Source organism: Pongo abelii, chromosome 16, assembly GCF_028885655.2.
Source record: "Pongo abelii isolate AG06213 chromosome 16, NHGRI_mPonAbe1-v2.0_pri, whole genome shotgun sequence".
Classification (NCBI taxonomy): domain Eukaryota; kingdom Metazoa; phylum Chordata; class Mammalia; order Primates; family Hominidae; genus Pongo; species Pongo abelii.
In genome coordinates, this window is record NC_072001.2 from 21,702,600 (window position 1) to 21,956,762 (window position 254,163).

Sequence of the window (254,163 nt, forward strand, 5' to 3'; positions counted from 1 at the left end):
TTTTTCAGAAATTAACTTATTAAATCTTAGAAGCATTTCTTGACTAAGAAATATTTATTTTTTATTTTTTATTATTTTTTGAGACAGGGTCTCACTCTGTTACCCAGGTGGGAGTGCAGTGACATGATCATAGCTCACTGCAGCCTCAACCTTCTGGGCTCAAGCAATCCCCCCACCTCAGCCTCCTGAGTTGCTAAGACTACAAATGTGTACCACCACACCTGGATGATTGATTGATTGATTGTAGAGATGTGGCCTCACTCTGTTGCCCAGGCTGGGCTGAAGCTCCAGGGTTCAAGCAATCCTTCTGCCTCGGCCCCACCTAAAGTCCTGGGATTATGGGCATGAGCCACTGTGCCCAGCCTTGAAGTATCTCATGATTGAGGGACATCGAAGAAGCAGTATACTAAAAAATTGGGTTGCAGTGTTCAAATTATAGATATTTGTACTTGGATAGAATATTCCATAATTGAAAATATTTACAATCACATGCAGAATAGGAGTTATCAAAAGGACACTATGGAAAAAGTCATGATTATATCATGAAACTGTTCAAACATGTGAGAAGGAGAAAAAAAAAATCATGTCACAAACTCCCAAACTCCTGTCTCCCAGGTTCAGCAGTTTTCAAGATCTTGCTACACTTGCTTCACTTTTTTCTTTTTTTCTTTATTAAATTATTTTAAATTAACATGTCATTTTACCCTTATCCAGTTTGGGTCTCTAAGAAATAAAAAAAGTAACCACAATGACATTATCATCTTTATTTTCTGGCATTTCAGTCATATTTAAAGGTAAATCTTTTGGCACTATCTATACGCAGCTCATAAATTAAATTTCCCAGATTGATTTACAAATGTCTTTTTTACTTAATTTATTCTAATCAGGATAAAAACAAGATCCGCTAATTATAAATGGCAGTTAATCTCTTCAGACTCTTTAGAAAATTATTAACAACTTATAATAGTTTGATACATTTATCACAATTAATGAAGCAATATTGATTCATTGTTATCAGCTGAAGTCTATACTTTATTCCAATTCCTTTAGCTTTTACCCATTGTTCTTTTCCTGTTCCAGGATCCCATCTAGGATTTCACTTCACATTTAGTCATCACGTCGCCTGAGGCTCCTCTGACATGTAACAGTTTCTCAGATTTTCCTTGGTTTTTGTTTCTGTTTTTCCTTTTTTGTTGTTGCTGTTTTTTTAACCTTCTTCTAGGAACTCTTTTCCTTATTTCTGATGACCTTGACACTTTTGAGGGTTACTGGTCAGTTATTTTATAAACTGTCCCTCAGTTGAGATTTGTGTGATATTTTTCTTCTTATTAGACTCACGTTATTGATTTTGGGGAGAAAGACCATAGAGGTAAAGTGCCATTCTCATCGCATCATATCAAGGACACATACTGTCAGGGTGACTTCCTCCTGTTGATATCAACCTTGATCCCCTAGGTGAGGAGGTGTCGTCCACTTTCTCCACTGTAAAGTTGCCCTTTTTTCTCCTTCTCCATACTACACTCCTTTGGAAGGAAGTCATCGTGCAAGGACCACACCTAAGGAAAGGGGAGCTGTATCAGAATGGACTTGTGGATATTTATTTTATAACTTGCATTACAATCTAATACTACTTTTTTTTGTTCCTCAAATTGTCCAGCTTCAGCCATTAGGAGCTCTTTCAGTTGATTTTTGCGTCCCTTTGACATATCCCCATCATTTTTGGTTTTGTGTCTTGTTTTTGTTTTTTAGCACTTCCTTCTTTTTCTGGCACTGTAAGATGCTCCAATTCATCTTCTGTATTCTTTGTCCCAGCCATAGAATCAGCCATTTCTTCTAGGAGTGCTGGTTTCTACTATAGGAGAAGGTGTTAGAAACCAAGATCTGGGTTCTAGGTGTGCTTATGGCTCCTGGGGGTGTCACTGGTTCTTGGCCCACTGAGCTAATGAAGCAGGGAGATATATGTGTGTATACTGTGTATATGCACATATCTATACATATTTTTATATATAACTATGAGGTTCATGAGATGTCATAAACTCCTGAGTGCATCCTGATGTCTCCAGCTCTAATCCATTACCACATAGACCACATTCGCCTTTATTTTCTCATTCCAACAGTGAGAAACTTAGCTCCCACCATCAGCCATCCGTCTACTTCGTTGTTCAATTTCAGTTTGATATGTGGTAGTTGTGTTAGTCTTCTAGGGCTGCTCTAATAAATGATCACAAACTTAGTGGCTTAAAACAACAGGAATTATTCTTTTCACAGTTCTAGAAACTCAAATTCCAAAATCAAGAGGTAAGAAATATGAAGAAAAAGCAAACAGAATAGAGCATAAGACAGATGTAGGACATTGTGAAAAGTTCTAGCAGAGTATAGTTGGAGTCCCAGAAAAAGGAAGAGAGAGAAAACAGAACAGAAGCAATCTCTGAAAAAATAGTTGACAAGGACACTACCAATCTGATGTAAGCTGTCAACCTACAGATTGAAGAAACTCAGCAACCCCAAGTAGGGCAAATAGAAATAAAACCACACCTAAGCACACCATAGTCAAGCTGAAAACCAAAGATGAAGAGAAAATCTTAAAAAAAGAAAGAAAAAAAGACAAATTCTACAATGACATGTAATGACATTTTTTTAGGTGCTGACAGAAAAAACCTGTCAATTTAGAATTCTGATTCCAGTCAAGATGGTGTAGAAGAGACCAATTTCTCCTCCTGCCTGAAACAAGCAACCAAGACAAAATACATGAAATAATGGATTTCTGGCACTGGACATCAGGCAGCACAGGAATTGATCCCTGACAGAGGCTAAACAAACAAGGTGAGCCCTGCAGTTGCCCAGTTTACTGGCTGGAGAGACTTCGGACTGCAGTGCAGAAAGGAGGAATCCATGTGGAGCTTAGTGGTCTCCCTGAGTTGAGGGGATAGGAGTTGGAAGTCTGAGGAGGCCATGGTGCTGGAGTTGCAGAGTATACTCCAAAGATCCACAGAATCTTTCATGTCTTCATCTGAGCATCAAGTGGTGCATGCATGTTAGGAAGCTACCTTAGCTTGGAAATAGAACTCCGTGAAAGGGTTAGAGGGAATAATTCACACACAGAGATGGGGACCATTTCTTCCTGCCAGTCGTAGGAATTTCCTTGTAATTCCTGTGACATTGAGTAGAGTACTCAGAAGGAAAGGAAAAAGAGCATAGATCTCAGAGGATGAGTCTACAGGCATATGAGATTTTTGGTCAGACTCAAATACATTAGAAACAAGTTTCAGGTGAATTTCAAGGATCACAGATGGTGCATTGAATGCATGGTGGATGGGAAAGTGGCTACCTTAAATTCATGGATGAATGGATGTTGAGTAAATGAGGAGGTATGTAGACACTGAGCTTGTTATTACGGAAGACAAGTATAATATCCAATTATACTTGTCATTTTAAAGTATAAATTACAACATTGATGTGTTTCTTAGTGTATGTAGAGGAAGTATTTAAGATACCTATATCGCAAGGTTGGGGCAGTAAAAGGGACTTAAATAGTGGTTAAATATCCACATTCCACCTCAAGTGGTAGATGTTGATACTGGTAGACTGTGATAAACTCCATGTGTGTATTGCAGTTTTTAGAATAACCACTGAAAAACGGTATGAAGAGACACTCAAAAATCTAGATAAATACACTACTAAAGAATGTCCAAATAACCCAACTGAAGACAGGTAAGGGGAAATGAAAAATCAAGACAATGAAATGACTGACTTATAATCTCACATATCAGTAACTACATTGAATGTAAATGGTCTAAACACACCAACTAAAAGATTGCAAGAGTGAATTTAAAAACATGACCCAACCAAATGAATGCTATCTACAAGAAACTCACTTAAAATATCAGTATCAGTAAATTAACAGTAATTTAATTTGTATCAGTAAATATCAATTATCAGGAAACTAAGAGTAAAAGGATGGGAGAAGATACATCTTGCAAATACTAATCCAAAGAAAGCTGGATTGGATGAATTATTATCAGACAAGGTAAACTTCAGGACAAAAGAAAATTGCCAGAGACAAAGAGGTACATTACATAACAATGAAGAGGTCAGATCACAAAAAGACAACATATGTGCATACACCAAATAACACAACTGCAAAGTATATGATCTGAGAACTGATAGAACTAAAAGGAAAAAATAGACAAATTCACAGTGATAGTTGGGGACTTCAACACCCCTTGTTCAGTAATGGATAAACCCGCTAGACAAAAAGCAAGTATGAGGGGCTCCAGAAGAACTGAACAGTACCATCAGCCAATACAGAATACACTTTTTTTTTTGAGTATTTATGGGACATTCACCAAAATAGAGCATATCTTGGGTTATGAAACTCTAACATATATACATATATATATATATATATATATATTTTTTTTTTTTTGAGACTAAGTCTCACTCTTGCCCAGGCTGGAGTGCAATGGTGAGATCTCAGCTCACTCTAACCTCCGCCTCCCGGGATCAAGCGATTCTCGTGCCTCAGCCTCCCAAGTAGCTGGGATTACAGGCACCCACCACCATGCCCAGCTAAGTTTTGTATGGTTAGTAGAGACGGGGTTTCACTATGTTGGCTAAGCTGGTCTCACCTGACCTCAAGCGATCCACCTGCCTCGGCCTCCCAAAGTGCTGGGATTACAGGTGTGAGTTGTCATGACCGACCAAAACACTGATATATTTAAAATAAGTGAAACCACGTAAGATACACTCTGTGACCGTAAATGAATCAAACTAGAAATCAATAACATAACAGAAAAATCTCCCAAAACTTGTAAATTGTCAAAGAGGAAGTTTCAAGAGAAATAAAATACATACTGAGCTGAATGAACTTGGAAATACAACATAATCACTTTTTATAAAATTCATCAATTTATTGCTTTAATCCATAAATCAATAATAAAATTTTGCTTTCATAAGAATGAAATGAGATAGCAAGAAACGCATGCAAAACAGTATGCATAGTAGATGATGTGGTTAGCATCCATCCAGTATTTCTTCTTTAGTAGAATTCTGACTTTGTTACATCCCCATTCTCGTCCTCTCCCACACAGGTAAAAGCCTCAGGTGAAGCCCCAAGGTTAGACTGAAATTTCATCACCTTTGCCAGTAATGGATTCAATGATGTGGTTCATAACTACATATGATTATGCAATCCACATGTGGACAAAGAGCATGAAGAGAGGTTTTCTAGAGACTTCTAGAAATATTCGTTCCCACATGTAGGTGAGAACTGTGAGAATTCAGCCTCCCACCAGAGGTGAACAAGGAAATAGGTAATTTGGTTGGTACTAGCAACTATCCAACAACTATGGGACAAACAAAAAACCAAAAACCTTAGGATAATGGTGATCCTGGTTGGCAGAGTAGAGAGGCAGAGAAAAACTTTTAAATGACATTTAAAAAAATTTATTGGGCAGGCTTGGGGGCTCATGCATGTAATCCCAGTGCTTTGGGGAGGCTGAGGCAAGTGGATTGCTTGAGCCCAGAAGTTCAAGACCAGCTTGGGCAGTATGGCGAAACCCTGTCTCTACAAAAAATACAAAAGTTAGCTGGGCATGGTGATATGCAACTGTAGTCCCAGCTACTTGGGAGGCTGAGGTGGGAGGATCACTTGAGCCTGGGAGGTCAAGGCTGCGGTGAGCTGTGATTGTGCCACTGCACTCCAGCCGGAGTGACAGAGTGAGACCCTGTCTCAAAAAAAAAAAAATTATGTATTGATTAACAAGGTGATTTTATTATATCAGTGGGCTTTTCAAAATTAAGAAACATTTCACTAATAAAATTTTTTAAATATAAATAATTGCTGGGCGCAGTCTCTCATGCATGTAATCCCAGCACTTTGGGAGGTTGAGGCAGGGGGATCGCCTGAGGTTGGGAGTTCAAGACCAGCCTGACCAACATAGAGAAACCCCGTCTCTACTAAAAATACAAAATTAGCTGTGCGTGGTTGCGCATGCCTGTAATCCCAGCTACTCGGGAGGCTGAGGCAGGAGAATTGCTTGAACCCAGGAGGCGGATGTTGCGGTGAGCCAACATCAAGCCATTGCACTCCTGCCTGGGCAACGAGTGAAACTCCATTTCAAAAAAAAAAAAAAGATAAATAATTATCCAGTACACTTTTTTTTTTTTGAGACAGAGTTTCGCTCTTGTTGCCCAGTCTGGAGTGCAATGGCACAATCCCAGCTCACTGCAGCCTCTGCCTCCCAGGTTTGAGTGATTCTCCCACCTCAGCCTCCCCAGTAGCTGGGACTACAGGCACGCACCACCACGCCCAGCTAATTTTTGTATTTTTCATAGAGATGGGGTTTCACCATGGTGGCCAGGATGGTCTCGATCTCCTGACCTCAGGTGATCTGCCCTGTTACCATGTGCATTTTTCCATAATTCCTTCCTGATTAAATTTCTTTTTGCTTCTCAATCATTATCTTGGTTTCTAAAGACTGTCCTTCTACTGAAATTACTTATACAGAGGCAACCATTAGATTTCTTCTAAAAATAGGCTAGCCTTTTTCCAGTTTTCTTCATCTTCAGTCTTTCTGACCTACTTTGCCATTTTGATTTTCGACTTTGGGTGTAATAAAAATGTATTGTGGAAATTTAGAACATACAAATAAAAAAAAATAAAGGCTGGGTGTGGTGGCAATCCCAGCACTTTGGGAGGCTGAGGCGGGTGGATCACGAGGTCATGAGATGGAGACCATCCTGGCTAACATGGTGAAACCCCGCCTCTACTAAAAATACAAAAAATTAGCCAGGCGTGGTGGCGGGCACCTGTAGTCCCAGCTACTTGGGAGGCTGAGGCAGGAGAATGGCGTGAACCTGGGAGGAGGAGCTTGCAGTGAGCTGAGATTGCACCATTGCACTCCAGCCTGGGTGACAGAGTGAGACTCCATCTCAAAAAAATAAATAAATAAAATAAAATAAAATTTGAAATCAGTGATCTCACGTCTTGGAGAGAGATAGCTCATGGGCATATGCTATGTGGTATTTATTATCTAGTATCTAGAATAATCATTAGTCCATGCATATTTATGGAGATATTAGTGGATCAGGAAAAATAATTAATCAGTACTAGGCTTCTAGGTGATGAGATAATCCGTACAACAAACCCCAGGGATTATCTCATCATCCAGGTATTAAGTCTAGTACCCATTCATTATTTGTTTTATTTGCTCTGTGTTCTCATCATTTAGCTCCCACCTGTAAGTGAGAACATGCAGTGTTTCATTTTCTGTTCCTGCATTAGTTTGCTAAGGATAATGGGAAGACAACCTAGGCAATACCATTCAGGACATAGGTACGGGCAAAGCTTTCATGATGAAGATGCCAAAAACAATTGCAACAAAAGTGAAAATTGACAAACGGGATCTGATTAAACCGAAGAGCTTCTGCACAGCAAAAGAAACTATCAACAGAGTAAACAGATAACCTACAGAATGGGAGACAATTTTTGCAAACTATGCATCTAGTGAAGGTCTAATATCCTGCATCTATACAGAACTTCAAACTTACAAAGAAAAAAAAAAACCCAAACCACCCCATTAAAAAGTGCACAAATGACATGAACAGATACTTCTCAAAAGAAGATATGAAGTATAAGTAAAAATGGTTCTTTGAGGTTCTTCATTTTTTTACTTTCATTCCAAAGCTTGACAGATTTACCGCTATAATATCTTGCCTTAGAATAACTTGTGTAATTGCCCCTGAAATTCCCAATTTTTAAATTAACTATATTTAAAAATCTACATATATATACATGTAGCAAATGACTCTTTTTTTAGTTATTCAGAAATTCTACAATAATTTTAAATGTCACACTATCTCATGGATGTATTAATGTAGGATCAGAAATATCTTTGTGTATGTTTCATCCATGGTTGAATGAGACTCCATATATCTGAGTACTCCAGGACTTTAATAATTTAATAAGAATGTATAGACATTGTGGCTGTAGGCCATGCTTCCCTTTGGTCCACAGTCACTGACACATGTTCTTATAACTTGTGTACAACAGGTTCCCTACCTTTCCATAAGAACTCTTACCTTTTAGGGGGGTACACAGGGATTATTTATTAATTTCTACACTCTTTATAACTGTGTTTTTGGCATTTTGTTGTTTTTACAAGTAGTGTCATTATGTTTTAAAAATCCTAGAGAATGGGAACACACCTGTGTCTCTTGCCCCCTCCTTCGATTCATTCATTTAGTCATGCAGTAAATATTTGAGTGCCACCTGTAGGACAGGAACCCTTCAGGAAATATAGTTATGGAGCTACACAGGTAAAACAGCCATCCAGATGAAGCATATTTTCTAATGAGAGACCATATACAGTAAACAAGTAAATAATTGGATACGTGATAGAATTTTTGGTGGTAATAAGTGCAAAGGAGAAAAAAGAAAGAGTGAAGAGATTGGGTGTGGCAGAGGGGCTTTTTTTGTTTGTTTGTTTTGCTAGAGTATTCTGGGAAGTGCTTTTTAAAGAGATACTTCAGCACAGACCAGAATTAAGTAAATGAAGGAACCAAGGGAAAATCTAGGAGAAGAGTAAGCAACGTCAGAAGGCCAGAATAGAGGAGAGTGAGCAGCGCAAGAGCAAATGAGCATCAAAGTGCATAGACACCAGATCCCTGCAAGCATTTGGATTTTGTTCCAAGTGGTATAGAAATTTTGCCATTAGATCTGAGTTCTACATTAAATGATCACCTTAGCTGCTGTGTGAAGAATAGGCTGCAGGGAGCCAAGAACAGAAGTAAATAAAAACCAATTAAGAAACTATTCTAATTATTCCAGGAAAGTGGTAATTACAGCTTGGTTAAGGATACGAGTGTCAGGAATAATGAAAAGTGGCAAGACTGGGAATATATATTAAAGTTAGAGCAGATGAGATTTGTTCATGGCTTCGCTATGCAGGGGTATGGGAAAGTGGAAAGAATTGTAATTTTTAAGTATTTTTGTCTCAGCAACTAGAAGCTGATGTCAACTGAGATGGGTAGGACTAAAGGAGGAGAATGTTAGTGGAAATGGATTGCTGTAATCAAGAATTTGTTTGGGAGAATATTAAGCATAAGATTAGAGATTTCAGTGGAAATTTTGAGGGAATTCAACAATGGAATACAGGGAAGGAAAGATAAATTTGGGGTGTGTTCTGTTCAGATGCATGCTATCTAACTAATACCTGTAACAGATGGAATCACTTATTAACATGAATATGAATAGCAGAAAGATCATTAACAGGAACTAAAGATTAATGTTTTCTTATGTTAGGAGGTCGGGCGGAAGAAGAAGAATAAGCCTAGCAAACTGCCTGAGAAGGAAGGTATGAAAACTTGGAGAGTATTATATCCCCCTCCTGTTCCCCTGTCTTCTTTCCTTCAAATGAAGGATAAAGACACAGGGATGTCTTTGGCCTATGGCTGTCCAGTTGCACCATCACCATTTACTGAAAAGGCTATCCTTCTATTGAGTTGCTTTTGCAACTTTGCCATGTCAAGTACTGCCAGAAAATTTAAGAGGAAAAGAATTGTCCATTAGATTTCTCAAGGTGGAGGTCACCTGCAACCTTGGCAAAAATGATTTCAGATGAGTTGTGGAGATAAAAATCTTAGAGTAGATTCAAAAGAATTAAGAGATGAGTCATATAATTTTTTCTACAAAGGAAAGTACAGTAAAAAATTGATAACTTGGATTAATACAGAGAGGTGCATATGTATGTATGTGTTTGTGCATGCACACCTGTGTGTTTTGGTGGAGACAGTATATACAGCATGCTTGTGAGGTGATTGGAATGGTGCAGGAAGACAAAAAAATGAAGATGCCAGAGAAAGGGAAACTATTATAGAAGCAAAGTGTTTGAGTGAGTGAAAGCGGATGGGATCTAGTGCACAAGCAATTATCAAAGACCTTTAATACATTGTAGCAGCAAAAGTGGCTGAGAATGTATACATACATGCACAAAAATAAATGTGGATATATATATACACACACATATATGTACATTCCTCATAACAGACTAAATAAGAAAAGCTGTATGATCTTATCAACAGACGCAGAAAAAGCTTTGAACAAAATCCAACACCACTTGTAATTAAAATATCTAAAGAAACTCACTCAACTACAAATAGATGGGAACTTCCTTAACCGAATAAAGTATGTGTATGATGTCTGTGGCTAATGTTAGAATTAATGGCAAGAGACTTAAGTATTTGCCTTCTAAGATTATTAAGAAGTCAAGGCCGGGCGCGGTGGCTCACGCCTGTATCCCAGCACTTTGGGAGGCCAAGGTGGGCAGATCACAAGGTCAGGAGTTTGAGACCAGCCTGACCAACATGGTGAAACCCCGTCTCTACTAAAAATACAAAAAATTAGCTGGGTGTGGTGGCAGGCACCTGTAATCCCAGCTACTCAGGAGGCTGAGGCAGGAGAATCCCTTGAACCCAGGAGGCAGAGATTGCAGTGAGCCGAGATCGCACCACTGCACTCCAGCCTTGGCAACAGAGTGAGTGAGACTCTGTCTCAAAAAAAAAAAAAAAAAAGAAGTCAAATATGTCCTCCCTAACTCCTCATACTTAACATCATACTGGAAGTCTTAGTCAGGGAAATAAGACAAGAAGAAAAATTACATAGATTGGAAAGAAAGAAACCAACTTTTATTCACAAATGAAATGATAGTCTATGTAGGAAATTGAAATGAATGTAACTTCTGGACTTAAGTGGGTATATCAAGGTCATTAGATACATGTATAACATACAAAAGTCAATTGTTATTATATATAACAAAAAAGGACAATTAAAATTTGAAATTTACTTTAGAAAACATTTAAAACAGTATGCACATACAAAAAATGAAGTACTGAGGTATAAAGCTGAAACATTATTTTACAGTATGTGTATGCAAAATACTACAAAACACTGATGACAGAAATCAAAGAAGATCTGATTAAATGGAAATGTAGTCAATATTCCTATATTGGAGGAATCGATATTGTTAAAACGCCAATTCTTTCAAACTTGTTCTATAGATTCAACACAATCCTAATCAAAATTCAAGAAGGCTATTTTGAAGATATTGGCAAACTTACTCTAAATTTTTTATAGAAGGGCAAAAGACCAATGCAATATTGAAGAAGAACAAAGTTATAGGACTTGCACTACCTGATATTAAATACATCACAATGTTCTATAAATCTAAAGCAATCAAGACAGCATGGTATTGGTGAAAGAACAGACACACAGACCAATGGGACAGAATAGAGAGCCCAGGGACAGACTCACAAATATAGTCAACTGATATATATATATATATATATCTCACAAAGGCAATTCAATGAAGAGAAGATAGTCTTCTCAACAAGTGATGCTAAAACAATTAGACATACATACGTCCTCTCCCCTAAAAATTGAACCTAGACACACATCTTATACCTTACACAAAATTAACTCAAAATGTATTATAAATCTAAATGTGAAATACAAAGTTATACCAGTTGTGGAAGAAAACACAGGAGAAAATCTATGTGACCTTGTTAGATATTTGTACCTTGATGAAATTTTAAGTACAACCCCACGAAACAAAAAATTGATGAAAGCTTTGTTAAAAGAAAAAAAAAACCCTTTTTAGTTTGTGAAATGTTATGTCAGTTAAGGTGAAATGGCAAGTCATAGACTGAGAATGTATTTTCAAATCACAAAAGACTTGTGTTCAAAATATGCAAATGACTCTTAAAATTCAACAATAAGAAATTAAGCAAGCTAATTATAAAATGAGCAAAAACCAGTTGATCTTTGACAAAGTTGCAAAAGCAGCTCAACAGAGGAAGGATAGCCTTTTCAGTAAATGGTGATGGGGCAACTGAACATCCATAGGCCAAAAAATTGAACCTCAGCCTGAACCTCACATTTTTATAAAAATTAACTAAAAAATGGATCATGCACTTAAATGCAAAACTAAAGCTGCTAAACTTCAGAAGAAATAGGAGAAAAACTTTGCATCTAGGGCTAAGTAAATAGCAGGCTAAGTAAGTAGCTCTCTTGTTTTACACCAAAAGCATGAACCATTGAAGGGAAAATGGGTAAAATGGTAAGTTGGATTCCATCAAAATTAAAAATGTTTGCTCTATGAAAGACTAGGAATAGGAATAAAAATAATTACAGACCACTAAAAATATCTGCAAGCCAATAGTCACAAAAGAACTCATGTATAAAACATGTAACAAACTGTAAAACCTCAGCAGAAAAACAAATAATCCAATTAGAAAATGGGAAAAGGGGCCGGGCGGTGGCTCACGTCTGTAATCCCACCACTTTGGGAGGCCGAGGCGGGTGGATCACGAGGTCAGGAGATTGAGACCATCCTGGCTAACACGGTGAAACCCCGTCTCTACTAAAAATTCAAAAAATTAGCCAGGCGTAGTGGCGGGCTCCTGTAGTCCCAGCTACTCAGGAGGCTGAGGCAGGAGAATGGCATGAACCCGGGAGGCAGATCTTGCAGTGAGCCGAGATCGCGCCACTGCACTCCAGCCTGGGCCACAGAGCAAGACTCCATCTCAAAAAAAACCAAAAAACCAAAACAAACAACAACAACAAAATATATATACAGACGACAAACGACAAATCAGTATATAAAAATTTGCTAAATGTCATTTTTTTGGAAATTCAAATTAAATCAACAATGAGATACCACTAGACACCTATCAAAATTGCTAAAATCCAAAATCAGGAAAATTCCAATTGCTTTTAATAGTTAATCTGTGGGGTGCTGGAAACTCTCATGTATTGCTTGTTGGAAAGCAAAATAGTACAACCACTTAGGACAGCAGTTTGGCAGCTTCTTACAAAGTAAAAACATAGTCTCATCACATGATCCAACAATAGGGTGTTCCTAGGTATTTGCATACTGATTTGAAAACTTATGTGCGCACAAAACCTGTACACAAATGTTCATAGCAGCCATATTCATATTCACCCAAAACTGGAAGCAAATAAGATGTTCTTCAATAAGTGAATGTCTAAACAAACTGCAGTACATTTCTACAATGGAATACTAGTCATTAACAAAAAGGAGCATCATGCAAAAGATGGATGAATCTCAAATGCATCTTCCTAGGTGAAATAAGGCAGTTTGAAAAACTTACATACATAAATTGGAATGATTGATTCCATTTATATGATATTCTGGAAAAGGCAAACTGTAAAGATCATTGTTTGCCAGGGATTTGGAGGAGAAAAGAAAGATAAACGCTGGGTGCGGTGGCTCACGCCTGTAATCCCAGCACTTTGGGAGGCTGAAGCGGGTGAGTTGTCTGAGGTCGGGAATTCAAGACCAGCCTTGCCAATGTGGCAAAACCCCATCTCTACTAGAAAAAAACAAAAATTAGCCGGGCATGTGGGCACACACCTGTAGTCCCAGCTACTTGGGAGGCTGAGGCAGGAGAATCGCTTGAAACCAGGAGGCAGAGGTTGCCATGAGCCGAGATGGCACCATTGCCCTCCAGCCTGGGCGACAGGTGAAACCTGGTCTCTGTCTTTTCTTTTTTTTTTTAAGGCGGAATTTCGCTCTTGTTGCCCAGGCTGGAGTGCAGTGGCGCGGTCTCCTCTCACCGAGGCCTCAGCCTCCCAGGTTTGGGTGGTTCTCTTGCCTCAGCCTCCCGAGTGGCTGGGATTACAGGCATGAGCCATCATGCCTGGCTAATTTTGTTTTGCTGTTGTTGTTTTGATAGAAGCGGGGTTTCTCCATGTTGCTCAGGCTGGTCTCAAATTGCCGACCTCAGGTGATCTGCCCATCTCGGCCTCTCGGGGTGCTGGGATTGCAGGCGTGAGTCACCGCGCCTGGCCCACTTTATTAATCAGAAAGGAATAGATGGGCCTGGGGTGGCGGCTCACACTTGTGATCCCAAGACTTTGGACAGCGGAGCGCGGTGGGTCACTGGAGCCTAGGAGTTCCAGACTGGCCTGGGCAACATGGTGAAACCGGTCTCTCTCTCTCTCTTTTTCTTTTTCTTAGGGTGGAATTTTGCTCTTGTTGCCCAGGCTGGAATGCAGTGACCCGGTCTCGGCCCGCCGTGGCCTCTGCCTCCCAGGTTTGGGTGGTTCTCCTGATTCAGCCTCCCGAGTGGCTGGGATTGCAGGCCTGAGCCATAATGCCAGGCTAATTTTTTTTTTTTTTTTTTGGGTAGAGACGGGGTTTCTCCATGTTGGTCCGGCTGGCCTGGAACCCCCGACCTCGGGTGATCCGCCCGCCTAGGCCTCCTGGGGTGCTGGGATTGCAGGCGTGCCCTGGGATTGCAGGGCAGAATTTCGCTCTTGTTGCCCAGGCTGGAATGCAGTGGTGCAGTCTCGGCCCGCAGTAGCCTCCCTCTCCCGGGTTTGGGTGGTTCTCCTGACTCAGCCTCCCTAGTGGCTGGGATTGCAGGTGTGAGATATAATGCCCGGCTAATTTTTGGTTGTTGTGTTTGTTTTTGGGTAGACACGGAGTTTCTCAATGTTGGTACGGCTGGTCTGGAGCTCCCGACCTCGGGTGATCCACCCGCCTAGGCCTCCCGGGGTACTAGGATGGCAGGTGTGAGCCACCGCACCCGGCCCACTTTATTAATCAGAAAGGAATAGATCGGCCTGGCGTGGTGGCTTAACCTTGTAGTCTCAGGACCTTGCACGGCCGAGCGCGATGGATCACTGGCGCCTAGGAGTTCCAGACTGGCCTGGGAAATATGGTGAAACCAGTCTCTCTTTTTTTTTTCTTAGGGCGGAATTTCGCTCTTGTTGCCCAGGCTGGAATGCAGTGGCACGGTCTCGGCCCGCCGTAGCCTCCCTCTCCCGGGTTTGGGTGGTTCTCCTCCCTCAGCCTCCCGAGTGGCTGGGATTGCAGGTGTGAGCCATAATGCCCGGCTGATTTTTTTGGGGGGGAGGGTAGAGACGAGGTTTCTCCATGTTGGTCCGGCTTGCCTGGAGCTCCCCACCTCGGGTGATCTGCCCGCCTAGGCCTCCCGGGGTGCTGGGATTGCAGGTTTGAGCCACCGCGCCCGGCCCACTTTATTAATCAGAAAGGAATAGATCGGCCTGACGTGGTGGCTCACGCTTGTGATCCGAAGCCTTTGGACAGCCGAGCGCGGTGGATCACTGGAGCCTAGGAGTTGCAGACTGGCCTGTGCAACATGCTGAAACCGGTCCTTCTCTCTTTTTTTTTTTTTCGGGCGGAATTTCACTCGTTTCCCAGGCTGGAATGCAGTGGCGCGGTCTCGGCCGGCTGTGGCCTCCGCCTCCTGGGTTTGGATGGTTCTACTGCCTCAGCCTCCCGAGTGGCTGGGATTGCATTTGTGAGCCATAATGCCCGCCTGAGTTTTTATTTATTTATTTATTTGTTTTTTGGGTAGAGACGGGCTTTCTCCATGTTGGTCCGGCTGGCCTGGAGCTCCCGACCTCGGGTGATCCGCCTGCCTAGGCCTCCCGGGCTGCTGGGATTGCAGGCGTGAGCCACCGCGCGGGGCCCACTTTATTAATCAGAAAGGAATAGATCGGCCTGGCATGGTGGCTCACGCTTATAGTTTCAGGACCTTGGACGGTCGAGCGCCAGGGATCACTTGATCCTAGGAGTTCCAGACCGGCCTGGGCAACATGGTGAAACCCGATTTCTTTATTTTTATGTTGTTTTATTTTTTGTTTTTTTGTTTTTCTGTTTTTTTGTTTTGTTTTGTTTTTTGTTTTGAGACGAAGTTTCACTCTTGTTGCCCTGGCTGGAGTGCAATGGTGTGATTTCGGCTTACTGCAACCTCCGCCTCTAGGTTTAGGGGACTCTCCTGCCTCAGTCTCCCTAGTGGCTGGGATTACAGGCATGTGCCACCATGCCTGACTAATTTTGTATTTTTAGTAGAGATGGGGTTTCTGCATGTTGGTCAGGCTGATCTGGAGCTTCCGACCTCAGTGATCCACCTGCCTCGGCCTCCCAAAGTGCTAAAACTGCAGGCCTGATTCACCACCGAAACCGGGCCTCTAAACTGAAAAACAAAACAAAAACCACAAAGATCAGGCGGGCGTGGTGGGCCCCGCGGGTAGTCCCAGCTACCCTGAAGGCTGATGCTAGAGCCCGAGGTGGAGGTGGCAGTGAGCTATGATGGCGCTGCTGCACTCCAGACTGGGCCACAGAGAGGGACTCTGTCTCAAGAAAACACAAAGGAGAAAAAAAAATGTAAATAAAATTGCTAAATAAAGGAACAGCTTGACAGTTATTATTGAGAAAATAGAAGCAAAGGTTAGCAGACACCAGTGTTCACTTAGTGGGAACTGCAGGTGTTCCCTGGACAGGAGGCTCCTACTTTTCCAAAAGAAATCTGTTACTACCAATTAAAAAAATACACTGTAGGTTTGTTACAATATACAAATAGCTAAACTTCATATAGCCAGGACCATATTCTAGCACTGCTCTAAGCCTTTTCCTGCTCTGAAATAGCTATTGTTGTTACCTCCATTGTAGAGAAAACAGATCCCAGAAGTGGTTGTGGAAGGACCAAAGAAACTGACTATGAAATTGACTTTTTGTAAGTTTCCGACTTAAAGGTTCTTCCTGCTCTGCTCCTTACATTGCCACATTTTAGTTAGGTTCTCACTTGATCCTGAGAAATTCTGCAAAGGTATCACAACATTGCAAACATGAATGGCTGGTAAAGTTATTTGTGAACTTCTATTAAAAGTTCTATTTACACACACAGGCTAAGCAGGAGTCTGCTTCTTTGAGGATGTCAACATTCCCCAAAGGCTTGCTAAAAGCTAAAAATTCAGAATACCTATTTGGCTTTTAAAATAGCAAGACCAACTCTAATTCTACTGTCACCTTTTCACTAATGCATTAAACCCTAAGTCTGATGTCTTGCTTTATAACGTACAACAAAACTTGGGACAAAAATCTCTTTTGATGCAGTTTTTCAATTCAAAGCTTTGTTTTCAAAGAGAAGGTGGGAGGAGGGAGCATGTACAATAAGGCACAACACTCACCTATGGCTGGGTAATCTGCTTTCTTTCGCTGTCCCCAGACAGCTGTCCAGCAGCAGCTCCAGGCAGTTGGCTTGCTTCAGAGGGGGTGTGGAGATATCCACTTTACACCTAGGAAAGTTTCAGGAATCAGAGAAATAAAAGTGATTAACTCAAGGCCACTGTGGTACCTCCAAAGCACGTGGCTTTGATTTCATCATCCCCGAAAACTCACTCTGTCTGGTCTTAGGTTTATTGAGCAGTGAAGGTTGCCCCAACTCATAATGCTCCCTCCTAGCCTAACACACTCTAAAATTAAGGAGAGGGAGAGGCCCAGAAAATCAAAAAGAAGGCAGCGTCGGCAGATGGAAAATGAAAAGAGAGGAGTATGGTCTTTGCCAAATAAGGTCTGCAGAAAGGTGAGATCAAAAATTAGGGAGAAAAAAGTTTGAAAGTTTAAGCCTTATGAGTGAGCATGCTGTGTGGCTTCCCTGGGCTGTGTCTTTTATGAGTAAAAAGAATAAAGGATCATGGTTCAAAACATAAAGGAAAAAAAAAAGATAAGAGAAAGGCAAATGGGAGAGGGTTAATGGAGAAACCATTTTCTTCCTGATTAATGCCAACTGGCGAATTTTTATTTTAAAAAACATGTTAAGGTGTTTTCCTAATAGGCACAGCTCCCCAGGGCTCCCCAGGTGGGTTTCTTTCGGACAAATGGAGCATGAAGTGCTGCTGATTGATCCCATTTCAGCAGCACTGCCAGGAAAGGCTGTGCCCATCTGCTATAAATTGCATGTTTTCTGCCTCTTAACACCCAGTGTTCTGGGGATGTTGAAAACCTCAAACACATTTAAATACAGAAACAAACATCAAAAGGGGGACTGAGGTGCTAAGCCATTTATTTGCCTTAACACTGACAACGCTGGGTTTGCCTGGACCACACCTGCTCTGTTTATGTATGCGGGTGGGTGAAGTAGGTGGGATTGGGTAAAGTGGAGCATGGTATTCCCAGAAGTCATTTTTTCACATTCTCCTTTACCCTCTATAATTATAGAATAAGATGAATATTCAAGACTTCAGAAAAGGATGGAAGCACTGCTCCCCAGAATGAACAATAAGGACAGATTCTTACCCTAAGCCATCAATGGACTTTGTACATCTGCAGTTAATTACAAATAGGTAAACTTACATACTATATAAAGCAATGGCAATTTTGAGCCACATGGCTAAGTGAACAAAAACTTCATGAAATTTGAGAGAAAGCTTGCAATCACTTTCCCAAATAAATATTACATTAAAAGACTCTACTAGACTTGATTACAAGATTTTAAAATATTTTACATACCAATGTGTCCATATAATTAATTATAAGTGGGCATTTATTTCCTATTTACCAAAAGTGACCCAAATTACAGGAGAGAGTGGCCATTAGAGCTTTTGCATGTAATCCATTCATCAAATATTTCTATGGGAGACAGATTACAAAAAAATGTATTTTTAAATAACCCTCTGATTTGAATCAGAACAGTTTTTCTGTATCAGTAAGGAAGCTTTTAAAGTTAAACTGTATTACTATCTGTAAAAAAGAGGTTATTAAATATTTTTATTTCATAAGCATGATGTAAGTGGGAAATCAAATTTGCTTGGAAAGAAAGAAATATCAAGTGCTTTAAGCCATTTATTTCTAGAAAAGTAAGTCCCCACAAATTCTTAACCAATATTGCAGTAGTATTTCTACCTAGGAATACTTTGCTAAGCATTATTTTACACTATTATATACACTTTCATTTAATAAAGCTCTTTCTTATAGAAAGGTAAATAATCCAAATTTGTAGAAATGTTCTCTGCTAGTCATGTTACAAATTAGCAATAGCCTATTGATGGCACATTCTTTTTAATACCATTAATAATGGCAATTTATTTTTGTCTTTTAAACGTTTGCCTTCGTTGTTGGGATGGTGGTTTTGTTGGTTCTTTGCGCAGCCAAAATTTATTTAGATACAAGTGATCTGACAGCTAATATTGTTTGAGGGTCAAAAATAATACATAAGTAAGCACTAATAAAATTTTTCTTGGATAATTAAAAATGAACCTGATATTAATTCTAGAGTAATCTAATAATGTTGTGAGCAGTATTACCATAAGTACAATAACTGTGAAAATTTTCCTAGTGACTGCTTAAGTGCTCAACTTATTGGAACAGAGTAGTTTGTCATTTTAAGTAAAAGCTGAACCACATACCCGATGAAATGCAAAGTAAATATTGGGTTTCTTCTTAAAATTACACATTTTCACCAACTTTTCACTCATTTCTGTCTACTATGAATGTTTTACACTTACGTCATTTAAAAAAAATTAGTCCCTTCACTAGAATGAACACTTTCATGCAAAATAGCCATTTTTAGTTTAGATATTAGAGTCCTATAAGCAACAGGCTGAAGATTTAGGCATCAGCTTAATGGATTCTACATTCTTTGATAACTAATGACTGAATCCAGCCAAATATTTACTTGTACTTTCTCAGTGACTAGAAAGAACAAGTTAAACTGATATATTAGCATCATGTCAATCAAAATTAAAACTTAGTCTTTCTGCACATGGGTTATGACCCAGCCTCTTAGAGGTCCTGACCCACCGCATGAACTGCTATCTTAAGAATTAATTTAAAGCTACCCAAGTAGCCCCCCTTTAATGATGACTTTTTATGAACATTCTCTAACTCTTCTACACACCTTGTGTCCCCATTTATTCCCACATTCTGGAAGAAGGAGGAAAGGTGAGCGAAAGAAAACAATGTATTTCATACAAAACCTACTTCAGGCCTCATATTTAACCTATTTCAACTCCAGCTCACATTGCTTCAGTTTTGTCATAAAGTTTGAAGGAGAACCAGAAGCTCCGGACATTAGCCAGAGACTAGGAGAATTATTTTCATTCACCCCAACCTAGTAAGAGGTTACTGCATTATCAGAAAAGTGGCCGAATTTTTTTTAACAAAAATACTTTTTTCCCTCAAATTGCAAATACTGTTAACCAGAATACTCATCCAACCTTACAAAAGAGAAATATCAAATGAATAAAATGGCTTTTTGTGTTTTTTTTTTCTTAGGTTCAAAGACAAATGGACTAAAATCTAAAGACTTTAAGATGTAAACATTCTATAATACATTCATCAAAGACATCTGCAATATGAAAACTCTCAAAAGAAGAATCTAGGCTGCTTCTTTTTCATTAGTGTACTGGATTCTCCTCTGAAAAAATACTCAGTAACTTGGTTGATCACTTAGGTCTTTCTAGTCACTGCTGAAGACCAGTAAAATCTTGCTCTCTTCTGTCCTCTCTTTGGCTACGTCTTATTGGCAGGGTACAGGATTAGCCTTTCCTTGTGACGGGCAGGTGTGAGGGGCCAATAAGTAAATATTTTTGGTTTGTGGCCATAAGGTTTCTGTAGCAACTACTAAAATCAGCCCTTGTCCCATTAAAGCAGTAATAGATAATGTAAACAAATGAACAAGACTTTTTTCCAGAAAAACTTTATTTACAAAAACAGGCAGCCATATGGATTTCACCTATAAGCCCTGGTTTGCTGACCCCTGAGTTACAGAAATATTTGTAATTTAGTGGTGGTGACTTACACTTCTTTTTTTTTTTTTTTACTGCAAATTTTTTAACTCACGGCAGCCCAAGAGACTCTGGTCAAAATATCCAATGATCTGTTATTAATAAAAAATGGATAAAGCAATAAAACCTATAAAAATTGTTCTCTTCTGTCTGATAGAAACAATATGGAAAACACACACTCAGGGCATCTATATAAGGAATTCAATTAATGAGCATGAACCGATTAGGTCTGCTCCAGTGGCATCACGAATGACTTCACACACAAGGGGACTAAATGTCTTTAGACAGTGATTCAGAAGGTGCAACACACCAGCCCTTAGGTGACCAGGAAATTTTTATTCCAACGTCAGCTTTTTAAAAATGCAATCAATAGGAGCTCCACTGCAACAAGATTTACATTATGGAAATCAAAAGAGCCAAGTCACTGCTGTGTTAGTGCCTAGAAAGGAACTCCCATTGTTCATCTGCAAGACATGGAATCCAATGGCCTTGTGCTGTCACCCCTGCCCTCCTCTCTAGCCTTATCATGTGACACCATTGATCTTTTCACCTCATCAAGGTTCTCAGAGGGAATGTACTCTCTCTCCTTTCCAGGCCTTTGCCTATGTTGTGCTGTCTTCCTGGAAAGCTCTTCTTCCTGTCTCCTCCTTAACTACTATTCCTACAGCGGTCTCAGCTTAGACCGCTGTTCTCCAAGGAAGCCTCCTTTTTCATTCCAAGCCCAAACTGGTATCCATGATGCCAGGACCCCACAGCCCTCATTCCACCTACTGCCACTGCCTCCTTACTTGTAGTAGCCCAAGACCCATTAGTGCCCAAGGACAGCACCCTTTTCTGTATCGTTGACCACTGAATCCTCAAGTACGTTGCCTTCTGCCCAACACACGATGTGCTCTAGATTTGAATAAATTGAATGCACAAAAGAATGAATGTCAGCGCTGTAACAAAACTCATAAAGTCAAAAACTCCAAAGCATAGTGTTTTCTGTGAACTAGCTAAATCTTTTGTAGCCTCTGTTTCTTCCCCTATGTAGGAAAGGAATTGAAATAAATGTATTTATTAGGTGCCTCCCATATTTAAAATGCCATTGTTCTACTCACCTGAAGAAAACAGACTAAATTACTTTTTTTTCCCTTTCCTGCAATAGGCGTATATTAAAGCCACCCTCTCTAGCCCACAGGCAGTTCATGTGCTGATTTAGCATTGTTTCTGACCTCCCGTTCTTGTCTTTCTCCATTAATCCCACAGCATTTTAATGTTTTCATTCAACACATAATTTTAACATATCAGTCAGACAAACCTGCTCAAGTTTTGTTTGCCATGATAGCTTTTAACCTCTTATTCATTACCATAATTCTATGTTTTATATTACAGACTCGTCAGCTTTTAACTTAAAGGCAAGGGGCAGGAAAGAGTGCTAGAGTTTTAAAAGCTGTAAACCTCAGAGGCTAAGGAAGCCGGGGAAGAGGAGAAAAATGGTGAATGTGTCAAGCCCGGCTGTAAAAGCAGATCAACGACATGGGGTGCAATTTGTCTAGAGAAATACTCCAGCCCAGATTTTTCACTGCCTCAGAGCCACCAATAAACTTGTAGAATATCAGAGCCACTTATCCAGGGCCATCTGGGACTGAGGAGGGACTCTGAGGCCGGCTGATCCAAATGGGCTTGTGGGTTCCCATTCTCCACCTTTCCGAACTAAATTAAGTCTAGAATATTCTATAATGAGTTAATCTCTGGAATCACCTTGAAATATAAAATATACTTTAAGAAATTGATATGATTACTTTGAAATGGCTCAAAATGGAATAATCTATATTACTGTATATTCATGTTCTTGACATTTTAAAAGTTGGAGCCAGTTAAACTTAGCTTTATGTCTTACTCTCCCCTAAAAGCTCACCGTTCCTATCTAAGGTCAGATACTTTTTTGCTTGTTTTACCCATGAAAAAACACTGGAGTCGGTAGGCAACACAGTTTCAGGGGATGATGGACCGCAGCACCTTCATCTCACCAACCCCAGTGTTTTTAGGAGTTACTTGTGGCTCAGGGGGCACTGCAGGCAGGTGGACTATGGAACAAGGGGAAGTCAGCAAGTTCCACATGACTCAGGAGAGCCTGGAGGAGGGGCCTACAGGGCAGGTCCATGTTTTAACCATCACCAAGCTAACAACCTACCCATGCCAATGTGATTTGTCTACACATAAGCAGCCACTACACCAACCTTGTCATACATGGCTACACAACTTCAGTATTGTTCAGGCTGACCTACAATGCCCAACCCTTCCATTAATGGATGTCCCTCCTACCATGTCCTTGACAATGGTCACTGCTCACTTTTACCAAAAAATACCAAAAAATTCTATGCTGTTTTGGAGAAAAAAAAATACATTGAATCTTACTAGTCATATCTTATTTTCTTAAATTGCATAATTTGAGTTGCCAAGGTATAAGGACCTACAGTTTACATGCAGAAAAATCTCAAAATTAATAATTAATACCTACCATCAGAGTGAGCAAGGGAATAAACAATGTCAAGTAGATGTTGTTACTGTTTGCCATGATGACCCTGCCAGTTGGCCAGTGAGCCCATTATACAGATACAGAGTCATACTCCACAGGGAATGCACTGTCCAAGTCCCACAGTTAGCAGACAGTGTGTTATCAGGAAGCTCAGGATGTGTGACCCCAGAGCTGATGTTCCTTCTCTCCCACTGAACGGCCTACACAGCTTCCCCGAAGAGAATTTCCCCAGACAGTCCATCTAGATTTTTAACTCTAATGCTCAATTATTAACATCAAGGTTTTATCCAAAAATAAAGCATGAGACAGGCCTTGGAGAGGAGACAGTTAAGATACATTTGCACCAGACACAAAAAGGTTTTTCCCAACAGTTGGAAAATAAAATAGCTGGGCCTTACAATGAACATCACAAAGAAAAGCAAATGTGTTAAAAAAAAAAAAACCCTTGAAATATTTAAACAATAGCCACGAAGAAGGAACCATAAGTAGCAAGTCAGTGATGTCCATATGCTAGCACAATCTTTCAGGCTGAGAAGCAGTCGACATTTTATTGTAGATTTCTCCCACCTGCAAGTTTGCTGCAGGGTAAAGCCGTAGAGCCAGCTCCCAAAAGATACTTTTGTTATCTATTGTACTACAGGAGAGGAGAAAGGAAAAGGATACAAAAAAAATTCTTTAAAATTCATGAAGAGGAAGAACAGAATGACCACTAAGACAGGTATACCTCTCGGTTACAAACAGGAAATAGCTAAATAATAAATGAATACCCAAATGACGAAACATGGATTACAAGGGACATCTTAAATTACATTTTTTGTCTCTGTGGAGAAACGCAACACTCATTTGGAAAAGCGTTTCCTATTACATGAAGGAAGCGTGATAGCACAGTGACTTGTGAAATGCAGGGGCATTATTCTTTGCACCTACTACAACAACACACTGGCCATTCATCACAGGAGGCCCCTATTCCCACTGTTCAGATAACACTTTGGGACACAGAGTTCTCTGCATTTCATTTGTGTAACTGATCTTTGCTCTTTGGGCTAGCACAAAATTTCAAATCCTATGACCATCCGTATTGGCAGGGTCCTGGTATATCACGGTATATCACAGCAGTGACAACATTAGAGATACTGGGATGTACCTGAGCCTGAGCTATCTCAGTTACCCTGTATGAGTAGAGAACTGAGAGACAAGGTCAGAGCAGTAATCCGACAGGCCATGTATGTGAAAGACTGGACCACAGGAAGTGAGTTTGCTTGTAAATGCAAACCTGGCTGGGAGATGGCCAGGGAAGAAATGATTGCAATCTAACAGATAAGCATAGAATTGAGATGTGCAGATAGTGCAAAGTAACGCAACCAGAGATGTGGTGGTTGAAGTGAGAGGTCTTAAGTGGGAGCAGTGCCGGTCCCCTAGGGGTGTTTGGACACATGTTAAGGAACAAAGGCATGCTGTGTGTGCATACATATGATTGTGTGTTTCCCACAAAGTAATCAAGGAAAGTGACCGGTATCAGGTAGCTGAGAGCCAGGTTTGCTAAACATCCTGCAACATGCCAGACAGTCCCATGCAACAGGGTACCCATATTGAGAGACACTGGAGCAACATTCCACAGGTACTGAACTCCCCACGCATCTATCTCAGGATACTGAGGTGGCAATGACAACAAGCAGTCAGACACTGTATTAAGCATTTTACTGAGAAAAAGCCCTGCACAGGTATTCGGTTAGCTGGGTCTCAACCTGTTTATGCCTCTAAACACCTTGCTGATGAAACAAACATTTCACCTCCTTGGGCCTCTGCATTTCCTCGTCTGTTAAATGAAGGGGTTTTTACTAGATGAGTGGTTTTCAATCTTTAGTTTTCAGCAACAAAACCCTTTCTTCAAATGGAATCTCAATATAGAGCACAGGCAAAAGCTGAGATGCTCTGGCCACAGAGGAGAGATGTCAAGAGGCCCTCCCATTCCTCAAGGGGTGACCCTAAGGCATCTCCCTGAACCCAAGATCCAGCTTTGAAAAAGACACCCCATAGTGGTTGGGATCCCTTTCAACATCTGTGTTCTAATTTTTTTTTTTTTTTTTTTGACACAGAGTCTTGCTCTGTCGCCCAGGCTGGAGTGCAGTGGCACGATCTCAGCTCACTGCAAGCTCTGCCTCCTGGGTTCACATCATTCTCCTGCCTCAGCCTCCCGAGTAGCTGGGACTACAGGCACCCACCACCATGCCCAGCAAACCAGGATGGTCTCGATCTCCCGACCTTGTGATCCATCTGCCTTGGCCTCCCAAAGTGCTAGGATTACAGGTGTGAGCCACCACGCCTGGCCTGTGTTCTAAATTTAAGATCTGTGTACAAATAGTATGCATACAGATGAACACAAGGCAAGTGATTTGATGGAGAAAACTACTTGGTCTTTGAAAACACAAAATCCTGACTCTGGACCTCATGATTAAGTCCAAGGCCAAGTCATGTGTAAACTTCTGAAGCTCCATTTCATCATCTGTAGAATGAGCATGACACCAGTAATTCAAAGGGCTTTTCTGAAGCTCAGAGATGGTCTGTGCTTCTACCAGCATCACCTTTTTGCTTACTGTATGCTGGTTACGGTGCCTATGCTGCCTTATTTCATTGTATTTTTCACTACAACCCTAGGAAGAAGCAATTATTGTTCATTACACATGTGAGTGTCTCAATTAAGTTGAGAGGGTCCAAAAGTAAAGAAATAAAATAGATTTGGCCTCGAACTCCATTCCTTGGTGTTCTATGAAGTACACCAAGGACAGTGAAATGCTTCCATCATGGGAACACGCAGCCTTAGACCTTTACTAAATTATGTAACATTTCACTAGGTAGCAAAATCAAAATTTTAGGGTATATTGGAAATTTATATAAAATGTTTTGAATACTCTGAGATGGCAGGTTACCTTTCTTTAGATAATTCCTTACACGCACTATTTTAATCAATACTGAATGACATTTCCCAATTAAACAAACAAAAACGAAAAGCAAACTTTCCCCGGTTAGGATTGGCCATCCAGCTCACTGATGGCACTCTGGGGTGGGGGATGCGAGGTCGTGCCCTCAGATCTAACAGATAAAGATCACCTCTCAGAACCAGCCCCATGCAGAAACAAGCTCCCGCCACTGGAAAGCAGAGGGGACTCACCTGCCCAGACTTTCCTCATGCTTTTTACTGTCCTCTCTCCACACTTCAATGTCCAAAATGCCCATCCTGTCAGAGAAGTAGAGAAAGTCAAACTGTTCCTGCCACTGTGGATTTGCATTCTTACACAGTGTCTAGAAAACATGCAGGTATAATATTTATTTTATTTTATTTTGACAGATTCTTGCTCTGTCGCCCAGGCTGGAGTGCAGTGGTGTGATCTCGGCTCACTGCAAGCTCCACCTCCAGGGTTCATGCCATTCTCCTGCCTCAGCCTCTTGAGTAGCTGGGACTACAGGCACCCGCCACCACGCCCAGCTAATTTTTTGTATTTTCAGTAGAGACGGGGTTTCACCATGTTAGCCAGAATGGTCTGGATCTCCTGACCTCGTGATCTGCCCACCTCAGCCTCCCAAAGTGCTGGGATTACAGGCATGAGCCACTGCTCCCGGCCACACTTATTTTCTTAAAATGTCATTCATTGCTACAGAAGCTACACATTAATTTCATTATTAAACTGCAGGGGGTCAAGATGATGGACCTCACCCTTTATAAAGGTAAACTTCCCTTTTTAGAATGAAAGGGACTTGGTGGATTCAAGAATTGGTAAAACATTACTACTCTCCTAGCTGCCCTCCAGATCCAATAATTTATCCACCAAGTTACAAAGAATACTGTTACCTCACAAGAAACTATAAATTATATACACACACACATACACAGTGGACATATATCAACAGGCATCTTACAATTGTCTCTCTTACAGGAGGTCACACTAATTGCTTAATCGAATGCAAGTAACACTTTTGTTGGCACATCCATTCAATGCTAGCTTAGCAACTATATAAATTAACAGTTTGGGGACTTAATTAACATCTGTCAGATGCATTAAATGAGAAACCCATGACTTGTATATTGCCACCTATTTTTAAATCCAAAGTTAGTGAATCCAGTCACTAGGACAGGAGGAAGACTAGGAAACTCCACTGCAGCCAAACCTAAAAATTAACAAGAGTCACTTGAAAATGCCACAAGTGTTTCTGTGTTCTTCAAAAGTGAATTCAAACTGCTTCTGTGTTTGGTTCATTGGCAGGATTTTCATCTTTGTTTCCTTTATATAGAGATTAAATGTGTGAATACAAAGTGGGCAAAAATGTTGGTCCCAGAGTATTAGTGCAGTGTCAGGTATTAAATCCCAATACCAACTATTCTTGTGTGAGAAAAACGTAGAGAACTCAGACCTCAGCTGTAGCCAATGTCATGTAAAATCATTTCAGCTGTTTTTCACATCAGGCTTAATATATCGGATCATAAAATTTAGAAACCAGGGAGAAAAACAGAAACCGCTGGGTGCGGTGGCTCACGCCTGTAATCCCAGCACTTTCGGAGGCTGAGGTAGGTGGTTCACGAGGTCAGGAGTTCAAGACCAGCCTGACCAACATGGTGAAACCCCGTCTCTACTAAAAATACAAAAATTAGCCGGGCCTGGTGGTGCGTGCCTGTAATCTCAGCTACTCAGGAGGCTGAGACAGGAGAATCACTTGAACCCGGGAGGTGGAGGTTGCAGGAGCTGAGATTGTGCCATTGCACTCCAGCCTGGGCAACAGAGTGAGACTCGGTCTCAAAAAAAAAAAAAAAAAAAACCGGGGGGGGGGAGCTGGGTGCGGTAGCTCATGCCTGTAATCCCAGCACTTTGGGAGGCTGAGGTGGGCCAATCATAAGGTCAGGAGATCAAGACCATCCTGGCTAACACAGTGAAACCCCATCACTACTAAAAATACAAAAAATTAGCTGGGTGTGGTGGCGGGCGCCAGTAGTTCCAGCTACTCAGGATGCTGAGGCAGGAGAATGGCGTGAACTGGAGAGGTGCAGCTTGCAGTGAGCCTAGATCCTGCCACTGCACTCCAGCCTGGGCCACAAAGTGACACACTCCGCCTCAAAAAAAAAAAAAAAACCCTATTAGACCACAAATTAAATGCAATATTTCCCAAGGGTGAATGTAACAGATATTGAACTAATTCTACACTTCACCTTAGTCCAAAGGGTTAAGTGTGCTTAGTGATGAATAATTTTTCCATAAATCCTTAGCCTGACCCTGGCAAGCTAAAGGAATCTTAGTAGAGAGATATGGTTACCCTGGATACCCTCACTGTGAGGCACAGCCTGAAATTACCTGGTTAAAATAATTATCTGCATACTTCTGTCATCACGCCCCCTCAATTTTCACATTTTTAATAAACTATTCTTCAACATGAGCCTCAATTCTCGATTTTGTGCTAGAGTAAATGACATCAAATATTTGATTCTGCACTGAAAATAGTGCAGTGCGCACAACCTCTTGCCTCCCTAAATCATTTTCCAACTTGTCCTTATCTGCTGCATCCTCGAAGCTAGAAAGTCCAAACTGCAAATAGCCTCAGGGCTATTTTCAAAATTGTCCACTGATTGTTTTTTCTTGTGTGGCTTTTGGCATGTGATTTAACTTTCAGGTACCCTAGAGCTCCTTCAATCCATAAAACACAGGAAATATTCGTGTCTGACAATTATGTAAAACTAATTAATTATCGTGGTTTAGAGACTATAGTTTTTGAAATAAAATCCACACCAAATTACTAAGATTAAAAATTGAATGGAATTTGGATCGGCAGAATAAGATGAATTATTTTTAAAGATAGTTAAAAATGCCATTACATTTGTTTAAAATAAATCACTTTTAATACTTTGGATAGTTTATTATTATTTTTAATCAGAGCAAAAAACAGGAGCACTAGATTCTATTTTTGGTGTGAAGACTAGCAAACAAGAGAATGCAATGGGTTTATAATTCTGGAAAAAAAAATATATATATATATATTTTTTTGAGACAGAGTCTCGCTCTGTCACCCAGGCTGGAGTACAGTGGCACAATCTTGGCTCACGGCAAGCTCAGCCTCCCAGGTTCATGCCATTCTCCTGCCTCAGCCTCCCCAGTAGCTGGGACTATAGGTGCCCGCCACCACACCCAGCTAATTTTTTGCATTTTTAGTAGAGAAGGGGTTTCACTGTGTTAGCCAGGATGGTCTTGATCTCCTGACCTCAAGATCCACCTGCCTCAGCCTCCCAAAGTGCTGGGATTACAGGCGTGAGCCACTGCACCCGGCCTTCTGAAAATATTTTTAATTATCTCACATATTTTAACCCAAATATCACATATTATGCTATTCTATTTCTGTAGCATTTTGAAAACTTTTACTTATCCTTTTCCTGCATTCTATGAAACATAGTTTGCTTATTTTCAAAATGAAAAAAAGTCATGCATTCAAATCTATGATTTAATAAGCTTTCTCTAGCTCTGTTACTATATTAAAATAAACTATACTAAGCAATTAAAACAATACCCACATTAATTGACTGCATCTATACAATTATTTTGTTTTCTGCTCCTTAATATAGTTAGGAAGGCTAAACATAAATTACTTCTACTTTTGTAAAATTTAAAGTGAGAAACAACTTTTTTTTTATTTTAAAGATACCATTCTCCTTATGGAAAGATAGAACTTGCCTTACTCTTATACCTCTGATCTCCCAGTTTTAACTGGACAAAGATTTCTGTCATGCTTCCTCCTGAGACAGTCTTCCCTTCCAACAAAGTTATAATTATAATCCCGTTCCAGAGCTGGTTTCTTTTCAAGGACTCAGAGAGCCGTAGGTTGCATATCAAAGAGGACTAAAGCAAAAAATAAAGATGACATGTAAACTTGCTTATAATTCCCGAGAGTGACTTTGGTGATCATTGGAATTCCAACTTTCAATATTTGCTTGTAAAAAATTCCCTCCCTACTGGTGAAAAGTGTTATTTTTCGTTGGTTTTGCAAACCTGCTGTCACAGTTATGTGACTTCCTTCTCAAGCTTTGAAGTGGTAATAATATGGTGAAGGAAGAGTATATGCAACACTTTGACTTGGCACTGGCCTGCGCTCCCACCCAGATGAGCTCTTTGGTGGGACTCCTTTGACTGGGCCTTTAGCTATTTTAATAGTGTGAGAGGAATAAAGGCATTCTGGGAAACAGAGATATTATAAGCAAAATATCTCTGGGCATTCAGAAATAATGACTTTGAATTTATCCTTCACATTTGAATCTGTCTCCACTTCTCTTTATTCCTTGGGCTACTACCAAAAGCCCTATACCACATAAGATTCACTACTCCAAATAGAGCCTTCAGTGGCCTAGCTGGTCAAATGAGCTTTACAGATCTGGGGTGGGGGTGGGAGGGAAGGGGGTGTATAAAGTATATCTCACTGCACCTGGGACCCAGGAGGGGTTCAATAACTTAACTCTTATTTCCTTTTCTAAATTATATTACTCACACTCATACACACCTTATAGGAAAAGGGCAAATGCCCTGTTATTAAATTTTAAATAGAGTAGCCACACTTCATTTTTTAATTTCCACTATGTAAATTTTCAAACATATACAAAGGTAAAGAGAAGAATACAATAAATCTGCATGTACTTAATCACCAGATTTACTGTCTTGCAAATCTTATTTTACCTATGCCTTCGTTCTTTTATGGTTGAAATATCTTAAAGCGAAATCCATATTTGTTTTTACATAACCATCCGGTATGATCACACTCAATGGCGTTAACCATAAGTTGTTTAATCTATGAAATACACAGTGCATATTCACATTTCCCTGATGGTCTCAACCACTCCCTTTTATGGTTAGTTTGTCTGAGTTGGGATCCCCACGTGATCCACATGCTGCATTTGGTTAGCAGAGTTCATTTACGTTGTCCATTAAATTAGCGAAATGACACAAGCATAGGCTTCTTTATTGAAGGAGAAATAAATGGGCTGAAGAATGTAAATGGTGCCGAGCATCATCGTCGAGCAATGAATTTCTAACACTATATATTCATTCCTGTCATCACTCGCTATATCTTCCAGATCATTCAGACACCAATTTGCTCGGACGCCAGTTAGTCACAATTTATCACAACAAAGGGTATGTCAGTACCATAGTCATTATACACCAGCTTACCTCATCGAACCCAGGCCACTCCACCACTCTTAATAAGTGACACAACAATGCCACACTAGGTATTTTGATCATTTATGACAACCTTAAACAAAATACATTCAAGAAAACACATATTCCCAAGCTTCATATCTGTATTAGCCCATTTTCATACTGCTATAAAGAACTGACTGAGACTGGGTCATTCATAAAGGAAAGAGGTTAATTGATTCAGTGCAGCATGGCTGGGGAGGCCTCAGGAAACTTAATCACAGTGGAAGGTGAAGGGGAAGCAAGTCACCTTCTTCACAAGGCGGACAGGAAGGAGAAGTGCCAAGTGAAGTGGAAAGAGCCCCTTATAAAGCCATCAGATCTCGTGAGAACTCACTATCATGAAAACAGTATGGGGGAAACCGCCCCCATGATTCAATTACCTCCACCTGGTATTTCCCTTGACACGTGGGGGTTATGGGGATTACAATTCAAGATGAGATTTGAGTGGGGACACAAAGTCTAACCATATCAATATCCATGTGTCTTTTCTCTTAAGCCCCCCCCACACACACATAGGTTTTGCAGGTGCTGAGACAGAACAGAAGGGGCAAGTGAGGAAAGAATCTTAAAAAGAAATATCCTCTTCTCTGGTGAACGTGAGTAATTCCTTCATACTTCATATATATAAATGAGAAAATATGTATAGGAATATTTGAACTATTTCATAAACCTTTATTATTGAATATATGATCATTATGCTTACTATATATAAAAATAACATTTCAGATATAACATATTCAATAAAGGTTTATGAAACAGTTAAAATTAAGTGATTTTGTGTTGGTCATAAATACACACCATCACAATATATAAATAGATGTATCTGCATATATGCACATATATCTATACATATCTATACAGGTATTGATATACATAATACATTTTATAGCTTATTAGGTACATGGGCTAAAAACTTCTACCTTTAAAACAAAAATGAGATTTTGATTCATATATCCTGCTGCAATTCCTCCTTTTGCTTTTCTTCTTCTTTTTTTTTTTTTTTTGAGACGGAGTCTTGCTCTGTCTCCCAAGCTGGAGTGCAGCGGCGCAATGTCTGCTCACTGCAAGCTCCACCTCTTGGGTTCATGCCATTCTCCTGCCTCAGCCTCCTGAGTAGCTGGGACTACAGGCGCCTGCCACTGTGCATGGCAAAGTTTTTTGTATTTTTAGTAGAGATGGGGTTTCGCCATGTTAGCCAGGATGGTCTCGATCTCCTGACCTCGTGATCCGCTCGCCTCAGCCTCCCAAAATGCTGGGATTACAGGCATGAGCCACCGTGCCCAGCCTCTTTTTTTCTTCTTAAAATTTGACTTGCCAATCAACAACCGAAAGCATGACCTGTCCCACGGCCATGCTTCAAAGCTCCGGCAGATATATTCCTCCCTAAACACTGCAACTATTTCAAAATCCTTTTTATAAAAACGGGAGTAACGTCCACAAAGGATCAAAGGGCATCCTGCAGTCTGGCAATTGCTTAAGAAGAATGGCAGCACTTCCATGAAATATGCCCTAAAATAATTTTGCGGCTTGGTATGTCCTAATTTCAAACTGGATGTTTATCTTGGAAAGGTTTCTAACCTGTCCATAAAACAGCTCCACTTAGCGCTATGAGCTCTGTAAAAATGGAATCCAAAGCTGGTTATCAAGGGGGCCTAGAGATGGGTTCCACATGGCGGAACAGCATGGGAGGGCAAGGCTGAGGCCTGTATCAGGTGCAGCTTGGCTGGAGCTCCTGATCTAGACACTCGTTGCATTACACCATCACATCTGGATTCTTGCTTGTCATGTCCCTGGGAAATATCCACTTTCCATCAAAGCTTTTGTCTATCACAGTCGGACTTTGAACATTTTAGCATTTAACGCAGTCATGTTTGATCTGATGGACTTGCTCTCTGCTGTCCAAGATTTTTTTCCCTCCTCCTAAAGGGAGGGCAGAAGTATTTATTGCAGAGTTCACAGATAGAAAAGAACACAAGAACTTTATTCTACTTATTACACCCCAAATATTTCTGCACACCACTATCAGGTTATTTCTCTTTTTTTTTTTTTGAGACAGAGTCTGGCTCTGGAGCCCAGGCTGGAGTGCACTGGTGCTCACTGCAAGCTCCACCTCCCGGGCTCATGCCATTCTCTGCCTCAGCCTCCCGAGTAGCTAGGACCACAGGCGCCTGCCACCACGTCCAGCTAATTCTTTCGTATTTTTTAGTGGAGACGGGGTTTCACCATGTTTTGCCAGGATGGTCTCAATCTCCTGACCTCGTGATCCACCCGCCTCGGCCTCCCAAAGTGCTGGGATTACAGGCGTGAGCCACCACACCCAGCCAGGTTATTTCTCAAATAAAGTTTCATCTGTGATCCACACATTCTGGAGGAGGTGGGTGTAATTTAAAGAAGTCTCTTAATTACTTTAACATTTCTCTTCCACACTTGATAGGTTTGATGAGGCCTCAGACCAGGGAGTCTGGGGTTGGGGGTAGGGCCTGGGCCATGTAATGTGTGATTTCTTGCAGAGCTGGGCTTGCAAAAATCTTTTGTGTGCTTCAAACAGCCCCCTTTTCCCCCACAATAAATTGACTCATCTGCACTCGCTCAGCTGAATAGCTTAGGTTTTCATGCCTGTGCCTGAGCTTATACATGAAATTTGTCATCTTAATGCAGCCTGGCTTGTGAAAGGAGAGAAGGAAATGACCCATCTCAGGGGAAACCCACCCCACGTGAACTAAAACAGACACCAGGAGATAGTGGAACGTTTCGGGGCCCTGATCCTAATTTCTTAGCAGATACAATGGATACAATACAGTACATCAAGGTTTTGTTATTTTCCTCCTTCCTTCCAAAGGATCAGACCTTTCACTATTTCTATGTTGATTCATTCATCTGCTCTCTCTTTCTCAGCCCCCACCTCACCAAATCCCCACCCATTCTTCTAAAACAGAAAAGGCGACTTCCATCTAAGACCATGGCTAGTTATTAACAGTGAAAACAAGGTGTGCTGTGCCACTTAGAAACATATTAACTTCTGTAAAAGAGCTTTGGAAACACTAATTTACTTCTCATTCATTCAATCCCAAGGCAGAAAGGGAAGAAACTTTGGAGTAAGACTAAAATTATACCCGGTGGATTCAAACAGGTAGAGAATGTTTATAAGTTTCTGATCTAGGAATAGGCTCTAAAACAGTGACTGTACTGTCATTGCTGGAATACACGAAATGGACTACAGTTTGCTGGCATGCATTATTTGATGTTTTTTGCCTGGGGACATGCTGGGGAGATAGTGATGTGAATTGGCATGGCTGCAAAGGAAACTGAGGGAAGATGGACAGGTCAGCTTGGTGCCTCTTATCTGTCCCAGGCCAGGAAGAGTGGCAGAGAGGTTAAGAGGAAAGAAATCCTAAAAGCAGGGCATGAAGTCAGGAGCTGGAGCCACACCTGTGGCCATCAAAAGCAAGGTTACATTCAAGTAGGCAGCACTCCAGAACTGACTATGCCAAGCAATACCCACGGTATAATTCTCCAAAACACTCTCTTGCATATAACAAAATACCAATCAGCCAACCAATAAAGATGGCAGTAAGAAAAGGCAGGACCAGAGCATACCCACCAGGTGCCAAATAATGTACTGGTGCTCCATACGTAGTCCCAGAGACAGCAGTATAAACATACCAGCATTCCTGCTGTGCAAATACATCCCATTTTCACTCTCATTAATTGTTTTTCCTAAGTCATTGTGGGAAAGTGAGTAGTCAATGGAAACAAATGCATTAAAAAAATCAACTTTGTAAGAAAAGTGAGTAGTAAAGTCAGATTCCAACTATGTTTACCACTGATTTGAAAACTAAGAGAAAACATTGAGCCTATAAAATGTTTCACTGAAATATTCCTTTCAAGCTTTTTCAACATGTAAAACTACTGTTCCTTGTCAACAGCTTTTATTGCATGAGAAGATCCATGCATCCATAGAACAGGCTCCTAGGGAAAATCCTTCTCTGCAGCTCCTCTCTATTACCTGAAGAGGATATTGGACGCATAAATTCTCCTAGAACTACACAGAAATCCTTGCATGAGAATATAAAGAAAACCTTTTAAATTTCCCACATGTAAAAGTCCACAGAAGTGGCGATTTATACTTGTAGATGAAAACAGTATCAGTGGCCAGGTGCGGTGGCTCACGCCTGTAATCCCAGCACTTTGGGAGGCCAAGGTGTGTGGATCATGAGGTCAGGAGATCGAGACCATCCTGGCTGACACAGTGAAACCCCGTCTCTACTCAAAATACAAAAAAATGAGTAGGGCATGGTGGCGGGTGACTGCAGTCCCAGCTACTCGGGAGGCTGAGACAGGAGAATGGTGTGAACCCGGGAGGCGGAGCTTGCAGTGAGCCGAGATCCAGCCACTGCACTCCAGCCTGGGCGACACAGCGAGACTCCATTTCAAAAAAAAAAAAGTATCAGTTCCAGAAATATGAATAATCTGTGTGTACAAATACATTAGCTATAAAAGCTTTGCATTAAATTTAATATTTTTAAATTATAAGATAAAATTTTCACTCAATTTTTGTACTTAAAAATTAGATTAAGAAAAGATTTAAAATAATAGTTAAAAATTGCATACCCAATGACTCTCAGATTTTAGGACCAGGAAAATGCTTCTAATGCATTTCCTACTATTTAAAAAATATATATATGAAGAGATAAAACAACACTACAAAGGCAATGTGATTCAACAGGATTTTCTTTTTGCCATGACCTGTAGGAAGCTCAAAGTTAAATGTTGGGCTCATGTGCAGTATAGATTAATTATCTTGCATTTCTTGATTTACTTGTATAATCCTGCTAGCCTTCACTTCTCTATTTTTCTATGTCTATAAAATACTTTATAAGCACCCCTATCCAGGGCTGGGAGTAGTGTGAAGCAGTGAGGCACAGGGCTCATCCTCCAGGTTCTGCAAGTGCAGGGCTGCTTCCTCAGCCTGGATGCTTTTTATTTTTATTTTTTATTATTATTATTTTTTTGGACGGAGTCTCCCTCTGTCACCCAGGCTGGGGTGCAGTGGCAAGATTCTTGGCTCACTGCAACCTCTGCCTCCCAGGTTCAAGCAATTCTCCTGCCTCAGCCTCCCGAGTAGCTGGGACTACAGGAATGCACCACCACATCAGACTAAGTTTTCGTATTTTTAGTAGGGACGGGATTTCATCATGTTGGCCAGTCTGTTCTTGAACTCGTGACCTCAAGTGATCCACCTGACTCAGCCTCCCACAGTGCTGAGGTTATGATTACAGGTATGAGGCATCGTGCCCGGCCCCGGATGCCTTTTTATGTTTTGCACCTAGAGCACCTCACTTGCCTCACCTTAATCCCAGCCCACCTCCATCACTTTAGGGTTAGGAGCCAGAGCCATGGCCTCCAAGGCCTGCCCTTCCTTACATCTCCTGCTTTTTCTCCTATGATTCCCAGCATCTTTCTTTACATCCTAGTACTTCCCAGTGCTTCTCAAACTTGAAGATGCTTGACAGTCACCTGGAGGGCTTGTTCAAAAATGGCTGCATCTCATTCCCAGAGTTTCTGATTGAAGAAGTCTAAGATGGGAGCCAGGAGTTGGATTTCTAACTGTTACCAGCTGTGGCTGGTCCAGGGGACACACTGGAAAGCAAGCTGTTTAGAGCCCTACATAAATAGTTTGGAGCTCTTACCATATGCCACATTATTTTATCCTGAAATGTTTCCATTCATGTCATCCCCCTTCTCATTTGATGAGATTCATTCCAGTCTTTTTCTCATCTGAGGGCTTCCCTGAGCCCAACACAGAGACCAGCGTCCAACCCACTCCACCCACCTGCAAGGCCAGGATAATGGTCTCATTGCACCCTTTGAATACCCCCGTCACTAATTCTCATCTCTCCTACCTGCTCATCAATTCTGATGACTAAGTCCAATTCATCTTTGTATCCAAGGATAGGTTCTACCACAAGAGTATGTGCTTAATGAGAGGTTTTGGGGCAAAATTGAGTCGAACATAATTGAGAGGAGAGATTTGATGAGATGTTAAGGAAGACAGTCCCTCTGTCCCTCTGGTATGGAGTACATACAAGCTTTGAAAGTTCTGATAAATTGATAGCTTCACCTAAACATGGCTACAGTTTCCTGGAAGGAGAAAAACCTCTAGAAGTCATTCTGTCCAGGTTAACACTGACCTCGACTTCATAATAAGATATCAGAAGGATCAAGGTTAAGACATTCAGCAGTGGGTCAGTGCGGTGCCACATTTAGATTGATTGATTGATGACAGATAAAATAGAAGTAGATGACAGATAGAGACAGGTAGATAGATTAGCTACATTAGATCATAGATGGAAAACAGACAAGCAAACAGTGATAGGTGTATAAGCACATAGACAAATGTGGCTGTTTTGAGTATGCAAGTCTCCAGTCCTTTGAGTTTAACCAAGAAAATAAAAAGGCAAAAGTTGTTACTAGGAGTGGGCATTTGAATTCAGTTAAGAATGTATGAAAACAAAAAAACAGTACAACAAACAAAAAGCACTTTATTAATTGAGGAATAATTCCAGATACAACACACTTCTTTTAATTCCTCAAATGGACCATATTTCCTCCTGCAAGAGGGTTTTTCTTATACTACTTCCTGGGCTGACACAGAAATAAGACATGTGAGTTCAATTAGAGAAAGTGGGACAGTGAGAGAGTGCATTTACCTAGAAGACGACAGAAGTGGCATCTTTGAGTAGCTCCTTTTCAATCCCAAAATACATGACTACAGACAAAGCAATCAGAAAACTTCCTCCTGGTTCCCATCTGGACTCTGGACACAGAACAGTTCATTTGAGAGAGGGGGCGACAGAGAGAGAGGAGAGAGGAGAGAGAGGAGAGAGGAGGGAGAGGAGAAGTGGCGGGGGAAGACGGGAGGGGAAGAGGGAGAGAGGGGAGGGGAAGAGGGAGAGAGGGGAGGGGAAGAGGGAGAGAGGGGAGGGGAAGAGGGAGAGAGGGGAGGGGAAGAGGGAGAGAGGGGAGGGGAAGAGGGAGAGAGGGGAGGGGAAGAGGGAGAGAGGAGAAGGGAAGAGGGAGAGACGGGAGGGGAAGAGGGAGAGAAGGGAGGGGAAGAGAAGGGAAGGGGAGGAGGAGAGAGGAGTAGGGGAGAGAGGGGAAGGGGGAGGGGGGAGGGGGAGAGGGAAAGAATCTACAAAGGCCATTCAGGAGAGAGAGGAGGGGAAGAGGGAGAGAAGGGAGGGAGGGGGGAGAGGGGAAGGGGGAGGGGGAAGGGAGAAGGGGAGGGGAAGAAGGGGAAGGAGGAGAGGGAGCATAGGAGGGGAGGGGGAGTAGGAGGGAGAGAGGGGAGGGGGAGGGGGAGGAGGGAGTAGGAAGGGAGAAGGAGAGATGGGAAGGGGGAGAGGGAGAGGGGAAGCACGATTGAGTCCCTCCAAATTCTGTGACTGTCCTCTCATTGCACGTAGCCAGGTGGAGACCTGGTGATAGGAGTGCCTAGAGAATGTAGCTTGCAGAGGTCAGCCTTTGCAATAACAGAGAGGAACCAGAATAAAACAATATAAAACCAAACAGGCCAACAATGGGCACTACTAGTTAATTAATTTCATACAGAAAAAAAAGTTACGCTAGTATAGGTCATGTTTCTTACTTTAGACAGCAGACATATTGATACACACAACAGTGGTCAAAAGAGAGGTTATGTAAGAGTATGTACTTATCTCAGTGAAAATGCATCTAAAGTAAAGAAAATCCATAACCAAATAGCCATTGTAGTCAGAGATAACACCTATACACACCCAAATAATAGCCAAGGGGTGTGGGGTGTGTGTGTGTGAGAGAGAGAGAATATGTGCAAAGTTTCTGAACACAATCAGTAATTTGTCAAAGCCATTTTTTATCATTGCTTTTTTTTCTTTATATTAGACTATTTGATGTGAGATAAATAACCATTGTTAATATTTTTTAGCTCTCTAATTGTTACACAAATTAGAAAAGACAGAAATAAGGTTTGGAAACAGATCTAGTCACACCAAAGATTGTATATAGTAAATACATAAAGAGAACTAGGTGTCTAACTCAACCCTATTCAATCAAATTCCCAATTCTTATTTAAATGCCCATTTTAAAAAGCTTTTGGGTGAAACCTGAACCTATTTTTAAAGACAATCTCATTGTATTTACTATGTTGAAATCCAGGACAGAATAGTTAGAAAACAGTGGGGGAGGGGGGAGGGATAGCATTGGGAGATATACCTAATGCTAGATGACGAGTTAGTGGGTGCAGCACACCAGCATGGCACATGTACACATATGTAACTTACCTGCACATTGCGCACATGTACCATAAAACCTAAAGTATAATAATAATAATAATAATAATAATAATAAATAAAATAAAATAAAATCTAAAAAAAAAAAAAAGAAAACAGTTGAAAAAAGAATCTACAAAGGCCATTCAGGAACCTTTTGGGTGATGCAAAATCATAAATTTATGGCATTAAGAAGCAGTTACCTAAAGTTATTATAAGAAAAAGATTCTAGATTCTAAGTTATTATAAGAAAAAGCCAATGATATTTTTAGGTAATACATTACTTAGGACTAGTAAAATTTTCAATACTCATAGCTAAGTAATCTTCCGTATGTCAAATTATTACATAATATTAAATACAATGTGGAAATCCTGAACTAGAACCTTATAGTTTAAAAATACCAAAAGATAGGCCGACCAGGGTCTTTTAACACTTTTACAGATTGTTAATCAAGTGTCTATAAAGTCTCCATTTCCATAAGCCAAATTAGACACCACCTGACTTTTCTCTTTAAAACTGCACATTCTCAGAGCAAAAAGTCAACATAATTGAAATTTCTAGCAAAATATAACTTGCATACCTTGAATAAGAGCATAAGTAGCTTTCAAAAGTAAATAAAGTGAACTTTATTTATCTAGGATTTTATTAAATATATACACTCAGGATGGGCATGTATTACGTCCCTGCACCCAGTGCACTGAAGTCAAATTCGCGAAACTACCATGATGGCAAAAAAGCAAAAAAAGACAAACAGCTCAGTTCTAAGACACAGCTCTGAAGTGTACATATAAATACTGTTCTCCGGGATCTTCTGTTCCCTTCATATTTTTGATGACTTTATCCAGGCCGTCAACATTTTTTCTATCCCTCCTCATTCCTTTGACTGTTCTTCCATAACCTCTCCTGTCCTCCCTAGATGCCACTATTCTCCCAGCTCACTATTTTTCTTTCTAGCCTTTATGTTCTTCCACAAACTGCCAGTGCTCTTCCACAGACCCAAGCGCCCTAACTAAAGATGGTTATGGTTGTGCAGTACCAGTGTTTCAGTGCAGCGGCAGAATCAATAAACGAGAAAACACTGCTTTGTCAGGCTCCACCAAAGCATTCTGGGAAACTTCACTGCTTTGGGTGGTTACAGAAACTTTTTTTTTTTTTTTTTTTTTTTGAGACGGAGTCTCGCTCTGTCGCCCAGGCTGGAGTGCAGTGGTGCTACTGGATATTAATATCAAGGTTTTTGGTGGGGGGGTTTTTTGCGTATTTTCCCGGAACAGTGACAGATCTTTTCACCCAAACCAACCACCAAAATTAATTACCATCTTTCAGGTACACAGGGCCATTTAGGGCCCTTTGACGGATAGTAACTCATTTGATTTTTTTTTCTTTTTGAGATGGAGTCTTGCTCTGTCGCCCAGGCTGGAGTGCAGTGTCTCAATCTCGGCTCACTGCAAGCTCCACCTCCCCGGTTCACGCCATTCTCCTGCCTCAGCCTCCCGAGTAGCTGGGACTACAGGCGCTGGCCACCACGCCCGGCTAATTTTTTGTATTTTTTAGTAGAGACGGGGTTTCACCATGTTAGCCAGGATGGTCTTGATCTCCTGACCTCGTGATCCCCCCACCTCGGCCTCCCAAAGTGCTGGGATTACAGGCATGAGCCACTGCGCCTGGCCTTACTTGATTTTTTATAACAACTATACAAGATAAAGCATGTAAAGAAATTAACGGAAAATGACTATTCCTATTCACTTCCTACAGTGCTACCAACTACCATATATTGAGTGTTTCTACCCAATTCCAAGCACCATATTTGATAATTTCAATCTTCACAACCCTATAAAACAGACACCCTTTTTATCCTTGTTTCACATATGAGGAAGTTACAGCTTAGAGAGTTTAAATAATTATTTTCATTCACCAGACCACTGGTGGAGCTAGGATTCAAACCCAGGCAGTCTGAGAATAGAGCTCATAATTTTAGCTACTATTTTTTTAATTTTTGCTATGCAAAAACACAGAACTGTCAGCCTTCCAGCCAGTGTCTTCCCTTCTGCCTGCACCATTCTCATATACATTTAAGTCCCTGGACACAAGGGTAAATTCATAAACATTTTGCACATACTGAGATTTTTGTCAGCTTGGTTCTAAAGCAACAAAGCCTACCTCAAAGATGATTGGAAGAAAAATGGATAAAGAGCTGAGAATCTAAACAGAAATCTCTGAACCAGAGTTTAAATTATAATGGAAATTTATAAACAAATTATCTCATTCAAATAATCTACTGATTTCCAGTCCCAAGTGCTGGTCATTCTCACTTAAAATCACCAATATAAAAATGTTTTAATGATTAACTCAAACTCAATGAAAAGAACTAAGATTCTGATAATCTATTATACCCCAAGGGCTCACAATGTGCACTGTTAGCTGAATAACCACACATGGCCCAGAATAAAGTGTTCCTCAATTAATTTTCTTTGATCAAATATATAAATGGAAAAAAAACTACCAATCAGAACAGGAAAGACTAGGCAGAGTTTTCTATATTTCCATTATATATATATAATATACATTTATCTCCATATGTGTATATATGTATTCATATATGTGTGTATATATGTATATATGGATGTGTATATACATGTGTCCATATATATACACATACATATATATTTATCTCCATATCCACATTTATGGAGATAAATATATGTGTATGTGTATGTATATATGGAGATAAATATATGTTTGTATATATAAATATATGTGTATATATGGAGATAAATACGTACGTATGTATATACATGAAGATAAATACGTGTGTATATATAGGAGATAAATATGTGTGTATATATGGAGATAAATATATATGTGTGTGTATATATATATGGAGATAAATATGTGTGTGTGTGTATATATATGGGGATAAAAATACATTTGTGTGTATATATATTATCAATATATTGTATACTAGGCTTCTGCCAGACAAAGACCAAAGAAAATAAGGAAGCACACGAGTGAGCGGACAGCACAGATATTCTGACAAAGTCTTCAACATGAGAGGTGAGGGAGTCAGAGGAAACCAGGCCCACATTAAGAGGAAACTGTGGTGTTCTTAAGCCCTGAAAAGATAGTCTCTTTGAGATCTTTTACAAAATCAACTCCAAGCTGTATCTAGTATTAACTATTCTGCAATTTGAAATAAATTGAAACTAAAATGGCATTATGTTAAAACTCCAAATTTTGGCAATATTGAATATCTTTTAAGTGTAAATATTACTGTTAAACATAATCTAATATGCTATAGAAAAATTCACAAAGGCAGTCATTTGAATATGCAGCTATTTTCATGGAGAAATCAATTACCTTTAGAAACCTCACTTGAATATATAAGAAATTTTTTGAAGATAACAGCTGGCAAGTTGTCAACCACATGACAAATGATACCTATTTACATTACATGCTATAACCTGGCCCCCAGCTGAAGTCACCGGTCACCTACTGTACACACTGACACTGAACCCAGAGTCATAGATGCAGCAGCAATGCTGTCAAGACTAAGAAGCTAAAGAAAATCCCTCCTTCTTTAGGTGGAATGAGAAAAAATGCTTTTATTTTCAACATTAATTTAAGACATTTTAACACTAAAATCTCTTTTAATGAGGTCCCAAGTGTCAACAATGCCACTTTTGAAAAACAAGTAATAAAAGGAATTCAAATTAAAAATAGCAGATATTTAGTTGAGTCTTTGAAAAGGCAATTGAAAAGTCACACTACAGTTTTCCTACTGCTTTAACCTATCTTCTATGAGTTTACTAGTAAATCAGTCATGATTTTCATCATGAAAAACTACAACTAAAAGCGTTAAGTGATGTCAAAATGAAAAATATTCTCCCCATCCACCCCACTGCCTCAATTCAAGAGGCATTACTGGAGACCTAATTATAAATAGGTTTTATATTTTTACATTGGACTATAAACATGCTAAATTATAACACATCTTAAAAAGCAGGTACTTTAATTGGCTTTAAAAATACTTTTCAAATAAGTCATAATCAAAGATGCTTTTGTTCTAGTATAGCCTTAGAATTATAAAATATAATCCCAAATAAAATAAGATTATGATTTGTATCCACATTTTTGCTCATAAGAAGAGTCCCAATCATATTGTGACAAAATCTAATGCTTCACTGATGTTACAGACATCTTTGATAGGTACTATATCAACTAGAAATTTCCATGTACTAGACCAGTGAACATTAAAATTTGTATCTTCTCAAAAGAACTCCCAATGGAAAACTTGGTAGCTAAAAGTAAAAAAAGAAAGAAGAAATCAAAATGCTGCAAATGTATGCCCGATCATCTTAATAACACAAAAGAAATAATTCCTTAACGAGTTTCCTTTCCAGTGCTTCAAAAAATAGCACTGTATTAAAAAACAGATATTTTAAGACTCCATAATATGTTTCACCCCCCTAAAATAATTGCAAAAATAATCAGTCATCTGCTAGCTATCAAAGGACACTTGCAATGAGCTGCTTACACAGGACAAAATGAGCCATTTCAAAAGATACTCACATGTCTCTTGAAATCACCCTGTTTTACCACTAGGTTCAAATTTAAGATGATCACTCCCATGTCATCTTCTAAACTGTTTGGATCTTCCAGTCTTAAAATATGTTCAGTTGTTCTAAAAGCAAAAAGCAACAAATAATGCTACCATGTATTACAGGATTGTATTGACCTACACGCATCAGGAGCTTATGGTAAAAGTCTCCTACCTCTGAATAAGGATTAGACACAATGTTAAGAAAGCACAAAATTTAGTGAAAATAAAACAATTATATTCAGGGTAGAGAACCTGTTTGGCATTGTTTAATTCAACAGTTGGTTAACTGACCCCCCTCCCTTACCACCCAAATAAAATGTAAACACTTGTTTTAATTTTAAGTTAGGTTAATGAAACTGAGTATTAACAAATGAAAGTATGAAATCCAATACACACTTTGCATTATAAAATACTTAACATCTGACAAATATATTTGGCACCTAGAAAGCAAAAATCCTTAAAAATACACTGAGAGTTATAACACTTTAAAGCTCTCTTTCATTTGTTCAGATATGATGTTTTTGTCATTTGACCTCAACAGCACCATTTAACATTATCATGAGTTCCCTCTAAAATTCATCAATAACAATTACAAAGTAAAACTACGGTACCTGTTAAGCTCAAGATCACTGAGAATGACAAATGCAGGACCCATGAAATCAGATGTGGTTAAATCTCAATCATATACCTACAAAGAGGGCAGAGGTCAATAACACATTATTATAGTAAAACAACCGAGTTTATCAAATTATTAACAAATGCAATAGGTTGGAAATTTTGAAATCACTCTTTCAGATCCTGAAATACTTTGCATAGTATAGTTAAAGAGAAATTTAGTCAAGCCAATGCAGAGAACAAAATTATTCAATCTTGCCCATTTTGCCTACTATGATCAAAATAACAGCAACAATTTCTTTTAAGGCAGTATTTATACCCATTGAAATGTTATGCACAATGGACCACGCTCTGTAGTTTAAATAGCCTGTCATTAAAATTTAGCATTTTCCACAGTGAGCAGATCTGCCAATTAAATAGAAATTTGCTAAATTTTCTATAGCAATCTCATCCTGCACTCAACTCATGCAGTTTTAACCCAGATGTTGTAGCAATTGGTGCTTACAACTGGTGGCTTGAAGCTCTGTTAAGTATAAAGATATTCCTAATGAGAAAGGCTTTAGTACTTGTCACCATGGCACTACCAGTAATAATTCTTCCACATTTGGTAGATTTAAATACAATCAATGTATATAGATAGATATTATTTTCACTCTGATTTTCACTGGAGTACATCTCATTGAAGAGAAACATAGAGTTTCAACAAACAGTATAAGGAATTTCTCCTATATTAACATTTTAAATCTGGCCTAATAAAATAATTAATTTTGGCAAGTTCACTTCTAAGAGGACATGAGAAACTGCTGAGAAATGTTTTTAATAAAGGAGCAGATTTAAAAGCCGTCTGTGATTACCTTCACATGTAGCTTTTGATCAAGGCTTTGTATTGGCAATACAACTATCTCATCCCAAACTGGGTTCAAGTTCTTATATATGACTTTACTTTTGTACAGCACCTTCCCAGTCAGCTTAAATTTCACATAAGGATCACTTGTGCCTTTAAAAGAAAAAGGAAACAAGACAGAATTTTAAAATACATGTAAAAGCCTGGGACCTTCACTAAATAAAGATCCTTTCCCCACTCCCCAGGCTAATGTCTCCCTGCACAGAGATTAAAGGCCTCAAAGGTGGAGGATGGAGGGAGACATAAAACAATTTGGGGTAAATGAATGATTCTTTTTTCCCTTTAGTGGTAGAATATAAATGGGCTCCTTGAACATTTTTGTTTTGTTTCATTGTGGGTAGGTCACCCCTATACTACTCACAAAAATTCAAGAAGTAAAATCCACCAGCACCAGCTAACAGGGTCAGAAGTCCTGGAGAGAAGCCACCCCTCCTAGGAACCGCAGCAAGTCAATGAAAAGTGAAAGAAATCAGTTTCAAACATTTCGCCAGATGGCTGATTCAACAGAATCCTGTACTTGAAAATATAATCATAATAAATAAATCTCGGGAATCACTGGCTCGAAACAAGGCACAATGGGGCTACAAGTGAAACTGGAGGCATAGAGATTAAATTGACAAAGTTGCCATTCTTTGCTGCCTCCCCACCCCTGCACTAAAGCAGCCAACATTGTCTCCGCCAGGCCAGCTGAACTCCACATCAGCCAGGCCCTCACCTGGCCTCAGCCCCGACACCGCTGACCTGCCCGGCTCCTCCCTGGGAACTTTGAAACAGACGCCAAAAGGGCCGGGCACAGTGGCTCACGCCTGTAATCCCAGCACTTTGGGAGGCCGAGGTGGGCGGATTCACGAGATCAGGGGATCGAGACCATCCTGGCTAACACGGTGAAACCCCATCTCTACTAACAATACAAAAAAATTAGCCAGGCATGGTGGCAGGTGCCTGTAGTCCCAGCTACTGGGGAGGCTGAGGCAGGAGAATGGAGTGAATCTGGGAGGCGGAGCTTGCAGTGAGCTGAGATGGCGCCACTGCGCTCCAGCCTGGGCGATAGAGCGAGACTCCGTAAAAAAAAAAAAAAAAAATTAATAATGTCCCTCCAGTTACTCTGCCCAAAGCAAAAAGAAGGGCTGATGGCAGACCCTCCTCCATGCTTTTCAGATCAATCAAAGTTAAAAAAATGCCCCAAACATAATACATGGATTATGTATTGTGTGTGTGTTACATGCATGTGCGTCTCATGCTACAATGCTTGGAATACACTTGTTCATTACTACCTAGTGAACAGTGGGTGAAGAAGGCACAAATGAATGAGCAATCTCCTTAATGAGGAAATAAATGAAGGCCAGCTGATAACGCTACAAAGAAAGAAAATCTAACTTGGGGAGTTATGATACTATAGTTAATTTTGAAACACGGCACAGTGAATAAGCATACAAAGACCAACAGCCCCAGTCTGTTCACTGATATCTCCCCTGTGCCTTGGACAGTACCCAAGGTAGGTCCCCAGAATATTTATTGAAATGAATTGCTGATATCAACCTCAAGCCAATATAGTCTAACAATATTATATCAAAATTTACTTAGGCTACTCTGTCACAACATTTATCAAATCATTAATATCCATCATGCATTATCACTTCAATCTTTTATTTTTTCAGCTCCTTTTAATATTTCTATTTAGCTCCAGTACTAAATATTACTGAAAATGCAATGCACTACATTTCCCAGGTATTTGAACTGAAATTAACATCGCTATGAAGTAAAATAGCAGCCATGGTTTAAAGCCTTACTAGACTAAGTAAAGGCACAATTTTGAGAAGTCAGCCTTCCAGTATTGCAAGGGTACTAACTTTAAACAAAAATTAAATCAGCTGCAAATATACACATATACATAGTCAAATCTCACATTTTAAGTTTGATAGCATAGGAGTAGAAGCCCATCAGTCTGTATTTTAAACTTGGACATGCACATGTGCACGCACGCACACACACACACATGCTGTGTTCAGGGGCAGTTCTGAGAAGAACAGTAAACATGAATGCATTCACAGCCATTCAGTGAAATGCTCACTAGTGACAGTGCGATCCACCCACCCCCACCCCCTCCCTCTTACAGCAAAAGAGAACACATCTGGTGAGGCTGACTTTCACAATCATTCTGAGATATATATATATATATATACATATATACATATATATATCAAAAAGTGGGGGAAAACTATAATAAAAAGAGGCCTTTAATTAAATGAAATTACCACTCTAGGATCAGGTCTTCATGCTTGTCAGCGTACTTTCAAAATAATCATCTCAAAACTAGGCCACGGTGGTGTCAGTTTCTCACAGGCAAGGCATACTGGGTAATCCCCAGGCATTTTGACAACTACATAATGTACAAACTGTTCCATGCCTGAATGGTGGCAGTTGTGTGAAAGAAAATATTGATGTCTGGAATTAATAGGAAAAGGGACAGGGGTTTACAAAGCCAAACAAGGAAAGAGGGTGTCAAGTTAGTGCCGCGTTAATTGTTAGGGAAAATTTGACGGGGGGGAGCACATTGTGATTTTCTCTCTGAGCTTAAGTGCCTCACTGTCAGAGAAGTGACATCTCAACTAGGCAGCTTCTGAAAAGGGGTCAGCCACTCAGGAATGCAACTCCCAGATTATACAAATGATGAGTGACACCTGAATGGGTGGACTTTAACCTTGTTCACTGGGAGCTTCAGACACAATGAGGCTCTTGTAGTAGTGTGGTACTCGGTGAGGAGAATGAAGCCAGGAGTCCAGAGACAGTGCCTCTATTCTGGGGCAGTCACCAATTCTGCCATTTGGACCTGAAGGAGTCCCTCAGCCTCAGACGTAGACTGATTATCAAGATGTTATGCATTCATGGCCTGAGTGTCCTGCTCCATTCCAAACACACAGCAGTACATATATATATATACACACACACACATATATATGCTGAGCAAAACTAACAGCCAGTCATCAGTCCTCTAAAAATGTTGCACCCACTTCCCTTCCTAATGACTATGTGTGACAGCCGTTGTTTCTACTCTTGCTCACTGACACCACGGGTCATCAAGTCTCCCTCGATGCTGCATCTGTCAGGCATGCTAATGTGCCACAAACAGCTTCTGGCCATTTCTGAGCATGGCTCCGTGCTGAGCACTCCAGGAGGTTACAAAGTGCATTCATCCCAGATCCTGCTCTTCTTCACCTAAGGGGCAGCAGGCAACCCAGAAATATACCACGAAGTCCAAGACAGAAGTGTCCCAACAGAAGTGAACCTGGGAGCCCGGCATGGTGGCTCATGCCTGTAATCCCAGCACTTTGGAAGGCCAAGGCTGGTGGATCACAAGGTCAGGAGATCGAGACTATCCTGGCTAACACAGTGAAACCCCCGTCTCTACTAAAAATACAAAAAAAAAAAAAAATTAGCCGGGCATGGTGGCGGGTGCCTGTAGTCCCAGCTACTCAGGAGGTGGAGGCAGGAGAATAGCATGAACCTGGGAGGCAGAGCTTGCAGTGAGCCAAGATCATGCCACTGCACTCCAGCCTGGGCGACAGAGCAAGACTCCATCTCAAAAAAAAAAAAAAAAAATAGTGAAGGAGAGAAGGAGACCCAAAATGTCTAGAGTGGTGTGGTGCCGAGCATGCATTTCAATCCATCCAGAGATTGCGGGAAGAACATATAATGAGAAATAAAGTTGTAAAAAACAGATTTGAGTCAGAGGCCCAAGTACCCTATAAAAGCAAAATAAGCAGTTCAGTTTATAATCTGTAATAAATACAGGTGTTTTATTTTCCTCTTCACTTGTTTTTTTTTAATTTTTAAGAAAGGTAGTATAGGCACACAACTCTGAAAGGGATGAAAAGTAAAATCTCTACCCTAGTACTGGTTCGCTGATTCTCATTTGTCTAATATACCCACCATAAATAGTTTCTTGGGCATTTTACAGGAAAAAAATATATAAGAACTGTTTTTAGTGGACTCGTGCTTTCACAATTAACATTCCTTGGAGCTCTGCTCATACCAGCAATATAGATCCACTGTTTTTTAAAAAACTGACTGCATTGTGTTAGTTTATGTAACTAGTTACTAAATAATGGATATTAATATCTTTTCTGCTTTTATTAACTAGTACAAACAATACTGCAATAGACATCCTTCTATAATTATCTTGGAGTCTGTAAGTGATGATATTCAGAGGAAAATTTTAACAATGAAACTGCTGGAGAAATGAATATGAAGGGCCTATGATTTTGTCCTTTGCTTATGGATTTAAATGAGCCCCTTTATTATGGAAGTCAATCAGCCATTGACTATAAGTCTTGTCGGAATTTGTTGAGACTTACGTTATTTCTGGCAATAAGTGATTTTCATTTTTATTTCATCAAATTTTCCTAAGTTGTATTTATGGCTTTGTAGTTTAACATCCTGTTTAGAAGCAATGTTGTCACTACAAATGGTTTTTTGTTTGTTTGTTTGTTTGTTTTGAGACGGAGCCTCCCTCTGTCACCCAGGCTGGAGCACAGTGGCGCGATCTCGGGCTCACAGCAAGCTCCACCTCCTGGCTTCACGCCATTCTCCTGCCTCAGCCTCCCAAGTGGCTGGGACCACAGGCGCCCGCCACCACGCCTGGCTAATTTTTTGTATTTTTAGTAGAGATGGGGTTTCACCATGTTAGCCAGGATGGTCTCTATCTCCTGAACTTGTGATCCACCCGCCTTGGCCTCCCAAAGGCTGAGATTACAGGCGTGAGCCACCACGCCCAGCCTGTCACCACAAAATTTTCAATTAATTCAGCTATGTTTTCTTCCACTGATTTTATAGTCTTTCTTTTTTTTTACACCACTTAAGCCTTTGGCTCATCTGGAATTATTTTAGTATGAAGAGGGAAGGAAATTCAGTTTCACTCATGAGCAGCAGGGTAAAGTGTTTGGAGCCAAGGTTTAGAAATATAAATCCGACAGCAGCTTATAATTTAGAATGAAGAAAGAAGGTAAAGCTAGGAAACCTTATAACTGAGAAAATATAGCAACAGGGAGTTGAGGACTGAGGAGAAAGCTGGGACCAGACCACAAGAAGGACCTACTCAAGGTTTTGCAAAGTGCCCTAAAAAGCACTTCCATAGAACTTCATCTCGAGAGACACCCCGCGGACGGGAAAGGGTATGTGATCCAAACCATTTAGAAAAGCTGCTTACTATTGGCCAGCCGCTGTGGCCGCCTGTAATCCCAGCACTTTGGGAGGCTGAGGCAGGTGGATCATGAGTTCAGGAGATCGAGGCCATCCTGGCTAACACGATGAAACCCCGTCTCTACTAAAAATACAAAAAATTAGCCGGGCGCAGTGGCGGGCACCTGTAGTCCCAGCTACTCGGGAGGCTGAGGCAGGAGAATTGCGTGAGCCCGGGAGGCGGAGCTTGCTGTGAGCCAAGATTGTGCCACTGCACTCCAGCCTGGGCAGCAGAGGGAGACTCCATCTCAAAAAAAAAAAAAAAGAAAAGAAAAATAAAAACAAGAAAGAAAAAAGAAAAACTGCTTACTATTTCCTAGCCTAGAACTTTCATAATATAGCATAAAATATTAAACTATGCTAAGAAATGCAGTACAGACAAATGACAGGCTGGATGCAGTGGCTCATGCCTATAAATCCCAGCACTTTGAGAGGCCAAAGCAGGAGGATCACTTGAGGCCAGGAGTTTGAGACCAGCCTGTGTGACACGGCGAGACCCCATCTCCACCAGAAAAAAAAAAAAAAAAAAAAAAAAAAAGTTGCTTCAAAAAATTAGCTAGTTGTGGTTGCATGTGCTTGTGGTCCTAGCTACTCAGGAAACTGATGCAGGAGAACTGCTAGAGCCCAAGATTTTGAGTTTAGGGTGAGCTAGGATTATGCCACTGCACTGTAACCTGGCTAACAGAGCAAGACCCTGTCTCTCTAAACAAACAAAATAAAAAAACCTTAAACTTTTCTACTCCATATTTTACAAATTTATTGAAATATAGAAAACATTATTTGGACCACCTATGAGTGTATTATTAAATTTCTTCAAATAAAAGCTCCTGGAAGGTAAGATTAATGCCCAGAGGTGCCTAATATGCCTGGTAGATGGATTATACTCATGTGATGAATGAATGAATAAATTTTGAAGTTAGATAGACACGGTGAATTAAAATCTCAGGCTTTCCTTTTACTAACTGTGTAACTTTGGGCCATTTACTCAATTTCCTTATGCTGTAGATCTTCACTTGTAAGATAGAAAACTACCAACTTCAAGGGATTATTTTGAGAACTGAGTGATCCAATATACTTCAATGATAGCAGGCTTCAGCCATTTGCTGAGAATGCCTCACTAGTGCTATTAAGTATTACTACTCAAGTTATAAAGGGGAAGAGTGTATGACAATGCATGCAGCAATAATTATTCATTTATTTTACTTTAATTTTCCAAGTTAATGTTCCCTGATTTGTTTCTATAGTATTTCTTCTATTGCCACCTCTAAAGGTGTGAAAATTATATCATATTCTCTTAAGTTTGATAAAAAATTCCTTATCTTACTTCTCACAGGGATTCCGTGTGATTTGAGAAAATTTCCATAAAGTAATCTGAGCTGTCCTAGAAGGAAAGAGCTGTATAAAAATTAAAAATCACTAAGTCCTCATAAGGACTGGCTATTTCTTTACCTACTGTTGTATTCACTGAGGATTTCAGAGCACTTTGGAGATATAATTGATACAAATAACAGGCAGCTCAGTAAGGACCTATGGCAACTCAAGTCTATCATCAGGAAAGAGTCACTAAGAACCATAGAATTTGAAGATTTTGATCTCCCCTTCATTTTACTTACCATCTTTAGGAACTCTTACCACCTCAAGAGTGCTCTGAAGAACATGGCTGGTACCAATACAAATGGCAAATAGAAACAGACAATATCACATTGAATGGCTCAAGAACAATTGTCATATGCAAATAAAATGAACCTATAATGCAGCTCTAATTACAAACAACTTCTCTTTGCTTTTCTTTTGATATAACTCATAGCTATGGAAAAGGTTAATATGCAGATATGTACTTAGACTTTATATGCTTAAATGTACATGCACACACATACTTATCATAAACAGGGATCAGTCTTTATACAGTATTATTCACCTGCTTTCTTCAATTAATAAGACATCAGTCTTATTAATTGTATATATATATATATACATACTTTTTTTCCCCCCAAGATGGAGTCTTGCTCTGTGGCTCAGGCTGGAGTGCAGTGGCATGATCTTGGCTCACTGCAACCTTCTCCGCCTTCTGAGTTCGAGCACTTCTCCTGCCTCAGCCTCCCAAGTAGGTGAGATTACAGACGCCCACCCTCACGCCCAGCTAATTTTTGTATTTTTAGTAGAGACTAGGTTTCACCATGGTTGCCAGTCTGGTCTCGAACTGCTGACCTCGTGATCTGCCTGCCTCGGACTCCCAAAGTGCTGAGATTACAGGCATAAGCCACCATGCCCAGCCCATAAATATATTTCTATGATTCAATTTAATGTTCACTTTATGTGTATGTCTGTGCATATACATGTACCAACTTACTATGCAACATTTTTTAAAAACTCGCATTCCTAACGTGGACTAAAAATCCACTGTGTTGAATACAAAAGCATTATTTGTAGGAAAAGCTTACTTATTTGCTATCAGCAAAGCATGTTTGCCAAGTTATAAAATTTAGCCACGCAATTTCTCCAAAAGAAATGTTGTCTTTAGCTTGAAAATTTTCTAATTAAATGTATTTCCCAAAGTAGTTGTTTGCTCATGAAAGAAAATTATCACCATATTTTTACACTAAGTTTGCATCTTGGCATATCTGATAACTTTCTTTGGGAGAGCTTAAAATTTCAAATTCAAGTCAACAATTATTGACCAGGTCTTTAGGGACACTGTGCTGCATATATGAAACTCCAACAGCAAAAATAGTATTTGGAAACATATAAAAAGTACATATCTTGGCCAGGAGTTGTGGCTCACACCTGTAATCCCAGCACTTTGGGAGGATGAGGCAGGCAGATCACGAGGTCAGGAGATCGAGACCATCCTGGCTAACACAGTGAAACCCCGTCTCTACTGAAAATACAAAAAAAAATTAGCTGGGCATGGTGGCGGGCACCTGTAGTCCCAGCTACTTGGGAGGCTGAGGCAGGAGAATGGCATGAACCTGGGAGGCAGAGCTTGCAGTGAGCTGAGATCGTGCCACTGCACTCCATCCTGGGTGACAGAATGAGTCTCCATCTCAAAAAAAAAAAAAAGTGCATATCTTAAATTTTTTATCTAATAGGGTAAGAGTAGTAAGCGACTATTCTATTTATGCACATACATTTATAGTCTTCTGAATATATATACATATTTAGGATCTTCTCTTTTTGTTAGGAAAAGAATCAAGCCTGAGCTTCTTTTAGATGGAATCTGCAAATTCTGACTTTGACACCAGAAAAAAATAAAAATAAAAAAGTTGTTTCTGAGTTTTGAACAGGTGCTGCTGGACTCTTACAGTAGAGCTGAGCTACTCAGCTCTAGAGCGGTACTCTTAATTGACCTCTTCAGAAACCATAATGGACATTGTGGAAATTTACAGGGCATTTTTCCTCAGTCATCTGAGAAAGTAGGAACTTTTCCTGTGCAGAGAAAAATCTATATTAGTTAAGATAGTGGTAGATTCAAAGCTAGCAGAATCCCAAGCCAGTGGTTTTATCCACCAAAATAAACAGAATATGCACATTGCCAGGTATGTCATGGCCCACCTTTCTTTTGCAGATAAGGACCGCATGCTTCTCAGAGCTGTTTTTGATACCAACCACAGAATAGTTTCTTCCCCAGTCTTCTACTGGCCTTCCTGTCTGTGTTTTGCCATTTAGCCCACTCTGATTGAACTATTCCTGCACTTCTCTCCCAAACACAATTGACTTCCTTCCTCTAAATGGACCAACTATGTATAACATCCCATTGGCACCTTGGGCAACGTCTGCACATGATGGACCATGAGATGCAATAGCTCCAGGCAATTTACCAAAGCCCATTTTACTGGAAGAATTTCCAATGACTAATATACAGTGAAATCAATGACCTGAAATTTTCAATGTTGCTAAAACTTGTTTAACTATTTATAAAGTCTATAGCAACACATAGAAGATAAACAATGAGACATAAGGCAGCTCTAGGGAACTGGGGAAGGAGGTCCTCCTGGGTCTTCAGATTCTTCCCTGCACCACAGCCCCCCTGAATTTCCTCAGCCCCACCCCATACCATCCCAGACTCCACATACCTCCTCTGCCTCCCCCTACTCTCAGTCCCTCCCCCAACTCTTCCCCTAACATCTTCTCTTTTTCTGTCCTTAGACTTCCCCTTTCAAGGTCTGCAGCTTAAGCTATGACATATTCAGTCTCTTCTACTACTTATTCTTTTGGCTTGACACAAATTAAATATTGTTTAAAATACTGTTTTGGTTTTGTCTTTATAACCCATCAAGTAAGATGAACCAGAGACCTTCAAAATCTATTTTTAAAAGTCCCCATCCAATATTTTTATGAATATCAATTGCTATAACTTTATAAATAGAAGAAGAAAAATATTGCCAATATATTAACATGATGAATTCAGTAATTTCAGTGAATTGGTCATTTGGTTGAACAGATGATTTAACTAATTGACTTTTGGCAAAGTGGTCATTAAAAACATATGCCTGATCATGCCTGTAATCCCAGCACTTTGGGAGGCCAAGGCAGGCAGATTGCTTGAGCTCAGGAATTCAAGACCAGCCTGGGCAACATGGAAAAATTCCACCTCTACAAAAAATACAGAAATTAGCCAGGCACGGCAGTGTGCACCTTTTGTCCCAGCTACTTGGGAGGCTGAGGCAGGAGGATTGCTTGAGCCTGGGAGGCAGAGGTTGCAGTGAACCAAGATCACACCACTGCACTCCAGCCTGGGCAACAGAGTGAGATCCTGTCTCAAAACAAATACACACACACACACACACACACACACACTCCTATATGCCAGCATCACCCCAATAAGGGTGTGAACTTCTGCTTAGAGACCTCATACATGGTTGTCCCTATAACACCAAAAAAGGAGAGCCCCATGTAATTGTTTCATATCAAGACAGAACATATAGTATCCCTGGCTTTGGACCTACAGAAGGAAACACATTTTTCTACCTGCTGTATGGCAGAGGTTCCTGAACACCTGGACAGCTTATTGCAGCACGGATTGCTGGGCCCTACTCCAGAGTTTCTGATTCATCAGGTCTAGGGTGGGGCCTGAGAATTTACACTTACAAGAAGTTCCCAGGTGCTCCTGGTCCAGAGACTGTATGTTTGAGAGCCACTCTTACATACTAACTGTAAATTGTAGAACTCTATAAAAAAGCTTAGTTTGGTCTGAGATAAGAAGCACACAGGTAATGGAGCAAATCATGAAAAAGTCAATGCTTGATCCCAGGTAACAAGCAATACACAGTGACATAACACAATTCTTGGTTTTCATGATTGCAAGTCATAGCCAAGTATCTAGTGAGAAATTCAGTTTCATTTTCAGGGCTTAGAGGCCAGGTGATTCTAGAAAAATAGGATTTAGTGATTAACCTCATGAGAGTGGGAGTTATTTATGTCCTTTTTCTCTCCCCCATCACTTAGCATTTAGCCTTACTTTAGAAAGGTCCTGTATTTGCTTTAACCTTGTAAAGAATTTTGAGTGCTTATTAAACGGAAAGCTTTGTGTGTGTGTGTGTGTGTGTGTGTACGTATGTATTTAGAGACAGAGTCTCATTCTGTAGCCCAGGCTGAAGTGCAGTGGCATGATTTTGGCTCACTGCAACCTCTGCCTCACAGGTTCAAGGGATTCTCCTGCCTCAGCCTCCCCAGTAGCTGGGAGTACAGGCACCTGCCACCATGCCCAGCTACTTTTGTATTTTTAGTAGAGACAGGGTTTCATCATGTTGGCCAGTCTGGTCTTGAACTCCTGAATTCGGGTGATCCACCCGCCCCAGCCTCCCAAAGTGCTGGGATTACAGGCATGAGCCATCACGCCTGGCTCAAACGCTTTGTGTTTTTAAAGATATTAGACATGTTTCTTGTTTTTTTTTTTTTTTTAAACTTAACACTAACGTAGGAGAATAAGAGAAAGTTTTTCCAAAAAAGAGAAAACATTGTGATTACTTTATCTTATTGGAATGTTGGATACTAAAGTCTGCTTTATCAATCATCAAGCACACTATAAAATTTCCATTTTAATAGGATTTGTACCTCAACTGAGGTAATAAAGTTTTAAAGTTTTTCAAGTGAAAGCCAGCCCCGCCCCTCTCCTGGAGTGGGCGGGGACAGCAGTTGCATGGGCAGCTTTCCTTGTGACAACACAGGTCCTTCATGACACGCTGCTGTCTGGCCACGCCTCCTTTTCCTTTCATCTTTCTCATTGGCCAATGGGCTTCAAGCATTGAGGCCACGCCCCTATTCTGCATTCTAGTGCAGCCCTGGTTACGCCTCCTCTGGCTCAGTCACACAGCGACTTAGAGGTGACTGGAGGTGTATAGTTGTCCTCACCTGGATCATGCTGATGTGGCCCCAACCCCACATCCCTGACAATCCCCACCTCCCTACCCACCCCCACCTCCCTACCCACCCCCACCTCCCTACCCACCCCCACCTCCCTACCCACCCCCACCTCCCTACACACCCCCACCTCCCTACACACCCCCACCTCCCTACCCACCCCCACCTCCCTACCCACCCCCACCTCCCTACACACCCCCACCTCCCTACACACCCCCACCTCCCTACCCACCCCCACCTCCCTACACACCCCCACCTCCCAACCCACCCCCACCTCCCTACCCATCCCCGCCCCCCTACCCAACCCCACCTCCCTACCCAACCCACGATGAACAAAGAAACCCGACAGAACAAATTGGCCGAGGCCAAGGAAAAGGTAAATGCACCAGCACCCCAACCCAAGCTGAGGACCCCTCTGACAGCTGAACTGCTGCCAGTCTGTGCCACTCCTGAGGCACACCGGGCTGGGCCCCCCCAGTACCTCTGGGATCCCCACACCAAAATCTTGTCAGTCAGGCCAACCCCCACATGAGTCCTGCCCCTGCCCTGCCTGGCACCCCAGGGTGACTTTGAGCAGGTGACTCCCGGGGCTTCCAACTCCATACTGTGCCCTTACCTCCTGCTACCCCAAACCCGACCTCCCTGGGCTCTTTGGGCTCACATCCCCAAGGACCTGGGTGCCCCAGAACCTGCCCTCACCAGTTGCCACAGGGTGACTTTGGGGATGTGACTCCTGGGGCTCCTTGCTCCTTACTTGGCCCTCACCTCCTGCCGCCCCAAGCCTGACCTCCCGGGGCTCTTTGGGGTCATGTCTCCAAGGACATGGGTCCCAATTTTGTGACCCCCCCTCCCCAGTCTCAATGCGGCAACTTGGGCATTGCACTCATGTGTCCCCCCCACCCCCGCCACTCCACCGAGGAGTGGAATGTAGTGATGTCACAGTACCTCTACAAACTGTCATTACTACCATGAGACCAGCCTTTGGTCTTAGTACCCAGTCCCCCAAGTGTTCTTGCCCACTTCTGTTTCCTCTGGTTGCAGCACAGGTTTCCAGCTGGAAGGGGAATGGGGACCGTGGGACCTAGAAGAGAGAGGTTTCAGGCTGCCTGACTTCCTTACCACAGACGTTGACAGGGTGAAAAGCCTACACCTCCCCCATGAGCTCCACATGTTGACAGTGTCTCTGGGTGGCAATGGGAGAACGGGTTGGGTTGGGTTTTCTCCCAGGCTTCTACTCTCCAGAGACACTTTAACATTTTTTCTGAGTTCTGCACCTCAGATTTGAATTCTCCATTGTTCTGGGACCAGAGTGCCCCTCAGTCACTGGTTTCTGGAGTGAGATCTGCTTATCTTCTGTGGAACAGATCTTGGGAAACTGGACTTGACAGCTTGAGTCTTCCTCATCTCATCTCAACCTGGGGTACTTTGAGTGCCACAGGATAAATATGGGGCATCTTTCTGAAGCATCAGTTTCCCTTGATTCTATTGAGAGATGAAACATTAATGTACTTAGGGATGAAAGTCACATAGATTTATAAGAGTATACAAGACTTCTCTCTGAAATGAGGCTTGGGTTGTCCTCTTTCTGCTAAATTCCTGGATTTAACAGAAAGGCTGCCTTCTGCCATGAGGATACATTGGTGTAAAGGTTTGAGAGGTACTGGTGTACTTCTTAACACTAACAGACGTGTGAGGGTGTACAGTTCCTGCCTACTTAATATTTGCTTTTCTACCTCTGTCTCTGGTTTTGGTCCCTGGCAGCTGCTGATTTGTGGCAAAATCCCAGAGCTCAGAGTCAGAAAACTGAGTTTAAGTTCCATTACTGCCTTTTTTTTCAGCCATGGTATCAATCTCTCTCAGTCACTAAGTGATTGTGACAACATTTCCTACAGTTGGTGGCATTAAATCAGATGGTCTATAAGAGTATTTAATATAAACTGTAAAGCAGGATGTGACTGTAGGAGCTTGTAGTTCTCATGAGTATCACTGCTCTTCCTTTCCACAGTTGAGAGACCATCATGCCCAGACCAACCCTAGTGTTGGTGCAGGAGCAAGTGACACCAAAAAGAAGAAAATAAATAATGGCACTAACCCTGAGACAACCACTTCTGATGGTTGCCACTCACCTGAGGATGTGAGTCTTGGCTGGCCAGGCTCCTGGGGACAGAGGGCCCAAGGGGTGGTGGAGGGTAATTGTTAAGATTGTGGAAGAACTGCCAGGTACTGGTTAAGAATTCTGGATTTGAATCCTACCTCTCCATCTGCTAGGGATATGATTTAGGGCAAATTGCTTGAGCTCTTTGGGCCTCTCTTTTCACATCTGTAAAACAGGAGTGGTATTGTTTTACTTGTATTTGTGAAGTTTAAATGAGATTTATCATTGTGTTTTTATGTTAATCCCTAGTCCAGGGCCTGCTGTAAACTCTCCTTCTTGGGCATGCATTTCCTGAGGTAGAGTTAGAGAGTATCAGAGGTTTCTGTTAGCTCTGAGAGCCTGACAGTTAAAGGCCCACTAGAATGGAAACCTCAGGGCCAAGGACTCCTGTCTGCCTTTTCTGACCTCTATCCCCGCTGTGAGGAACGGTCCCTGGCCCGTATGTGCTCAACGTTTGCTGAATGAATGCACCTTTCTAAATCACAAGCTGGCAGAAGGGTGGGCTTTTCTCACACTCCATCTCTGAAGGTTTCTGTTACTGTCTTTTCAAGAGAATCTAGTTTCAGACTTTGAGTTCCGTGGCTGTGGGCAAAAACCAACAAAGACCCAAATCCTTCTTCTTTGGGAGTTGAGGAGAGTTGACCAGTTTGTGTTCCCATTGGGTCTGAGAACTGTGCCTTTTAAATCCATTCCTGACCCCTGCCTACCGCTTCCTGGCCTGGGGAATAGAGTCGAGGGGGCCACCCTCAGTCACCTTCCTTTGACTCTCCCCACAGAAACAACAGAACCGAGCTCAGCTGGAAGAAGTAACGTGATTTCTTTGTTTGCTCACGACACGACCGCTGGGTTTGGGGGCACTCAGATGTAGAGGTCCCAGTCTCATCTCCCCCACTCCTAGCCTGGGGAAGAAGTCTCACCCCCCTTATTCCACCCCATCCCCACAGGGTCCCTGATAAACTGGTCCCATGGGTGGGCCTGTCCTGGGGCAGTGGTGCCATTCTGGGGGCATGTCTCTTGCTGTGCCATCTCTGCCTCCTCCTAGCAAGAGCTCTGTCTTCCTCTTTCTATAGGAAAAGAAGGCAAACCACCAACATCAGGAAGCTCTAAGGAGGGAGCTAGAGGTGAGTGGAGGGTGTGAAGTTCCCTCCTGTCCTCTGGGGAATGTTTCTTTGCTTCTCTTTCAGCATTTGCTTGTCTTTTCTCCCAAAGGCCCAGGTTCATACCATACGAATCCTTACATGTCAGAAAACCGAGCTTCAGACGGCACTCTATTACAGCCAGCAAGCTGTCAAGCAGTTGGAAGGTGGGAATCTGGCACCCCGTCATCCTTGAACCTGGCACTTTGACAGGCCTTTAGGGGGAGTCCTTTGGGCCACATCTGAATGTCTCTCATTCCAGGAGAGGCCAGGGATCTGATCGGCCGCCTGCATGATTCATGGAAGTTTGCAGGAGAGTTAGAGCAGGCTCTCTCTGCCGTCACTACACAGAAGGAGAAGGCGGATAAGGTGAGTCCAACCACTGCCCCATACCCTGGGAGCCCAGCTTCGCAGATGGAGGAGTGAGCCTAAAGTTCCCTTCTGTAGGATGGAGTGTCCTGCCCAGAAGGCAGCATTGCCATTTCTTGCTGCTTTTGTGTGTGGTTGTTAGAGGCAGACTGGGGCTGAGTGGGCTGCTGCGGATGAGTTGGGGAGCACTGTGGGGAGCGAGCACTGGACATAGAGCTCAGAGGCCAAGTGACCGCCCTGCCCATCCTTGGCTGTGGCCTTGGCCAAGTCCTAAGTGGCGGTTAGGGTACTTGTACCATAAAGGTGCAGAAGAGTATCTTGAGTATGTTATTATTTGTGTGGAGAGAGGGAGCAGGTATATATGTGTGTGTGTGTATGTATTATGGTAATATACATAAAACATGTTTGTAAGGATTCATAAAAAAAACTCAGGATAGAGGCACAGTGTGGGGGGGAGATATTTCCCTTCTGGACTTTCTGAGTTTTGGACTATGCGAACGTATCATCCTTTCAAAAATTCAACAAAGGATTAATTTCCTCCTTCTTAACTGTGCCCCTACCTCCAGCGAAAGAATGGGCTTAGAGAATCAGATATACCTGGGTGTTGAAATCCCAGCTGTAGGTGATCTTAGGCAGCACTTAACCTTTAATACCACATGTTTTTCATCTACAAAATAGAGATAATAATGGTAACCATCTCCTATGGAGGTTATGAGGATTAAATAGGATTATTAGCATAGTGCCTGGTGAAGCACTCAATAAAGGTTCCAACAGTGGTAGTAATAAGAATAATAACAATAGCAATATTATCTGATCTCTCTGGGCCCCTGTTAGCCAGCCCTAAATTCAGTCTCTTTCCCTGTCCCTTCCACCTTCACTGAGTTCTTTGAAAAACAAATGAGGGCCGGGTGCTCTCACTCATGCCTGTAATGCCAGCACTTTGGGAGGCCGAGGTGGGTGGGTCACCTGAGGTCAGGAGTTCAAGACTAGACTGACCAACATGAAGAAACTCCATCTCTACTAAAAATACAAAACTGGCCGGGTGTGGTGGCACACGCCTGTAATCCCAGCTACTCGGGAAGCTGAGGCAGGAGAATCACTTGGACCCAGGAGGCGGAGGTTGTGGTGAGCCGAGATTATGCCATTGCACTCCAGTCAGGGTAGCAAGAATGAAACTCTGCCAAAACAAACAAACAAACAAACGAAAAACAAATGAGACCATGGGCTTGGAAATGCCTTGAGAACATGTCAGGTGTGATTGAGAGTGAGGGAGTTTTACTGTGGAGTAGTCACAGTAGCTGTTGTTCCTGGTCATCCAGCTACTCCTCTGCCTGCTCTGTCTTGACTTAACCTTTCTCTATTTGCAGTACATCGAGGAGTTAACAAAGGAGAGGGACACCCTGAGTCTGGAACTGTACAGGAACACGTAGGATGGGGGAAGGTGGAATGGGAGGTCTGGGGGCCCTTAGCATGGGTGGTGTGCTGGGAGGTGGGGGGTACAGGTGAGCATGGGGAGAGGCTCCTACAGGTTTTCATGTGTGCACAGGGAAGCTCTAGTTCAGGCTGTGCCACTGACTCATGGGGTAGCCTCAGGCAACTCATGTCTTCTCTCTGGCCTGCCACCTGGGACTTTTAATTCCTGGGGTCCCTACCAATGCCACGGTTCTGTGGTTGTGGGTTGAAAGTAGAGGGTTGATCACCAAAGCGGTCCTTTCTGTTCTTCATTCATTCCTTTCTCTACTGCCTCTGGCCATAGCATAACCGATGAGGAGCTGAAGGAGAAAAATGCCGAACTACAAGAAAAACTTCGACTTGTAGAATCTGAAAAGTCTGAGATCCAGCTCAACGTAAAGGAGCTAAAAAGAAAGCTGGAGAGGGCCAAGCTCCTGCTGCCACAGGTGAGCGGCTGCAGCCCCGGGGGTTGTGGGAGCCCCACCCAGCTGGTCTAGGGATCATGCAGGGTATGGGGAGGCTCCAGCCAAGAGCTGGAAAATTTGGGTCCCTGTTCTGGTCCCACCATAGAATCCTCTAGAGTGTGCTAAAAATGTACAAATTGGGGCCCTGCCTGGGGAATCAGAATCTCAGAGTTAGTGCTTAAAATATTTTTTTAAAGGATACTGGATGAAAACCATTATTTTATAGATTACATTTATTTATTTACTTACTTATTTATTTATTTATTTATTTATTTTGAGTTGGAGTCTCACTCTTTCGCCCAGGCCAGAGTGCAGTGGCGCAATCTTGGTTCACTGCAAGCTCCGTCCCCCGGGTTCACGCCATTCTCCTGCCTCAGCCTCCCAAGTAGCTGGGACTACAGGCGCCCGCCACCACACCCGGCTAATTTTTTGTATTTTTAGTAGAGACGGGGTTTCACTGTGTTAACCAGGATGGTCTCCATCTCCTGACCTCGTGATCCGCCCACCTCGGCCTCCCAAAGTGCTGGGATTACAGGCGTGAGCCCCCGTGCCTGTCCTATAGATTACATTTATATGGCTAGCTCATGAGTCTGTTTCCTTCTGAGGTTCAAACCAACACTTTCACTATTCCAGCAGCAGCTGCAGGCGGAGGCTGACCACCTGGGTAAGGAGCTGCAGAGTGTGTCAGCAAAGCTCCAAGCCCAGGTGGAAGAGAACGAGTTGTGGAACCGCCTGAACCAGCAACAGGAGGAGAAGATGTGGAGCCAGGAGGAGAAGATACGGGAGAGGGAGGAGAAGATACGGGAGCGGGAGGAGAAGATACAAGAGCAGGAGGAGAAGATACGGGAGCAGGAGGAGAAGATGCGGAGGCAGGAGGAGATGATGCGAGAGAAGGAGGAGAAGATACGGGAGCTGGAGGAGAAGATACACGAGCAGGAAAAGATACGGGAGGAGGAGGAGAAGAGGCAGGAGCAGGAGAAGATACGTGAGCAGGAGAAGAGGCAGGAGCAGGAGGAGAAGATGTGGAGGCAGGAGGAGAAGATACACAAGCAGGAGGAGAAGATACAGGAGCAGGAGGAGAAGATGTGGAGGCAGGAGGAGAAGATGCACGAGCAGGAGAAGATACGGGAGGAGGAGAAGAGGCAGGAGCAGGAGGAGAAGATGTGGAGGCAGGAGGAGAAGATACAGGAGCAGGAGGAGATGTGGAGGCAGAAGGAGAAGATGCACCAGCAGGAGGAGAAGATACGGGAGCAGGAGGAGAAGATGTGGAGGCAGGAGGAGAAGATACGGGAGCAGGAGAAGAAGATGGGGAGGCAGGAGGAGAAGATATGGGAGCAGGAGGAGAAGATGGGGAGGCAGGAGGAGAAGATACGGGAGCAGGAGGAGAAGATGCACGAGCAGGAGGAGAAGATGTGGAGGCAGGAGGAGAAGATGCATGAGCAGGAGAAGATACGAGAGGAGGAGAAGAGGCAGGAGCAGGAGGAGAAGATATGGAGGCAGGAGGAGAAGATACGGGAGCAGGAGAAGATGTGGAGGCAGAAGGAGAAGATGCGCGAGCAGGAGGAAAAGATACGGGAGCAGGAGGAGAAGATGTGGAGGCAGGAAGAGAAGGTGCGGAAGCAGAAAGATATGATGCGGGAGCAGGAGGAGAAGATACGTGAGCAGGAGGAGATGATGCAGGAACAGGAAGAGAAGATGCAGGAACAGGAGGAGAAGATGCGGAGGCAGGAGGAGAAGATGTGGGAGCAGGAAGTGAGGCTGCGGCACCAGGAGGAGAAGATGCAGGAACTGGAGGTGAGGCTGCAGGAGCTGGAGGAGAGGCTGGGGGAGCTGGGGCGGAAGGCCGAGCTCTGGGGGGAGCAGACGAAGGTGCGTGGAAACCCTGGAGATCATACAGAACGACCTCACCACAACTTAGCAGATGGTGGTTGGCTCCCTCTGCTTTTCCACCAGTCTGTGGCCTACAGTTTAAATGGTGGGAAGAAGGGTGTGAGATTTGAGGCTGGGGAGGGAGGCATGGGCCTCTAGGCAAGGGAGGCAGTCATTTAGGCCTGGAGGAAGGGGCCAGGGCAAGGGGCCTGGGCAGGCGACAGAGCCCCGCAGTGCCCTCGCCACCCTGTTTATGGGCCCAGAATCTGGAAGCCAGCCACTACCTACCCTGACGCCTATCCTGCAGGTGGAGCTGAAGAGCCAAGAGGCTCAGAGTCTGCAGCAGCAGCGAGACCATTACCTGGGTCACCTGCAGCAGTGTGTGGCCACCTATCAGCAGCTGGCCTCTGAGAAGGAGGCACTGCCCAGCTGCAGCAGCAGGAAGCTCAGGGCGAAACGGTGGCCGAGGTGGCCCACCAAGAGTTGCAGGAGACCCGGTTGAGGGAGGTGATGAGGGCGGGGCCCCAAACGGGATGACCTGGCAACCTCCGTGCCTTCTCACTCTCTTTCCCGGCCCCTTAGGAGCACCTGGAAGCTGCCATCTACCGAGCAGATGACAAGAACGCAAAAACAATAAACATGTAAAAGCCGGCAGCAAGGCCTGGAGAAGAGTAAGTCGCCACGTGACTTACTTCCATGATGATTTTCATTTACATCCACCTGCTTATTAGCAAGAATCTTTTTACAGGTTTACTGCACACCCAATTTCTGTTCTGGAAAAACTTTTGAACATCATCATGCCCTCGCCCTCCAACTTCTCCTCTCACCTATATTTAAAAGGGTCTGCTCTTTACCCTAAAATCCATACTAGGTAATTTTCAGAATATTCCTTCAATCACCAAACAAAGTTTTGAGATCCTCGTGCTGGATTTCACTATCTTAATATGAAAACCAATAATCACCTATTAAAATTCAATACAGGCCAGGCACAGTGGCTAACGCCTGTAATCCCAACATTTGGAGAGGCCAAGGCAGGTGGATCACCTGAGGTCAGGAGTTTGAGACCAGCCTGACCAATATGGTAAAACCCCATCTCTACTAAAAACACAAAAATCGGTCAGGTGTGGTTGCAGACACCTCTAGTCCCAGCTACTTGGGAGGCTGAGGCAGGAGAATAGCTTGAACCCAGGAGGTGGAGGTTGCAGTGAGCCAAGATCATTGACACTGCACTCCAGCCTGGACGATAGAGAGAGACTCCATCACAAAAAAAAAAAAAAACGCTAGTAAGTAAAATAAATAGGCCAGGCGTGGTGGCTAATGCCTGTAATCTGAACATTTTGGGAGGCCAAGGTGGGTGGATCTCCTGAGGTCGGGAGTTCAAGACCAGCCTGACCAACATGAAGAAACCCCATCTCTACTAAAACTACAAAATTAGTGGGGCGTGGTGGTGCACGCCAGTAATCCCAGCTGCTCGAGAGGCTGAGGCAGGAGAATTACTTGAACCTGGGAGGCGGAGGTTGCGGTGAGTCAAGATCGTGCCACCGCACTCCGGCCTGGGCAACAAGAGCAAAACTCTGTCTCAAAAATACAAAAAAAAGTAAATAAATAAAACACAATACAATACAGCTAATACGATTTACCTAAGACGCTGTTGTATGAGCTGAACCAGAGGCAAACACTGTTTGCCAGAAGACTCACAGATCCCCGTATTAATAAGGTCTTTATCCAATGGAGTCCTGCTTCTATGAAATGCTGAGGCATTTGCTTCCTGTTCATCAATTTCTTTTTCCTTCTGTGCTTGTTTTTTGGCTTCAATATCCTGTAATTCATAAACAGAAATTGTTTACAAGTGATCTCATTACCAGGTGTGAAGACACAGGCTGGCTGAGCCCTGACCCCAGTGCCAAGCTATCCCAGCCTCTGTGGCTGCCGCACACACCTACCCACAGGCCTCCACCTGCCCTGTTGGAAACCCCAACTCAGTTGTGCAGTTTCAAACAGTGTCTTCTTTTTACAGATCCAAGGTCCAGGCTGCCTCTGCTGATGCTCTCCAGCCTCCTTCCGTGAAGTCCCTAAAATCCTTAACCCTGCTACTGGCTCTCACAAAACCCAATGTGATCTGCCCCACACACGCAGCATCCAGCTGCTCTGTAAGGACAAGAAGGAGCTAGAATTCTCACACACAGAAGTCCTGGCTCAAATGTAAATGGCAGAGCCACTTTGGGAAACTATGAACACACACTGACCCCAGAACCTAACAAATTCCACTCCAAGTGTTTACCCAAAGGGAGGACATATGTTCACTAAAGTACTTGTTCACAGCACAATCGTGGCAGCTCTACACGGCCAAAAACAAGAAAGCCTGGGCGTGGTGGCTCACGCTTGTAATCCCAACACTTTGGGAGGCCAAGGTGGGGGGATCCCGAGCCCAGGAGTTGGAGACCAGCCTGTGCAACACAGTAACACCTTGTCTCTACAAAAAAAAATCAAAAAACTAGCCCGGCATGGTGACATGCCTGTGGTCCCTGCAACACAGGAGGCTGAGGTGGGAGGATCCTGTGAGCCTAGGAGGACAAGGCTGCAGTGAGCCAAGATCAGGTCACTGTATACAGCCTGGGTGACAGAGCAAGACCCTGTCTCAAAAAAAAAAAAAAGAAAACAAAAACCAAAAACAATTTAATGTCCTTCAATAGGAGAATGAACTAACAAAGAGTACTACACCCAGAAAATGGAAAACTTCCCAATAATAAAAACGAAGTCACAATAGACACATCAGTGAGTGAATCTGAAAATCATTCTCCAAGGCCAGGCAGGAAAGAGTGCATACTATACAGTTATATTGCTGCGACACTCAGAGCAGGCGAAATGCATCTCATCTGAGGGCAGGGGAGTATCCTGGCTGCAAGTGCCAAGGGCACAGGGATCTTTCCGGGTGACGGGAATGGTCTTCCTGAGTAACAGGTTATCTGTTAACTTCACTGAAACAGGCAACATGCAGTATTTTATCACAATTAAATCATCTCAATAATTTTTAAAATTAGCACATAAAAGAATTTTAATTTAAGAAAATACTTGGATATGATAAAAGTTGAGTGTTTTACTGTTTTCAGTTATTCTTCACATGTGTGAGTGTGGTATTTCCGATCTCAGCGCACCACCAGGTCACGTGTGCCTCCAAGGCCATACCTGGATCTCTGCAGTAATGGCTGCGTGTAAGGCTGACTCCAACCCTCCAGCAGCCATCAAGCTGCCCACCAGAAGATCAATCATGAATCGACGACCTGGACTTATGTTCACTTCATTGCCTGAAACTGAACTAGAAAGTGTGTGCCAATTTGAGTGAAACTCCATCCCCTCCCAGCACCCTGACCCATGCCCTCTCCTGTTCCTTCCCCGAGCCCACCTGCGCAGGGCAGGAGAGCAGAGAGCGCCCGGGCCTGCTTCTCGGCGGTGGGCAGCAGCACGGACCAGCCGCTCTGCAGCATGGCCTGGGAGGCTGAATGCACGGTGCTCAGCATGCCTGTGCTGCTGGCCAGGGTCACCACCGTCTGCTTCAGGCTGTTCAGGAGGACGCTGCCCAGACCTAAACCAAGGAATTCCGGGTCAACCTGGTGACTAATGGCAGCATGCAACTGAAAGGAGAAAAACAATTTTCACTTAGAACCCCTAAAAATGAGTGAATTTCAAAGTCTTACTAAACACCGAATAAAACTCAATTTGAAGTATTATTTAAATAGACAAAATAACTTCTCAGCTTATGTATTTTTAAAAACTGGACTAAAAAAACTCTTACCCACAATAGTTGAAGTATTTTCTAGAGGAATTTTTGTAACCCCACTATGAACACATATATGGAAAAGCTCAAGATCAGCAGAAGAGCTAAACAACTAGCAACAGCAACCTCCACCCCACCCCAACCATCTGCACCAAACACAAATAATGGCTACAATGTAACCACAAAAGCTGCCACAGGCGGTGCCTCATGCCTGTAATCCCAGCACTTTGGGAGGCCAAGGTGGGAAGATTACTTGAGATCAGGAGTTCAAGACCAGCCTGGCCAACATGATGAAACCCCATCTCTATAAAAAAATCAGCCAGGTGTGATGGTACACACCTGTAGTCCCAGCTACTTGGGAGGCTGAGGCAGGAGAATCACTTGAACCTGGCAGGCCAAGACTGCACCACTGCATTCCAGCTAGGGTGACAAAGTGACACCCTGTCTTAAAAAAAAAAAAAAAAGCTGCTAAAAATTAGATTGCGGAGCTGAGAGTACACAAGGAAACTCCTCAAGTGCAAAACCGAAATTCACATGGGCACACACAGCAGGAATCAAGAGGTTCCGGGCTCTGAAAGCAGAGCCAAGCCGCCAGGCTTCAGCACAACCTCCCACACGGGAATGCACACAACGACCCACTGAACCCGAGCTTCCTGCAGAAGGCTGGGAGCCACTCAGGATCACCTGCCTGCCAGCCAACCACAGCCAGGGGGCAACACACTGCCCGTCCCAGGCTCTGGGTAGCAAGAGGCCCCACGAGAAATCAGAGATCCGGCCCTGCCCTGGGAGTAGAAGTGAAATCAAAAGCACACCACTCATCTAGGTATAGATATCACAGGTCAGGAAATGACCACCGACACTCACCTAGAGTCTGTGAAACCTACAGAACCCTCAGGACCCCGGAGAGGCAAATGCAAAACCATACGCTGGGACACCTCGACAGCCTAAGACACACACGAGGCCACGCCCCACAGCACCGACCAGAACAGAAACATCACTGAAAACCAGGAGAGGCAGCAAACACCTGGGCTGCACCCACGCAAATGCCAGGATGCCACAGGTATGGTGATAAATGAGTGCTACAGAGGACTAGAGAAGCACACTTCAGACCTCTGCTCAGTTCATTACTGCAACTTAACACTACACTCAGTTCTGTACATTCTAGAAGCAGGGCAAAAAGGGGAGGGGCTGGAAGAGGGACATGACGGGTTGTTACACAGAAACCACTGTAATAAAAGGGAAAAATTACTATGTCGAGAAAACTGTGGTTCCTGTCATTAAGTTAGAGGGTTTTATTACAAAGACAAAAGATGATGATCAAACACTTCAGGATAGAAGTATTAGAATAGAATAGAATTATTCAGGATAGCATTTCAAAAATGGTATTTTGATTATTTTTTTAAAGACTTCTTTTAGAGATACATAATTATGAATGAAATGATGTGCTGTCTGTGTTTGCTTCAAAAATGCTCAGGGGGTAGTGGCAGTGGTGATGGTTTCAATGAAACAAGAGTGGCCCTGGGTTGATAACTGTTGATACTGGATTATGGACATGACATGGGGGTTCATTACACTGTTTTCTCCTCTTTTAAATAGTCTGCAATTTTCTATGATTAAAAATAAAGTTACAGAAAAAGACTTAACAGGTGGGGCCACTCCCAATTAAGAGGGGAGTGTGATTAAAGAGGAAGCAAGAGGCAGCTTGCTGTGGGCAAGAAACAGCCTGAAAGTCAGTGTGCCTGGAGCATCCCACTCAAGGCAAAAAAAAAAAAAGGAGGTGGCCAGACATGAGGCTGGGGACCAGGAAAAGTAATACCCTGCCAAGTCCCATTGGACGTATGAACCCACACAAATCTTTGAGTGATGGGGAGACATTTGGATATTCTGAACATTGCAAAGAAAGAATTAGACTTGGCCAGGTGCGGTGGCTCACACCTGTAATCCCAGCACTTTGTGGGGCCGAAGTGGGTGGATCACGAGCTCAGGAGATCGAGACCATCCTGGCTAACATGGTGAAACCCCGTCTCTACTAAAAATACAAAAAATTAGCCTGACGTGGTGGCACATGCCTGTAATCCAGCTATTCAGGAGGCTGAGGCAGGAGAATCGCTTGAACCCAGAAGGCGGAGGTTGCAGTGAGCAGAGATCACACCACTGCACTCCAGCCTGGGCAACAGAGTGAGACTCTGTTTCAAAAAAAAACAAAAAGAATTAGACTTGTGCCCTACCTAGATAGACTGCTCTGGTGGCTGTGTTGTGTAGGGGTGGATTTGAGGGAAGCAATTCAGGAGCAAATTAGAAAGCTGTTGTAGGTGTCCTAGGAATTGATTTCAGGACCTGTACAAGGATGGCAGTTTGGATGGAGAGGAGGAGCTGGAACCAAGAAAGATTTTAGTAAATATAGTGGGCACAACTCAGTGGCTAATTACACATCAGAGAAGAATGAGAAGGAGCCAAGAAAGACTCCATGCTTCTAGTCTGGGGAACTGGATGGACTGCAATCCTATTAACGGAAAGAGGACATATAGGACTATCAACTGTCATCTAACTGTGTTTTGAAAACAAAAGATCTTGGTAGGACCCATCATTCTAGTCAGAGGACTCTGTGACCTGCCTTCTGTGACAACTACACACACTCTCTCTCAAGTGTCTCAAACCCTTTTCTTTCTATAGACTCCTTCCCTTACAGGATTGTAGGTGATCAGAGATGTGAGAAGGTTCCAGCAGCATTTAGCCTCATGCTTTCCTTGTACAGTTGGAAGGTCTACAGATACTAACTGACTTGTGCAAAACCCTATCTTTTTAATTTGTTTAAGACTGCCCTAACTTCAAAATGAAAAACAACAAACACATACATATACACTTTTCCATCAGCTTGACTACCAATCTTTGCTCCTTCTTTAGTATTCAAATACCCATTGCTCCATTTCCTTCTTTTTTGGAAATTTATTTCTGAAATATCCACAATGTTTTATTCTCTACCCTTTGAATGCTACTACTCTAAAATTCACTGAAAAAGTCTTTCTTGTTAATCAAAGCAGACTTTTCTCTTTCCTCATGGATTTTCCTTGTCTTTCTGTGAGATTTGAATCCTATCTGCTGCTTGCCTCCTTAAACTCCTTCCTCCTTTGGTCTCTGGAATAATAAGCTTCCCTGGATCATACTCCTCCCTCTCTTCACTACTTTACTTCCTCACCATCTTCCTCTTTTGATTCCCCCTCTTCCTCTAAATCTCCAAGATTCTTTCAGGAGCCCAACACTCTTCTCTTTTTACTCAAATACTGTGAAGCCATTCACCCTCACATGGTCCACAGTTTCTTCTGTGGTCATAGCCAGCACTGACAGTGGTCCACGTGGAGAAGTCTGTGCCTGTCATGAGTGTGATGTGTCAGCTATGTTGGCCCACATCACTTTGCCACATGTGCCTTCTCAAAGAGAAGTAACCCACACTGCCCTGGGGCTCACCACTGGGCTGGACCACAGTTAAAAGGGAGATTGACAAATGAGAGTGGGTTCTGAAAAGCACAGGAGGTTGTGAAGGGATCTAAAAACAACAGTGCATGAAGACTGCTGAAAAGGCTAAGAATGATGAACTTGGGAAAGACAAAGCTCTCGGGATCCATGGCAGCTTTCTTCATATTTGTGAAAATTTGTCACATGGGATGGGGCATAGATGTATTTTTTTCTGCTTCAGAGAACACAAATTGGGAGGTCTATTCTGTCTCATCAGAAGAAAAAGATCTTGCAAATAACTTGTGTTGCTCAACACAAGAATGAGGTGTCTCTTAATGCAGTGAACTCTGATCATTGCTGAAGGTGTTGAAGAAGAAATGCCTGCTCCGAGAGGGAAAGTGGCCAGATTACTGCTGAGACCCCTTTTCCCCTGATGCTCTGGGAATTGCTCTCTTCATCGATAGCCTGTCAGCACGAAAGACTTAACATGTTTGACATAGAACCAGCCGCTCTGTTCAATTACTTGAGTCTATCATTGGTGCTGTTGTTCTTACAGATTCCTGGACTAGAAATCTCAGAGCACCTTTGATTTCTTGCTCTCTTTTTGTCCCTATATAACTACCTCCAGAATGCTTCTTTGATTTCCTCTTGATTCTTAATTTCCACTGGCACTGTTACAATCCAGATCCATCAAATCACATGCAGATGGTAGTTATTGGATTTTTAAGTTGGAATGAACCCTGGAGAGATCAAGCCCAACCTGCTCCTTTTATAGGTAAGGAGAATGAGACACAGAAAAATCAGACTTGTCTAAGGTCATGTAGTTAGCAGGGGTGGTTCTAAGCTCCAATACTCTTAGTACCTTGTTCTTTCCATTTCCCTATGATCACTCAGGCGACTAATGCATTTCAACTTAACTGATTTTATAGAGACTGACCATGACTTACCCATGGAATGATTGGTTTATTTGTATGATACTATGATGGTTCATGGTCAAATCACATGTGTTAAAACCTAGAAATTATCCCCAATCTCTTAAGGGTAGCAGACCACTGGATCTGCTTTGAGTTAAGTAACACTGTCTTTTCTGTGCTGCTCAGAGAAACTGCCAAAGGAGGACTGCTGAATTGTGAAATAAAGAAAAATTCTAGCCAGCTCAAGCTCTCTAGAGTCTGTAAATACAGGTCATTTGGATATTAAATGTATCACTGTACTCCAATGAGTACAAAAATTACATATATCATGTTAACTGGCTATGCCCTGATTACTCCCACAAAAGGTCCCGGAAGCACGTTGGTTCTTCTGTTGCTATTCTGGTCTCTTCTAGTTCTTGTGCTTGTTTCAGCCAAGGCAATTTCGCTTCCACTGGACTTTTTTCTAAGAAAAAGAGAACATAAAGAATGAGCTTAATTACTATTAATCATTAAGGAGTTGGATAGATGATCATATTGGCTGAAGATTTCATTTATAAAGAGGTCATATTTTTCAAATGCAAGTTGAGTTCCTTAGTACAATACATTAGGTGGCTGCTGGAATGAATTAAACATTTCTGCTGTAGTTTTTAAAAATTAGTACATTATTAAAATGCAACCAAAATGATCACACGATACAGTTGAATCTGCTGTCAAAGTTAACATAAAAATGCCTTTTATAAATCAATACCAATTTCTGTTGTTCATACTTTGAAGCTCTTATTCTGTTGTTCATACTTTGAAGCTCTTACTTCAACCATATCGGCTTGCTATCTTTGGTCACATTTTATTTTTGCCCATGGAATGCAAAAATTAATAGAGAAAGGCAAATAACATGAAAGTTAAGAAAGTTGGGGGGGATGAAAGAATCTGTGTTATAGTTTACTCAAACTTTTACTATTGTTGTAGTTGTTGAGGGAGATGATTACCAATTACATCTGGCATGGAGGAACAAACTGTTGCCCCTTTCTGTCCTTTGAAGCCTCCTTGATGTGAAGAAGGGAATAATCTATCTATGAAGTGAGAAATAAAAATAACTTTAGGGTGCTTCAAGGAAACTATGGACACTATGAAAGTGGCTATGAAAGTATCATAAATGCAGAAGGAAGGAAAAAAGACTTCACTGATGGAGTTACGTAGTCAATGTTTGTACCTGTCATGGCAACTAGTGATTTTTCTGCAAGATAGACATACTCAAAAATATTTGTTGAATGACTAAGAGGCTATTTGTATGAATAATGAACCCAGAAATAACAAGAGAGTTTTACCATCCTCTCTCAAGTACTAAGGAGGAGTCCTTCTTACTAATAGTTGGGAATAATCTTTTCTCCCATTTCAAGATGGAAGATACTTTTCATGAGGATGGTTAACATTAAATAACATGGAAATAATTATGTACAGAGAAGATCATATATCAGAGAGATGATGCCAAATCCTCCTATCCATGGATGCTACCCATTTCTGCTCTTTCATGTGGAACAAATGTGAACTACTGGAGAGATTATAAATGCATCCATAGATCCCCACTGGGAACTGGAAGTTTTCATTCATTCCATGCATTAGTACACATGATAAAGATGACATCATTCCTCCCTCAAAAATCTTACACTCCAGTGGAAAGGTAGCTATAAAGAAGAATGAGAATCTTGGTAAAAGAATAATTTCCTCCTCCTCCTCTACTTCTTCCTCCTTTTCTTGGTCTTCTGTCTTTTCCTCCTTCTACTTTTCCTTCCCCTCCTTTTTCAATCTCCCCCCCGCCATTCTTTTTCTTCAAGGGAGGGACTGCATTTAATTTTCTTATGTCCACCAAGAAATGTTAGTATAAAACTAAATAGGAGCTACTCCATCTGTACTGAATCAACAGGAGCTCAGTTTTCCCTCCAGATGAATAATTCACATATATCTAACTTCTTTATCTAGATGGGAAGGTCTATTGCAATCTGTCAATAAAACAATTTTTATAAGAAAGTAGTAAGTTGAAAGGGAAATGCTACAATATTGGAATGGGAGCTGGAAATACCATTTGATTTGAATTTACAATGCACCACAGACTTACCTTTTGGTTCATAACACGGGATGGAAATGACACATTCTTCTTTGACGTGTAACTTCAGTTGTGGATCGCAGCCCCCAACATGCTCTCCACGGTGGTTAATACACACAACAACCCGGTACCGTAACCCTCGGCCACAAGTCACCATGCACTTCAAAGAAGAAAAGAGAAGCCAATGCATTTCTTTTAAGACAACCACAAAGGCATTATTGTATCATATGCAAAGGAGAGCCATGAACTACATAAATATTAAACACAAAAGACTTTTAGACAAATATTATGTAAGGAAGGGTACAGAGGCTAATTTTCTGTGATGCTTGTATTTCAGGGCCCCTCTTTTGTACAACCTTGTTCCACTTCTCAATTCAAAAAGTATTTAAGGTGAGATCGTAATTCAAGAAAATTACAAATGCCTTGAAATCTTACTGCTCAAATATCAAAGAAACTTGTTAGAAGTTTTCTCAAGTTTGATTAAAAGTTTACATGACCCTACCCAAAATAATTTTTGAAGATGAATAAAACCTTTCTGAACTGTCAATAAAAATATAATACAATTCTGATGAATTATGCCAGAGGATTATTTTTCTATTCCGTCTATAAAAGTCAGTCTTGCAAAACTGCTCTCATATAACGAGGCCATCAAAGAGTATTCAGCCAAACACTACAGAAAAAAATACTATCGATGTATCCCGATACATCTATAACTGCCACAGTTAAAGTTAATAAAAACATTATGCTATTTTTCCCTGAATTTTTGTGAAGTTTGTGTTGTCAGCATTTTTTTCTTGGATTATTTGTTTATGATTTGAAAGTTACTCTTGCCTATGAGTGGAATGTTTTCATGTCATATAAAAATCTAGAATAGCTTTTCAAATTTATCTGTGTTATGGTTTGGCTCTGTGTCCCCACCCAAATCTCATCTTGAATTGTAATTCCCATAATCCCCACTTGTCATGGGAGGGGCCTGGTAGAGGGTGATTGGATCATGGGGGCAGTTTTCCCCATCCTGGTCTCATGATAGTGAGTGAGTTCTCCTAAGATCTGATGGTTTTATAAAGGGCTCTTCCCCCTTCATGCTCTCTCTCCCTCTCCTACTGCCTTGTGAAGAAGGTACTTGCTTCTATTTCACCCTCCACCATCATTGTAAGTTTCCTGAGGCCTCCCCAGACATGTGGAACTGTGAGTCAATTAAACCTCTTTCATTTATAAATTAACCAGTCTCTGGTAGTATCTTCATAGCAGTGTGAGAATGGGCTAATATAATCTGCATGTTGGGGAGTATATATATGTATGCATTTAAAAAAATTGATAGACTATATTTTTTGAGGACCATATTGGGTTTACAGAAATATTGAGCAGACAGTACAGAGAGCCCCAATATTCCCCTTCACCCCCTTTTCCCCTTATGATTTTCCCTATTATTAACATCTTGCCTTAGTGTGGTGCCATTGTTACAACTGATGAACCCGTATTAATACATCATTAACATAACTAATACATCATTTAATATATCATTATTAAATATTAATATTAAGTCCAGAGTTCACAATGTGGTTGTTGTCATCTTTCTAAAATTCGTAATTTCTTATAATTTCCTTTCTGATTCTAAATAAACATTCCCTTCAATACTCAATATTTGTGTTTTATATTCTTGTTTTTGAGGAGTCCCCTCCAATCTGTACAAACTTCAGACCCCACCCATTCTGGATCCACCCCAGGGAGGGGCTGAGAGTTCTTGGTTGCCTTTGGTTACCTGCTATGGGACAGGCACCTCCTTCATTTGTTATCTCATGAATCCTCCTGACCCACTTCCAGGTCAGTAGCTTCAGGCTTATTGAACAGATAAACAAACGGCCCACCATCTAAGGATCTTGCTCAAGGTCACACAGTTCCTAACAGGCAGAGTGGAATTCCCTCCCAGAGCCATCTATTGCCAAAGCCATGGCCAAGCCACTGCTTTAAGAAGCTTGAAAAGTATTTTCTGACCCTCTAAGCACTTTGTACCTGTGTATTGCTAGGGACAAGTTTCAAAGATATGTTTCGAGGATATGGAGACTTTTCTCAGTGTATGCACATCAGGCAGAATATTGGGAAATCTCTCTAGTTCATGATGCCACTCTTGAAACCACTGAACAAATACTTTAATGAGTTCAGTGAAGCTTGAGATTACCGTTTTTGGAAAATTGACTCACCTACCCCCAAGTTTATCAATTTGAGATATATATAATCTTGAGTGGCTGTTTTAGCCATGAAAGAAAAAAATTCACCCAAAGAGAAAGAAAACAGTACAAGATATAACTATACTACAACTGGTTAATCCAAAGGAGTATCCTCTCCTTTTAAACCACCCTTCTGGGAAGCTGGATGCTTCCCCAATGGCACTGTCAGTGTTTACAATGGTTCCAGAACTCCTCTGCGGAGCTGCATATGTCCTCGATGATGGAAAATCCACATCACTGAGAATATATTTGATTTTTGAAAAAAGTGAAAAGTATTAAGGGTGAAGTATGGTGAATGAGAAGAGCTAGTTAACATCCTCTACTCTGATAATATGCATAATGATGAAGTCATGGTATTTATGGGGATGGAGGGTGATATAAAAGCTCTAAAGCCAACATAAAACATATGGCTAGGACTTCAGAGAGCTGAAAACAAGCTCTGCAGTTGTAGAAATAATGTTGATTGGGGGCTGAAAAAGTGAAAGTCCCTAATGTCTCGATAACAAATCCTTTTGCAGCTGAGATGATATTTTTTGCTTTCAACAAAATAGAAAGAGGACTTAAATTGCCAGCAGAAAGATCCTTAAAAATAATTTTTGATGCTAGACCATCACATGAATTTTGGCACATAACTCAGGAGTTCAAAGAACAAAACGACCTTGCTAAAATAAAATCCTTCCATCCCGGTCTATTGATTTATGTGAACAAGCTTTCCCAGTGTACACATACAAAGCCAAACAAAACAAAATAAGAAACCAATAGTAAAAATTAACAATAAAATCATTGCTGAACACATGGCTCATTCTGATGATGAATATATGGACTAGTTTTTAAGCTCCACTTATCTTCTATCAAGATATATTAATGCATGTACATGATGAACTGTGTATTCAAAGGAAATGCAATTTTTTTGTGTTATTCTTATTTACCGAACTTTGAAATATATATATATATATATGTTATTTTGACTGTGTATTAAAATTTACTCAATTCAGAGGAATATTTTAAATACTTAGGGCCTTATGGCCACAGGAAAGTAAAATAAATTAATCTCAATGATCATATATATTTTCTTGGAGAGAAGTAGAATAGTGTAATAAAAAAAGACTTTAAAGCATAAAAATACGTTATATTAGAATAAAATTCTGTGGGGAGAGTTGATTGTAAATGTGAGTTCAAAGGGAGAAATATGCACAACATCCAAATTGTTAAAGAAGAGGTCACCCCTGTATTTTTTAAATGAAAGATGGCAAAGACAGAAATTATCATGGCATTTAAATTCCACTAGACAGATTTTTTTGAATGCTGCAACACTCTTATTTTAAAATGTCAACATTCACAACATGTTGAAATGATATTCTTTGTAATTATTTAAACTTGTGATAGGAAATTTCAAATGTCAACCTAAATATATGTGAAGAAATGCATAACTCTCTAATCTTCTTTTTAGGGAGTATGTGACCAAAAATTAATTGATAACTTCTTCCCTAGCAAGTTTGAATAAAGTTCTACAGGGTGATGATGTTTAGTCTGGGGATATGAGAAAAAGATTGATATGGTCTTCACCTGACACTCACTTGTCCTTCAAGTTCAAGTGCTACCTCCTTTCTGAAGCTTTCCTGACACCTTCAGGTGGAGTGAATCATTCCACCTTGTGTCTCTGAAGTACTAGGCACATGACGCTACTCATGCACAATACAATACTGTATCACAACGTTGTTTGAATGCATGTCTGTGCAACTAGATTCTAAGCTTTTGGGTGGTAGGAGCAAGTTGTATTTACTTCTTAGCACGGTAGCTGACACATTGAATAAATACATGAATAGATATATTAATGCATGTATATGTTGAACTTAAGTGTGGAAATCACTTAAGAAAGCTGGAGAAACTTGAGTCAACTACACCTCACTCTCTAGAAAATTAAAGGATTAAGATTAAATTATTAAATATGAATGTCTGCATTTTTCATCTTTGACTAATCCAGCTGCATTTTATTTGTTCTGGAGGCTTACTCAGTCATCTCTTTAGAAAGTGAAAACTATGCTAATTTGACATGAACCTTGTTATACCTCTGGGGTGTTTTCCTTCTTCTCTTTTCTTTTTTCATACAACTTGACCCCATGGATGATTTCTAAATAGGTGCATTTCCAACTTCATCTCTCAGTTCTTAGTAACATGGGTCATCTCTTCAAATCTTCAACCTTGAGTCACTTCTTGTCATTACTGCCTTTGCTCAGCCATCTCTGTTTGGCCATCTCCCTAACACTAACCCTAACCCAGTGATGTTTCTCAGGTTCTCGCTTGTTTACATTCTTCAAAGAATTTAAACAATTTAAATTTTAATTCTTGCTTGTTTAAATTATTCAAAGACGGATTAGGCAACACAAGGGCAACAAATACTTCCTGATTGACTCTGCTTCAACATTTGTTCTTTACAGATTTGTTCTTTACAGTACTTAATATTAATTATGCTGATAATTACATGGAAATATTATTATTAATGTCCTTAATATTAATTATTCCTGCATACCTCGATGCTTCTGGTCTTTCTTACTTTGTCCTCCAACTGTCTTCCTAAGCTCTTTGGAATAGGAACCATGCTCTTTTACCACTTTTTTTTGTCTGCGTGCTGTCTAGCACCATGGTGGGCATATAGAAAATATCCCTTAAAATATGAGAATTAATTAAAAGTGGCATATTCTCAAATCTTACCTGAGACCCCTCCGTAGCAATCCACTTGGGGCAATCAAACAGATTACAAGTTTGCAGAACCTTGGGTTTGGGTGCGTACATGCACTTCCATTCTTCTGCCTGCAATATCTCTCCATGCATGGATTCCTCCACACACAAAAAGCTCCGTCTCCGAATCCCTCCTCCACAGGACACGGAACATGCAGTCCAAGGATTATGTTCCCAGCTCAAAAGCAAACAAAATTATATTATTTATTTGTTGTTTGTTTGAAGTTTGCAAAGATGGTGGCAAAAAGTATGGCCTTAAGGTATCAGGTGTGGTTCAGCTGAATGAGCCTGGGACTGGGAGTCATAAGACTTTACACTTTTTTTTTTTTTTTTTTTGAGACAGAGTCTCACTCTGTAACCCATGCTGGAGTGCAATGGTGCAATCTTGGCTCACTGCAACCTCTGCCTCCCGGGTTCAAGCAATTCTGCCTCAGCCTCCCTACTAGCTGGGATTACAGGCATGCACCACCATGCCAGGCTAATTTTTGTATTTTTAGTATAGACAGGGTTTCACCATGTTGGCCAAGCTAATCTAGAACTCCTGACCTCGTGATCCGCCTGCCTCAGCCTCCCAAAGTGCTGGGATTACAGGCATGAGCCACCATGCCTAGCCTTTTTTTAAATTTTAATTAATTTTTTTTTTTAAGATGGAGTCTCTTTCTGTCGCCCAGGCTGGAGTGCAGTGGCAAGATCTTGGCTCACTGCAACCTCTGCCTCCTGGGTTCAAGCTATTCTCCTGCTTCAGCCTCCCAAGTAGCTGGGATTACAGGCACCTGCCACCACGCTCGGCTAATTTTTGTACATTTTAGTAGAGATGGGGTTTCGCCATGTTGGCCAGGCTGGTCTTGAACTCCTGACCTCAAGTGATCCACCCGCCTTAGCCTCCCAAAGTGCTGGGATTACAGGCATGTGCCACCATGCCTGGCCAAGACTTTATTCTTAACTGCCACACACAAATTTTAGTCACAAGGTACTTAGCTCCTCACATCTGGGGTTTTTGTCAACTGGGAATAATATACCTTCCCTATTTACCCTTCATCAGACCACTGTGAAAATTAAATCAATTAAAATATACAGTGTGGCTGCATCTTCAAACTGCCTCTAAACTGTAAAATACTAATGGACAATATTATTAGAGAATCACAGAACCTCAGAGTCAGGAAGGACCATATTACTCTTTTCGGGATAAAAGGGGATTAAAATTTCTGATTAATTGCAACACTTGAGCTCCTGCTATAATACTCAGTTGTCCAAGATACGCTTGACAGCTCCAGCGATGGGAAACATCATCTTTTGAGGCAGCCTATTCCATCTAATTCTTAGAAAGATTTCTCCTATTATTGAGTTGAAGTCTGTTTTCCCTTAGCTCTATATAGTGTCTAATATCTAACCCTCATACATTTTAGGCTATTGCTACAGATGCTACAGTTCCTTGCAAACTACTTAAATTGCAAAAAGGAAAAGGAAACATATCACTCGCTGAGGAAGAGGTTGGAAGTGGTCATAGGGCATTATCTCTTTAAATCCATCACTACAAATGAAATCATTGTGAGAATATCATTTCTATAATAAATTCACACATTCATTAATTGATGAATATAATATTTGACATCCCAAAAGACAGAGCTCTTCCAAATTGGAAACTAAAAATATCAAGTGTTATCAACCATTCCCAAAAATTCAGCCACCATCTCTTTAATTGTCAAGAATATCTACGACACAAATTCCCCAGTTCTATTTGAAAATATAGAAAACTAAACTAGCAGTATATTAATCAAAGGAAAAAAGTATCTTGCAATTTCAATAAATTTATTCCTTTTTATAATAATTACTCTCTTAATATATTAGTGATACTAACACACTGTCGTATTAGTAGGATCTTCAGAAAACCACTTTATTTCACAGAATTTGTCCTCTGAAAGGTCTCTATTCATAATTACGTTCAACCAGGCTTACAGGAAATGGGCAGTTTAGTAACAGGAAATGAAATCCACTGAGAACGCTTCCTTTTCCACTTGCACACTTCTTCCTAAGCCAGCTGGCAGATATCTGGAGGATTCTGGGACTTGATATTGTTCTGTTATTTTAAGGTATTGTAGTAAGCCAGGAAACTTCCCCAGGCAATACAAGTCAGCAGGTACTAAATTATGCAATAGGATAGTTTATGCATAGCTTTTTTGCTTTGGCATTAAAATTTTACTTCCTTGCACAATGCATTATTTATACTGAATTTAATAGGAATACTTCAAAAGCCAAAACATGATAATGGGTGACCCAGTTTCAAAGCTAAAATGGTGAGTGAAAGATATTTATGATTGGCAGATGGACTAGACATATTACTTGGATGAAGAGAGCAGGAGATGTTCAAAAAGGTTCATTATAAAAAAACTTAGGAACACATAGCCCATGACAAGAGAAAGCTAGACTTTCATTCCTAATGAATGTGTCCTCACTTCTATGCACCATAGTTACAAATGTGAATGTAGGCACCTGCCGCCAGGAGACAAAGTCAGGAAATGGAAATGTATTGCCCTGCAAAGATTGATCAGTCTCAGGTGAAGCTGATTTGTTTCTTTTTGAAGTAAAAATGGTGTGGACAATGACACAAACCTTGATGGGCAGGGATCCACGCTGCATTCCTTCAGTTTTGGTTTTGGTTTTACATTTTCAGGGTAGTAGTGACAATAATGGTCAGGAACTACCCTCTTCAAGCGGATACCCACACATTCAGCAGAATCGAGCTGATAACCTAAAGTGTTAGAAAAGGAAAGTCTGAATATTGCATTCATTTTTACTTGGCAGAGTTACCACTTGCCACACACTTTTTTTTTCCTCTTTAAGAAACTTAACTCAGTGGCTCTCAACCCTGGCTGTATAGCAGAACCACATGGGAGCTTTTAATACACTCTAATGCCCAGGTTCCTTCATGGTCCAATTAAGTCAGAAGTCCTGTGGCTGGGATCCAGGAAAACAGCATCTTTTTAAAAAGATCCTCAGGTTCTTCTCAGATGACTAAAATGCGTGGCCAAAATTGAGAATGACAATTAGTACCAACTGTGGTACTCTCAGCACTTCTAACTAAAAAATGACAATAGTCTCCTCTTAAGAACTGTTTCCAGCCCAGGTGCAGGTGAGTTATTCATTCTCCTCGGTTCATTGTCTTTTCTCCTCATTGTCACCACAGCACTGTGCAAGGCCCTTCTCTCATTTCCATATAATCTCTCTTCTTCCCTTATTGACGCTCCCATTCCAATCCCCGCAACACACCTATTTTGATTTGTTGTTGATATGTCCTTAAATATGCAACCATCTTATGTAATGTTGTTTTTTTGTGTATCTGTTTTTAGCTTAATGAATGATAATGTGTTTTAAATCTTGTTCTGTTTTCCACTTTTTTCACTCAACATCATGTTTTTGAGAACTACCTTTGCGCTGGGTGGTTGCTGGGTTGAATATTTCTTTCATAACATTTTGTGATTTGCATACACAGTACCACATTTTACTCTTCTCCCCTGGGATGCCACAGGCACCTGCAATACCAATAAGCTTTCCAAATGGGGAATTAAGCATTGTCAATACAAAAAGGAACAAAATCCATCCCCCTATGTCACTCCCCAGCCCTCATCTCACAAGCCTTCAAACAGAAGGAATGAAGACTTATTCTTGATTCTACTACATCTAATTTGTAGAGTTTCTGAGGAAAGTGAACATTGCAAATAGATGAGTGCTATAAATTTAAAAAGCAAGTCACAAAATGATGCTTCTATTTCCTGAAAGATCTGATTCCAAGTTTCCTGTCACTACATAAGTGTCTGTTAAGTTAAACTTTTTTAAAAAAAGGTAATTTTTCAAAACTAGAATGAGCTCTTTACGAAAGAAAAAAATGGCCAAAGCCAAGCGCTCTGCGTCTGCCAGTTGGTCTAAAGGTCTGAAAATACATTTAAAGTCCTGATTGTCGTGAGGAATCTGATTTTATAAACCACTAGACAGCTTTCTATAAGACACGGCTTGGATGTAAGCTGAGTGCAGAAGGACGGACTGGTAAGCATTATAAAAAGCAAGGTCGAAACCACAAGAATGAAAATCCAAATGGAGTCAATAAAATGTTACTTGGGTGCCAATATCTGCCAGAAAGTCAACGATATCAGATGGCAATGGCAATCTAGGTACTTGCTCCAGATTGATCTCAAGTGTCTCACATTGACGATTACAGATGGGACTAGGAAAGTCCATCCAAGCACCCCCGGTACTTTAGAGACCAATGGACTAATTTTCTTGATTATCCAAAACACTTTAAAATCCATTCACACACATCACACAGATTTGATGACTAATATAATTAAATTTTGGTAATGCTTTCCTTGTGGGTTTTATGTGCATATTTTATTTTCCCCAAAACAAGTACAAAATGAGATTACAGCTCCTTGAGTCAGAAAAAAAAAAAAATCTTTGTTCTAAATAGAAATAGACTTCTAAATGAAAACAGGGCATATACAGGTGTTTATAATTTGGGGAGAGACAATTAATTTTCCTCTTCTGTTTTATCACAGTTTAGAGATAGCACAAAGCAAAAGAAATGAGGCAGAGTGCCTTTCTGTATCTTGAGCAAATGAACTGAAATTCTGCCAGTGTACAGAAAATGGCAGGCTCCCCAAAAGCAGCCTAAAATCTCCCTTCTGTTCTTACAGAGACTGTAAGACAATCTCACTGCTAAGTGCTCATGCACATTTACAGTTCCAGCAGGACTACGTCTTTCCATGGGCACCCGAGTATGAGAAACACCTATTTGCTTCCCAAGAATTTAATCAACTGGATTAAGCTGAATCCCATTATAAAGTGTCTCCTCTGGAGTAGAAAGTGTCTTTTATCTTACGGATCCAAATGTGAACGTCTCTCTGAATGACTGTGTGTAAGAACAAAGAAATAAAATTTTTAAAAAAATAGATGTTTGAGCCAGGCATGGTGGCACATGCCTGCACTCCCAGCTACTCCAGAGGCTGGGGTGGGAGGATGGCTTGGGCCCACCAGTTGGAGACCAGCCTGGGCAACATAGTGAGATGCCATCTCTACAAAATATTTTAAAAATTAGCCAGGCATGGTGGCATATGCCTGTAGTTCCAGCTACTTGGGAAGCTGAGGTTGGAGGATCGCTTGAGCCCAGGAGTTTGAGTCTAGCCTGGGCAACTTAGTGAGACCTGCCTCTAAAACAAACAAACAAATAAAAAAGAGAGAGATACGTTTGTTTTTCTGCAGAGTAAGAGTACCCAAAGAGTCATAAGTGACTCAAAGATGTAAAGGAAACTTTGCCTTATAAAAATGCTTATAACATTCAAGAAAATTCAGAGGGAATTGAAAATAAACTGAATGAATGTCAGAGCTGGTAGAAACTTGAAGTGACTTACTCCACTGGTTTGTTCTCACTGTATGAATTTTGTGATTGTGCTCTATTTGTGACAAGGGATAGATTTCCACTTACGGTAGTTATTAAATTCTTTTTGTGAATATGTTTATTTAAGTTGAGTAAACGCCCCCTTAAAGAAAAATCCTTTAGTAAATAACAGTGCAGGAATAACACAGATATGGCAAGAATAGTGATGGCAATATGGCTCCAGCTGCTATCCAAAGACACCGGCTTAAAGAGGCGATGGTTCTCAAAGTGGAGTGCGTACCATCATCTCCTGGAGGATGAGCCACACCCTGGGGTTTCTGACTCAGTAGGTCTGCGGTGGAGCCTGAGAATCTGTATCTCTAGTTAGTTCCCAGGAGATGCTGATGCTGCAGGTCCAGGAAGCCCACTGTGAGAATCACCTGCTGCAGGATCATCATCATGTGGTCTTTTGCCTCAACCCTGGCCCTGGGAGGAACTAGCTGGTGAACTGGGGAGATTCACTTGTACTTTCTTTCTGTGGCACTATTCAGTCTTCTCTCCATTTCCAGGGACATAAACTTCTTCTTGGGCCTGGGCTGCCCAGGGCTTCCCATAAAAGTGCCTGCCCTGTTGTTTCAGGGGGAGCCTAAATTACAGAAGAGAGACATCTGCCTGCATATTCACAGCAACCTGGCACTGACTGAAGAGCCCTCCTTCATATACCTGTAGTTTAAAGGAGAAAGGCCAGTTTCTGACTCTAAGTAAATTGATATGCCGTAGGCTTCAAGGATTGAGATGTGGAGCTAGGCTGGGCTGGAGAAGGATTTATTCTAGCTCTTCAAACAAGACCATACCTGAGCCTGCATACCCTGATCTGGTCCCAGGTATAGTAGGAGGTTTATATAGTAGGGGAGGCAAAGGGCAAAGTCATTTAGAGCATGACTCTGATATCAAGCAGACCTGGCACCAGATCCTAGCTGCACTGTTTACTAGCTGAAAAACATACTACTGTATGCTCTTTACACTTTCTAAGGGTCAGTTTGTTCATGCATAAGACAGGAATAAGAGACCTTCCTTAGAGTTTTCTTGAAGAATAAATGTGATTATGAGCATCTAACCCATGGTTTGACACATGGTAAACACCTAGTACCACTGCCTGGTACTCTAAGGGGAAGCTTCAACATAAATCCCTATTCTAGTAAATCATGGTTCCTGGGTTGCATGCATTTATTCTTTGATTTAAAAGGTTAGTTCAGAAAAAGAGAATTATTTTGACAGTAGCTCTGGTTGCCTTCTCATTTGCTCCTGAGAGTTGCCAGTTCTCCATATCAAATGGACAATAATCTTCCACTGGAGCATGAAAGATGCTGCTTTTCTGGCATGTGTGTAGAGCCCTGGATTACACTTGTCCCCAAACCTTCCTCAACTGACTATGAAAACCTTGAACAAGGCCAAGCACGGTGGCTCACGCCTGTAATCCCAGCACTTTGGGAGGCCAAGGTAGGTAGATCATCTGAGGTTGGGAGATCGAGACCAGCCCAGCCAACATGGAGAAACCCTGTCTTTACTAAAAATACAAAAAATTAGCCAGGCATGGTAGCAGGCACCTGTAATTCCAGCTACTTAGGAGGCGGAGGCACAAGAATCACTTAAACCTGGGAGGCGGAGGTTGCAGTGAGCCAAGATTTGGCTATGGCACTCCAGCCTGGGCGACAGAATGAGACTCTGTCTCAAAAAAAAAAAAAAGACCTTGAACTAAGCAGACAATAAGCAGGGCTTTCCCCTTTACCACTTAGTAGGGACCCTTTCTCTTTTTAATAAGCTTATACTCTTGCACCTGAGGAGAGAAAAGTTGTAAATCTAACGTTAGAACCAACACACCCATTGACTCAACCTGGCTGGGCAAGTCACTCCTTCTTTCTGCTTCTCCGATTTTTCATAGAAAATTAAAAATAATACATACATTAAGGCAATCAAGAAGAGAAATGCAGTAACACAGGCAAGCAAGTTTGTTTATGGTTTTTTTTTTTCCTTTGGCTAAAAGTAAAAGGTGTTTTCCAAATCCATTTTGCACCTGTCTTCAAGAATAAAGGCAAATGCATCTTCTTCATTAACACCATTGCATTCAGGCTGCTGAGTAAGGTGCTGTGTGATGAGACATCTCTAATCACCACACCAATTTTAAAATCAGCTTCAAAAATGAAAATGTGAAATTTGTCTAACTCTGAGCTCTAAATATTCATGAACAAAGCCTGGACCTCACCTCCTCCACACCTCACAGTGCACGGAAAGAAGTCAGTTTGTCTCCACTGATGACTGATGGGCTGGTAAAAGAACTGAACCATTATTTTTAATAATAATATATTTAAGCACATCCTTTTGAAAAATTCTTCTAGAAGCACAACTGCAAGAACTCAACTTAAGTGTACAAATATATGGTGTTTAAACAGTCTAGTATCTAATTAAAAGGAAATGGGGGGTAGGCATGGTGGCTCACACCTGTAATCTCAGCACTTTGGGAGGCCAAGACAGGTAGATCACTTGAGGTCAGGAGTTCAAGACCAGCCTTGCCAACATGGTGAAACCCCATCTCTATTAAAAATACAAAAATTAGCCCAGCATGGTGCCACATGCCTGTACTCCCAGCTACTCAGGAGGCTAAGGTGGGAGAATTTCTTGAACCACTGCCTCAAAAAAAAAAAAAAAAGAAATAGGGCACCAATGAGGTAATATATATGTTAATTAGTTCCATTTAGCCATTCCACGATATATACATATTTCAAAACATCATGTTATACACTATAAATATATACAATTTTTGTCAATTAAAAATGCTAGGAAAAGATTAATGTGGCCAGGCACAGTGGCTCACACCTATAATCCCAGCACTTTGGGAGGCCGAGGTGGGTAGATCATCTGAGGTCAGGAGTTTGAGACCAGCCTGGCCAACATGGCAAAACCTGGTCTCTACTAAAAAATACAAAAATTAGCTGGGTGTGGTGGCATGTGCCTGTAGTCCCAGCTACTCAGGAGGCTGAGGCAGGAGAATAGATCGAACCCATAAGGCAGAGGTTGCAGTGAGCTGAGATCGCACCATTGCACTCCAGCCTGGGCAACAAGAAGGAAACTCCATCTAAAAGAAAAAAAAAAGTAAAAGAAAAAATTAATGTGTTAGAAAAACCAGGCCAGGCACAGTGGCTCAGCCTGTAATCCTAGCACTTTGGGAGTTCAAGGCAGGAGGATCACTTGAGGCCACAAGTTTGAAATCAGTCTGGTCAACATAGTGAGATCCTATCTCTCCAATAGACAAAGTTTAAAATTAGCCAGGTGTGGTGGCATGCACCTGTAGTCCCAGCTATAGCTATTGGGGATGCTGAGGCAGGAGGACACCTCGAGTGCAGGAGTTTGAGGCTACAGTGAACCATGATCACACCACTGCACTCCAGTCTGGGAAACAAAGCAAGACTCTGTCTCAAAAAAACATGAAAATGAAAAAGAAAAATCTCTAAAAAATGCAATTGGAAAAAAAAAACAAGAAATACAATTGGGATAAAAAATTTTAACAATAAAAATTAATACAGTGGGTTGGGTGTGGTGGCTGATGCCTGTAATCCCAGCACTTTGGGAAGCTGAGGCAGGCAGGTCCCTTGAGGTCAGGAGCTCAAGACCAGCCTGGCCAACATGGTGAAATGCTGGCTCCACTAAAAATACAAAAATTAGCTGGGTGTGGTGGCACATGCCTGTAATGCAAGCTACTTGGGAAGCTGAGGCAGGAGAATCGCTTGAACCCAGGAGGCGGAGGTTGCAATGACCGAGATCACACCATTGCACTCCAGCCTGGGCAACAGAGTGAGACTGCATCTCAAAAAATAAAATAAAACAAAACAAAATAAAATAAAATAAAATAAAATAAAATAAAATAAAAGTAGTATTATAAAAGGTATTTCATATGAGAAATGCTACATTTAGTGGAAGAAACAGCTTATCAAAATAATACAGTTTAAAGGGAATTTTAATAAAGTATCAATAAATCTGCTATAATATTTCTTTAAAAAATAGAGATAATAGACAAATAGAATGATGAAGAGACAATATTTAATGATATAATTGCTTAGAATTTCCTAGATTTTAAGAAAGACAGAAGTCTCTGTTTCAAAATGCTCATTGAGTTCTAGACATTTTAAAAAATAAAACAAAAAGCATAAAGAAAAATCCTAAAAGTTATCATAAACAAAAATATGACTACCTAGAAAAATGTGAAAAATCAGATTAACATCACATTTCTCACAAGAAATATTGGATTCAAGAAAACAAAGTCAAGTCCTCAAAGTGATGAGGGACAAGAATATTGAATCTGGAATTCTATAACCAAGTTATTAATCAGTAATCAGTTATCAGTTATCCTCCTATAATCAAATGACCAATCATTAATCAATGAAATAAATATATTTTCCAACACAAAATGATTCTGAAACTTTAACACTTAGAGATATTCACTGGAAAAAAAGAAAAAAAACTACTAAAGAATGTACCTAAGAACTAATATAAATACAGAAGTAGTGAGATGTAAGAAGCAATAATGATTAAATAAATCAGTAAAGCTTACAAGAGAATCTAAACAAGGATTGATTTCAAAATAGTGGTTTTATGTATTTAATTACAAAATGACATAAAAACTCCAGACACAAGATATGTGTGTAGGGAAGGGGAGGCAGGGTTATGGTAATGGAGTGGGGAGAGCACAGGTATTACAGAGATAGGATACACTGCTAAAAGGAGCTTTGTTTCTGTTCCCAACCCAGAACCCTAGAAAGTTCTATCATAGGAAAAAGTAAACTGGAAACAGGACAACCTTCAAAGGGTATAAAGCCCTGGTTCAAGTTATTTCAATTCCTTGTTAGATAAAGATCACCTGTTGCTAACCTAGCTGTCTTCTAGAAGCAAAAATAAGACAGCTAAAATCATCCAGTTGGAAGAGTGTTACACTGAAGATCTAGAAGCAAAAATTATCCAATAATAATTTTTAAAGGGGATTTTAACAAACAGTATCAATAAATCTACTACAATCTCAAATTATATCCACAACCTTTCTTCCATAATATACAGCACAAACTTTAAAAGTAACTAAGAATAGAAAAAACAAAATTTAATGACAACCCAAAAAAGTGAAAAAAAATAGACATTATAAACATAATGACAGGAAATCCAGATATTGGTATTAACTGATGAAAATATAAAAACTTAAGTACACCATTATTACCTCCTACAACACTGGCCTTGGCTTCAGTCTTGTTTCCCCGCAGGAGGGGCCTAGCAACACCTTATGCTATTCCTATGATTATAACACAAGTATTGGAACACTTTGCCTCGGGCACTGTTTTTCAGAGAACTTGGAACAAGATTAAAATGTTCAAGAAATCAAATTATAAGATGGGGAATTTCACTGGAAACAAGCTATAACTAAAATGGAAATTCTAGGAATAAAAGATGCAATGATTTAAATCAATATCTCAATGGACGAACTTAAAAGTGGATTAAAATAGACTTTGGCAAGTATTTTATAAAGAGCCAGATAGTAAATATTTTAGGTTTTCAGGCTGCATGGTTTCTGTTGCAACTATTCAATTCTGCTAGTATAGTGCAAAAGTAGCCATTGACAATGTGTAAACAGATAGGGGTGGCTGTTCTGATAAAACTTTATTTACAAAAACAATGATGGCCTGCTGGTCGTAATCTGCTGATCCCTGAATTAGACACACCTGAGCAGAGGATCAGTAAAATGACAGTAAAAAGAAAGTGGAAATTAGACAAATTGGATACAGGTAAAGGTAGAATTACAGTCCTTACAGTCCCAGAAATACATAACAAAGAGCTTGGGAGAGAAGTTAATCTGAAGAGATAATAAATGAGAATCTGTCAAAAGTGATGGTGGATCTCAAGCCACAGATTCATGAGACACCTGGACTTCAAGCTGAAGAAAGGCACTAATTACACCATAGCCCAATTGATGAAAACTCAAAACAAAGGGAACGCACTTAAAAGCAGATGAAGAAAAAGGACAAATTACCTTCTAAGGAACAAAAAGAAGACTGATAGCTGACTTCTCCACAGAATAAACTGAAGTCAGAAGACAATAGGGAGATATCCTCAAAGTGCTGAAAGAAACGTTTTATAATCACAGAAGGGTCAATTCACTAGGAAGATGCGATGATTCTAAATGTGAACATACCTAACAACCTAGCCTCCAAATAGATAAGGCACAATGCACAGTCACGGGGTAGTTTTAGCACATCTCTCATGATAGAATAAGCAGACAAAAATCAGGAAGGCTATAATTTGGAATAACACAATTACTAAACATGACCTAATTGACATACATAGAACATTGTATCCAACAACAGAAGACTACACATCACATTCTCCCAAACTTTGTTATATTCTGAGCCACAAACCAAGTTTTATAAATTTTGAAATATTGAAATAATATGGAGTATGTTCTTTGACCACAGTAGAATTAAGCTATAAAAATAAATTTTAAAATGATTACTGGAAAATTCCCTCATGGTTGGATGTTATACTTCCAAATAATCCACAAGTCAAAGAATATGTAATTACAAAACTTACAAAGTAATTTAACTGAATGATGAAGGAAAACATTTCATATCAAAATTATTAAATTAAATATAAGGTATGCATTGAGAGAAATTTTTAGACTTAAATGTATATGTTTTAGGGAGAAAAGATGAAAATTAATGATTTCATAATCCATCTCAAGAAGTTTAGGAAAAAAACAGCCTATGGGATCTAAAGAGGTAAGAGTGGACATAATAAAGATAGGAGCAGACATTAATGATAAGGAAAGAAAACTAGAGTAAAACAGTTATGAACCCAAAAGTTGTTTCTGTGAAATGTCTAATAAAATTGATAACCCTCTGATGTGACTGAGCAAGTAGAAGAGTAGGCACAAATAGTCAATATCAGGAATGAGAAAGAGGACATACTACAGGTTGTTCAGAAAGTGAACGAACAATAAGAGGATGCTATGAAAAGTATGCCAATAACTTTTTAAAAGTTATTTGAAATAGGCAAATTCATTGAAACTAAATGGACATAAGAAATAAGAAAATCTAAAGAATCTGTATCTTTCAAAGACATTAAATGCATAATTCTAAATATTTCCTGGTGCACACTGCCAAACATTTAAAGAAAAAAAAAATGGCACCAATCGTATGCAAACTATTGCAGAGAATAAGAGGAAACACTTCTAAACTTGTTTTATAAAAGCAGAATAAAATGCCAAGACCTGAAAAAGGCATTCCAAGAAAACAAACAAGCAAACCCTTTCTTGCACGTAGGTACCAAAACGACAACAAAAACCTTAAGTGAAATAATTTAAAATCACATCCAGTGATATATAAAAGGATACACCTTTTAACAAACAATAATTAATATTAACAATAAATTCTTTTTTTTTTTTTTAAATGGAGTCTCGCTCTGTCACCCAGGCTGGAGTGCAGTGGCGCAATCTTGGCCCACTGCAACCTCCACCTTTCAGGCTGAAGCGATTCTCCTGCCTCAGCCTCCCAAGTGGCTGGGACTACAGGCCCATGCCACTACACCTGGCTAATTTTTTGTATTTTAGTACAGACAGAGTTTGACCGTGTTAGCCAGGCTGGTCTCGATCTCCTGACCTCATGATCCGCCTGCCTCAGCCTCCAAAAGTGCTGGGATTACAGGGGTGAGCCACCACGCCTGGCAACTAACAATAAATTCTAATCGAAAAGAACAATGACTAGGTAGGTTTATCACAGGAAGAAACAGTTGGTTTAACATTTGAAAAATCAATGTCATTTATTACATTAAAAAGGAAAAAGGAGAAAACCATGTGATCATCTCTAAAGATGCAGAAAATGCATTTGATAAAGCTCTGTGCTTGTACATAATGAAGCAAACTAGAAAAAGAAAAATATTCTTTCACCAAATAAAATATCTATAAAAAATGTTATAGTAAAAACCATATATAATGGTGAATTATAGGGAACTTTTCTCCTGAAGTGAAATGCATAACAAGGACAGCTGCCATCTTCATTATTTGCAGATGTCACAATTGTGTATGTATACAATCCAAAAGAATTCACAAACTATTAGTATTAATACATGAATATAGTAAGAATATAATGTCAATACACAAAAATCAATATTTCCACACCCCAGAAACAAATAGAAACTGAAAAAAATACCATTTATAGTAACACCAAAATAACCAACACCTGAAAATAAATTTAATAAAAGATATTAAAGACATAGAGTAAAAATTATGAACATTACTGAGAGAAATTTTAAAAGAACTAAAAAATGTATGGATATGCCATATTGATGAATTGAAAGACTTAGTATTGGAAAATGTCAATTTTCCTTAAATTGACATACAGATCCAATGCAGTTCCAATCAAAATCCAGCAGATTTTTAAAAACAGACAAGCTGATTTCAACGATATAAGAATGCAGTGTCAAGGAAAGCAAAGATAATCTGCAAGAACAAAGCTGAAACTTACACTTCCAGATATCAAGACTTATTTTAATGCTACAGTAGATATATCACAATGGTTTTGGCACAAATAAACAAACAGATCAATGAAACAAAGTAGGGTCCATAAATACATTGTTATTACCAGACTTCAGAGAAATAGGCAACAGATCATTCCTCACCTAATGGCTCTAGGTCAATTAAACAGTCATATAGAAAAAATATTGATTCTATTATACCTCACAATGTATACAAACTAATTTCTAGATGGATTATAGCCTTTGGTGTGAAAGGAAAAACATTAAGGCTTCCAAACACAAACATAGAAGAATATCTGAAGGGCTGGGCATGTATTCCCAGGACTTTGGGAGACCAAGGTGGGAGAAATGCTTGAGCTCAGAAGTTTGAGACCAGCCTGGGCAACACAGCTGGATCCTGTTACTACAAAAAAAAAAATTTTTTTTTTTTAATTTGGCCAGGCACAGTGGCTCACACCTGTAATCCCAGCAGTTTGGGAGGCTGAGGTGGGTGGATCACTTGAGGTCAGGAGTTCAAGACCAGCCTGGCCAAAAGGGTGAAACCCTGTCTCTACTAAAAATACAAAACACTTGCTGGGTATGGTGGCATACACCTGTAATCCCAGTTACACAAGAGGCTGAGGCAGGAGAATAGCTTGAACCCAGGAGGTGGAGGTTGCAGTGAGGTGAGATCATGCCACTGCACTCCAGTCTGGGCGACAGAGCGAGACTCAAATAAATAAATAAATAAATAAATATCCAGGCATGGTGGCGTGCACATGTAGTCCCAACTACTTGGAAGGCTGAGGTGAGAGAATCACTTGAGCCCAGGAGGTCAAAGCTGCAGTAAGTCATGATTGTGCTACTGAACCCCAGCCTGGGCAACACAGCAAGACCGCATCTCAAAAAAAAAAAAAAAAAAAAAAAAAACCACGAACAAACAAAAACAAAAAGAAGAATTTCTTCATAATTCTGGATGAGGCAGATTTCTCAACCAGAATACAAATAGCACTAAGTAAAATGTTAAAGACCGATAAACTACACTACAGTAAAATTCAGAACTTCTGTATAGGGAAACTGATAGCCCTAAATACATTCAATGGAGAAAAAAATGGAAATAGAATGAATTAAGAATTCAGCTCTAGCAGCTGAAAATATAACACCAAAATAAATCCAGACAAAGATAAAAGAAATAAAAACTTATATAAATAGAAATGTAAAAAAACCTCTGCATTAATGAACAAAACAAAAATCTAGTCGTTAGATGTCTCAGAGACAATGTTTGGATGGTCTGAACAAAACAACAACTATGCAAGGAACCAATAAACGAGTTTAGGAATGAAAGAGACATTGTTATAGGTAAAGAGGAGACTGTTTTTAACAATAAGGGAATACCATGATTACATTTGAAGAGCTAAGTTTCAAAAATGAGATGAATTGGATACTTCTCTAGAAAAATGTAAATTTCAAAATTGGCTAAAATAATAAGCCTAAGAGAAACATAAATGGTTTCTAAGTCTTCTCCATTACCACCGAAAAGAAAAATAAGAAAAGAAAAAAAAAAAGAAAGAGAAAAGGCATTAAGCTAGATGTGTTACAGAAAGAGAAATCCTTAGCATAGTAGACACATTCCATTCCCTACCAGCATCCATTTCTCCTTTCCATTCTACAGACACTCAATTTTGTTCATGTTCATTCCTCCCTCCTGTGTCTTACATGTACATCCTGATTGTTTTTTTTTTTTTTTTTTTTTTTGAGATGGAGTCTCGCTCTGTCACCCAGCCAGAGTGCAGTTGTGCAATCTCGGCTCACTGCAACCTCCGCCTCCTGGGTTCAAGTGATTCTCCTGCCTCAGCCTCCCAAGTAGCTGGGATTACAGGCGCCTGCCACCATGCCCAGCTAATTTTTGTATATTAGTAGAGACGGGGTTTCACCATATTGGCCAGGATGGTCTCGTTCTCCTGATCTCGGGATCTGCCTGCCTCAGCCTCCCAAAGTGCTGGGATTACAGGCGTGAGCCACCGCACATCCTGATTGTTCTAAGTGAATCACCATGCTCACATTTACCTTGCTAGTGGCAGGACCAATGAGTGTTCTGCTCAGATACACAACTGCAAAGGGTGTCACTGGCCAACAGCCCCAGTTCTGGGTCAAGCTTCCCATGGGATTCTCCTAGCCAGTGACTAAGCACAGCAAGGGTATTGAAGGCAGAGCCATTCTTGGGAGACACTGGAGGCCTATGATGAATGACATTGGCTCAGGGTTTCCTCTCCAGCTTTGCTGAATTCTCCTAGAACCTACTGCATTTAAGATGCTTGCATCCAACCTTCCTTCCTTCCCTCTCTCCTTCACTCATGGTCAGATTTTCAGTGCAATCTGATGGCTCTCTCAGCATCACCCTGCTTTCTCTCCCTCTTTTTTCTCACAGGCATTTCCTAAATAAGTTTCTTGCACTTCTCATCCTGCCTTGCATTTGATTCTTAGAGGACCCAGATGAACACAGCAGTGGATGGTATAGAGTGGGCACGTGACCCAATTCTTGTCGATGAGAGGTGGTAAAAGGTCTACTGTGGAGTTTCTGAGGTTTCCTGGCTGAGAAGGTCCACAAGAAAGAAAACGGCCCACTGGGCTTCCGGGGATCACATCATCTTGTCCACATGTGACACCTGGATCAGTGCCTTTTACTTCCAGTGCAGGGCAAATATACAGCAACTGACTCAAATCCATGCACGATATCCTCAAACGGGCCCTAATTGCTGCCAGTGGGCACACTCTCTTTCCCCTAGTCCCTCGACACTGCCATTGTTGTCTTGCTGCACGTTCTCGGTGGTGTGGCTGGGACCCCATCCAATCCTTGGCTGGCTTAGAGCTCTGCACTAGGGAGACCATCGGCTTTATTGTTCATGCCAGGATGGCTCTGAGAGTGAAAGGAGGAGCTACTAACAATTCAGCTGGGGTCACAGGCACAAACTGGGCCTTTTCTGAACAAAATAGAACCCATAGTCTCTCTACCTACACCTCTCTGCTGAAGGGTCATTTTGCCACCACCTTGTCACCCCCTGGCCAGTCAAGAGTACATTAAATTTTCTAGATGTCTTCCATTACCACTCAGGAACTGAAGGAGACTCCGGGGAGCTAAACCCAGACTCAACCTGTGACTGAACATTTCAGGGCACTAATTCCACCTTCACTCTCGTGCGGCTTCTCTGGGTTGCTGATGGAGGTGGGATTTCTGTGAGGTGCTTTCCTCTGGGAGCTCTGCCTGGGAAGGGAGCAAAAGCTCCTTTTCTGTTTTTGGCTCTCCCTGAAAGCCTCCCTGCCCTGGAGAGCGACCACCATCATGAAACATGACTCGCTGCCCGCTTCCTTTGTCCTGGCACCAGGAGAGGGAGAAGGCTTTCCACATCCTGGCTGGACATGCCCTGTGTGCACATCCTCCTGAGGACACTAGACTGAGGCGCAGCCTTGCTGGAGAAAGGAGCAACCTCTCCATGTTACAGAAGATGTGCTATGGGTTAGGACCCCAGGCTTGGCCCTGGAAATGTTGTGGAGACTAAATCAATTTGGAAAATCTTCATCTCTCTCCACTAAGGGTGGCTTTCAAAACAAAAGACTAAGCTAAAAATAATAATAACCCTACTTTAATCATGAAAAGATGAACATGAATGCTTTCTCCTGCACTCCAGCTAATTACTCACCTGCCATACCACTGCTGTCAAGTCCGCAGGGCAAACAGCTCTGCTGACAAAGGAGATGGTGAAGTACAGAGAATGGCAAAAGTGAAATGCACATTGACATTTGCAAAAGTGTATTAGCACTGTTTGATGAGGAAAATGAGTTTTATAATAAAAGTATGTGGCCAGGCATGGTGGCTCACACCTCTAATCCAGCTCTTTAGGAGGCTGAGGCGGGAGGGTTCTTGAGCTCAGGAGTTCAAGGCCAGCCTGGGTAACATAGTGAGACTCTGTCTCTACAAAAAAATTAAAAATTAGCTGGCTGTGGGGTTGTGTGCCTGTAGTCCCAGGTAGTTGGGAGGCTGAGGCCAGAGGATTACTTGCAGCCTGTACTTGGCCTGGGTGACAGAGCAAGACCCTATCTCAAAAACAAACAAACAAAAAAGGTCAATGGTATTCAAATTCAACTACTTGACTTGGCCACTTCAAAAGAATTTCCAAAATTTATGAAATAGATTTTTATATAAAACTATTCATAGTATGTCTACATTTATACATGTATCTTAGCTGTGAATGCTGGTAATTACTAAAGCAGTATATGAATTGCTTTAACCAAGAAATTTCCTTCAACAGACCACATTACAGTAAAATATGCAATATTCTAAAAGTTTCTGCCTTTGGAATGGACGACAAATGCTTAGGATGAGACAGAATCCCAATGATTGTAAGGCATGAGGAAATAGGTAAATTTTCTTTTCTGCTGGCACTGTTATGGGTTGAATTGTGTGCCCCCAAAACAACATGTTGAAAGCCTAGCCCACCGTAGCCCACAGTATCTCAGAATACTATCTTATTTGGAAATACAGTCTTTGCCAATGTAGTTAGGGTAAGGTAACTGGGAGGACTTAATCCATTATGAGTGGTGTCCTTATAAAAAGGGGAAATTTGGACTGGCCAGGTGTGGTGGCTCATGCCTGTAACTCCAGTACTTTGGGAGGCAGAGATGGGTGGATAGCTTGAGCCTAGGAGTTCAAGACCAGCCTGGCCAACATGGCGAAACCCCATCTCTGCTAAAAATATAAAAATTAGCCCAGCAGGGTGGCGTGTGCATGTAGTCTCAGCTACTAAGGAGGCTGAGGCAGAAGAGTTGCTTGAACCCAGGAAGCAGAGGTTACAGTGAGCTGAGATTGTGCCACTGCGCTTCAGCCTAGGTGACATAGTGAGTCTCTGTCTCAAAAAAAAAAAAAAAAAAAAGGCATGGGAGAAATTGAGAAATTTGGACCCAGAGCCAGACACGCACAGAGGGAAGATGATGCCTGAAGTCTAAGAATTGAGGTGAGAGGCGTAAGACAGCTTCTCCCTCACAGCCCTCAGAAGAAACTGATCCTGCCAACACCCTGATTTTGGACTTTCGGGCTCCAGAACTGTGGGACAATAAATTCGGCTGTTTAGGCCACTCAGCTATGGTACTCACTAACAACAGTCTTGTGAAGCTAATACAGGCACTGACTCTAAAACTGTGTCTTGCAGAGTTTTGAAACACCTGTGAATGTGTAAATGTAGCCTCGATCTGCACCGCATTGCAAGCCTCCAATGTGTTCTTTGAGAGAACGAAGACAGGCAGTTTCAAATCCTCTATCCCCACATAAGGTAAATATACTATCATAACTCCCCACAAAGAAAAGAGGCTAATGAATTGACAGCATAAAAGATATCTAGAGCTGAGGAAACTGAAGACAGAGATTGTACAACTGGGGACTAGTAGAAAAGCAATCAGAAAATATTTTCCTGAAGAAACACAAAATATGAGAGTGGAAAAAACATGAATCCCTAAGAAGACAACTGGCTGAAAAAGGAAGATTTCAGAGCCCAAAGAAGAGAAACGTTTTCTTCTCCCTGAAGATATATATATATTTTAAAAGATGAGAAAAGCTACCAATAGTAGTTAAAAATTAACCATGGAAAGATGTCTTTATCCAAGTAATTTAATTTTATTTTTTTAGATATCCTCATGGGAATATACTTAAAATTGATATTCACAAACATCTACTCATAGATGCAAATATTCAGTAAATTCTCACTGAATGAATAGCGTCTATCTCGCTGTCAATCAATGAAGCACATGGCATCAGCTACTGTACTTAGCCGAGACTCACTACTGCTACCTGGTGGCAACATGCGCATATTGAAGAAGCAGGGCCCTAATGCAAAATACCCCTTAGTGCTATAACAAGGGTCATCCATGAAAAACAGGTCATTGAGGGCTGGGCATGGTGGCTCACACCTGTAATCCCAGCAATTTGGGAGGCTGAGGCAGGAGGATTGCTTGAGGTCACGAGTTCAAAACCAGACTGGGCAATATAGTGAGGCCCTGTAGCTACATACAAATAAAAAAAAAATGAAAAAAGGGAAACAGGATTTTCGGGAAAACAAGCATATACAATGAGAAATCCACTGGAAGAAGGAGATGTGCAATTTTCAAGAATGGTCCAACCATGAAAATATAGCTTCTTAAAGAGTAGAAAAAAGAAATTTTTTTCTCATTGGTACAGTGAGATGCTAAGCTGCAAAATCTGAGCAACAATACCTATAAGACCACCTAACATCCCATTGATGTCTACATATGTCACTCTTTATGTAAGAATACAGCAGTGTTCAACAGTACAGTTATCAAAAGCCCATGAAGTAGGTCTACTACATGAACTGTAGCAAAGCGTGTGCCTCCACCTGGCTCAGTGCACCCACAGCTGTGCTAAATGAGCACTGAATATGCAGGGCTGGTAGTCACCGCCTCATCCTCTCTCAGGCGGAAGCCAGGTCTTCCGTTTATAGACTAGCTTCTGTTGGTTGACTGGAATGGAAAGAGATACAATGAAACACAGGGACATAGGGCTGACTGTCATCAGTGACCTCACAGGCACTTTTAACCTCCCACTCAAAGTACAGCCATAACTTGATTGTGTGACGGGCCAGGAGGAGATGAATGGAAGCAAAGAGTTCCTTATCTTAGCAACAACACAGGCTGGGAAATACTACAATGTTTGGAACCAAAAAAAAAAAAAAAAAAAAAACAAAGGAACTGATGGAAAAGGATACTTCCTAGAAACCCACATTATTTGGACAAGCTCCCAAGTCAGGAAAAAAACAACATCAGAGCCATTCTGACTTCATCATAAGCGTCTCCAATTTTGCCACATTCTCCCCCACTAAGTACACCACATCCATGAGGGACAATTGCCGTAGGTATGAAAATGAGGCTCCATTTATGCATGAGTCAGACAGTTGTATGTAACACCCTCTTTGATAAACGTATTTTTCAAAACACCTTTTCAGTCTGGAGAGATCAAAAGCTTTCCAGGAGTTGAAGTCAAAGTCCAGAACTGTTTATTAAATCTGAGAGAGTCAGAACTCAGAGACAGGAACATAGAGGACTGAATATGAATGCAGACAGTGTACACCGAACATGCTGTTAAAATGTACTCTATTGGCTGGGCGCGGTAACTCACGTCTGTAATCCCAGCTCTTTGGGAGACCAAGGCAGGTGGATCATTTGAGATCAGGAGTTGGAGACCAGCCTGACCAACATGGTGAAACCCCATCCCTACTAAAAATTAAAAAAAAAAAATTAGCCAGGTATGGTGGTGCATGCCTGTAATCCCAGCTACTCAGGAGGAGGCTGCAGTGAGCTGAGATCGTGCCACTGCACTCCATCCTGGGTGACAGAGTGAGACTCCATCACACACACACACACACACACACACATTTTCTTTTAAATGTACTCTATTAAAAGGTGAATACATAATTCGGACAAGAAGGTGTAAAGTAATTTTTAATTATGCACGTGATATGTGAATTCATTCTTCCATTTACTTTTTATTATTTATTTTTTAATTATTTTTTTTTGAGACGGAATCTTGCTCTGCTGCCCAGGCTGGAATGCAGTGGTGCGATCTTGGCTCACTGCAACCTCCGCCTCCTGGGTTCAAGTGATTCTCCTGCCTCAGCCCCCCGAGTAGCTAGGATTACAGGTGCGCACCACCACACCCGGCTACTTTTGTATTTTTAGTAGAGACAGGGTTTCGTCATGTTGGACAGGCTGGTCTCGAACTCCTGACCTCAGGTGATCCACCCGCCTTGGCCTCCCTAAGTGCTGGGATTATAGGCATGAACCACCACACCCAGCCACATTCTTCCTTTTAAACATTATTTTAAGAATTAGATATTATAAAATGTTATCCCCTCTAAAATAGTCACTGTTTTTTTTAGTGTTTCCATTTTGAAATGTATCCTTCCAAATTATTTTTAAAAATATACATATACATATATGTGTGTGTACATACAAACTCATAGAAATATGCAGTTTACATGTGTTTTTATAAATGGTATCAATAAACAATATATTGTTAAGATCTACTGATGCTGATACTGTAACCAAACAGTATCTTGAAATACTAATCTTTGTGGGTACTTTCATCATTTCATCATTGTATTAATATCTCCTATTCAGTCAAGGACCTCCAAGTTGACTTGAGAAGAATACAGATTCTCTGAGTAGTAATTAAAAGAGAACAAAAAGTGTGTGTGTGTGTGTCTGTGTGTGTGTGTGTGTGTGTCTGTGTGTGTGTGTGTGTGTGTGTGTGTGTGGTGTATATTTTCTACTTGAGAATCACATAGGAAGGCCCTAAGGAGGGCAAGAAAATAGAATTTATGCCATAACAATAGACCAGAGAGACTTTAAAAAAAAAGGTAATTATGGCTTCCCCAAAACCTTTCATAATATGACTGCCTAAGAAGACTACTGGATCAATGCTTTAAGGATGTGACACAGAAGTCAGAAACATAACTGTCTGTGGCGGCTAGGCAGATGATATAAATGCCCAGATCAGGATGAATGGCAACCAACCACTTACGCCTTTAGTGTTAGGGACACAATACATAGTGGTGTGGACCACGGCAGACCCGAGACTGGAAGGCAGCTGTTCCCCAGTTACAGTCACTTATTGCTATTGTAAAATGCAAGCTCTTCCCATTTTTACAGAGAAGCAGAAGAAAAAAAAAAAAAACCTGATCTTCTGATGTAAAAATCTCTCAATTTTTAAGTGTTGATTATTCAAAATCCAAAGTTTCAGAAACAAAACAATACACTGTGCAGGCCAACACTTGGCAGGTCCCACTGCAGGCTGAATTTGTATCTCAGGGATTGGGATGAGTTAGCAACTCTCATCTACCTCCGTGCATGCTCCTCTGATGACACAACTGATGTCTCAGTGAAACATTCCGTGACAAATTAATATGTAGAACAGAGACAGCTTTTTAAAGCTAAAGGGTTTTTTTCATACAGAAAACTATAACTGGTAATTGGGGCTATTTTTTAGTTTCCATTTACATTTTGGAATGGGTTTCTGAAACAGGATAAGGCAAAACCACACACTGAACTATCTTTTTCATTTCTTAGGCATTTTCAAATTTATCAGAAGAGTATCTAACTGTGTCACCTTGGAAATATATTGGCCACTATACTTCATGTCCTCTGAATGAGGGAAGATGCCCCAGCAGCATCCAGAAAGGGGACATAGGCTCATGGTTCCAGAGAAGAAGAGTTCTTCTGAAGGTATCTTGTGACAAGTATCTGTCATAGAACATCTGGGGAAGCAAATCCTGATCTTGAATCAGCCCACTGCAAGACTGCATGTTCTAAGGGCTGAAGGTTGAAGTAAAGATGCCTTAAGGATAACCATCTTAAAGGAGGGTAAGAAATGAGCCCCTGTTGTCTCTGCTCTCCTTTGCAAGAAGACATGCAGCGGCACAATACTGGTTTAGGATATGGTGCATTTAACCATCGGCCATTTTCACCAAACTCTATCTGAAACTGAACACAGCTACTCGGGAGGTTGAGGCAGAAGGATCACTTGGGCCCAAGAGTTCAAGGCTATGGTTGCAGCCACTGCACCAGCCTGAGCAACACAGGGAGACCCTGTTTCTTAAACCAGCAAACAAACTGAACAAAGCAACCAGAGATTATAAATACAGAATCAATCCTTCCCCCATAAAAGTGAAGTTTGTTCTTTAACTGTCAGGGTTAGGAGCAGAAATTTAAGAGTGCTGAACAATTTTTAAGAATGGACTGCCAATATGGAAATATTGATGACACATGCTCTGTATAAAAAACAATGATTGATGACCTCTTGCTAAACAAACTTATTGTTTTAAAAATCAAGATGTTCTGGGATTCAGGTACATGAAGTTTATGAAGAAGATCATCCTACCTTGAAGATGAAATCAGCCATCAGAGGTCCTGGAATCTTAAAAGTTTGCCTTTCGGAGCCCTCTGAAATTCCACCGTTGTGTTTGCTATGACAAAGACTCCGGGGCTGTTAAAGCTGTGTTCTCCTTTGCTTCCTTGAAGTGTTTTTGATTCAATAACTAAAATTAAAATATACGATTCAAATAAGAAACAATCTTAAAGGCATTTTATTACAAAAGACATTTTAGCAAGCACAATGTCAGTATATGATATCAAAACAATGTCAAAATAGCCACTCAGTTTACAAACATTAATTGATATTGGTGGAATAGATATATCAGATTTTTAATTGCCCATAAAAAAGGAGCTAACAAGGGTGGCAGACCCAAATAGTTCTACTTAATTCTTTGGAGCCATTTCTAGCATAAGGGGAAAGAGAAAACTTTTCTTTCTTTATATGTTTTCATGATTTAGCTAATACTCAAAGTAAAGCTATGTTCACTCATTTTATTTCTTGTTCAAAAGATCTTATGCCTACTCTTTTAGACAAAAATCACAGCAAATTTCAAATTTGCTTTTTATCAAACAAAACTTTTCATTTTGAAATAATTCTAGATTAACAGGAAGTTGCAAAAATAGTATAGAGAGGTCCTTTGTAAACTTCATTCCCTTTTGTCTAATGTTTACATGTTACAAAAGCATAGTTGAATATCAAAACCAGGAAATTGCCACTGGTACAATATGTGCATAGAGTTCAATGCCATTTTATCACCCACCACCACAGTCAAAATACAGAACCACTGCATTGCCACAAAGACCTCCCTTGTGCATGAAACCCCTTTATTCAAATTTGCTTTCACATGAACAAAAGTGCTTTTAAGATTTCCTACAGAAAAAAATGTTGGCTTATCACAGTTTAAACAAAAAAGCATTTCTACTTCATTTAAATTTCTGTCTTTCCTCCCTCTTTCTTTTCTTTCTTTTATTTTCTAAGTGTCACCATACTTAGTAGATCTGGTTTCACGTTGACAGAGGCAATAAAAAATGTATATACAGCTAGGTTCTGGGGCACCTGCGTTTCTGGCCCTGTATTTTTCTCTAACTTTCTGCCTTGGGTTTTCATTGCCTCATATCTAAAATGAGGAGTCAGAGCAGACAATCTCTCAGGTCCAACTCTATTCTAAAACCCACACTTGATTCAGTGATATCATACCAGTCTTTAACAATCTCAAACAAAGAACACAGAAGAACCAAAACTCCGTTGAGGGTCAAAAATGGAAAGCTGATAAAATGCGACAAAATAGTCTGGCATTAGGGAGCTTCCATCCATAGCCTGCTGGGCTTTGATTGTTTTCATTTGCTGGATTTTTCTCTGTCACTGGAGCAGCTGCAGGAATTCAAGTGCCCTGGGCAGACTGCGTAACAGGCATTAGGAGACATCCCTGATCATCCCTGACAGGCAGGCTGGGAACTTTTCTGGGAAAATTCAAAGGCTGGACATGAGCTACTTGATCTGGAGGAGTCACTAGCGGTCGAAGAATAATGCTGGCTACTTTTAGGCACACAAAACCCCAACCACTTTGGCCCTGATCTCCATGACCGCAATAGATTTTTGGAAAGTGTGAGATTAAATTCATTTCCTAGTTCCAATGAAGACATAAAACTGAGTGTTACAAAGTGAGTTGTCAGTAAAAATGAAATGGGGAACTGGAGATAGTAAGTGGGACCTACGGTGGATGTCTCTAAAGTCAATGAGAAAAACAAAACGATGAGCATTAAGAGCATTAAGGCAATATCAAGACGCAAAATGAAGTGGGACATAACGCATCCTCACAGAAGGCATGCAAAATACAAGTTTCTAGACACTGATTTAGCCTGAAATGACTTGATTAAATTCAAGTAGCATGCAATGGATTCGCGGCTGTGTTGGGGTAGTAATTGCTTTCCCACTGTGCTAACCTTCTGGACCACAGTGTTCCGAGTTGCAGATCGGGATACAGAGTTGGGGCAGGGGGTGTAAAAATCTGGGAAGGTAATCTGGGAGGAAGGGAGGACCAGTTGCTATGATATCCATTCCCTAAACCAAAGGCCAGCATTTTTGTTAACTTGGTTTTGATATTTTGTTTTTAATACAGAATCTAGCCACTATTTTAACAGTGTCTAAGAGTCTCAGTGACATGGATATAAAAACACAAGTAGCAAAAACAATTTTCAAGTTCACATAAATTACCCAAACCACTCTGCTTTCCACTAAATGGTACGCTTATTGTAAAATATTTTTAATTTGAGTATTTCAAAAGGCTTCTGGTTATCTAAAGCACAAACACTGGTTGCCTATCTAGGAGGCAGAAAGCAGGTGTTTTGACCTCAGTTGTGTAAATGGGTAAGCAGAGTCAAAGGTGGGTGAAGAAAGACTGGTAAACTGATTTGGTGAATGTAGAGTTTATGGACGCAAACAATTCTGATAATCTGGATTAACAAAGCCATTGTGCCAAATCCACGGCAAGGTGGAGGCCGATGCAATTCTTTAAAATTGTCATTTTTATTGGTGGCAAACTTGCTTCTCCTTTGTGCTGGTGCCTCTTAAATGACAAAAAAAGGAGTTTGTGGTGTTTCAATCAACAATTCAGATGATGTATTGACTTATGGATACCTTTAAGTTTTTATTAATTTCCACCATTTCCCTATATTTACTGCAGCCCCATGTTGTTCACAATGTGTGATTCATGGCTAGTGAGAGCTGCATGCACAAGCCCTTTGGTTCTCAGAGGTTTCACTGACCCTCTGTGGTTTCCGCAGCAAGGTGGTTAGTGTGTAGGAGACCCCAGGAAGCTTATAAACATCCCCACCAGAATTAAGGGAAGAGAGTGTGAGCCTTCTTTCCTGCTGCCCACGGCCCAACTTCTTTCTCCTCTCCAGACTTAATATTGAGGGGAGGGAGGGAAGTGTTGAGGAAGATATGATAGGTAGTCTCAAAAAGAGTAAAAATTAGAAATCAAGACTTTCTTGTATCCCCAAATCTTCACAACTCAGGTCTCTAGTGATGCCTTTAAATATTTTAATCCACTACTAGTTATTTATAAAAGAAATTATGCCTAGAAAATGATGAATGCTTCTAATTGCTTCTAGTTGAAGGATTTGCATTGAGAAGTATCAGTTCAGGCTTCTTTCAAAAAAGGCAGGGTCATGGTAACCATCCCCAAGAGGTCTTCCTAAATTCTAAAGGCCACGAAAGTACTGTCAGGTAAACGTGGAATGAGTGTTTAGCATGGCTAACATAGTTATAAATACATCAAACTTATATGTACAGTAGAGCTGTATTTATATAGTATATGCTAATTTAATTCATGTCAATTTCCTTTGATTGGTCATTAGGTACTGTATCCATGCTTATATTTATACATCTCTATATATGGTCCTTAGATAGGACTTAAAGGGAAAATATTCTTCCAATCGAATTGGAGGTTTTTGGTTTATGACCTCTTGGCTTCTTAAGTTTATTGCTAGTCAAACACATTTAATGCTAAGGTTTTGCTACAATAAAACCTGTTTTGCAGGGATCTGCTTATTGCTTCCATTTTTGAAGGGATGCACTCCTGGAAAATTTGGGGCTGGGTGCTCCCCATAATGCTGTGGCCAGGCTTGGGACAGGACTGGAAATTCAGGATCTGAACAAACACCTCTAGGCAGTATGTCAGATGGATATTCTGTAATGAAAATTCACTCCACAGCAAAGAGACTGATATTAATGTTGCTAGGTATTTTCAGTTCTTAGTAATGCAGTCTTTTGGATAGTTATAGTTAATGTGGATGTTAAAAGAATGATTTATTACTGCAAAATAATCTTCATTTCAGAAATATCTCTTTTACAAATAAAAATTAAGAAAAAAGTTGTATAAATCCAGGAAATAAAACCACTTCTATATTTAGATATTCAGAAATGTTAACTAAGTCCTTTGTAAATGAAGCCAGTTCTATTCATCAGCAAAGAAGGATAACTTTCAGAAATACTTCTACTGCCAATTGTGAGATTGTTCAGAAAGGAAAATAGTCCAAGCAACAGATTTGTCACTCTTGGAGAAATGGGAACACTTTTGAGCCCTGTTCTTGGACGAGCGCCAGTCTTGAATATAAAGTTATGTTGAATATGCCAGAACATATACACATAAACGAATTTTTGCCTCAAAGTGTTCACCTTTACTTATTCTGTTTACTGTTTACTTATTTTGTTTTTACAATTTATAAAACTATTTTTGGAGCTGAATTTTGGGGAATGGCCTTTAATATCATGAGAATATCAAGACCATTTACTGCATTTTTAAGCATCTTTTCCATGTATAATTTGCATGCCATAAACTTTGCCTTGTTAAAATGCATAATTTAATGGTTTCAGTGTATTCCCAGAGTGAAACCATCACCATCATCTATTTATTGTTTCAAACTCGCAGTATTCTGGGAAACCAGTGTCGGCCTTCAGGGACCCCTAGATGGGAAGTTGTGATGTGCTAGCAGCAAGGCTTGTTCTGATCAGCCATATTCACTGATAAGGTTTTGTATTTTAAAGTTTGTTTTGTTTTGGTTTTTTTGTCCCACTTTGCTGAAATCTCCAGAACACTCCCAAATCTTAATTTACTCTCCATGTATTATTATTATTTTAGAGACATGGTCTTCCTGTGTCACTCAGGCTGGAGTGGCAGATTGCAGTGGTGCAATTAGAGCTCACTGCAACCTTGAACTCCTAGGCTCAAGGAGGATCTTGGACTACACGCCTGCAGTAGCCAAGCTACTCCTTGGACTACCTCAGCCTCTTGAGTAGCTTGGACTACAGGCATGCGCCACTATGCCTAGCTAATTTTTTTTAAATTTTTTGTAGAGATGGGGTCTTCCTGTGCTGCCCAGGCTTGTCTCAAACTCCTAGACTCAAGTGATCCTCCTGCCACAGCCTCTCAAAGAGCTGGCATTACAGGCATGAGTCACCACACCCAGCCATCCTATACAAAACTAGTTTATTTGACATAAAATTTGGTTTTTATTCTCCCATGAGGGGATTAATCTTAAAAAGGTAAATTTCCCATTGGGGTATGAGAACAGAAAAATTCAGGGTACAACACAGATAATTTCCCTGGTTATATAGGCTATTTTGCCCACTACAGAATACTTGGGGATACCCAACAGAGTACCACCACCCCAAGAATGGAAATAAAGGAAAATCTTGAATTCCTTCAAGAGAAATTCCAGGCACCTAGCTAGCCTTGAGAAGTAATGAGCAACTTCACAAGCAACAAGGTAATAGTGGATTAAAACAATAGCCAGAAAAAGTTAGAGTCACAGGATGTATGGTTCCCTATAGAAACTAAAGATAACATTTTAACATATGTCCCTGAATAGTTTTTCAGGAAATCTAGATCCCCACCAAATAGATCCACTGGCACAGAGACCTCCGGTAAGAGGGAACTGAGGCTGAACTCTCACTGCCTTTCTTCATCCTACATTTCTCTCTGAGGCACGTGGAGATCACGCCCAAGGGCCAGATCTAACATTCTTTTCTGCTGACTCCAAGTCTTTAGGCAAAACTTCCCTTTCTTAACCAATTGCAAATCAGAAAATATTTGAATCTACCTATGGTCTGTAAGCCCCCACTTCAAGATATTCCACCTTTTCAGGTCAAACCAGTGCATAGCCTCCATGTATTAATTTGTGACTTTGCCTGTAACTTCTATCTCCTATCTTTAAAAATCCTTACATGTAAGACATCAGGGATTTCAGGTCTTAAGCATGAGCTGTTTGATTCTCCTTGCTTGGTGCTCTGCAATAAATGCTTCACTGTCTCTGGCTGCAAATCCTAATGTCAGAGTTTAGCTTTGCTGTGCCAAGTAAGTGGACGCAAGTTTGGTAACATTACCCATTAACTTAGAGAAAGTTTTTTTGCTTGTTGGTTTCTTTTTTTTGGCTAACTAAACCTTCAGGATATTAAAAAATGTTAAGATTAAATTCTACTTATAGAGGTGGGCAGGTCCTTTCACTGTAATTCTCACACTTCGACTTCCCAAAGGAACAGCAATTACATTTTCTTCTCCTGGGAAAGAATAGAACACAACTGTAATAAAACCAGTATACTAAAGGCCCATGAAAATGAGCAAGTCAATCAAAACTGGGGGTGTCTGCAAAACATTCTTAACTATATTTCATTTCTGTAATCCTAGCACTTTGGGAGGCCAAGGTGGGCAGATCACTTGAGGTCAGGAGTTTGAGACTAGCCTGGCCAAGATGGTGAAACCCCATCTCTACTAAAAATACAAAAATTAACCAGGTGTGATGGCGTGTGCCTGTAGTCCCAACTACCCAGGAGGCTGAGGCAGGAGAATTGCTGGAACCCAGGAGGTGGAGTCTGCAATGAGCTGAGAACGTGCCACTGGACTCCAGCCTGGGCAACAGAGTGAGACTCTGTCTCAAGAAAAAAATAAATAAATCTTTGGAAATCACCAACTATGTGTAAAGCAGATGAATATTACATAATTTCATTTAAATACACCCTTAAATAACATTAAAGAAACGTTTAAAGTAAATGCACTGCCTACCTCAATTGGCTTTACTCTCGTGGACCAATCCACGTGCTTTGATGAGGGTCTGCAAACCGTGGCCCCTGGGCCAAATCTAGCCACACCTCCTCATTCATTCATTAAGGCTGTTTATGCTCATCAAGGTAGAATTGAGTTGTAGTAATGAAGACCATATGGCTCAATAAGGCTAAAATATTTACTGTACTATCTGACTTTTCACAGAAAAATTTCATGATCTTGGCCTAGACAATTACCTACTGGAAATCCTGGTCCTCATAGATGTTTTTTCACACTGCTACATACTCTGATAATTTAATTTTTGTGTTCACATAATAATCTAAGCTCATATATGATATTTTATCTCACTAGTCCCCTATCTGAACATTGTCTGTTTCTAAATGAAACTAGAACATTATCAATGATATGAATTACTTCAAGCAGACGTTTTTGTCTAACTTACGCAAAACAATTTTTTTTGGATAAACTCTCCAGAGTGAAATTAGTGAAGCACAGGATATCAATATATTGATTGACTAGTTTGCAAGTTTTTATTAAATAGAGATACCTGTTTATTATTAAAAATTAGAAAATGCAGATAAACAAAAATACAAAATAAATCTTTTTCTAATCCTATTGCCCAGAGATAATCACTTCTAACACTTTGACGAATGTCCATTCCAGATTTTTTGTTTGTTTTTAACATGTATACATGTAAAAGGAAAGACTGAACCATACCTAAATGTCCATCAATAGGGGAACGATTACATAAACAAGAACATCCATACTAAGGAATACTCTACAACTGATAAAAGTAATGATAAGAAGCTATATGACCTGATGTGGAAAGCCTGCCAATATATACATTGAAGACTTTAAAAAAGGAAGGTTAAAAAATAAGACAGTGGTATCTTGGATATGACACTAAAGGCACAGGAAACACATGAAAAAAGACTAAATTTGACCAAATCAAAATCAAACCTTTGTGCACAAAAGGACACTATGAACGGAGTGAAGAGGCAACCCACAGAATGGGCGGAAACATTTGCAAATCACATCTTGGAAAGGGGTTATTATCTAGAATATATAAAGAATACTTGTAACTCAACAACAACAAAAAACAACCCAGTCAATAAAAAGGACAAAAGGACTTGGATTTCTCCAGAACAGCTATACAAATGGCCAATAAGCACATGAAAATGCTCAATATCAATAATTATTAGGGAATTGAAAATCAAAACCACAATCAGGTACCACTTCACACCCATTAGGATGAGAATTATACAAAAAAAAAAAAAACAAGCAGAAAATAACAAGTATTGGTGAGGATGTGGTGAGAAGAACCCTTGTTAATTGGTGGTGAAAATGTTAAATGGTACAACTACCATGGAAAATAGTATGGCAAGTCCTCAAGATATTAAACATAGAATTACCATATGATCCAGCAACTCCACTTCTAGGAATATACCCCAAAGAATTGAAAGCAGGGACACAAACAGATATTGGTACATTCACGATCACGGCAGCATTATTCCCAGTAGCCAAAAGGAAGAAACAACCTAAGTATCTATCTATGGATATCTATCTAAGGCTGTTTTTGCTCTACAAAGGCAGAATTGAGTCATGGTAATGAAGACCATATAGCTTAATAAACCTAAAATATTTACTGTGCTATCTGGCCTTTCACAGAAAAAATTCGTGATCCTTGGCCTAGAGAATTACCTACTGGAAATCATGGTTCTCACAGATGTTTTTTGGTATATATCTACAATGGATTATTATTTAGCTTTTTTTTAAAAAAAAGGAGGGGGCCAGGCATGGTGGCTCACATCTGTAGTCTTAGCAGTTTGGGAGACCAAGGTAAGAGGATGGCTTGAGTCCAGGAGTTCGAGACCAGTCTAGGCAACATAGGGAAACCCAGTCACTACCAAAAAATTTTATAATTTTTTTTTAATGTGGGTATGGTGGTGTGTGCCTGTAATCCCAGCTACTTGGGAGTCTGGGGTGGGAGGATCACTTGAGCCCAGGAGGTTGAGGCTGCAGTGAACTATGATCAACCCATTGCACTCCAGCCTGGGTAACACAGTGAGAGCTTGTCTTGGGAAAAAAAAAAAAAAAAAAAAGGAAAGAAAATGACGCATACTACAACATCAGTCATTTTAAGGATGCTAGCAAACAGCTCATCGTTTTGAAAACTGGTAAGTAAAGAAAAGATTAATGCATTCATCATGCTTTGTTGTCTTTCCTTTGTTTTGTTTTGTTTTTGGAGACAGGGTCTCACTCTGTCACCCAGGCTGGAGTGCAGTGGCTGATCTAGGCTCACTGCAGCCTCTACCTCCTGGGCTCAAGCGATCCTCCCAACTCAGCCTCCTGAGTAGCTGGGGCTACAGTTGTGTGCCAGCATGCCTGGCTAATTTTTGAATTTCTTGTAGAGACTAATTTGAACAAACAAGCAAAAGTGATAAAGACTTCTGAAAAATCCTCTCCTCCATAAAATCAGTAAAAACACCAGCAAAAATGGTCAGAACCAACATTTTTAAAACTCTGGAAATTAACCAAAGGCTTGCAACAATCTTAGCAGTAATTATCAAAGAAAAGTGCTCAGAAAGAACAGTGAGCTTTGTGGCTGCTAAGCTGCCTATTTCCATCTCTCCCCATTCTCCACCTCCATGGTAACCTCGAAAACAACAGCCCATAATCACAGTGCTAACCAGCAGCCTGGCAGACTCTGCAGGGGTAGAATGGGTTTGGAGCTCCTTCAATGCCCAATTCTCAATTATTATTTGACCTGTGTAGTGGTTCCCTGGAAGACTTCACTCACAAAGCTGTCTTTGGTTTACCTAACTGGGAGTTTGCCCAGTGTAAACAGCTTTTCCCCAGGAGGCATTTGACCAAAACAATCAGAGATACTTGTTTAACATTGAGGCTGCATGAGGTGGTGAATAACAATTGGGGAAAACAATAAACTAACCAAAAAGCTGGGAATGAGATGTCCACAGGTGGCTTTGAAAAACTCCAACATATTCCTGAAAATCTAGAAGACTGCATGTCTATGTGGGGCTCTGCATATGCCAGAGCTTTGTGCATGCCCAGAAACAACCTGAGAAGGTCCTAAGCTGTCATCTATGGCTAACCTATAGACTCTGAGGAAGCAGGAAGTAAAGGCTAGAACAAAGTTGTCAACTACCTTGGCTGAGTGTTGAAGGTGTAACCCAACACAGACACATATGCACACACACACACACACAAAGCCCACTAAAAATAACCAACTCTCCATGAAAAACCTGGTAATGCCAGGTCTGGAGTAGGGAAAATTCAAGGTGGGCTTGGAACACCTGTTGCTCTAGAAACCAAGGCAATATCTAAAATTCAATGGAATTATGACAAAAGAAGACAGTTTAAAGTGCTCCCACTGGCTACATTTTGGACAATTTGAAACCCAAAAAGAATATTGTCAGTAATATAAAAAACATTAAATAAATAAAAATCTCTGAATATGGAGTGAGAAATTAAAAAACAGAAACCTTTTTTTAAAAACAGAAGAATGAGTGAAGAAGGAATGACAGAATTAGAAAATAACCGTTTGTAACTCTTCATGTTAGATACTGTTTCAGACAAGGATCATCAATGTACACTAAAGCCACGGTATGAAAGATTGTTGCCAGACAGAATATTTACACCTTGTCAAGGCATCACTCTGCAGATTTCTTACAGGGAAACGTGGATCTACACAACAGAGTATGTGTAGTTCACCACCTGTGTGAGTAATACTGGATCAAGCTGACATCATCAACTTCCTGATATGATGCAACATAAATCACGCATCACTTTTGATGTGCTGCTGCCACAAATGTTCAATCCAATTCTAATTAAACCTAAGACCTTACTGATCAATTCACAGGAATTACATGAGGGAGATCAACAAATTAAATGGAAAACGATCAGACAAATCCAGAATATGGGACATGCTACAATACAACTGGAATGAACTCTTTACAAAGTCAATACCATGAAAAAATAAGTGCACTAAAAAAAAAGAAACTAAAGAGATAGAAAAACTAAATGCAATGAGTGAGCCTTGACCAGTTCAAGGGGAAAAACAACTATAAAAGGAGAAATTTTAACATAGATCGGATATTAGATAATATTTAGAAATTATAATTTTTTAGGTGTACTAGTGAGATGATGTTATAAAGAAGATCCTTATTTTTAGAAGAGTCATGCTAAAGTATTAATACTTAGAAGTAAGTGTTGTGATGTCTGTAAATTAAGAAGGGTCAGCTAGCTAGTTGGATGGAGGAATTAGATAGATAGATAGATAGAGAGATAGAGAGATAGATAGATAGAGAGTGATAGATAGGGATAATGAACCAATGTAGCAAAATATAAGTGATTATTGAATCTAGTTGAAAAAACGTACAGTAGTTAATTGTGTTATTTTATCAACTTTAATGCATGCTTGAAAATTTTACACAGTACAATTTTGGGGATAAAACCACATTCCAATGTCACTAACATCTATTTGACACCAAATTCCTAAATAAAATATTTGAAAAGAAAATTTAATCATAAATTTGAAGTACACACTATATACAAATGAAGTTTACCCAACAAATGCTAGTGTTGCTCAAATTTAGGAAACCTACCAATGTAATTTACCATATTAATAGACAAAGTAGAAAAGTTTGATTACCTCAAATAAGTTTCCAGCATTTAGTAAAATTCAATCATTATTCCTGATAAAAATTCTGTATATAAAATAAAGTAAATGTTTGTAACGCCATTTACAAATGCAAGTTATGATTAATATGCTTAATGCTTAAATGTCAGAAACACTGCTGTTTAATTGGGAAAATGATGGGATACCAGTTAGCACCATATGACTTAAGAGTTTTTAAAAGATTAGCCAAGGTAATTAGGCAAGAAAAAATAGTCTAAGCATTAGAAATCAAGAAGAAATTAATATTAAAAAATTATTAGATTTTAGAAATACCAAGAATAATCATTTGGAAAAATAATGGAAGAAAATGCCCCATTTGCAATGGCTAGAAAAAAGATGGAATATGTTGGAATGAACTTTTAAAAAATGGGCACAACCCGCTGTGCACGGTGGCTCATGCCTGTAATCCTAGCACTTTGGGAGGCTGAGGCAAGCGGATCACCTGAGATCAGGAGTTCAAGACCAGCCTGGCCAACATGGCGAAATCCCATCTCTACTAAAAAATACAAAATTTAGCTGGGTGTGGTGGGCGCCTGTAATCCCAGCTACTAGGGACGCTGAGGCTGGAGAATCACTTGAACCCAGGAGGCAGAGGTTGCAGTGAGCCAAGATTGTGCCACTGCATTCCAGCCTGGGTGACAGAGTGAGACTCCATTTCCACCCCCCAAAAATGGGCACAACCTAGAAAAACAACATTTAAATCTCTCTCTTAAGACATTAAAAAATGCCTTGAGAAAATCGAAGGAAAATATTAATTCATGTGAAATAAAAATTAAGCAAAATTAAATGTCAAAGAAGGAAAAATTATAATTATAGGCAAAGACTGTTTTCTTAATATCCAGAGTATTTACAAATCAGTAAGAAAGAAACACGAATTAGCAGGAAAATTAGTCAGACCCTTGAAAAACTAATTCACAGAAAAATCAAAATGTCAAGAAGATTATGAAAAGAGAGAAGAGAAATTACAGTATCTTTGAGAACTAAAAGCACATAAAGACGTGCTTGTACAAAGGTACAAAGATGTTGTAACACTGAGAGAAAATCTAAATGCTCATTGATATGAGTCGGGTTAAATAAATTATGAAATGTCCTCTTATATCACCAGTTAAAAAACAAGCCAGCTGGGTGCAGTGGCTCACACCTGTAATCCCAGCACTTTGAGAGGCTGAGGCGGGTGGATCACTTGAGGTCAGGCGTTCAAGACCAGCCTGGCCAACATGGTGAAACACTGTCTCTACTAAAAAATACAAAAATTATTCGGGCATGGTGGCTGGCACCTTATTCCCAGCTACTCGGGAGGCTGAGGCACGAGAATTGCTTGAACCCGGGAGGCAGGGGTTGCAGTGAGCTGAGACCATACCACTGAACACCAGCCTGGGTGACAGAGTGAGACTCCATCTCAAAAACAAAAAAACAAGCCAAATTATGAGAACTGATAGGCAAAAAAACCTCAGTGAATAAAAAGAAATTGTAAAATAATTTATACCTAATGATCAATTCTGTATACTTCTCAAAAGCATACATGTTTGTATGGAAAGGTGCACACATACACATCCATAGGAAATATCTTAATAGAAGCAACCGTTCATACCATTTAGATCTCTAAAAAGTGGAACTGGTTAGGAGTTTGTGGATGGTAGAAGGTGACTTTTACTTTCCATTTTATATCCTTCTGTGCCATTTGAAGTTTTTATAAGTTTTATAAAACTTTTAAACTTATAAAGTTTTATAAAAAGTATGTCTTAATTTTACAATATAAATTATCTATATATATTATTCATCCTCAACCACTTCACCTCACCCCGGGAAGGATACACACTAATATGATAACAGGTGTAATCTCTTGGCAGTGTGATTGGATACATGACATGTTTGTCAATTTCCTTGCCTGGATATTCTGGATTTTTTACAACAAATATACAGCATATTATATATGTAATAAAAATTATTTTGAAAATACATATAAATTAGAAAGCTTTACTGAACTGAAGAAAACCTATTTGGGCAGATTGGTTGGGCTCTCTTGCAAAATCTTTGTGAATGTAGGCTGCGGTATCTTGGGGAAGCATTTGTCTAGGGGTGTGTGTGCGTATATGTGTATATTCCAACCATTGTCCCATTGATAATTACACACTTTAGTGAAACCTTGCAAATGAAACTCCCTTGCAGTTGATTTTAGCCAAAAAGGCTCAAACTTGAGGAAAATGTTCTTCTGGGTGGAGCTGCCTACTATTTAACTCTTGGAGAGAAAGCACACTGCAGAGCACCTAGGCAAAGCTAGGAACAAGGAGCACCCTATAAGGATCATCTCCTAAACTGGAATTCCCTTTCATTTCTGTAACCCTCCACTAAAGTTTGATACATTTGTAGAAGTCTCTGTGATACGTTGATAGGGCAGTACCTCCCAAACATTTTACCTAAATATGAATCATCTAGAAAACTTGTTAAAACACAGACACCTGCTCCATCCATAGAAATTCAGATCCAGCAGTTTAGGGTGGAGCCCAAGAATGTGCCCGACCAGCAGCCTCCCAGGTGATGCTGATACCACTGGACTGTGAGCCACATTTTGAGCAGCACGGGTGCAGGATATAGAGAGGGAGAACTCAAGTCATAAAGGGCAGAAAGGGAGGACTGGTCCATAGTCACAAACTTTTCAGCATTTCTTCACTGTTCTGCAAGAGATGGCCCAGTTCTTGGTATGACCAGAAATGAAGTGAGAATCCTGTGAGGCAGAGGATTTTAAGGAGGCAGGAGCCAGGAGTACCAAGTGCTCTGCAGATGAGGGCTTAAAAGTGCCTTTTGGATGAGCAGTAAAGAGACTGTTAATGTGCTTTGCCAAAGCGGTTTCAATCAAGTAGCTGGCACAGGAAGCTGTGATCTGAGGAATACATGATGATGAAAAATTAGAGACAGCAAGTGTAAACAGTTTTTTCAAGATGTGGCAGTAAAGAGTAGGTGAAAGATTAGAGTGGTAGCTGGAGATGTGATTATGTTTAAAAGAGTGTTCTATATACATATAATTTAAAAATATTTTTATATATAAATATTATACACCCATATACATACACATATATAAATACACATGTATATACACACATATGTATATACACGTATATACATAGACATTTTTTAAAATTATACTTTCATTTAAGATGGGAAGAGACCCGCTGGTCATATTAACCCTGATAGGAAAGAGAGAGTGAAAGAAGATAAAGGAAAGAGAGGGGATGATGGGTGGAGTGAGTTCTCTGAGGACACAGAGGAGCTGGAATGCAGAACACAGACGGAGGGATTAATTAGTCTTGGAAAAGAAGACAGACATTTGTGCCTCTGTAGCGGGAGGAAGCAGGGAATGGATGGGTGCAGCTGTAGGGCAAGGTCTCTTTTGATTGTTTCTGTTTGACTCGGATTTTTTTTTTCCAGTCTTCCTTGGAGCCTTGCATAGAATCAGTTTTTGTATTACGGTGCATAAATGTTTGAAAAGAAGGTATATTTCCTCACCATGCAATGCTCTGTTACCTATTAATGTAACATTAGTAATTATACTGCACAGATTCTTTGTGTAATTTTCACTCACTTCAATGTATTAAAGTCTCTCAGAAGTTTTACTGATTTCAATTTCATCTTATGTAACTACAGGAGATTTTTCTTTACATATTTTGATGTAATGGCATTTGGTTCACAAATTCTTTAAACGATTTGTTTTTGATTACCAACAAAGTACTCATTTTGTATTTTTGCTTGAAATTCTACTTGTACTGATACAAAGACTATTACCCACGCTTGCTTTATCTTGCCCTTCAGAATGGGCCATTCATAAATCGCAGACAAATGGCCTCCTGTAAAGACCTCCCTTGGTCTGGAGGTAGACCTGGGGCTGGAGGCGATGATAAAGAGAGGAAGCAATTGTAAGTATAGTAAGAAAGAGCAGACTGCTGCTTGTGGTTCAGCACAAGCTCAGTATAGACTGCCTGAAACCTCCTGTCAGAAGAAGGCAGATGGTATTGCCAAGCAGGTCTGATTCTAAGCCTGCTTTGAAATCCTATACTTTCTAATGATCTATAAGCCAATTATTGAAAACATATCGGATGGTGGCTGGGCATGGTGGCTCATGCCTGTAATCCCAGGACTTTGGGAGGTTAAGGTAGATCACTTGAGGTTAGCAGTTTGAGATCAGCCTGGGCAACATAGTGAGACCTTGTCTCAACAAAAAATTTAAAAATTAGCCAGGTGTGGTGGTACATGCCTGTAGTGCCAGCTAGTTAAGAGGCTGAGGCAGGAGGATCCCTTGAACCCAGGAGGTCGAGGCTGCAGTGAGCCATGATTATGCTATTGCATTCAGCCTAGGCGACTATGTCTAATTTAAAAAAGAAAACATATAAGATGGAGAGAAAAGGCTTCCTCTCCATCCCATCCTATGGTGTCGCTAACAGTAGGTTCATGTCTGGGACACCTAGATTTGTTGTTGATGGTGGTAACTGGTTCCTGCCGATCACGTTCATTGTTTGGAATTATTCCAAAACTGTCTCATTGAAATTTGGTGATAAGAGATTCTCAATACTGCTACTCACTGTGCCATCCACCAGAGCTCCTTCCTGTCCCTCTTTAAATGCCATTTGCATTATTTTTACTCTATAAACTACTGAGAGAGGCAATATGGTATAGTGGTTATGATCACAGATTCTGGAGCCAGACAACCTGGGTTGGAATACCAGCACCGCCACTTGCTGTGTGACCTTGGGCAAGTTACTTACCCTCTCTGTGCCTCAGTTACATCTGTGAAATGAGGATAATAGAATACCTGTTCCAAGGGGTTGTTATGAGTGTTCAATGAGGTAATATATGCAAAGGGCTTAGAAAAGAACCTGGTGCCAATTAGGGGTTGGGTAAGTATAAATTATTATTAAAACCATGTTGAGCACTTACTCTGCCACCAGGCAACATGCTAAGGAACTTGAGATAAATTACCTCATTCATTCTAATGAAAACTCATTTCTACAATTAAGACAATTAAAATTTTACAAGGTTAAAGTGACTTGCCCAAGATCACAGTGTTCCTAAGCATTAGAACCAGGGTAAGGACCCAAAACTACGCTTTTAAATCCTTCTACTATGAGACCAAGTGATGCTGTATAAACTCAAATTCACTCATCACACAGAGTTTCATTTTATGAGTTTCACTTGTTTGATTTTGCAATCACTGGACTGACCTAAGATTCACTGACTTTCCCTCCCACACGTAAATGCTGAAGTCCAGGTGTTCCATCGTATTTTTTCTATGTCTCATTTCCTGCTGGATATCACAGCTTTGCTAAGTAGCAAGATGTACAGGAAATAAATTGTCCAAACAATATTAACTAATCAATAAACATCAGTTTCAGCCCAAAAGCACTGTAATTTATATCAGATCATTTATTTTCACTATAAAGTTCAACCAGAACTACATCAACCTAAATATATACATCCCAAGGTAAAACAAGGAAAAGGATGTGTTAGTGACTTTCACTTTGACAACCTCACCCCCACTTTTCTATTTTTGTTTTGTTTTTTATTTTTTTATTTTTTTGGTGTGTGTTTTTTTAGTTGGTTGGGTTTTTTTTTCTGAACAAAATTTTCTGTCGAGTATTTTTCATGTTACATTTCTAGAACCTGCATTTATTTCTCCTTCTGCTATTTAGATTCAAACACACACACACACACACACACACACACACACACACCCATTCCCAAGGCATAAAGTAGTTTTTTAAAAAAAATAAGAAAAGTTTTTAAATACATGCTAATACTAATAATTTGAACACTATAGAAAATTGCAAAAAAATAGGTTTTATTTTTAAGGAATTCATTTTTTAAAATGAGATAATGTTGTGAAAACATTTTGTAAACTGAAAAAAAAAAAGTGTTTGTTAATGCCCTCACACACCCATAACTATCTGTCATCACTTAGACTAAAAAGAGTCACCGAGGCAGGGCACGGTGGCTCACGCCCATAATCCCAGCACTTTGGGAGGCTGATGCAAGTGGATCACCTGAGGTCAGGAGTTCAAGACCAGCCTGACCAACATGGTGAAACTCCATCTCTACTAAAAATACAAAATTAGCCAGGCATGGTGGCACGTGACTGTAATCCCAGCTATTCAGAAGGCTGAGGCAGGAGAATCACTTGAACCCGGGAGGTGGAGGCTGCACCATTGCACTGAGATTGCACCATTGCACTCCAGCCTGGGCAACAAGAGCAAAACTCCATCTCAAACAAACAAAAAAAAAGAGTTACCTAGCGTGGCACTGTACAGAACAGGGTCTGCACAATTTTTCAAAAGTAGGATAGTAAGGTTTGCTTCAAGTTCATCTGTCATTCTGTAGGAGCAGTGAGGGATTTTGGAAGTCAAAAAAAGGAAAAGTCAATGGGTAGCAACACTGATTCTGCAGCTGGAGGACTGTCTATACACTACTTTGCAAATGGGGGTGAGAAAAACGCAGTATGCCGGTAAGCAAAAGTAGAAAAAGCAAATGTAGGAAATTAATGCAAATTTTTTACAAAGGAAGGCAGGAACACAGCAGAGCTTTGCCTTGTTGAGAACAATCGGCTGCAAACTCAAAACTGACTCGCATGCCTTGAGCTGTTAGGCCACATTACTAAAGTCTCTGATTGCTGAATCTGCAAATGAGTATCTTCAGCCCTTAGCTCCTATGCAGAAACCTCTGTTCCCAACCTGAGGTATGTTTATTTACTGGCCTAAATTGCCTTTACCTCAAAAGACCATGGTAACAGGCCGACTGACAAATAATGTGTGCTTCTGTGCTCATTGGCAGGGCTAGCTTTGGAACAGCACGCAGGAGATGGGACTATGTCACACAGCATCTAATAACAAATATCTGTCCAGATGTTCTCGAGCATCATAGTGTAACTCCCATTTTCTGCCCTTTATACTGCCTCTAAGAAATCAGGAGGCTGGTGAGGATAAAACAGTCATCTGCCTTCTGACTCTGTAGTGGGACATCGGACACTGAAAAGCAGAGGCGTTAACCACAGGCATGGGCCAGCGGCCACCTGGGGAGTTTGGTAGCCTACAATTGCCCAGATTTACCCCTCAAAATTCTAGGGTGGGGCCTGAGGATTAGAATGTGGGACAAGTTCCCCAAGTGCTCCTGATGTGCACCCTGGGTTAGGAACCATGGAGCTGGCTGGGCTCTGCCAAAGGGAAACAAGGGGTAGGTTGGCTGAGGCAGTCTTTGCTCCCCTCTGGCTCCATTTCTGTGCTACCTTTGTTCCCTGTCCCATCACTCTAAGCCTCGGTGCGCCTCTCGCCTCATGCTCATCTAGCTGTCCTTGGAAGACACTTTGGGAGAGTGGTTAAGCACATGAACTCTGAGGTCAGAACCATCTTGACCACTCGCCATTTGTGAGACCTTGACCAAGGTGCTTAATTTCACTGAGCCTATTTCTCCATTTGTTAAATGGGGGGTGGAGGGGTATAGTAGTACCTACCTTGTAGGGTTATGTTAAGAATAAATAATGTCATACATGACAAATACATAGCACAGTGTAAGCATACAAACTCTGGGGGCCACTATTATTATCATTTTCCCAATAAGTATTTTTACTAATAATCCCAGTGCTCTCAGCTGGTCAGCAGGTGTCAGGTCTCCTGGGTGACCCCGGGTGTTGCAGTGCTTGGCTACCAATAAGCTGCTTCTGATTTTAATTCACATTCCTCAAGGACTGCTGCCATAGGGATGCTGGTCTAAGTGGGCTCTTCAATTCTGTGTAGGTCAAGTCAACACACCTTTACTGGAAACATATTGGGTGCCAGGTACTGGGCCAGGTGCATGAGGTTCTTGAGGAGCTCACATACCAATGAGGGGGTCAATGCACAAACTAAACCTCCCTCTTGCAGGCTGTGACAGTAACATGTTAAAAGGCAACCAAGTAGCAGTTCATGGGAGATAAGAGGAAACTTCACACCAACTCATTCTTGTGGTATATCTAAAATTTCCTGGGTCCTTTAAGAATAAAGACAAGCCATCACTGTCAAGCCTTTCATTAAAAGTTTGGAAAATTGCTTCATATAAGTTCCTGGGACTTGTTTCTCTAAACTCCATTCAATCCTAATATCTATTTTTTTTTAAAACAACGAACAACTTACACATACACTTAATAGATTTTCAGAGCTAGAAGAGGTCATATAAATTGTCCATGCTCACTGGACAATTTAACTGAAAAAGTTGAGGCACCAGTAAATGAAGCATCTTGCCTAAGAAGATAGATTGTTAGAGGTCAAACTGAGGTTATTTCCCCAGTCTTTGGCTTCCAGTCCAGTTCTATTGCACAATATCATTTAGTCCCACTGAAATCATAACAGGAAGCAGAATCATCTCCAGCGAAGGCCATGTATTCATTTGTTCAACATTAACTGAGCTCCTAGGATGTGTTCAGTACTGCACTAGCACTAGGAATAAAATGGTGAACACCACAGACATGGTGCCTGCTCTTGCAAAGCTTACTAGTGGGAGAGGCAAATTAAACAAATAAATGAAATAACCACTTCTTTCCCTCAAGGCTAAGCAAGAACTAAACAGAAAAGAGAAGGGCCTACTTTACGTAGAGTGGTCAAAGAAAGCCTCTCTGAGGAGGCGACACTTGTGCTCAAGGTTGAGAAAGAGGTAACTACGTTGAAGAGCAGGGAGACACATGTTCCAGGTTCGGGGATGGGTTGGTGCAAAGGCCCACGGGGAGAATGGGCACCTGACATTCTGGAATCTCCCAGAAAGCCAGTGTAACTGGAGATTAGGGAATGAGGAGCAGATGGCAGCACATGATGTAACACAGGGGCCAGATGATACAGGCTTTAAAGGCTTTGGAGAGGGATGCGGATTTTATCATAGGTGTAAGGCGATTCATGAAGAGGCCAGGGAGTTCTTCACAGTCTGTCTGCTTCTCCATGTAAAATACAATCTATGACATTCCTTCGCAACACAGTCTACATGCTATTTTTCCATTATCTCTCTTCATGCACGGGGCCAGAAGACACACAAAAACATGTAAAAGAGCTAGGCAAGGACTAGAACTCAGGAGTCTTTATTTCTAGACACAGGGTCTTCCTTCCAGGCCACACTCTCCCTTGCTGAATTAAATGGAGGAGGGGGCAACTTTTAATTCCATTAAAAGGAACAGGGTCTTTGGTTTGAATATTCCTTTCTCAGCCACAGTTCTGATAGAAGAGTATGACCAGCCAGAATCTCACCCTAGAAAGACGAATGTGGAGGTAGAAAGAGATGATGTGGGAAGACAGGAGAATGAAAACCAATCCATGTTACCATGTTAGCAGACCCTTTATATCCTATACAATCTTCCTTGTTATGGAATAAGTTAAATTTGTAAATGGTTTTTGGGAGTGACAGTCAAAGGAGACATGAACAGTGGATGAAGGGAAAAACTCTTAAGAATTACCCCGTGAGGCAGCCCTACGATCCACCTAGCCCAGGATTCTATTTGTGTCAAGGAATCCATTAGAAGAGTGTGTTTATCTTCATACTGTCAAAACTTGAGCAAAATGCTGGTGTTCCCAGTTGGCCTTAGGTATCACTGTATCAATAGGCTTGGCTGCCACCATGTAAAAATGGACAAAAAGCTTAGAATAGACAAGCAGATCTTGTTTATTTGCCTCACACATGTGTGCCCTGATGTGGACAAGACCAAAATAAGGAACAAATTTGGAAATACAACTAAGTTTCTAAATGCCAAGTCAAGACTCTCTAAACAGATATGTTTGTTGTTGTTTTTAGAGCTTTCTCTCTTTAATACCTGAGTGGCCTCTAGTTTTCTTTTCCAACATCCAAAGCTGTTTATGTTGGTTGTCAGTTCCGTCTCTCTCCTTCTCCCTCTGAACAGGAAATCTGTGTGTTGTATCTGGATAAATTTCTGATTTTTTTCATAGCAAAGGTTTTGGCTCCAGGCTCTTACACCTTGTGTCTGCCTCACCGCGTGATGGAAATGATATCCTGTATGCAGCCTTGTGCACTTGCTCCAGTGCAGGGCTGTGCCAACAGCATCTCATTGCCATGTCCTGACTCAGGGTGAGTCCCAGGGAAGATCGGAATGAATTCTTGGCAAGGTGTGGATGTAGGAGCTGCGTGGATTCTGCAGGCTGCAGTGATGCACACTCAGGGGGAGACATGGCTTCATTTCCCACATTTCTTTCACACAAAGCATGATTATAGGGAACTGCTTCCATATGGCCTAGGGAAAAATCCCAGCCAAAAACAGCTTCAGCTGGTCAGTTTCCGTGCTGTAACAGACGTGACGGGGCCATAATTAGAATCAAGATGGTGAAGGACTGTGTTTTCTCGCAGGCAGGAATCTTTGCTACCTTTAGCCTTAGCTCAAGCACATGCATACGGAACCTGATAAAATGCCAGCATCCTGTGGGATCTTCCTGGCTTATACCATGTCACTCATGCCCTGCACTGAAGGATCTGTGCCCTCCAGTTCCCCTTTCTATGTAGAAATTGATTTAAAAAAAAAGGACATTTTAGGGGTTCTTAACCTGGAATGTCCTAACAGGCATCAGGGGTCTGAGAACCTCACAAAAAATCAGAATGGCAAATGTGGGGCTTATAAGTACACATATATTTCCCTGGAAAGAAAATGCATAACTTTTAATAGATTCTCAAAAGCATATGTAATCCAAAAGCTGAAAATCAAGAGAGAGAGAGAGAGAATAATGAACTACCTTGCATTTCAGTACCTGTTCTGCACACTTCTCCAAATAAGACTGCCCTTTTTGGCACAACTTCATTTGGCATTTATCCTGGTTCAATTAGAATTATCTCAAGTTCTAATCTTTCTTGGACCCTGAGAAAACGAGGTATTTTCTGATGAGATTTCCAAACTTTCTAAGAGCAATACTAACTCTACACACTTCCATTACAGCCTGATCTGGCTACTGTCTTTCTCCCTTACTCCCCTCATCCACATGCCTTCCTGAAGGAACACTTCTCAGTATAGCCTGTCTCTTCAAACTGTGTTCACTGATCTGAGTCCTAAAACTTTGGTTTGTCCTACAATTCACTCTGTTTTCACACTTTCAATGTTGTCCTCCATACCAAGCAGTAGCTCTCTTGAAATCAATCCCCAGATGGACTGATTGTTGACTTTCAAATATGTTTACGAATACCCACATTTACATTTAAAGTATATAAGAGGTATTGAAAGGGGCAAAGTTCCCTTATCCCCCTCCCAGGGCATGCAACAGGAGGAATGGCTCGCTTCTTCTGTGCCCAGCAGCTCAAGCCCCTAGGGGGAGCATGCAGACGGGCAGGTTATGGGGAGGTTGGGGCTCCAACCCCAAGGCAGCAACTAGAGTTGAGTGTTTACAGCTCCCAAAGTTCCAGCGTGTGTTACAGTGTGCTCTTTCAGCTTAGCTGTCCGCAGGTGGCTTGTGTTAATCAGCTCAGTTAGAACCTCTGCCTTATCTCAAGGACAGAGGGCTTTCTGTATCCCAGGGCTTTCTGTATCCCTTGCCACTCCATCCCCCTTCTGCCTCCCCATCCATCTGCTGAGAGCTACCTCCACCGTTCAACAAACCTTTGCACACATTCTCCAAGCCCATGTGTGATTCATTTCTTCCAGTACCATGGGCTTGGAGAATGAGTGCAAGGTTTTATTCAATGGTGGAGGTAGCTCTCAGCAGATGGATGGGGAGGGGAAGAGGGATGAAGTGGGAAGGTAGTCTTCCCCTGGTGTCCCTTAGCAGCTGGGCTCTCGTCTGTCCACCCTCAGCCAAATTTCCCTCTGCGTCTGTGTCGTTCCACTGTCAACAGCCTGTCGGTGTCTGTGTGTTTTTCTGCCAATGTGTTCCTCTCAACACCCAGTCACTCGTGTGTGTGACTGCTAGGGTCTTGGGGTTTTTATAGGCACAGAATGGGGGGCATGGCAGGCCAGAGTGGTCTTTGAAAATGCAACATTTGGGTGTGAAAACAGAGTCCCTGTCCTCACCCAGGCCCTTCAATTTCCTGCCGCCATCCCATATCAGTGTGACATCCTTTGGTATCCCAATGAGTAATAGTTTTAACAAAAACGCAGCTAGCATTTACTGAGTACTCTCTAGTTACTGTGCTATTTGGAGTTCTCAACATGGGTTGATCTTTTAAATCCTGACAACAGCTCTACAAAGGCAGTACTGTTGTTATTCCCAGTTTAAAATTAGAGATCCAAGATACCCATGGAAGTGAAATAAATTAAATAACTCTGCACAGCTCATAAGCAACAGACCCAGGACTTAACCCTGGAAGGCTGGCTCCAGACCCCAATTTCTTAACCACTTCCCAATATTTCCTTTCATAATTAGTTATGGGAGATGTTTCTTAACATTTCTCATCCTTGGTTTCCTCATCTGTAAAACAGGCAGGACATTATCCAAATTATAATGTAAGAATGCTGGTAGAATTAAATGATAAGTCTGAAGAGAGCTTTGGGAATTACAAAGCATGTGATCAACATTAGTAATAGCAGAATGGATAGAATGCTAACTACTTGGTTTCCTGCCTCCTGGAAGCCAGGGTGTCACACACCGTAATTCTGGTCAACGAAGCAAAATTCCCTGGGGAGAATATCCTTTCCTGGATAAAGAACACAGTATTTAAAAAAATGCTTTTCACACTATGTTCTTCCTTATTATCTGGGATGTGGATGTAACATCTCAATGTCCAATAATGACTTTGCAGCCACGGAGGCAAAAGCCACCCTCTAAGGGTGTGAAGAAGAGAGAAAGGTGCCTGGTTCCTGAAGGACACGGTAAAACAGCATCCCCAGCCTTAGCTGCCTACTCCAGGCTTTTTATTAGAAAAGATTTATAAACTCCAATGCTTCTAAGTTGAGTTTTCTGTGATTTCCAGTAGAATACATTTCTCATGGGTATACCACCATTCAAAGCCACCTCCTTCATGAAGTCCAGAAATTGGAACCTCCATGAATTCATGGTCTCCAATCTCAGCTAGGCCCTTACAGCTACTCTTCTATCTTTGTACTGTTGTTGATGGCTCCTTCTTCTTTCCTTCATGGGAACAGGCTCAAGTCTCTGAGCCCTCACTCCTAGTGGCCAACTCTATCTCCTAATGAAGAGCCAAATAAAGACGATAGGCTGGAACACCTCACGGTGTTCTCCAACTAACCCTGTAGAGCTATGTAGTTGTTGACAGGGTATTGGTCTGTTCCTCTCCTCTTGTCCTGAGCAAATCCTTCCCTCTATACATTCTCTTTACTCATCAACCCATTGCAATCAAGCTTTGATTTCAGCCTGAAGTTCATCAAAATCACTCTTGTTCACATCACAAATGATCTTCAAATTGCCAAAGACAAACTTTTGGGCCCTTATTCCAGTTGAACTCATAAGAGCATTTAACATTGCTGGCCACCCCCACCTCATTTTTGGAATTACTTATTCTTTTGGGGTCATGGTACTGCTCTTGCTAAGTTCTGCATTTACCTACTTACTCTATTCATTCCTTCTCAGTTGGATTCCCTTAAACGTCTTCCCTGGCTAAATGCTTTGACTTCAGCTTTTCCTCAGGATGCAATTATTGGCTTCCTCTTATATTCTATATACTCTCTTTGGATGAACTCACCTACATTTATAACTGAATACCACCAACAAGGGGTTTTGCTATCAGCCATGATAAACTAGCACGTTTCAGATAAACCCTCCAACCATAAACAAAATATAATCACATCTGTTTGCAGGCGTCAGAAAGATACTTGGGCATTGGATACTTACGGGGTGAAAATTCTGGAGAGAATAAAATTCAGGGAGGTAGACGCTCACCTCTGTTATGTGTCTCCTCTTCATGAATTCCTTACCCAAATGAATAGCAAACATGTCCACCCAGCTGCACAAGGTGGAAAATTTGGGCCATTCTAGCTGCTTCTTTTCTCTTATAGCTGTCATTCAAAGAATTACCAAACTCTGTTCATTCTACATGCTAAAGATCTCTCCAGCTGTTCCTTCCTCTATGTTTCCTGCCACGCTACCCTAGATCAAGGCCTCATTATTTTAAACACTCTTGAATAGTTTGAAAGACATTTCCTATTTGGACTCCCTGCTTCCAAGCTCATCTGACAGGTAATCCAGCCTCCGTACGCCACCAGAATTATTTTACTAAAACACTAACCTAACCATATCACTCCACTGCCTAAATCGCTTTGATGGCTCCACTTAATCTGAAAAATAAAACACAATAATGAAGGCTTTGACTCCGAATGCCATTCTGTCTTATCTTCTACCCTATTCAATGTACAGTCAGGCCTGAACAACATATTAGGAGTTCCTCAAAAAACCCAGGCTCTTCTCCAGTGTCACGCCATGAACTTTGTGTTTCCTCTGCCTGGAAAACCCTCCACCCTCCTGTAATGCTTTCCCCATTTGGGAAAATAAGTAAGATGCCGACTTTACAAGTTACATCAAACTAAATTCAAATGAATAAAAGATTTAAAATCAAATCTTTGGCTGAACTCACCTACATTTATAACTGAATACCACCAACAAGGGGGTATTCAGAAAGAATTATTATAAAGAAAAACAAAACCATAAAAGTACTGGCAGAAAACATACATGAATGATTTTTGTTTCCTTTAAGGGAGTGGTTAACAAACCTGAGGGCCAAATTCAGCCTTCAGGCTATTTTTGTAAATAAAGTTTCATTGGAATGTAGCCATGCTGATCTATTTACAGGTGTCTCTGTGTGCTTTTACACTGCAACAGCTGTGTTGAGTAGTTGAGACTATATGGCCAGCAAAGCCTAAAATATTTATTATCTATCCCTTTACAGAAAAAGTTTACTGATTCCCCAAACTAAAGGATGTTTTAAAAGACAGACATTATTAAAATGAAAAGATGGAAATTTCCAAATACATAATACTTAGAAACTTAGAAACTCTAATTATACAAAATTGAAAGTCAATGAACAAACTGGAACCATATTTGAAATAGGTATGACAGAAAAAATGTTAGTATTGGTGATATATTAAAAGCTCTCAACAATGAAGAAAAGATCTACATCCAAATAGGAAAATTGATAAATGGCTTCAATAGCTAACTGAGAAATTACAAACTATAAATGGTCAACAGATACACAACAATATTTTCTAGCTTGTTAGCAGTCAAAGGAAGACAAATAAAGGAAATTATTATTTCACGATTTACCTGAAAAATTGGTAAATACATATTTTTAAAACAGTAATACCCTGCATTGGCAAAGGTTCAAAGAAACAGGTCCTCTTCGAAGATATAATGGGAACAAAAGTTTGATACACACTTTTTGGAAGAAATTTCACTTTTAGAAAGTTGGTACAAAAGCTACTTCCAACTAAAAAAGCTTAGCATTCAGAAAATGTTATTCACATAATTGACAAATGGGATCTGATTAAACTAAAGAGCTTTTGCACTGCAAAAGAAACTACCATCAGAGTGAACAGGCAACCTACACAATGGGAGAAAATTTTTGCAACCTACTCATCTGACAAAGGGCTAATATCCAGAATCTACAATGAACTCAAACAAATTTACAAGAAAAAAACAAACAACCCAATCAAAAAGTGGGCGAAGGACATGAACAGACACTTCTCAAAAGAAGACATTTATGCAACCAAAAGACACATGAAAAAATGCTCATCATCACTGGCCATCAGAGAAATGCAAATCAAAACCACAATGAGATACCATCTCACACCAGTTAGAATGGCGATCATTAAAAAGTCAGGAAACAACAGGTGCTGGAGGGGATGTGGAGAAACAGGAACACTTTTACACTGTTGGTGGGACTGTAAACTAGTTCAACCATTGTGAAAGTCAGTGTGGCGACTCCTCAGGGATCTAGAACTAGAAATACCATTTGACCCAGCCATCCCATTACTGGGTATATACCCAAAGGATTATAAATCATGCTGCTATAAAGACACATGCACATGTATGTTTATTGCAGCACTATTCACAATAGCAAAGACTTGGAACCAATCTAAATGTCCAACAACAATAGACTGGATTAAGAAAATGTGGCACAAATACACCATGGAATACTATGCAGCTGTAAAAAAGGATGAGTTCATGTCCTTTGTAGGGACATGGATGAAACTGGAAACCATTATTCTCAGCAAACTATCACAAGGACAAAAAACCAAACACCGCATGTTCTCACTCATAGGTGGGAATTGAACAATGAGAACACATGGACACAGGAAGGGGAACATCACACCCCGGGGACTGTTGTGGGGTGGGGGGAGGAGGGAGGGATGGCAATAAGAGATATACCTAATGCTAAGTGACGAGTTAATGGGTGTAGCACACCAACATGGCACATGTATACATATGTAACAAACCTGCACGTTGTGCACATGTACCCTAAAACTTAAAGTATAATAATAATAAAATTTAAAAAAAAGAAAAAAAGAAAATGTTATTCTAGCAATAGATGGTCTAAAATACATCTTGTATGATGGTAATAACGTGTTGGGTTTAAAACCTACTTTTCTCAGGAGAAACGTGTGACTTCGATTGTCCCCGTACGAGCCTGCAGGTGAAGCCATCGCTGGCACAGACTCCACAGTTGTCCTCCTTGGCATTGCTTCCCAGTTGCCAATCGCAGCCCACTGCCTGCCAACAGAAGCATGGCGGTCAGTGGTGCCCAAAGCCAGGGGAGGGGGAGCTCCCTTCATTTCAGGAAGCTTAGTTGTGATGTAATTCTTAAATGTACAGTTTGGCTCTCTTTTATGAGAACATAGTTTTATAAATGTAAATAATATAATGTCTTACAGGATAGTATCATTTATACGATGCTAATGCAAGGCTGAAATATTAATATTAAGATTTGAAGCTGTCCCTCCATATCCCCTCTCTTTTCTATTTATATTTTTATTCAGATTTCTGTGCTTTATTTTTCAAGACAAGATCTCACTCTGTTGCCCAGGTTGGAGTGCAATAGTGGGATTGTGGCTCACTGCAGCCTCAACCTCCTGGGCTCAAGTGATCCTCCCACCTCAGCCTCCCAAGTAGCTGAGATCACTTCAGCCTGGGAGGTTGAGTCACAGGCCTGCGCCCCAACACCTAGCTTTTTAAAATTTGATGTAAAGACAGGGTCTCCCTATGTTGCCCAGGCAGGTCTTGAATTCCTGGGATCAAGTGATCCTCCTGCCTTGGCCTCTCAAAATGCAGGGATTACAGGCATGTACCACACTGCCCAGCCCAGGTATTTTTATGCCTATAAAATAAACAGAACATTACAGACGTTTCCTCTCTCCCCAGCCCTACACTTGTCCTATTCTCTCATTTCCTCCCCAAAACAACCACTGTCCTAAATTTGATGTCTAACCTTCTGGTTCATAGTTTTACTTTAAATATCTGTTTTTCTATTTTTACTTCTATCTCTAAATCCCTATATCCCTATATTAATAGCTGTCTATAGTCTTTATCTATATCTTTATATCTCCTTGTCTTTATCATTAGCTGTACCTATGCCTATGTATCTCTACCTCTGTCATTATATCTATTTATTTATAAACAATTTTTAAAATATAAAAAATAATTAAAAGGAGAGATGTCTCATATAAAATATGTGTTTATACTGCTATCTTTCCTTCTGTCATTTTTCATGTGTACATATGTGTATTTGCTAGATTGTAAGATTCCTTATATGAGAAAAAAGATCATGTCTTATGTTTTTTTTTTTCTTAAGCATATATTTTACATAATGTGTAAATGACAATAATATCAACTGATTTGGTGGTTTATCTCTTTCTTCCTTCCCATATTCATCTAACTTTATTTATAAACCTGGTGTTTAAGTGCAGGGACTTTGGAGGAAGAAAACACCCACGTACAAACCTGGATCCACCCACCAACCTTTTAAGGGGCAGGATGTTGAAAAATTCAAACTCTCAGAGACTCGTTTTCCTCAACAGTAAAATAGAGATAATAATACCAACATATACTTCACATAGGGCCTAGTGAGGATTCAATGAGAAAATATATGCAAAATTCTTAGTATAATGATCCAAACACTATAAAGGATTCAATAAAAGAGGGCCAATGTTATTATTTCTCTCTGTTTTTCATCTGATTTTGACTCCCGGGTAGCCCTCATGCTTCAGCTTGGAGGTGTTGAATCAGGCTCTACATCCAAGCTGTTGAAGAAGAAAGGAAACTAGAGGAAGCTGAGACAATGATTTACACACTATTCTTTCCAACATTTTGGTGTTGAATCAGACTCTACATCCAAGCTGTTGAAGAAGAAAGGAAACTAGAGGAAGCTGAGACAATGATTTACACACTATTCTTTCCAACATTTTGGTGTTGAATCAGACTCTACATCCAAGCTGTTGAAGAAGAAAGGAAACTAGAGGAAGCTGAGACAATGATTTACACACTATTCTTTCCAACGTTTTGGTGTTGCAGGGAAAGAGAAAGATCAAGTGAAAATTTCAGGGAGAGGTAGTAAGTTTCAAGGAAGTTTAGAGAATAGCTTATGATTAGAGATATTTCCAAATTCACGAAGAGCTATCATGAGGAAAGGGTCTACTTTTGTTCTGTGTATTTCCAAATGGTGAAAGCTACAGGTTTAAGCATAATTTGGTTCAATATGAGAAAGTTTGAAAAGTCAGAGATATCTAATAATAAGTATTCAATCATAGTCTAGGAGACGTCTTGGTGGAAAAATTGTAGGGGGGATTAAATTATTGGATGAGTTGCTTAATCCAATGACTTTTGAGATCCTTTAATCCTGATTATATGATTTTATAAAGATAGTAATACAATATTAATAATTGCTGATTTGTATTGAATGCTTAGCATGTACCTGGCATTATGCCACGAATATTGTACACATTATTTAATCTTCAGAGCAATTTTATGATGCAGGTGATACCTTTAACTCTATTTTATAAATAAGGAATCTAAACATTACTGAGTAAATGATTTGCCAATATTACACAGCTAGTATATAGTGTTGGTAATGGTTTTAAAACCCAAGTTATCTGACTCAGAATCTTAACACTACATTACAACTTCCTCTACCTTAAGTATCAGCAGATAGACAACAACAACAAAAGCCCAGTTACACAGGCCATTAAATTAATATTTACCAGTACATGTGGAACAACTTAAGAGTGAATGATTTTGGAAACACACTTGCATGGTCAAGATTCAATCAATGAGTAATTTGTGTTCATGTAACTTTCTCCAAGGGGAGTAATACCACTATTAAATTATAGAAACACTGCCCCTGGGCCAGACTCTGTCCTCACACATTCATGTCCCTGAGCACTCTGCATTTCATGAGACTGAGAATCACTCTCTATCTGGTCATCGAGGAAGGATGTGGGCTTAGGAGCTAGGAGGGGCTTGTTTTGAAGAGTGTTTAAGGCCTTGCAAGATCTCGGGCAATTGAATACCTCCCTGAGCACTTATAATTTTTTTTAAGTTACAATTCATCCAAATGTTATAGCAAGATAAAGCATGTGAAAACATCACAGAAAAATGATATTTGAAAAGAAAGTCTTGCCTTGTGATTCATAAGGAATAAGCCAGAAATGCCTTTGAAATTGAGGGGCTACTGAATTTTGGCTTTCATATCCCATCATAATCAACAATAAGCAACTTTTTTTTTTTTTTTTTTTTTTTTTTGAGACAGAGTCTCGCTGTGTCGCCCAGGCTGGAGTGCAGTGGCACGATCTCAGCTCACTGCAAGCTCCGCCTCCCGGGTTCACGCCATTCTCCTGCCTCAGCCTCCCGAGTAGCTGGGACTACAGGCGCCCGCCACCACGCCCAGCTAAGTTTTTGTATTTTTAGTAGAGACAGGGTTTCACCGTGTTAGCCAGGGTGGTCTCAATCTCCTGACCTCGCGATCTGCCCGCCCCAGCCTCCCAAGGTGCTAGGATTACAGGTGTGAGCCACCGCGCCCAGCCCAACAATAAGCAACTTCTTAAAAATTGCCTGAAGTGTTTCCAACTTCTATGACATCATCTGAAGTCATGATCTCTAATTATAGTGATTTATTAACTACTAATTGATGGATATATCAGTAAAATTTATTAACATCTATTAAATAACCATTTTCTATACTGCCAGAAACTACAGAGTATAAATTAATAACATAAGATTCTTACCTTACAGTGTAGTTAATGAGACAAGTTACACAAGATAGTGGATGACATAAACAAATATTTAAAATATATGAGTAGTGCTTTTTGGAATAAATATTCATCTATAAATCATCACTTCAGCTAAAAATTTTTTCACAGTTCCTGCATATGATTTCCTGATCAGCTAAAAGATAATACTTAAATAAGTGTCACTAGTCCAAATGAAGCAAAATATGAATTTTTCAGAGCAGTCAAATTTAATCATTCAAGAACAAAATATTTTTTTTTTAAATCAACTGTTTGAAATCTCTGCAAATTGGAATCTAACTTGGGGGAAAAAATCTGACATTTCTGCCTTAAAAATCAGAGTATATGGAGCTGTGCTAGTCAGTGGGAATACTCAAAAACATTTTGTTTCTTTCAGCCCACAGAAGGTCTGCACTTCTCCATCCCCTTTGAAGTTAGGTATGGTCATTAACTAACTTTGGCCAATGAAATATGAGTCTAAGTGATCTGTGTCACTTCTATAAGAAGATTTAAGGGTCTGTGTCTGAGTCTCATGTTCCCCTTGCACTATTGCAGTTATTATGTAAAAAATATGTCCAAATAAAGCCTACCTCAGCCTGAGTATCCAAGACGTTCTAAGAGCTGAGGCTCCTGTTGACCACTGTTGGACAAGTGGCATCAGCAAGAAGTAACCTTTAATTGTTTTAAGCTACTGAGCTTTGGGGGTTGTTGGTTACTGCAGGAAAACCTAGCCTACACTATACAGGACTATAATATAACCATTAATTGATAAAGCATGGTTATTAACAGGAAGACGATTTTTAAAATTGGAAGTTTCACATTAAAATCCAGTTTTCCCGCTTCTCTTGACAAAAACAAAAATGAAACAAAACTTCCGACATGTTTATACATAGTTGCTCCCTTCACAATGAGCATGTATCCCCCAGTTCACCACTATAGTCACCAGCCAATGTGACTACATCTGGGCAGTTTCTCTCTGGGGCAGTATGTAGACATTTGAGTTTTAATCCCTGTACTAAGCCATCTAAGCATGAATCATCTGTTGAACTGACTGTTCTTTACCGAACTATATCTCATTTTCAGTTACAAACTTCAGCTACACTTGTACCAATACAGAAAGTATCATCAATATGGCCCAATAATTAAGAAATTGGATTCTGGAATTAGGTTGTCTGGGTTCAAATTCCAGCTCTACCACTTCCTAGCTATGTGCGATAGACTGAATGTGTCTGCACCCAAAATTCATATGCAGAGACCTAACCCTCGAGTTGATGGTATTAGGAGGTGAAACATTTGGGGGGTGATTGGTCATGAGGGTGCAGCCCTCATGAATAGGATTAGTACCCTTATAAAGGATACCCTGGATACCTCCCTCATCCCTTCTGCCATGTGAGGACACAGCCTCTATGAACCAGGAGGCAGGAAGCAGACCCTCACCAGACACTGAATCTGCCAGCACTTTAATTTTGGACTTCCCAGCCTCTAGAAATGTAAAAAATAAATTTCTGTTGTTAATATGCCACCCAATCTATGGTAGCTAGTGATAGCTGCCCAAACTGACTAAGATACTATACTGTACAACTTGGGCAATTTACTTAGCCTCTTCAATTTCCAGTTTCTTTATCAACAAAGTGGGGAATAAATACTGTACCTACTTGATAGGATTATGATGAGCTAACAGTAAAGGGCTTCCACAATGCCTGATACCTGGGCTAAGCACCCAGTGTTAGTTGCTATTATTTTTATTTTTATTCTAAATTCTAAGTGGTTTCTTCATCTGCACAGCTATCAGGGAATTCAATAAACATGAATGACAAATCAAACTTGGTCTGCAGAGCTGGTACCAACCAGGTCGTGCCTCTAATAAAAATCAGACCTCCAAAGCAGAAGCAAATTTAATTCAGTGAGCACCACTGTCTCAGGCTGTCTGCTGTACTCAGGTTAATGGAAAGTTGTTCCCAAGAGCATTGTGACATGTTCATTTAAATGAGAAAACTATACAGACATTTACAAGACTTACGTGTAATCTATGCCAAGTAGTCATTATGGCTCACATCAGTGATCCTGGGGCAAGCAGAAAGAATCACCAGGAAGCAGGAAGTAGGCCAGCACCAGACACTGAATCTGCCTAACTGATGCCCATGGCCACATGGCACAAGACAGGACATTTATGTGAACATTATCCTGTTGAAGGAAAGATACTGAATTCTACCAAGAAGTGTCTAAGTCACTTCTGAGGAAGAACATATAATTATTTGATTCAAATCACCTAGCCAAAAGAGCATCCAGCTTTCAGCAACCAGGGTATCACTCCTCATCACCCAAAGAACTGGCTTACTCATTAGAATCACAAAAACGTGATTAGAAGCACTCATTTAAAATGCACTAATTCATACTGAAACCACCTTTATCCTGCAAGCCCCTTTAAACCCTGGAAACTCCTGGAGCCAACTAAGCAACTGGACTTAGACCATTAATAAGAACAGGGGGTGGTGAGTAGTGAGCAGAAGGGTAAATGCGGGAAGGGGAGTTCATGTTGACTGCAGGCCTCTTGTGTGTCAGCTATTGTGCTGGGCACTTAGCATGTTGGTTTGTGGAAGAATGAATTGAAAACAGGACCTACAAGGAGGATAATACCTCCTTTTTACCTGATGAAAAAGCCAAGGTTCAAAGATGGTAAGGGACTTGCCAAGTGGTCTTCAGTTAATTAGTTGCAGAAATCAAATCTGAATGCAGTTCTTTCTAAATCTGAAGTCTACACAGTCCTGATCACACCTATCCATCACAGGAAGCCACCAAGCAGGTCCATGACCTTGACCCAAGGGCAAAGTGACCTTAGCTTCACACACCAACTGTGCCAACGGCAATGGTTTTCTACTCCCTCTAGTTGCATAAGGCACTGTTCTCTAACCATATTTTGTCATCTCTGTTTTCCTCAGAGCATCTTCAAATTTCTCATTCCTCCTCAAAATCCTGCCCCCTCATTCTGATTAGATGCCTTTGCTTTATATTTCACTCAGTTGAGGCCATCAAACAATATTTCACCTTCCTGTCCATTCCCATACAAACTGTTCAGTGGCCCATATTTCCCCCTTCCTACCTTCCTCAAGGGAAAAGGTGTCCCTCCTCCTTGTCCACGAGCAATCTGTCTCCTTTGTTTCTGTTATCAACTCCTTTGAAGAGCCCAGGAACTTCACTGCATTCGTTGTATATTTCTACCTCTCAGTCAATACTCCACTCACCCACCTGCCTGGCAACATATATCCTTGCTCATTCATGGATTTACCATGAAGTTAATGAAGCTTAAGTTTCAGGGTCAACCACTCTCTCCTTTTCCCTCTGTCTTGCCCACCTGCTGCTCCCAGTCTGGACTCCCACAAATGCTTAAAGTTGCGGGGAATTGAAGTATTTGATGTGGGGAAGGGAAGCTGGGCTGCAACTGGGAAGGATTTCTATGTAAGAATCTGCCATGAATTAGCCAATGGTGCACACCTGTGGTCCCAGCTACTCGAGAGGTTGAGATGGGAGAATCACTTGAGCCCAGGAGGACAAGGCTGCAATGAGCCGTGATAGCACCAGCCTCACAAGGCTGAACTCCAGCCTGGGTGAGAAAGACTTTGTCTCAAAAATTAATAAATAAAGAGGGCCCTTCTAATTATATATGCTTCAGGTACCCTAAAAGCTGCATCTGCTCCAGTGCTTTTCCAAGTATCTCTGACCTTGAAGACATTCTTCCTGGACCTGACATCCCCTCTGGCTGTAGTTGTAGCTTTCCCTCTATTCTTCTGATTTATGCTTTTTGAAAGGCGGGTTTATGCTCATCATCCCTACTCATTTCAGCCTATTCATTCCTTACCATGTGCAGTGGGTTGAATTGTGCACTCCCCCCAAAAAAAGACATGGCACCCAGAACCTGTGAATGTGACCATATGTGGAAAAATATCTTTGCAAATGTAATTAAGGATGTTGAGATGAAATCATATGAAGGTGTCCTTATGAAAGGAGGGGAAAACATAGAGATAGACAAGAGGAGGTAAGGTGCAGATGAAGGCAGAGATTAGAGTGATGCTTCCACAAGCAAGGAACACAAAAAATCATTGGCACAAAAATCTGTCCCCTTTGTTTCTGCCTATCAACTCTTTTGATTAGCCCAAACTTTACTTCATTAGTTGTATATTCCTACATCTAAATCAATACTCCACCCACCCACCCACTTGGCAACATATATTGTTGTTCATTCATGGACTTACCATAAAGTTAATGAAGCTTAAATTTTAGAGTCACCCACCCTCCTCCTTTCCCTCCATCCTGCCCACCTGCTGCTCCCAGTCTGGGCTCCTGCAAATGGGCTCTTTCTAAAGACAAGCCCAAATTCCAGCACCAGAAGCTAGAAGAGAGGCAAGGAATGGATTCTCCCTCAGAGCCTCCAGCCAAGAACCAACCCTGCTGATACCCTGATTTTGAACTTCTGGCCTCTAGAAGTGTGAGAGAATAAACTACTGTTGTTTTAAGCCACCAAATTTGTGGTAATTTGTCACAGCTGCCACAGGAAACTAATGCATCCTGCATCCCCTGCCAGTGCCTAGTCCAACTCCAGCACTGAGGCTGCACCAGCTGTTGTCAGTGATCTTTAGCCAAAATGAAGTGGGTGGATTTCAGTTCTTCTTGACTTCTCTGAAGTATGTGCCACTGCTGACCTGCCTTCTTAAATGCTCACCCACCCTTATCTTCTGTTTTTCATGGTTTCTCTACTATATAGGAGGCTATTCTGTTCAGTCCCCATCAGGGGCACCTCTCCCTGTGCTTGTTCCTTCAATTATGGGCACCAGGACTCTGTACTTGAGAGCACAACCTGTCCTCCTTACTCAGTCCCCAAGGACATTAGATCATTAGATTTAACCATGTGACAGCCCCAGATCTATATTTCTAGTCTAGATTTCTCTCCTAAGCTCTAAATTCATACATCAACTCAGATATTCACAGGCACACTCAGCTCATCGCCTTTGCCCCATGCCCCTGGTTCTCACCCAATATTTTGTCTTGACGAATGGTCTCACTGTCTATCTACTTAATCATGATATCAGAAATCTAGATATCATTCTCTCGCTCCCCACATCCAACTAAATATTCAGCCCTAAAAGATCTGTTTCCTCTCCACCCCAAATCAACAGAATATACATTCTTCTCAGCACCATATTGCACTTATTCCAAAATTGACCACATGGTTGGAAGTAAAGCAGTTCTCAGCAAATGGCAAAGAACAGAAATTATAACAAACTGTCTCTCAGATCATAGTGCAATCAAACTACAACTCAAGATTAAGAAACTCACTCAAAACCACTCAACTACATGGAAACTGAACAACCCGCTCCTGAATGACTACTGGGTACATAAAGAAATGAAGGCAGAAATAAAGATGTTCTTTGAAACCAATGAGAACAAAGATACAACACACCAGAATCTCTGGGACACATTTAAAACAGTGTGTAGAGGGAAATTTACAGCATTAAATGCCCACAAAAGAAAGCAGGAAAGATCTAAAACTGACACCCTAACATCACAATTAAAAGAACTAGAGAAGCAAGAGCAAACACATTCAAAAGCTAGCAGAAGGCAAGAAATAACTAAGATCAGAGTGGAACTGAAGGAGATAGAGACACAAAAAACCCTTCAAAAAAATCAATGAATCCAGGAGCTGGTTTTTTGAAAAGATCAACAAAATTGATAGACTGCTAGCAAGACTAATAAAGAAGAAAAGACAGAATAATCAAATAGGCGCAATAAAAAATGATAAACGGGATATCACCACTGATCCCACAGAAATACAAATAAATACCTCTACGCAAATAAACTAGAAAATCTAGAAGAAATGGATAAATTCCTGGACACATACATCCTCCCAAGACTAAACCAGGAACAAGGTGAATCCCTGAATAGACCAATAACGGGCTCTGAAATTGAGGCAATAATTAATAGCTTACCAACCAAAAAAAGTCCAGGACCAGATGGATTCACAGCCGAATTCTACCAGAGGTACAAGGAGGAGCTGGTACCATTCCTTCTGAAACTATTCCAATCAATAGAAAAAGAGGGAATCTTCCCTAACTCATTTTATGAGGCCAGCATCATCCTGATACCAAAGACTGGCAGAGACACAACAACAACAAAAAAAGAATTTTAGACCAATATCCCTGTTGAACATTGACGCAAAAATCCTCAGTAAAATACTGGCAAACTGAATCCAGCAGCACATCAAAAAGCTTATCCACCATGATCAAGTGGGCTTCATCCCTGGGATGCAAGGCTGGTTCAATATACACAAATCAATAAATGTAATCCAGCATATAAACAGAACCAAAGAGAAAAAGCACATGATTATCTCAATAGATGCAGAAAAGGCCTTTGACAAAATTCAACAGCCCTTCATGCTAAAAAACTCTCAATAAATTAGGTATTGATGGAACGTATCTCAAAATAATAAGAGCTATTTATGAAAAACCCACAGCCAATATCATACTGAATGGGCAAAAACTGGAAGCATTCCCTTTGAAAACTGGCACAAGACAGGGATGCCCTCTCTCACCACTCCTATTCAACATAGTGTTGGAAGTTCTGGCCAGGGCAATCACGCAGGAGAAAGAAATAAAGGGTATTGAAACAGGAAAAGAGGAAGTCAAATCGTCCCTGTTTGCAGATGACATGATTGCATATTTAGAAAACCCCATCGTCTCAGCCCAAAATCTCCTTAAGCTGATAAGCAACTTCAGCAAAGTCTCAGGATACAAAATCAATGTGCAAAAATCACAAGCATTCTTACACACCAATAACAGACTGAGAGCCAAATCATGAGTGAACTCCCATTCACAATTGCTTCAAAGAGAATAAAATACCTAGGAATCCAACTTACCAGGGATGTGAAGGACCTCTTCAAGGAGAACTACAAACCACTGCTCAATGAAATAAAAGAGGACACAAACAAATGGAAGAACATTCCATGCTCATGGATAGGAAGAATCAATATTGTGAAAATGGCTGTACTGCCCAAGGCAATTTATAGATTCAATGCCACCCCATCAAGCTACCTATGACTTTCTTCACAGAACTGGAAAAAACTACTTTAAAGTTCATATGGAACCAAAAAAGAGCCCGCATTGCCAAGGCAATCCTAAGCCAAAAGAACAAAGCTGGAGGCATCACGCTACCTGACTTCAAACTATACTACAAGGCTACAGTAACCAGAACACCATGGTACTGGTACCAAAACAGAGATATAGACCAATGGAACAGAACAGAGCCCTCAGAAATAATACCACACATCTACAACCATCTGATCTTTGAAAAACCTGACAAAAACAAGAAATGGGGAAAGGATTCCCTATTTAAGAAATGGTGCTGAGAAAACTGGCTAGCCATATGGAGAAAGCTGAAACTGGATTCCTGCCTTATAACTTATACAAAAATTAATTCAAGATGGATTAAAGACTTAAACGTTAGACCTAAAACCATAAAAACCCTAGAAGAAAACCTAGGCAGTACCATTCAGGACCTAGGCATGGGCAAGGACTTCATGTCTAAAACACCAAAAGCAATGGCAACAAAAGCCAAAATTGACAAATGGGATCTAATTAAACTGAAGAGCTTCTGCACAGCAAAATAAACTACCATCAGAGTGAACAGGCAACTTACAGAATGGGAGAAAATTTTTGCAATCTACTCATCTGACAAAGGGCTAATACCCAGAATCTACAAAGAACTCAAACAAATTTACAAGAAAAAAACAAACAACCCAATCAAAAAGTCGGCAAAGGATATGAACAGACACTTCTCAAAAGAAGACATTTATGTAGCCAACAGACACATGAAAAAATGCTCATCATCACTGGCCATCAGAGAAATGCAAATCAAAACCTCAATGAGATACCATCTCACACCAGTTAGAATGGTGATCAGTAAAAAGTCAGGAAACAGCAGGTGCTGGAGGGGATGTGGAGAAACAGGAACACTTTTACACTGTTGGTGGGACTGTAAACTGGTTTAACCATTGTGGAAGACAGAGTAGCGATTCCTCAAGGATCTAGAACTAGAAATACCATTTGACCCAGCCATCCTATTACTGGGTATATACCCAAAGGATTATAAATCATGCTGCTATAACGACACATGCACACGTATGTTTATTGCGGCACTATTCACAATAGCAAAGACTTGGAACCAACCCAAATGCCCATCAATGACAGACTGGATTAAGAAAATGTGGCACATATACAGCATGGAATACTATGCAGCCATAAAAAAGATGAGTTCATGTCCTTTGTATGGACATTCCTTCGCAATACAGTCTACGTGCTACATGAAGCTGGTACATGCTACATGAAGCCGGAAACCATCATTCTCAGCAAACTATCGCAAGGACAAAAAACCAAACACTGCATGTTCTCACTCATAGGTGGGAATTGAACAATGAGAACACTTGGACACAGGAAGGGGAACATCGCACACTGGGGCTGGTTGTGGGGTGGGGGAAGCGGGGAGGGATAGCATTGGGAGATATACCTAATGTAAATGACGAGTTAATGGGTGTAGCATGCCAACATGGTGCATGTATACATATGTAACAAACCTGCACGTTGTGCACATGTACCCTAGAACTTAAAGCATAATTTTTTAAAAAGTACTATTAAAAAAGAAATAAAAAATTGTACCTATGTTATAAAGCATGGTTTGATTAAAAAAGAAAAAAAAGATCTGTTTCTAGGGCCAGGCTCAGTGGCTCATGCCTATAACCCCAGTGTTGTGGGGGGCCAAGGTACGAAGGTTGCTTGAAGCCAGGAGTTGGAGATCAACCTGGGCAACATAGTGAGACCTGATCTCTACAAAAAATGTAAACAATAAAAATTATCCTAGCATGGTGAAACATTCCTGTAGTCCCAGCTACTTGGGGGATGGAGTGCAGACTAAGTTGGGAGGATTACTTGAGCCCAGGAGCTCAAGGCTATAGTGAGCTGTAACCACACCATTACACTCCAGCCTGGACAACAAAACAAGACCCTGTCTCAAAAAAAAATGCACCCTTAATCTTTAGAATTTGTCTCCATTTAATTCATCCTACCTCTTGCCTTATTTTAAGCTCTTGTTATCCCATACTTGACCTTCTACTGTTTGGCTACATCCTGTCCTCTGCAAATAATCTGCCACTTTGCCACTGAAATGACCTTTCTAAAGACAAGCCCAAATTCTTTATGAAATTATGAAACAGCTCCTCTTTCAACTTTCAGAATAAGTTAATGATTGGTTTCTCACCTCCACTGGCAGCCTCATCTCCTAGCACTATTCCATGGGTATTCTCACCTCAACTCTACAGAATGCACTCCTGGACCCTTAAACACATCTGCACCTGCTGTTACATTCCTGTCCCTTCTGCTTGTCATTCTCTTCCTCACCTTGGTTTATCTAACTTTTACTCAACTTTTCAAAACCTCAGTATCCAAACATCACCTTATCCAGAGTGCGCTCCTTGAGGCCAGACTAAATTTCTTTTATTTATTTATATTTTTATTTTTTAGAAACAGGGTCTCGCCCTATCATAGGCTGGAGTACAGTGGTACAATCATAGCTCAGTGCAGCCTCGAGCACCTGGACTCAGGCGAGTCTCTTGCCTCAGGTTCCTGAGTAGCAAGCAGCCAGGACCATAGGCTTGCGCCAACACACCCAGCTAATTTTTAAAAAGTTCTTGTAGAAACGAGGTTTTCCCATGTTGCCCAGGCTGGTCTTGAACTCCTAGGCTTAAGGAATCCTCCTGTCTTGGCCTCCCAAAGTGTTGTGATTATAGGCAGAAGCCAATGCACCCAACCTAAATTGCTTTTAATAACAATTCATTTTAATTATAAAAGCAATGCATGATCATTGTCAAGAACTTGGAAAACAAAAGCATAATCCCACTGAGAAGGATTACTATTATCATTTGGTCAAAGAGCCCAAAACTTAACTGATGGCAATAAAGGGGAAAAATAGACGGTTTATAAAATGGAACAATTACATGGTAAGCTTTGACCTTTTGTCAAAAGTCTACTTTTGGTTACCAAAAGTAGAAAGCAACCATAGTGTCCTTCAGTAGGTGAATGGATAAATAAACTGTGGTACATCCAGACAATGGAATATTATTCAGTGTTAAAAGGAAATGAGCTATTGTGCTCGCTTCCGCAGCACATATACTAAAATTGGAATGATAGAGATGATTAGCATGGCCCCTGTGCCAGGATGACATGCAAATTTGTGAAACATTCCATTAATTTAATTTTTTTATCTTAAATTTTTTAAATTAAAAAAAAAGGAAATGAGCTACCAAGCCATGAAAAGACACTGAGGAAACTTAAATGTATAATATATTACTACATGAAAGAAGCCAATCCGAAAAGGCTCTATAGTATATGATTCCAACTCTATGACATTCCGGAAAAGGCAAAACTATGGAGACAGTAAAAAGATCCATGGTTGCCAGGGGTTAGTGAGGAGAGAGGGATGAAAGAGCAAAGCATAGAGGATTTTTAGGTCAGTGAAACTGCTCTGCATTATACTATAAGAGTGGATACATGTCATTATACATTTGTCCAAACTCATAGAATTTACAACACCAAGAGTGAGCCCTAATGTAAACTATGAACTTTGGGTGATTATAATGTGTCAACGTAGGTTCATCGACTGTAATAACTGTATCACTTTAGTGGGGAATGTTGATAGTAGGGGAGGTTGTGCATTTAAGGAAGCGGGGGGGCCTATGGGAAAATTCCACCTTCCACTAAATTTTGCTGTGAATCTAAAATTGCTCTAAAAAATGGAGTCAGGCCAGGTATGGTGGCTCATGCCTGTAATGCCAGTATTTTGGGAGGCTCAAGCCCAGCCTGAGCAACATAGCGAGACCCCCTTCTCTACAAAAATAAAAAAAAACTGGCTGAGCATGATGGCACATGTCTGCAGTCCCAGCTACATGGGAGGCTGAGGCAGGAGGATCGCTTGAGCCCAGGAGGATGAGTCTGCAATGAGGCATGATCATGTTGCTGTATCCCAGCCTGGGTGACAGATGAGACCCTGTCTCTTTAAAAAAAAAAAAAGAAGAAAGAAATTAGTCTGTTTTAAAAGGGCAGGGAGATGGACAGTGTAGGAAGAGCCTAAAGGAGACAAACAAGAATCCTCAATTTCATCATTAACGCAAGGACAAGCCATTGAAGGGCTTTGGGGAATGCAAGAATGACAGTCTCTGAATTACCTTTTAACATAATCACTTTGGCTGCTGCTTGAAGAACAGACTGGAGGGAATCATGGTGGGAGCTGGGAGAACAGAACAGAAAGATGTTAATGCAGTTTAGATTAGCTATTAAGGACTTAGGCTACAAGAAAGGCAGTAAAGATGGAAAGACGTGCCAAATTAAAAGTAATCTTTGGAGGGAAAATTGACAGGATGTAGCAATGGATCAAATGTGTGGGTTGAAAGAAAAGCAAGAATGATGTCAAAGTTTTGGGATAAGCAACTAGAAGCCATTTTCTAGATAAAGGGATGAACAAAGTTGAAGCTAGTTTGAAAAGCAGGATGAAGGTTCACCTTTGAGCACTTTAAGTCTGAAGCTCCTGGTAGTGCCTCACACTTAGTAGGTGGTCAGGTTGCTCGTCTGCTGTTGTTACTACTGTTTTTGTTATGAGCAGAATAGGGTAGGTGAAATACTAGACACATTCATTATTTTTTAAAAATATTTTTCAGAAGTCAAAAGAATAGATGCAGAATCCTATAATTTCCCTGCCATCCCTGTCTCACAACCTGTCACAGTGTCTTTTTAATTTTTTTTTTTCTTTTTGAGACAGTCTCGCTCTGTCACCCAGGCTGGAGTACAGTGGCATGATCTTGGCTCACTACAACCTCCACCTCCTGCGTTCAAGTGATTCTCCTGCCTCAGCCTCCCTAGTAGTTGGAATTACAGGCACACACCATCATACCCAGCTAATTTTTGTATTTTTAGTGGAGATGGGGTTTCACCATGTTGCCAGGCTGGTCTTGATCTCCTGACCTCAAGTGATCCACCCACCTCGGCCTCCCGAAGTGCTGGGATTACAGGGTGAGCCACCATACCCGGCCTAAAGTGTCTTGAATCCTTACACTCATTAAAAGCCACTGGGGTTTATGTCTCAGTCACACTCGTCACAACTCTGCAGAGACCACTCTGAAAAATCTGTTGGAATGCATTCATGTTAGTTTTCAGTAAATAAATCATTGTGCCCAAAGATCCAAAACAATGAATTAATTTGAATAAGAAAGCTTAATTTAATAAGAGACTCTCCAGTATTACTCTTCCAAAACAGTGGTTCTCAAAGTGTATTTCCCAGACCCACAGATTCAGGGTCTCCAGGGAACTTGTTAGAAATGCAAATCTTTGGGCCCCATCCCTTACCTACTGAATCAGAAACTCCGGGAGATGAGCCCAACACTCTGTTATCACAAGCCCTCCAGGTGACTCTGATGCTTGTTCAAGTTAGAGAATCACTAATCTATGGCCGGGCACGGTGGCTCATGCCTGTAATCCCAGCACTTTGAGACGCTGAGGCAGGTGAATCACCTGAGGTCAGGAGTTTGAGATCAGCCTGACCAACACGATGAAACCTCATCTGTACTAAAAATACAAAATTGGAATACAAATACAATTTGTATTTGTATTTGGTGTACAAAAATACAAAAGTGGGATTATAGGTGTAAACCACCGTACCTGGCCAATAGCAATATTTTCATCTGCATGAACAAAAGTACAGAAGAAAATGGTTCGGTTTATTGACAGCAGGTGTGGCACATCCACGAAGCAGGGGCTTGGGAGGCAAGTGTGCTTACCTGACAGATGCCACTGATACACATGTCCAAGGAGTCCGTGTTGCAACGAGTTCCATCCAGTACCTTAGGTGCCAGCTCCACCACCAAATTTTGTCCTCATGCATGACACTTGAGTGCACACGGAGCAGCAGGATCATTATATCGTGGAAGCCATTCATAGTAACGCCCCGATACTGGACATCATTGTAGGCTGAGCACTGCCAGGCTCTGAAAGCTTCTGCATCTGGAGGGCAGTCCTGGGGGCAGGGGGAAAAGGCCACAGGCACATCACCCAGTGAGAGAGGCCAACAGAAGATGAAATCAGTTCACCAGAATCTCATGAGACCACACTCCACTTGCCTCTCTCTGGGAGTCACCTAATTCCCCCTTTTTTTTTTTGATTCAAAGTTGAATGTATGCTATGAAATTCTACAGAGATCGCGGCAATAATTATTTATACAGGAGATTATCTCATTATTCTGATCACTCATCCACCCAGCTATTTTTTCCAGATAATTAGAGATTACAAGACTTAGATGCCAAACTTTGCCCTATTTTAACCATCTTGAATATAAATTTTCAAATGCATTATCTAATTTCCTTCCTTTTAAAACAAGGGAAACCAAATGCTTTTAATTTTTCCAGGTGATTCAAGGATTCAAATTCTTCATCAAAATTTAATTGTTATCCATGCCTTCAGGAGCCATTTCAATGTAAAGGATTATTAGCCCCAAACTGCTGTGCTCTGTGAGCACTTGTTGTTGTTTCTTTGTCACTGATTTTTTTTTTTTTTTTTTTTTGAGAAGGAGTGTCGCTCTGTCGCCAGGCTGGAGTGCAGTGGCTCGGCTCACTGCAACCTCTGCCTCCCGGGTTCAAGCGATTCTCCTGCCTCAGTACCCCCTGCACATCACCACACCCAGCTCATTTTTGTACTTTTAGTAGAGACGGGGTTTCACCACGTTGGCCAGGATGTTCTGGATCTCCTGACCTCAAGATCCACCTGTGTCGGCCTCCCAAAGTGCTGGGATTAAAGGCATGAGCCACAGTGCCCAGCCTGTTGTGGTTGTTTTTAATTCATCTGTCTTTCCTCCCCTGTCAGGCTCCCTCCCATATCTTCACTGGTACCAAGTACCTGCCTTCAACTGGCTGTAGGATGGATGACAGAAAACATAGCTTGTTCAAATTCTGTCTACAACAAAAGCAAATAAATTCAAAGTAAATGCCTTCAGTTGCTCTCATAATAAAACATTTTTGTACAAATATTGATGACTCATTGGTCTTTCTACTAAATTACTGATTCTGCCCACCAGATATTTCCAAAGCAAGATACTAGTTGAGAAAAGTGTTACTTTACTCATCAAAAATCTACTTTTGATATGCAAACTTCATAATTAAAGAAAACAGATACGAAAAAGCAATATAGCCCCCAGGCGCCGTGGCTCACATCTGTAATCCCAGCACTTTGGGTGGCTGAGGCGGGCGGATCACCTGAGGTCAGGAGTTCCAGACCAGCCTGGCCAAAATGGTGAAATCCCGTCTCTATGAAAAATACAAGAATTAGCTGGGTGTGGTGGCGTATGCCTGTAGTCCCAGCTATTCATGAGGCTGAGGCAGGAGAATTGCTTGAACCCAGGAGGTGGAGGCTGCAGTGAGCCAAGATGGTGCCACTGCACTCCAGCCTGAGTGACAGAGCGAGACTCTATCGCAAAAAAAAAAAACAAAAAAAAAAAAACAAAAAAAAAAACACCATAAAGTATTCTTTTTTGTATTATGAAAGTAATAAATATTCATTCTAAAAACTTTGGAAAATAGTTTCTACTCAACAAAAGAATAAATAACATAGATCTTTTGTATCTAAATATTCACACAAATCTTGATTATTTACCAAGGACTTCTTTCTGGAAATAAAATTTCTGAGTCCAAGGTTATGCACATTTTATAGACTATTCAAAATATTGCAAAATTGCCCTCCATTATAATTTTCTAGTTTTTTTCCAATCCAAAGTATAAAATATAACTTCATTGTTTTCATTTGCATTTTCTTTTTGAAATAGAGTCTTGCTTTGTCACCTAGGCTGGACCTCCCAGGTTCAAGTGATTCTCCTGTCTCAGCCTCTCGAGTAGCTGGGATTATAGGTGCCTGCCACCATGCCCGGCTAATTTCTTTTGTATTTTTCATAGAGATGGGGTTTCACCATGTTGGCCAGGCTGGTCTCAAACTTCTGACCTCAAGTGATTCACCCACCTCAGCCTCCCAAAGTGTTGGGATTACAGGTGTGAGCCACCGTGCCCAGCTTGCATTTTTCTTTTTATTGTTTAATATATTTTCATGTATGTTTGCTTTTTGTATTAATTCTTCAAAAATTTGTTTTATAGCCTTTATCCATTGGCATTTTTGTCTTTTTATTATTTTCAGCAGATGAAACTATTAAACTTCATAGTGAAATTATCAACTCTTTGTCATTTCTGTTGGAAATATTTTCCCCATTTCATTTTTTTTTTGGTACTTTGTAAAGTCAAAAAGTTTTACATTTTCATGTAGTCAGCTCTATTAATATTTCCCCTTAAGGTTTCTTTCTTTATTAATGGGCTTAGAAATGCTTTCCCACTCTGCTCTGAGAACAGATAAATACTTAAATGTATTTTCCTAGTTCCTTTCTAGATTAGCAGTCATATTTAACTATTTGTTATATTTGGAATTTATTTAGATGAATGGTTTAAGTCAGAAATCTAGCTTTATTTTTTTCCACAAATAGATATTTATAAATTATCAGCCAGGATTTTTAAATACAATTTTCCTCTTTTTGCTACTTGATGTTTGTCTTTTATTGTTTACACTTTTGGCCTTTATAAACTTCCTTAAATCCCTTTTGGAAGTAGATAGGGAATACATAGAATTAATTAATTAATTAACTAACATTCTTCTGAGATTAGTTGTATTACTTTGCTGTGAAACATTCCAAAATCCTATATTGCATCCACATTTTTGTTGTCTTAGCAAAATTAAACCAGGTTACACTCATAGAAGCAAGTCAAACTGAAGAAGACTAAAACTGGATGACTTTTTCTTTAGTCAGGGTCTTACTCTGTCACCTAGGATGGAGCACAGTGGCATGATCACAGCTCACTGCAGCCTCGACCTCCAGAGCTCAGGTGATCCTCCCACCTCAGCCTCCCAGGTAGCTGGGACTACAGGCACGCGCCACTACACCCAGCTAATTTTTTGTAGAGACAGTTTTGCCATGTTGCCCATGCTGGTCTCAAACTCCTGGGCTCAGGCAATCTGCCTGCCTTGGCCTCCCAAAGTACTGGGATTACAGGCATGAACCACCGTGCCAGGCCCGATGACTTTTCTCTGTTGAAATGAGGACTGTATCCTCCATCTGGCCATAGGAAGGATCATCAGTTATAAAATTACATCACCTCGTCTTCCTCCAGCCACGGCTAGTTTTCTCTATATCTCACTCTTTGAAACCAACCAAAGGAAAGTGTCTAAGAGAGCAGGATGCAAGCAACTTCTTTGCATTAGGCTCAATGGCAAGCATTCTCTAGGGACTGAATGTGCCGGCTAGCTAACTCTCAACTCCCTTAAATTCCATAAACCAATGAAGTTTCACAAAATTAACAAGAGTTAATTAGCGGAAGACACCTTAGGATGTCAGCCTCAGGGTGGCCAGATTTGTACATGTGACCAGCCCCCTTGGCCCCAGCTGACTATCCAGAGGCAAACATCTGGTCCACACCAGGTCAATCTTTCCCAGAAATTTGGAATTGCAACAAAAGAGCTGGAGCTAAGAGAGCTAAGAACTCATATCAATCTGGGGTTGGACTGGCCATTTCTTTTATAAGATTCATGTTGAAGCAAAGCAAGCCAGTTCCCACAGCACAGAAGAATGAATTCGGTAAGAAAGCAGGAAGAAAGACAGTAAACTATGCATTTAAATAGGAATAAGTAACCTGTGTTCCTCATTTTCTGATTTCTGGCTCCAGGCCCTTAAGGTCTGCTTATGCTTAAATTCCCTTAAAACCCACATATCCATCCAGTGAATCCCCTTTGTCCTGAGCTAATCTAAGTGGACTTCTGTTCTTAGCACATGATGCTATCTGATTAAGGCAGCCTGATATCCGGATCATGCTTTTTAGTTTCCCAGGGATAATCACTGACATTCTCTTTTTACCACCACCCTTTGAACTAGGTAGGTCAGGATTATTACCCTCACTCTACAAATGGAGAAAACTGTGACCTAGAAAGTTTTTAGCCACTAGTCCAAAGACACACACTAGGATATGACAAAGCCAAGACTGATTCTCAAAGTAAAAAGCACTCTATTACAGAATACTGCTTTCTAGTAAATGTGGGAGACACTGACTGCTTATATTAAATGCTTTCATTCACTTCACATTCTTCCAGTGTCAACACTAAGCTTGCCTAATCTGGCTCAGCTAGGTCCCACATCCCAGCTCAAGACAAGCTAGGGATTCTTGTGTCTTAAACAGTCTATTTGACATTTAGGGAGCAAAATGCCAAACATTCTTCTGCTTTCCTTTCCCTGAGAAGCATTTTTTTCATATCAGTTAAGTTGAAAACAACACTTATTTATGAAATATACTTGATGGGCTTTGCCCTAGGTCACATGCTAGAGAGAACACACACAAAAAAATATAATCCACCACTGTCATTCAATGAGCTTGTTATCTTATTGGAGATGTAGCTTCTATACACATGAAACACACTGAACAAGTGTTATCACTGGTATTTGTAGACTTAAAGTAGGAATGCAATGAAGGACATAGAATTGTTATCCAAGAGTTAAATTGTACAATTGATTAGATGAAGTTAATAAGAATAGATTCCATATCAGCAAGACTTGACTCTAACCTGATAGAAGTAATAAAAAGGAAGTGTCAGTCAGTGCAGGTAGCCAGTCTGGGAAGCTCAGAAAAGAAGAAAGAGGAGAAGAAGGATAGGAGGAAGAGAGAAGAGGAGGATGGAGAGGAGGAGAAGGGAAGAGAAAGGAAGAGGAGGTGGCTGCCACAGCCAACAAATGACAAAAGGCACCCATTTCCCAAACCATCTTGAAAACAAGGTCTCCTTCCCCTCCTAAAACCATGGGGATTTGTAAAACCTGGGGGCAACTTCTGTATAGAAGCCAGGAATGAAAGATTATCTAATAAACTGAGTATTTTTATGCAGGACAGACAGGCCATTACCTGAGATTATTTATATAGTAGAACTGGACCAAGCTTTCATGTGGATCGGACATTTAGGCAATCCCCCTCCCAATCCCCTCTCCCAATAACCAGCAAGTAGGGACTCAGGAGAAATAATATTGTTGCTACAAGCAAATTTTAAAATTTTATTTTAACTTCATATCCAAGTTGTACTATGAGCTAAATTTTGTGATTCTTTTATATAACAAATGACAACATTTCTAGCATAAAAATAAATTGTTGGTGGCCACTATAAGCTAGAGTTGGCAAATAAGGAATTGTGGAAAGGTGAAATCTCAGATGGATTTAAAGGATGGTGTGATGTAAACAGGACAAGATTCGGGAAACGACATAACAAAAGAGAAACAGCAGAAATAAATTCGTTATCTATAAGGAGCAGTGTGCAGCCTTGTCCAGAAAGGGTGAAAGTGGGGAGTTTAAATAAGAGATAAATCTTACCTGAAGATAAGAAGGTCCTTGAATGCACGTGAGGAGATTTAAAAGCAATAAGGATCCACGGAGGGGACTAAAATATAAAAGATGGCATTTTAGGAACAGTAGAATCGCAAGATGGCCTGAAGCTCTGGAGACAGACATGAGAGGGGGTGATTCTTGCCCAGAGTAGGAGTAATGACAAGGAAAAAAAAAAGAACACCTTCAAGAGAAATACTGAATGGAAAATTGTCAGATTCTAGCCATTCATAGGATCCATGGTATGAGGGATCCTTCAAGGGTCACATCAAATGTCCCTTCTGTAAAGTCAAGAAGGAGCCCTGGGAGCCCCCTCTGCAAGTACACCAGGCCTCCCTCTGTGCTCATAGAAAAATGTGTTCATGCTACAAAAACATCCTTACCAAATGATGATATACTTATCTTAAAATTATTTTCCCTTTGCCTCTTCCATCATTGCCTTTCATCCCATAAATCCTGCTATGAAAACATGACTCATCAGTGAATTCAGGTATCAGACCTCCCTGCTGAGATGCATGACTTCTCTTAGAAATTCTCCATTTGCTCCAAAATACCCCTGATAAGGATAATTCTTTATCTAGGACTCAGGGGCCAGTCTCTGGTTATAAGGATATATGTTAAGTGCTGATCAGTGGGTTATGTGTGAAGACAGCAGTCACACAGGAGCCATGGCACGTACGTACCCAAGCATGTTCTGTTCCATAATCTTGCAGGCCCAAAGCCCAAATCTCCATCTCCCCTGACAGAATGAACCCAAGGAGAGCCACTGAACCAAAGTCTGAATTCTCAGGGAGGGTGGTGTGGTCCTCATGACCTGGATATGCCTTCTACTCCTGCCATTTGAGGCATGATCTCCTGCACACCAGGGGTGGAATTTCTTCATCTTCATCTATGTGCTGTGAAGGCATGTCCCTGTTACAACTAGGCTTCATAACAAAAGAACATTTTATCTTTTCTTGGGTGCCTGAATTTTTTTTCTTTAGTGTCTTCTGCTGAGGTGGGCAGAATTCTGAAATGCAACTGTCAGAGTCTGTCCTCATTAAGCCGGATCCTCTCCTATGCTAGGGATCCAACCCAGGCTGCTGGAGTAGTAGAAAACCAATAGCCATGGAGGATTTCCTTTCTCTGACTCCCTTCAGTTGTGTTTCTTTCAATTAATTCCCTGCTCTTCCCTGATCTCTGACCCTTGCCAACTAAGATTATTTAGAAGGTTTGCCCTACAGTTCCAGAGTTAGATTTTCTACAATGGTATCTGGAAGTATAATGTCCCTCCAATACCACAGCAATTCTTGTGCTTATGTGTTGCCAAAAGCTACCATGCTTTAGCTACTGCTGTCTGCAGCATCATTTTATTATCTGACAAAGCTTACAGCCTTTCCATACTCTTGTACAGTGTAGTAGAGTGGTTAGGAGTGCACTCACCGAAACCTGACTGTCTGAGGTTAAATTCGGTTCTGTGACCTTGGGCAGGTTACTTAAATCTCCTTTGTAAATGTGGAAATAAAAATAGCACATACTTCTCAGGGTTAGTGTGAGGATTACATTAATTTATTCATGAAATGGCACTTAGAATAATGCCTAGCATTCAGGAAGTACTTAATAAGTATGAGCTATTATTATTATTATTATTTCGGTTAAGTGTGAGGAAGTCAACACATATAGACAATAGCCCATGGTCTTAAGGCTGAGAGCCTGAGTCTTCAGACATTCCCATGGAGAAATAGAACTTTTAGCAATCTCTGGAATATGATCCAGTGTTAGATCTCCAAGGCTCACTGACAGAAACACCTCCTTCTCCATACAGCAGACTACTCTGATAGAGACTGAGTTTGGCCATTGATGATGACATCTCTTGGATGGGACTGAAAGACCCTGCTGTCCCTCAATACAGGGCTTTTATGGTCCTGGAAATATAGGTGTAGGCATGTTTGAATCAGGGGGCAAGTCTCCCTCAAAAGAACTCCTCATCTTAGAATCACTAAAGGCAACTTCCTTCAGAAGAGTGAATGACCATCCCCACTTCCAGGTAAAATGAACTCCACTAACCACTGAACTAGTGTGGCCAGTCTTCAGTAAGGCATTGCATGGCAGTGAGAAGGCAGTGAGAAGTAACAGCAGGGGGATGCTCATCAGAACTTGGTCCTCTCTCCACTTGAGGTGGGGTGGGTTGCAGACTGGTCCCCACTCCTGCTATGGTGAGGTGGATATTTTGAGCCCCCAATTAATAAAGCAGGAAGCAGTTCAATTAATTACATGGAAAAAAAAGATGTAACCATATTCATACTCCAAGCTCATTGTGGTTACATCCACTTATGGCACTCAACGTGTTTGCAATGTTTCTATAGTATTTTCAGAAATATACTTGCATGATCTCCCTGTGTAGGAATGGACTCTTACAGATTATCAGCGCTGAAGCTGAGGCTTCATTTATGCACCTCTGGTTTGCAACACAGCTTAGGCATGCACAGCTGCAGATACTGTGGCACGTGGAGACAAAGGGATACTCTGGACACTTCCACTGTCACAACCTTCCCTTATTTCCCAAATAAGGAATTTTGTTGGAAATTCTGAGTTTGCAATGACAAGCATAGCAACTGATGCTACATTCTTATGAAACCTCTCTTAGGACTCTCTAAGGATTCCAACTCCGAGAACTAAAAAGGGCAGCACTTGCTTCTCCACCTCCTTCCTACCCTACCCCAAGCATCTATTTCTTACCAGCCTAGAAAGATTTCTGCCACATTCTCCCAGAGGGACCATAAATTAGAGACCACAGGTAACCCCCAAGGCCCAGAGAGCTTCAGGGGCATCATATCTTCACTCAAGTACACTAAAGTCCTAACCATTTCACCTAATGTGCATAATTTTAGCAGATTACATTTTATGTCTGTACTATGTGGCACAATACTCTAACACTTGTGTTGATAATAGATTCCTTTTTGGAATTAGCTAGAGCAGAGTGATACACACACAGAGAAACTCTAGAATGAGATCCTAAAATGTAACACCGTGATCTGGGGTTTAAAATAAATCGTTTTAAATAGTTTCACAACTTATTGCTGGAAATCATACTGTTTTGAAATTTGTTCTTGAATGACTACAAGGAAATTGTCAGACCAAAGAAAACTTTAGCTATCTATCCCACTGTGTTGGGCAAAATAATGCACCACCTTGGCCCACAAGATGTCCAGGACCTAACCTCTGGAACCTGCGACTATGTTACCTTACATGGCAAAAGGATCTTTGCACACATAACTAAAGTTAGAGACCTTGAGACAGAGAAATTATCTAGGATTATCTAGGTGGAAGAACAATGCCCAGCTGCAGTCACAGGAAGATATGACTACAGAAAAATGTTCAGGCCGGGTGCAGTGGCTCATGCCTGTAATCCCAGCACTTTGGGAGGCCGAAGCAGGCGGATCACTTGAGGTCAGGAGTTCGAGACCAGCCTGGCCAATATGGTGAAACCCTGTTTCTACTAAAAATACAAAAATTAGCTGGGCATTCTGGTTAGCATCTGTAATCCCAGCTACTCAGGAGGCTGAGGCAGGATAGTCGCTTGAACCTGGGAGGCAGAGGTTGCAGTGAGCCGAGATCATGCCACTGCACTCCAGCCTGGGTGATAGAGTGAGACTCAGTCTCAAAAGAAAAAGAAAAATGTTCAAACAGATGCAACGTTGCTGGCTTTGAAGACTGAAGAAGGAATCACAAGCCAAGGAATATGGGTGGCCTCTAGAAGCCGGGAAAAAAAGGAAATTAATTTTTCCCTAGGCCTCCAGAATGATGTAGCCCTGCCTATATGTTAATTTTAGCCCAGTAAGACCTGTGTCAGACTTTGGGCCTTCAGAACCATAAGGTTATACATTTGTCTTGTTTTAAGCCACTATATTTATAGTAACATGTTACTGCAGCAATAAAAACAACTAATGCACCCACGAAAAAGGTGGTAGATCTAAAAGCCTCATGGATAAAACTCTGAGGTTGCTAATGCACCCACATGCTTGTTTAAAAGGAAGGCTAGACTACGTTGGCACTGACATGCTTGCCTTTGTGTTCAGGTCTCTCTCTCCCTTCTACATGCCCCATCTGGACTTTCAGCTCAGTTAATTCGCATTCACAAGCAGATGTGTCACTCAACATCAAGTGTGATTCAATTCAAATCACCAGAGATGTGAAACATTTGTGTAGTGCTCCAAAATCCCTCCAAGGACTCGGTTGATAAAAATCTGGTACTTCTGGCTAAGTGATATTTGAGTTTGAGTGCCCCAGTAAATAAGCACCCATTTTTTCCCATTCAAGTTTGGAACCAGTGGAGAGACACAGATAGAAATGTCAGCTTCATCGTTGGTAGAAATGGACTGCAAATATGGCTTGAGCTCTCAGTCAAAAGCTGTTGCTAAAGGCTGCTGGCTTTCTACTCCCATAGAACTTGTGGGCCTACTCACCAAGAAAAAGCTTGATCCATAGATTAGAAACCCTTACCCAGGACTGATGTCTCACACTGGCTTGGGACAGAGAAGGGAGAAAGACAGACAAAGCCCCAGTAATTGATCTTTTAAAATAAATTAGTTACAGCCAATTGAGAAAATTGGATAAAAATAAATCAATCTCATTTGAAATGAGATCTCCAGATTTTCAGAATTTCCTTTTAATTCCTGTCATTTCGATTTGGGTCTACACCACCAATGAGGGAAATGTTTTTAAAAGTTTTAATAAACACATAAAATGTCATGGTTAGTGATTGCCTGGGGCTGACACATAGTCAGTAAAGGAATTTACCAAGACAGTAATGAGTCTGGAAAGGCAGATTTATTTAAAGAAAAGGGGAGATATACTGCCAGCAAGCAATGGGCAATACAGCAGAGGGAAGGCTGTCTGCTGTCTGCAAAGAGGCAGGGATTGGAGGGGAGTTTTTTAGGTCGTGCTACTTGGGCTTAATGTTTGCCGACAGGATGCGTGATGCAGGTGGGCTGTGATTTGGATGCTTGTAACAGGATGCCTGTGTGCTAGTAAGCCATTTGCAGTTGACCCTACTTCTCAGAACATTTGTTCCTCTCTACCCCCTATTTCTGTTCCTGCCAGCTAAGCCCATTTTTTCAGTTTTCTTTCAACTCCTTAGGGCTCCACAAATTGCACATATTTATGGGGAACAATGTGATGTTTCAATACATGTATACATTACATAATGAACAAATTAGGGTAATTAGCATGTTCACCACCTCAAAAATTTATCATTTCTTTGTAGTGGGAACATTCGAGATCCTCTCTTCTGGCTAAATTGAGATATACAATGTCTCGCTGTTTACTATAGTTACTCTACTGTGCAATAGGACACCAAAAATCATCCTTCCTTGCTAGTTGTAACTTTCTTGACTAACCTCTCCCAATCTCTACCTGCCCCCTGCCCTCCCCAGTCTCTGGTAACCACTGTTCTATTGCCCACTTTTATGATATCAAGTTTTTTTTTGGATTCCATATATGAATGAGATTATGTGATATTTGTCTTTCTGTGCCTGGATTATTTCACTTAACATAATATCCTCTAGATTCATCCATGTCACAAATAACAGCACTTCCTTCTTTTTATGGCTGCATAGTATTTCATTGCATATATATACCACATTTTCTTTATCCATTCATTCATTGTTGGACACTTAAGTTGATTCCATACCTTGGCTATTGTGAATAGTGCTACAATAAACACGTGAGTGAGGATATCTCTGTGATATACTGATTTCATTTCCTCTGAATATATAATCAGTCATGGGATTGCTGGATCATATGGTAGTTCTATTTTTAAAATTTTGAGGAACTCCATACTATTTTTCACAAACACTGAACTAATTTACATTCTCACTAATAACATATAAGGGTTCCCTTTTCTCCACATCCTCAGAAACACTTGTCTTTTGTCTTTGTGATAATAATCATTTTAAGTGGAATTAGGTGATATAGTGGTTTTGATTTGTATTTCTCTGATGATTAGTGATGTTAAGCATTTTTTCATACACCTGGGTTGGTATTTATGTCTTCTATTGAGAAATGTCCATTAAGGCCTTTTGCCCATTTTTAAATCAAATTACTTGTTTTGGGTTTTTTTGCTATTGAGTTGTTTGAATTCCTTATATATTCTAAATATTATTTCCTTGTCCAGCTGTCTAGTTTGCAAATATTTTCTCCCATTCTACAGGTTGTCTCTTTACTCTTGATTGTTCTCTTTGATGTACATAAGCTTTTTAGTTTAATATAATCCCATTTGTCTATTTTTGCTTTTATTGTCTGTGCTTTTGAGGTCATATTTTAAAAATCCTTACCCAGTCCAACGTCATGAAGTATTTTCTCTGTTTTCTTCTATCAGTTTCATATTTTCAAGTCTTACATTTAAGTCTTTATTTTTAGTTGGATTTTGTACACGGTGAGAGATAGGGGTCCAGTTTTATTCTTCTGCATATAGACATCCAATTTTCCCAGCATCATTTATTGAAGACACTGTCCCTTCCCCAGTGTGTATTCTTGGCACCCTTGTTGAAAATCAGTTGGCTGTAGGTATGTGGACTTATTTCTGGACTCTCTAATCTGTGCCATTGATCTACGTGTATTTTTACACCAATGTCGTGCTGTTTTAGTTACTATCACTTTGTGGTATATTTTGAAGTCAGGTAATGTGATGCCTCCAGTGTCTGTTTGTTTTTAATCAAGATTGCTTTGGGTGTTCAGAGTCTTTTTGTGATTCTATACAAGTTTTACGGTTTCTTTTTTTCTGTGAAGAATGTCACTGGAATTTTAACAGGGATTGTATTAAATCTGTGTATCACTTTGGATAGTAAGGATGTTTTAACAATATGAATTTTTCCAATCCATGAGAACCTCTTTTTGCACCCTCTTTATTTCATTACTGTTTTATTTAATTAATTAATTTATTTATTTATTGAGACAGAGTCTTGCACTGTCGCCCAGGCTGGAGTGCAATGGCGCAATCTCAGCTCACTGCAACCCCCACCTCCTGGGTTCGAGTGATTCTCCTGCCTCAGCCTCCCAAGTAGCTGGGATTACAATTGCCTGCCACCACACCCAGCTAATTTTTTGTATTTTTAGTAGAGATGGGGTTTCAGTATGTTGGCCAGGCTGGTCTTGAATTCCTGACCTCGTGATCCACCTGCCTCAGCCTCCCAAAGTGCTGGGATTACAGGCGTGAGCCACCATGCCCGGCCATTAATGTTTTATAATTTTTAATGTAAAGATCTTTTACTTTCTTGGTTAAATTTATTCCTGAGTATCTTACTTTTTGGTAGCTATTGTAAATATAGCTATTGTAAATTCAAATGATTTCATTAAATTTTTTATCTGTATTCTTCTGTATCTCACAAGTTTCCCTAAGATCACTACTTTGAATTCTTTTTCAGGCATTTTGTAAGTTTCCTTTTCTTTGGGGTTACTGGAGAATTGTATTCCTTTGAAGGTGTCATGTTTCTTTGCTTTCTCAAGTTTCTTGTGTATCTACTTTGCTTTGTTTTTTGCTTGTTTGTTTGAGATGGAATCTGGTTCTGTCACCCAGGCTGGAGTGCAGTGGTGTGATCTCAGCTCACTGCAACCTCCACTTCTCAGGTTCAAGCGATTCTCCTGCCTCACCTCCCAAGTAGCTGGGATTACAGGTGTGTGCCACCACACCTGGCTGATTTTTGTATTTTTCATAGAGACAGGGTTACACCATGTTGGCCAGGCTTGTCTTAAACTCCTGACTTCAAGTTATCTGCCTGCCCCCGCCTCTCAAAGTGCTGGGATTACAGGCGTGAGCCACCACACCCAGCCTTGTGTATCTACTTTGATATCCGTGCATCTACTGAATCTGTTTTTGCTTCTAATTTTACAGAGTAGCTTTTATAAGGAAAGACTTTTTCCTAAAAATGTGTCCTAGGGTGTCAGCTGAGTAGTGTGAATTCACATTGGTTCTGGGTGGACACAGTAGTTGGGTCTCCATACAGTTTCATCAGCTGTAATCCATGTAGTAATATCTGTGAACGCCTCAATGGCCTAGGCTGCAGGAGTTTAGAGCAGTAGTGGTGCAGCTTTGCCAGAGAAAGGGTCACCAGGCTGGTTCTCAAGCTGGAGGTACATGCACAACTGTGCAGGATCACCTGTTCTTTGCAGGGAAGGGTGCCATGTGGACTTGGATGCAAGAGTCACCACCATTTCACTGGGCCTAGGTTCTAAATAGCTGGGGTTGTGGTGCTGCAGTCATCTGTGTGAGCATGTAAGAATGATAGTGGAGCCTCAGGGATGGAAAGATCAGTGGTTACTGTTCCCCAGAGTAGAGCACACTCTAGCAGTGGCTCCAGTTTCAGGGTGGCACTGTGCCATAACAGCCTGGGTCATGGCAGGTGGGCAGTGCACAATGTGAGCTCCTACTATGAAGCAATGCAGCTGTGGGAACTCCAGGCAGCTCCCTGAAACTGGGCTCAGGGCCTGTGAGGACTGCCGCATTCTCCTGTAGCAAGGACTACATGTGTCTGCAGTGGTAATAGGGGCTACTGGGGGCTCCCTGCTTACCCGACAGGGGAGATGGAGTAGTAGAGGCAGAGTACTTTGCCCTCCTCCCTATGCTGCCATCTTGAGTTACTGTGTGCCACAGGCATTCTGCTATTCCCTTGCTATACTCCAGTGCTCTCCCTCAGACACTCTAGTCTAATTGTAGTTGTTTATTTGTTGTTTTGGTCTTTTTGTGTATGAGGAGGCAAGTGCCAAGTACCTCTAGTTAGCTTCTTACTGATAACTAGGAAATGTTTTGAATGGAAAATAGAATGGATTCTTTCTAGTGTTTATTTTTTGTCATTTTTTTTTTTTTTTTTGAGACAGAGTCTCACTCTGTCACCCAGGCTGGAGTGCAGTGGCGCGATCCTGGCTCATTGCAACCTCCGACTCAAGCAGTTCTCCTGCCTCAGCCTCCAAAGTAGCTGGGACTACAGGTATGCATCACCAAGCCCAGCTAAGTTTGTATTTTTCTAGAGACGGGGTTTCACTACATTGGCCAGGTTGGTCTTGAACTTTTACCCTAAAGTGATCCGCCTGCCTCAGCCTCCCAAAGTGCTAGGATTACAGGCATGAGCCAATGCGCCTGGCCTTATTTTCAAATTTCTAAAGCAAGATATTTGAATTTTTATTTTTAGTGTTGACTGATGTAAAATAAGAGTAGGGTTTTGTATATTTCTGTGTGATTTGCTGATGGGTCACCTATAGTATTCCATGACACTGAGGTAGAAATAACAACAGACCAGTTCAAGTAAGTCTACTCTTCCTATGTGACCTTCGAAAAATAATTTTACCTCGCTCAGCCTCAGTCCTCTCACTCGCAAAAGAGAAATAGCCGCACCTCAGCTGCCCAGAGACAGGGTGAAAGTCAGGTAAGATAATGAACATAAAAGCATTCTGAACTTTGAAGGAGCTTGCTGATATTATATTGTTTCTATGACTTCAGAAATTATTAAATACTTACCAAATTAGATCATGAATGTGATATGGCCTAAAAAGGTAGTATAAATGGAAGATATTTGATATACAAAATCTGTTGTCAATTAAAGAAATACTTAAGTTTTCCACAAAGGGTATTAAGAGACCATTAGTTTTAGAGTACACATTGGAATATTTTAACTTAAGAACATATTGTATTGGATAAAATAATTTTATTTTAGGACTTACATGATTGCTGCATGTCTTGTACCGAATGTTCTGCCCTTCACAATTCCTAAAGGAAAAAAGAAAGAAGAAATAATGATTTCATAGAAGAGGCAAGCATTAAAAAAAAAAAAAGCAAATACAAGGCATTGGTTCCCTGTAAAACTTTTACTAGTGCACATTACCCCAAAGATTCAAAGTTTAATTCTAAGAAACTAATTTTCAAGGTTCGGGGGCCAAAAAGTCTTGTGGAAGTGTCATATTAAATAAGAATGAATTCTTTAGTTAATAGTAGTACTCACATGCAATTCTTACCCAAGGGTCCATATAACCACTACAATTAATGTACAATACGTGTGTGTCTCATGTGTGAATACATGTATTCTTTTCTATAATGAAAAGGGGAAAAGGTACATGTAGGAGCATTTGTGTAGCATGTCTCCACTAGGACATTTCTCTTCCGTTACTGAAGCAACTCAAGTTAGCAGGGCACTCGCTGTCTTCCTTTAATTAGTACAACAGTCTCTGTTAGAAATTTGCTTGAAGTAACGCTTCCTTTTTTTTTGAGACAGAGTCTCACTCTGTCACCCAGGCTGGAGTGCAATGGCTTGATCTCGGCTCACTGCAACCTCCGTCTCCCAGGTTCAAGCAATTCTCCAGCTTCAGCCTCCAGAGTAGCTGGGATTGCAGGCGCACACCCCCACGCCCAGCTAATTTTTGTATTTTTAGTAGAGATGGGGTTACATCATGTTGGCTAGGCTGGTTTCGAACTCCTGGCCTCAAGCAATCCACCCGCCCCGGCCTCCCAAAGTGCTGGGATTTCAGGCGTGAGCTACTGCAGCCAGCCTATTTTATTTCAACCATTGACCTTACCAAATGGGATTCTACAAAGTCATACTGGAACAGCATTCTTGGGATGCTAATACTGGTAAGTTTGAGAATTTTCCAGGGATGACCACCACATAACCTATCTTCCCCAACAGCCACTAGCTCTGGGACCCTGCCACTCATTTTCCAGGCAGAGTTTTCCTTTGGGAGACTGGAATTCCATCCAACGGGTACTTTCCTCAGTCCAGTGCTTGTCTTCTATATTTTACATAAACTCCTTAAAAATATCTGATCTCTTCATGGCACTTTTCCCAGTTTTTCAATGGAGTTACATATTTTTTCCCTTTATGATTTCCTGGTGAATTCAACGGCAAATTTGGAGCCAGGAGAGCTAAACACAGGCTTAATCATTTTGAATTAAAAGTCAATAGATACTATTTCAATTGTTACTAAAATATTTATTTCTATGGGAACAAATAATTTTAAAGTGGATAGGAGGTCATTTTTTTTGCCAGTATGATTTAAATATGAGCCTATATGAAATGATTGATAGAGTCAGCAATGTAACACTCATTGCATATGCTTTCTGATGCTTCCATTTTTCTTGATTACAAAAGGAATAAGTGCAAACCAGTAATGTGCCAAGAAGTATAGAGGTAGACACTCAAAATCCTGTCACCAAGAACTTTATTCTTTTGTCATTTAATCCTCCATTGTTTCTGCCATTTACAGGATTGAAAATCATACTGTTAATTCACCCTAGTATTTGTTTTAATCTAATATTATAAGCATTTTCTCATTTCACTGATAATTCTTTGGAAAAATTACTTTAATGATTACATCATAGTCCATTATACAAACATTATTTTGGTAGCTTTAAATTTAAAATTTTAAAAATTGTGACAAAATACACATAACATAAAATTTACCATCCTAACCACTTTGAAGTGTGTGGTTCAGTGTTTAAGTATGTTCACATTGCTATGTCGATATTACCTTTCGTGATTACACTGCTTCTCTTTTTCCCTACTTAAAAACTCACATATATTAAAATTCTATTTGGGATGTATACAATTTTAAGTTTTGACAAACCCATACAGTTGTGTAACCACTACCACAACCAATATTTGGAACAATTCCATCACCCCAAAAATGCTCTCAGGTTGCCCCTGTATAGTCAGCCTCTTCCCCCACCCTCAGCTCCTGGCAACCACTGGTTGGTTTTGTCCCTACAATTTGCCATTTCCAAAATGTTACATAAATGGAATCACACCATATGTAGCTTTTTGAGACTGACTCTTTTTAGCATAATATATTTGAAAATCATTCTTGTGGTTGCAGGTATCTATAGTTTGCACCTTTTTAATTGCTGACTGGCATTCTATTGCACATACGTACAACTGTTTGTTTATTCATTCACCAGCTAGATATTTGAGTTGCTTTTAGTTTTGGGTAAGTATGAAAAAATGCTATAAACATTCACATGCAGGATTTATGTTAACAAAGTTTTTCATTTCTCTTGGGTAAATACCTAGAAGTGGGATTTCTGAGTCTGCTCTTTTTTATATGATATAAAAATTATTTGCTAAACATCTTTAGGTTTTCATTTTTGTCCACACATACAATACATATTTAGAAGTATTTTAAAACAAATCCCAGTCCTTTCATAATATCAATTTTTCATGTATGAGTTTTTAACTCTTGTCTGGCTAAGTATTATTTAATTAGTTGGATGCATGGCTGGCATATGATTCAATCTTTGCATTTCATACAGGAAAGGCAATGCTGCATGATATGGTACTACTTCTTTTTCCTCAAAGCTGTAAACACACTTCATTGACCCTTGACATTGAGACCTGCAGAGGAGAAATCTGATTATTCCTTTGCTTGTGTGTTTTATGTTTCTGCCTGAAAGCTTATAGTACTTTGGTTTTGTTGTGTTAGTATTTGATATAAAACTTAAGTTATAATTAGGATGTATCCAGTCATGTGTTTCATCAGTCTTTACCGAAAATGGTGAGCCTTTTTGAATGGAATACTCAAGGTCTTTATTTACAATGCTGCTGATTATTCTCAGATTATGATTTTGATTACTGCTCTTGTTCCATAAATGCCTGTAATTCTGATGCTGGAGCTCCCTCTCTCTGCATCTATTATTTCTTCATTGGTCCATCTATGACTTCCTCTTATAAATATATATATCTCATTTCGTTGACCTTTTCTTGTGCTTATAAGAAATCTTCTACAGATATTCCTCCACACTACTGATTTTAATTTTCTGTAGTGCTTATTCTGTATTTTATTGTGTCCGGTACATTTTTAATATTAACTTCCACTCTTTTTCCTTTGCAGTTTTTCTCAAACTCTCCCTCCTCCATTTCCATTTCATACCATCTTCACCTGAAACTTTCTGTTCCAGCTGCAACTTGTACCCCTTATCTCCTCACATCTTGTGTTTTTGAGGTGGTTCAATCCCTAATTAGATTTAGAAGGCTTTGGGAGAAGGACATTTTGGAGTGAAAAGAACAGCATTATAGCTGCCTCCAAAAACGTTACCTAATTTGTAGTTAAATCGTATTTAGGTAGATGCGCTTTCTTGATTTGTGGTTCAGAACATCTTCCCAGATTATCACAATGGGTTGGCTGTGTCTTAATATTTTGTAACAATGCATATTTCTGTTTTTAAAATTTTGTTATAGGTATTTGATTCTTAAATTTATTAAAATCTTGCTAAGAGTACATCAAATTTTAAACATTCAAGCAACATCAAACTGGGAGGCTGGTAGAAAAAAATATATTGGTGTGGAGAAGTCTTTCTCTTGGTCAAGGAGAAATGACTCCATTCTACTGGGAAACAACAGCTATGCCTATGGAAAAGGTCATTCGCTTACATGGCCTACTTCATTTTGCTTTTTATGTATGAACAAAAGAAGAAAATAAATAATAGGAAAAGTGAAGAAGTAATTGAAATTACTCTCTTATTTTGGAAAAGCCCCAGTTGAGGGAAGTTGCTAACAGGTTAGGGAAGTGATAACCAAAAAGCTTTTTGTACCATGCTGACTTGCAGCTATAAAAAGCTTTTGATGCTAATTTCAAGGGAACAAGCAAATTAGAGAGTCACAGGTTAAAAAATATATATTTGAATTGACGGGAATACTGGAATACAAAAATTGTTGAAACAATAAAAATGGCATTTTCTTTAAACATTTTCAGAAATAATTTTTCAGATGCATTTTTAGTAGCTGCTTAATTTTAGCTATTTATATTAAAAACTGTTCTTGTAAAAACAAACTTAAAACTAAAAGGTAAGGAAAGAATATATGAAAGATGTCTTATGGCTGTGTCTCAGGCCTTCAGTGTAGACCATGTGTATGGCAATGGTCTACACTCCATTGCCACCTGCTGTGTCCTAATTGTAAGCTGAGTTTCCAGGAGTCACTAATTTGCATCTTGAGTGTTGAGCCTGAAAATATAAACCTGAAAAGTATGTACAACTCTACTACAAATCCCACTACAATTGCAGCATGGTGATATGAAAAACAGAGCATTTTATGTCACGAATTTTCAAAACATAATGCACCATTTTGGACTCATTCTTCCTTCAACAATGTCTTATGGTGAACCTACTATGTACCAGGATATGGATGTAAAGATTCAGGGAGATTACTTCTCAGTTTCCTTTGTAAGTCAGTAGCAAGGTTTTTATTTTTAAACCCAACCACCTGGTGACCATTTTTAACATTCTATTTTACTTTGTCCAACCTAATACACAGTAAACCCAGTGACTGGCCTCTATTGATGTGGCTTGCTTCGGTTACAATTTAGTATGAAAATGAATGACTACTTTATGAAACAGGCATTAAATGAAATGCAAGTTATTTTAAAGTTAAGGACATTGGAATCCTAATTCCCCAAGCAGGAACCTGCCAGCTTATTCTGGAATAATTCCTTTGGGCCAAAGCAACTAAGTTGCAGAAATATTACTTAAAAGTTTTTAATTTCATTGTAATTAGTATATGCAAGAGCTAATGATTATCAGGAGTGTTTGAAAATTCAAGAACATCATTTCACAATTATGTATTTTCTATCCATTACAACATTCGTAACATCCTGTATTAAGAGTTTTGAAGTCATAAATTTATGAATATATAAAAAACATGTTGATTCCACATGAGGATATATTAAAAACATTAATAAAATTTCCCTGGAGTTCATAGCACTATAATTTATTATATTCATTTGATGGTATATTGGCTCAAATAATGGTGTCATAAAGCCTGAGAAGTATGTGTTTTGAAGAATAAAAATATTTTAATTTTTAAAATAGTAGTTAACTTAAACCTGTGTTTCCCATGATTGGCACTTAACTAGAATATCAAGTTACACACTTCTGCAAGAGAAAGAGACATTCTGGCTGGCCTGTGGTTTGCAGTGCAAAAGAACTGATTATTTAAAGTAATCAAATTCTGAAATAACTTTATCCACAAGAAATATATGAGGAAAATAGCTACATTTGCTATTTTCCTAAATCATGAATACCCTAAATCATGAATTTGAAGGAGCACACTGATGAAAAGGGAAGGCACTAAAATGCTTTCTAAAGCTTTGGGATGGCTTTCAGTTTGGTTTTATATGTAATCACCTCCATATTCCTCTTCCAAGAAAGACTGACCACAAGCATTCAATATTTATGAAGACTTAATAGTCTCTAAGGCAGTTCAAGGATAAAGAGACCTGATAAGCATTCCAAGGGAAGTAGGTTTCCTTCTTAAAAAATCTCAGAATACTTCCAAAATGACAGTGAAAGTTCTTAATACGGGAATGGGTCAGGAATGATCAAGATTTGCAGCTGCCTAAAATGTGGGGAGCAGGAATGAGTGAATTATTAAAGAACCTGCTACCATGCTTTTGAATTAATCTAATTTCACTACAGCCAAAAAGTGGTGTTATTGTCCCTGTTTCTTTTTTGTTTTTATTTATTTATTTTTTGAAACAGAGTCCCACTCTGTCACCCAGGCTGGAGTGCAATGGCGCAATCTTGGCTCACTGCAAACTCCACCTCCCAGGTTCAAGTGATTCTCCTGCCTTAGCCTCCTGAGTAGCTGAGATTACAGGCGCGCACTACCACGCCCGGCTAATTTTTGTATTTTTAGTAGAGACGGGGTTTCACCATGTTGGTCAGGATGGTCTCGAACTCCTGACCTCGTGATCCGCCTGCCTCAGCCTCCCAAAGTGCTGGGATTACAGGCATGAGCCACCGCTCCCGGCCTGTCCCTGTTTCTTAGACACGGAAAAAGTGGGTGTGCCACAGGTCTGACCCCATGCCAGGAACCAAGCTGGGAGAGCACATGCAATGACATACACTTATCTTACTTCTGAAATACCACAGAAACTATTATTCTCTCAATTTATGCACATATACGCAAATACATATATACACATTTGATTTAGGATGTTTTCTACCCTCAGATACCTGTTTAAATTAGATGAGCTCAGGGAGCAGGCAAATTTGGAGATTCTCAGGCCTAAAAGCAAATTTCAGAATGTAGGCTAAGGTGTGTGTAGAAATAGACTAAAGAATGCTATATTAGTCCTAAGAAATGAAAAAGTTAAGCAAATACTACATCAGAAATAGGAGCGGTAACTGAGTACCTGGAATCATATTGTACAAAAAATCTTCTGCAGTTTTTCTCTTTCTCTGAAAACTGTTTTTGAGGGTATCCATGTTAACAGATGTAACTCTAATTCATTCACTTTTAGAGATCTGTAGGAATCCCATTTTATAAATATACCAAAATTTATTTATCAATTCTCTTTATTCTTCATTGATCAATTTTCCTAAATGTTGATGAAGATTGTTCCAAATCTTCATTTGGAAGTTGGTTTCAAATTTTAAACTGCACCCACAGTTCTGCAATGAGCAATCTTACACCACCATGTTAGGCATATTTACACATTTCTCTGGGATATATACCAGGGCAGGCACAGAATCAGTTATGCTCTTACTAGTTTGGCATTCAGTTTACCCTTTGCTGTTGGCCCCATGGATTTCCCTTAATTTCTTGTAGGTTCAACTTTAGTTTTGTTGTTGTTGTTGTTGCTTTAAATGTATGTCCTATTTTGCCTGGCATTTCTAGTTTTTTTTTTTAATTAAATTAAATCTTCTATTTAAAATAATTGTAAATCGGCTGGGCACGGTGGTTCATGCCTGTAATCCCAGCACTTTGGGAGGACAAGGCAGGTGGATCACTTGAGGTCAGGAGTTCAAGACCAGCCTGGCCAACATGGTGAGACCCAGTCTCCAGTAAAAATACAAAAAATTAGCCGGGCATGGTGGCATGCGCCTGTAATCCCAGCTACTTGGGAGGCTGAGGTGGGAGAATTGCTTGAATCCAGGAGGCAGAGGTTGCAGTGAGCCGAGATTGTGCCACTGCACTCAAGCCTGGACAACAGAGCGAGACTCCATCTCAAATAATAATAATAATAATTGTAAATCACATACATTTGTTGGAAAATAATAAAAAGAGACCCCATGAATCCCTCAAAGGTAACATCTTGCAAAACTCTACTACAAGAATACAGCTAGGAGACTGATATTAATACAGGTAATGTACACAACATTTCTATCATCACAAGAATTCTGCAAGTAGCCTTTTATAGCTGCATCTCCTCTCCTCCCGTCCTTAACACCTAGCAACTACTGTTCTCCTTTTCTATATTTTCTGTCATTTCAAGAATATTACATAAGTTAAATACAGTATGTAAGCTTTAGAGACTGGATTTTTATAACTTCATTGTAATTCTCTGGAGATTCACCCAGATTGTTGTGTCTATCAATGGTTCATTTCCATTTACTGCTGTGTAGCATTACCTGGTATGGATGTAACACCATTTGTTTAATGATTCTCCCACTAAAGTGCATTGGGATTGTTTCCACCTTTTGGCCACTGTGAGTAAAACTGGCATAAACATTCATGTACAGGTTTTATTGTGAACCTAAGTCTTCATTTATCTGAGAAAAATGCCCAGGAGTGCAATTGCTCAGTTGTATGGTAGTTGCATGCTTATTTTTTAAAAGAAACTGCCTATTTTCCAGGATGGCTATATGATTTTACATTCTCAGAACCAATGTATGAGTAACACTCTTTCTCTGCATCCTTGCCAGTATTTCATGTTGTGGACCTTTTGAAAGCTATTCTGATAGGTAGGTAATGATATCTTATTGCAGTTTTAATTTGCATTTCCTTAATAGCCAGTAGTGTTGAACATATTTTTATGTGCTTATTTGCCATCTATGTATTCTCTTGGGTAAAATATCCATTCGTGTCCTTTGTTCATTTTCGAATTAGAATGTTTGATTTTTAATTGTTGATATTTGAGGGTTCTTAATAGAGATACTAGTCCTTTGTTAGGTGATTTTCAAATATTTTCTCCTGTTGATCTCATTTGTTTATTCCTCTGCCAATACCACTGCTCTCATTACTGCAGCCATATAGTAAATCTTGATATTAAGTAAGCTGATTCCTCCCACTCTATTCTTTTAAAATGTCTTTTAAAAATCAACAGATACACACCCATAATCCCAGCACTTTGGGAGGCCGAGGCAGGCAGATCACTTGAGGTCAGGAATTCAAGACCAGTCCGTCCAACATGGTGAAACCCCGTCTCTACTAAAAGTACAAAAATTAGCCGGACATAGTGGCACATGCCTGTAATCCCAGCTACTCGGGAGGTAGAGGCAGGAGAATCCCTTGAACCTGGGAGGCAGAGGTTGCAGTGAGAAGAGATCGCACCACTGCACCCCAGCCTGGGCAACAAAGCGAGACTTCATCTCAAACAACAACAACAAAACACCAACAGATAAAATTGTATGTATTTATCGTGTATAATATGTGATGTTTTAAAGTATCTATACATTGTGGAATGACTAAATCAAACTGACGTATCCATTATCTCACAGAGTTATTTTTGTGGTGATAATACTTAACATCCAGTCTCAGCAATTTTCAATAATACAATATATTAACTACAATGACACTGTTGCACAATAGATCTGTTAAACTTATTCCTCTTCCCTAACTGAAATTTTGTATCCTTCCACCAACACGTCCCCAACTCCCCTCCTCAATCACCCTAACCCCTAGCAACTGCCTTTCTACTCTTTTTCTATGAGATCAACTATTTTAGCGTCTATATATGAGTGAGATTATGTGGTATTTGCCTTCCTGTGCCTAACTTACATCACTTAAATACTGTCTTCCATGTTCATCCACATTGTCATGAATAATAGGACTTCCTTCATTTTTCATGGCTGAACGGTATTATATTGTGTATATATACCATTTTCTTTAACCATTCATTCACTGATAGACACTTAGTTGTTTCCATACCTTGGCTATTGTGAAAACACTGCAACAAACATGGAAGTGCGATATCTCTTTGATATCTTGATTTCATTTCCTTTGGATATATATCCAGTAGTGAGACCGCTGGATCATATGGTATCTTTTTTTTTTTTTTTTGAGACAGAGTCTCACTCCACTGCCCAGGCTGGTGTGCATGGTGTGCAGTGGCACAATCTCGACTCACTGCAACCTCTGCCTCCCAGGTTCAAGCGATTCTCCTGCCTCAGCCTTCTGAGTAGCTGGGATTACAGGCATGTGCCACCTCACCTGGCTAATTTTGTATCTTTAGTAGAGACAGGGTTTTGCCATGTTAGCCAGGCTGGTCTCGAACTCCTGACCTCAGTTGCTCCACCCGTCTTGACCTCCCAAAGTGCTGGGATTACAGGCATAAGCCCAGCTGATATCTCTATTTTTAATATCTTGAGGAACCCTTATACTGTTTTTCATAGCAGCTGTACCAATTTACATTCTCGCCAACAGGGTGCAAGGGTTCCCTTTTCTCTGCATCCTTGCCAATACTTGTTGTCTTTTGTCTTTTTAATAGCCATCTTAACAGGTGTGAGATGATATCTCATTGTGGTTTAGGTTGCATTTCCCTGATAATTACTGATGTTGAGCATTTTTTCATATATCTTTTGGCCATTGTATATATTTTAAGAAATGTCTGTTTGGGTCCTTTGCCCATTTTTTAATCAGGTTATTTTTTTCTTGCTACTGAGTTTGTCATATATTTTGGATATTAACCCCATGGCAGATGCATAGCTTGCAAATACTTTCTCCCATTCTGTAGGTTATCTCTTCACTCTGTTGACTGTTTCCTTTGTTGTACAGAAGCATTTTAGTTTGATGTAATCCCATTTGTCCACATTTTTCTGTGCTTTTGGGGTCATGTGTAAAATAATCATTTCCCAGACAAATGTCATAGAGCTTTTCTCCTACGTTTCTTCTGGATGTTAAATTTCTTACATTTTAATCTTTAATCTATTTTTAGTTGATTTTTTTTTCTTTTTTTTTTTTTTTTTTTGAGACGGAGTGTCTCACTCACTCTGTCACCCAGGCTGGAGTGCAGTGGCGCATCTCGGCTCACTGTAAGCTCCACCTCCCGGGTTCGCGCCATTCTCCTGCCTCAGCCTCCCGAGTAGCTAGGACTACAGGGGCCCGCTACCAAGCCCAGCTAATTTTTTGTATTTTTTTTTACTAGAGACAGGGTTTCACCATGTTAGCCAGGATGGTCTCGATATCCTGACCTCGTGATCTGCCGCCTTGGCCTCCCAAAGTGTTGGGATTACAGGTGTGAGCCACTGAGCCTGGACTTAGTTGATTTTTCTATATGGTATGAAATAATTTCATTCTTCTTCATGTGGATATCTAGTTTTCCCAACACCATTTATTGAAGAGACGACTGTCTTTTCCCCGTGTTCTTGACAGCTTTGTAAAAAGTCAGTGGGCTGTAAATGTGTAGACTTATTTCGGAGCTCTGTATTCTGTTCCATCGGACAACTTGTCTGTTTTTATGCCATTGCCATTGTGTTTTGCTTACTACAGCTTTGTAGCATATTTTGAAGTCAGGTAGTATAATGCCTCCAGATTTGTTCTTTTTGATCAAGATTGCTTAATTTATTTGGGGTCTTTTATGGTTCCATACAAATTTCAGGATTGTTTTTTCTATTTCTGTGAAGAATGTCATTGAGATTTTGACAGAGATTACACTGAATCTGTAGATCACTTTGGGTAGTATCAACATTTTAATATTGTTTTTTCCAATCTATGAATATGGAATATCGTTCCATTTATTTGTGTCTTCTTCCATTTCTTTCATCGGTGTTTTATAGTTTTCATTGTAGAGATCTTTCACCTCCTTGGCTAAATGTATTCCTAGGTATTTTATTAGGGTTTCTCTTTCATTAGCACATTGCAGTATTAGGCATACAAGTCCTATACATGTTCTGTTAGATTTACACCTTAGCATTTAACTTTTTTGAATGATTATTAATGGCACTGTATTTTTAAATTTTGTTATCTATGTGCTCATCACTAGTAAGAGAAATACAATCAATTTCTGTATTTTTATTTTGTATCCAGGACCTTGCCAGACTCACTTTTTAGTTTTAGAAGTTACCTTGTAGATTCCTTGGAATTTTCTACGTGGACAAAAATGTCATCTGCAAACAAAGACAGTTTTATTTTTCTTCTCCAATGGTAAGAGTGATGAGACAGACACCCCCACCTTATTCTATACCTTAGGGGGAAAGCATTCAGTCTTTCACTGCCAATTATAATATACAATATTAGTTCAAGGTTCTTAAATTTTTTATCAATTTGATATCTGTTTCTATTTTTCTGAGAGCTCTTCATGAATTGGTGACTTTGTCAAATATTTTTTCTGTATCGATTGATAAGATCCTATACATTTTTTCTTCCTTAGTCTATTAATTAGCTGGATTACATTGATTGACTTTCAAATACTGAAACAGCCTTACGTTCCTCTAATAAACCCCATTTGGTTATGGTGTATAATTCCTTTTATATATTTCTTAATACTTTTGACAGGATTGTATTAATAATTTTTACTTCTATATTCATGAGATATATTGGTTTGTTGTTTGCTTCTTTGTATAGTCTTTGTATGGTTTTGTATCAAAGTCATACTAGATTCATAAAATGAATTGGAAAGTATTCCTTCCCTTCTGTTTTCTGGAAGAAATTATATGGAATTGGTGTAAATTCTCCTTTAAATGCTTGGTAGAATTTGCCAGTGAAACCATCTAGGCCTTAAGACTGAGGGGAGAGTTTTTATATTATAAATTCAATTTTCCATAATAATTATGGTGTTATTTAAATTACTTATTTCATATTAAGGATATCTTTTGATTTCTCAGCCCCCAAAAAAGGTAAATCCTAAGATGGCAGTAGGGAATTCCTAGAAGCAACTCAATTAGCTCTGCAGAACTCACAAAAGACTTCAGAGGTGGCAAATCAGATACTTTAGAAAGCAGGATAAAGTTGGGGTCAAAACAGTATGACTGATTGAGTCTGTTTAAAAAGAGATTAAATTTCCAGCTGACCTCCCTTACTTTGGCATGACTGCATGTTATTATCTAAAGAGGGTAAAACAGCAATTTTCTGGACCAAGAGATAACTGGGTACAATTAAGGGCAAGAGTACTATACTGAAAACAGGGATTAAATACAAATTAATGTATTTAATGCTGATATCCCAGCTTTCTGCCTCACTTCATTCCTAAAATATTGGACTCAGAATGGCCTTCACTGGGAAATCAAAGCATTTCAAAATAGAACACCTAAAGACATCATCAGGCAATGAGATATACTGGCCACATCGTCCTCCAGTTAAGCTCATAGCTCATTTTGTTAAACTTGAATAAACAAACAAGGATCACCAGAAATCTTAGAAAGACCTCTAACCTTAAATACAGTGACAAAAAAAAAATTTTTTAAGAAAAGGACTGTTGTGGGGTGGGGGAAGGGGGGGAGGGATAGCACTGGGAGATATACCTAATGCTAGATGACAAGTTAGTGGGTGCAGCGCACCAGCATGGCACATGTATACATATGTAACTAACCTGCACATTGCGCACATGTACCCTAAAACCTAAAGTATAATAATAATAAATTAAAAAAAAAGAAAGACCTATCCAGCCATTTTTTGCCCTGGAAAAGTCTCTAATATGTATGGTATTATGATTTCAATAAAAAGTTATATGTCACTAAAAAAAAAAAAAAAAAAAAGAAGAAAACAGCGATTTGGGAGGAACTGAGACTATGCAAGGTGAAGAAAATTTTCCTCCCAAACGTCTATTCATACTCTCAGAGATGAAACAGAAGATATTGCATCTGGGAATCAGGGACAGAATTCTATTTCTAAAAATTCAAGGAACAAAAAATAACTCAGGAAAAAAATATATGTATAGAAAGAAATAAAATACTTAGTAAAGAGAGTGAAAAAATAAATTTAGACAAATCTCCTGGAAGGCAGGGCAAATGAACAAAGAGAAAACTGGAAGATCTAATACCTGAATAATGGGAGTTTCAACATGAGAAAATAGAGGAACATGGCTGGGTGCAGTGGCTCATGCCTGTAATACCAACACTTTGGGAGGCTGAGGCTGGCAGATCACCTGAGGTCAGGAGTTTGAGACCAGCCTGGCCAACATGGTGAAACTCCATCTCTACTAACAAATACAAAAATTAGCCAGGCATGGTGGCATGTGCCTGTAGTCACAGCTACTTAGCAGGCTGAGGCAGGAGAGTTGCTTCAACCCAGGAGGCGGAGGCTGCAGTGAGCCGAGATCAAGCCACTGCACTCCAACGTGGGTGACAAGAGCAAGACTCCATCTCAAAAAAACAAAAAGAAAGAAAGAAAAGAAAATAGAGGAAAATGAATATAAGAAATCATCAAGGAAATATTTTAGGACTGAAGAGAATGAGTTTTTATAGTGAAGGACGCTCTGTCAAATACAACAAATGAAAATAGACCCACACCAAGGCATAACGTTAGGAAATTTCAGAACATTGGGGGAAAATGTATGTTTCTACATGCATCCAGAGAGGAGGGAAAAAGAGCAGGAAATCCAGATGCCTTTAGATTTCTCAGTAACATTACTTGATGTTAGAATATGGAGCAAAGTCTTCAAATTTCTGAGGGAAAATCATTTCTACATAACTATTTACATGGAAAAATCATGATTCAAGTTTGAGAAGAAAATAAAGATCTTTTCAGAAAAGCAGGAAGCTTCTGGAGAATGTATCCACAAAAATGAGGAGGAAGAAGGAAGGTGATTAGGAAACAGGAGATCTAACACAGGAAAGAGGTAAATGACCCTCCCAGGATGACAGAAAAATGAGATTCCAAGACGCCTCCTGAATTTCTTGTTAGACAGCAAGTAGCTCAGCTAAAGGTTAAGAATTCTCCAGAAGAAGGGTCTAAAAGAAAATTAAAGTGAATGAAAATCAGAAAAGTGAATGAAATTAGTTAAGTGAAAATTAGAATGATGACATTTTTCTGAATTAGTGATAAGCATGTAAAAACTAAGAAAACAAGCAAATAAAAAAGCAACGTTAATTATTGACTCTAGTGGAAAAAAACTCAGGAAAGGAAAAATAATTGCAGTATATTACATGACATAGCTGTGAATAGTATAGAGGCATAATTTAATAATATGTCTTTATGATAATAATATACCTTCATAATAGTTTAATGAAGGCATTAATAATAATATGCCTTCATAATAATTTTAACACTGCATTTTGGCCCAGTCAAAGTTATATAAAACTCAGGGGTATGGGACTGGAAGACAGACTGGAGGGAGAGGTTGAGAAAGGAGAAAGAGGAGGGGGAGGGGGAGAGAGAAAGGAAGAGAAAGGAGCAGGAGGTGTGAAAAATTGTTAAATCTTCATCTTCTATAGTATGACTCTAATGAGTAGTGCCTACAACTGAAAGATCAAGAAGCAGTAATATAAACATGTTATTTAGAAATATAGATAAAACACCGAGAGAATCAGATAGAATTGTTAACAGTAGTTGCCCCGGCTGGGTGAGGAAATGGGAGGAAGGGAATCATGAGGCTGTTGTTTTTCACCTCAAGCCTACATGAGTCATTTGGCTCTTTAAACTATATACATGTGCATTGTTGAAAAAAATGATGTTTTTAAATATTTGTTAAAAGTCCATACTCCCTTTTTTTGTTTTCCATTTGCTTGGTAGATCTTCCTCCATCCTTTTATTTTGAGCCTGTGTGTGTCTCTGCACGTGAGATGGGTTTCCTGAATACAGCACACTGATGGGTCTTGAGTCTTTATCCAATTTGCCAGTCTGTGTCTTTTAATTGGAGCATTTAGTCCATTTACATTTAAAGTTAATATTGTTATGTGTGAATCTGATCCTGTCATTATGATGTTAGCTGGATATTTTTCTCGTTAGTTGATGCAGTCTCTTCCTAGTCTCGATGGTCTTTACATTTCGGTATGATTTTGCAGTGGCTGGTACCGGTTGTGCCTTTCCATGTTTAGCGCTTCCTTCAGGAGCTCTTTTAGGGCAGGCCTGGTGGTGACAAAATCTCTCAGCATTTGCTTGTCTGTAAAGTATTTTATTTCTCCTTCACTTACATGAAAAAATGCTCACCATCACTGGCCATCAGAGAAATGCAAATCAAAACCACAATGAGATACCATCTCACACCAGTTAGAATGGCAATCATTAAAAAGTCAGGAAACAACAGGTGCTGGAGAGGATGTGGAGAAATAGGAACACTTTTACACTGTTGGTGGGACTGTAAACTAGTTCAACCCTTGTGGAAGTCAGTGTGGCGATTCCTCAGGGATCTAGAACTAGAAATTCCATTCGACCCAGCCATCCCATTACTGGGTATATACCCAAAGGACTATAAATCATGCTGCTATAAAGACACATGCACACGTATGTTTATTGCCGCATTATTCACAATAGCAAAGACTTGGAACCAACCCAAATGTCCAACAATGATAGACTGGATTAAGAAAATGTGGCACATATACACCATGGAATACTATGCAGCCATAAAAAATGATGAGTTCACGTCCTTTGTAGGGACATGGATGAAACTGGAAATCATCATTCTCAGTAAACTATCGCATGAACAAAAAACCAAACACCGCATATTCTCACTCATAGGTGGGAATTGAACAATGAGAACACATGGACACAGGAAGGGGAACATCACACTTCGGGGACTGTTGTGGGGTGGGGGGAGGGGGGAGGGATAGCATTGGGAGATATACCTAATGCTAGATGACGAGTTGGTGGGTGCAGCGCACCAGCATGGCACATGTATACATATGTAACTTACCTGCACACTGCACACATGTACCATAAAACCTAAAGTATAATAATGATAATAATAATAATAATAATAATAAAAGAAAAAAAAATAAAAAAAAAAAAAAAAAAAAAAGTCCATACTCCCCAACATAGCTTTCAATATTCTTCATAGAATTACCCATCCTTACCTATCCCACAGACCCATACTATAGTCATTCAGTTTTTTTTATCAACCCAGAAATTCATTACTTCACTTCTCTATTAATTTATGGAATAAAGTGTATTCAATTTATACCATACAGCAATAATAATGTGGGCGCAGCATAAAGAGATGAATGACACCATCTATGCCACCTAAAATTTTGTCTCAATTGTGGAAACAGAAAAATAAAACAATACAGTGGAATAAACACTCTCACAACGGTATTCATGAGATCCTACAGAAACACTAGAAGAATCGCCCCTGTCCTAGTAAAGAGTGACAATTGCCAATGAATGCAAAAGGAAGAAATGAGGACTCAAAAGGCATTTTTGTGATCAACCATGTGTCAACCAGAACAAGGAGAAAAGCATGATTTAGGCGGAAAGAAGAGCATTGGCAAAAAAGATGCAAGGCGATCGTGAGCACGCACTCATTTATTTACTCCTTCAATAAATGCTATTTGGGTCCTCATCACATGTGAGAAACTATGTAAGATCTTGGAATGATGAAGTCCTCCTTTCTCAAAAAGAGGTCCGAATTTGCCAACAATTTTAGTACTATAATGGATGCAAGGAAGCACAAAACAGGAAGACCAAAGTTTAACCAGTCAAGATAGGCTTCCTAAAAGAGCATGACCTTGAAGAATAAGTAAGAATTAGCCAGATATCACATAAAAATAGACAAAAAAATACAGGATAAGATGCAGGTGGTTAAAACAACAGACACATAAAAGGGGCAGGTTTGAAGTGAAGGAAAGAATATTAGGTAATAAATAATGCCATAGCAGTATTTAAAACGTCACTAGGTTGGGTACAAAAATATAGTTCAATAGAATGAATAAGATCTAGTATTTGATAGCACAATAGGGTGATTACAGTCAACAACCATTTATTGTATGTTTTAAAATAACTAAAAGAGTATAATTGGAATGTGTATAACACAAAGAAATGATAAATCCTTAAAGGGACGAATACCCCATTTACCCTGCTGTGATTATTATGCATTGTATTACTGCATCAAAATATCTCACATTCCGCATGAATATATACACCTACGTACCCATCAAAATAAAAAATAAAAATAAACAAAGAACTCCACTAGAAGTTAATAGATCAGAAAAAAAGTTCAGGCCAGGCGTGGTGGCTCACGCTTGTAATCCCAACACTTCGGGAGTCCAAGGACTGTGGATCACTGGAGGTCAGGAATTTGAGACCAGCCTGGTCAACATAGTGAAACCCCATCTCTGCTAAAAATACAAAAATTAGGTGGGCGTGGTGGTGCACACCTGTACTCTCAGCACTCTGGGAGGCCGAGGCGGGCAAATCACTTGAGGTCAGGAGTTTGAGACCAGCCTGGCCAACATGGTGAAACCCCATCTCTACTAAAAATACAAAAATTAGCTGGGTGTGGTGGCACATGTCTGTAACTCCAGTTACGTGGGAGGCTGAGGCAGAAGAATCACTTGAACCTAGGAGGCAGAGGTTGCAGTAAGCTGAGATCGCACCACTGTACTCAAGCCTGGGTGACAGAGTGAGACTGTCTCAAAAAAAAGAAAAAAGTTCAAGTTACAGCTTGAAAATCACCCCTACGTGCACAGAAAAAGAAAAAAAAAGAGGGAAGTAATTAAAGAGAACATGATAAATGTGGAAGACAGACAGAAGTTACTGGTATTAATGAAGAAAAATCCAGAACAAATGGGTAAGAACCAACAGTGAATAATATAATAGAAGAAAAATCTTCCTACCACAGAGAAGGATCTAAATCTGTACCAAAAAGTTGGTCACCATGTGCCAGGGTAAAATAAATAATATGACACTGACATCTAGACATGGCCTTATAAAACTCTTGAACTTAAGGGAAAAAATAGACTCCTATGGGCAGACAGGTTATCTAAAAAATAGGTTATCTACAAAAAACCCAGCTGGCCTGGGAGGTCTATAAGCAACACCATATACCAAGCTTTATGGAAAAGGAACTATCAAGTCTTAAAAGGAAAAGGTTGTATCTTAGGAATTTTATACTCAAATAAGCCATTCACTGTTTATGTGTGAAAGCAAGAAAAAGTCATTTTCAGATATATAAGAACTCAAAGTATAAGACCTACAACTTTTTCCTGAAATTAAAAAGTCTATAAAATTTTGCTACTTGAAGTGTGGTCCATGGACAGACAGCACTGACATCACCTGGGAATCTGTTAGAAATGAAAGCTCTTGGGCCTCATTCCAGATCTACTGAATCAAAGTTTAGATTTTAACAAGATCCCTAGGTGATTCATATGCACACTAAAATTCCAGAAGCAAAGCTCAAAATATATCTCTGCCAACAAAGCTATCATTCAACCTGAAGAACTGAATGCTCAAAGGAAGAAATGGGGACTCAAAGCAGCAATTGACAATCAGCATTGAAATAATGCTGCTTGTCTGCATGCACACACAATTAAGATAGACAGTGAGTGTTGAAATAATGTGTACACACACACAATTAAGTTTCAACCATGCTTTGATGTATTACTATGAAAGAAAAGATATAAAGAAAAAAACTGCCAATAAACTGAAGATAAAATCCCAAATTCTAATAAACTCAAGAAATGGGAATAAAGAAAAAAAAGCCTAAGTAGTCATCATTTTACATAAGGAGAAATCAAAAGAAATTACTAATGACAGAGATAGTTATAAAATAATTATTAAAATGTGGTTTTTAAGTATATATTTAATCATCAGTAAAATAAAAACAAGATATGTGTATTATTTCCAAATTAGCAGAGGTAAAATTTCAGGGAAAATTTTAGGGAAAATGAAGAGAGGAGGAAAGATTTTAAATAGAGATGGTAATCGGAGCATATATATTGAACTTCCCCCTTACAAATTCCCATTGAAATGACTATGTTAATAAGTGAATAACTCTGTATCATACCTGGAAATTCACAGAAGTTATACACAAGGCAGAAACTTTAGGTGATTATTGCTATACATAGGGTAAGTAAGACTGAATTAAAAGACAGCACATAAACTATTCACTGTACATAAAGGAGAAGTCTGCCTTTGAAGTAAAGAAGAGATCTACAAGAGAATCCACCAATTCCCACTACATTAGAGTGGCAGGTGATATAGCCAATTCCTGCCAATCAATGGCATGGGGGCAGTTAGTCTAAGACAAAAGTGTAAGGGCCCATAACGTCTCACTCAGTGAGGGCCCCTGTAAAACACTCAGTGCCTACATGGGATAGGGTATTCTGGAGCGATGAAATAAAATGCAGACACTCCAGAAACTATCTCCAAATGAAGGAAAGCCACAAAATAATAAAAAACGAGATTCACTGACACAAAGGCAATGTTTCTTCTTGTGAATGCCTTCAGCTGCAGCAGCCATAATAACATAAAGCTGCAACAGGTCTAAAGCAGCAACTCTTTAGGCAGAAGAAGGGCATTTTTCCCACAGGCAGCCATAACTGAATTAACAAGGGACTTGATCAAACTTTGACTCTAATCCAGATCCCTGATATTTGAAGTAAAGGAATGTGGACACACACACATACACACACACAGTATTTGAAGTAAAGGAATGTGGTCACACATACACACACACACACACACAGAGTATATATGCAGATACTTTTAAAATTTGCTCTTCCATTTTTTTTTTAACTTCTTAAATGACAGCTTGCACCACTGTTTTTTTTTTCAACCAATTTTTCTTTTCTAATATGTGTATTCAGGGCTATTAAACTTCCGTATAAGGGTGAATTTAGATGTATCCCCATGTTTTAATATATTATATTTTCATGATTCCTCTATTTCTGCTAATGCTTCTTCCTTTAAATTCTACTTTGTCTGATATTAGTACAGGTACATCAATTTTCTTTTCATTTTGGTTCACATTATAGCTTTTTTCCATCCTTTTATTTTCAGTCTTTCGGTATCCTTGTATTTAAGGTTTGACTCTAGTAAACCACATAAATTTTGTTTTATAGTCTAACAATCTTTTGTCTTTTAACCGAAGTAATTAGTCCATTTACATCTAATGTAAAATATATATTCTGGGGTTCAAATCTACCGTTTTACAATTTGTCACAATTGCACTATGTTCTTTTTTCTCTCCTTTCTTGAACCCTTTTGGATCAATCAAGTATTTTAGCATGATTCTGTTTGCCCTTGTGATATCTGAATAGCTACACATTTTTTTATTTTGCTTTTAATGGTAACCTTAGAAATTTAACATGCATCCCAGACTTTTAAAAGTTGAAGGTAAATTGTCTATGTTTACATTTTTCTGAACAATTCAACGACATTTGAACACTTTAAATTCATTTTACTCTCTTCTGAATTTTATATTATTGTTTCCATGTTTTTAAAGTTTCTACTTATATTTAAACTCCAGAAAACACTATTGCACTAAACAGTGTGTGTGTGTGTGTGTGTGTGTGTGTGTGTGTATATATATGCATGCTATCCATTGCTCTTTTATAATTTAACTTTTATTTTAAGTTCAGAGGTATGTGTGCAGCTTTGTTATATAGGTAAACTTTTGCCATGGGGGTTTGTTGGACAGATTATTTTGTCACCCAAGTATTAAGTCTAGTACTCATTAGTTATTTTTCCTGATCCTCTACCTTCTCTCACCTTCCACCCTCCAATATGTCCCAGTCAATGTTGTTCCCCTGTATTTGTCCATGTGTTTTCATAGTTTAGCTTCCACTTTTAAGTGATAACAAGTGGTATTTGGTTTTCCATTCCTGCACTGGTTTGCTAAAGATAATGGCCTCCAGCTGGAGGAATGAAGCTTCCTCCAGCTTCATTCCTGCACAAGACATGAGCTCATTCTTTTTATGGCTGCATAATATTCCATGGTGCATATGTACCACATTTTCTTTATCTAGTTTACAATTTTTTTTTTGAGGAGGAGGAGTCTCACTCTGTCGCCAAGGCTGGAGTACAGTGGCATGATCTCCACTCACTGCAACCTCCACCTCCCGTGTTCAAGAGATTCTCTTGCTTCAGCCTCCTGAGTAGCTGGAATTACAGGCACCCGCCACCATGCCCGGCTAATTTTTGTATTTTTAGTAGAGATGGGGTTTCACCATGTTGGCCAGGCTGGTCTTGAATTCCTGACCTCAGGGGATCCACCTGCCTCAGCCTCCCAAAATGCTGGGATTACAGGCATGAGCCACCACGCCTGGCCCCAGTCTACAAGTGATGGGAATTTAGGTTGATTCCATGTCTTTGCTATTGTGAATAGTGCTACAGTGAACACATACATGCAAGTGTCTTTATAATCAAATAATTTATATTACTTTGCATATATACCCAGTAATGGGATTTTTGGGTCTAATGGTATTTCTGTTTTTAGGTCTCTGAGCAGTCACCACACTGTCTTCCACAAAGATTGAACTAATTTACACTCCCACCAACAGTGTATAAATGTTCCTTTTTCTCCACAATCTCACCAGCATCTGTTACTTACTGACTTTTTAGTAACAGCCAGTCTGAATGGTGTGACATGTTATCACATTGTGGTTTTGATTTTTATTTCTCTAATGATCAATGATGAGCTTTTTGTTCGTGTGACTTTTGGCCACATGTCTTCTCTTGAAAAATGTCTGTTCATGTCCTTTGCCCACTTTTTAATGGAGTTGTTTGTTTTTTTCTTGTAAATTTAAGTTCCTTTGTCAGATACATAGTTTACAAAATTTTTCTCCCATTCTGTAGGCTGTCTGTTCACTCTACTGATGGTTTCCTTTGCTGTGCAGAAACTTACTAGTTTAGTTAGATCTCATTTTTGAATTTTTGCTTTTATTGCAACTGCTTTTGGTGTCTTCATCATGTAATCTTTGCCCATTCCAATGTCCATAATGGTATTGCCTAGGTTGTCTTCCAGGGTTTGTATAGTATTGGGTTTTACATTTAAGCCTTTAATCCATCTTGAGTTAATTTTTGTATATCATGTATAGAATTGATCCATTTTCAATCTTCTGCATATGGCTACCCATTTATCTCGGCACCCATTATTGAATAAGAAATCCGTTCTCCATTGCTTTTGTCAGGTTTGTCAAGATCAGAAGTTGTAGGTGTGTGGCCTTATTTCTAGGTTCTCTATTTTGTTCTGTTAGTCTATGTGTCCATTTTTGCACCAGTATCATGATGTTTTGGTTACGGTAGCCCTGAAATACAGTTGTAAGTCAGGTGGCATGATGCCTCCGGCTTCGTTCTTTTTGTTTAGGATTGCCTTGGCTATTCAGGCTGTTTTTTGGTTCCATATGGATGTTACAATAGTTTTTTTTTTCTAGTTCTGTAAAGAATTTCAATGACTTGAATAGAAATAGCATTGAATCTATAAATTGCTTTGGGCAGTATGGCCATTTTAACAATATTGATTCTTTCTATCCGTGAGCATAGGATGTTTTTCCATTTGTTTCTGTCATCTGATTTCTTCAAGTGGTGTTTTGTAGTCATCCTTGTAGAAATATTCTACCTCCCTGGTTAGCTGTGTTCCTAGGTATTTTGTTTTGTGTGTGTGACAACTGTCAATGGGATTGTGTTCCTGATTTGGCTCTTGGCTTGACTGTTGGTGTATAAGAATGTTAATGATTTTTGCACATTTATTTTGTATCCTGAGACTTCGCTGAAGTTATCAGCTTAGGGAGCTTTTGGCCTGAGACTATGGGGTTTTCCAGATATAGGATATGTCATCTGCCAACAGGGATAGTTTAACTTCCTCTCTTCCTATTTAAATGCTCTTTATTTCTTTTTCTCGTCTGATTGCCTCATCCAAAACTTCTAGCACTATGTTGAATAGGAGTAGTGAGAGATGGCATCCTTGTCTTGTGCTGGTTTTCAAGGAGAATGCTTCCAGCTTTCACCCATTCGGTATGATGTTGACTGTGGGTTTGTCATAGATGGCTCTTATTATTTTGATATATGTTCCTTGAATACCTACTTCATTAAGAAGTTTTGTTTTTTTTTTTTTTTGAAATGGAGTTTCACTCTTGTCGCCCACGCTACAGTGCAATGGCAGGATCTCGGCTCACTGCGACCTCTGTCTCCTGGGTTCAAGTGATTCTCCTGCCTCAGCCTCCCAAGTAGCTGGGATTACAGGTGCCCGCCACCATGCCCAGCTAATTTTTCTATTTTTAATAGAGACATGGTTTCACCATGTTGGTCAGGCTGGTCTTGAATTCCTGACCTCAGGGGATCCACCCGCCTCAGCCTCCCAAAGTGCTAGGATTACAGGCGTGAGCCACCACACCTGGCTCACTGATCTTTTGAATGGTTTTTTGGGTCTCAATCTCCTTCAGTTCAGCTCTGAGTTATTTCTTGTCTTCTGCTAGCTTTGGGATTGGTTTGCTCTTGGTTCTCTAGTTCTTTTAGTTGTGATGTTAGGTTGTTAAATTGAGATCTTTCTAACTTTTTGATGTGGGCATTTAGTGCTATAAATATCCCTCTTAACATTCACCTTAGCTGTGTCCCAGAAATTCTGGCATGTTGTATCTTTGTTCTCATTAGTTTCAAATAACTTCTTGATTTCTACCCTAAATTCATTATTTACCCCAAAGTCATTCAGAAGCAGGTTATTCAATTTCCATGTGATTGCATGGTTTTAAGTGATTTTTTTAGTCTTTTTTTCTAATTTGATTGTGCTGTGGTCTGAGAGTTTTTTTTGTTTTGTTTTTTGTTTTTTTTGAGATGGAGTCTCGCTCTGTCGCCCAGGCTGGAGTGCAGTGGTGCGATCTCGGCTCACTGCAAGCTCTGCCTCCTGGGTTCACACTGTTCTCCTGCCTCAGCCTCCCAAGTAGCTGGGACTACAGGCGCCCGCCGCCACACCTGGCTAATTTTTTGTATTTTTAGTAGAGACGGGGTTTCATTGTGTTAGCCAGGATGGTCTCGATCTCCTGACCTTGTGATCCTCCTGCCTCGGCCTCCCAAAGTGCTGGGATTACAGGCATGAGCCACCATGCCCAGCCGAGATTGTTTTTTATGATTTCAGTTCTTTTGCATCTGCTAAGGAGCGTTTTACTTTCAATTATGTGATCAATTTTAGAGTAAGTGCCATGTGGTGATGAGAAGAATGTATATTCTGTTGTTTTGGGGTAGAGAGTTCTGTAGATGTCTATCAGGTTCATTTGATCCAGTGCTGAGTTCAGGTACTGAATATCTTTGTTAATTTTCTGTCCTGATGATCTGTCTAGTATTGTCAGTGGGGTGTTAGAGTCTTTTATTATTACTGTGAGGGAGTCTAAATCTCTTTGAAGGTCTCTAAGAACTTGCTTTATGAATCTGGGTGCTGCTGTGTTGGGTGCCTATATATTTAGGATAGTTCAGTCTTCCTGTTGAATTGAACACTTTACCATTAAGTAATACCCTTCGTCTTTTTAAATTTTTCTGGTTTAAAGTCTGTTTTGTGTGAAACTAAGATTGCAACCTCTGCTTTTTTTCTGTTTTCCATTTTTCTGGTAGATTTTTCTCCATCCATTTATTTGAGCCTATGTGTCACTGAATGTGAAATAGGTCTCTTGAAGACAAGCATACCAGTGGGTCTTGGTTCTTTATCCAGCTTGCTACTCTGTATCTTTTAATTAGGGCATTTAGCCCACTTACATTCAAGGTTAGTATTGATATGTATGGATTTGATCCTGTCATTATGATGTTAGCTGGTTATTTTGCAGACTTGTTTATGTGGTTGCTTTATAATGTCACTGGTCTGTGTTCTTCAGTATGTTTTTGTAGTGGCTGGTAATGGTCTTTCCTTTCCATATTTAGTGCTTCCTTCAGGAGCTCTTATAAGGCAGATCTGATGGTAACAAATTATCTCAGCATCTGCTTGTCTGAAAAGGATCATATTTATTATTCACTTATGAAGTTTAATTTGGCTGGATATGAAATTCTGGGTTGGAATTTATTTTAAGAATGTTGAATACTGGCCCAGAATCTCTTCTTGCTTGTAAGGTTTCAGCTGAGAAGTCTGCTGTTAGTCAATGAACTTCCCTTTGTAGGTGACCTGACCTTTCTGTCTTTAACATTTTTTCTCTCATTTCAACCTTGGAGGATCTAATGGCTATGTCTCTTGGGATGATCTTCTTGGGAAGTATTTTGCTGGGATTCTCTGCATTTCCTGAATTTGAATGTTGGCCTGTATAGCTAGTTGGGTTCATCCATGAAGTTCTCATGGATGATATCCCGAAATATGTTTTCCAAGTTGGTTCCATTATTCCCCTCTTTTTCAGGGACACCAATAAGTCGTAGATTTGGTCTCTTTACATGATCTCATATTTCTCAGAGGTTTTGTTCATTCCTTTCATTCTTTCTTCTCTATTCTTGTCTGACTGTCTCATTTCAGAAAGCCAGTCTTAAGCTCTGAGAGTCTTTCCTCCACTTGGTCTATTCTGCTATTAATACTTGTGATTGCATTATGAAATTCTTGTAGGGTGTTTTTCAGCTCTCTCAGTTCAGTTATATACTCTTCTATACTGGTTATTTGGTCTGCCAGTTCCAGTATTGTTTTATAATGGTTTTTAGCTTCCGTGGACTGGGTTTCAACATACTGCTATAGCCTAAGGATCTTCATTTCTGTCCGTATTCTGAACTCTGTTTCTGTGACTTCATCCATCTCAACCTGGTTCAGAACCCTTGCTGGAGAGGCAAGGTGGTCATCTGTTGGAAAGAAGGCGCTCTGGCTTTTTGAGTTGTCAGGGTTCTTGTGCTGATTCTTTCTTATCTTTGTGGGCTTATCTTCCTTTAATCCTTGAGGTTGCTGACTTTTTGCATAATTTTGTTTCTTTTATCCTATTTTTTTAATGACCTTGAGGGCTTGATTCTAGTATAAGGTGGATCCAGCCAACTGGCTTCATTTATGAAAGATTTTAGGGGGCCAACACTCAGCTCCCAATACCTGGACTGGATGTTCTAATTCTGGGGTACTTGTATTGGGCCCCAACTTTGTTCTCTGGATCCTTGATGTTAGGAATCCACTGCACTGTGGGGGCCAAATGCTTTTGGACTGCCGGTCATTACACTCTGATGGCTGATGTCAGCCAAAGCATTTCATAGCACGATGACAGAGGGATCCATCCTCATTTGCACATATCAGCAGCAGTGGTAGTGGTAGCTACGGTGGAGTGCTAGCAGGTGCCGGGGGTCCTGCCTCTCTGTGGGCATTCACCACAGTGGCAGAGGCAGTGCAGCTGGGGGTGGGCAGGAGGCCCCTGTTGGTGACTGTGTGTTCAGTCATGCTGGAGGTGGTGTTGGCTCAGGGGTGGGGCACTGGCAGGTGCAGGTCTGAGTGCCTTCTCTGTGCCCCACAAGTAGGAGTGGTTGCTCAGGGTGGGGCAGGATCCACTGTTCTCTGCACAGTGTTAGCCCAGGGTGGGATGCTGGCTGACTCTGTGCCCACCAAGGCTCTGTCTGCAGTGGCAGTCAGCAGGGGACTGCCCATTCTGCTTACTCTCATCTAATTGCTCTCCAGGCCTAAAAGTCTGTTTTCATTTCCTGCTTCAGGATATTTACATATGCTGCTCCCACTATCTGAAATTTTTTGGTCTCATAACCCTTCCCATCACATAATTGATTTCTTCTTAGCAGTAATATCTCAGCATATACATGCCCCAGGACAGAGGGCTTCCCTGACCATTTTATGGATTTTCTTAACACAATTTTTTTTTTTTTGAGACGGAGTTTCACCCTTATTGCCCAGGCTGGAGTGCAATGGTGCAATCTCAGCTCACTGAAACCTCCACCTCCCGAGTTCAAGCAATTCTCCTGCCTCAGCCTCCTGAGTAGCTGGAATTACAGGCATGTGCCACCATGCCCAGCTAATTTTGTATTTTTAGTAGAGATGGGCTTTCTCCATGTTGGTCAGGCTGGTCTCGAACTCCTGACCTCAGGTGATCCACCCGCCTCAGCCTCCCAAAGTGCTGGGATTACAGGTGTGAGCCACTGCGCCTGGCCAGTGACACAATTTTTAATTATATATAATTTGATTGTTTACTTGTTTATTGTTTGTCTCCTTAGATGTAAGAACTTTGAAGGCAGGATATGTGTTAGCTTAATTCACTGGAGTTAAACTCCTTACTCACATCAAGGGAATTAAAAGGATCTGGAGCCAGAGACTTACAGGAAGAACTTCTGAGGATTTCATTGAGAAAGGTGTGCTGTGAGCCTACCTCTCATTCTGCTCCATCAAGGAGAAGGGATGAGGGTTTCAGTCTGCTAGCCCCAAATCAAGAGGAAGAAATTTTAAGGACAGCACTTGAAGAGTTCAATGTGTCACCAACAGTTGGTTGGTGTTTAATTCACACCTGAGAAATTTAAGGGCTGAGAGAACAGCTACAGCAGCCCATGTAAGCAGAGTAGGTGTTGCAGCACTGGCTCCCTGGACTTGAAGAGTTTGTTTAGCAAAGTTTACATGAGGGTTTCCTGTGAACCAGATGTGGGCATGTGCGTGAGTTCCAGCATGTGGTTGTCTTAAGAACTTACCAGGATGGCCACAGAGGGGTTAGCACATGTAAATAGGGAGAAACTGGGGGCATGTCTAGCAGTCTCAGAGCTGAGGAAAGAGCAATATTACCAAGCCAAAGTGTTGTGAATAGCACATTTCAAGGGAATTGGAGGCAAGAAATCCCAAGGAATTTGGGAGGGCAAAGGCAATTTCTCAGAAAATCCATCAAAGTGCTCACAACAGTCAGCTTAAGACACTTGCCAAACAGAGAACACCAATACCTGCTCTCAACAATAAAGCCAAGAACTCTCCTGCCTCCCTTTCCTCTCCTCTTGCCCAAGTCTCCCCTTCTGAGTACGAGTAGAAAAGATGGAAGAAGTTGAGCAACTGCCCTTCCCTACCTTCAGCCTTCTGGAGATATATCACCTGGCAAAATTATGTTCCAAGCAAAATCAAAGAAATTTTAAAAATGAACCAAATAATAAATAAATATGTGAACATTTTAGTTGTATGACAATAGGATGAAAGGGGTTATTCATGGTCCTTAATATATTCCTCTAAATTCTTTTTAACAAATGCAAGTACATACTAGAAAAAAGAAAAAAAGACCAATGCAAATAAATCCCACTCCTTTCCCACTCTAACCCTACCACTAATTGCAAATTATTCAGACTTCTCAGACTTGAAGTTTAGAAAGAGATGCCAAAGTTCTCCCTTCCCTACTCATTCCCAGACTGGAAACCTCTCCCATGTGGCTGGCCAGCAGTGGGAAAGAACTCACCCTTTACATAAGAAGCCCCCTGGCCGGGCATGGTGGCTCATGCCTGTAATCCCAGCACTTTGGGAGGCCGAGGCAGATGGATCATTCAGGTCAGGAGTTCAAGACCAGCCTGGCCAACATGGTGAAACCCCGTCTCTATTAAAAATACAAAAATTAGCCAGGCATGGTGGCAGGCACCTGTAATCCCAGCTACTTGGGAGGCTGAGGCAGGAGAATTGCATGAACCTGGGAGGCGGAAGTTTCAGTGAGCCCAGATACCGCCACTGCACCCTAGTCTGGGAAAGAGTGAGACTCCGTCTCCAAAAAAAAAAAAAAAAAAGCCTCCTCCCCTTGCCCACAGGGTGTAGCTCTCCTATTGCAGCCTCCTTGGCAGAATAAATATATCCCAATACAGCATGATACCCCATCATTCTTCCACACAGCATGACACAGAATACCAGGGCCTATATCTGCTCACCAAGGTGGAAATATGGGGAAGCAGGCATAACACTTTCTCTTTGCAAGAATAATCCCTGGATTTAGTTCACCAATGCTTTACTGAAGTTTCCATGCTCTGAGTTAGAACTCACCCTGGGGGAATGCTACTATAGTACCTCCAGCAACCTTCCCAGGCCTTCCTGGAGTAGACCAGTGAGTCTTTCTTCTCAAAGGCCACATGTACAATCTCTCATCTGCCCTGCTCTGCATTGTCTCAAGGAAACTGGAAGACATACTTGGTCACTGTTTAATGTATGGTAGAACAGTGACCTCAACGAAATCCAAACTCCAGCCAAAATGTACTCTCCTGCATTTCTACTCTATATCTTGAAGCTAATCGGCAAAGGCCAATTTATTCTTTTGCCTAACAATATCCCAAATCTGAAGATGACTGACATAATCTTGGAATCTTCTTTTGTACAAGACTAGTATGCCAGATTCCATCAATCTGGGGCTCTGTCTTACCTAGGAGCTGATGCAAAATCATTGACTGGGAATTAAACTGTCCCATAAAGAATTACCTTAAAGTGTCTCAAAAACAGTGATAAGCACAGGCTTATTACAAATTTACAGATTTTTAAAAAATAAGCTGATTTTACATTTTTGCAAATATTATTTAACATAAACATATCTAAAATGTGAAAACAGAACTTGCATCATGTTCTTAATCAATGGGTTGCTCAGAATAGATGAACAAGAACTGGATTAAATTGCAGCAACCCAAGGGCAGAACTCAGAAGACTTGACCTCTTGCCCCAACTCTTGACAACTTTAAACCAGTGACTTAAAGTGCCAGGATTTCCTTTCCTCAAAGCCCAAAGTGTCCAGTGCTCCTGGGTCCTGTGTGCAACATGGCGACACCCACGAAAACGGGACCATTGCTGCTTAAATATGTTAACCTAGGTTGACTAACATTTAGACAAAGCAAATGTTACACCATCATCACAGTACATTCCAAAGCCAAATAAAGTTATCTCTTCTCTCTACCCATCCAGAGGCACTGCCACATTCCACATGCAGGAGCAAGTGAAGCCACCACTGACCTTCCGGTCAAACATCTCCGCAGAGAATATGACACTCCTCCCCCACAGGTCTGGAAGCAGTCACTCCAGTCGCCCCAAGCATCCCAGTTGCCATCTTTGTCTTCATCTGAATGAGTGTTTCTTGAGGTCTAGATATTAAAAAGCAAACAAACAAAAAAAACCACACAATAAATTATAAGCAAATGTGGTAGAAATAGCCCAAAGCTTCCCCAGTTATTCTAGAGTCACCTTTTTTTTTAATTGAGACAGAGTTTTGATCTTATTGCCCAGGAGTGCAATGGCGCAATCTCAGCTTGCCGCAACCTCCTCCTTCTGGGTTCAAGCAACTCTCCTGCCTCAGCCTCCTGAGTAGCTGGGATTACAGGTGCCCACCACCACACCTGACTAACTTTTGTATTTTTAGTAGAGACAGGGTTTTGCTATGTTGGCCAGGTTGGTCTTGAACTCCTAACCTCAGGTGATCTGCCCACCTTGGGCTCCCAAATCCAGAGTCATCTAAGGTCTTCACAAAGACCAATGCTACCCGAAAATGCTTTGCTTTGGAATGACCGCATTAAAAAAAAGACAGGTTTATATGAAAATCAGTTGACACACGCATGCCTTTCCACCTTAAGAAGGTTTTGTCGAGATGGCTTTTAAGCTCAGCATCATATCTGAAATTTTATCATTCCTAAATTTAAATAAACTGGCTAAATATCAATTATATTATTCTGTTTTCTAACTTACATAGCAGGGAACCTGCTTGAGCCTAAACCCCGTCTACTAAAAATACAAAAATTAGCCGGGTGTGATGGTGCGTGCCTGTAATCCCAGCTACTCATGAGGCTAAAGCAGGAGAATCACTTGAACCCGGGAGGCAGAGGTTGAAGTAAGCCAAGATTGTGTCACTGCACTCCAGCCTGGGCAACAGAGCAAGACTCTGTCCCAGGAAAAAAAAAAAAAAGAAGTGCTCATGAGTGAAATTCTGACTTGCTTGCTTGTGCATCAGGCAGACTGGCGGTAACTCCTAAGAAACCTTGCATCAGGATTTGTGGAACCTCCTGAGAGAATCTCCATTCCTAGAAAACAAAGTCATATGAACATAGTTGGCCAAGTTATAAAGATTTTGAATCCAAGAAAATAGGGAAGAGTCAATTATGAGTACAGTTTGGTTTAACTGGTTTCCTAGACTTTCCACCATTGACTTAATTCAGAATATTATAGAGAAGAGGGGGAATTACAAGTAAAAAGTACATAGATAGATGTAGGTATAGACCTGAAAAGAAATAAAGCTCATTATTAAGTTACACAACTTTACTAAGGGGTCTAAAATATACTTGAATAAATGAAGAAACAACCGTAGTCCTGAATGAGTAGACTCAATACAGTAAAATGCTACTTCTCTCCAAGTTTATCTGTAAGTTTACAGCAAGTCCCATCAAAGTTCCCACAGAAAAATTTTTTGAAACATAACGAATGATTCTAAAGTTCATCTAGTGGCATAAATATCTATAAGAGCCAAGGGAGGCCGGGCTTGGTGGCTCATGTCTATAATCCTAGCACTTTGGGAGGCCGAGGTGGGTAGATTTCCTGAGCTCAGGAGTTCGAGACCAGCCTGGGCAACATGGCAAGACCCCATCTCTACTAAAATACAAAAAACTAGCTGGGCATGGTGTCACATGCCTGTAGTCCCAGGTACTCGGGAAGCTGAGGCACCAGCATTGCTTGAACCCAGAAGACAGAGGTGACAGCTGAGATCGTGCCACTGCACTCCAGGCTGGGTGACAGAGCGAGACTGTCTCAAAAAAAAAATAGCTAAAAAATTGTGAAGGAAGATAGAATTACTGTATGATCCAGCAATCCAACTTCTTGGTATTTATCCAAAAGAATTGAAATCAGGATCTCAAAGAGATATTTGCACACTTATTGTTTGCAATAGCCAAGACATGGAAGCGACCTAAATGTCCATCAACAGATGAATGGATAAACAACATGTGGTATACACACAATGAAATGCTATGGAGCCGTTAAAAAGAAGGAAAGCCTATCACACGCCACAATATGGATGAATCTTGGGGACATTAGGCTATGTGAAACAAGCCAGTCACAAAAGACAAATACTGCATGGTTCCATCTATATGAGCTATCTAACATAGACCGACTCATTGAAGCAGAAAGTACGATAGTGGTTGCCAGGAACTGGGGTGATGAGGAAATCAAGAGTTACTGTCCAATGGGTATAAAGTTTCAACCATGCAGAATTAAAAAGTTCTAGAGATCCGCTTTTCAACATTGTACTTATAATTACCAATACTGTACTATATGCTTCAAAATTTATTAAAACAGTAGATCTCATGTTACAAGCTTTTTAAACACAATTAAAAGAACTCTAAAATAAGTAAAATGAGAGGAAAATTGTTTCAATTAAGAATAGAGAATTGGCACAGCAATAAACAAATGGACCTATTAAAATGGAAAAAAAAAAAAAAAAAGTCCAGAAACAGATCAAGTTTAAGGACACAGTATAGCACTACAAATCAATGCGACAAATGTTTTGTGGGCTTTTTGTTTGTTTTGTTTTGTTTTTGAGATGGAGGCTCGCTTTGTCACTCAGGCTGTAGTGCAGTGATGTGATCTCAGCTCACTGCCACCTCCACCTCCCGGGTTCAAGCAATTCTCCTGGCCCAGCCTCCTAAGTAGCTGGGACTACAGGCACCTGCCACCACGCCCGGCTAATTTTTTGTATTTTTAGTAGAGACGGGGTTTCACCGTGTTAGCCAGGATGGTCTTGATCATCTGACCTCGTGATCCGCCTGCCTCGGCCTCCCAAAGTGCTAGGATTACAGGCGTGAGCCACCGTGCCTGGCTGATAATGAATGTTTTTTCTGCATTCTTTTTACAGAATCTTTTGTTATTTATTTATTTAGTCTTAATGCATTGGTTCATACTACCATTTCAATATTGAACAGAAATGGCAATAATAGATACTCATATTTTACTTCTGACTTCACAGAGAATGATTCAAATATTTCTCCTTTAATATTGAAGTACGGTTATTTTTGTAGATACCCTATGTTAATTTAAATGAGTTACCTTCCATTTTTAGTACGCTAAGAATAGTTTTTACGGTTACTGAATGTTTATGTTTTAAAAGTGTTGTGTTTTAAGTTTATGTTTAAAAGCTTATATGATGCATAATAGAAATGTTTATATAATTTTCCCTTTAATCTGTTATTGTGGTAAATTATATTTCTATTGTTTAATCAACCTGGTATTTTTAAGGCAAATTAGATTTGTTCATATTTACACTTTTATGTGCTACATAATTTAATACTAATTGTAATATATTTAAAAATTTTTTTCATGTTTGTTTATTGTTCTGTATATTCTTGTACTCTTGTCAGGTATAGCAATAAGTTTAATGAATTAGCAGAATGATTTGCAGAATACTCTTCATTTCTGTCATCTACTTTTGTATAGTTTTGGAATGATCTTACTGAAAATTTTATAATCTATAAAACCGGCTAGTGCTACTTGCTTTTTTATTTGCTACTACACCAATTACTTAATACTTAAATGATTATTCAGGATGTTTATTTATTCTTGATTAAATGCTGGTAAGTAATATTTTTCTAGATAGTTGTGTATTTCTGCTTATGCTTTAAATTTACTCAAAGTAATTAATAGTGTGCCCTCGTTTTCTTTCTAATCACTAAGTATGCCATTAAACACATTTTTATTCTTAATATTTATTTTCTGTGTAACATTTGTTGTTCCTTGATAAGCCTGAAGAGGTTGATAAATGTTATCACTAATTTTAGAAAACCAATTTTTGGCTTTGGTGATCCTCTTTGTTGGCCTAGTTTTCATTTTATGAATGTATTTTCTTATTATTTACCTACAATCATTGTGTTTATTCTTTTGCTGATTTTCTAAACTCATTAGAGTTCAACTTTCTTCTTTTCTAATTTATGCTTTTAAGGCTGTAATTTTTCCTCTGCATTGAACATTTGTTGTGTCTCCCACGTCTTGATGTGTACTATTTAATTATCTTCAGGTGTTAAGAAACTTGCATATTTTCATTATATATGGTCGTATAATTGATTTTTCTACAAAATGAAAATATTACATAATCTGCACTATCCAGTATGATAGTCACTAGTGGCTACTGAGCACTTAAAATGTGCAACTGAGATAATGAATATTTAATTATATTTACTTTAATTAATTTAAATATAAACAGCCATATGTCTAATGCCCACCTTATTAGACATCTCAAAATAAAAAAGAAATTAAACATGAGCTGATAGAGGATATTTATATAATAAACATGTTTTGATGCAGGATTTGTACTATAATGGTTGTTTATTTTTAAGCTGATTTATATAACCTAGTGGAGAAGCAGACCTGAATTATCCAAAAGAGGACAGAATCACAGGAGCTATATCCATGTAGACCAAATGTGAATGTGGGTATGGGATATAGTATAAAAGGGGAAGTTTTAGCATAATATAGAAGCCTAAACATTCATTCATAATAGCAGAAGATGAAGCACAGTGTGTGAGTACACATGGGTATGTGATGGGAACATGTTGTGTTTTCAGTATGTTGTCTCCCCTTCCTAATTATTGAATGATCCTTGTATTACTGAAGTGTGCCAATATTTCCAGCTAAAAAAAACTAATTGTCATAGCCACTCTTGCAATAGCTTTGGCCAGTGAGAATAGGCATGATTCATTGTCTGTAAGCAGTAAATCAAGAGATAAAAGTCAACCATTCTTCTGTTGACTTCTTTAGAATGAGGAAGAGTAGGCTGAAGTCCAACCAGCAATCTTCTATTTCTGGTATCCTAAGAATGGAAGACAATCATCATTTGTTTAATGAGTATGAAGCCACCAGAAGCGGCCATGAACTGTCTTCCTCCAGATATGTTTTAAGGTTATACTTTTTTTATGTGTTTACTAAACACAATTCTTGAAAGAGGCATCATTTAGAAGTGAGGTGTTGATAGTAATGCAAACTAAAATGTGGCTGAACAAGGTATTCAGAAAGCAGTTGGATAAGTTTCATATGGTACAAGACAGAGCTGGCATTAAGAAATAATAACCATCTGGTTAAACCATCATTTGATGTATATTTAAAAATGAACTATATGCCTAATGAGACTGTAAAACTAAAGAAAATGGCAGAAAATGTTGAAAACATGACATGCAGTAATAAGTGGCTCTTATTGCTACTTTTAGCAAAGTCCTGCGAGAAGATGAACTCAGATAAAGCTATGTGGGCTGCTTTGCAGTTTCTATGTTCCTTCTCTTCAGAAAAACAATATCCGGATGAGGTAGGAATACACATGATCCAGAGACCTCAGATTCCAAGTCAATATTTTGAAAAGCAAGACACTGTCATAAGGATTATCAGTTGCCTATCCAATAATCCCTTTCCCCATCTTCCATTGACATTGAATCACTCTGCTATTAGGAATGACCTATGCTCAGGCACCCATGAAGATGAAGAGATGATAAATAGTAAAAGAAGAAATGAGTTGGCTGGGCCCGGTGGCTCATGCCTGTAATCCCAGCACTTTGGGAGGCCGAGGTGGGTGGATCACGAGGTCAGGAGATCGAGACCATCCTGGCTAACATGGTGAAACCCCATCTCTACCAAAAATACAAGAAATTGGCTGGGCGTGGTGGTGGGTGCCTGTAGTCCCAGCTACTCGGGAGGCTGAGGCAGGAGAATGGCATGAACCTGGGAGGTGGAGCTTGCAGTGAGCTGAGATCGCGCCACTGCAGTCCAGCCTGGCCAACAGTGTGAGATTCCGTCTCAAAAAAAAAAAAAAAAAACTTTCAACAAAGAAAAGCTTAGCTGGTCAACTCTAACAAACATTTAAAGCAGAATTGACACCAATCCTCAAACTCTTCTAAAAACAGAATATATGGGAACACTACCTAGTTCATTCTATGAGGCCATTATTACCCTGATAACTGTAAAACAATAAAATACTGCTGAAAGAAATTAAAGAGGACAGAAATAAATGGAAAGACATTCCACATTCAGAGAATGGATGTTAATATTGTTAAGATGGCACTATTCCCCAAAACAATCTACAGATTCAATCCCTAGCAAAAATCCCAATGGTCTTTTTTGCAGATATGGAAAAGCCAGCCTTGAAGTTCATGTGAAAATGCAAGGGACTCAAAGTAGCCAAAATAATCTTAAGAAAACACACTTCTCAATTTTAAAACAGTACAAAACTACAATGTTTAAAACAGTGTGGTACCTGCATAATTATCAACATATAGAATGTGATAATGTAATTGAGAGTCCAGAAATAAACCTAAATATCTACAGCCAACTGATTTTTGCCAAGGGTACCGAGAACTTCAGGGAAAGAACAGTCCTCAACAAGTGGTATTGAAACAATCAGATAATCAAAAGAAAAAGGCTGGACTCCTACCTCACACTGTGTAAAAGAAATTACCTAAAAATGGACCAAAGATCTAAATATAAGAGCTAAAACTATAAAACTTACAGAAGAAAATATGAAGATAATCTTCATCAACCTTGTATTTGGAAATGGCTTTTTGGATATGTTATCAAAAGCATAGATGACAAAAGAGAAACAGATAAATTGAACTTCATCAAAATAAAAAACTCTATCAAAGGAAATACAATCCAGAGAACAGGAAAAAATACCCTCAAATTATATATCTGATAAAGGTCTACAGATCTGTGAAGGTCTAGTATACATGAAATTTTTAAAGAGTCTGAGGACTGGTGTTAATTCTTCTTTAAATGTTTGGTACACTTCTATAGTGCATTTATTGGTACAACAACAAGATGATGACAAATAACCCTATTTAAAAAGGAGAAAGGGGCTGGGTGCAGTGGCTCATGCCTGTTATCCCAGCACTTTGGGAGACCAAGGCAGGCAGATCACCTGAGGTCAGAAGTTCCAGACCAGCCCGACCAACATGGCGAAACCCCATCTCTACCAAAAATACAAAAATTAGCCAGGTGTGGCGGTGTGTGACTGTAATCCCAGCTACTCGGGAGGCTGAGACACGAGGAGCACTTGAACCCAGGAGGCAGAGGTTGCAGTGAGCTGAGATCGTGCCACTGTGCTTCAGCCTGGGTGACAGAGTGAGACTCTGTCTCAAAAAAATAAAATAAAAAATAAAGAGAAAGGGATTTGAATAGACACTTCTCCAAAGAAGATATACAAATGGCCAACAAGCACAAACATGTAAAGAAGCTCAATGTCATTCGTCATTAGTGAAATGCAAATCAAAATCACAATGAGATGCCACTTCACACCCACTAGGATGGCCTTAATCCAAAAAAACAAACAAAAAAAGAAAACCACAAAAAATAGTGTTGGCAGGGAAGTAGAGAAACTGGAACCCTGCAATCCTGCCCACTGGTGGTGGGAATGTAAAAATGATACGGCACTGTGGAAAAGTTTGGTAGTTTCTTAGTAAGTTACACACAGTTGTACCATATGACCCTGTAATTCCAGTCCTAGGTGTATAATCAAAAGAACTAGAAACAAGTGTTCAAACAAGTATTTGTATATAAATGTTCCTAGCAGCACTATTCACAAAAGTCAAAAGGCAAAACCAACCCAAATGTCCATCAACAGATAAATGAATAAACAAAATGTTATATATTCATACAATGAAATCTTTTTCAGCCATAAAAATAAAGTACTGATATATACCAAATGAAATAACCCAGACACAAAGGCCACAAATGGGATGATTCCATTTATATGAAATATCCAGGATATGCAAATCCATAGACAGAGAAAGCAGATTTGTGACTATCAGCGGCTGGAGAGCAGGGTGAGTCAGGACTGATGGCTAAATGGGGTGTATTTATAGTGATGAAAAAGTTCTACAACTAGACAGTGGTGATGACTCTAGAAAATTGTGAATATACTTAATACCGCTGAATTGCGATGTTAAAACGCTACATTTTCTGCTATTTGTGTCTTACCATAATTTACAAAAAGCTTAAAAAAAAAAAAAAAGAAATCAAAGCAAAATCTTGACGTTTTCCCAAAGGCTCTCAAGCCGGTGCAGACCTACCAATCAGGCGCAGTGCCGTCTGAGCGAGGGCCAGCGTGCTGGAATTGAGCAGGAGGTCGACATTGTTTGTGCCGTGCTGCAGGGTGAGCATGCTGAGCATCACCAGGAGGAAGCGGGCTTGCGGGATGGTCCCCAGGCTCGGTCCTGACACGTTCTCATTGGTGATGGTTTGCAGGGGAACCGGCTGGATACCTAATAAGCATTGACACCCACTGACATTTCTTGTGATGGATAGAAGAATAAACGTAACGCAGAAAGCACGGGCTATTACTTTAAACATCTGACTAATAGGCATTGACACCCACTGACATTTCTTGTGCGTGGATACAAGAATAAACGTAACGCAGAAGGCACGGGTGATTACTCTAAACTTCTGACTATTTTTCAGTGGTTTCCACAGAGTGGGCAGCTCTGTCATGCTGCACGATGGGTCTACCCCCTGTATTCTGTGCACAGGTCGTTCCATCTGTCTACAGGACTTAGCATGTTGCTCTCTGAATACACTGGTGCCCTATTCCATTCCTTCCATTTCAAATGTAAAAGTTATGTCTCACTTTTCCTCCACAAAACCAATCCAATCAACTCTCTGTAGATGCTCAAACTATACAGAAAATAAATATTAATATAGGACACAGACACTTTAGGATATGTGGTGATACACATAAAAATGTAAAAATGTAAAAATGTTATACTAGAGTACTTCAACATTGTGTCTCCTGCTAAATTTTAAAGTTTTGTTTAAAATCTGAGAAAGCTGACAGCAGCATAGATTATACAAGTACAAAGTACAAACACAGTCTTCTCAAAAGCAAAAATTGGCATTTGCAAGTTTCCACAACATATAATTAAAGGCAAACTATAAAATAACATTGATGCAACTGTTGACTCACCAAACTCTTTAAATTTGGCACTGGCATCCATCAAAACATTTCGAATGTTCTGAACAGCCCAAGCATACAGCTTGCCAAAGGTGACTTCCAGCAGCATCCGATTAAAAGGTGGGATCAAATCAACATCCTTTAAACAATCAGTAAGAGGTTCCCTTTCAAATAAAGATAAAGAATTTGACTCGGGACACTGCCAGACTTCTAACTGTTACAGAACAACATTTTGTTGCCACAGCTTCCTTAATTAAGAAAAAAATATGCTAACGTTTTACCCTATATCGATCCCCTCAGGAATAAGTCTTTGCCATCCACAAAACATCGCGTACTGCACAGATAGAAGTAAGAAATTCTTGCTCACCAGTTTTAAAATTGTATCTATCCCTTCCAGGCGAATCTCTGCTCTCTCCAACTGCAAAATATCAATGCATACAGTTAAGTGTTATGTATATTACCCAATGCAGACATGCATTTCTCATCAAATGTTACCTGTTTTAGTAGACACTTTCTCATTTTTTCCACATCCACCGGTTCCGCCTTAAGGGCAAATTCAGCAATTGTACTGAGGAGTGGAGACTGCGGATAAAGACCCTGCACATTCTGCTTCAACCACTTGTATTTGTGAACACCTGTAACAGTACTCAACAGCAGCTGCCATTTGTCCTAACAAAGGAAAACCATTTTCATCATTTGTCTACCCTATTTAATATTAAACTGTGCTCTAAAAGTTATTCAAGTAAAATATAAATAATGCTCATAGGTTTAAATTGGTTAAAATGTTAAATTTAATCATTAATACATGGTTTTAAAACTATGCTATAAATATAAGTGAATTTATAATCTCTATACTAATATATGTTGGAACAGGCTAGCTTGGCATACAAAGATAAGTTATGGTTCATTTTAATGGCCACAGGGCCCAGCACTGTTTCTGGAACAAAGAATATATTTAAGGAAGGAATGGTGAATAATTAATGATACAATCTAGTACCAAAAATAAAAGGAAACCCTTCTCCAGCTACAGCTCTGACCAAGACATCATAAGTCAAGTTCATGAAGCATCACTGGGGCCATATTTCTAACAATCGCCCGTCCCTCCCTCTGGATGCTCAGGTACAGAGGTACGAGACTGTGGATTCCTTTGCTATGTGCTATGATTCTATTCAGCCAACCTCAGAATCACAGAAAATACTGCACCTTGGGTGATTTAATTGCAATGGGTCTCTTGTCCACATTTATTGGACTGTGAGGCAAAATGCAAGCTTCTTCTAAATCACTCCATTTCCAATTTTTTCTTCATCATCTATAGATTCTGGCTTCTTAGGAACTGTGTTTTAAAACATCATTCACTATAAAAATCATATACTTAAATATTAATTTTAAATTAAGAAATACTTAGATTTACATGAAGGACAAATATTTCATTCAAATAAACATCTGAACAACATTATAAATTGCAATGCTCAACAACAAGAGTGAAATGATCACCCTGGCAGAACAAAAAGACAAAGTGAGAGTGCGACGAGGGGAGAAGCCCCGAAGCAGGGGAAGCCCGGCAGCCAGCAAGCTCTTCCTCAAGTGCCAGAGAGTGAACATTTGAGTCTTTCAGGCCATGCAGTCTGTTGCAAATACTCAACTCTGCTGCTGCAGCACAAAAAGTAACCACAGATAAAGCAATAGGTGTGGCTGTGCTCCCGTAAAACTCTATTTATGGTGCTACAATTTTAGCTTCATGTAGTTTTCATGTGTCAAAAATAATATACTTCTTTTAATTGTTAAAAAACGATTTCAAACTGGAAAAAAAAAAAAAAGGTCTTAGTCCATGGGCAACACAAAGCAAGCAAGAGGTGGAATTTGGCCCACAGTTCCTGGCTTGTCCGCCCTGGTCCAGTTCAGTGAGGTTCTGTTAGTGTGTAACTGAATCAATTGAATTCACTGTGATATGTGGAATTTCCTCCCTATATTTTATCTCTTTTAAAATTTTTGGTCTAAATCTCCTCAGCATATAATATAAAAAATAAGCAACATGATAATACACCTGGGCAGTAAAGAGCTAACATAGCAGGCCGGGGTTGCTCAGACCCTGCAAATTCCCAAGGAAGGTCTGTCCCTTCATGATTGGTCCTTCTTCTAGGAGCTGAGCTCTGAGCCCTTGGAACACCCTGCCTGATAAGTTTTTTGGTATACCTGACACCCAGGACCTTGTGGCAGTGGTCTGGCCAGGTAGTTTATGCTAATGATGTGACTTGCGAGGGACCACTTGTTTTTGCACTGGGGCACTGGAGTCTGAGTAATTGAGGTCAGTCACATGGGCACTGCCTGCATATGTGACTGGCCCCCAACAAAAACTCTAGACTCGAGGCTCAGGTGCGCTGGCCCGGTTAACATTTCTTCACACATGATGTGACACACTTGCTGGGAGAGCTAAGCACATCCACGTGACGCCACTGGGGAGAGACACCAAAGCTTGTGCCTAGTTTCCTCTGGACTTCCCTCCATGCACCCTTCCCTTTGCTAATTTTAATCTGTATCCTTTTTGCGGTAAAAAAACACAGCTGTGAGTATAACAGCTCTTCTGAGTCGTTTTAGTGAATCATCAAGCCTGAGAGAAGGCTCGGGGATCCCTGACACAGCAACAGGAATATTAATCACTTAATCTTTTCAAGTTACTTAATTTCCAAAAAAAAGAAAACCAGCTTGAAACAGCACACAATAAATCTATAAACCCACAAGAAACTCTAAAAGTGACAGTGTGGGCTCAGCACCCACGGATATGAGATGGCAAATGGTGGAGTCTCCCTCCCTCATGCCGAGGCAGCCTGTCTCCTGGGCCCGAGCTGAGTTCCTGCATGCCTGGGTTAAAGGAATCACAGAAGTGTGACTGCTGTGACTTCCTGATCCAGAGCACCCCTCGGATTCAGACAGGCTGTTATGGTGTAGGGTTTGTTCAGGAACAATCAAATTAGGATGGCTTCTAACACACTTTAGTCTTTCATAAGCTTATTGTTCAAAACACCCATCAGAAACTCAGTAATTAATACTGTTCAATAAGCAGGTTTGTGAGTAAATCAGTATAAGTCTTAAGAATATGATCAGAGGCCAGGCGCGGTGGCTCACGCCTGTAATCCCAGCACTTTGGGAGGCCGAGGCAGGCAGATCACGAGGTCAGGAGATCAAGACCATCTTGGCCAACATGGTGAAACCCCGTCTCTACTAAAATACAAAAATTAGCCAGGCGTGGTGGCACGTGCCTGTAACCCCAGCTACTTGGAAGGCTGAGGCAGGGGAATCGTTTGAACCTGTGAGGCGGAGGTTGCAGTGAGCTGAGATCGCGCCACTGCACTTCAGCCTGGCGATAGAGCAAGACTCCGTCTCAAAGAAAAAAAAAAGGATATAATCAGAAATTTCTGTAGTTTATTTATAATCACAAGTGACTAAATTCTAAGCATTTTTATTCAAATTTGGATTTAATGCAAAAAGATTTTTCTGTACCCTTACACAGCTACTTCCAGGAAAATGTCAGTAACTCTTTTAGCTTCCCTTTATAATTCTCCATGTATCAGAATACTCAATATTTCCAAACAAAAAACATTTCTTTAGAAGAACGGCAATAAGTTTAAATGTTCCCATTACATCTCATTACCAGGATAACTAATAAAATAAAAACACTTCCTTGTTCCCATCAATTTAGTAAAGATTATTTACATTTTCAACATCAATTTACTAGTAATCAAATCATACCACACTCAATTCCTAAACTGCCTCATTGTCTGATTGCTTGGAAAAATAAGCGAGATTTCTGTGCCCAAGTAACAGCAGATACCACATAAACCCACATGCCCAATAAAGCAGGCAGCAACCACACAGCCCTACTGCAGAAAAACTAAAGCACAGATACGTGATTTGGCTAGAATATTCCTTAGGAATCAGTTTCCAAAGTGACTGTACACCACGCTTCAGAAAGTATAATGAATTGTTACATGCACAAAGAACACACTGGGCAACAAAACTATGACAAGTATTCGATGACAAGTATTAGTGGACTGTGACCACACATGTAGAGGAAATGAAATTTATTCTAACAAAAATCTGAAAAAAGCAAGAGTTCAACTTTTCCAGTCACAGAAGATATTTACAGCAAAGTTAATTCTCTCCTTCATAAAATGCTTTAAGCCCTGCCCTAATGGCATTTAATACATTTTATTACTTGTGGATACCTAGAAAGCTAATCCCAATATATAAATTCTATGTGTTCGTGAATACATAGTAAGGACAAATTTCTATTGTAAAGAATTACACTTGTACATAGTTCTTCCCAAAAAATACATACCTCAAGATAATAAGCCATTCCAAATTTCTACATAAGACCAAAGTTTAACCTCTTTTCTTGTGGAACACTGTCTATATTTCTCACAATTGATCATTTAAAAAACAATCTTTCAAGACCAGTACATCACAGATCTCAACAAGAATAAATGTAAATTCATTTATGACAAAACTTCTAAAGGATCTTTATATTTATCTCTAATGCCCCCCAAAAGACTCAGATATCAGTACTTCTAGATCCAAATATTCCTATCACAAACACACAGAGGGTATCCCCTGCTATCCTCTGCATCACTCAAGGCATACAGCCTCACCTCCAAATATTGGCCAACACAAAACGCGTGCATGGATTCCCGAGTGTCTTCAAACTGCAAAGCAGCTTCCAAAGCTACCACTGGGTCTTCTCCTGCAAACTGAGCTGAAACAAAAAGGGAAAAAGCAACGTGAGTTCAATTCAGCTTGCCTGGAGAGCTATAGGAGAAATAGTGAGTAGGAAATAAGTTAGGTGCTTAACTCAAAAGTGAGGGTTACCACAGTATAATGACCTCCCACTGTCTCCCAGGGTTGCCTGGGCCGACTCAGAACTTGAAATGAGTTCCAAGTATTAAAATAAAAATGCATAATGAAAGGAAATTCTTCAAATGTGCTCAATTTGTTGATAAGACAGACACCAAAGCCACCGATACATTAAAGTATGCGGGGGCTGGCACAAAACTAAAGAAATCATTTATAAGCCAAATACTCTGCTTAGAATGATACAGGCTGTAACTTTTAACCAGGAAATAAGAAGTGTAATCTTACCAAGAATACTATTTCCTGTTAACGACTGTGTCTGGAAGTCCTTTATATCATATACTTTCCCGTCAATCACAGTCCAGAAACCTCCATCTTTATTATGGTTCTCCAAATCAGCTTTGCGTATAAGTGTCACTTCCTCATTATTTCTACAGTTCTGACCTGTAAAAAATGACTCTGTATATACAGAAACCAGAATCAGTCCATCGATCAATCAATAGGTAAAATGAAAAGAACTGTGTGAAAGAACTACAGCAGAAATAAAAAAATCCACAATCACAATGGGAGAAATACATATCTAGCTCTGAAACTAATACCACACATACAAATTCTATTAAATATAGAATGCTTTAAAAAAAAAATCTAGGCAGCACGAATATCAAATCGGGCCATGCCAGGCCACAGAGCAAATCTCAACAGATTTCAAAGAAATAAAGTTACAGAGCATGTGTGCTGACTACAATGCAGTTAAATTAGAAATAGGTTTTCAAAAATTCATTCAAAATAAAATAAAAATGACTGTATATACAGAAAATAAAAATATTCATCCACATATTTGAAAATTATAAAATACACTCATAAGTAACCCAAAATTCTAAGAAAAAATGACTATGAAAATTAGAAAATGTGTTCAATTAATAATCAAAATACTGCAGATCAAAATTGGTGACATACAACTAAATGCATGCTTGAGGGCATTTCTGCCTTTAAATGTGTATATTAGAGGGAAAAAGCTAAAAAAGAAAAGAAACACCAAATCAATAAAAGTCTATTAGTTCATAAAAATACTCAAAAAAAGAAAACCTGAGTGGTGGTCACCTATGCAAGTGCTAGGATACCAACTCAATATTACGAAAAATAGTTAAAGGGAGGTGGCAGTTCAAGAAGTCAAGCTTAGACTATGTCCTTCCTGTACACATTGTACCTCCTGCTAACCAGACAGCAGAGGGCAAGGTTGGTGGGGATTTTATAGAGGACACGCAACACATGAATTCCCTGGTCTAGCTTCACAGAACTAAAGCGGGAGCCACCAAGCACTACAGGCCTCCTGAGCCAACAGAAAGCATGCAGCATGACTCCAGACATAACACCGCCCTAATGAGCCTGAATTCAAATCCAACCAAACCTCTAGATCTAACCAGCAGATTAATGGAACTAACAGAAGAACATGTTGGTCTAGAATAAGAGAAAGCAATCAACCAAATTCAGAAAATGTGAAGTTCTCCAAAATAACCAACCTGCTTCTTTGAAAAAGAAAATGGTATGATCAGAGACAGGGAGAGGAGGGCCTGGAGCCATGCTGTTTGGGGAAAGAGACTGGAAGCATATATTAAGCAATGCCAATATGCAGAACATGCTCAGGTCCTAATTCAAAATTACCATCTAAAAAAGGCATTTTTGAGATAGTCCAGGAAAATGTAACATGGACTGCAGGTTAGATTAAGGAATCACTGTTAATCTTATAAAACAGGATAATGATATTGTAGGGTTTTTTTTTTAAATCCTTATCATTAAGAGGTAAAATGCCTTAAAATATTTTAAAGACAGAGTTATGCTTTAAAATAATCCAATCAGGCAGGTGCGGTGGCTCACACCTGCAATCCCAGCACTTTGGGAGGCCGAGGCGGGCAGATCATGAAGTCAGCAGATCGAGACCATCCTGGCTAACACAGTGAAACCCCATCTCGTACCACACCGTATTACCTCATTTAACAGATATGATGAAGCAACTGAACAGGCTATTTTTCCATTTCCATTGCATTTCAACAGAGCCCACTAAAAAGTACTATAAATGGCCCTTAAATGCTAATATATTTTAAAACGCTCAAACTATATCGAAGTCACCACTTTCTGCCTTAGCAGGCAAAATCCCAAAAGCCCACACACAAGGCTGGGAGGCCAGCAGCCCTATTGGTGGTGAGAGAAATCAAGACGTACAGGAGCAATCTGGTGACAACCAGCCCACACTAGATGCATCCCCACCTGTGCATGTGCACAGGCACACATACGTGCACACATGGAGGACACATGTTCCAGGTCAGGCCTTGCAAAACTATTTGTGTTTTTTGTTATTGTTGTTGTTGTTTGAGATGGAGTTTCACTTTCGTTGCCCAGCCTGGAGTGCAGTGGCACGATCTCGGCTCACTGCAACCTCTGCCTCCCAGGTTCAAGCGATTCTCCTGCCTCACCCTCCCGAGTAGCTGGGATTACAGGCATGTGCCACCATGCCCCGCTAACTTTTGTATTTTTTAGTAGAGACGGGGTTTCTCCAAGTTGGCCCGGCTGATCTCAAACTCCCAACCTCAGGTGATCCACCCACCTTGGCCTCCCAAAGTGCTGGGATTACAGGCGTGAGCCACCACACCCGACCCTCAGCACTATTTGTATAGCAACACTGTGGCAATAAGCCCAAGTGTCCACCAATAAGAGACTCACTAAAGAAAGATACATAAAAGACACATCCACACACTGAAGACTAAGCTGCTTTATAAACACAAAGAGCGACACTCTGATAAAATACTCCAGTATATATGGTTAGTAAAAAAAAAACAAGCAACAGAAGTAATGCAACATGCTACCACTAGCGTACTCATTCCAGAGAACAAGGAGGTTACAGAGGAGACTGAAAAGTCAGAGACAGCAGGTGGGAAATGGGTGGAAGGCGTGGGCGGGGAAGCGACAGTGTGTCTCTGCCTAGGTTTGATTTTTGAACCACGTGACTGTATTCCTTTTTTTTTTAAATGACTGTAAAACAAAATAAATGCTCTTCATACTAGAAATAAAATGTTAGCAAAATCTGCATTCAAAACTAGGATTACTGTTCTACACTGACAAAGTTCACTACCATTAGCAAAAGCAGTTTTCTCATTGACATAATGAGATACAACAGCCTGCATGAGGTCCTCAGCAGGCCTGCACCCTACAGGTGCTCCACACGTGCAAATCACTACTATTACCATTACTATTACATAACAGATATAATATATAATTATACTGTCACTACTATAACCAGCATTACATACTAACACAGCCCACGTTCAGAGTATAAAGAAGGCTGTGGAACCCCCTGCAGAAGGTGGGAGGGCCTGGGACTGTGGATAAAGGGGAGCTCTTTGGGACTGTGCCACCTGAACCTGGAACCTGGGCCCCCAGGTTGGGTCCCCAGGCCTGTGTGCCTCAGCTTGCTCATCATTCACTCTCAACACGGATAACACCTTCAACTGCAAACATGTTTAAAAAGCACAGGCCAGCTCCCCCTACCAATACCAGAAAAAGCAAGTCTCCACACAGGCCCAGGATGAGAACCTACAAGTGGTACTAGCTACAAAACACATGGAGAACAGGGTTCTTGCACACACACCTTATGAGATGTTGGAGAGCTATACGGCAAAGGCATCTACAGGGTGTAGCCAGACGGTCTAAAAGGGCCGTGACAACAACCGCCATTTGTTGCAGATCAATGGCAAGCTCATTGTCTTGTGGAAGGGTGAGGTACCTCAGGAAACTCTCACTGGGGCTCAGAGGGCCAGACAAAAGCTAGAAAGGAAAAGTAAACAAACATTCAGAAATGGTGGGGAAAATTAAAGTAACACAGTTAGCCTTTACCCACTCTTTATATGTTGGTATTGACTCATTTGACCCATCAAATGACAATGCTGATGATACAGTTATACTATACAGCTACGTATTTGTGCAGCATATAAACTGTGTAAATGTCTAAATTTGCGGTATACATGTACACAACATTGACTGTGCGTGTATACATTTATGATACCACAGGTAAGTTGAATCCACACAGATTACTAACATGAGCAAACCACCCTACAGGCCTAGGAGCCCTGGAGAAAGGCAGAAGCACCTCTGTGGGAACCCAGCACAGCATCTCAAGCTGGCCTCGAAATCTAAAACCAAAACCTTTATTTTAATCTAAACATTGCCCACTCTGGAGAACGCCGACTTTCATTTGCAAATTAAATCATAGTTCTAATTCTTCTAAAGGCAGAAGAGTCCTATTATCATTAGCTTAAAGACTGCCAAATAATAGAAAAATTAAACCAAAGCATGATATTGAAATGCCTAAGACTTTCCCAAAAAGATGCAAAATCCAACTTGTACTTGACCTGTAAAGACCAGCAGTCCTGGAGGTTTACGCCCAGGGCCCCACACGCCTGCTCCTCCCCCAGCTCGGCGTCCACACCTGTTAAGGGGGGAGCTGGTACTAAACAGAGTGATAGCTCAGGTGACATGCCCTGCACAGAGCCCAGTACATAGGAAGGACCAACAAAGCAGGCCGCTCTTTTCGTCATTCTTTTCTGGTATTGATTTAAAAGTGCGTGTTTCAAGCTTGGTTCTGTGCTGACAAGGAAGTCGGTGCTCACTGATCCGAGTCTTCTCCACAAACAAGTGACCTCCTATACCTGTCTAATCTGACTCACTGCTGTTACCACCAAACACACACATGCCAGAGAAAAACACTGCCGCGGACACACACGCTGGTCTTGCGTGAAAAATAAGTAGACTCAAGTGCCACCTACACACAAAGTTCCATCATGACACTCACGTACATGTCGCCATTGGAGTGAGGCATATCCTTCCTGCAAATGATGCTCTGGAACCTTTGCAGCAAGGGCAAAAGTGGGGCACTGGTGCCCTGGGCAGAACACTCATTGTCAGTCTCCTGTGCCCCGCTGTCCCACAGCTGAAGCAACAACAGGATGGCAGACAACATTTGGCTAAAGGAGAAAACATATTTATTCCTTGTAAAAACAGATTAACTTCTTTTCTTCATGGTTGATCAAAAATAAAAGCAAACAGCTAGATAGAAGTGAAGCAATACTTGGGATATTAAAGGAAATGAAAGTAAAGCTGTGGTAATTAAATCACTGAATTGACACCGAGACTTTAGCATAAGACATTGCCTTCTGCTGATAGGAAAGACCAGTCAAGAAGCTCAAAGAGCACGTTTACATGGAACTTCTAGGATCTTAAATTCATGGAATAAAAATAATTAAATGAGAAAAACTGAAAGAAAAAAAAAGAACAGTTCCCAGGCTAGAAAACTGAGCATAAAAGAGGAAGAGAAGAAAAGGTAAAGAGAGAGCGAGCTCTGGGACATGGTTCTCTGGTTACAGAGCACCACATCTGCTGCAGTCACACACGATTTAGTGAAATGCACACAACGCAACAGGTATTTGGACACAGAGGTGCTTCCCCAAAGCATTTCCAGTCTGCGGCAGCCCTCACCTCAACGTGCCTCTCTGCACAGCCAGCTCCAGCAGGATGGCCAGGGCCAAGTGCTGGTCCTGCAGGGGGATGCTTCTGGCCCTTTCGTGCCTGGTGTTCCATGAACATCCCTGAAATGAAAGCAGTGGATGCAGGAACAAAGCGACCTCCAGAAAGACAGTATGCTTACAATCACACTTAACATGTTTACTACACACTCCCTCCCAAGGAAGGATATATTTTTAATATTTAGAATCAAGTTTCTGAGACTTGCTACTCAAATTTTTCAGAGATTTTTAAAGTATACAATTAACTTACAGAAATGTATTTTATTTAAAGTGTTCATTCAGATACTATATTACAGTAGATGACATACTCCAAGTGTGTGAAGCATGAAATAATTTATCTCATTATCCAAAACATAAGCAGAAGAATAGCTATCTTTTCCAGTTTCAATGATGTGTAAGACTATACCAGTATCAACCTCCTCCTACAGAATTAGAGAACCAATTTCTAAAACCACCTGAGGATCTGGAGGCAAAATGTCTACACTAATTTCTATCTCTGATCAAAGATTACCTGGTTGCTTACTCCATACCCAGCTCTCCAGAATTGACTTGGCCCTATATACAGGTGCAGGAGTTTCATCTTTTTTCTCTTTGTCATCCAGATCTTCTTTCTTTGTTCCACTTGATTCGACACTATCATCTGCAGAATTAAAATTTTTTTAATCTGTAATCGCTTTTCAGAATGCCATACCATTAGTCTCTGCAAATGTCCCTCCCCGAAAAGTTACAACACACATCATTAACTGAACGTTTGACAACTTAAAAATAAAATACATCAATCATACCTCTAACAGATCCAGTATAATTTTCATAAACAAACCAATATATCAGCCAGGAGTGGTGGCTTACGCCTGTGATCCCAGCACTCTAAGAGGCCGAGGCGGGTGGATCACGAGGTCAGAAGATGGAGACCATGTTGGTTAACACGATGAAACCCTGTCTCTACTAAAAATACAAAAAAATGGCCAGGTATGATGGTGGACGCCTATAGTTCCAGCTACTCGGGAGGCTGAGGCAGGACCATGGCGTGAACCTGGGAGGCAGAGCTTGCAGTGAGCTGAGATGGCACCACTGCACTCCAGCCTGGGCAAAAGAGCAAGACTCCATCTGGAAAAAAAAAAAAAAAAAAGAAATCAATATATCAAATTATTTAAAGTGTGTCTTCCAAAATGATATTTCATTAACTTCCTAGTAGATTTCACAACTGAGAAACTTAGTTTTTGATATTTACCTACTTCAATTTCACACCAATTGCTTTTATCCAGTGAGTCCCAGTGCTTGCGTACCCATGGGAAAATGGAGGGTGTAGAAAAGGAGTACAATTCAAAAATCTTTTAACTCTTTACAAGGCCCTACTCCACTGCCAACTGGGAAGCACTGCTATGCAGGGGCACTGTCACTGATAGCATAATTCAAGAGCACTGGGACAAAAAGGAAAAGCTGAGAAAAATGACTTTAGGCCACTGAATGTAAAGTTTCAGTCAAAAACAACTGTCATAAAACTCCTTACATAGTAAGCGAAGAGAAGAGAGAAATAACCTTAACCTTGAAGTCTAAACACCTTCCATCACAGAAGGCTGTGACTAAACATCTAAACAACATAATTAGAAAAATGTATCTCAGTCGGTGAAAGACATGATATCCCATCCAGGTTACAAATAATGAGTATCTAAAAATCTCTAAGGAAACAGTTCCTCTGTTTACAACATTTCTGACACCAAATGTATGGAATTTTGCACCAAGCAATTCTCCAGTTCTCTGCGACACCCAGCTGTGTGTCCCACAGTGCAATTCAATTCTGAAACTAACTACCTAGAATTAGCACAGACCCCACAGGTTAATAACAGCAGAGAAAAGGTGAATGCTGAAAAAAATATCCAAAGAACTAATGGCTGAAAACTTCCTAGGTTCGGCAAATGACATAAACCTAGGCAGATTGAAGAATCTGTGCAAAGCCCACACAAGATAAATCCTAAAGGAAGCCATGACGAGGCACATCATAATCAGCTGCTAAACACTAAGGACAAAACCTTTTGAAAAGTGCCACAGAAAGTAGATATAGAAGAATGTCTTTTGTGGCCTGAAATTAAGACCAAATATTATGTGCTGCCTTGAGATCGGTAAAATCAAGAAGGCCTCAATAGCCTAACCACAAGGTCTCCCTGGAGCTCTGCTCTCAGGTATAAGATCCCAAAGCCAAACAACCTCCTTATCATTGGAGACCCGACCCCAGCCTGCTCATCCCTGCCGGCCCAGAGATATTCAAACAAGCCAATCACATCACCCTCCTGTTACTACAAAATATGTCTCCCACAGCCCCTGGTGGTTCACTCTGTTCCCAAGTGCAGCCCCCATGTGGCATGCGGTCTCCCCCACCCCCAGGGCTGTGAGCATGTGTGACTAATAAACTGCTATTTCATCTGTGCAGTGTCGGTGTCCTATGTTCAGCCATCCCATATCCCTAGGGCAGGCATCTTCTAGGGTTATAAACAGAACTTTAATCAACCTCTCCTTGGTAATTTCACTGGTTCCATGATACAGCTTTTTCTGTGCAAAAGATCTGAACAGGAACTTCACAGAGGATACAAGAGTGGCAAAGAAGAACATGATATTCAGCATCGTTAGCCATTACGGAAGTGCAATTAAAACCGCAATGAGATCCCACTAGACTTGTTAGAATGGCTCAATTGAAAAACACTGGTAACATCAAGTGCTAACAAAGACACAGAGCAACAGAAACGTGACAGATTGCCAGTGGGAATGCAAGCTAAAACAGCCTCCAGTTTACCAAGGTAGACACCTCATGTCACAGAATACAGAGTAGAACCCAGCCAGGAACACAGCTCAGGTGAGAACACAGGTGCTGGCTCTAAATGCCACACTCTGCCCTATGTGTGTGTGTGTGTGTGTGTGTTGTGTGTGTGTGGTCACTAACCACAGCCCACTGGCCAAACCCAGCCCACAGCCTCTTTGTGTATGGTCTGAATGCAGAGAAAGTATTTTACTTTTGTTGTTGTTTTGAGACAGAGTCTTGGCTCACCACAACCTCTGCCTCCCAGGTTCAAGCGATTCTCCCAGGTTCAAGTGATTCTCGTGCCTCAGCCTCCGAGGAGCTGGGATTACAGGCATGCATCACCATGCCCGGCTAATTTTTTGTTTTTAGTAGAGATGGGGTTTCACCATGTTGGCCAGGCTGGTCTTGAACTCCTGACCTCAGGTGATCCGCCTGCCTCGGCCTCTAAAAGTGCTGGGATTACAGGTGTGAGCCACCACGCCCGGCCACTGTATTTTATATTTTTTAATAATTGAAAAACAATCAAAAGGAAAACAGTGTTTTGTGACTTGCAAACATTCTGAGGACTTCATCTTTTGTGTCCATAAATAAACTTTACAGAATGAACGTCCCCTGCCCGCTGACGCAGTATTGTCTGTGGCTACTTTGGCACTACAGCTGCAAGGTCCCATGGCTATGACAGAGACCATAGGGTCCATTGAGACCTTAAAATATTTACTATCTGGCCCTTTAGAGAAAGTAGGCCACCCCTACCCTACATCTGGCTATAAATTTTACACATTTGACAAATTCTGAGACCCTGTCTCAGAAAATAAGATAAAATATTCATAGTCTTAATAATGGAAAACAAAAACATTTATTGAATGTCAAAATATCTCCCTAACACCCCGAATCAGTTGGGATCTACATAAAGAACAATTACGCTCTGCTTTCTAACCATGATTTTTAAAAGAACAAAGGACAAAAAAATTCATGAAATGTGAGCCAGCCATGGTGGCTCATGCCTGTAATCCCAGCGCTTTGGGAGGCCAAGGTGGGCAGATCATGAGGTCAGGAGTTCAAGACCAACCTGACCAAGATGGTGAAACTCCATCTTTATTAAAAATACAACAATTAGCTGGGCATGGTGGAGGGTGCCTATAATCCTAGCTACTCAGGAGGCTGAGGCAGAGAACTGCTTGAACCCAGGAGGCAGTGGTTGCAGTGAGCCAAAATCATGCCACTGCACTCCAGCCTGAGCGACAGAGCAAGACTCCCTCTGAAGAGGAAAAAACAAAAAAATTCATCAAATATAATGAATAAAACATATACTTTGGATTTTGCCATGTACTTAGCTTTTTTTCTTAGAGCACCTTTTAGAACTATTGTTTCACAGAAAACACTTTGGGAAATGTTTTAATTTATAAACAAATACTGGAGGGCTAGGAAGAAGAGGTTAAAACTTTTAAAAATATACAGAATGAATTACTGATACAATAAAAAAAAAAAAAAGGTTGCTGATTCCTGTCTTGGAAGACACTGTCATGTGGACACTCTTAGCCTCAGCATCCACAGGTCCAGAAAGGGAAAATTTCAAGTCAGAGAGAATTCTCTATATATATACCATTTATTTGGAACATTCAGCCCTCAAGATCCCAACACCATGACCTCAGTTTCAACACAATTGTCCTTAGTCCTCATGTCACTGCTTTTGGTGCTGCCTGTTGTCAAGGCAGTGGAAGCCAGTGATGCAACTGCTCTCTCGTTAAAAGGTGTGGTTCTCAGTATTACAGGCATTTGTACTTGCTTGCGGGTATATGCACAAAAGAAAAAACTGAACAGATGTGACTTTGAAGGGCCTAATGAATGAAACCTCACTCCGAGAACCTTTGTGCTACTGAAACTAAATGTAAGCTTTGGTGTCTGAAAATTTCCAAGAATTAGTAAGTAGGAGAGTTTTACTTTCTGAGTTGACTCCATGAAATGGGAACAAATTGGTACACAAATGGATTTTGCCCAGAATCCTAGGAAATCACCACTGTTCAGTTGTAATCACTGCCTCCTAAATCACTGAGTCTGTTCTCTGTATTTTATTAGACTTCTGTCATCTCCCAAGTTAATATTGTATTTAGATATCCAATAGTCAGCTAAAAAGGGAAACATTTATCTCTGGGAAGAAAAAAAATCATTTAGAAAAATGTATTCAGTGTATCTAATACTGAAATGGAGAAAAGACTTAATGTTAAAGGGAAAAAAAAACACTATAGACATTGACATAGAAAAGAGATTTAATGTTAAAAAAAAAACTTTATATTAACTGAGTAACACCTCCTGATGAGAAGTGCTATATTAAATATAAACCCAATATGTTGTTTAAAAAAAAAAAAGATGAAAATCAAAAGCACTATGCAGAGTGAAAGAAGCCAGACACAGAAGAACCTGACTACATGATTCCATTTATGGAGTTCTAGAACAGGCACAATTTGTCAATGCTGGAGAAACATCAGGCCAGCTATTGCCTCTGGGAAGAAGGGGCAGGACACCAGAGAACTTTCTGAGCAAGAGTCATGATAAAGATGTGGGTTACACAGGTTACATTTGTCAAAACTTGTGAAATGGTAAACTCAAAATAGATGCGTTTCATTATACATAAATTTTACCTGAAAGTCAAAAACAAAGTTAAACTAGAATCAATTACATACATGAGTGTCTGAGGAGCTAGGTGAGACAAACAGCAGATGGACAGACAGCAGGATGTGGAGCCAAATACAGTGGCAGAACATGGAGGTGGGTCTGCAGCCACTCATTGTACACGTCAGTTATTGTGTGTGTGTGTATGAATGTTTTCAAACAAATATAAAAAATAAATTAAAAAAAAACATGGGTAACTCTGCTTGACACTGAAACTGAAAAGAGAGACTAATACTTTTTCCCATGGTTTGTTTTGTGTTTTTTGTTTTTTTTTTTTTTGAGATGGAGTGTCACTCTGTCGCCCAGCCTGGAGTGCAGTTGCACAATCTCTGCTCACTGCAACCTCCACCTCCTGGCTTCAAGCAATTCTCCTGCCTTGCCCTCCCAAGTAGCTGGGATTACAGGCGCCCACCACTATGCCTGGCTAATTTTTGTATTTTGTAATAGAGATGGGGTTTCACCATGTTGGCCAGGCTTGTCTCAAACTCCCAACCTCAAATGATCTGCCCACCTCAGCCTTCCCAAAGTGCTAGAATTACAGGCATGATCCACCGCACCTGGTCCCCATGTATTTTCAAGTGGACACCATTCCAATTCATTCCACAAAAGAAGAAATACTTGCCGGGTGCGGTGGATCATGCCTGTAATCCCAGTACTTTGGGAGGCTGAGGCGGGTGGATCACGAGGTCAGGAGATCGAGACCATCCTGGCTAATACAGTGAAACCCCATCTCTACTAAAATACACAAAAAATTAGCCAGGCGTGGTGGCGGGCGCCTGTAGTTCCAGCTACTCAGGAGGCTGAGGCAGGAGAATGGCGTGAACCTGGGAGGCGGAACTTGAAGTGAGCCGAAATCGTGCCACTGCACTCCAGCCTGGGTGACAGAGCAAGACTCCATCTCAAAAAAAAAAAAAAAGAAGAAGAAATACTTTCTTCAGTCTAACGCTCTCCCAACTGAGCTATTTCAACTTAGAATAAATACTTTCTAAACTGGTAGCTTTATCCACATTGATGACTCTCAAGTAGGGGGACCAACAAACTTCAACAACGGTTCTCAACCAAGGATCTTTTCAGATTCAACAAGTTTAGGGTGTATACAAGCACCCATTTCTTTTAAACCTCAATGGGGACTCTGAAACACAGCCACTGTTAGGAACAACCTAATGATAGTATTATTGAGCATTCAAAATTACAATGCTAAATAACATTGTTCAATGGCATTTCCTTGCAGGCCAAAGGCTTCCAAAAAGTGTTTAATACACCCCCAAAGAACACCACAAATGCAGCAAGATGGTTTTGCAATAAAAATGCCTTCAAATCACATAAAACAATAAAATCCAGGCAGCTTGTATTAACTACCATTTTAGACAACAATCTCCAAAGTAAAAAGCAAAACTTCAAAGAGTTAAGCTCAAAGCTCTTGTTCCTATAGCACATTACAAAATTTCTATAAAATGCATTTTATAATGGTCTTTACAAAATAAAAAACACTAGTTAAAGTCCCTTACCTTTTCTAGGAGGGAGCTCTCCATTCTGGGTTGATTCAGTTCCAGTGTATACAATTTCTCCATCTTTAACCATTTCATTCCACAGACCACACAGCCCATTTCTTGAGAATACAAGCTGGCAATGATAAACGAGATAAGCTTACAGAGTGCTCACACTCACATTGCAATTTTTAAAGAATGATATGGAAAAAAAATCTCAATCCCCCTTATGTATTCAATCATTCGGTAATAAAATCAATGATTTACTGAATTAGTGACTTAATCATTTTACATTTCATGGAAGTCATTCAAGAAATATAAATGAAAAGGTGCATAACAGTGTAAATACTATGCTACCTCTTATGTAACATACAAGAAAAAAGACACATGGTCGGGCGAGGTGGCTCATGCTTGTAGTCCCAGCACTTTGGGAGGCTGAGCAGGGCACATCACCTGGGATCAGGAATTTGAGACCAGCCTGGCCAACATGGTGAAACCCCGTCCCAACTAAAAATATAAAAAAATTAGCTAGGCGTGGTGGCGGGTGCCTGTAATCCCAGCTACTCAGGAAGTTGAGGCAAGAGAATCGCTTGAACCCAGGAGGCATAGGTTGCAGTGAGCTGAGATCGCGCCACTGCACTCAGCCTGAGTGACAAGAGCGAGACTCAGTCTCAAAAAAAAAAAAGAAAAAAGAAAAAAAAGACAGACACACAAACACACACACGTGCATGTGCTCTGAAAAGATAAACCAAAAGCAAGTGCCAATGACTACCTTTGGGGAAATGGGGAGGGGACATGGACAAAGGCAGCAGGACCAGAAAAAGCAACAACATTGTGAGTATACTTTATAAGTCTTTACTTCCGAAACATACATGACTTTCATCCTCAAAAATTAAAATTAAATCATAAAAAAGCAAAACCTACAACTGGCAACAAGCAAATTAACCCATGCATATACAAAGAAAAGTAGGTCAAGGGACTTTTGAACTATATATCATTAATAGAATATACTATAATGAAAAATAAAATCTTTTATTTATTGGTATTGATAATATTGTCACAATTTTAGAACTACTTCATGTTGCACAATAAAGCAATGTAAATACAACAAAACATGTTTATGATAAAGTATTAAATGTTATTAGAAATTAAGACTTTAGGCTGGACATGGTGGCTCACACCCGTAATCCCAGCATTTGGGAGGCCAAGGCAGGTAAATTACTTGAGGTCAGGAGTTCATGACCAGCCAGGCCAACATGGTGAAACCCCATCTCTACTAAAAGTATAAAAAATTAGCCAGGTGTGCTGGTGCATGCCTGTAATCCCAGTCACTCAGGAGGCGGAAGCAGAAGACTAGCATGAACCCAGGAGGCAGAGGTTTCAGTGAGCCGAGATTATGTCACTGCACTCCAGCCTGGGTAAACAGAGTGAGACTCCATCTCAAAAAAAAAAAAAAAATTAAGGTTTCCAGTGGAAAAGAGGAAAAAAATCATAGAAATTTTGAAAAACAAGTTAAATTGGAAAGCTATGAACTTTATTTTTGAATATATTTGCTTACTCTGTTTTTTGAAAGGACTAGAATCAAAGGCAATCGGACAGCACGCACCCAGATTTTGGTTTCTCAGAACCATTTCCCAATAAAAGATGCTAGGGCTCTTGGGAAAATAAATAGATTCAAGGGCTAGGGCAGACAAAGATGAGCCTGGAATATCTTGTTTCCTCAAAGAAAAAGCTGTTAATGTCCAGGTGCGGTTGCTCATGCCTATAATCCTAGCACTTTGGGAGGCTGAGGTGGGCAGATCACTTGAGGTCAGGAGTTTGAGACCAACCTAGCCAACATGGTGAAACCCTGCCTCTTCTAAAAATACAAAAAGTAGTTGGGCATGGTGGCAGGTGCCCATAATCCCAGCTACTCAGGAGGCTGAGGCAGGAGAAGAGCCTGAACCCAGGAGGTGGAGGTTGCAGTGAGCCGAGCCTATGCCACTGCACTCTAGCCTGGGTGACAGAGCAAGACTTTATCTCAAAAAAAAAAAAAAAAAGCAGCTGCTCAAAGACTGATAGGGACTCCTGGCTAAATTTATAATAATTATAATATCTGTGAGCATCAAAATCAAAAACGCCTTTGCTTGCTAACATCTGTGAGTCAGAAAAGGCTTCCCACAACAGGAAAAGGGAGCATTTCAGACACTGGGGGAAGGCATCCATTCTGAAAACTGCGTATGTGACAGAAGCTCCCTTGTCTGGCAAAAAAAAAAAAAAAAGCCATTTTTAATCAAAAGAGGCACAGATGTTTGCCCATCTTTTTTTTTTTTTAACTTCTGTGGATACACACTAGTTGTATGTATATATACAAATGGGTTACATGAGCTATTTTCACACAGGCATACTATGCGTAATAATCACATCACAGTAAATGGAGTACTCAATACCTAAAGCATTTTCCGTTGCATTACAAATAATCCAATTATACTGTTATTTTTAAATGGACAATAAATTGACTGTAGTCACCGTGTAATGCTGTCAAGTACTAGATTTTATATATTCTATCTAACTTTTTTTTTTTTTTTTTTGAGACGGATCTCATTCTGGCACTAGGCTGGAGTGCAGTGGCACGATCTTGGCTCACTGCAACCTTTGCCTTCCGGGTTCAAGGGATTCTCCTGCCTCAGCCTCCCGAGTAGCTGGGACTACAGGCTCACACCACCACACCCAGCTAGAGATGGGGTCCACCATGTTGGCCAGGATGGTCTGGGTCTCCTGACCTCATGATCCACCTGCCTCGGCCTCCCAAAGAGCTGGGATCACAGGTGTAAACCACTGTGCCCAGCCCTATCTAACTCCATTTTTATACCCATTAACCATCTGCACTTCACCCCCACTTTATCCTTCCCAGTCTCTGATAACCATCATTCTACTCTATCTCCATGAGTTCAATTACTTTCATTTGCTTAGCTCCTACAAATAAGTGAGAACATGCAAAGTTTGTTTTTCTGGGTCTGGCTCATGACATTCTGTTCCTGACTTAGCATAATGACCTCCAGTTTTATCCATGTTGTTGCAAACGACAGTATCCCATTCTTTTTTATGGCTAAATAGTACTCCATTGAGTATATATGCCACATTTTCTTCATCCATTCATCTGCTGGGAACACTTAGGTTGCTTCCAAATGTTGGCTATTGAGAATAGCGCTGCAGTAAACATGAGAGTGTACATATTTCTTCAACATACTGATATTCTTTCCTCTGGGTATATACCTACCAGCAGTGGGATTGCTGAATCATATGATAGTCCTATTTTTAGTTTTTTGAGGAACCTCCAAGCTAATCTCCATAATGGCTGTGCTAATTTACATTCCCACCAACAGTGCACAAGGGTTCCCTTTTCTCTATATTCTTGCCAGCATTTGTTCTTGTCTTTTGGATATAAGTCATTTTAATTAGGGAGAGACAATATCTCGTTGTAGTTTTGATTTGCATTTCTCTAACGATCAACCATGTTCAGCACCTGTTCATATTGCCTGTTTGTCATTTGTATATCTTCTTTTGAGAAATGTCTGTTCAAATATTTCGCCCATTTTCATTGGATTATTAGATTTTTTTCCTACAGAGTTGCTTGAGCTAATTATATATTCTGGTTATTAATCCCTTGTCAGATGGATAGTTTGCAAACATTTTCTCCCATTCTGTGGGTTGTCTCTTCATTTTGTTGATTGTTTCCTTTGCTGTGCAGCTTTTTAACTCGATGTGATCCCACTTGTCCATTTTAGCTCTGGTTGCCTGTGTTTACGAAGTATTGCTCAAGAAATCATTACCCAGTGCAATGTCCTGGAGAGCCTCCCCAATGTTTTCTTTTAGCACTTTCATAGTCTGAAGTCTTAGGTTTAAGTCTTTACTCCATGTTGATGTGATTTCTGTATATGGTGAGAGATAGCGGTCCAGTTTCATTTTTCTGCATATGGGTGTCCCATTTTCCCAGCACCCTTTATCAATGAGGCTATCCTTTCCCTCATATATCCTCCGGGCACCTCTGTCAAAGGTGAGTTCACTGTAGATGTAAGGATCTGTCTCTGGGTTCTCTATTCTGTTCCATTGGTCTACGTGTCTGTTTTTATACCAGTACCATGCTGTTTTGGTATACCTTTCTAGTAAACTTTGCACTTGATCTAAGCCAAAAAAGACTAGGAAGTGATTGTAGTATAACTTTAAGTCAGGTAATGCAATTTCTCCAGTTTTGTTTTTTGCTCAGGATGGCTTTGGCTATTCTGTCTCTTTTGTGATTCCATGTAAATTTCAGGATTTTTTTTTCTATTTCTGTGAAGAATGTCATTGGTATTTCGAAAGGGATTACATTGAACGTGTAGATTGCTTTGGGTAGTACAGACATTTTAACAATATTGATTCTTCCAATCCATGAACACGGAGTATCTTTTCCTTTTTTGTGTGTCTCCTTCAATTTTCTGCATCAATGTTTTACAGTTTTCGTGGTAGAGATCTTTTCACTTCTTGGGTTAGGATTATTCCTACGTATTTTACTTTATTTGTAGCTATTATAAATGGAATGATTTTTCTTGATTTATTTTTCATATTGTTCACTGTTGACATATAGAAATGCTACTGATTTGGCCAGGCACAGTGGCTCATACCTGTAATCCCAGCACTTTGTGAGGCCAAGGCAGGCAGATCACCTGAGGTCAGGAGTTCAAGAGCAGCCTGGCCAATGTGGTGAAACCGTCTCTACTAAAAATACAAAAATTAGCCAGGCCTGATGGCAGGCGCCTGTAATCCCAGCTACTCAGGTGGCTAAGGCAGGAGGATCGCTTGAACCCAAGAGGCAGAGGTTGCAGTGAGCCAAGACTGCGCCGAGACTGCGCCATTGCTTTCCAGCCTGGGCCACAGAGTGAGACTCCATCTCAAAAAAAAAAAAAAAGAGAGAGAGAGAGAAATGCTACTGATTTTAGTATGTTAATTTAGTATCCTGCAATTTTACTGAATTTATCAGTTCTAATCATTTTTTAGTGGAGTTTTTAGGTTTTTCCAATTATAACAATCATCTGCAAACAAGAATAACTTGGCTTCTTCATTTCCAATTTGGATGCCCTTTATTTCTTCTTTTTTTTTTTTTTTTTCTGAGATGGAGTCTTGCTCTGTAGCCCAGTCTGGAATATAGCGGCACAATCTCAGCTCACTGCAATCTCCACCTCCGGGGTTCAAGTGATTTCCCTGCCTCAGCCTCCCAAGTAGCTGGGACAACAGACACCCGCCACCACGCCTAGCTAATTTTTATATTTTTAGTAGAGATAGCATATCACCATGTTGGCCAGTCTGGTCTCAAACTCCTGACCTCAAGTGATTCACTCACCTCAGCCTCCCAAAGGGCTGGGATTACAGGTGTGAGCCACTGCACCCGGCCTTTCTGTCTCTTATCTGACTCCTCTAGCAAGGGCTTCCAGTATTATACTGAATAATAGTGGTGACAGTGGGCATCCTTGTCTTGTTATGGATCTTAGAGGAAAGGCTTTCAGTTTTTCACCTTTCAGTATGATACTAGCTGTGCGTCAGTTGTATATGACTTTTATTGCGTTGAGGTGTGTTCCTTCTATAACCAGTTTTTTTCGAGTTTTTATCATGAAAGGATGTTGAATTTTATCAAATGCCTTTTCAGCATGAATTTAAATGATCATATGGTTTTTTATCCTTCATTCTACTGATATGATGTATCAAACTGATTGATTTGGATATGGTGAAACATCCTGGCATCCCTGGGATAAACCCCACTTTGGTCATGATGAATGATCTTTTAATGTGTTGTTGAATTCGGTTTGCAGGTATTTTCTTGGGTATTTCTGCCTGAATGTTCATCTGGGATACTGGCCTGTTTTCTTTTTTTTGATTATGTTTTTGTCTGGTTTTGATATCAGGGTAATACTGGCCTTTTAGAATACGTTTGGAAGTATTCCCTCCTCCTCTATTTTTCAGAATAGTTTCACTAGGATTGGTAATAGTTCTTCTTTCAATGTTTGGTAAAATTCAGCAGTGAAGTTATTGGGTCCCGGGCTTTTCTTTGCTGGAAGACTTTATTATTACAGTTTCAATCTCACTACCTGTTACTGGTACGTTCAGGTTCTGGATTTCTTCATGGTTCAAACTTGGAAGGCTGGATGTGCCTGTGAAATTATCCATTTCTTTTTTTCTTTTTTTTTTTTTAGACACAGTCTCACTCTGTCACCCAGGCTGGAGTGCAGTAACATGATCTCAGCTCACTGCAAACTCCATCTCCCAGGCTCAAGTGATTCTCGTGCCTCAGCCTTCCAAGTGGCTGGAATTACAGGCATGCAACACCATGCCTGGTTAATTTTTGGATTTTTAGTAGAGATGGAGTTTCACCATGTTGGCCAGACTGGTCTCGAACTCCTGACCTCAAGTGATCCACCCGCCGCAGCCTCCCAAAGTGCTGTGATTACAGGCATGAGCCACCGCGCCCAGCCTGCAAACTTATGCATTTCTTCCAGGTTTTCCAAGTTATTGACATATAGCTGTTCACAGCCTCTAATGACCCTTTGAATTTCTGCAATATCAGTTGTAATACCTACTTTTTCACCTCTGATTTATTTGGGTCTTCTTTTTCTCTTAGCCTGCCTGAAGGCTTGTCAATTTCATTTGTCTTTTAGAAAAACCAACTTTTCATTTCACTGATCTTTTGTATTATTTTCTTCATTTCAACTCCATTTTATTTCTGCTCTGATCTTTATTATTTCTGTCCTTCTAATTATGGGTTTGGTTAGCTCCTTCTTTTCTAGTTCTTTAAGATGTATCATTAGGTTATTTATTTGAAGTTTTTCTACTTTTTTCATTTTCCTCTTAGTACTGCTTTCACTATATCCTACAGGTTTCGTATGCTGTATTGCCATTGCCATTTGTTTCAAGAAATTGTTTAATTTCATTCTTAATTTCTTCACTGACCTGTTGGTCATTCAGGAGCATATTGTTTAATTCCCACGTGTTGGTGGAGTTTCCAAAATTCCTTGCTATCGATTTTTAGTTATAGTCCATTGTGATCAGAGAAGATACTTAACATAATTTTTTTAACTTATATATGGCAAAAGACAGGAATCTACCTTCATTCTTCTGCATATGAATATCAGGTTTTCCCAGCACCATTAGTCTGTCTTTTCCCCAGTGTATGTTCTTGGTACCTTTGCTAAAAATGAGTTCACCGTAGATGTGCGGATTTGTTTCTGGATTTTCTATTCTGTTCCGTTGGTCTATGTGTTTGTTTTTATGCTAGTACTATGCTGTTTTGGTTACTATAGCTCTGTAGTATAATTTGAATTCAGGTAATCTGATTCCTCCAGTTTGTTTCTTTTTAATTATGAGAGCTTCGGCTATTATGGGTCTTTTGTGGTTCAACATGAATTTTAGGATTTTTTTTTTTCTGTTTCTGTGAAGAATGTCATTGGTATTTCACTAGGGATTGCACTGAATTGGTAGATTGCTTTGGGTAGTATGGACATTTTAACAATATTGATTCTTCCAATCCATGAAGATGAAATATTTTTCCATTTTTTGTGTCCTCTTTAATGTCTTTCATCAGCGTTTTAGAGTTTTCATTACAGAGATCTTTGTAACGATCTTCTTTGGTTACTTCCTAGGCATTTAATTTCATGTGTGGCTACCGTAAATGGGATTACTTTTCTAATTTCTTTTTCATATTGTTTACTGTTGGCACATAGAAATGCTACTGATTTTTTATGTTGATTTTGTATACTGCAACTGTACTGAATTTATCAGATCTAATCATTTTCTTCTGGAGTCTTTAGGTTTTTCCAAATATAAGATCATATCATCTGCAAACAAGGATAATTTGACTTCTTCCTTTCCAATGTGAAGGCCTTTTATTTCTTTCTCTTGTCTGACTGCTCTAGCAAGAACTTCCAGTACTATGTTGAATAACGGTGGCCACACTGAGCATCCTTGTCATGTTCCAGATCTTAGAGGAAAGGCTTTCAGTTTTTCACCATTCAGTATGATACTAGCTGTGCGTCTGTCATATATGGCTTTTATTATGTTGAGATATGTTTCTTCCATAACCAGTTTTAAGAGATTTTATCATGAAAGGATGTTGAATTTTATCAAATGCCTTTTCAGCATCAATTGAAATAATCACATGGTTTTTATCCTTCTGTTGACACGATGTATCACATCAATTAATTTGCATATGCTGAACCATCCTTGTACCCCAGGGATAAACCCCACTTGGTCACAATGAATGATCTTTCTAATGTATTGCTGAATTTGGTTTGCTAGTATTTTGTTGAGGATATTTACATCAATATTCATCAGAGACACTGGCCTGTAGTATTCTTTCTTTGATGTGTCTTTGTCTGCTTTTAGTATCAAGGTTTGAATTTTTAATGACTTATTTTGTGGCCTAACATATGGTCTAACCTTGAGGATGATCCATGTGCTAAAGAGAACAATGTACATTCTGCAGCCATCAGATGAAATGTTCTAGAAATATCTATTAAATCCATTTGGTCTACAGTGCAGATTAAGTTTGATGTTTCTTTGTTAATTTTGTCTGGATGATCTGTCCAATGCTGAAAGTGGAGTGTTGAAGCCTCCGTCTATTAATGTATTAAGGCCTATCTCTCTCTTTAGCTGTAATATTTGTTTTATGTATCTGGGTGATCTAGTGTTGAGTGCATATACACATATACTTATAATAGTTACAGCCTCTTGCTGAATTGGCCCCTTTATCATTACATAATGACTTTTTTGGTCTCCTTTTATAGTTTTGGTCTTGAAATCTATTTGGTCTGATATAACCACTATGCTTTTCTTTGATTTCCATTTGCCTCTCCCTTTTTCCATCCCCCTGCACCGTCCTGAAGAGGTGGTCTCCAATTTGAAGAAGCAAGCAGCCAATGAACTGCCTGTGGGAAGGGGCAGCCTCCAAGGACCCAGGGTTTCAGTCCCACAACCACAATGGATCCAATTCTACCAACGAGGACCTGAGCTCCAGGTGACAGCATGCCCTAGCCAACACCTTGACTACAGCCTTGTGACACCTGAAGTAGAGGACAGAACTAAGCTATGGCCAGACTGCTGACCCACAGAAACTGTGAGAGTGTAAATGCTTGTTGTTACAAGCTGCCAAATTTGTGGTTGGTAACTTGTTCTGTAGCGACAGAAAGCAAGCCAGCATCCTTCAGTTTTTGTAGAAGGAACAGCTTTCTCTCAGCACTCTTATTTTTTCTGTTCACATCACTAACAGGATAACTGCCATAAACATACTTGAAACCAAAACATATGACTTTTGGTAAAAATATCAGCTGGTGGGGGAGAGGTAAACTCCTTCCTAAAAAGTGAGCCCTGGCCAGGTATAGTGACTCACATCTCTAATCCCAGCACCTTGGAAGACTGAGGCAAGAGAATCACTTGTGCCCAGGAGTTCAAAACCAATCTAGGCAACATAGCAAGACCCTGTCTCTACAAAAAAATTGTAAAATTAGCCAGAAGGCTGGGCATGGTGGCTCACACCTGTAATCCCAGCACTTGGGAGGCCAAGGCAGGTGAACTGTTTGAGCTCAGGAGTACAAGACCAGCCCTGGCAACATGGCAAAACCCCATCTCTACCAAAAATACAAAAAATTAGCCAGGGGTGGTGGCGCACGTGTACTCCCAGCTACTTGGAAGGCTGAGGTGGGAGAACTGCTTGAGATTAGGAGGTAGAGGCTGCAATGAGTTGAGATCACTCCACTGCACTCCAGCCTGGGCAATAGAGCAAGACCCTATCAATAAATTTTTTTAATTTAAATTTAAAAAATTAAAATAATATAAAAAATAAAATTAAAAAGGAAGCCAAAAGCATTCAGGGCCCCTGAAGTTTAACCAGTGAATGGAAAGGTTTGACTCTTCTACTCATTCAGTCAGAGGAGGGCAGTGAATACGTGCACTGGGGTTCAGTCCAAACCCTACCACAGTGCACATGATAAGAGGCTAACAGTGGCCAGAACTCATAGCCCCATGTGGGCCGTGCTGCAGGAGTTAGACTATCTTTAGGCACTCAAGGGAATATGACACTTGATCTGCGTCTTAAAGTGTTTCAGAAAACAGAAACAGAGAAGATGAATTAAGAAGCTATTACTGGCTGGGCGCGGTGGCTGACACCTGTAATCCCAGCACTTTGGGAGTCCGAAGCGGACGGATCATGAGGTCAGGAGATCAAGACCATCCTAGCTAACACGACAAAACCCCATCTCTACTAAAAATACAAAAAATTAGCTGGGTGTGGTGGCATGTGCCTATAGTCCCAGCTACGTGGGAGGCTGAGGCAAGGGAATTGCTTGAACTTGGGAGGCGGACATTGCGGTGAGCAGAGATCCCACCACTGCACTCCAGCCTGGGTGACACAGTGAGACAGCATCTCAAACAAAACAAAACAAAAAAGGCTATTACCAAGGGTCCAAAAAAGAAAGGATGAGAGTCGAAGTCAAGACAGGGAGGTACAGTCTTTAAGATTATTTCAGGCAGGGCACGGTGGCTCACATCTGTAATCCCAGCACTTTGGGAGGCCAAGGTGGGCAGACTGCTTGAGCCCCAGAGTTCGAGACCAGCCGGAGCAACATGGTGAAACCCAGTCTCTACAAAAAATACAAAAATTAACCAGGTGTGGTGGTACGCACCTGTAGTCTCACTACTCAGGGGACTGAGGTGGGAGGATCACCTGAGCCTGGGGAGGTTAAGGCTGCAGTGAGCCGTGACGGTGCCACTGCATTCCAGCCTGGGCAACAGAGTGAGACCCTGACTTAAAAAGAAACTATTTCAAATCACATCAGTTAAATCAAATGTGAAAGAGAAAATAAGGGAGGGAACAGAAGAGGAATGAGAATTAGTTCTGTTTTAACCACTAAGATTTGCACTAACTACTGAACATAAACATGGAGCTCCTCTCCACTCCACCAACCCTCAGTAAATATAGATCCAGATCTTAGCAGAGTGTTCAGGGCTAGAGACTCAAATCTGGGAGTAGTCAACAAATGGACTGTAGGTGATGTCCTGGAGAAGATGCCAACACCCAAGCAGAGAGGGGAGACCCCTGCCCAGCCCTGAAAGCACTCTGAGATCGCCCCAGACTGGCTGGGATCCACACACCAGTGTTCTGCGGTACAGCCTAGATTGAGAAACATTGGTGTTACAGAGGTACCATTTAAAAAAAAAAAGCCAAAAGATGAAACATTTAAAGACTAAGCCAAGGAGGAAGCCCAGTTTACATGGAAACAAGAATAATTACCACCACCTTTCAATTATTACCTGGGAAGGAAGAGGATAGGCCAGACCTTGTCCTTCTGAGTGACAAGGAATTCTTTTTTGGAAGGTGGAGACTGGACTCCTGGAGGGACAAGCACTATGGAAGCCTCCTAGGAACTGATGACCGAAATAAATGGTAAGCACCATTCAAAAAACAATTTGGGCACCTTAAAGGTGGAACATTACTAAGGCAATAAAGCAAGCCTCACTGGAGGAAGTCTCCAGAGAGTTAGACTGTGAACAAGCAAAAGTGAAGCCCAGGAGAAGAGCTCTCCAGATGACACACAGTACAGGATCCTGACTGAGGAAGCAGCAGCCTGGGAACAACTGGAAGACAGCCATGGCACTGATAAGAACAGGGACTACAAGCAGGGCGTGGTGGCTCACGCCGTAATCCCAGAGATTTGGGAGGCCAAGGCAGAAGAACTGCTTGAGTCCAAGAGTTCAAGAGCAGCCTGGGCAACATGGTAAGACCGTGTCTCTACAGAAATATAAAAATTAGCCAAGTACATGGCACACGCCTATAATCCCAGCTACTGGGGAGGCTACAGCAGGAGGGTCACCTGCGCCCAGGTGTTTGACTCTGATCACACCACAGCACTCCAACCTGGGTGACAGAGACCCTATTCATTAAAAAAAAAAAAAAAAGAAAGAAAGAAAGAAAGAAAAAGAAAAAAAAGAATGAGACTTTCCATTTGTAAAGTGAGAGTATTTATTTCTACAACTGTCTCCAATTAGCTTTTTATTAGTAGCTGACTTACCTAAACGTGCCCAGTAGGTTTTCAACTTTTGACTTTTTTGGTTCAGATCCCAGATGCTTCTAATTAGGTTATTTGGGCTGAGAACTCTTTTCCAATTTTTTCCAATCTCACATTCCTATCTCACACCTCTGAAATGACATGCCAAGTAAAGGCACTTTCATCATCAAAAGACCCCAGCAAAAGAGGCAGTAACAGGCTCACTTTTTGTAAGTTAGTAAACTGAAGCTCAGAGGTTCAATGACTTGACCAAAGGCCACACAACACTGAGGCTGTGAGAGGTGGGATTTGGGAAGAGGCCCAACTCCAAGGCTTATTCGCTTCCTACCAACACCATAACATGCACCCACACCTGCAGCACGGCAGCCAGGGCAAGCCTTCATGCTCCCATATGTAGGCCACCAATACTTTAATACCAATCAGGACTAGGCAAGCAAACCGTTAAGGCATTTTTTTTTTTTTTTTTTTTGAGACGGAGTCTCGCTCTGTCGCCCAGGCTGGAGTGCAGTGGTGCCATCTTGGCTCACTGCAAGCTCCACCTCCTGGGTTCATGCCATTCTCCTGCCTCAGCCTCCCAAGTAGCTGGGACTACAGGCACCCGCCACCAGACCTGGCTAATTTTTTGTGTATTTTTAGTAGAGATGGGGTTTCACCGTGTTAGCCAGGATGGTCTTGATCTCTTGATCTCGTGATCTGTCCGCCTTGGCCTCCCAAAGTGCTGGGATTACAGGCGTAAGCCACCGCACCCGGCCCGTTAAGGCATTTATTAAAGTGCCTTCAGAACAATAGAGTCAGGCAGTAAAATCCAAAACTGAATAATATAACAAATGAATATCTGATTAATGTATAGGTTAGAAAATGTTTCTTTTTCATGTCCTTACAATTTGACAGAAAAGTAATATCTTCAAATATTTGCAGATGAGTAGAGGTATATGGCTTTTTTTCTGAAATCTACAGAAAAATACTAAACACCTACTGAACACAGGACAACATATGAAAAAATGTTAAGAACAGATTCCTGGAACAATTAGAAAGGTCAGACAGGAACATTAAGTACGTCGATTTGAAGACATCTGAGAAGCAGCAAGGGAGTGACGTCTTCCTATAGCCTAAGACCCACGAGAGGAAGAAAGAGGCCCAGAGAACCTAAGCAAGCAGGGATGAGACTGAGAAGCAAAACGGAGCTTCTGAGAGACTCCCAGGGCCCTCATACAAGAGAAAGAGGCCTGGAAGACCCCATGCTCTGAGCTGGAACCTCAAAGGGCCACACACCAGAAATATAGGAGAGTTAGAAGTAGACCAGCCTTCACAGAAAACCAGCCCAGTTCCGCATTCTGTCAATTTCCAGCAGGACTGCAGTGACCTAGGATTGCCTAGAACATCCTCTCTAGAGGAAGATATTGCTCCTCGATTTATTGCTACAATATTGCATATACAATATCTGGAAGTCAGGCAAAAATAATAATGACAAAGATACAAGACCGCATCATGGAAAAATGAAAAAAAAATAGAAGTCAATAGAACAGACCAAAAGTGGATCCTGAAAACAGAAATATAAAGACTTCTGTCACGAAAGAAGAGCCTGAGGAATGAACTGAAGTGTTGACACTCTGCTCAGCAGATGCCAGCTCGGGGCAATGGGGTGAGGGAAGTGGGAAAGCAAGACAAGATCAATGAAGCAATGGTATGTGGTATATGACTTCACAGTCAGCTAAGCGTGATTTTAGCCTACTCTATGTAGGAGCCATTCTTATTTCCTTTAATTTCCTAAAAAAAGAAAAATATATATTAAAAAAGAGTGATTTTATATTTTTCAATGGTTGAAACATACTCAAAAGAATCATATGTCAGCCAAGCACAGTGGCTCACACTTGTAATCTCAGACTTTGGGAGGCCGAGATGGCTGGATCATGAGGTCAGGAGTTCAAGACCAGCCCAGCCAACATGGTGAAACCCCGTCTCTACTAAAAATACAAAAAAAAAATTAGCCGGACATGGATACATGCCTGTAATCCCAGCTACTCCGGAGTCTGAGGCAGGAGAATTGCTTAAACCCAGGAGGTGGAGGTTGCAGTGAGCCAAGATCGCGCCACTGCACTCCAGCCTGGGCAACAGAGCAAGACTCCCTCTCAGGAAAAAAAAAAAAAATCATATGTCAACACATGAAAATTATATGACATTCAAATTCTGGTATCCACAAAGTTTTCCTGGAATATAGCCACACACACATTTGGCGGCTTCTCACAGGACAATGGCCAAGGTGAGTTGTTATAAAAGAGCACGTATGGTCCACATAAACATTTACTAGCTGGTGCTTTACAGAAAAAATGTGCTGACCCCTATGTTAGTGCCGCCTCTTCTCAATGAGCTGCAAATACAACCAACTGTTCAGCCAGCACATTCACTAGGCATATGTAGCTTTTCCAGAAGGTTTGCAAGAAGAAACTACACCATAAAATAGTCCAAGGAGGAAAGAAAAAGGGAGGAATAAAAACACTCAGTTCCCTCATGTCTCCTTGTAAAGTGGTGAATGTTCATACCACAGGGAATTCACACCCACACTCGCCACACCTTCCAGGCTGTGTCACTGGCTCCTTGGTAGGCAGTCAGGAAGCCATACTCCAACTCTCTTGTGTGACATCACAGCGGAGACTGGAGCCGAAGGGCAGCTCACAGGCATGAGTCAACCAAGAGGGACACAGAGAGGCAGCTAAGGAATCTATGGGGTTGGACGAGGTTTATAAATACACTTTTAAAATAACTACCTTTAATAGGGTCAAGCAATTAAAAGATCCTATTAACAGCCAGGCATGGTTCACGCTTGCAATCCCAGCACTTTGGGAGGCCAAGGCAGGCTAATCATGAGGTCAGGAGTTCAAGACCAGCCTGGCCAATCTGGTGAAACCCCATCTCTACTAAAAATACAAAAAATAGCCAGGTGTGGTGACAGGCACCTGCAGTCCCAGCTACTCAGGAGGCTGAGGCAGGAGAATTACTTGAACCCAGGAGGTGGAGGTTGCAGTGAGCCGAGATTGTGCCACTGCACTTCAGCCTGAGCAACAGAGCAAGACTCCTTCTCAAAAAAAAAAAAAAAAAAGATCATATTAACAATTCCAACACAGAAGTTTCAACTAGAAAAAAGTACCTAAAGTGGCAGTTAAAGAAACTGTCAAACATTTCAAACTAAACATTTTAAAGGGATGTGTTTAATATAATTATACCTCAATAAAGTTGATATTTTTTAAAAATGGAAATTCTGGAATAGAAAAATACAATAATAAAATTTAAAACTCAATGGATTTGATTAAAAACAGATTGGGAAGGCCTGTGCTTCCTCCACCTATAAAGGATTAATTTTGTAGAAATTACTTCCTTGCTATAATCAACTAGAAAACGGGACAGAATATACCAAAAAGCTGTTACCAAAAACTGGACAACAGAAAGCCCAGAGCTGGGATCCCTCAGAGAAGCAAAACACTGCCCAGAAGCAGCTTCCAGGCTGCAGCACAGGAAAGGGGAACCCAAATAGAGCCCAAAGAACTTGCTGAGCTCAGGAGACAGATCAGCTATACGTAGGCCAAATGACAAGAACACAGCAAGCTCCAGAGATGAGTCGAGGGGCCCCTTGAGTATCTGTCTGAGTACTGCTCTGAGCATAGGTTAAGAAAACTACAGAATACTGGGGAAAGAAGCACTAGAAAGTAATAAGCAGCATCACCATGATGCACAGTCTGGGAAAAGCCTGTGTTTCCACAAAGAAGGACAGAAAGATCTTCTCATACACCAAGCATCAGGTAGAGTCCTGAGAAGAGTATTGCCTTCGTAGTATGGATAAATGAGCCCAAGGGTAAAGGCTGTGTGGATCAGCCCTAACAAACCTCAGAATCAAGCTTTGAAAACATCAAACTGACCCCATGTAACTTACATGTATGGCAGAACAAAACTAAGGCTCTTTAAAAAAATAAAACAAAATCCTGCACAGAACATAAAATTAACGTCTAGCATTCAATCAAAAATTAGCAGGCATACAACCATGCTCCCATAACTAGGGCAATCAATCAATAGAAATGACAGAATCAATCAACAGAGATGGATCTAGAAGTGATCAGAGATTAAGGAATTCACAGAGAAGGACATTAAAACCTCTTACAGAAATGCTCCCTGTGCTAATAGAAGGAAAGCATGAATGTTATAAAGAGTGAAACAGAAGATATAAAAAGGACTCAAATGGAATCTCTAGAAATGAAAATACAAAAGTGAAAATTGTGATGGATGATATTAACAGAAGAAACACTGCATAACAGTTACAACCATAATCTACAATGTCTAAGCACATAGCTATGCCATGCTCTCTCCCTTAACACTCATGCAGTCTAGGTTTAACAAATAACTGTTTCACGCCCATCATCAGTTGCAGGTTGATCTACAGTCATCCAGTTGTCCAAAGATCTTTCTCCACTCCATTCCTAAGGAAGGGCTAATGAGAACAATACTTCCAAAGTTACAGCTCATTGAGAAGTTTACATGTTTTTCATCTGAAAAGTTGGTTTTGCTAGAACAAAAAATGCTTTACTCACATTTTCTTTTCTTGAGTGTCTTAAACAGGTTACTCAATTTCTTCTTCATAAAGAATTGTCATCTGCTGGGCTCAGTGGCTCACTGCTGTAATCCCAGCACTCTGGGAGGCCAAGGCGGGTGGACTGCCCGAGCTCAGGAGTTCAAGACCAGCCTGGGCAACATGGTGAAACCCTGTCTCTACTAAAAATATAAAAAATTATCTGGGTGTGGTGGTGCATGCCTGTAATTCCAACCACTTAGGAGGCTGAGGCACAAGAATGGCTTGAACCTGGGAGGTGGAGGTTGCAGTGCGCTGAGATAGTGCCACTGTACTCTAACCTGGGCAACAGAGTGAGACTCTGTCTCAAAAAAAAAAGGAATTGTCATCAAAGTCCTATGACTAAACCCTTTTCCTTAAAAAAAAAAAAAAAAAAAAAAAAACTAATATTACTAGTCTTTTCCAAGAACCAAAGTTAAAAGTTAGTTCTTTAAAACACCAGGCCAGGCACAGTGGCTCACGCCTGTAATCCCATCACTTTGGGAGGCTGAGGCAGACAGATCACGAGGTCAGGAGATCGAGACCATCCTGGCCAACATGGTGAAACCCTGTCTCTACTAAAAATACGAAACAAATTAGGCGGGTGTGGTGGAGTACACCAGTAGTCCCAGCTACTCAGGATGCTGAGGCAGGAGAATCGCTTGAACCCGGGAGGCGGAGGCTGCAGTGAGCCAAGATCACGCCACTGTACTGCAGCCTGGTTGACAGAGCCAGACTCTGTCTCAAACCAAAAGAAAAAAAGAAATTCTTCTAGTCCCTCCCGCACTTTCCATTAAACACATTTCAACTGTGTTACAGAAACACAAAGAGGAATCTAAGAGATATTTCATTAAACATTCTAGGATATTTCTGCTAGTTAACAATATGAAAGCTGGAGTTTTGAAGACTGCCTCAGTGAGCTCTTTTTTTGACTGCCTGATTGAGTTGGAGAAGCTCTGCCATCAAAACTGCTCACAGCTTAACACTATAAGACAACTTAATATGAGCACAACAGAAAGGTTCGAAATTCTCATAAGCTGGAACACTTCCACAAAATTTATAATGGATAAAGTTCATGTTGTAGGTTTTATTTTAAAAACGAAATATAAAAATACAGGAAAAGAGCTGATGTTATTATTATTACTACTATTATCTTAAGAGACATTGCCTCTTACTGTTGCCCAGGCTACAGTGCCTGGTGTGAGCAACAGCTCACTGCAGCCTCAACCTCTCCGGCTCAAGGGATCCTCCCACATCAGCTTAACAAGCATCTGTGACTACAGACATACACCACCATCCCTAGCTAATGTTTTTTAAATTGTAGATAGAGACAGGGTCTCACTAAGTGCCAAGCCTGTTCTGGATGGAACACCTGGCCTCAAGTGATCCTCTTATCTCAGCCTCCCAAAGCGCTGGCATTGCAGTTGTGGGCCACCATGATCGACTGACCTGATATTATTTTGAAAGCAGCCTATTTTTAAATCTTACAAGCAAATTGACCAACCTATGGGATTACAATTGCCACACTGCTAAATAAGCTAACATATTGCTAGATTTACTTGTTAGAAAATTTAATAATCATAGGTCATATGAAATATCATCTTCCCATGATACTCTGCTAGCACACCATGTCTGCTGCAGTGTGCTCAAATTTGGAATAATATTTCAAAAATGACACTAATCAATAAATGGCATTGGCAGACAAATGAAGAGTGGAAGACAGAAGTGGCATGGAGAAAACCTGGGGTGGATAAGAAGACAGGAATATGACCATGAAATTGGTCAGGTGTGGATTTAGTTCCCTGACCTTGCTACCTTGTTCATCTTCACATTTCTTCTAAAAAACAGGAATACTATAGATAATAACCGAACTCTCTGTAATGCTTTAGAGAGATTACAGGTAGCATTCCTACTAAAAGTCCTAGTAGAGTAGATGTTCAATTTATGAATGTTTTATCTATTTCAGGAAGCAGATTTCGTGCAAACCAGTTTGAAAACTTGTACCTCACTGGTCTGGCTTACACATGAAACAATTTTTGTGGTTAACGGACAAAGTGCTTCAAACTTACTACTGTATTACATTTTTTAAATCTCAAAAATACTCACCTCCACCAAAATCTTTTAATAAGATGTGGCACAAGATTCAGTTAGTCCATTCTCCAGGTGACCAGCTTCATAAGCACTACAAATAAGTGAAAACAACACCATTTACAGAGGAATGAAAAAAATAAACCCGTTACCTTATATGCCAAAGTCTGAATCATCAGCCGCCATGGATATACACTTTTGACTTCTTTTAGCAATTAAAAAAATCAACATGACCACAGTAAGGGGTTGAACAGAAACTTCAGGGGGAAAAGGAAGCAGATTTAAAAATGCCCCAACAGACCAGGCACAGTGGCTCACATCTGTAATCCTAGCACTTTGGGAGGCTGAGGTGGGTGGATCACCTGAGGTTGGGAGTTCAAGACCAGCCTGACCAACATGGAGAAACCCCGTCACTACTAAAAATACAAAGTTAACTGGGCATGATGGCACATGCCTGTAATCCCAGCTACTTGGGAGACTGAGGCAGGAGAATTGCTTGAACCCGGAGGGAGGAGGTTGCAGTGAGCCGAGATCACACCATTGCACTCCAGCCTGGGCAACGAGAGAGACTCCATCTCAAAAAAACAAAAAACAACAACAACAACAAAAAACTCCAACAGACCTGTGAACACCACAATAAAGACTGGCCAGAGATTTCCAACATATAGACTATATAGACCAGATACACAATGCTTTCTGTGACTGAAGTAGAGAAAGAGAAGGGATATGTACCCAGAGACCCACAGGTTCAATGTTATTGCACTCCACCCTGTACTTAAAATCCAACTTCCTGGCCAGGCATGGTGGCTCATGCCTGTAATCTCAGCATTTTGGGAGGCCAAGAGGGGGCAGATCATCTGAGGTCAGGAGTTTGAATCCAGCTTGGCCAACCATGGCCAACATGGTGAAACCCCGTTTCTACTAAAAATACAAAAATTAGCTAAGTGCAGTGGCACACGCCTGTAATCCCAGCTACTCAGGAGGCTGAGGCAGAATTGTTTGAACCCAGGAAGCGGAGGTTGCGTTGAGCCAAGATTGTGCCACTGTGCTCCAGCCTGGGAGACAGAGCAAGTCTCAAAAAAAAAAAAAAAAAAAAAAAAAAAGAAAAATAATCCATCTTCCTACAATTGTATTCACAGCTATTAGATTTGACACAGACCTGTATACTTGGTGAACTGTACATTAAACAGTTCTGAAATACTGAATGGCATTCCAACTTAAAATGACTTCAGATTAATCCAAATTAAAGCAACATTAAAACTCAAAACAAATACTCAACATCAGGAGTCTAATCAAGGGCCAAACATTTGATTCACCCACTACTAATACTTGTACTTGTATGAATTAGTTCAACCCAAGCAAATGTCTTTTCCTACAAGAATGATAATATTCCTCATCATAACTGTAAAACAACATTTAGTGGTCACAAAAAGTCAATACAATAAAGGCCATTCTGTCCGGGCATGGTGGCTCACGACTGTAATCCCAGCATGTTGGGAGGGTGAGGCGGGTGGATCACCTGAGGTCGGGAGTTCGAGACCAGCCTGACTACCATGGAGAAACCCCATCTTTTCTAAAAATACAAAAAATTAGCCGGGCATGGTGGCACATCCCTGTAATCCCAGCTACTCGGGAGGCTGGGGTAGGAGAATTGCTTGAACCTGGGAGGCGGAGGTTGTGGTGAGCCAAGATCATGCCATTGCATCCAGCCTGGGCAACAAGAGCAAAACTCCATTTCAAATAAATCAATAAATAAAAAATAAAGGCCATTCTTGCTGTAGAGTTCCTAATGTTTGGGACTAAAACAAAATAAAATACAGCTGTGAATTTCTCAATGCTCATTTTATCATATTAATAAATCATAAGACTGCAATTCTCCTCATGTTCAGTATATATCAGAAGTCTAACCACGTGAAGTAAAATGAATGGGCAAATGTTAGGTATCCAATTCAACAAAACGAGACTCCTAGACAAATCCACAAAATACATTTCCGTATTTTTTTTAAAATACCAATCATTTTATTTAGATAACAAATTAGTTCACTGTTTAACAGTTACCCAAAAACTGTGGAACAAAATAATTACAATGCTCCCCAAACTACAGTCAGAGAATAATGCAGGAAATATTCTCATTTCTATTCTGATCAATTTTATAAATTAAAATAAAAATTAAGAGCACACACACACACACCCACACACACCCACACCCATGCACACACACAAGAATCATACCATATGAATAAAAATCAAACTGTTCTGTTTAGAATGAAAAAGACCAAAGAACTTCTTAGAGGATGTGACTAAGATGCCAGTGACTTACTGTGTATATATAGTCTAGTGTGGATATACATTCAGCCAGAGTACCCTTAAAGCACTACCAGAACAGATCATCTCTCATTCTGTTACTGATTAATCCACCTGCAGACAGGGTGGTGGTGTGCCTGGTAAACTAAAATGGAACTGAATCATGGCTTTAGCCTTATGACAAAATATACCTCAGGGTAACCAGGACTTCAACAATGAAGTAGACCAGGTCAGATGGCAAGACAGACTCCCAAACACACAAGAAGGCACTTTTCTCCAGAGTTTGGTGCTAGCCATAACCAATAATTCTGATTTTCTCTTGCTCTGATCCCAAATTTAATGGCAATTCCCTCTCCCCAAAAGTAAAAATTCAACAGTGACAAAGAGTTATTAAGCATAATTAATACTTAAAAGAGATTAGGAGTCTGAGAGATGGTGAGGATAAATATCAGGGAATTTTTATTTTTTTTGAGAGAGAGCGTCTCGCTCTGTCGCCTAGGCTGGAGTGCAGCGGCATGACCTCGGCTCACTACAACCTCTGCCTCCCAGGTTCCAGCAATTCTCCTGTCTCAGCCTCCCAAGTAGCTGAGATTACAGGCAGACACCACGACACCTAGCTATATATATATTTTTTGTATTATTAGTAGAGATGGGGTTCACCATGTTGGCCAGGCTGGTCTCCAACTCCTGACCTCAAGTGATCTGCCTGACTCGGCCTCCCAAAGTGTTGGGATTTACAGGTGTGAACCACCGCGCCCAGCCAATATCAGGAATTTTTTGGTAAATGGTGGTAAAACAACTGGACATCAACATGGGGGAGAACAAAACTCCGTCTCAAAAATTCAAAATGGAACAAACATCTATATGTGAAATCAGAACCAAAAAGCTCCTAAAAGAAAACACAGGAAGAACATCTTTGTGTCCATGGGGTACACAGAGATTTCATTGACTGATTGATTGACTGAGACAGGGTCTTGCTCTGTCACCCAGGGTGGAGTGCAATAGCGCACTCATAGCTCACTGCAGCCTTGACCTCCAGGGCTCAAGACATCGTACCACTTCAGCCTTCTGAGTAGCTGGGACCAGACACACAACACCACACCCGTTTCCTGGAGTTTTTTGGCATTCTTTTTTGTTGTGTAGAGACAAGGTCTCCTTTATTGCCCAGGCTGGTCTCAAACTCCTGAGCTTAAGCAATCCTACCGCCTCAGGTTCCCTGAGTCCTGGGATGATAGGCTTGAGCCATCACACTAGATTTCTTGAATAAAACACAAAAAGTATGAATCACATAAAAAAATTGATACCCCGTCTCTACCAAAAAAATACAAAAAATTCTCTGGGGAGCCTGGGAGGCAGAGATTACAGTGAGCCAAAATTATGCCACTGCACTCCAGCCTGGGTGACAGAATCAGACACTGTCTCAAAAAAAAAAAAAAACAAAAGGGCTACGACAACATGGCAATAGGATAGAATAGACTAGTGATGTTTGAGAGAGTAGTTTAGCAGAAAACAGGTAAGGGGATTTGAACCCAGAAAAGAAATTATAACAAACACAAACTTAATCTTAAAAGCATTGAAACATTTTTTTCACTTGGAAAGGACACCTGAAACCAGTTTATACACATACATGGTCACACAACTGCAAAACAGCCTTTCCTGTAGGAAATCTCAGATCATGTATGCCTGCTGACACACACACTAATTTCTATATGTATGTACATCAATAACTACTACTCAAAATGTCATTTTTAAAATTCCTCATTTCCTGAGTTTATTTCCTTTAGAACTTACAAAAATAACATACCTTTTTAGAAAGGCCAAAGTCCCCCTTCTTGGGCATAAATCCAGGGTCTAAATCTTTGGATTCAAGAAGTTTCTTAGTTGGTTTTCTTTGACATTTACTTTCATAAAGTCCTGAAATGCATGTATCTTTACATTAAATGATTTAGAAACTGAGCACAAGTTAATTTTTTAAAAATCTGTATACCACACAAAATGAATGTCAATGTTTTTGATGTTTTCTCCATCATCTTATGGGAAGAGGCAGGATGGTAATTTGATTATAAAATATTAGTAAACAAAACAAGTAAATAGTTCTCAATGCAAGCACAAACTAATGTGAGGGATGTGTGTGTTGACTTTAAATCACAAAATAACTAAGGGAGAAATCAAAGGGACAGAACTATCTTTATAACAACTGATTTTTGGGAGGACAAAATAAGGAGAAAAGGAGTGAAACAGAGCTTGAATAATGGTCATAAATGGACCAAACTTACACTTTCTGCTCTGCCCCTAAGTAAATAAAATTCAATAGGTAAAAGATAATTCATAGGATCACTCAAGAATTATATAAAAGAGCTGACTTAATAAATCGAGTTTGGCACATAATAGGTACTGAAACAACAACTATCTTTACTATTCTTTCAAAAATCTTTTTTATTATACCCAACTAGTTTAAGCACAATTGGAATCATTTCTTTAAGGAACAACATCAAAAGCTCCTGTTGATAATGTAAAAAAGTTACATCCAAAATTTAAAGGGGTACAGAAAAGAGGATTCTTTCCATTCCTTGACTGACTAGAATATTCAATAGTTACAAGGTGAATTAGAGACAATGTGTTTAGATCCAACTCTCCCCAGGTGATTTATAAAGAATGATCAAGTGAGAAGTAACTGGTAATTAACTTCTAATGAACTGGTAATTACTATGTGGTCAGGTATATAACATCATACATTAATACATTATGATCTCCATTTTATAGATGAGGAAACAAGTTCAGAGACTAAACAACTTCCCAAGTAACACAAGGACTGGTGGAGCCAGCACTTGAAGCACAGTGCTTATTCCACTAATGTGCGGTGCCCCTCTTGAAGCCCTGTTATCCTGGTTGTAATTTACACAGTGGCTGATCAACAATCATGAAGAGCAACACTGGAGCAAGGAGCATAGTTATCAAAAATATGTCTTCTTGATAGCGTGCCACAATTCATAGTTAGTAACTATATCTAATTAGCCATCATTGTAAGTATTTCCCAGGACAAAAGGGAGTAGTTTATCGTATATAGATACTATGTTGGCTTTACATCAAAACATACTAAAATCTCCTGCTTCCTCTAATCATACCTGCTCAAATACTGAGACCCCAACCCCACCTTACCTGGCATTTTAACCAGCAATTCTTCAGACTCAAGGGCAGGCCGTGGAGAGACTTCTGGAGCCACAGGTACAGACAAGGTCAGCTGCGGCAACTCAGCATGTCCACCTCCAAGTTCTGACTGAGCCAAGGGGCCTTCCAAAAACGGAACTTCCTTTTTTTTTTTTGAGATGGAGTCTCGCTCTGTCACCCAGGCTGGAGTGCAGTCGCAGGATCTCGGCTCACTGCAAGCTCTGTCTCCTAGGTTCATGCCATTCTCCTGCCTCAGCCTCCCGGGTAGTTGGGACTACAGGCACCCGCCAACACGCCCGGCTAATTTTTTGTATTTTTAGTAGAGACGGGGTTTCACCATGTTAGCCAGGATGGTCTCAATCTCCTCACCTCGTGATCCACCTGCCTCAGCCTCCCAAAGTGCTGGGATTACCAGCTTGAGCCACCATGCTTGGCCAACGGAACCTCCCTTTCAAGAACCGGAGGCTCTTCCTTGGTTGAAATCAAAGAATTCTCGTCCACCTGCTTGTTCTGAGCACTAGATCGACCTCGGGCTAGAAGGCTTTCCTCTTCACAGCGGGAACTTACCTAAGAACAAAAAATAAAAATAAGAGTCCACAGGCCAAAATTGTTGCAATTTAAGTGTCAAAAAGAATAACGCCCTTTAAAAGGAATGAAATTCTGACAAAGGCTACAAAAAGTGGATGAACCTTGAAGACATTATGTATGCTAAGGGAAATTACTTAGACACAAAGAACAAATATCATATGATTTCAAGTATATGAGGTATCCAGAATAAGAAAATTCTTAAGATAGAAAATAGAATGGCAATTGCCAGGGCCTGAGCAGAAAAGGGAGTTATTGGTTAATGGGTATTGACTTTTAGTTTGGAAAGATGAAAAAAATTATTGAGATGGATGGTGGAGATGGTTGCACAACAATGTAACTGTGCTTCATGCCACTGAACTGTACACTTACAAATGGATAAAACAGGCCCAGCGCTGTGGCTCACGCCTATAATCCGAGCACTATGGGAGGCCAAGGCGGGCGGATCACGAGGTCAGGAGATGGAGACTATCCTGGCTAACACAGTGAGACCCCATCTCTACTAAAAATGCAAAAAATTAGCCAGGCATGGTGGTGGGCACCTGTAGTCCCAGCTACTTGGGAGGCTGAGGCAGGAGAACAGTGTGAACCCGGGAGACGGAGCTTGCAGTGAGCCGAGATCATGCCACTGCACTGCAGCCTGGGCAACAGAGCGAGACTCTCTCTCCAAAAAAAAAAAAAGGGATAAAAAAAAAAAATGTTATATATATATATTTATATATATATATAGCATATATATAACATATATATACAAATATATGTAACTATATATAACATATAAATATATACATATCTATATATATAACATATATAACATACAAATATATATAACATATACATATAACATATATATATAACATATACATATAACATATATATAACATATAAATATATATATTTTAACCAAAATTAAATAAAGAAAACAATGAAGTTGACTGACATACACTGAAGCTATAATATTGATAAGTCCACAACAGTAATTCAAAGGCAGGGGAAAAGACTGCTCTAATGTCTCCAATTAAAACAACTACTAATGAACTCCTTAATGTTACAATTGGTAATTAATGGGAAAGAAAGAAGCACTTATTCTGCCTTTCAAGTATTTCAGGACAATAATAGAGTCCAGTTAATGAAAGAGACTATCACTTAATAAAAATAGAGAAAATAATAAAACCTGAAAGTCTGCATTTTGTAACCTCTAATAAAATTATTAATATAGGTAAAGATCTTCAACTGGCATTTTCAAGAAACCATCAGGGAAGCTGGGCGTGGTGGCTCACACCTGTAACCCCAACACTCTGGGAGGCTGAGGCAGAAAGATCACTGGAGCCCAGGAATTCCAGACCAGCCAGGGCAACACAGTGGGACATTGCCACTATAAAAAACTTGTTGTTAAAAATTAGCCAGGTGTGGTAGTGTGCACCTGTGGTCCCAACTACTCAGGAGGCTGAGATGGAAGGATTGCTTAAACCCAGGAGGTCAAGGCTGCAGTGAACCATGTTCATGTATCTCTGCACTCCAGCTTGGGCAAGACCCTGTCCTCATTTTAAAAAAAGAAAAAACAAACTGTCAGGGAATGGCTGATGGGAATAAAATATTCGTTTTTGTAACCCTCCATATGCAATATGTTACACATTATCATCTCTGGTATAGTCTAGCTAAAAATGTTCAACTTCAATCTATCAAACTGATAGGTTCTATCTTCCACTTCACAGAGAACAGGAGATAGAGAAAACAATCTAAGTGACACCTATGGGGAAGCAATTACACAAATATAGAGAAGTAGATAACTTTACATGTCACTCTCTTAAAGACATGATCTTGATCAGGAAAAAGAGATTGCTCTGAATTCAAAGGGATTTGAGAACCATAACAACCAGTTACAATGAGTAGTCCTAGACTGAGACCTGGTATGAATAATCCAAAGGTAAAGGTTAGGGGATAATTGATGAAATCTGAAAGACAGTTGATGTCAGATAAACAGATCTTATATAAGATGTAAGTCTGTTAAATCGATTATAAAGGAAAATGTTCCATTTTTTAACTACATATTAACCTATGTAGGCGTAGAATGTCAAAATGTCTCTAAATACTTCATTTTAAAACAACTGAATTAAAAAATAAGACAAATAAGATGTATTTATTTTTGAAATTAGGGTCAGATTATATATATTTCACTTTATAGCCCATATTTTTACTTAAGATTAAATCATAACAATATTCCTAAGTCATTAAATACTCTTTGAAAGCAAAGAGGGAAAAATATATACATAAAGAAATATAATATGTAGACTCATTTATATATTTCCTGAATAACCACTAAATCCTAAGTACTGTGCTAGAAGCTGAGAATAAAAAACAAGATCCCAGTTAAGGAAATTACTGTTTCATGAAGCTAAAGTATGACACTGAAGATAAAATTGCAGTTTCCTAAGGACCAGTGAAAGTTTGCCGAAATTTTGCAACACACCTTGTGCACCTGCTCCTGTACCTTCTTTTGTTTTTTCTTAGGAGTAAATATTGGATCATATTCTTCTGTATATTCCAAAAGCCACTTGCTTGGCTTCCTAAGGCGTTTCTTCTCTGACTGCACAGCTAAAAGATGATAAACAAGTTCAATATTATAAAAGATGATAAACAAGTTCAATATTAATCAAAAAGTTTAAGGAAAACCCACTGTTTTTATGAGACCATCCGGTACTCCCAAAAGTAACCAGATAGGAAACCACACAGTAAAATAGACTATGGCTTAAGATGCAAGAGGCACAAAATGGCTTATGTTTTCTCATATGCAAAAGGAACTGGGGGAGACAAAAGGACTTGTGTTACCTTATATACACATACAACAGAATATATGTGGCCCATCCAATATTAAGGAAAAGGTTAAATTTAAAGCCAGGTCTTATAGTCACTGACACCTGTACATATAAAGCTAATATATACCTAACAAAAATATAGCATCTAGATCAGGTAAACGGGTAAAATACATCTTGAGTTACAGGTTAAGTATGGCTTATCTGAAATGCTTGGGATCAGAAGTGATTCAGAATTTTTCATATTTTGGAATATTTGCATCTACATAATAAGTTATCTTGGGGATGGGACCCAAGTTGAAACACCAGACTCATTTACGTATTATATACATCTTTTATACACATAGCCTGAAGGTAATTTTACAAAACATTTATTTTCTACATTACACAAAGTTTATGTACAGTGAACCATAAGAAAGCAAAAGTGTCATTATCTCAGCCACCCACGTGGAATATCTGTGGTTGTTTGGCATTACCATCATTCCTGCCTCTGAATTTATATGCTACTGATAGGCAAACATTTCCTTACACTTATTCACACATAAGTACTTAACAGTAAAAATATGACATACCCTTAACACAGTGAGAAAGTAGTGTGTTCAGGGTAGCTACGCAGCACAGTACCATCACTAGAATAGTTGTATCAGCTGATAAAAAAACAGTAATAACAACGTCGGGCTTTGCGTCTCCATCTATGATGCTGTGTTTTGATTGTAAGGTTACTGTAAACTGTTTTATTTGATAAGGTAAGCAGAGGCCAGACCCAGTGGCTAACGCCTGTCCCCAGTACTTTGGGAGGCCGAGGCAGGCAGATCACAAGGTCAGGAGATCGAGACCGTCCTGGATAACACGGTGAAACCCCATCTCTACTAAAAACACAAAAAATTAGCCAGGCATGGTGGCAGGCGCCTGTAGTCCCAGCTACTCCGGAGGCTGAGGCAGGAGAATGGTGTGAACCCGGGAGGTGGAGCTTGCAGTGAGCCAAGACCATGCCACTGCACTCCAGCCTGGGCGACAGAGCGAGACTGTGTCTCAAAAAAAAAAAAAAAAGACTTTCTAATCATATTGTAAATGTGTAACAAGGGCCAAGTACTGTGTATTAAACTTAATAAATCAAAACAACAGGCCCTCTAAGACATAAATGGTGCTTCACTGTATGTTTATCTGCCTAACCCATCACAGGAACTCAATTCAGCATTAAACTGGTTTTAGATCAAGACACTAGAACTCATGTTTAGCAGTTATTAAATTACAATTATTAAGAAAAAAACTTCATTAGGTAAAGTCCTTTACTCCAAAAAGTTTCTCTAAATACATAAACACTAATATAAAAACAATTATTAAAACAACTTTGCCAGAATCTCAGGATTTCAGAAATATGAAAGTACTCATCTCTCACCTCTCCCATCCACTTAAAATGACAAAAACAGACCATTATAGCTAAATCAAAGGACATGTTTAAAGAGAAACAAACCCAAAGAGTAACTACACCAATTCTTGACCCAATTCTCTGTGCTCTGTCTTATGTAACATTACACTATGAATAACAATCCCATCATCCACGACAGCTTTTTTTTTTGAAACAGTTTTGCTCTCATTGCCCAGGCTGGAGTGCAATGGCGTGATCTTGACTCACTGCAACCTCCGCCTCCTGGGTTCAAGCGATTCTCCTGCCTCAGCCTCCCGAGTAGCTGGGATTACAGGCATACACCACCACCCCTGGCTAATTTTGTATTTTTAGTAGAGATGGGGTCTCACCATGTTGGTCAGGCTGGTCTCCAACTCCTGACCTCAGGGGATCCACCCACCTCGGCCTCCCAAACTGCCGGGATTACAGGCGTGAGCCACTGCGCCCGGCCACACAACACAGTTCTAAACACTGGACTCTCATATCTACCAACACTCAATACCTGTTTAAAAAGAAAAAGAAAAATTAGGAAGGGGCAATAACATTTCAGTGTAAGTATCCATGATCAACTACTGCTTAACAGCCTACACGACTTTCGATGAACAGTCAAGGCAGATTACTTAATACTTAAAATGGTTAACCTTAGGGAGTAGTAAAATACACAGACACACACAAGATATTTCAAACACTTCTTTTTGCTGCTGATAAGGAGTTCCAAAAGTAGTTTTTCCAAGCCATTTCCAAATAAAAGTAGATTGGGTGTAAAGAATTGTCTATCGAAATATTACTGTTAGTATTTATTTAATAATCTCCTGACAAGCTTGCAATTACCACGTTAAATAAAAAAATTAGGATCTAAGGCCAACACTCTTTCCTCATATTCTTGATGTGAAAATCTGAGCACTCCTCTCAATAAGGAGTTACAAATACAAAACAAACAGCTCAACTGAACTAACTCTTCTCTCTCCAGAAACACAAACACAAGACCTCATAAAATGAGTGAGTTCCTAGCGGCCATAATTACTGCAACTTACTTCTCCAATTTTCCCCTCCACAGTTAACTCAACAGCTCAAAAACTATCAGTAAAAAACAACAGTCACCATGATATGGTTAGGAGTGTGGCAGATTTCTTAACCAGTAATAATAGGAAAAAAATTTTGCCTATTCATAGATCTCAAGTTTCGTGCACTTGCAAGAAACTAATTAAAAGGCAGCCGTGCACAATCTACAAAAACAGCCATAAAAACTGTTACATTTTAAGTTACAGGAAACAAACCTGCTCCTCTAATTCAGCAAGATACAACTGATCTCCCTTTACATACCCTAAAAAAAAAAAGCCTTGCACAAGAAATTTAAACATGGAAGCAGAAACACACCAAGAAAAAGACATGTCAAACCTCACCTGTATGTCTGTTTTCAACCATTTGGAGTCAAGGCGAGCCTGGGCAGCAAAACAGAAAGATTCAGAGGGCATCTTTTCTCTAGCTTCCTCCCAGGTCTCAGGCCTGCAAGTAAACGTACATGTTGAAGACCTAACGCTTTTTAATAGTTTACAAAGACACTCCCGAACGGTTTAATGCAGAAAAGGAAAAAGAGAGCGAGAGAACAGAAAGGGGGGAGAGAAGAGCTGGGGAGGTGAGTGAAGGGGGGACAGGGAAAGAGGGAAGAGATGGAGGGAGAGGGAGGTGGGGAAGGGAAATCCTCCTTCCAAGGTAGGCAGGGTGTGCCGAGTTTCTGCACCACGCTGACGAGACCTTGAGAATGGACGGTCACAGGAAGCCAAGTCACAATGTCATCCCCCTGCCCTCAAATCGAAAAGATACACACACACGACAGGGAGCCCATCGTTTTAACGACAAATGACAGCAGCATGAATCTGCCGCTTTACCCCACAGCAGGGCGCGTGCGTGAAACAAATCACTCAAAAGGATCGCCTGCAGAAAAACCCACAGCCACCACCACTTAAGAGATGGAGAGAGGCCCGAGGCTGCGCCGCGGGCGGTCGGCGCGGGCCGCGGTGCGGCCGCCGCGCCCACGCCCGCCTCCAGTGCTCCGCCGCCCGCCAGCCCCGCGCCCGCACCGCCCCCGCCACCGGCCGCCCGGGTGCCCCAGGCCAGGACCTGAAGCGCAGGGCCCGGCCGCCTCGCCCCGCGGGCGTCCGGACGCAGCCTCCCAGGAGCCGCTTGCTCAGCCGGCGCCTGCGATCCCGGCGTCTCTCGTGGCCCGAGGGGCCGACGCGGGACAGCCGCCCTCCGCGTACGGCCAATCGCAACGACGCTGCTCCGCGGGCGCAGCCAATGGGGAAGAGGAGCCCTTCGCTGCTCCTCCGGACTCTCCCGCTTCCAGCAATCCCGCTTATCTTCCTACTTGGAGCGCCCTGGCCGCGGCCAAGGCCAACAGCGGGAGCCGGAAGGCGGGATTTCCGCCGCACGCACGCACGCCCTCACTCCCACGGAGACTGCTTGGCCCGGAGCGCTCTTAATCACGCGGCTGAGGGTGGTCGCGCTCACACAAACTGGAGCTATCCAGGGCGCTGGTCGAGTGGCGAGACCAGCTCCCCTGGGTATGAGAACGGATCTTTGTCTGGTTGGCTGACTCGGGCCTAAGAGCTTCCTTCCTCTGTGTTGAACTGAATGCAGCAGAAGTCTTGAGCAGATTACATGGAGCAGCTGTAGAAGCACGGTGCGGGGAATCAAAGAAGGAAACAGATCTCCAGCGACCACAAAATAAAATTGAAGAAATATAAAACAATATAGGCCGGGCATAGTGGCTCACGTATGTAATTCTCAGCGCTTTGGGAGGCCGAAGCGGGAGGATCCCTCGAAGCCAGGAGTTGGAGGATCCCATGTTGCCAGACTAGGCAACATAGCAAGACTCCATCTCTAAAAAATAAAAATAAAAAAATTTAACAATTACCCAGGTGTGGTGGCACACACCTGTGATCCCAGCTGCTCGGGAGGCTGAGACAGGAGAATCGCCTGAGCCTGGGAGATCAATGCTACAGTGAACTGAGATCGTGCCACTGCACTCCAGCCCAGGCGACAGAGTAAGATCCTGCCTCTAAGAAAGAAAACTACCGGCCGGGAGTGGTGGCTCACGCCTGTAATCACAGCACTTTGGGAGGACGGAGCAGGTGGATCATTTGAGGTCAGGAGTTCAAAACCAGCCTGGCCAACATGGTGAGACCCCTCCTCTACTGAAAATACAAATATTAGCGAGGTGTGGTGGCGCGCGCCTGTAATCCCAGGAGAATCGCTTGAACCCAGGAGGCAGAGGTTGCAGTGAGCCGAGATTGCACCACTGCACTCCAGCCTGGGGGACAGAGGCTGCGCCACTGCAGCCTTGACTTACCGTGTTCAGGTGGTTCTCCACCTCAGCCTTGCCAGTAGCTGGGACTGCAGGCACATGCAACCACGCCTGGCTAATTTTTGTATTTTTTGTAGACAGGGTTTTGCCATGTTGCCCAGGCTGGTCTCGAACTCCTGGGCTCAAGTGATCCGCCCGCCTCAGTCTCCCAAAATGCTGGGATTACGGGTGTGAGTCACTGAACTCGGCTAATAGTAATGAACTTTGAACAGAAGGAAAGATGTTATTATTTTCTTGATTATGTTTTATCTATATTTTCTAATTTTTCTAAACATGTAAAGATAAAATTCTAAAAACTCAATATAACCTCAGAACAAAAAAGTTAGAGTATAAATATTTATTTTAGTTAACTTGTACAAATTTGGTTTCTGGAAAAAGAATGGAATAGATTTTCTGAGAAAAAAAATCCACCACTGGCCGGGCGTGGTGGTTTACGCCTGTAATCCCAGCACTTTGGGAGTCCAAGGCGGTGGATCACCTGAGGTCAGGAGTTCAAGACCAGCCTGACCAACATGAAGAAACCCGTGTCTCTACTAAAAATACAAAAATTAGCCAGACCTGATGACACGCACCTGTAATCCCAGCTACTCAGGAGGCTGAGGCTGGAGAATCCCTTGAACCCAGGAGGCAGAGGTTGCAGTGAGCTGAGATCGCACCATAACACTCCAGCCTGGGTGACAAAAGCAAAACTCTGTCTCAAAAAAAGAAAGAAAGAAAGAAAAGCAGACTGGCTGAAAGGATTAAAGAACAAAATATGATCCACCAATGTGCTATCTACAAGATAAACATTTTAAATACAGAAACAGATTGAAAGTAAAAGGATACAAAGATACAATTAAAATAGTAACCAAAAAAGAGCTGAAGGGGCTGTACTAATATCAAATGTAATACACTTTAAATTAAAGCAGGGCTGGGCATGGTAGCTCACGCCTATAATCCCAGCACTTTGGAAGGTGGAGGCAGAGAGATACTTGAGCCCAGAAGTTTGAGATCAGCCTGAGCAACATGGCATAATCCCATCTCTACAAAAAATACAAAAATTAGGCGGGCATGGTGGTACCCACCTGTGGTCCCAGCTATTTGGGAGGCTGAGGTGGGAGGATCATGTGAGCCAGAGAAATTGAGGCTGCAGTGAGCTAAGATCGGGCCCCTGCACTACACCCTGGGCAACAGAGCGAGACCCCGTCTGAAAATACAAAAAATAAAAAACGGGGTTGAGAGACAAAAAAGGACATCCTTTTTTTTATTATTATTATTTTTTGAGATGGAGTTTCAGTCTTGTTGCCCAGGCTGGAGTGCAATCATGCGATCTTGGCTCACTGCAACCTCCGCCTCCCGGGTTCAAGTGATTCTCGTGCCTCAGGCTCCCAAGTAGCTGGCATTACATGTGCCTGCCATCACGCCCAGCTAATTTTTATATTTTGGTATAGACGGGGTTTCACCATGTTGGCCAGGCTGGTCTCGAACTCCTGACCTCAGGTGATCCACCTGCCTTGGCCTCCCAAAGTGCTGGGATTACAGACGTGAGCCACCATGCCAGCCGAAACCTTCATTTTAAAAAAGGCCAGGTCAGGCACCATGGCTCATTTCTGTAATCCCAGCACTTTGAGAGGCCAACGCAGGCGGATCACCTTATGTCAGGAGTTCGAGACCAGACTGGCCAACATGGTGAAACCCCGTCTCTACCAAAAATATAAAAATTAGCTGGATGTGGTGGCATGCACCTGTAATCACAGCTACTCAGGAGGCTGAGGCAGGAGAATTGCTTGAATCTGGGAGGCGGAGGTTGCGGTGAGCCGAGACTGTGCTACCACACTGCAGCCAGAGTGACAAGAGTGAGACGCCATCTCAAAAAATAAATAAAGGCTGGGTGCCAGATGTGGTGCATAGGCCTAGTTTGTTCACTCCTGTACTTAAGATATAAAATTCTAAAGAACAGTGGGAGGAGGGAGCTTCCCTCTAGAGGCACAG

The 254,163-nt window shown here is 40.4% G+C and overlaps 4 protein-coding genes, 1 long non-coding RNA gene, 1 other non-coding gene and 2 pseudogenes across 12 annotated transcripts; 3 read left to right on the top strand and 5 right to left on the bottom strand.

Moving 5' to 3' along the window:
* Positions 1-497: 497 nt before the first annotated feature.
* On the bottom strand, positions 498-46,699 carry LOC129053790 (multiple C2 and transmembrane domain-containing protein 2-like). 2 transcript variants are annotated; one of them, XM_063716498.1, is made up of 8 exons: positions 46,148-46,699; positions 45,737-45,879; positions 44,879-44,955; positions 44,237-44,348; positions 29,859-30,010; positions 26,308-26,373; positions 17,021-17,128; positions 498-1,556 (listed from the first exon to the last, which is right to left on the bottom strand). In XM_063716498.1, the coding sequence occupies exons 3-8, from the start codon at positions 44,920-44,922 to the stop codon at positions 1,397-1,399; spliced, it is 642 nt and encodes a 213-aa protein (XP_063572568.1). In that variant the 5' UTR covers positions 44,923-44,955; positions 45,737-45,879; positions 46,148-46,699; the 3' UTR covers positions 498-1,396. The 2 variants fall into 2 exon arrangements, with proteins under 2 accessions (XP_063572568.1, XP_063572569.1); XM_063716499.1 differs by lacking the exon at positions 498-1,556 and adding an exon at positions 13,955-16,183.
* Positions 9,305-21,488, top strand: LOC134760250 (uncharacterized). Its single transcript, XR_010137373.1, has 3 exons — positions 9,305-9,356; positions 18,051-18,175; positions 20,106-21,488. It is a non-coding gene; the product is annotated as an uncharacterized LOC134760250 (long non-coding RNA).
* A 10,629-nt stretch (positions 46,700-57,328) lies between the features above and the next one.
* Positions 57,329-67,539, top strand: LOC100442426 (golgin subfamily A member 6-like protein 1). 6 transcript variants are annotated; one of them, XM_054532217.2, is made up of 11 exons: positions 57,330-57,760; positions 59,390-59,518; positions 60,316-60,345; positions 60,610-60,660; positions 60,749-60,842; positions 60,938-61,044; positions 62,412-62,470; positions 62,801-62,942; positions 63,597-64,754; positions 65,412-65,500; positions 66,847-67,539. In XM_054532217.2, exons 1-10 carry the CDS (start codon positions 57,383-57,385, stop codon positions 65,472-65,474), a joined length of 2,211 nt encoding a protein of 736 aa, XP_054388192.1. In that variant the 5' UTR covers positions 57,330-57,382; the 3' UTR covers positions 65,475-65,500; positions 66,847-67,539. The 6 variants fall into 6 exon arrangements, with proteins under 6 accessions (XP_063572505.1, XP_054388192.1, XP_054388191.1 ...); XM_054532216.2 differs by having other exon boundaries at positions 57,334-57,760; positions 63,594-64,754; XM_063716435.1 differs by having other exon boundaries at positions 57,329-57,760; positions 65,412-67,539.
* LOC129050363 (E3 ubiquitin-protein ligase HERC2-like) lies at positions 66,466-68,180 on the bottom strand. The gene is made up of 2 exons (XM_054532408.2): positions 68,016-68,180; positions 66,466-66,648 (listed from the first exon to the last, which is right to left on the bottom strand). The coding sequence occupies exons 1-2, from the start codon at positions 68,178-68,180 to the stop codon at positions 66,466-66,468; spliced, it is 348 nt and encodes a 115-aa protein (XP_054388383.2).
* LOC129047456 (ADAMTS-like protein 3) lies at positions 68,046-194,079 on the bottom strand (annotated as a pseudogene).
* On the top strand, positions 145,492-145,596 carry LOC129050597 (U6 spliceosomal RNA). The gene has a single exon (XR_008514276.1). It is a non-coding gene; the product is annotated as a U6 spliceosomal RNA (small nuclear RNA).
* Positions 194,080-194,454: 375 nt separating the features above from the next.
* LOC129050390 (putative HERC2-like protein 3) lies at positions 194,455-207,709 on the bottom strand. The gene is made up of 7 exons (XM_063716514.1): positions 207,562-207,709; positions 207,075-207,178; positions 203,632-203,761; positions 202,796-202,846; positions 202,441-202,592; positions 201,551-201,742; positions 194,455-194,539 (listed from the first exon to the last, which is right to left on the bottom strand). Exons 5-7 carry the CDS (start codon positions 202,535-202,537, stop codon positions 194,466-194,468), a joined length of 363 nt encoding a protein of 120 aa, XP_063572584.1. The 5' UTR covers positions 202,538-202,592; positions 202,796-202,846; positions 203,632-203,761; positions 207,075-207,178; positions 207,562-207,709; the 3' UTR covers positions 194,455-194,465.
* A 3,239-nt stretch (positions 207,710-210,948) lies between these two features.
* Positions 210,949-219,899, bottom strand: LOC134760244 (E3 ubiquitin-protein ligase HERC2-like; annotated as a pseudogene).
* Between the last annotated feature and the right edge of the window lie 34,264 nt (positions 219,900-254,163).

Excerpts from the sequence above, each read along its gene's own strand:
- LOC129053790 (XM_063716498.1), bottom strand. The coding sequence starts at position 44,922 with ATGGGTCCTGCATTTGTCATTCTCAGTGATCTTGAGCTTAACAG. Across the intron at positions 44,349-44,878 it reads AGTGATCTTGAGCTTAACAG|AACAACTGAACATATTTTAA; the intron begins GTACCGTAGTTT and ends TTTTGCTTTTAG. Across the intron at positions 17,129-26,307 it reads CATGAGGAAAGTCTGGGCAG|GTGTAAAGTGGATATCTCCA; the intron begins GTGAGTCCCCTC and ends AAACTTTCCTAG.
- LOC100442426 (XM_063716434.1), top strand. The coding sequence starts at position 57,383 with ATGCTGATGTGGCCCCAACCCCACATCCCTGACAATCCCCACCTCCCT. Across the intron at positions 60,661-60,748 it reads CTCTAAGGAGGGAGCTAGAG|GCCCAGGTTCATACCATACG; the intron begins GTGAGTGGAGGG and ends TTTCTCCCAAAG. Across the intron at positions 64,755-65,411 it reads AGAAGATGCAGGAACTGGAG|GAGCACCTGGAAGCTGCCAT; the intron begins GTGAGGCTGCAG and ends CCGGCCCCTTAG.
- LOC129050363 (XM_054532408.2), bottom strand. The coding sequence starts at position 68,180 with ATGGAGTTTCACTCAAATTGGCACACACTTTCTAGTTCAGTTTCAGGC. Across the intron at positions 66,649-68,015 it reads CCATTACTGCAGAGATCCAG|GATATTGAAGCCAAAAAACA; the intron begins GTATGGCCTTGG and ends TATGAATTACAG.
- LOC129050390 (XM_063716514.1), bottom strand. The coding sequence starts at position 202,537 with ATGCTGCTGGAAGTCACCTTTGGCAAGCTGTATGCTTGGGCTGTTCAG. Across the intron at positions 201,743-202,440 it reads TGCCAAATTTAAAGAGTTTG|GTATCCAGCCGGTTCCCCTG; the intron begins GTGAGTCAACAG and ends AATGCTTATTAG. Across the intron at positions 194,540-201,550 it reads GACGGCACTGCGCCTGATTG|GAATGGAGATTCTCTCAGGA; the intron begins GTAGGTCTGCAC and ends TTTGTTTTCTAG.